The following is a 288,358-nucleotide window of genomic DNA, read 5'->3' as shown; positions in this document are numbered from 1 at the left end:
AGAGGCAACAGTACCCAGCTGGTTTAGGTCATTGAGAGAAAAGCTGCATGCAGACAGCTTACATGCTGGAATAAATGAGCAAGGTGAGCAAATACCATTTTCTGGAGAAGCTGGGACTTATTTCACACTGCTGCTGTCTTCAGAGAAGATAATTTCTTTAAGTGAGCGGGAGATAAGGGAGGAGCTGCGGCTAAAGGGTTTAAAAGAAAGGGGGATGGGTTCACATGTAGTACTTTCTTAACTTCATAGATAAGAAATGCCTGATTGAGGAACTGTTTCACCAGGGACCCTGAACAGTGATATGTGAAGAAACTGGCAGAGCTGAAATTCTTCAACTCTGAGGGCTTCACGATAAACACAACAATAGCAGTTAATATTTATAAAGCACTTATTATGTTCCAAATTCTGTGCAATGAGCATTAAATGAGACAATATGCATTTAAAAAAAAAGAAAAACAACTTAGCACAGTGCCCAGCACTGAGTCCTGCTTCAATAAATGTCAGTAGTCGTCTTCATGTCTATTATTATTAACATTACCACCCTCAGTTCACTTACTCCTCACAACAACACAGGAGGTATATACTTTTATCATCCCCATATCACAGATAGGAACTAATTTTAGGCAGGTGAGATAACAAACTCAGGTGCACACAATTAGAAAATGGAGGGAGCAGAGCACAGGGCAGACAAGCCCTGAAGGGCAGAAGTGCTAGTGTAGTAATAATGTAATAGTACTACAGCTACTATAGGTGATCCTGTGTTGAGCACTTCACAATCATCATCTTTACACCTCACACCAACCCTGCAAGGCATTATTACATCTTTTAAATATGAGGAGACTGAAGCTCTGAAAGGTCATACCCAAACTCTCACAGCCGGTAGGTAGCAGGCCAGATTTAAACTCAGATCTACCTGACCCCAAAGGCTATACAATTCCATGACACTAGGTTTTCTTTGGTCATAAAATGTGCTGTAATGCACGCCCAAGGAAACCACTGTGGACACTGTACTGGGCCCCCCATACACTGGGCATCTACCGTGTGGATTGTATTTTGCAGGTATTATTGTGAAGAAGGCACACAGAAAGCCAGATAACTTGGCTTCTATGCATGACTCCAAGTTCAAAATCTAATGCTTCCTGTCAAGGGCATTCGTGTACTCAAGTAACTTGGTAATAAAAGGAAAAGAGGAGGGCTTCCCTGGTGGTGCAGTGGTTAAGAATCCACCTGCCAATGCAGGGGACATGGATTCGAGCCCTGGTCCGGGAGGATCCCACATGCCATGGAGCAGCCAGGCCCGCGTGCTGCAACTACTGAGCCTGTGCGCCTAGAGCCCGTGCTCCACAACAAGAGTAGGCACCGCAATGAGAAGCCCGGGCACCTCAACGAAGAGTGGCCCCCGCTCGCCGCAACTAGAGAAAAAACCGCACACAGCAAAGGAGACCCAACGCAGCCAAAAATAAATTAATTTTTTAAAAAAATTCTTATTAGTCTCAGGTTTAAAAAAAAAAAGAGGAAACCACGGGTCTTTCCTGGAAAAATGGTTTGGGGGAAGGCTAACTTTTCAAAGAGATTATTTTGGGGAACCAAGTTTGATACAATTTAACTCAATGTGGAACTCAAGATAAGTGAGCTTCCCTGACAATAAACAAATCAGAGTATCTCTTCTCCGGAGCACAACTCTGTTCCACCACCACTACTCTGAGGCATTACACCACTCAGATGGGAAAAAAAAAACAAAACCAGTACTATCCAGAAAAGACCTAGAAAATATCAAAAGGAGCAGAAGCTACAGTATCTGCCTTGATTTATTTTGGTGTCATAGATGTTGCTGCACAGTGCAAACGGTATGATGATATTTGCTGATTACAAGGCCAAGTAATATACTTCAGTGTGGATTGATGTATCATCAGCACTGTAAGAAACTACAGGTCTTACCTTGTAAAAAAAAAAAAAAAATTTAATTTCAGCCCAATTTGTCAGTTCTTCCTAGGGTTTCAGTTTTCCCCTCCTCAGGAAAAAATCTTTAAAACCATTTCATAGATAAAAATAGGTTTGGAGTTTCACACGGGTAACCTTGTAATTTTGTGCTTCTTGGTTATTACCATGTGCTCCTTTAGAACACTTGGGTCAGTTGTCTAATTTGAAAAGCTCTGCTGACACCCTAAAGTCCTTGTTCTAACTGTCGCTTAACATACACATAAGAAACTTCTTAGAAGATAAGCAAACGTTCATAATTGTTCCCCTGGTTTGAACCCAAAAAAGAAATGTAAATATATATTCTCATTAAATGAGCTGTGACTTTAATTACCGAAAAATGTTATTAATTCTGATAAGGGTTATTCCAAAGGTAATAAAGATAAAAGCTTTCAAAATTAATTAAGCACATATTCATTAAACCCAAGGTAGCTTCAGTTTCTTTACTGAGCAAATACAATTAACACTTAATCTGAATCTCGATAAGTTACATAATCATGTGATTCAAAATAAAGGGAGGATACAACCTTGGCCTTCTCCGTTTTACATGGGAAAACATTAATGACGCTGACATCGGAGACAATTAGACAGTGTCAGCCAATTGTTTTTAGCCAGCTTTCTCTCACATCTGTGGTGTCTACAAGCAAGAAGGCTCATTGTTTCCACAGGCCTCCTTCGGGCCTTGGTTTTTTGTGTAAACCGTCAATCTTTTGGCGAATATCAAAGCCGTGAGGAAATTAGAACAGACCAGCTCTGCTGCCCCACACTAAAGCTTAGCAGGGTGCATCCACTATGCTACTAATTAGGCAGTGACCAACAAAATAACCTGTCAATGTCCGCTAGCCATTTCCCACACACCTGCATTTCATACCCTAATAAGCATACAGCAAGAGAGAAAAAGGGATAGCTGCTGAAGTGTGAAAAATGAACAAAATATAACAATGTTTCTATCCCCACCTATACTTCTGGCAATTACCATTTAACGTTAGGGGGACTCAACATGTCTGAAGACTCACAATACAGTATCTGAAACTAAAACCCAGGGGGGAAGCCACACATTGAGACTGTATTAAGGGTTGCTTCAAAAATATCACACTAAGAAGAATCTAGAGTTATGTATAAAACCCAGGAAACTGAAAATGACCATAATTTAGATTAGGGACCAAGAGGCTGACTTTTTAAAAAACATTTTCTATTCAAGCCATTGAAAAAGAAATGCATACTATTTTCTTCAACGTTTCCTTCCATAAAACGAAAATATATCACAGGGCAGGAAACAGGTTGTCACGTTTTTCCTTATACATTCCACCCTGATTCAGTAAATGTGTGATCACCATCATTCTTTTGACCTACCACATATTAATTTCTTTTTCAGGTCTCTATTTTTTCCCATGGATTCCCACTGTAGGTTCTGAAAGCAGCATTTTATTTTCTAGCATTTTCAATCACAGAGAAAACTACGTGCCTTGGGAATTGAGGAAGCTAGAAAGTGCAATGTTAAATGGTTTGAAAACACTCCTCCTTTGCCCTTGATCTTTAAAATATATTTGAAAACTCTCATCATCCAGGTGTAGAAACTGGTTCCATTATATCTTTAACAACATTATTCTTAACAGATTCCAACCAGATCTCTATTTAAGATGGTTCCCAATTAGTTGGGTCATAAACTTTATTGATTCCAATATTTCTGAACTCAAAAATACATACTATCTCAAAAAAAAGTTTTTTGGGTAAAAATTAAAAAGTGTAACAATTTGGTTATTGTGATTAAAATAAAAACAATACTAACTGGATGCCTCTCAAAGTGAAGGATTAAGAAACAAACAAACTTTGCACAATGGCTCTCTCCACTTTATTTTACCCTAAACAAAGATTTTGTAGTACAGGTATCCATACGATAGATTTCTTATGAAAAGGCTACTGGCTTTTAAGACCATATAGCCATTGGAGCAGCTCCTTTTTGTGCCTAGGGATCCAGCTGAACTTTTTTAAAAACAGAGAACAAGAGAAATGTAAGGACAAAATTGTTATGTGAAGAAACATCACTTCATCTCAATATGTGCCAAGAAATAGGCTATATTGTGAGAGAATCCTTGATAGAATCACATACAATACAGACCAACATTCAAACGGTATTTGTTAGATACTTCTGAACACTACTTTTCTTTTCATTAGACTTTATCCAAAAACAGCATTTTCGATTATAAATAAAAACTTTCTCCACCTCTTCCTACTTGAACTCAAGTACAGAAGGCCCCTATTTAAAATGCAGCTCTGGAGCCGCCACCAGGCTGCCTGTTCAGCTGCCAGTGGCTTTTGTGTACAAAGATGTTAATTGGTCCTAATCCCCTCCTAGAAGCTGTTTTGGTAGCCTGACCTGGCACCCTGAAGAAGGACACCTTGGTGTGAAAAACTAAAGGGTCCATTGAGGAGGGAGTGAAAGGCAGCCAAGCATTCCAACACATTTTAATTTCAGGAATTAAAAAACAGGAACATCATCATGGCGATCCTAGAGAAATCTTAAAAAGCTTTAATAACAGTGAAGTAAGTCCTGCAAACACCCAATCTACACACACACACACACACACACACACACACACACACACACACACACAGAAGGAAGACCCAGAGCAGGGGCAAAAGGAAATTCAGATTCTCAAATTAAAAACTTGTTCAGCTTGTAAACTCGTTCTCTGAAATTCAAAGACTGAACCTGACTATTTGAGACACTTATTTTTTCTGTCTTATTTTACCAAACTGACATGCTTATGACAGTCAGATTCCCACTCTGTTCAGCCCACCCAAAGATTCTGCTAGAATATATGGTCGTATTTGGTTGAAGTACAGTATCTATCTCAATGACTAAATTTGTATTATAACTCAGTTTCTAGAAGAAAACGTGAAGAGCAGAGCAGTAATTCTTACGGTAAACTTTTAATTCACTCTAGTACATGTCAAATAAACAATCTTTTCTTAACACACTATAAAATACTATCTATATTATGTACCAGGTTAAAGAGTATACATTTGATACCCTGGGTGGCAAATTATGCTAATGGATGCATGATCTACACCTGTGGGGTTTTGAATTTTTTGACAGTTCACAGATCAACTTCATGGGTCAAAGGAGTCTGCCTTTCACCTGATAAAAGCAGAAAGATATGAAGGCTATGGATTACTAAAATGGCACCAAATGCCAAATATTCAAACATGACCTAGTTTATATTTTAATATCCCACACTGATTCCTGAAGGTTGCTGTTTATTTTTTTCCCATTAGCACATCAGATACAGGTAAGGGCAAGAGAGTCAGAGGGCTGCCTCTAGTGAGAACATCTGCAAGGTGCATCATTTAAAATGGAGTAGAATGTCCTCAAAACTACTGAAGAGTCACAGAAAGGGAATGGAAAGGTTTTCTGGCAGTGAATGGTCATTCTAAAAGCAGAAGGCATTCAGGTGTGCTTTTAAGTCTGAAATTTGAGATGATCTAGCCTGTGGAATAAGAGATTCCAATCATCAAGATGGATTTTGTATAATATAATCAGATATTAAAGACAAAAACAGCAGCCCTATTGTGGTCGTAAACATCTTTCCCACAAACCACTACACTCATCCCACTACATCTTTTTTTTTTTTTTTTGCGGTATGTGGGCCTCTCACTGTCGCGGCCCCTCCCGCCATGGAGCACAGGCTCCGGACACATAGGCCCAGCGGCCACGGTCCACAGCCCATGGGCCCAGCCGCCCCGCGGCATGCGGGACCCTCCTAGACCGGGGCATGAAACCGTGTCCCCTGCATCGGCAGGCAAACTCCCAACCACTGCACCACCAGGGAAGCCCCCACTACATCTTTTTTAAACGTTCACCAACAGTAATGACCACTGACCATGCCAAAATCCACTCTGAATATAAGCATCAAACATGATCATGATGTGGACCTTACAAGACACTCTCCCAAGCGATTCCTTTGTCACTTAGCAAATAAAAAAGAAAGAATGCAGGACTTGAAAAGTTATTCACTTTCAAACTCAGTATCTATGCTCCCTGAATCCCCTCCAAACACTTCTTCCTACTGGTGGAGATAGTCAATTAACGCTCCTTCACACAAGCCAACTTCTTAGGGACAGACCAGCCCTGAACGAGACATGAGTGGCTGCCTCCTTTATATCCCTATTTTTGAAAGTCCTAAAATCTATAAAGACCTTAACAGTACCTCATACAGAAAAATCTAAATAGTATAAATAAAAAGTACAATGTCTCTTCCAAAATAAAATCTCCTTTAAAAATTATTTAATGGAGGGCTACCATCTACCAATATCACTTCATTTGTTTTTGGTCTCAGGATATTTAGGCCAGAACTTAAATAACTTATCCAAATTCAGGGTTGTTAAAAAGTGGGGTTAAAATTTGAGTCATGTCTGATTCCAAAAATCACTTTCTTTTCACCCCACCACGACACTATATGCCTCTCCAAATTATTTTAAAATCTTACTAGGTAATCATAGAGAAGTGAAATATAAGGATGCTAGTCTTTTCAAATGTCTAGCACTAGCATAATCATATGGTAGGTGCTGAATAAATATCTGTGGAATTAAACGTTATTGGCCATTTCCTTTCTCTTATCTTTGAAGCCCAGGTTAGAATTTTAATTCTTTCTTATACTAAGCTGGGGGGCTCTAGATAAGTAAGTTCACCTCTATGAGCCTGTCAAATGGATAAATAACTGCCTACCAGATTGTCATAAACAGTAAATACATGTAAAGCATCTGGCACACATTAAATCAGGGTCTGGGAAACAATGACTGGCAGTTTATGACCACCTGTTTTGTCACTAAAGTTTTATTGGAACACTGCCACACTCATTCATTAAGGTACTATTGCTTTCAGGCTATAACAGCAGAGTTGAGTTCAATAGAGACTGTATGGTCCACAGAGCCTAAAATATTTACTATCTGGCCCTTTACAGAAAATGTTTGCCAAAACCCAAAGTAGGTAACCAATTAATGGATGTTTCCTTTCCTTTATTGAGTGAGATCACTTCAAGTTGAGTGAACTACATTTTTTTTTTAAGTTTTTAAGAGCCAAGTACCATGCTATTAACACGCATCCCTATATATCCAGGCTGCATGAAATAAGATCTGTATGTAATACATATCAGTGGAAAGAGACACAAGAAGAGCTGGGCACAGCTCTGAAGCACAGGCTGGAGGATTGGATTATGCTTATCTCCAGGGCATGGGACTCAATGGCTGCCATTCATTTAGCTAGGGCATTTCTTCCAGGTTATGGAAGAGCTTCTTGAAGAAATGACATCTGAGCTGAAATCTAGAGGTTGAGTTAGCTAGACAGGGAATTTCCCTGGCGATCCAGTGGTTAGGACTCTGAGCTTCCACTGCAGGGGGCACACGTTCGATCCCTGGTCAGGGAACTAATCCTGCATGCCGTGCGGCACGGCCAGAAAAATAAAAAAATAAAATGAAATAAATAAATAAAAAGAAAAAGAGCTAGGCAAAAATGGAGGGAATAAGTATTTGAGTAAGCAGAAACAGCTTATCAAAGATTTTGAGGTGGGACAGATCTTATGAAGCAGCTAGTATGGCTGAAGCATAGTGAACAACATAGAAAAAGGTAAAAATGATGTGGGGAGTGGGGTAGGTAGTCAGGATGGAGTCCCATAATGGAGGACCTTGTAGGTCTCAGTAAAAACTTTGGATTTTAGACTAAGACCTAAGTGAGTTAAGAAACCATTGAAGGATTTTTTTTTGGCTGTACACGGGCCTCTCACTGTTGTGGCCCCTCCTGTTGCGGAGCCCAGGCTCCGGACGCTCAGGCTCAGTGGTCATGGCTCACGGGCCTAGCCGCTCTGCGGCATGTGGTATCTTCCCGGACCGGGGCACGAACCCGTGTCCCCTGCATCAGCAGGCGGACTCTCAACCACTGCGCCACCAGGGAAGCCCCCATTGAAGGATTTTAAATGACATAATCTAATTTATATTTTAAGATCACTTTGGTATTTGCATAATGATTAAATGAATAAATGGGAAAGAGTTGAAATAGGAAACCTCCATGACTGAGGACAGGCTAAAATCCAGGTCTCCTAATTTTCAGTTAATTTTATTTTCACTATATTGGGCTATTTTGGAGAAAGCAGCTCACATAACATTGTATCTGGGTCTTTTCCAAGCTTTGATTAGTTAATCTGGAAGGAGCTTCAGGGATAGCAGTTACATGGACCAGTAGTCTGGGTGTGAAGACTTAAAGGACAAGGTGATAAACAAAAGCTCTTCTGTCATAAGCCTCAGGAAATCAGCTAAATTGGAGAAATATGGTTCAGCTGCCCAAGGAATAAGAGAACGGCTATAGAATGAATAGCCAGAACGCTGGCCTAAGAAAACCAACATATGATTGCACCTAGGATGAAAAAAGGCAGGCCAATAAAATGTCTCAATTTTTAATTCTGAGAAACAACTGAAGAAATTTCAAGTGGCCGAGAGAGCTAACTTATTTTCTGTGGTCCCAAGAGTATCGATAGAGCAGGGCCAATGGGTAAAAGAAAACTAATGGAAGGCACGTTTTTATCTTGCCACGAGGCAGAACTTTCTAACACAAAGCTGCCCAAAGAGAGAACCGCCTGTTCCTGACCGGCTGATTCGAGTCACTTCCTTACCGGTATACTATACTAAGTACTAGAGTAAGTTCCCCACCATTAAATGCTTTTAAACCATTTGGCTGAATTAGAGGACTACAAAAGTGCCTTCCAACAGGAGAATGGATGGTTGCCACAAAACCTGAAAGTGTCTATGCATTAAAGTATACCTTTCTTCTCCTCCCAATTATTGAAAAAACAACTATTTTTAAATGGTAGAAGTAAAGCCAACAGGAAAGTTGAACCTTTTGCCCCTTTTCACAGTGAAAACATTTTCTGAAAAATGACCCATCTACATAGCAAGACTAGGACGCTGACTTTCCCACCTCCAGCTAAGGCACAGACACTGCTGTGTCCTAAGGAATAGGATGACCTGCTGTCTGCTCTCATCAGAGCACCTAGTGTGACAGAGGAACACCCAAGGGGCTTACATTTCAAATAGGACAGTAATACAGCTGTCCTTTCAGATTCCTGTGAATCAAATCTCAGATACCAAGGTATTTCAAATACTTTATTGAGTCTCAGGCAGAGATCAAGATTAATTCTTTATTAGGCTCTACAAAGACTTAGGCATTGCTTCTCAAATCTTACACGCTAAAATTAATTCAGTCCAAATGTTCAGGGACTCATTTTCCTCTCACTTCAAATACCTGAGGAAATGGGCTGCCAGTGAAAAGCCCTGCATTGTTAGAAAATCCAAACCACGACATGCTTCCTGGGATCTGAAAATTAGCAGGAGCTCACCCTCCAGCTTCCTGTCCTAGTGTTTTCTTGCTTTTTTTCCCTCTCAAACAAGTGGATCTAGTTACATTTGTTTCAGCTCTCAGATATTTCGGCAATTTTCCTTTCTGAACAGAAGAATTCAGTTCCTTTCTTAACAGTCCAAGCAGGAAAGGCAGGTGAAAAAGTTAACTGAAAAACACTAACAGTGCCGGTACCATAATTACCCAAGGAATATAAAGCTCTATTCTCTCAGTGATGAAAAAGGGGAATTACACATGTAACTTCCATTAACATTAATGGGACTTACCTACATAAATCCCTTAAGCGTCAGTGGGAAGAATGGACTCAGCATAACTATTGGCCCGGCACCTTTACTCTTTCAGTCATTTCTATTACATGATTAAAAGGCAAAGAGACGGGTGCTCTGCAAACCAGAACCAGATGAAGCTTCACTCCACAGAATTTATTGTCACCTTCTTCTTCAGGTCCATTTCTCTAGAATGGTTATAAAAACTGAGGCCTTTATTTCATTTTCTTGCCTTTTTCATATTTGACCTGATGGAAACAGAACTTAATATGCCACACAGTTTTTCACATGAGTTTTCCCTTAGTGGTTATGGGTTTTAGAGCTACTGTTTCTGCCCTAGAATGCAATTATCAGCAAACCATGCTGAAGAATAATTCTTAGCTAGATATACCGCTGAGCAACAGCTTAATGGGGGAAGACACTCTTGTACCCAAATCATTAAGACACAAAGCAGAAGATGAGGAGTATTACTGCGGAAGCACAAGTTTAAAATGCTGAGAAAGGAAACAAATCTTAACGGGGATAAAAGGGAAATGTTATGAAAGAGGTGGTTTTGAACTGGGCCTTGAAAGCCAAGTAAAATTATCTCCAACACAACCTCAGGACCAGACACAAATACAGGAAACACTTAAAGAGCAAACAAGGAGGCACAAAATAATAGTAAAGATGGTGGGTCTGGTGCCAGATAAGCCTGGGTTTGACTTCTGGTTCTGACTAGCTGTGTAACCACACCAAGCCTCAGTTTCCTCATCTACAAAATGTGAATAATAACACCTACCTCATAAGGTTATTGAGAAAAGTAAATAAGGCAATTGTGGAGTTTACTAAAGTCTCAGCCCTACATCTGGTAATATTAATTCACCATTCATTTGTTACTATTACCATTACAATTATTCGTCTTGAATAGCCTCCAAATTATTTAGCATTAATAGCTTCCATAGTAAAAGTCTGATATGTCTGATTATTCCTAGGAATTACATGAGTTGGATTAGATTCCAACTAGGCTGATCTCCCCTCCCTTCAACATGCACTCTTCGAGCACCACCACCACTTTGATCACCACACATCACATCACACTTTACCTGAAATGCACAACGCTCCTCACAACAAATCCTCCCTCACATCCCAGATCCACATCCCCCTCCCAGAAATCTGTCCTGGACCACTTGAACCAAAGGGATCTCCAAAACCATAAAACTAATCTGGTGAAAATCCTATTAGGTAAGTAGATTAGGAATTCTTATTCTTATTCATAGGTGAAGTAACCAAGGTCCAGAAAGGTCAAATGATTTGCCCATAGTCACGTGGCTAGTATTTGGCAGAGCCAGGACTAGAATCTCTGTCTTTTGATTCCTAGTCCCATAACCTCAGGACCTTAGTCGAACTTAATCCAATGATGAACCCACCATGATTATAGTATATTTTTAAAACAACGTGAGAACAATCACACATGGGATTGTTTTTCAGGTTTTTTTGGCTTGGGCTTATGACCATAAAATGATCATGGTTTTAAAACACCAGATCAACTAAATTAAATAACAAAACAGTTCTAATGATGTCCTACATTGAGACCAGCACCACTGAGGGACAGCAGAAACAGAGCCATCCCTAGGACTCTACACCTTGTGCAATCCTCCCAGGCACAAACCTTTAAGATCAACAAGTAGGGAGACAGCTGGGGGTAGAAACAGAAGAATCAGCTGCTATAGGATACAATTTAGGCTCCCTAGCGTGACATTCAAAACCAAAGAAAAGTTCCCAGCTACCTTTCAAACCTCACTTCTACTACTCCCTTACTTACAACTTGCAGGGGTGGGGGGGCATCAGTCAAGAGGTTAAAGAATTATATATTACCATGGATACAAATCTATTAAATTAGTGGATGTTAGAAAAGTGACACTAATAGGGTGAGGGAAGTATAGAGGTGAGAAAAGCTTGACTTTGTATAGACATGGGTTCATATTCTGGCTCTACAAATTTTTCACTGTAGTATATTAATACCTTGGGCAAATTATTTAATATGAGCCTCATTTTTCTCACCTGTGTGTGTATGCCATCTCCCTCAGAGATTCTCAAAGTGGTCCCTGGACCAGAAGCATCAGCACCACCTAGGAACTTGAAAGAAATATAAAATCTCAGACCACACTGAAAAACCTATAGAATGAGAACTCTATACTCTGGTGCTGGGCCCAGCAATATGTGTTATTACAAGCTCTCCTGTACATTGTAATCATCTGGACAGCCTTTTACAAATACTGATGTCTTGCTCCCATTCCCAGAGATTCTGATATAATTAGTCTGAGGCATGGGTCTCCTATTTCTAAAGACCACCCCCAACCACTGCTCCAGATGACTCTAAGGTGTAGTCAAGGTTGAGAACCCTTTCCTTAGAGGGTTGTTGTAAGGGTTAACTGATTTAAAATATCTTCAGCAATTAGCACAATGCCTTGCACACCGTAAACACACAATCCATGCAAGCGTCCCTCAATAGAAAATATCTATTTCATAGTGTTTTTGTTAAAATTTCAGATCAGAAGGAAATAAACCAAAACATTAACAGTAATATTCCCTGAGTGATGGGAGTATGGGCGATTTTTTAAATTTTTATACTTTTCCAAAATTTCCAAAAGCATTAACATGTATTACATTTGTAATCACAAAATTAATGAAGCTAAATTTTAATAGAGAAAAGAATATTTCTTCTGAGGCTCTTACCTTATAAACATGCTCCTATAATTATCCTGTTTCTGTCAATTAATCAACGGGGAAATTACATTATTTTCACTTTACAGATGGAAAAACTGAATCAGAAGTAGAGTCTCCCTGAGTTTATACAGGATTCTGATGATAGTTAAGGTCAAAATAACTAATATTAATGATCACAACTAATTTCTCTTTTCTGGAACACCTCTCACATCCCTTGGAGAACAGTATTGTCTCAGTATGACATAAGATGGGGAACTGGAGGCATCAGTGCTGTTCAATTCCATTTGACCCCTAAGAACTACCTTGAGTCTCCACCACCACTTCCAATGGTCCATGTAAACCATCCCCACTTCAAAAACAATCCTAGCAACTGCTCTCACACATTGCTGCCACAATCGAAGAGGTGATCACTACTAAGCAACTTGGATTTGTAAGGACCACTGCAAAAACATGGGGTCATGGAAAAATCAGGCAGGAAGTCTGATTTTTCTTTTGTAGTCCCAGCTCTAAGATATGAATAGTAAAGTAGCAACAGCTATTATTTATGCACTGTTTACTATGTCTTAGGCACTAGGTTCAGCATTTTACAAACATTTACAAAATGTGTCTAGATTAGAGCAGTGGTTCTCAAACTTTAGAGCATCAAAATCACCTGGAGGGCTTGCTAAAACACAGATTACTAAACCTCAGCCCCAGGAGTTCTGATTCAGCAGGTTTGGGATGAGACCTAAGAATATGCATTTCTAACAAGTTCCCCGGTAATGCTGAAGCTACAACTCAACCACACTTTGAGGACCACTGGATTAGATCATCTGGGTACTTTCCAGCTCTGATACTCTGTCTGAACGCAAACCCCAATTCACATCCTAAGGCCCAACACTGAGACCTAGAATTGAACCCTTATCTATGAAATGGAAACACACTCACGGACAGAGAACAGACTTGTGGTTGCCAAGGGGGAGGGGGTTGGGGGAGAGATGGAGCGGGAGGTTGGGATTAGCAGATGTAAGCTATTATATACAGAATGGATAAACAACATGGTCCTACTGTATAGCACAGGGAGCTATATATTAATATCTTATGATAAACCTTAACGGAAAAGAATATTTTTAAAAGAATGTATATATATATGTATAACTGAATCACTTTGCTATATAGCAGAAATATTGTAAATCAACTATACTTCAATAAAAATAAATAAATAGATGAAAGAAAGAAAGAAAGAGAGAAAGACAGACCTGAACCCTGAAAATTCTCAATGTACTTGTCACAATCCCCCATGACCTCCATCTGGTCCAAATAAAAGGTTTCTCTTTAAATGTGAATCCAGCAAAGTCAATGCAAGGGCACCTGAGGTATCTGTGGTGACCCTCTGCAGTGGGGAAGGCACAAACCAAGTCCCAGCTCCCCAAGCACATAGCAATTTTCTTAATAATAAATTCCTGATCATCAGAAGCAGGGCCACCAGTCAATCAGAGACACATTCAACAAAGCACCCTAGCCCTTCATTAATCTCTGTCTTTTCACACTACAAAAAGGCTGATATTGTACATTAGAGCCTTTTCCTCCCACCACAAACAGAGGGCCTGGCCTGCTATGATAAGAAAGCACAATACTAAAATGTATCAGGACCTTACAGTGCTTTAAAATTTACAAAGCATTACCAAACCCATACTTTCATTAAGGTTTCATAACAATATTCTGAAGTAGGTATTATTATTGTTTTATAGCTGAGGCAACGAAGGCTCAGATAGGCTTGATGATCTGGCTAAAGCCCCACAGTTAATGAGAAACAGAACTGGAACTAGAACCCAGTTCTCCTGCCTCTGAGCCTAGGCATATTTCCACTGCCTCTTGATCCAAATTAGGGAAAAGTTCATATTAAAATTTATCCTCCTGACTCCCTTCTTCCTTAGCATATTAGCAAGAATGAATCATTATGGGTAACTACACGAAGAACTCTAATTGCAGGTCTCTGAAAATGGAGAAGTTTAATTACATAGTTACGTATGTGATTTATCAACCAGTTTTGATCATTGACAATTCTCTTTGAAGAATTCTTTTCCTCTAAAAATTAAAATAATATATTTTAAAATCTGCCCTGGAATGCTTTGTTTTCATTCAAATAAAGAGATGACTATTTCTTATAAGTGTCATGATTTCTAGGCAATTGGTCTAATGTCAGACAGGCATTAATTCCTGGTAGATTTATCATGATTAGGTCTGAAACTACAGAGGCTTTATTTAGAACACTAGTCATTTTCTGGACAAAGCGAACTAACAGAAACTTGTCTGAAGTAGAAGGGGGCATTCTTTAAGAAACTCTAAACCTTCCATTCCTAACTCTCTTGGGCAGGAATCTCCTCCAAATACCACCCATCTTGAATGATGCTGGCACAAATTTGGTTTTGCCCTAGGGAGGGAAAAGCTGATGGGCCATCATGTCAAAGGACAGAAAATGTCAAAGTTCTCCAGTACTACTGAGGCAGGCCAAGAATGAGGAATGAGCCTGATGTTCACAAAAGCAAGGTCAGGGCTTTGAATCAGGACTGGGTCTCAGGGACTCCGACCAACACCTGAAGCAGTCTGCAACAATACTGCCAATCTGCCTCTGAATTCCCCAAGAGGGTTAGGCTCCTGCTAATCCTTTCCCCCAGGTCCCAAGAGGGCCAGTCTTGACCATCATTGAGACTTTCTTCTGTTTTCTACTTTACCAGTAACCACAGGCATCACTGCTCAGAGAAGTTAATTAAAAATAGCACAGCTTATACATGGTAGAATCAAGATTCAAGCACAAGTAGAATCTCATTTATTTAGTCCACAAATACTCAAATTTTCTAAGTGCCAGACACTGAGCTAGGTGATGGGTAGAATAACATGAGCTTTAAAAGTGTCATCAGGAAATGGAAAAGGGACTGTGGTTGCGGGCTCAGGAGAAAGCAGGGCTGCCAGCAGAAGACAGAACATGGAGGATATACGAAGACCACTCATATTTCCTTATGTTAAAACTGCTCCTGCATGCAGACAAACTCTGCTGGTACGGAAAGCAGCTTGTCCTGCCTTTTCCCCCTTCTACTACATCCTCCTCAAAGACTACTTGATTTGCCACAGCCCAGGCAGGATTTCCTCTACCTGGGGAGAAAACTATACACTAGGCAAGAAGTAGGCTCTTGGAGAGGTGGGTTGCTCTTCTACACTCCAGAGCTCGCTTTAGAGCAGTCACTTACTAATAGTACACTATAAAGTGGCAATTTACCAAACAGTACTAATTTAGAGCCTGGTCCTTGAAGAGTTAACACACCTCCCTCCAGAGGTGCCTAACTAACTTCTTGCCAAGACAGTCTAAAAGGAGATCTGTCCAATGCACTACAATTCTTCCAAGCTGTGCAAGGCTTCTGCTGCCTTCATATAAGGTATCAAAAATGGAGATGCAGTGGCCTGGGGGACAAGAGGACTGGGTTCTAGTGCTGGCTCTGCCAATTGAGTCACTCTGTAACGAATCCTTTCCCCTTTCTGTGTGTTTGCCCAACTTTGAAATGAAGGCAGTGGGATTTTAATTTCTAAATATCCTTCCAACTTTGACATCTAAGACAATTGTTCTTCTCTTTTGGGATCACGGATTCCTTTCAGAAATCTGCTAAATGATCATCTCCCCACAAAACTATGCCTACAATTCCATGGAGAATTCATGGAATTTCTGAAGTTCAAACTAATATTCTTAGTCTAGTATGGACTTTGAAGTCAGCTAGGTCTGGGATTGAACCCTGGTGATATCCACCCCCCATCCCTCATCCTTTCCCTCCCCCTCTTTCCATGTATAAGTCTCTTACCTTTGGGCCTCATCCAGAAAAATGTCACCAGTGACACCTACCTTGAAATATTGCTATAAGACTGAGAAATAATTACAGACAAGTGTCTGTCCATACTTTGTCCTTTCAGGCTCAAATGTGACATTTGGCCAAGATTGTGAGATCTCCCTAAGAGAGTGTGATTGAGAAATCAAAATGTTGCCCTTTTTTAAGGTGCTTAAAAAAAAAAAAAAAGGTAATGGCACCTGTCATGGGTGCTCAGAGAATGTTAGCTTTCTTTCTTTCCCACAATAACCAGCAGTCATCTGTGCACTTCAGGTGTTCCACAAATGTTGTTGCTTGACTGTGAATACTATCTTAAAATTCCCTTCTCTGTCAAGTTGTTCTGGCGATGGGAGATCTTTCCTCACACTCAACTGGACTATTTCAAGTCTCCAAACATCTCTTTGTGTCCAGTCTCTCCTTCTATATCTCATCCTACTTAGCACTGTCACATTAATCTTCCAAAAATGAACACTTATTGTGACATGCCTCACAGCTCACAAACTTTTAATAATCTACCATGTTTTTAAGCATTTCACTAATTTCCTCAAGTGAAATAATAATGGCAGCTCACTTTATTGAGCTCTTACTATATGGCAACCACCGACTAAGTGAATACATTATTTCATTTAATCCTCTGAACATGCCTACAGGCAATTTAGTATATAGAAGGTTAAGAGTATAATCTCTAAAGTTTGCTTGAGCTCTGATTCCACCACTTACTGGCTATATAATCTTGGACAAGTCATTTAACCTCTGTGTCCTTCACTTTCTCATGTAGAATGGAGATAATTATAGAAAATGGCTTATAGAATACCGCAACAAATTTAAGGCAGGAGCAGACAGAAGAATCCAATTGTCATCTATAAAGCCAGACATGCCCATGATTTGCAAACACATTTTTAAAATGCCATTACTAAATTCTGTTTGTTTGGGATAATGTAGTTACTTTTTATAAAACCATGATTTATTTTAACATGTAATAGATTTATCATTTTCAAATGAGCTAATAAATATATTTTTGAAATGTCTGCCTTTTCATTTCTAATAAGGTAACTATCAATAGATATAATCCACGTAACTAAATCTCTTTGGAGTACTCAATATTTTTTAAGAGTGTGAAAGCTTCCTGAAGAAAAAGATATAAGAATCACTAGTGTGAAGTATAAGAAAATGACGGAGGGTAACATTTTGATTTCTCAATCACACTCTCTTAGGAAGATCTCACAATCTTGGCCAAATGTCACATTTGAGCCTGAAAGGACAAAGTTAAAACTGCTGTGTTGAATGTCATTGGAGATTACTGTGGGTGGTGGCAGGGAATCATCAATGGACTTCCTGAAGATCCACAGGAAGTGACTCTCCCTTACAAGCACTCTTTACCAGTGACTCTCTGGTAAACTTCTCAGGGTATGGGAAAAAAAAAGGAAAGAAAAAGAAAGAAAAAAGAAATGGCTTTATAGAGATATGAAGATCAAAGAAGATGATAGATAGTTAGATAATTTATATATAAAATTTAGAACAGTATCTGCCGCATGGCAAGTGCTAAACAGATATGAACTATAAGAGCTATTTTTATTTTGCTCATTTTACAAATGAGGAAACTAAGGCCCATGTAAGTTATAAAGCAACATTGCCCAAAGCCAGTTACCCCTCCAAAACTGTGTATTGGCAAGCCAGTGTCCTCTCCGATGGTTTGAATTATTTGCCCTTCCTTCAAAGTCTTCCAGAATCTAACTCCAACTTACACTGTTGGGTACTTATACAATTCTTTCTTCCCACCTAAATTTATTCTCCAACTTCTGAATGCTGGGGCATTTACTTCTCAAAGGCAGAGACTGGAATTGTCTAGATCATCAATGTATTTCCAGTACCTATCACTACCTAGGTCAGAGCATATAGAAACAGCTCTGCTCAACAAATTTTAAATATTTGTTAAATAAACTTAAATTACATCTCCATTTAACCCTCACCATTCATTGGTTTACAATGCCAATTATCTTTTTTATATCTTTCAGCAGTCAATAAATATTTATAGAGGTACTATCATATACCAGGTACCACATTAGACAATTTTTCTTTATATTTCCCATTTTATCTAACATAATACCTACATGCTACCTACTGGGAGCTCAATAGTTGTGTAAAGATTATAAAATGGAACCATTCTCCTCCTCAGACCACATGAGAAGGCAATTGCAACAAAACATCACCTAAGAAGTACTCTAGCCAAATATGTCTAATTTCCAGTTCACAGGAAAGATGAGGGATTGAGCAACAAGTTAAATGACACCATGAGGAAACCAAAACATGGCGACTGTCCCTTGGCCTTAATACTTTAGGAAGGGCATTTCAGATGGCTTCATGTTTGCATGTTTCAGCGCTGGAGCATAGGAATAGACTCTGGCATCCACCGTCAGATGTTCATCAGCTACCACAACATCAAGTCTCTTCAGTAGGTCATTCTTTGGTAAGGAAATTACATCCACAAATTCTCTATCTCATGGCTTTGGCTCAGGCCTTAACATTTTCAGAATCATCTTCATTGATAGTTACTGTCATGATGTGTGTGGTACAATTTGAAAAATCCACAATGCATTTCATTCTATAAGGCAGCTGGCCTAGACTTCCCAAAAGTCAGTATCATGGGGGGAAAAAAGAAATCAGACAACTGTTCTAGATTAAAAGAAACAAAAGTGATATAATAACCAAATACCATGCAATAACCCAGATTTGATCCTGGATTTAAAAATATATATAAGACATTGTTGAGACAAATTGGGGAAATTTTAATACATAATGGATTCAGGTAATATTACAAAAATATTATTAATTATCTTAGATGTGCTAATGGTATTATAGTTGTGTAGAAGAATGTCCTTAGGAGATACATTCTGAAGTGTATAGGGAACAAGTGTCATGATGTTTGCAACATATTCTCAAATGGTTCGGAGGAGGGCAAAAGGATAGTGAAGTATATAGAGAAAGTCAGAACAATAAAACATGCAAGAAAATGTTTTTTAAAAGGGAGATTTTCATGAGATGACTTATGAAATCAAAGGGACTCAAATATACTGTCTTAATGAACTAACTTTGAGATTCCAGTCAGTCAATCAGTCAACAAAGGTTGAAGTGTATACCACGTATCTGACCTAGGAATAGCAATCCAAACAGTTAAAACAAACTCAAAAGAACAATGAGAACTCTCAATCTTTCGGATATTTTTAAATTTAAGAACAATAATAATTAAAGCACTTTATTACATTTTTAAAAAGCAGACAGTTCAGCCAATGCTTCTACCCACTGAGGGAAGTGTTAGGAAAGGTAACTGTTCATCAAGGTTACAGGATACAAGATAAATATGTATACAAGAGGTACAAACTTCTACGTATAAAATAAATAAGCTACAAGGATATAATGTACAGCACAGAGAATATAATCACTATTTTATAATAACTTTAAATGGAGTATATAATCTATAAAATTTTGAATCATTATGTTGTACACCTGCAACTAATATAATACTGTAAATCAACTAACCTCAATTTAAAATAATAATAATAATAGAGAGAAAAAGAGATTAATATACAAAAGAAACAATTGGACTCCCAGTCCAATCCCATCCACTACCCTGAGTAGACAGGAGACCACCCCTCTGCTACCTCAGGTTTTCTTTTTTCCCGATATACTGAATCAGAAGAACTATGAATTGGAAGACACAAGGCACAACTAAAGGCAAAAAGGAATAAGTGAAAGTCTGCATCCTGGTCAGTAAGATTTCCACTCCTCTTCCCACACTTAACTGCCAAAAATCTTGACAGCTATCTATGCCTATACCCTCTAGTTAGGATATTGGAAAATTCTTCTCTGAAAAATCTGACATAAAAGGACGGACCTGGGCTTCCCTGGTGACGCAGTGGTTGAGAATCTGCCTGCCAATGCAGGGGACACGGGTTCGAGCCCTGGTCTGGAAAGATCCCACATGCCGCGGAGCAACTAGGCCCGTGAGCCACAACTACTGAGCCTGCGTGTCTGGAGCCTGTGCTCCGCAACAAGAGAAGCCGCGATAGTGAGAGGCCCGCGCACCGCAATGAAGAGTGGCCCCCACTCGCAGCAACTGGAGAAAGCCTTCGCACAGAAACGAAGACCCAACACAGCCATAAATAAATAAATATTTTTTTAAAAAAAAAAGAAAGGACCTAAAGATACTGATATTCAGTGGTCCTTAACAAAATATCCCCTCCAGATAACCATGTGGTAAATCTCAATATCAACAAGCCCCATCCATGCACAGAAAGCTTCCAATCAGGTTTTTAGTGTCCTAATACTAAGTATGAGCAATCTAACAGAATAAAAGAGATAGAAGAAACTTCAAACAAATTATCATTAATATTCTCAGAGATAAAAGAGAGTGTATTCTTGAAACAATAACAGGATATTACATTTTTTTAAAATTTAGAGCAACACTGTCCAAAAGAACTCTCTGTGATGAAATATTCCACATTTGCACTGTCCAATATGGTATGTACCAGCTACATGTGGCCATAGATCACTCAAAATGTAGCTAATACAACTAAGGAACTCAATTTTAATTATACTTAATTTTAATTTAAGTAGCCACATGTGACTAGTGGATGCCATACTGTATAGTTCAGATTTAGAAAATCGAACACAGTTCTTGGATATTAAAAATGCAATAGCCAAGGGCTTCCCTGGTGGCGCAGTGGTTGAGAGTCAGCCTGCCAATGCAAGGGACATGGGTTCGTGCCCTGGTCCGGGAGGATCCCACATGCCGCAAAGCGGCTGGGCCTGTGAGCCATGGCCGCTGAGCCTGCGTGTCCGGAGCCTGTGCTCCGCAACGGGAGAGGCCACAGCAGTGAGAGGCCCGCATACCGCAAAAAAAAAAAAAAAAAAAAAAAAAATGCAATAGCCAAAATGAAAATCTTAGCAGAATGAAATCTTCTAATCTTATATTAGAAGATAAAGTTGCCCAGGCACTGTCCCAAGCACTTTATAACACATTAACTCATCCAAAACACCAAGTGACAGAAAATAGGAAAGATAAGAAAATTACAAGATCAGTCCAGGAGATCCAATATCCAAATAATAGGAATTCCAGGAAAATGGCCAGAGGGAAAGGAGAGAAAGAAATTATCAAAGAAATAATTCAAGATAATTTCCCAATGAAGGATATGAAAGGCCCACTGAGTACCAGCACAATGGCTATAAAAAGACCTACTTCAAGCAAACTTTTTTGAAAGTTCAAAATACCAGGATAAAGAAGAGATCATAAAAACTTCCAGAGAGAAATAACAATCACATTTTAAAAAAAAAATTACAAGTCAGAAGAGCATTAGATTTAACAGCAACACTGGAGCTTAGAAGGCAATAAAGCAATGTCTTCAAAATTCTGAGAAAAGGCAGTTCCAACCTAGAATTCTACACTCAAGTAAATAATCATGTAAGTGTAAAGGTAGAATAGGGCCACTTTCAGACATGTAAACTCTCAACAACAAAAAATTACGTCCATGTGCCATGTCTCAAGGAGCCACTGAAGGAAGTGCTCTACCAAAACAAGGGCGTAAATCATCAAAGAAGCAGCAGGAAAAGAGAATGATTCCCAGGACAATAGCAAAGAAAAATGCTAGGAAAACAGCTGTGTCACCAGTTTAGAGAGCCAGCAGTCCCCATTAGAGCTGGACAGAAACACCAAGACAGATGTCTCCAAAAATAAGGAAGGAACTGGGAGAATATTTGATGCATATGAGCTAACTGGAAGATTTACTCTCATGGCAGACTTTAAAATGAATTCGTGACTAGTACACAGAGAACCAATTAAACAAAAAATGTTTAAAAAACAATTACCTCCACAGAAAACAAAAGTTGTACCCCAAAAAATGGATTCATAATATATAAACAGCTCAACTATGAATAGGGTTTATATTGCCATAATAATGTAAATACTAAATGTTGGTCTAGCCCCCGCAAAAAATTAAACTAAACTGTGAGTATTGGAGGAGAGGAACTATGGACATATAAAGGAGATGAAGGGGAGGAATTAAGAAGTAAAAGAAAACATTCAAAAGAATTTAAGGTGGTTACAGCTTGAGAATGAGGGCAGGGGACTGCTCTTTTACAAAAAGCCTTGACATTTTAACTTTTTATCACTTTGAAAATAAATATAAATCTGTTTAGTTTTAAAAGAGATCCTAAATGATCTATAAGATTAATAATCAATCCAGAAAAGAGAAGAAACAAACTATGTTTTTCAGTACCTTCAGGGAATTTATGTTGTATGCAGTTTCAACACCAATTCCTTGAGAAGTTAGCACACAGAAGAGTCTCAGACGTATCATATCCAGTAGTAGACATTAAATTACCCAGACTAACTTTCAAAAACTGTGAGTGGGAATATAAATTCGTTTAATCTTTGGGCAGTACCATTAAACTTATTAAAATACATATTGTTTGACCCAATAATTCCACTTTCAGAAATACCAGTATAGGTGCAGAGACACAAGAATGTTCTCAGAAATATATTTGTAAAGGCAAAAAAAATAAAAAAGAGGAGGAATACAAATTTCCATCAATAAGTGAATGGCTAAGCAAACTATGATACATCCACACTATAAAATTTAGAGAAGTTAATAAAATAGGCCTATAAGCAGTGACATAACAGGATCTCAAAGATATACTGTGTTACATGAAAAGAAAGTCACAAAACAATATGTATAATATGAACCTATTTATGTCAAGGGAAAACAAGAACTTTAACAAAATGTATGACTGAGAGTGTGTGTATGTGTGCATGTGTGTTTGTAAAAATACATTTAAAAAATGCTCTGGAGGGCTTCCCTGGTGGCGCAGTGGTTGAGAGTCCGCCTGCCGATGCAGGGGACACGGGTTCGTGTCCCGGTCCGGGAGGATCCCACATGCCGCGGAGCAGCTGGGCCCGTGAGCCATGGCCGCTGAGCCTGCGCGTTCGGAGCCTGTGCTCCGCAACGGGAGAGGCCACAACAGTGAGAGGCCTGCATACCGCAAAAAAAAAAAAAAAAAAAAAAAATGCTCTGGAGACACCAAACTGTTGAAAGTGTGTCCTCTGTTCTACCAATTTGCAAAGAGGATTCTCCTACTCTATGTCACGTACTCCACATCCAACATCTCAGTGAATCTTCACAAAAATTACAGTTATATAATTTTGCCCAGGTGAAGATCTAGTCAGAAGTTGATGCTTAGGACCTAAAGACAAGGTTTTGTTCAAAATGGAAAGAGGCTAATTAATATTTGTTGAGTTCATAGTTGGGCACTATGTTAAACACTTTACATCTAGGTTGAAAAAGTAATATATTTCTATTTTACAGATGAGTATTCTGATTGAAAGGGGTTGAGTAATTTGTCTAAGTTCACATGACTAAATGAAAGACGGAGACGGAATTCAAAGCCCAAGTTTTCTTACTATGGCCAGATTGTGGGGGTCTATGTGACGACTGGGATACCTGCTGCAGGACCTTGCCCTGAGTTACTTGGAATCAGCTCCCCACTCTGCCATGACCTTCCTGGCTAAGAAAACCTACTGAGCTAAAACTGGACCCAACTCCTTAATCAGAACCTAGAGAAGCAGCCTGACCACTGAGTCACTTATATTTGTCTCAGAATTACAAAAACATCTCCTATGGCTATAGTAGACATCACTAAGGATTGGCACACTTTTCCAACTGAGTTTTAATGAGGCCTTAGAATTCTCTGCAACTTAGTATGGCAGGCAGCCACCATCAATCAATCAGAGTTAGAACCAGAACTGAAACTTATTTGCCACCTTCCCTCTTTTTTTTTCTCGGCTTGTATTTTCCTTTTTTTTTGGGGGGGGGGTGGTGGTCATTTTGCAGTCAACCATACCTGTCATTTTATTTTTTATTATTTATTGGCCATGCTGCACAGCATGTGGGAATCTTAGTTCCCCAACCAGGGATCGAACCCGTGCCCCCTGCATTGGAAGCACAGAGTCTTAACTACTGGACCGCCAGGGAAGTCCCCCTTGCCACCCTCCCTCGTCTCTGAACAGACATGTTCATAGGAAGATCAGGAAAAGAATCTTAAAATGAAATAATGCTTTTGTTTAGAAAGGAGTGCTGGTATCGGTGCATTAACTTACCCCTAGCCTCCATCACTGATGAGATCAAGAACAAGCCTACCTACTTTCCATTATCACCACCTGTAGCCTAATTTCAGATCTCAATACCTAACTTCAAGAGTCACTAACATTTCTCCTCTGTCTGCACCCGCATGATACAGGAACTCAACTTTCCTCCCATTGCTGCCCTACCAAAAAATCTCCCGTTTGCCTACAGAATGAAGATATTTAGCTTGGTATTCAAGATCTTTCTTAATCAGGCTACTTTTCTAGCCTCATCTTTCACCTCTACTCAAGGCGCACTCCCGCCCCACCTCCTTTCACTCCATTTCATTTTATTCCCTCTCCCCTCCCATTCCTCCCCGGACTGCCTTTGCTCACCCCTCTGGGCTTGCTCTCCATAGCATCAAGTGACATCTGGGATGGAAACATTAAACTTGCATTTAGCTCTTCCCTGGAACGGACTAAGTCTGGCCCTAAGTAAAATGGGCTAGATGAACTTCCCTACAGACCACCTATCTAACCGACGGCAGTCTTACTAACAAACGGGAAAAAAGGAAAACAAAGCAAAACCCAGACACTCACTGTTAGGCACCTTTAGCAAACTCCTCACTCCTGCTTCTCTCCTTCCAAGAGGGAGTGGGCCCACGACTCGGGCCCAGCCTGTGTTGCTGCTCAGAACCCAGAGCACTGGTCTGGAGGATGGAAAGAAAGATGGCGTCCGGCTTACCTCCCTCTCCTTTCTCACGAGCTGAGCAGCTGGGTGGAGACGGGGGCTCCAGGGGTGGCGGCCGCACCTCCTCATGCCAGTTCCTGCTGCTCCACAGCCCTGGTCACTGCTGACCTCTTCAGAGCCCGACTTCCGAGGAGGGCGTTTCCATTATTTCTGCCCATGCCGCGCAACAGGGCGCCACAGGCAGGCTCAGCTGAGGTCAAGGCCTCTGGAGCCAAAGCGTCAAACCAGGTCCAACTCTCCACTTTCCTGGCAGCTGGCACCGCATGCGAGTGCGTCCTAGGCCCGTCGACTGGCAAGAGCAGCAAGGGGTGAGGAGTGAGATGTGAGGTCTTGACAGATAAACAAGAAGCCCAGAGGCCCGGTAACTCCTTCACGCCCTCCCGCCGCGGAGAAGAGGCGCCTACTGCTTCCGGCAGACTCGCGCGGAGCGCGCATGCTCCGTGATTTTCCCGCCCTCTGGCCTTCCTGCCTTCCGGTCCAAAGCCTCCTCCGGAACTCGGAACTCGTAGCTGCCGCCACATCCTTGAGGAGAACTCTGCCCCAGCCCCTTCTTGGGTTTAAGCTTCTCATCTCATTCCCTTCCAGACGCAAGGAAAATAGTTTCAAATTTGATTACTTTCCGTCACTTCCATTTGATTACTAAGATCTGTTGATTTTACCTAAGAAAATACCTTGAACCCATCCTCTCTTCTCCATTTCTTCTGCTAGTGCGCCAACTGACACCACCACCAGCACCACCGTCATCCTCTTGTCACTTTTGCAGTGAACTCACCGACTGACCTGTGCCTCAGAATCCGTGTGCTCCTCTTCCCATACCACTTCCCCTGGGGTCTCCCCCAACTGCCAAAAGATCTTTCAAAATAGACCTGCGGGCTTACCTGGTGGCGCAGTGCTTGAGAGTCTGCCTGCCGATGCAGGGGACACGGGTTCGTGCCCCGGTCCGGGAGGATCCCACATGCCGTGGAGCGGCTGGGCCCGTGAGCCATGACCGCTGAGCCTGCGCGTCTGGAGCCCACATGCCTCGGAGCGGCTGGGCCCGTGAGCCATGGCTGCTGAGCCTGCACGTCCGGAGCCTGTGCTCCGCAGCGGGAGAGGCCACAGCAGTGAGAGGTCCGCGTACGGCAAAACAAACAAACAAACAAACAAAACAAACAGACCTGCAACTCACGGATATAGAGGACAAACTAGTGGTTGTGGGGGGGGTACAAACTACTGGGTGTAAGATAGGCTCAAGGATGTGTTGTACAACACAGGGAATATAGTCAATATTTCGTAATAACTGTAAATGGAAAATAAAATTGTATTAAAATCTTTTTAATTAAAAAAAAAGAAAGGAACAAAATACAGACCTGCAATGATAGAGAAAAGCCATGGGGAAACAGGATAAATAGAACTTCAGGGAGTTGGGAAGATGGGATGCCCTTCAAAACTATCCAAAGTTGGAGTGCAGAGGATCAGGCTTATCCCCAGGTCTCTCCGTCATTGGAAGCCACCCTGGGAATTTAGGGATGACCTTGGACAAGGTAGTTCTCTTCAGCTGAGGCAACTCCCAAAAAAGACTGACAACTGAGGGCTGTCTGACAACTGACAGCTGAAGGCCGTCCGCCAAGTCATTTAAATAATAATTTATCATTTTTAGTGAAAGTGCTGTTCTTACTGATGGCCTTACTAAAGGCAGGGAGAGTAAACTCCATTATGACTGGCTCAACCACAATTCCAAGTCCTTCCTTGAGTAAGGACTTAAGGCTAACCCCCTCACTCTACAGATGGGGAAATTAAGGCCCTGAGAGAGTTTCAGACCATCAGCTACCACATTGACACAGTCTTATAATAAATAGCTAATATTTGAATGTTGATACTAGGTTGTACCAGATGCTTTAATGCCTTATCTAATTAACTACTCATGAAAATTCTATGAGGTAGCTACCATTATTATCTTCATTTGACACATGTAGAAACAGGCTTAAAGCAGGCAGCTGGGTAATTGTCCAAGATTACACAGCTATTAAGTGGTGGGTCTAGGATTTGAACCCATGTCACTGTGACTGGAGAGTCTGTAACTAGTAACCTCTAAGATTAATTACTTTTTCTTAGTGGAGCAAACCATCATCCTGGGCCTTGTGAGATACTGAGGAACGTGTGTGTGTGAGCTGCTGTTATTTCTAGGAATGGATACAACACTACCACATAAAGCACAACATATGTCTTCTGTCTTCAGGGTAAGAAGATAAGCAAATATGCTTCTAGACAGAAAATAAGTTTCATATCAACTAAATAAACCAGAGAATATGAAAGTAATTTTCAGCTTCCATGTCCATTCCACGCCAGTTCCTCTGGACCTGGTGGCCTTGCTCCTTCCACAGCTCTGATGTCTCTCCAACAGACACCTTCAGTTGCCACCAAGAAAAGAGTGCACCTGAGTGTCTTTCAGTGAATATGGAGGACTCTCTTCTTGCCCCCCCAAACTCCCAGGTCTAAAGGGGAGCATCTGGTCCAGCAAGATTGTCCCAGTTAGGGTGATAAAAGACCTTCCCTTAGACCTGAGAAACCACCAAAATCTATCCATCTTCCTCTCCTGCTTCATCGAAGTGAAACCTATTAAAGTAAAAACACTCTGATATGTAAGGATTTCCCAATGTAGAAATGGTGTTAAATTACAATAGTATTATGTGATCCAAGAAACTTGTGTCAGAAAATGTGGATTAATTTGTTTAACAAACATGCATTGTATTCCTACCAAACGCCAGGTCCCAGGCCAGATGCTGGAAGTTGCAGTGTCTTGGGAGTTTGCCATTCAGTACAGTAGCTCTCAAATGTTAGTGTGGATAAGAATCACTTGGGAAACTTGTTAATAATGCACACTCCTGAACCCCACCCCCAGAGTTTCTGATTCATCAGGTGGGGCTGAGGTTTAGGAATCTGCATTTCGACTAGTTCCCAAGTGAATCTGTAGCAGGTGGTTTTCATTTGTATCTTGAGAAACCCTGACTTAGTAGACAGCTCTGATCAGGTGTTTGATTTAAGTCACTTAAACTCAGGACTGCAGGAGATCCGGAAGATACCTGATTTCTAATGCTTTCAAGAAGCCTTAAAAGGACTTCCTGGAGTGGTTTTCTGTGAAAAAAAACATCACACCAATATGACACCACTTCTTTTCAAACAGGAGAAAAAGCCATTGTGTCATGACGTGGCCCAAGAGGAGAAGTTGAAAGAGTTTCACTGGAACAATTCAAGAAGTGTGTGTGTGCGCACGCGCGCGTGCATGCGTGTGTGTGTGTGTGTGTGTGTAAAAATTCATTGACAGTATACTTAAGCTTTGTGTACTTTACCATATACATATTTACTATATGAATGTTATTCCTCAATTAAAAAAAGTTTTTTAGAAAGTGTAAGGTAAAGAGGGTAAGGAGGTTTAAAGATGTCTGTTCTAGAGGGAAGTAGGGGGAAGGAGTTGGGTACTGGCAGGAAAGAAAACAGGAAGAAGGGAGAAATTCAGACCTCTTGATGAAGGTACCAAGTAAATCCTCAGCAGCTGGTGTAGCAGAAAGAGGCCTGGAAATAGGAGTTGGCAGATGTGGAAGCAAATAGGCTAAAGAGTTCGATTAACCGTGAGCCAGACACTTTGAACACGAAAGGAAGGAAAGAAGGAAGGGAGGGAAAGGGAAGAAAGAAGGGAGTGAGAGAAGGAGAGACAGGAGAGGGAGGGAGAGAAGGAGGAAGAAAAAGAAAGAGGAGGGCCCTGACCCTAGGGGGAGCTTATAGTCTTGTGCTCTGATTACTGGCCCTCGGCAAGTTATTTGAGGGCTCCAAGCCTGTATGTGGCTCTTCGAAATGAGGCTGGACCTCTGAAAGTAAGGAGTAATAGAGATGGTGTATGCAAAAGGCTGTAAACTACAAAGGGCCGCTAAATGCTGCTTCTTACGAACAGATTCTGGCTCAGAGTTAGACCAACTGCAAGCATGGATATGAGCACACGTCCAGTTCCGGAGTGACTTCCCTCACCTTTGCCACACCTGACCGCCAGACTCACAGGAGTTTGGTGAGAGGTTTTTTCTTTTTCTCCTCTGCTCTGAGCTAACTTGGATATTGCTTTGTGCAGGCCTGAGCATGAGATTCCCTTCAGTACCCCTACCTCCAGCTGTTCTCCATGACCCCAGAAGTCCCTTCCACCTTCTCCCAGACGGGGCCAGTTGTTCTCATAGAGGTCACCTGCCTCCTCCCTGGCCTGTGAGTCACTAGTTGGAAGCCAGAGACCTCACTAGAAGCCTCCAGGGACCAAAGCAACTTGCTGAAGGCCCTTGGGGAAGGAGAGGAAACAGGATGGGCACTAAAATGAAATAAATTGTCTAGAAGTGTTTTTTAATTAAAATTGTAATTCTTGTTCTATGCAGAAGAGTCGAAGAAGAACTCCACTCCAAGTGGCAGGTGAAAAGCTCAGCAGCTCTCCCAAAGCCAGGGAGGGGAGGGGAGGTGAGAGCAGAGAGGAGATGGGTTAACTTGTTCTTTCTCCTTTTAGGGATAAGAAAGCAAAAAGGAGAAAGGCGGGGGTGGGGTGGGGGGCTGCTGAGGGACCTGCTTGCTGACTCCCCAGGCTGAAGCTCCTGGGGGAGGGGGCTGAGCTTCCTGGGGACCCTGAAGCTGCGATTCTGTGCTTTCCTTTGTTCTATAAAATGATGCCACCTTCTCACTCCCTTCTCTCCCCTTGCTGGCCTCAGCCACCAGCCATGAATCTGCAGCAAGAGCCACCCACGCATCGGCCTTGGGGCCACCCGGGCAGACAGAGGAATCCAAAAGCGGGGAGAAAGAGAGAGACACTGGAAGTCTCCAGGTGGAGAAAAAGGAAGAAGGGAGACAGCCGGACTGTGGAGAAGCGATGGAAAAGGGGAGGAACAAGGGGGTGGAGACTGGAACCCCACCAGAGGAGAGGGGTCCTCAGAGGGAACGCAAAGGGTAGACAGAACGGGTAGAGGAGGGAAAGTGGCGGCGGGGGGGGGGGGTGTGTAGCGACTTTGAGAAACAAAAGTGAACTGTCTGGGCTTTGCGGCTGCTCTGATCTCTCAGAGCTCTGAGCCGACGGCAAGGGTCCTAAACTCGGTAGGGCCCATCGCACACTCAGCTCAGGAACTCCGCTGCCCACACCGTGCCGCCGCCTTATTTCGGATGCCTCAAGCTCGCGGTTTAGGCCCAGTGCACGCGTAGGGGGCCGAGGGGCCTGGCCTGTGCGGGTGTCCCCAAGAGAACTGTGAGCCCCCATGCCCCCCAGGGGTTCAGGCGCCACGAAGAGAGGACTGGAGCTGCCGCTCAGCTTTAGAAGAGCGCGCCCTGGAGTACCGTCCCCAGCCCTCCTAGCTTCCCCAGATTTCTGTTTGTAAAATCTACATCCGTCACCACTGTGTATGTTGTATGTACTGGGGTGGGGTGGGGGGAGAGGTCTCTGCAGGAGTTAATAACTATTTTATTCTCTTGCTCCTTCAAAGTTTCTCTTTGACGGCGAAGAGACTTATTATAAGTCAGAAGAAAGGAAAAGCTTCCCTGTTCTGGGCCCTGTGATTGCACAAATCCAAAATACTGCCGGCGTGGAGATCGCGGCTGGAAAACTCTAGAAGCTGGGGTTGTTATTAGGCAGGAGCTCTAGGGTTTCCGGAGACAAATTCCTAAATAAACCAAGAAACACCAAGTGGGAGATCTAGGAGGGAGGGCCTGATGGTCCGACACCGCTGGGACAGAGAGCCAGAGAGTGAAAGGAAGCAGAACAAACATCGTCGGCAGGCTCCTCTGTCTCCCGGACCGAAACCCTCCCCAAACCTCATCCCAAGCGCTCTCGGTACCAGTGGCAGGGCCTGGCACTGCCGGGGCTGCCACCCTCTGCCTCAGGTCCCCACTCGGAGACTCATCACTTGCTGGCTCTTCTTTCTTCTTCTTTTTTGTTTTTTTAATCCTTCAAATACAAGACAAAAATACACCTCATTTATCATCATAGATATATATATTTCACTCTCACCACATAAATACAAAACATCCAAATATCCAAAACATTCAGAACAAAGTTAGTAGCCAGGATTCAGTGACACCTACCCGCGTTTGAATCGTTCATTATTTTCTTCACTATTTGCCTAAGGAAAAAAAAGAGAGAGAGAGAGACAGAAAGAAAAGAAAAGAAAAAAGGGAAAAAAGCTTCCGACGTAAATAATTTACAATAAAATTACTATTTTTAAAATGCTCTGCGCTCGCTTCGGATGGAGGAATACATTCTAGACACTGCGGCACCTCGCCGTCTGGGTCTGTGGTTTTGGTTAAAATGCGGGTGGCCGTGGCTGTGCGGTTAGGGCGTGAGGCCGCGACAGCGTCGCGGTCCGGGTTTCTGACTTGGGACCGCCGAAACCCTGGGGGTGTTTTAGGGGAGGCGGTGGAGAGGGATGTCTTTCATATCCACGCAGGGAACTGATCGGGATATGGAGACTACCGACAGAGGAGGCCGGGCCGCCCTGATGTCCCCGGCTGCGTCCCTGCCTCCCGTCCGCAAAGAACTCTGAAATCGGGACGTTTCCTGCGTGCTGGGAGGGTTTTGTGAATCCGGGGAGAGGGCGAGAGGAGGCAATGGGCACTGATCTGTTTCCAAACCTAGCAACTCTGCCCGGAGCCACGGGTCCGGGAACAAGGGAGACGGTGGGGAGAAGAGCCAGCGTCCGGGAGCTGCCGCCAGCTGCACAGCTCTCTCTCCTGGAGGAGCGTGAAGCTGTCGGCCACCTCCCGGCGCAGCCTCGGAAAAGATTCTGAATTTTCTTTCACTTAGCAGCATAGGCTTTTCTTTTGCTTTTCCCTTTTAAATTCCTGTTTTAAGTCATTACACCCAGAACTTTAATTTTGTATTGCCCTGGGACGCATTTTGTATCCTGCATTTTCTTACGCCTTCTAAACTCCATCGTTATGAGTATTTAAAAACTGGTTCCACTCCATTTGGTTTTGTGTGGTAGTTCTTACTCTCCTCTTATTGCTGATGAGATCAAATTTATTACTGCCGCTGCCCATCACGATGTTTGGTTTATTGTCTCCTGGGGTCGGGGGTGGTTGTGATTGGAGTTTCTTTAAAGGGGAGAAAATTCGGCAGGATTTGTCCAGCCAGGAAGCTGCGTGTGCACCGGCTCTCTCGAGAAGTCCGCAAAGTGGGGCCCAGGGGCTTCTCTGGCGAGAGGAAGGAACGTCCTCCTTTTTGGTCTAATGAAATCTGTCAGCCTTTTCAGCTGGGGTCTGCTCGCAGCTTCCTTTTTCAGATATCCATAAGAATAATCAACGGCAGCAGTGGCTCGATCTAGAGCAGATGTCCTGTGCTCCGGACTTAGAACCAGACTTTACCCTCCAGGGCCAGGCACTGGTTGGGGCATCAGGTTGGCTAACTCGGGCTTTCCCCCCAATTCTTTGGATTCTCCTGGATTCAGAAGGAAGTTGGGGGCGAAGGGTGGGTGTGGGAGGACACAGGAACGGTAGGGGGAAAAAATAGCCCAAATGGGGTAATATTGGAAGCAGAGCCTGGTGGGGAAGGAGAGCTGTCAGAGGCCTCTTGGGAGCCGGGAGCCCAGCGCAGGGGCCCCGGGTGCCTAATGCGCGTGAATCCATAAATATCACCACGATAGATACTATAAATATAAATACAGGAAAACACTTAAGATCAGTCCAGCGCTTTTTTCTCGGCCCCTTCTTTATTGTTGGTCCGGGAGTAAGGCTCGAAGGCCGAGGAGCTCAGGTATCGGGCGGAGAGTTCTTGCAAATTCCCGGCCAGCGAACCGGCCATTGTCAACGGGGCGGAGGAAAGGCGGCTGGCGACGGATCCGAGCAGCGAGGGCACGGGCAGGCTGAAGAGGCCGTGGCCGGCAGCCGGTGCGCCCGCGTGCAGTCCCCCTGGCCCGGTGGGCCCGGGGCCCGGAGCGCCTCCCACGGCCGGCGGGTGCGGGGACGCGGCGCCTGCGGGACCCGGGGCGGCGGCGGCTGCCGAGCCCGCGGCAGAGCCCGCGCCCAGGGCCGGCAGGTTGGGCCCGCGTAGCGCCGAGCCGAGTGCGCCTGTGGCGCATGGCGGCAGCAGCGCAGGCAGGCCGGGCGGCGACAGCAGGCGGCCCTGCTCCAGCAGCCGCAGCACGCTGCACGTGGCCGCCGTCTCCGACACCACCGAGCGCAGCTCCGAGTCCTTGCCTTGGTCCTTCTTCTGCTTCGTGCGCCGGTTCTGGAACCAGACCTTCACCTGCGCGCCGGGCGCAGGGAGGGTGGGAGAGAGGGGCAGAGGGAGACGGGCGTCAAGGGGAGCGGGCTCCCGGAGCGCGAGGGCTCCAGGGGGCCCTCCCCCAACTCCAGCCAAAGCCCCAGTCCCAGTCCCAGCCCGAAGAAGTCGGGCCGGGAGCTGCGGGGCGGGTGGGCGGGGCGGGGAGTCAGGGCCGCCAAGAGGGGTACACAGCTCCCATACGCTGCGCTTCCGGGTCATGGAAGCAGGCCTAGGCCAGCCTGGGTTACAAATAACAAAGAAATAAAAATGTCCACGACCCTAACTGGAAGGAAGACCAGAAGTTATTTCACTGGGCTGCCGCACTACCCGCAGCGGAACTATGGATCAGTGCTGCATAAAAGCCCGCATTTCCAGGAGAAGGTGTAAGGCCTAAAGGATGCAGTTCGGGAAGTGGGAAGTGAGGGTGAATGGGGAGGAGAGTGGCCCAACTGGCTCGAATTTAGCCCCAGAGCACTCCTCCTGTTGAAGGCTACGAGAAGCTACTTCCTGCTTGTTAGGGTCAGATTGACTATGAACTAGCAGCAAGCAGGCTATAGACTGAATAACTGGTGCAGGATGAACTTTATAGGCCAAGCTTCCTCACCACCAGGTGGATCGAAAGGGCTGAGTGATACCCTTCATTTGTAACTCAGCTGCTCTCCATCATGAACTTTGGAGTCATGGGAGGAAGTCAGTAGGCTGGAGTGGACTAAATTCTCTCCGTCAACCTCCCCTCTTACTTCCTGTTCTCCCTTTGCCCCTCTTCAGGCCTAGCTGGTGGCCCAGAATGGAGTTTGGTAGCTCTAGGGAAAGGTTATTCTGTCTAGATTTTGTAAACTAAGAGGGATGGTGGCTGAGAGAATAGGGAAAAAGCTACCATGCCAACTCAAATTCGAACATCCAGTATGTTCTGTCCTTGATTCTCAGCTTTCTGCCCAGATCCCATACCCAAAATGCTCCCCACCCACTTCAGGGCTGGGCACAGGTCAAGGGACTGGTCCTCAGAAAGAAATACGCCTTCCGTAGGCCAAGCTGGTACCATGCCCTGGGGAGGCCCTAAATGAACCCCACAACACAAAGCTCTCAGGTCGTAAAGTGCTCCTGGGCCCAGAGTTCACACAGTCAGCCCCAGTAGCATCATATGGATTTCATGTAAAGGAGAAGACCTCAAGCACAATTGTCAGTGCTGGCTCCCAAGGCCCCAGATCTGCTTCCCATCCCATACCTCACACATCACTGGCACTTAAGACAGGGTCTCCTAGGTGCCCACAGTGGGTGCTCAGGGCTGGGAATGGGGCTGAGTCCAGCTCAAGACCAGGGAAAGCCTTAAGCATTGGGGCAGCCTGGTCTGCAAAGGCAGATCTCTGGAATATGCAACTTTTTGATCCCTAGTTGTCACCCATGCTCTGGAACAGGGGGTTTTGGCCCTAGCCCCATTCTTGCTGAACGGGCCTGGGTGCTGTGTAAGGCTAGGGTCTCCAGAGGGGGTGTGCCTGGAAATCTGGCCAAAATGTTGTGGCCAAAACAGGGGCAAACATTGGTTCCTCCAAGAGCAGAGACAAGCAGGGAATTCTCAAGACTGGGGTCCAAAAAGAAATCCAAAAGGATAGGATTTGGGGCCTCCTGGGCTAGAGGCCAGGAAGATTTGGGGTGGAGGGGGAAAGGGATGGCTTAGGAAAGGGAGAAAGCCTTCGCCCTTTCTTCCCCATCCTCCTTATCTTCTCCGCCTCACCTGGGAAGCTCTATCCAGAGTCAAGCTAGGTGGTGAGGAAGAGCTGGCTGGGGGTGAAGGGCAAGGAGGCTGATGCTGAGCTGTGTGCAGCCCGGCCGCTGAGTACCTGGGTCTCTGAGAGGTTGAGCTGCCGAGCGAGCTCGGTTCTCTCCCGGCCCACCACGTACTGGCAGCGCTGGAACTCCATCTCCAGCCGGTAGAGCTGCTCCGCCGTGAAGGAAGTGCGCGTCCTCTTGGGCCGATCCAGGTCCAGGCCCTTGGGCAGGATGATCTCTCGGATGGACCCCTTGGCATCTGGGGAAGGGGAGATAATCAGGCACAAGAACCCTCCTGCCTTCCTCCACCTCCCCTGGCCCGAGCTGGCTTCTGGGACACAGTCACCAGCAGCCAGCAGTCCGGAGGTGGGAAGTCGGGCTGCTGGGCCTGCAGCCACAGCCGGGGAGCAAGGACGCTGTATGTGCTTGGGGGGTGGGGGTGGGGGTGGGGGTGGTGGGGGGACTAACTCCACACAGCTGATGGGAAGGGGAATCGGACTTGGCCTTTGTAGAGCCCTCCGAACAAGGGAGAAAAAAAATCAATTCCAAATCGGCTGACGTTCCTTTTGGTCTGGGGGCCTCGGCTGCGTGGACTGGGTCCCCTGTAGCTTGAGGGTCCCCGCACTGACCAGCTCAGATCCTGCCGGCCCCAGCTCTGGAGCATGTTGACCAGACCGCACTCCGGCGGTTCCCACCCCCATCCCGGGGTCTCCTTCCCTCCCGAACCAGGGCGGCGGAAGGAGGAGGGACCGAGTCGGAGCCGGCAAGGCCTGGCGATCAGTTGGCGGGGGCGGCGCCGGGCCGGGGCCGGGCCTCACCACCGCCACCGCCGGAGCCGACCGCACGCCGCGCAGCAGAGCGGGGTCGAGGCCAGCACTAAAGCGACATCCGCGGCCTGGCAACCCAGCTTGGCTGCTTCTCCCAGCGGCGGCGGCCAGGCCCGAGCGCGGCGCCGGGCCCCTTGGCCCAGCGCGCCAACTGGCCTGGCCGTAGCCGGCGGTCCGCGACTGTTCTCCAGCGCCCGCGGCCCCCTCGGACGCGCTCAACTCGCCAAGGTGCGGGAGCCCGCGAGCGGGTTCCCCGCAGGTCCTCCAGTCCGCAGGATGCTAACAGGTCCTCCAGAGTTTCCGGCTTCTTTCCCGGGTCGGAGGCCGCAGCCTGGATCCTGGGCCCTCCCGCACAGTCCCTCGGCTACCCCAGCAGCCAAACCGGCGGGGCCTCTCGAGGCTTGAAGGGATCGAAGCTCCTGGAGAGCGCGCGTCCCAGGTGGGAATCCCCAGCGGCTGGCCGCACCCGGGACGGGGAGGGCCAGCAACTTTCTCCTAAGTCCCAGGAGGCAGACCCACCCGGGCTGCCGGGGTCGGTAGCGGCACGCAGCTCGAGCCCCTGAGTCGCCCCTAAAGAACGCCCCCCGCAGCCGTGCCCCATTCCTACCTCGGACCAGGATCCGGCGGCAGTAATCCGGATCCGCGGTTGAATTGGATTTACTTTTGTTACAATCTTCCGCGGCGCCCGACGCAGAGAAGGCGCCCTGCGGTTCCTTGAGGAAGGCGGCAGGGAGGTTCCCCTCCGCGCCCTTGCTTTCCCGGCTCTCCTTGTGCGCATTCTTCGAGACCCGGGCAGCCTCTGCGTCCGAGTGGCACCGAACGTCCATTTTGTCTCGTTTCCCGAACATAGGAGAGGCAAGAGCAACAAAACAAAAAAAAAAAAAAAGAAAGAAAGAAAAAAAAAGGGGGGGTGGGGGGAGGAGAAAAAAAAAAGCAGACGGGAGACAAAACCGCTACAATGCAGCCCCTACGCTCGGTCCGGAGAGAGGCAAGCGGCAAGAATGAATGCCCCCGCGGGGCGGCTGCGGCGGCCGCGGGCAGGTCAGCGGCGACCGCCGAGTGGCGCGCTCGCGGAGAGGCGGCGGGTCTGGTCGTGGATCCCGGTGGAGCAGCGGCGAAGCCGCCTCGTCAGCGCCCGCGTCCTCTGAGCACGTCCACTGTCCCCAGCCTGGCGATCAGGTAGCGAGCAGCGCAACTCCGAATTGCTGCGGCTCCCGCCTATTACTGAGACTGCGAGTAGCAGTTGTCCGACACCCGGGGGGACGCACACTCGCTGTTGCAATTGATTACGGGTAATTTCGCAGCCTCCACGTTTCGGCTACCTCATGAATACACTAAATTGTTTGGATAATATATCAGACCGTAATGGATGGTTTCTGTCCTTGTCCCCAATCAAGTAGGGGTTTAGCCAGTGAATAAACGGAAATGATTGGTCTTGCTTTCAGGAAACACACAATCAAAGACCCACACTTCCAGAAAAACTTTTGACAAGATTCATCCTGAATTGTTAGTACCGTTAGCAGGCATTATTAACTTTCCCTTTGCCTTTGACCCTCCTGCTCACACACTGGCTAGAGGGGTTTTCTCCACACTCGACAGATAGAGCTGAATGAGGATGGAGGGGGGAAGAAAAACAAAAAACAAAAACCCTTACACACCCTGCGGCAGAAGAAAGCAGTCGCCTCTAGGAGGGGAAAAAAAGGGGGGGGTGGAGAAAAAGTTTTCCCCAAAAGTACTTCCCCCACCCTCTAAAAAGCCAAGCTTTCGTCCCAAACAACTCCTTAACACACCTCGAAGCTGACAGCCATCTTAAACTGCCACCTCTCTTCATTTAGTTCCAGTTGGATTTTTTCATGCCTGCACCTCCAGCAGCCCTGAGGCAGCCCATTCAAAGGGCAGCTTTGTACTCAGAGAGTCCAGCAGGAGAGAGAGGGGGAGAGGGAGAGAGAGCCGAGAAAATCTGAACTGTGAGATCTGCTTAAAAAAAAAAAAAGTTTTCCCCTAGCTATTTCATTGTCTCTGCTACAATATCTTTGAGAAAAGCAACAGCCAGTAATCCAATAAGAGCATTGATTAGGCCACAATGATTCAATTCAAGCGCATGGCCTTGTGCAAGGAGCATGCTCCAGCCCTTCTCGTCACCTTGCCGGGGCAGAAGCCCTCTCCACGCCGCTCTCCCCATTCATTCCTTTATGGGAAATGCGGAGCAAAAGGAGTGAAAGATGGCAATTATCTAATTGGACTATTAACAAACAGTCCTCTGAGTGCGGCGGTCTGGCGTGGCTCCTGGGCGGGGGAAGGGCCGTGTTCCCTGCCCTCATTCACAAAGAGTGCAGGGGCCGGGGAGGAAAGGGGGCTTTTTAAAGGGCGTGGGGAGTGGGGCGGGGGTGGGGGAAGAGGAGAGGTGGGAGGTTTGGCTGAGAATTTTTCCACACAATTCCAAGAATGGGGGCGGAGGCGGGCGGGGAAGGGGAAGGGGAAGGGGAGGGGGCTGGAGTGGGGGTCGCGGCGAGCCGGTGGGAGAGGGGGAGGGGAGGGAGGGAGGGGAGGGAAAGGGGTAAGAGTGTGTGCGGTGGGATCGGAGGGGCTCTGCCCGCCGCTTCCTCCCGCCGCCGCCGCCGTCCCCCTGCCGGACTCCAGCAAGCATCGGGGGCGGAGATGATGAGGGGCCCTCAGCCGGCTCCTTTGCTCTCTCCCCCTCCCCCTTCCTCCCCCCAGCCCCTCTGGCCCCCAGGGAGAACCCACGCTCGGTCCGGTTCCGGGGGGCGTCTCTGTCCACGGAGGCAGACCTTGGGCTTTTACTTTATTTCATTGGTTGGGGGTTGTGTGTACGTGTGTGTGTGTGTGTGTGTGTGTGTGTGTGTGTGTGTGTGTGAGTGAGCACGCGATTGTCCCGAGCTACTCTCCGCAGGGCGGCGGGCTTCCCGGGTCCCCAGCGGACCGGTGGTCCGTCAGTCCTCCTCCACACGGGCGGCGGCCCTCCAAATCCCACGCCAACTGGGCCTCGGGGTGGAAAGTGCCTTTGAGTCCCGGCTCTCCCGGGGCCGTCCGGTAGGGACAGGTGGGAGTGGAGGGGGGGAGGGGTCCTTGCTGCCGTCCTGTCCTGAAGATGTGGCGTGGGCTTGGGACAAAATCCAGCCAACTCTCCAGTGACTTGCCGCAAAGCTCAAACGCCCAGGTTGGCGCTCCGAGGCCCCGAGGGCTTCACTCCCTCGCTGGCCGAGCCAACGCGGGGCGCCGCCGCGGGGTCTCCCGCTACCGCGTTGACAGTGCTGGTCCCTGGGATTCGGGTCCTCCTGTTGAGGATTTGCGCGGTGGATGGGGCCCTTGTTTACCTGCAGCGCTCAACCAGAGTCAGTTACTGGGGCCTCCGCGGGCGGGGAGATGTGAGGCCCCAAATTTCTGATCACCGACCCTTCCCCGCCACCTGGAGGGTGGGGCCTCGAACTCTCCAGCTGGCTCTGGCCAGGGGTCCCACCCCAACCGCTCCGGGTCCCCAGGAGGATTGGGGGCCTCTTTATTCCCTCCGGAGACCTCCCGGCCGCGGAGAGTCCAAGATCGCAGGGATCCTCCCCGGCCGCACCCAGCTTCACGGCCCGCAAAATCCATGCTTATACCTGCGGTGCCGGGTCAAAGGCCCAGAGGGAAGTCTTTAAAAATAAAAACGCCCAACCCACCGCCTCATATTTTAGGTCTAGGAGGGTGAGCCAGCCAAGCAACGAACTGCTGCCTGTAGTAAGGACGCCCTGGTGGCTGTCCCGGGGTGGTGGCCCGGGAGATCCATGGCCACGTTTCCCCCGCACCAGAGGATACGCCCAACTGTGGCCAAATCCCAGATACCGATTTGAAGTTGGGCCTCGGACACTCTTGCCCTCCCCCGTCTTGTAGGGGATAATAGTGGCATATTTTGTTATATAAGTGGCAACTATTTACTGAGCAGTCAGTTACCAGGTGCATAAACTCATTTCTTTAACCTCTCGGCCAGGGAGGCACTAATATGCCTGTTTAAAGTTTTCAGAATCTGCCAGTGTTGGTGATGTGTGTCAAAGAGATACAGAGCAAGGACCTTAATGTTAATGCCAGGAATCCTGAGTATTAGGCATCAACTTACATGAATTTTATCCAGACAGCAACAAATACAAATGCAAACATGAAATTCTTGTTTCTGATAATGCTGTTTATTTCTAGCCATGAGCCTTTCTTAGTAGTCTATCACCCTCCTACATCAAGCTGCCCTGGACTGAATAAAATGCAGTTTTATTGGCTCCAAACCTACTGAATGAACGTCTACGAGCAAGGTCCTGGAATGTGCGTTTCTGGCTGCCTCCCCAGGGGAATTTTCCACAAGTTAAAGTTGGAGAACGACACCTTTTAAAGTTAGCTTAAATTAGGAGAGCTTAAGTTGCTAAGCTTCCTGAGGACAGGGAGTTCCCCCCTCCACCCCTTACTGGAAATGCAAATACTTATTGGGGAAGGGAAGACAATGGGGCATTATGGAGAAACAACCAGTTTAATTAAGCAGCCAGTAACCAAGAGTCAGGAAGTGTCAGGACCTGGGGCAGGACCCAGGGTGGCCACTAAATCATATAGGCCTTCTCTCCACATCTTCAAGGACAAATCCTTAACTAAAGGAACTCATTGGTCCTGGCCATGGCTCTAGGCTGGCAGCACAAATGGTGCTGTTGAACGATGCCCTTCTATGTTCCAAGCCCTTGAAGTAAACAAATTCAGTAAAGAAACAGACAACCCATAAGCTGGTTTTGCTTTATGTTATGCATAGTACTTTTTTGTGACTGGATTAAAATTCTATGGGCATCCATCCAGAAAAACCATGACAGGTTTCTGAGAGGACAGAGTGGAGATGGAAGCCCTGGGATGGAAATTTCAGAAAAGCAGCTGCTGCTCTCAGAAAAAACTAAAGCTGTGTGTCCATTGGCAATGAAAGGAGAGAATCCAGTCATTTATTTGGATAATCTGAGACAAACCTGTCTACACAACACATGAGGACACAGGGCTGCTCCAGGTAAAAGTGTTTTATGCTCTTGACTAAATGTGCCTCCCTCCCTGGTACCCTCCCCGATCCCACATCGATGTCTGCAGGTGCATACAGACCCAGAATAGAACTGTAGAGATGGAAGAATTTTTAGAGATCATCTATTCCATAACCTTCATCTAACTTGACAGATGAGGAAAATGAGCCTGGAAAGACCAAGTCACTTGTTAAGGATTAGACAACTAGTTAGTGGGGGCATGTGTGCTACAATCCTGGTCTCCTGACTTAAAACTGCATTCCCACCACCACCCAGTTTTCCCAGAACCTGAACAAAATGAATGTTCTCTCTGGAACTGATGAAACAATGCCATATAAATTAACTAAATCATAATCTGAGCCTTGGGGGTGTTTTTCATATTTCATGCCTCCACCTTGTCACTGCAGCAGAAGGTAGGATCACAGGTACTACACATTGCTTCCTTTTTCAGTCTTCATTTTTTATTTCAGAAAGATGTAGGAGGGGAAAACAAGCTGGCGGAAAAATCTGAGATCCGCTTAGATTATGAGTGGCTTGGGAACAGCATAACTTAATGTCCAAGACATCATTTTAAAAGAACTGCACCAGAGGAGATAATACAACCAGAAATTAAGTTTCTGTAACAATGAATCAGAGTACCTGATAATAATGACTAATTAAAAACAAGAACATCTAGTATTTATACAGAGACTTTCATCCCAATCAAAGTTGCATGTGGTGATGAATTCAATGTCATCTAATTGTCATTATCCCCATTTCACAGAAAGTAGTCAGGGCACTGGAGAAGCAATTGACTTAAGAACTGGTGCTGAATATCCAAAGTGAAAAATACAGCCTTACATCCAGATATTTAGTTCCCATTTTAGCTAAAGATAGAGTATTAGCCAAAAGGCAGAGAGCTAAATTCTGAATTATTCTGACCACATTGCCAGCAAATAATCCCACTGGACTCCATTTCTCAATTTTGTATTTTGTAACAAGAAACTAGGTTCTTTCAACTACTTTATATATTTTGTAGGTAGAAGCAACATACAATTTTTGAGTTGGAAGGGGCCTTAGAGTGGTATAATAAACAAACAGGGCTCTGGGGTCAGCCAGGCTGTCTGATTCCTATGTTCCTATCTCAGCTGCACTACTTACTAGGTGTGTGGCTTTAGGCTGGTTACTTTGCTACTCTGTGACTCAGTAGCCTATCTGCACAATAAGGGTAGCCCTACTACTTACCAGGTTGTTTGTAACATAAGCAAAGTGCTTAGAATATTGCTTGTCCCATAGCCAACACTGTGAATAAATATTTACTATTACTATTTTTACTCGCACATTCCCCATAGGCCTAGCACTTGTTAGATAGAACCAGAGATAGCAAAAAGAACCAAGAGCCAGACAGAGTAACTGAAAGGTCCAGATAGTAAATGGCAAAGATAATTGGCTTCATACTGATTCAATACTATAAAACAGTAATGAAAACTAGTATTTAGTAAGGACTTACTGACTGCTATAATCTCATTTAATTCTCATAACAACCCTTTGAGAAAAGGACAATTGCGTATACCCATTGTGTTGGATTAAAAATGGTCATAAATTCTTTGCCATTCCTCCCATCAAGAGATAGAGTCTATTTCCACTTCAGTAAATGTGGCCCGTGACATGCTTTGATCAATCAAATGAGGTGAAAGTGACACTGTGCCAGTTCTGGGGCTAGGTCATAAACAGCCCGAACAGATTATGTTCTGGCTCTCTTGGAACCCAGCTGTTGTGCAATAAAGAAGCCTATCTAGACTACTAGAGGAAGAGAGGCCATATGGAAAATTGAGTTACCCCAGCTGATAGCACCACCTTCCAGTCACATGTGTGAGGCCATCTTGGATGCTGCAGCCCAGGTGAACTTCCAGCTGAATGTAGCCTTATAAGGGATCCCAACAGTTTCATGTGAGGCAGGGATGAACCATCCATGCAGAGCCCTGTCCAAGTAGCAGAATCTTGAAAAAATATATGGTTGCTGTTGTTTTAAACTACTATGCTTTGGGTGGGTTTGTTATGCAGCAATAGGTAACTGAAACACCCATATTTTGGATGAGAAACTGAGGCTCAGAGAGGTTAAGCAACTAGTCCTTGGCGTCACAGCTAGGAATCCACAGCCTGGATTCAAACCCAGGACCATCCTAAACCCAAATTCATGATCTTGACCAATGAACTATATCATGCCTCCTAAGGAATAACCAAATTCTAAAGGATAATTCATAAGTTTATTTTTGTAATTTCTCTATTTCAGACATTACACAATGTAGGCTGGACTAATAAAAAACATAGCATGTCATTCTTTCTTTCTTTCTTTTTTTTTTTAGCATGTCATTCTTAATACCAAACAGAATAAAATTGTTACAGCTAGAAATGGAACCAACGTGGTCTTTGCCAAGTTCATCATCACTTCTTGTAAATTGAATGGGGCTACCTCACTGGGATGTACCTCAGGGTACAAAGCCCTAAATTACTTTCTCTTTTTATTAAAAAATAAAGATGCAAATGAACATGTTCTGCTCTCACCTTCAGGAAATCAGAGGCCCATTTGCACTTAGGGTGGTAAATGGAAAATGACAACAGGTGCTTGTTGGCTGTGACATTCTCCAGGTGAAGCATTCTGGGAAAAGGAAAAGAAAGGCTGATTTTATTACATTTTCTGGATCACAGAGAACTTTGAGGTTTTCCAGGAAACTTGGCTTATAACTTTGTATCTTTCTAACAGGAGTACATTTGTATTTCAAAGCGTCTTTAAACCCATCATTTTCTAAAATTTCTTACTGCCTGAAAAACTGCTGGAGCCATTTATTCAACAAGCAGGTACTGACACCTACTCCATGCAAATCTCTGAGAACTCCCTGTATCAGAACTGTAAAGTGTTTTTATTTCAGTGTGCAAGAATGCTTGCCCAGAAATCACTTATTTTATAAACCTCATCCCATCTAGAAGAGAGCCACAACCGGAAAAGGATGAAGACAAGGCCATCAAGTAGTTAAAATGTGTGTATCAAAGAGTGTAAATTACAGCCTGGGTTCTTGGCTTATAGGAGACCTTCTCAGTCCCTCATTCAAAGCCTACTTACTCTTATTTTAGGACTAATTCTAACAAACCTAACTCTCCCATTTCCTAGCCTACAGAAGATTAGAGACATCAAATGGGAGGGGAAAGTACTGCTTGGAGAGAGAGAGAGAAAACAGACCAAGTAACTTGAAATATCGCAATCTGGGGTGACTTTGCTTGGACACAAGTAACTACAACCTCAAGTGCTCTTGAGGGCATGAAAGCAGTAGAATGCAATGTGACAGTGGATAGTCAGGGAAATGACCCTCAAAAGATTAAATTGCGTTTTTGTTTAAGAGGGCAGGGAAGCACATAAAAGCTTTGAGAAACATTTTAATATAAAATAAACTCAGAAAAACTACATGTGTGTCACACTGAATTCCTTTATAATAAGGGAGAAATCACTGTAAGTTTGAGATGCAAAATTATATCACTGTGAAAGCAATGCAAGCAATATGGACTTTCCTTCATTCTCTACTTAATGATGGCAGAAGTGAGATCATTAACACAGGAATAAGAACTGAGCATGAGCATAGTTTTATTCCCAGACGTTTTGTGTTAGATCCCTGCAACACAGCCAAAAGGATCAAGGAAAGTGGAAAGATGAATTGACTCATCCAAGGTCACTCAGCAAAACCATTAGCCCAGACAAGAAAAGAGGACCAAAAAGGAGGGAGTGCCTGGTACAAGGTGGGGCACTCAGTATTTGGGAAAAGAGGAAAAGAAAATGAGAGGACTGTTAGTGTTTTTGAGAGGCATTTGTTCTAAGAGTTTGCCAAGACTCTCAGCTACAGCAAAAGTGGAGAACTGTGGTCACAGGGTCACAGATGGCTGTAACTGGCCTGGCAGCCCAATGTGACCCCAGAAGGAGACAGGAACCCTTTCCATGTGATGAATTCTGTAATGGTCAGAACTCACACACACCCAATGAGCTGGAAGGGATGACATTTATAACCAGGAGATGTTACAATAAAGTGCGTTGAGTAACTCCTAATACTACTCACTACTTAGTACTTCTACAGCACGTTCCCTCTCCCAAAGTGCTTTACAAACATTAACTAATTAAACCAGCATGAATTCTGGATGGGAAAATTGAGCCTGTGTAATCTGTTTGAGTTCTCTGAAAAAGCTAATAAAATTAAGGTGTAGTGTTCGTGAAGAGGAGTACACAGAGCTACAGCTTTTGTAAGGGACTAAATATGGAGGTGTGACGGTGCCATTTGACATTCTCAAAGGCTGTTTATGGCAACGTTATGCCACTGCCACAACGACACCAACAGAACCAAGTCGAAACACCGGGGATGCTCTCTTTCCGCAAGCAGCCTGGGTATCTGTGGCTGGCTGGGGTCCCCTCTCCCTAAAGTTCTTCCTGCAAGGGGCTTGTCTGAGGGTACATACATGGAAGGAGGAGGAAGCCTGCCTCCTGGGTCAGCCAAGCTCTGTCCACCATCTCTGCAGAAAGGGCCTCATAAAGAGGTGTGGGGAGCAGACACCCTCCCAACGGCCTACACCAGCCAGTGGCCAAATATCTGGTGCAGAGCAGGATATTCAGCTCCCCGCCCCCCCACCCCACCCCGGTCAAATATTTGGTCGCTGCTGCCCAATACACAAATGCTTTAAAATATTCACAGTTTTGAGATTCTACAGCGCCTTCTCCTACTACATTCTTAATCTGGACAAGTTATTTTGCCTGTTTTTACATGTTGCCATGTTTTTTATAAAAGGGAGACATTGTTACTCTTGGTGAAGAAATTTGGAGGCAATCAGATGAAAATGCACGTCAGAGCATTCTGGTTTGCCATATCAGAATCCCTGGGATTCCGCATCGCACTCATCCTGATTCTGACCTCAACCATAAAGAACAGACCACAGAGCTGGCCATTCATCCAACCTGCCTTTCATTCTTCAATGGCTTGAAACCCCAGTGGCTCAGAGGAATACTACTTCTCAGGAGAATTTCATCTGGGGTTGAAGCAAAGACAATTATTTTATAGCAGGAAATGGAAGCTCAAGGAAAAGTGGAAGGAAATAGGACCAGGGGTTGGGAGGCTGCACTATTGCTCCAGCTGGTTCACTAAAAATCTGAGTGATCCCAGGCAAGACCCCACTCCATCTAACCTTTGCTTTCTTTTTTTACTGAAGCAGGAGCAAGACAGGATCAGTGGTCCAAGGAGAGCTGGTGATCCCAACTCCAACATTCTTAGATTCTGTAGTTATACACGTAAGCCTAGGGGGGTTGGGTCCCTAGGCAGAGACTTCTTGATTCATGGCAGAGTCATCGGACCATCCAAATTATAGGACTGCTGCTGGGTATTTAGACAAGGCCCCAGTAGAAATGCATATAAGTCACAAGACAGTTACACTGAGCATTTACCAATATTCTCATGTGGATTACTTTAAAGCAGAGGCTGAAGACGTGAGCCAAATCCAGTCTGTGGTTCTGTGTTTTGTTTTGTTCACATTTTTAAAGTTAATCTCCAATATTTCAAAAATAAGCGATGTCATCTAAAAACTTGAACTCCAGTTTCTCTTGGAAAATTAGATAACCTGGTTGCACTGGGCTAATTTTTCCATGTCAACAATCAGCTGGAGATGAGGAGAGACTACCTTTCCTGGAAGGACACACACTCCCTGGTTCCTTACCAGGTGGGCCCCTTCCATCACATTCCCTGCTTGGGCCTGGAGGCATCTGAGTCTAAGAAGATGCTGTAAAGAACAGGTGCTGTAGATGTGTCTGTCCAGCTGGGCTGCACGAGAAGCTAGCAGTGCAGGCTGCCATTGCTCCGAGGAGCTGACAAAGTGGGAGAGCCTTACGGTCAGTCGGGTTCTCCCTGCTTGCTGGTCCTGAAAAACGTCTCACAAAACTGCCCTTTGGGGTTTGTGCCATCATTGGAGTACTTAGAACCCCGAGTCACACCAGTGAAGCCAGCCCTACATCGAGGGAATGACCCCGAGGCTGACTGGGCCCCTTCCTTCTTTCTCCCCAATCCAGAGATCCAGCCACAGTGAGGCCAGGGAAGGTGAGAGAACAAATGACAGGCAGCTGGTGAAAACAATGAAAACAACCACATCCTCCCAGAGTGTGACAGATCTGCAAGAGCTTTCACATTGATCCTCCCCACTATCTGTGCCATTTTACAGATGAGGAAACTGAGGCTCAAGTTTCCCAGAGTGACAAGGCTAGAGGAAGCAGAAACAGAGTTAGGAGACCAGCCTATGTTTTTCACTCCAAGGCCTGCGTTCCCTCTCCTGCACCCAGAGAGTCTGTGGCAGAGACTGCAGGCTGCCATTTACCCTTCCAGATGCAGAGCAGCGAGAGAACATGGGCATGTGTCCGTGGATGCAAAGGCTGGCCCTTCACCTCTAGGAGAAGAGCAAAGAAGAAAGATAAAGGCAATGTGTGACCCAAAGGTTCAGACCCCAACTCTGTCTTGGTTTTGAGGGTTAAAAACAATAAAACCAAACCAAAAAGGATCAACTTACTTGACAGTAAATTGAACATTCCAGTTAAATTCTCTTTACAGAGCAAATCTTTGCATGCCAGAAAGGGAGGGAGTAGCAGACTTGGGACTGTGTAGCACAATGGCTAATGTCCTGCTGCACCAGGACATGTACTCTGGTGGCTGTTTGGAGGAGAACAGGAGAAGCAGAGTGTGCTGAGTAAGGGAGAGCATGGTGCCAAGAAGGGAGAGAAGTGACAGCTGGTGAAGGGCAGGCCAGCAGGGCCTGTTGACAGACCCGAGAAGGTCAGTAATCGGAACGGAATCACCAGTGACACAAAACACGCTCGGAATGTCTGCCGGCTTCTCCCTTGCTTTGAAACACTGGTGTTTATGTGCAGATAGAAATGGAACTCTCTTCTCTACAGACCCTCTGCCCAAGCCAGCCTACCCTGTTTGCTGCCCCTGGGCACATCACATATTGCCGACTCCCATCCTGTCTCTCCAGAATTTCTTCTCTTCCTCCTCTGCCCTTTTGCATCTACCTATTTGTCTGGGGCCTCTCTAGGTGACATTTCTTTCCCCAGGTAACATTTTCTTCCCAAATGTCCTACTTGGGAGCCCTAAAATTTTGCATGATTGCTGTCATTCACTGAATTGACTGAACTATTACTAATTCAAATAGCTACCATTAATATAGTATCCTAAGGGCCTTAAATATATTAACTCAACCTTCATCACAACTCCGTGAGGCAGAAACTATTATCAGCTCCATTTTACAGGTGAGGAAACTAAGGCACACAGAGGTTAGATGACTTGTCCAAGGCCAGCCGACTAGTTAGTAATTGTGTATATTTTAGTCTACTAGGGCTGCCATAACAAAATACCACAGACTAGGTAGCTTAAACAACGGAAATGTATTTTCTCACAGTTCTGTAGACTGGAAGTCTGAGATCAAGGTGCTATCAAGTTTGGTTCTGGTGAGACCTCTTTTCCAGACTAGTAGACAGCCACTTTCTCACTATGTCCTCATATGGCCTGTCCTCTCTGCTCTCATGGAGAGAGAGAGACCTGGCATCTCTTCCTCTCCTTATAAGGACACCAATCCTTTTGGATTAGGGCCCTACCCTTATCACTTCATTTAACCTTAATTTCCTCCCGAAAGGCCCTGTCTCCAAACACAGTCACATTAGGCATTAGGGCTACCACATATGAATTTGGGAGAGACAGAATCCAGTCCCTAACAGTGTGATATAATTTTTTTCCATTCATTCATTTACTGAGCATCTACTAATTGCCAGACACAGCAGTGAAAAAGGCAAACAAGAGCCTGGCTTGTTAAACTATAAGCTGCCTGTAGTCTAGTGGGAGAAGTGGCAACACACAAGGGACATATGAACTCATTAACCAAATAGATAATTTCAGACAGTGCTATGAAGAACTAATAATACTGTGAAGAAAGAATGTTGCTATGAAAAAATAATAGTAAGGTGTGTTATTGGACTATCTTGGCCAAGCATGCTTAAGTATTTATTAAGCATTTATTATGTATAAAATCTATTCATTCATTCAACCAATATTTACTGAGTATCTATTCTGTCGGATAAAGTACTGATGCTGGAAATGCAATGGTGAACAAGACAGACCAAGTCCTTGTCCTCAAGAAATTTAGAGGCCAGTGGGTTATAGAGGGGAGACTCTGAGACATCATGGTCCCAGCCCAGGATACTTCCAATCTCCCATTAAAACATCAAATGAGGGCTTCCCTGGTGGCACAGTGGTTGAGAGTCCGCCTGCCGATGCAGGGGACACGGGTTCTTGCCCCGGTCCGGGAAGATCCCACATGCTGTGGAACGGCTGGGCCCGTGAGCCATGGCCGCTGAGCCTGTGTGTCCGGAGCCTGTGCTCCGCAACGGGAGAGGCCACAACAGTGAGAGGCCCACATACTGAAAAAAAAAAAAAAAAAAGATGGACAAAACATCAAATGAGTCAAGACATCCCTGAGGGCTGAACTTTGTGGCCCACACTGCAAGCGGGGAAGGAGTTCAGGAGAAAGGAAGGGCTGGCTACAGTGCAAGTCAGAGTGTGGAGCGTGGCTTCTTTGAAGATGTGGGACTCAACGGGCATAAAAGGATGGAAAGGATGGGCGTGTGAGAGAAGGGGGACCTTCCACCTAAAGGGGTATGAGGAAAGGCACATAGTAGAATGGAAACAGCAGCGACGGCACTGGCTTATTCTGAATAAAGTTTCATTCAACACCTATTCAGCAGAGCACATGTTCTGTCCCTACAGGGACCCCAGACTCCTACGTTCCAGGAATTTCCATCTGGCAAGGATAAGGACGGCCCATGATGATCCATCGCAGCCCAGAGTGGGATGTTCCATTAAAGAATTGGAGAAAACACTGAGGGACATGAGAGGAGTGTATATGCCTTTTGTGTACAACAGTAGCTGTAGAAACTTGTGTGTACACCTCCATATCTATACACATATATAGGAAGAGCAATTTATGCTCTCAGAGTGCCTTCACATTCATCCACATAAGTACCTTGTGAAGTATGCACAACAGGAGTGATGGTTACTTCTATCTCCCGTGTGCATAAATGCAGTGCTTTCTCAATGAGGACCCAGTCAGGAAACCTGGAACCACAGCTATGCCCTGCACTGCACTGTCCTGCTCCAGCATCAGTCCAGAGCTGCTGGGGAAATGTGCCAGCACATGGGCAATGGCAATGGGGAGAAGTGGGGGGACTCGGGACATAGAAGGTTGAACTGGCAGGACCTGTTGTTGGCTTGACTATGGGGGTAAGGGAAAGAGAGGAATGAAGGATAACAATAAGATTTACAGAGGACAAAGGAAATACAGATCAAGGGAGAGGGGAAATAAGATATAATGCTACTTTAGTTACTGAGAGGCTGTTTGATTCTAAGCAAGTATTTCTTTCTCTAGTTCTCAGGTTTCTCATCTGTAAAATGAAACTATTTAGACCCAATAACTAAAGTCCTTTATGTATGTATATACATATGAATATATGTATGGTATATAAATATTTCATATATACCAACATTTATAAAAATGAGGCAATGAACATTCACGTGACCACCCCTCAATGTAACACAGAGCACACCCTTTGCAAAAAAAAAAAAAAAAGACCCTTTGCACACCCTTTCCCATTGTACCCCCTAACCTCACCCCCACTCTAGATGGAACCGTATTGCCGTGCTACTGAATTTGGCATTTGTCTTTAAGCCTTTTAAGGTTTAATAATAATTCTGTTATTTTCCTGCATCTTACAACTTAACAATGCTCACTCTTTTTTTGTACAGTTGATTTGTGGTTGACAGAAAGCTTCCCCTATAGACCATCTCATCTGTTTTTCACTGAAATCCTATGAGAGGGGCTGACCATAGAGGATTAACTCCAGTTTTTCAGGTGAGCAAAGTGAGGTCCAGAGAGGGGTATGCCATAGCGCTTATCTTGACTGCATTTTCATCCCATTTCATGCTTGCTTTCTACTGCTAGTTACCTTTTCATGCACATGTGTCCCCATAACTAGACTATAAGTTCTTGAGAGCAGGGATCTCTTCACCGAAGCTGTGACCAGTGTGGTAAGGTTATGGGACTCAGGCTTCAGTCAGAGAAAGAGTGATGAGGGGAAAGCAGCTCACGTGATGGGGAGGCTTCACAGATAACACAGGATAAGAGATGCAGAATTGGATCTAAAGAGAGGAACAGGACAAATGAAGGCCAACCGAGTAATCAAGAAAGTGCTTAATAGATCAGAACCCATGACAGAGTGTTCCAGGCACAATTTTGCTCTTATAAACCAAACTTCTGATGTTTAAAAAGCAAAATAAGGAAGTTTTCAGAATAGTTGTAGGAAACCATGGGGGTTACCCAGTTTGCTTGTTGGCATAGTCCTGGACTTCCTGCAAATGTAACACATGTCTAGTAAAATGCAATGGGATCATATTACAAACCAACCAATATAGTCAGGAAAAGCATGACCCTCTAAGTATAACATTTCAGAATTAGTAAATTTAGGACTAGGGAATACCAGGGAAAGGGTAATAAAGATAACCATAACCTTACAAAAATTATCTCCCACAAAACTAGAGGGTACTTCTTTTGTTCATAGGCTTCTTAGAGTCTCAATCCATCAGTAGGGAAATGAGAACTTCTTATATGCCACCAGTCAGCTCAGACAGCAGAAGCTTCCTTGAAAAACAGGTCTCCCAGATTTCAGGCAGCCCTTATGAAGGCTGGACAAATTTTGTCAGATGTCTGGTATTTTTAAGGAATGTATGTTGGTTTCAATGATCTCAACCTCTTGGTCAGTCGTAACTTGATATACTCCACTTGAATACTCCAATTTATTCCTATCTTGATACCTATTGGTAAAACTAAGATTTTTTTTAGAAGCTCCTGGATTTCTCAACTCTTTCGTAAAAAAAGAAGCATGACTGTGAAGACTACTGTGATTTGCCTAATGTGTCCATACATGTATAACCCAAACAGACCAATTAATGAAGCTTCACTTGGGTGTGACAAGTCTCCTGGGATCTACGAGTAAAACATGTGACCACAATATCCATGGAGTAGATGTTCTTTCTAGTGACAGGGACAGGACTAGGAAGAACTCTAGGGCTGGGTCTTGGATACTCAGTGCTGTTCATCGTATACACAGATAATACTGATGATCACTAATGTTGCGTGTTGATGCTTTGCATGCCCCTTGTCATTTAAGCTTTATAACAAATAATAGAGCACTACTATTCTTACTTTCCCTATTCTTAAAGATAAGGCAACAGAAGCTCAGACTGGTTAATAACTTGCTCAGAGTCACCGAGAAAGCAAATGGGGGAGTCAGGATTCCAGCACAGGTCTGTCGGCCTCTGGAGCCCCACCTCTTAAGCATTTTGCCATCCCATCTTCCTCAGTGGCTCTCTTGCAGTCCAGCAAGACCTAGGCTCTGAACTGTTTCTCTACTAGCCATGCAAAGGTAGGTTTGCACAGATCCAGCCTGGGGCTGCTGGAGAGGGCACTATTCATTACCATCTCAGAGCAAAGTAAATCAGCATACGACCTTGGTCTCATTAGTATGAGGCTTAATCTCCTCAGGTTGCCAGTCTTGGCCAATTAACACTTTTATTATAAGCAGCTGTTACCTTTGTGCTTCCCAGGTTACTAAACATGGGTAATAAATTGATAGCAACTACTGGAGCCATGCTGACAATTAGCTTGCCTCAGGTCCAAGGGCAAAACAGTCTTAAGTGTCCTACTGACTCTTTAGCTTCAGGTTAAACAAGTCTTTCCGCCACTAGAACTGCCTTAAGCTATATTACGTTTTCCAGGTGAAAACACTTAGGGCCAGTAGGCCTGTGTAGGTGTATGTAAGGAGAGAGATGCTTATGGCAGATCAGAGGGTTTCTTTCTATTCCCCGGGCTTGTTTCACTCTTATGGAAGATCTCAAGTATGACAAAATAGCTCCAAAGAGTTAATGTTTATCAACCTTTGTCATGAATGTTAGAAGTCTTGACATGTCATGATATTATATATATATATGTGCGTATATATACATATATGTGTATGTGTGTATGTATATTTTAGCTTACATGTTTAAAAAGAAGTAAGCAGAAAGGAAACACTGTGGTCCAGTAGAAAGTATCGGAGGTCCTGTGGTTTCTAACCTTTTGGGGTTTGATATTCAACAACACAATATTAGAAAATCTTTTAGGGGTTTGCTATTCAATAATACAAAACCAAAAAAAATGAGACAACGATAAATAAATCCTATCTAGCTGATTTAAATTATAGAGCTCATGCAGTTGGAGCAAACCCTCTTCCTTTAGCCACGGTATGATTCTTCTTGATTGAGAATCGAGTTTCTGAGCCCTTTCTCAGAGACTGAAATTACAAAACACAAGATAGCAGATTTAAAAAAAATTGTCCCCAGGTATCCCTGCTGAATATCAAGAGACTGGGTCAGAAACTCAGTCGGAAACTCTGCTTCAGGAAGAGCAGAACAAATCCCCCTCTCCTAGGAAGCCAAACAGAGCATTGTTTTAGTTCCGTAGGAGATGATGACAATGGGATAGGACATTGTCCCGAGTAATGGTCTCCTGCTGGTGGGGAACCGCAGAGGCAAAACCGAGGTGCTCAGCAAAAACAAACAAGGGGCTGAACTGCTACCTTCTTTTTAAAGCGAAAACTGTTGATCCTGGAACTAAGCCCCTCCCAGCAGCTTCCATTCGGTTAGAAAAGTCTTGCTTTTGGAAGCATTCTCAGCTGGAGTGTCACTGAGTGGGGAGGCAGGGTACGGAGGCTAACGAACTGGTTCTACTGTTTCTGAATTGCTGGCTTCAGAGACAGGCTTTGGGGACCATTTTGAATTTCACCAGCTGCTGGACAAAAGAGGCTTTCCATAAAAACACAATCCCTGCATCCTGCGTGGGTCCCAGATGAGCTCTCCCTGCCCCCGCACCCCACCCTCACCCCTCACATTTTAGGACTGCGGATCACGCTGATGTACTTTGTATTAGCAAAGTCCTGCATGTGAGAAAACCTTTATTTTTTTAAGTATTAATCAGAGATGCCTGAAGACAAAAACCAATAAGCCATTTCTTTGACACAGAAAGTCAGTACCTTCCCTTTTTTCCTTGTAAAATAATATTAAATGTAGAGTCTCTAATGTGCATCTCAAAACATAATTTAAACCAGATAAAAATGGAAATGATTGAAAATTTGAAATTTTGGGAAATAACAACTATCCTTTCATATTTGAAACAAAACATAAATGAAAATTCAGGGCCAAAGTCGTCCATCAGCCAGCTGAAGCTTTTGTAGCAAACCAGCTCAAACTCTACCACACAGATGGAAAATAGTTCGTCCGAATGCAAGCTGGCACTATTCTTTCAATCCGCAAACTTCTACAATCTCCATTAAAGCTGCATGGCATTCAAAAGTTGAGGTCCAATTCATCTTTGCTGTTAATGAGACATTTTACAAGCGTATTTTTTTTCTTGGGAAAAATTTTTGAATTGGGTAAAACAAATGGGAAGTGGATATTTAAAAAACAAAACAAAACAAAACAATAAAAACCCCCCCACAAAACTCCTGCCTGGTCTGGTGATTGACTTGCTTAGAATTCTCTGGGCAAGCATTTCATTTCCTGATAACTGCCATTTTCCCTCCCATCCCAAATTCCCTCTCATTGGGGCAAACACAGGTCATGGAAATACGAATTTGTTCTGCTGGAATTTCCTTCAAGTGTTTCAACAAGAGAATTATTTCATATCAGCTGTCTGGGTGTCCTTCCAACTTTTTCTTTTCTTCTAAGAACAGGTTTTTCTACAAAGAAGGATGCCAGAGAGATTGTCAGTTATAGGAATGAGGCATTTGGGGTTAGACACGCAACTTTTTGATGTTTTGTACGGCCACTATTTGAGTTTTATAACGTCACTAGCAGAAAAGCATCCTGACGTGAATACCCAAGGGAGAGTGGCAATTTACATTTGTCTTACAGTAATTAATCCGATATTTCTAATTTAAAGATGTTCTTTAAAAAAAACTCAGTGAGAGGATGTTTTTGTCCTCAGTTACTTGTATATGATCATCTCATTTTTCTCCCTCACCTTCCTGGGTTGACTTCCTTGGTTAAATGATATTCCAGTGGGTGAGGAAAGGCATCAGTTAATTTTGAAGGTGTTTTGAAACCTCAAGTGAGAGAAGAATAAATGGGGAGAATGATAAGCAAGGAGAGCTAGTTTGAAGTACAGGAATAAAGTTAAGAGGGAAAAAGTAAAAATTATGTAGGGACAGAAAAACTGTTTAATTTGAAGATCTAGTTGTTAAAGAATAAAATTAGAGTATAAGAATTTGATTAGGCAGACTCAGTTCAAATTATTACTAACAATGTGGGGAGAAACCAAAGGAAACTGTTTTCCGGTAAATCCCAGGTACTCAGAACTGGCTAAACGAAACAAGCTCTGGAAAAGGAATGAAAATTAGTAATAGATAGACATAGACGCTGTAGACAAGTCCGATCTCACTGCCTCCTCTTCCTCAATATCTGAGTGCATCCTGCAAGACAAGGGGCTATTTTAATTTTGTCTTCATCCTCCATGACTCTGGCTAGTTTTTGCATCTGCCTCATCTTGTCAGCATGTCCAGAATAGTTGCTGGGTTTTAAGCTGATCCCACGTCCAAATCGTGTCCATCCTGATAGGCGTGAGATGCAAAATCCTGCATTCATTTCTTCTGGGCTTGCCATAAAGCAGAGTTCTTCAGGGATGCAAATTTTCCCTCCTGAGAACCCTGCTTCAAGAAGAGGAAGGTCCAGGCACTCAGGAAAACGCTCAATTCAAAGAATCTGGCAGGAAATTGATGGTTGTGAAAGTTGTGCTCCAACTTCTGCTTTTTAAGGGTCCCAGAACCATGTTTAATATGAAATTTCTCTAAGAAAATGTTCACGGGAATTATTTTAAAGTTTTAGGAAAGTCTATTTGATAAAGGTGGAACGTTTTCAACTTCAGAGACTATTTTTTTTAAGGAAACAAATTTCAATCACTTTTAATATACACTTTAAAAACAGTTTATGATAACCGTAGCCCTCCGATGACTAAGGCTACACTGCAGTTTCCAAGTTGAAACATCCATCCTTGTATTCAGGGAAAGTCCTCTCAGCAATTTTGAAAAATACTAAAAATAGGGAAGCAATTGCAAGATCACCTTCACCTGTGCAATATCCTTTTACATGACTGTTTCCAAATTACATAGCTAGGGTCACGAATTTTCACAAACACAGTTTCATTTGTGATAGTTATGTGGCTGAAATTCCAGGCTGCTATTTCATTCTACTGAAAGGTATAGGGCTATCTTTGCCCTCTCTTCCTCCTGTTGCTTAAACCAGCCAAGAAAGCGTCAAGAAATTAAGAGGAATGGAAAACAGGAGGTAGAGATCATATTCAGAGGCCTGAAATCCACCACGTGAGAACAATTATGTTGATGATCGTTGGGGTTTTACCTCCCTGCTCCAAGTCCTTCGTGTGTGCAATGGGCTAACGTCCCTGGGCTGGGGAGGAAGCCGATCCAGATCCTCCCGGTGTCAATTTGCCTTCTAGAAGCAACAGGATCTGGGCAGTGCTTACATTTGTAGTTTTTTGGCTTTATGAGGGTTATTTGGGACTCTCTCTGCGACAAGCTGCAGAAGAGTGGGGGGCGGGGGACAAGGTGGGGAGGAAAGGAGTTGGCGAAGAAGAGGAGAGTAACAGAGATAAGCAGGGGGGTGGAAACCCCGGGAGGGAAGGGAAATGCCGAAGGCGCAGAACGCAGCCAGAGGAGGGACGCGGAAGAGGTAGGGCGGGAACCGGACTGCGTCCCGAGCGGGAGGGCCCGGGCTGGGCTCCGTTCGAGCGCGCCGCTAAGCCCGGGGCCGAGCCCTCGGCAGCAGAGCTGCGTCCCTTGGCTCGGCCTCCGCCCACGGCCCCACCCCCACGACACCCCACCCCAACCCAGGTGGCCGCCTCGGGGAGGTAGGAGCCGCGGGGATGCTGAGTTCTGCCTGCCTTCGGCCAGGGATCTGCACCAGCCGAGACTGAGCCATGGCGGGGGCAGCCCACGGCAGGGTGGCTCGCCAGGCTGGGTGGGATGGGCCCGTTTTACTGGAGGTGGTGTTTGCAGGAGGGGAGGGGACAGGGGCCACTCGGGGCATCCCTGAGCACCGCGGGCCGGGCTGGGGGCCGGGAGTGAAGATGCGAGTCGAGCTCCAGGTTCTGTTTCTTGCTGGCGGCCGCCGGGCGCCAACTGCAGCCGCGCGAGCCCGCTGCCCCCTCGGTCTCGGCAGTCCTTCCCCGGCGCTGGGGAGGCACCCGCCCCCAACCCAGGTCCTGAGTTGCGACGATCTCGGGGGGGCCCGGGAGCCGAGCGGAGAGGGAGGCGGTCTGCGCGCCTCGACTTACCCCGCGCGCCGACGGCACGGAGCGCAGGGGCCCCTCCCAGGGCGGGGGTTCCCGCCTGCCCCGCGACCTCACCTCGGCGTCGGGCCCGGCCTTGGGCCGCAAGGGCAGCTGCGGGCGTGGGCTGCGCAGCGGCCGCATCCCCAGCCAGCCCAGAGGCGCCTTCTCGCCCTTTCCTCCCCGGGTTGGGGACCTAAACTCCCGGAACCCCGTGCGGGTCGGAGAAGACAAAACCGTCCATGCTGTCCGCCCACGGCGCCAGAGGAGCTTCTCGGGGGCGCTCCAGATTCGGGGGGTGTCGCCTCCCTCAGTGACTTGCGGGAGTGGATGCCAGGCTGGGCCTCTTGACAGTTTCATCGCTACTTCTAATTTCTCCTTCGCTTTGCACTGGGGGAGCTGCCCCCTCCTCTTGGAGAAAGAGGCCGCGCCTGCACCCAAAGGGAATGCTCGGGTGACCCGGGGAATGGGGCTGTCTGCCCTTGGTGCGCGACCTGGGGCCAGGAGTTAGAGGTTTCTGTTGCATCAGAGAAATACAACGGCGTCAAGGAGAATAAACGTATAGTAGGACTGGGCCTAAACTTAATTTTAAAAAAGTCTTAAATAGTCCAGTTTGCCTTTTTGCTTCTACTGAAAACATTACTATTTCTCAGCGGTGGAGAGGGGATAAAGGTGATGGATGGGTCACCCTATGCTGGCGTCTAGTTTGCCTTCATTTCCTTCGTTTCTCCCGCGGTCGTCCCAGCAGTGTCCACATAAAATATTTTCTTCTGTAGAACCCTTGCAATAAAATCGGATTTTTCTATTTGGATGATTCTACGTCAAAGACAGTAGGCAGCGGCGCCCGGCTTTGCCAGTGATTAACGGGAAGGACATTTCCTACAATAAGGTAGAATCAATGCAGTGTCCACAAGCCATTGATTTCCACCCCTGTGTCGTCAGCTTGCTGTTCACTTTCTCCTAAGATTATGGCAATAATAACAACCAGGACACAAACAGCTCTTGAGAAGTCGCTTGTAACTACTTCTTGGAGGTGAGACACACGGCACACCACCCTGTGGACCTATGTTTTATTTTTGCCAGAGGAGCGGCAGAATTGCCTGGAGTTTTAAAAAAAATGATCTATTTACAGACTTGCTAATGCCTCTGCAGAAATCCTGTTTATCAGCCCAATAGTTGTGACAGGGTTAGAAAACCATTTTAAACTGTTAATCGGCCACAAAAAGGGTCCCAGATTGACGCCTTTCACCTACCTTTGAAAGGCTATAAAAGCGATGCTGTACATTGGGATGAAATTAGACAGCGACAAAATCATTACCTTGACTTCCCACAGTAAAGACAGCCTTAAAGAGGGGCTATTGATGGTTTCAAATTACATAACGGTGGTTTAAAAGTTCTTCCTCTGGGCTCACAGAAAGCAGTTTTAAAGTGTGAATTCTTCAAAGAACAAACAGCCACTGTCATTCAAACGCTGACATGCAGCTGCCTTTTAATTTTATTTATTGCAAAACGGCTATTGAGGGAAAAAAGAGAAACACAAAAACAAAAATCCCAGCAAGAGCAGGCCGAGCCCAAAGAGAATCATGTTCGGGTTATATTTCACCAAGCTCCCTGGGCGCACACTTGGCCCGGAAGCTCGGAGGGCGCGACCTTTTCCTCCGCGATGGGACATGGAGTGGAATTCGTAGCCTCACGTGTGGGAAGAGCTCCGCGAGTGTCACTGGGTACGGTCTGCCCACTGCTTTTGCAGAGTTTAAATCTGGACACAGCCTCCTCTAGGCTAGAAGGGAAGGCTTTTCCCACACAGCATCGATTCCGGGGCTGGGGTGGGCCTGGGGATGGGTCCTAGCGCTAAAGGTCAGCCCTCCCACCCCCGCCCCTCTGGATTGGCTCCAACCTGGCCGAGGGTGGGCCTCCACCTTACATCTGACCTTTCCTCGGACCGATTTCTAGGTAAATCCGGAAGGCGATCGAAAGATAGCGGCCCTTTCCTTTGCCAAAGGGGCATCTGCATTTTTGCGGGCTGTCCCCTCAAACCCCATCCTCCTTGTAACTCCGCCCTTGCGCGCAAGGCCTGCAAAAACCCTATGGGACACCCCGCCGCCCCAGCTCACGCTTCTTAAGGAGAAGTCAGTGGTCGAAAACCAACCAGGTGGCAGCTGTCTTTACCGAGCAAAGACATTCAAAGACGGCCGCACCGAGCGCGGCGTGCGGTGGGAGAGGAGCGCACCCCCTTTAGCGTCTTGGGGCGAGAGGGCTGTTGGGCTCTGGAGCGCTCAAGGAGCAACTTTGCAGCGTACTTGAGAGACCAGAGGGGAGTCGGAGAACCGGCGGCAAGCTGCGGTTCGGCCACATTCGCTGCGCAGCACTGCCCCCTGGTATCCTGCGCCGAAACTGCCCCGCTAGACGGCTGCGGATCTCCCTCCTCCGCAGCCCGGACCAACATTTTCTCCTTTCTTGGCCACAAGCCCTGCCAGAGAAGCTGGCCCGGAGGCCTCAAGAAAGCCCTCGTGCCGAGCTCCAAAGCCTTCCTCCCCGCCCCAGGCACTCACCTCCCCAAAGAGGACTGAGGGCGAGGGCTGCCAGACCAGGCCCCAGTGCGGCCCGCGCCCCTTCTTGACTCAGGCAGCCAAGTCCCGGCTGATGTCTACTCAGGAGGTCGCTGAGTAGATGTGTGCCGCTGGAGATGTGGGATCTGCTAGGAGGCCTCGACTACAGGCCTGGGAGAGCGGGGAAGGCTTGTGTACACAGAAACTCATTTGGGGCTGGGAATGTTCATTCTTTAATGAACACCAGCTCCCTGGGCATCTTTTTTTGGCATCTGGGCTTTGCACAGAAGAAAGAAAGCGGGAGGCAGAGTTGGGTTCTTCCTTGCACCCCGAAGTGGGAGAGATGGGCAAGGTATCAGGTGACCCACTCCAAACACCAGGGTGAGACTTGGGAGGGCCCAGAGTCCTGCCCAGTTTGTCCCTTCCTACCAGCCCTGGCTGGCCCTGACTTCCTGCAGGCGCCGGGAGGAAGACTGCCCTCTTTTCCAACCCATGCTAGGCATCTGGTGCCCGGCGTAGGTATCGGGCCCAAGACACCCACCACCAACTGGAGGATTGGTCCCAGGCTTGGGGGCTAGGCTTAATGGACAGGTAGGTGTTTAGATCGCTGGACATAGGGAAGGAGCTCAGGCTCTGGAACCAGATCTGGTGGGGGGTACCAGCTTGGTTGGTCACTGACTGTGTGACCTTGAGACCTTCGGCTTCTCTGTACATCATTTTCCTTGTTAGTTTTTCAGGATGTTGTGAGAATTAATTGAGATAATTTCCTTAAAGTGCCGGCATGTGCTCAAAGTCACCGTTGGTGATGGCAGGTGTTCCCTGCAGGAAAGTGCCCCAGAAAGCATCCCATACGGGGGCCGCCTGCACCACCACACTGGTGCTAACTCCAGTATTCAGGAGGGGATGGTACAGAGCAGTGACAGCCCTGAAGGCTGTGCACTGGCGTCTGGATGCTTCCCTGGCCTCTAACACCAGGGCCCAGACTTTGCTCACTTCTCTCAGCTCTGGGAAGCTAGTCATCCTCGCTTATGAGGGCATCTAGCGATGAAAACACTGGCCTAACACCTGTCGCACACCCAGCCTTAACCTGCACCAGATACAGGGCTAAGAGCTGTGCATTCACTATCGCATCTCATCTTCACAATGCCGGGACAGAAGTAGTTAAGTTTTTAAAACTCCCTTTTACAGAGCAGGAAACAGGGCTCAGAGAGATTGGGTAACTTGCTGAAGATCACACAGTAAATGTGGCACAGCAGGGATTTGGACCCAGCGTTTTTTTCAGAGGCCAAGCCCCCTCAGGTGTGACATTAGAAAGCACAAGCTTTCGCTCTTTGGTTTCCACTCACTCTACGTTCTTTAAACTGCAATTTCCTCTTCCCTCCGTTGGCACCTGCGGACGCTGAGGCACGATCCCGGGAATCTCAGGCCTTGGCGCGCATTTTCGCTCAGTTAATTGGTTCCCCGGGCGTCCTGAGACCCTTTGGTCGAGTCCTTTTCGGACTCTAGTCCCCTAGGCGATTTCAGATCAGACTGACCCACCCAAGCACCGCGACAAAGGTCCGGGGAAGAAATCCCTCCCCTCCCTGGAGACTCAGCTCAGCTCAGCGGTCCAGAGGAACCATTTAAGAACGTAGGTGAGGCTACTCCTGTTGAGTCTCGGGGAGGCTGGGAGGAGCACGGAGCCGGGAAATTTCGGGACTCCTCCGGGTGCCAAGCCGTGGGGGAGCTCCCTCTCTCCCCAACCCGGTATGAAGCTCTCTAGGACGGGGACGGGGACGGGGCGGGTGCTCTATTGAGTGTAACAGTAGGTTCGCGGCAGTCAGCTACCGAGACCCCATTGAGAATGGACTTGGACTTGGGGTTCCCGGGCCAGCTGCTCCCTAGAGCTGTCCCTGAGCGCCGCCCCCCGCCCCCCAGTCAGCATATCTCTAGTGAGCGCCTACTGGGTGCCAGGCCCTGCACCCCAGGGCCCTCACTCTCTGTCCTGACCCCTGCCCTCCAGTGAGGGCGAGTTGAGGGCGCCCCCAGCGCTGGTCCGAGTGAGCTTTCCGGGGGGGGGGGCCCGCGCTTTCCAGGCTTAGCTGTCGCACCCCGCCCACGCTTCACCCAACTGCGGCCGCCCCGCCTAGCCCTGCCGTCGGGCCACGCTGGGCCAGGCGGCCCCTGGCGGCAGGAAGCCGCGCACTCGTCGCCCTTGCGGCTCCGGGCTGAGCCTGCCCGCCGCCCCCTCCCCCGCCCACCCGGGAGCCCTCGCTTGCCTCGCCCACCCTCCCACTTCCCACGGAGGTGGCCAGCCTTGTCCCCAGAGACCGTCCGAGAGTCACTCAAGGCTGTCCTTGACTGGCCCGGGCGCGCTGCTGCCCCAAGCCCCCCACGTTCTCCAGTCGCAGGCCCGGTTCTCCCTGGTTAGAAACCAGCGACGCCAGGTAACGCCGCCCCCCACTGTCCAGCTGCAATTGGACGCCAGGCCGCTCGGAGGCAAGCGCTGTGGTTGAGAAAAGACAAAACCCACCCGCCCAAGTTCAGGGGGTGAAGGAAAACTGTATTCAACCTGGGTTTTTGGAAAGTGTCCCCACTCAACCACCGCCAACACACCCTTGTGTCCACCTCCCTTTGCCCGTATCTTGTGAACCGGAAGGGCAAATACGCCGCAGTCTTCTCGGCGGTCACACGTGTGTCCCCGATGCCATCTGCCCACGTCTCTGTGCGAAGCAGCTTCTCTCCCTCGAAAATCCCCCCGGGGAAGACGCGATGGAGAGACAGGGCTCATCCGAACCAGAATTTGGAAGAAAACGCCCTGAGAGCCGTTCAGAAACCCAGCAAGCTTCATTTTAACCGAAACTCCTGGTTAAAGCTTCTTGGGTTTCATGTGGGTTTCAGGTCTGGGGTCAGAACGACCTGGATTTGAATTTTGACTTTGTCACTTAATAGCTGAATGACTTGGGCAAATTACCTTCTCTCTAAGCACCAGGTTTCCCTCCTATTACAATAGTGTTACCTCACTGGTTGCCATAAAGATGAAAAAATCATGTGTGTAAAGAGCTTAGGATAGGCCAGGGAACTGCATCTCGATTATTTCTTCTAAAGCTGGAGTTCGATGAGATTTTAGCTAATGAAGTTTTGAAAACTGGATTTGATTTGGGTGCAAGGATGAGACTGGAGGCAGAGATATTATGGTGAGGTCAGTTTTTAATCCTGGGAGGGCTGAACTCACAAAGGAGCATTAGGTGGGGTGGAAGCCTGCATCAGTGAGAATAAGTAACGTTGGGAGTTAGGACCCCAGGATTCTCCAAGGACCCTCCCAAGCCTAAGAGTTTTCTTGTACCTGCCTTGGGGCAGGGTTGGTCTTTCTGCTCTGTACGCTTGAAGCCAACAGGGGGCCAGGCACTCAGGGCCGGTGCTGCCTGCTGAATGAGCGGTTGACTTGATTCATCCCAAATGGGGCCTCACACAGGTTATCTTTCCCTTTGCTTCATTAACTCCTACCTTCTCTGAATGGGTCAAATTCCCCTGTCCTATGCTCTCGGAGGACCATACACCTTCTCTTCATGAGGACTTATCACTGTTAAAACTTCACATTTATTCGTGTGATCATCAGATTGTCTTTTTTTGCTGTAAGCTTCGTGGCTGTTTTCTTGTCCCTGTATCCTCAACAGTTAATACAATGGATAACGGTTGAATGGCAACGAAATGGCTTTTTTTGTAGCTAGATTCAGAAAGTAGTTTAACCCTACCCCTCACCCTAATTAGCAGTCATAGTAGGTAATTCACAGTATACTCTTTCAATATGTTGTAAAGAAATTAGCCTCCAAATGCACTACCAGGCAAGCTATTCTAGAGGTGACAGAATAGAAAGGCACGCAGACCAAGTTAAATGCTTGAATCTCACAGATTATTGGATAAATTTAAAACCCACACAGGAAGAAGGAAGAGGAAAGAGATGGGGTATGTTAGCACCAATACAGTAAGGTGTAAGCAAGTGGAAGGACCACTCTCAGAATCATGGGTTATGTAATATGCAATGTTCATGTCCCCTTCTCCCTCCCCTCCCCTGCTCTCCATATTAACCTTCCCCCTTAATGATGTGGTTACAAGGACTAGAGTTGGGGGTGAGTAATGCGATAACAGATACAAGGTGCCCGAGGCAATGACACACACTTTCGCCATTAGAGAGCCATGGTCAAGTTCACCTGGCCACAGCAGGAGCTCTACTATTAGCTTGCTGAACGTCTAAGGGTTTAGCTGTGCTTCACAGGCAGAACACAGTTGGGACCATAATGGTGTCACCAGTGGGCGGCTGGTATAGAGGATAACATAGCTGCCAGTCCTGAGGTGGCATGATCGTACCTTATAACTTGGTGTTTTTGTCTGTATCTATACTTAGCACTCTGGTTTGTTAGGCAGTCTTCCACTTACTGGAAAGATACAATCAAATAACCCACACAGTCATATGAAATGTGATAAACACCAGGAAGCTGGGGGTGGGGGTGGGGGAAATCTGCTGTCCCAAGAACATGAGATGAGCAGTCAGGGAGAGCTTCCCAGAGGAGGTGGCATTTGAGCTGAGATCTGAAAGGAGAGTTCCATAGTTCTGAGGTTTCAGAAATTCCTAATAAATAAACATCAAGGTCTATTGCTTTCCGCCATCCAGTTCTCAGTCATATTTAGCCTGTTTTCTATCTGACTTTCCAAAGGAACACTAACCTGTTCTAGTCCCCCAAATGTGCAAATGTTATGTTTTACACAACAATAAGAACGAAACACACCTATTGGCAAAAGACACTGCAGAACAGTGTTTAGGCTTATAAATGGTTCTAACTGGGATCAACAGCCTATAATTAGACTCTAACAATCCAAGAGAGGAGTAATGTGCACCCTGCAGGACACATTGGCGTCTTTTTCTTTAGTTCTGCAGGTTTGGTGGGTAGATTAGCCCCCGACTTGCCTCCTACAATAACTGTCCCACCGAGGTAAACATGTCACAAACAAGAACAATGAGATCACCAATAATATAACACTAATACTATAAACAAAAGAAACGCCACCTTTGGCTCTGGTGCAATGAAAAACACAATGTGGACCAACTAACAGGGCTATTTTAAAAACAAATTACTCACGGCCAAGCTTCTTAGCTCTCCAAACACAATTTTCTGGGAACCTTGGTACGAGGAGAAGTTTTTCCTGAAAGGGACCCGCCTCTGCTGCTCTTTGGACGGTGCTCTGCTTACAGATCTGAGGCCTTGGACAAAGAAGAAAATGCCCCCCACAGACCCACCTCGATGCTTATTCTCATGTATTCCTCTTTATTTCCTCCCAAATCGAGACATTTCTAGGGTCACAGGTTACCGTAAATGGAGAGTCTGAAAGCACATCCCCATCAATGACATTTTCCAGAAACCTCAGGCTTTTCCCAGGTGCCTAAGCCCTCTGATCTCAGACCACAGTTCCTTGATAAGGACTTTTTTCTGTACTTTGTTAAAGAATGTATAGATGGGTAACAGAATATTAGTTATAGTGGATGTTTTAAGAAATTACTTGGTCTATCCCCTTCAATTTGTAAATGAGGAAACAGACTCCAGGTGCAGATGAGATGAAAGGCCTTGCTGTGAAGAAAGTGCAACATATGCTTATACAAATAAATGAGACAGACTTGGGTATCAAGCAAGATGCCTGGCTGGTTTCGTCTGGATATTGCAATTTGCCCCCATTCCAAGAATCAACTCATCGGACCAAGGGTTGAGTAGACAGAGTCCTCAATTAGCTTCCTTGTGACTTGACAAGAGGGACAGAGACAAGGACCAAGCCCACTGTCTAGAAATGGAATGAATGTGTTTATAATGGGATGACTGGTTTTTGTAGTAGAAGGAATGTTACATTGGATAGGACCTTTGAGCCAACTCAAAACTGACCCAAGAAGCGAAAGGCCTTTATTGGATCATATAACAAAAAAGTCCAGGGAAATACTCATTTCAGGCATAGCTATATCCGGAGACCAATGGTATCATCAGCTAGTCACTCTCTGTTGCTTGGGTTCCTCATGGTGACAAGATTGCTGCCAGATATTCCAAGCCTGCATGCTCTCAGGTTTCTCAAGTGCTGCGAAAGAGAGTACCTGTCTCTTAACCATCACAGCAGGAGTCTCGATGCTTCTGACTGGGCCATGTGCTCCAAATCACTGTGGCCAAGAGAAAGCAAGGCTCCAAATGTTCAAGTCTAAGTTGCATGTCCATTCCTGACACAGGTGAAACATCATACTAAATATGAGGGAGAGTGGTCCCTCTTAGGAAAACTGAGGTATTGGGAGAAAGCAGATAGGGTGATGGACAGCAAAACCAAAGACATCCACCATAGATGCAAAATTGGATACAGGATATGACTTAGAGCATCAGCCTTCTAGTGGCAGCACCAGGTCACGTGGGTTCTGGAATCCAGATGGTTATCCAGAGATTCCCCCAAGCTCAGGCACAGCTACTTCATCAAAGTGAAGTGCCTCAGACTAGCATTGTCTCCTCCCTGAGGTAGGCTTGTAAAATCAATAGTTTGACTTCAGGACTGTCAGTTCTGCAGATTTGTAATATGGTTCCTGATTCACCAGACTTTTGGATGCTGGCAAGCCTCAGTTTCCTCATCTGTCTAATGGGGATAATACAATGAAAGTGAAAGCTTTTTGCAAACCATAAAATACCATTCAGAGGGCATGAGGGTGGCTGGGGAAGTCAGGGTCCCCGGCCACAAAGTCAATGGCATGGATGTTCTAGGCCATTTCAGATGAGGTGCAACTGCTGTGTGGGTGAAACAGTTAAGGGATCTACCCATCTCTGAACCAAGACCCTGTGCACACCGTCTCAAAGACAGTCTGAGTTTTTAACCATGCACTAGAAGAAAGGGAATGCAAATGCACCCCTCGTTCACAGAGCTCCAGAAGGCGAGGGCGTGAGTCATGAATGTCACCTGAGACCTGGGGGAAGGAGATAAGACCCAGGACAGCAGCTGCCCCCGGTGATCCTGTCACCTGACTTGGCAAGCACTCAGAAGGTGCCACTCAGGGAACATGTGCTGGTGCAGGCCAGGGGGCGGCTGAGGGGTGAACCCAGAGTGTTGGTTGCAGTCACCTATCAGCCTTGCAAGAGAAGCCTGGGGGACATCTGTCTTCGGAAGCCTTTCCAGATGCCTCCAGGAGCAGCTGCCGTTTCTGAGCGGTCATGCACTCCTCTGATGTCCCCTGAGTGCAGGAACAATGCATGCGACCGTATTGACAGATCCACTTCCCTGTTGACCTACTGGCCTCCTTCAAGTCAGGAGCCCACCACAGCAATCTGTGCTGAGCCCCCAAACCTGAAAGTCGGGGCCAATTCTCTCTGCCCCCTCCCCCACCCTGCTAGGTTGCCCCCTAGGTTCTGCATGAAAACCAAAGGCCCCTGGGCCCAAGGCAGCATCCCTCTTCACAGTTCTGTCTCCAAACACATTAAAAAAAGGGAAATTTCTGCAGAAGCAAAATAATCTTGAGAAGAAGGAGAAAGCAGTTGTGATGTCCTCACACGGTAATAAGGATGAAAACCTCGTGAACTCCGATGATTCTAATCAACAAGTGATCTAAGGTGGGATTTGTCATGCTCTCGGATGCAGCTGCTGTATCTCCTCCCTGGGCATCTCGTCACTCCATCCTGGCAGCAGAGCACCACACTGCTGCATCCCCACCCCAACTGAGATGAGAATCTGCAGTAAAAAGGAGGCATGGGGAACCTAGCAGCTGGAAGCAATTTCCACTTTAATTTCAATGCCTATATAACAGTCTGTCACATCAGTATTGTCATATGTTCATGGGTAGCTTGGAAAAGAGGGGCCTGAGGAGTGGGGCTGGCACTGCTGTGGATGTTGGAGGTAGAATCTGGGCTTGGTTCTGGTTGGGAGGGCAGTTCCGGAGGCTGTGAATCCAGGTGGGGAGAATGCTGGCATCCCATCCTCTGAAGAGAGCACCATGGGCAGATTATAAAGGCAGGACTTCCGCTGTGGGGATCATTTGAGTCTGAAATATTCATGGGAAACTCATGGAGGAGGGCAGCCATTCTGTAAATCTACGGATCCAGCATCATTCTGCCATGCGTACTTGTCACAAAGTAGGAATGAAGTAAAACCGTTAGGGGGTTTTAACTGGTCTTTGGACTGGCTGAAGGCAGAAAGCAGCCTTTCCCCCTCTTCTTTCATAAATGACAAGGAAGCAAAATTCAGGCTTGTTCTTTGAGCTCCCTCTGGTGGCAATTACCAAAAATAATCCAGCTCTGTGGGGTTTGCGGGGAGTTCGTGACGCAGTGGTGGCCTGCGTTTTCAGTAAGAAGCTATAGGAGAAAAGATCCTCTACCCTTTTAGTAGTGGGGCAAAGGGTCCACTGTCTCCCTCTGCAAGGTGGCCGCCCTTCGGATTCTGAGGAATTGGAATTCCTTCCGATGTCCAGCCCGGCTGATGTGCATGTATCCTGGGGTGAATGGTTCCTGCAGAGGACTTGGAAATCTGCTCTGTGCTGCTTTGGCGCTTGTATTACCCTTTCCTAGATTGGTCTCAGTTTCTCAACCAGATTGACAGCTTCTCCAGCGCTGAGATGGCATCTTAATCACCTTTGAAGGATGCCTCCTTCCCTCCAGCATCCAGCAGGGGGCTTTGCTGATTGGAGTGTTTCCTGGAGGAACGCTAGAGCCGGGGCAGGTCACAAGGTGACCTGCCTGCGTGCCTCTGAGGCTGATGCTGGGTGATCGACCACATCAGCTGCTTGCCTGCCCCGTGCCGACTGCGTTCTCATAGGTCTTGACAGGTGGTGGAGGCCTTGACAGCTTGTCAGCCCTGCGTGGACGCTCGTCCCTAGTCACTGGTCTTGGACCGCCAGCTCTGACTCTGAGTGCCGGGCTTTTCTGCTAATGCTTTTGCCTTGGGAGATGGGAGCCAGGAGCAGCAAGGTGGGAGTTCGAAGGCAGCCGTGAGGTTGGAAGAGAGACTTGCCCTGCCACAATCACAGCGAGAAGTGCTTACGTCAATACGCAGACATGACTTGCTCTGAAAGCTCAGGGGAAGGTCGAGGAAAGCTCGAGAGAGCAGAAGGCTGTGGTACCAAGAGCATCAGACATGAAAACATTAGACCTGGGTTCCAGGCCTCGCTCTGTGGCTCTGGGCTGCTCACTGAACCCAATTTCTATATTTATATAAACTTGATGGACATGTTTTCCAAAGATCCTTTTCCAGATCCAATATTCTTTTCAAAATACATACTATATATTTTTAAATAGCTGATGATGTGTTCAGTAGGCTGGGGTTATTTGCTACCACTTTCAATGATGAAAACTGGAATCTGCAACTCAAGAATTCTAATTTGTCTTCTTAACTGGTGAGGCATTGCCTGGACACCACTGCCCCCTTGTGGCAGCGAATCTAATTTTGTAGTAGTGTGGTGAGTTCAACAATTTATAAAGCCTTATAAACTTGGGTTTATAAAGGGGCTGGAGAATGTCCCCAAAGCTTTATTCATCCCTGGAAGGAATGCATGCTTGTAACTAGATCAGATTCCCCCCTAATGCCTTGGCCTTACTTCAAGATAGTGATTTAGAGGCAATCTTTAAGTGGATTTACAGCCAGATTACCTAAATCCACTCATAAATTGACTCACAGATTAAAATTTGCAAGCTTCTGAGACCTGGTACGCTCCTGCTTCAGAGTGGAGTAATTAAAAAGAGACGTGACACCGGTGGCACTTGTAGGTATTACACATCCCATTTGTATGAAGACAATTTTTTCTTTTCATTGAGGTAAGATTTATATAACATAAAATCAACCATTTTTAAAAATTGAAGTATAGTTGATTTACAATATTGTGTTAGTTTCTTGTGTACGGCAAAGTGATCCATATATATATATATATTCTTTTTCATATTCTCTTCATTATGGTTTATAAAATCAACCATTTTAAAGTAAACAATTCAGTGGCATTTAGTACATTCACAATGTTATGTAACCATTTAGTTCCAACACTTCTATCAACTCAAAAGAAAACTCCCTACCCAGGCGGTTAGTCCCCATTCCCCCTGGAACCTGGAAACCACCGATTTGCTTTCTGTCTCTATGGATTTACCTTATTCTAGTAAATGACATGGAATCATACAATATTTGTCCTTGTGTATCTGGCTTCTTTCACCTAGTGTACGGTTTTTGAGGTTCATACACGTTGTAGCATGTAACAGTACTTCATGCCTTTTTATGGCTGAATAATATTCTCTTGTATGTCTACCACTCATTCATAGATGGCCATTTGGGTTGTTTCCACCCTTTGACTATTGTGAATAGTGCTGCTATGAACATTCATGTACAGGTGTGTGTTTGAGTCCCTGTTTTCAATTCTTTGGGGTATGTATCTAGGAGTGGAACTTCTGGGTCATACGGTAATTCTGTGTTTAACTTTTTGATGACCCAAGTCCTCAGGAAGAAGACATGTTCTAGCATCTAACAATTCCTACCAACTCCTTGTTTATTCTCCCAGGTCTCTTACAGGTTTGCCAGCTGGCTGGTCTGCCTTTGCTTGGATGGGGGCGGGGAGTTCTGGCTGGCTCCACATGTCCCACACAAACAGCTCCCAGAGATGTTAAGGTGCATAGCAGAATCCCAATCCATGCAAACGCATTAAAAAGCCATTTCTGGGGACTTCCCTGGTGGTCCACTAGTAAAGAATCTGCCTTTCAATGCAGGGGATGCAGGTTCGATCCCTGGTCGGGGAACAAAGATCCCACATGCTGCAGAGCAACTAAGTCCACGTGCCACAGCTATTGAACTCGTGTGCCTCAGCGAGACAGCCCGCGTGCCACAAACTACAGAGCCCATGTGCCCTGGAGACCGCATGCCACAACTAGAGAGAGAAAACCTGCACGCCATAACTAGAGAGAAGCCCGCGCACTGTAACTAGAGAAAAACCCGAGCAGACGGTGCACCATAAGGAAAAGATCTCGCATACCTCAACAAACATCCCGTGTGCCGCAACTAAGACCCGATGCAGCCAAAAAGGAAGCCATTTCTGGCATCACATCTGCTACTATTTTCATTGGCCAAAGTCACATGGACAAGCCCAACTTTAATGGAAAAGGGATATAATAGTTGCCGGCTCTGTTGGGGGGCACTGCAAAGTCACAGGGCAGAGGGTGTGGCTGTATCATGGTATTAGAGGCAAAGAGTAAGGAACAGTAACAATTATACTCACCATCCCCAGTAAGCCTTGTTATCTCTTTGTAACGGGCTGACTGGGGTTATTTTAAAAACTTACTTTTTCTATGTCATATTTACATTGTATCAAGGGCATTCATGATCTTGATGCAAATGTGTTTGCACTGTGGGATGTTTGCAGTTAGAGAACCCTCACACCACAGGGCCAGGACAGCCGAGCATCCTGACTGCTGGAAACGCCTCTGGGGAAGCTGGGCTTGCACTGTGTGGAAACCTCCAGCCTCCTTTAACCCAGACCTCTTAAGGAATGTGAATCAATAAGTGGCATAAATTATTCACCTCAAGGAACGTTTTCAGAAATGAACAGCAGGCTGGAGAAATCACCAGCAGGGTATTCATTCTTTTCAGTGTTTGGACCTCTGCTCACCTTCTGAATGGCTGGGCATTTCTAAACTATTAAAAATTCAGATCTCAGAGTAGAACGAATATAAGTTGTGCTTAAATTTCAAGGCAACTCCGAGTTTCCTTTTCCGCCTCTTCTGCAGGGTCAGGGGAATGAGCATGTAGGCACAGTCTTGTTTGTGGGAGATGCCTCCGGCCCCCTCTGTGATGTGATCTCAGGGCTGTGGAAAGGGCCTATCCTCTGTTCAAAATGGTCTTTTCTACCTGTCTTCCAAGATATCAGAAATTCATTTCACCTCTAAAAACCATTCTGAGGGCTTTGCCTCTTTGGAAGACTCCATTCAGAATGCAAAACTTCCGGAGGGGAGGGGAGGGGAGGAAAGTTAACATTTATCACACACCTATTATGTGGATGCATCCTCACCCACAAGATAGATATGCTTTGCAGGTTTGCTTTATTAGTTTTTCCTTTTAAATAATTAATATATTACAGAAATATGCAATATTGGAAAATAAAATTTAAAAAAAAAGGAAGAGTCTCTGCATTCCAGCCCTCAGAGATAATCTCTGGTAACGGTGTGGTGCATAACCCTCCAGGATGTTCTCTATGCTGATACTCACGAGTATTTGCATCTCACTTAACCTGTCAGTAGCACTTGACTGGATTGATGACTCTAGGCTGTCCTGGCTTCAGAGATGGAATTCCCCATGATTTCCCACTTACTACTCCGGCTGCCTGACCGCAGTGGCTTCTGTAGGTTTCTCCTCTCCTTGCCCCCTATGTTGGAGTTTCTCAGGGCTCAGCCATGGGCCATCTTTTCTACTCATTCTATACGTGTTGGGAAATCTTGTTCACTCCTTTACCATCTCCGTGTACCATCATATACTATCTGCCTAATTATGGATCTCCAGCCTTCTCTCTTCTGAGCTCTGACCTAAATACCCAAGTGCCTTCTGACATTTTTCACTAATATGCCTTATAGGAACTCCAAACTTACTTTTGAGTGAGAAGTTGATCTCTCTCTTTCAAAATCTGCTACTCTTCCATCTCAGCATTTGGGACTTCCGTCTCCTGAATTATGATGATATTTTTCTCTTCCCCTCCCTCAATCCATCATTAAATCCTGTCAATTCTGCCTGCGAATATATCCACATATTATGACATCCACATTTTACCAAATCTAAGATGTGTTGCTGCTGACACTTAATCTTACCAGGAGGTGTCAATGGAATGTTTTCACCACACAACAACCTCACAATTGTTTCATGGTTGATAGCAATTGAAAGATGCTATTGATTGAAGAGTACTTTTCAATTTCAGAGAAGTATAAATGTGAAAAAAATGTGGATCTTAGAGTCGGTGAAATAGAGAATATTAAATCTATCTCTGTCAGCACTATTCTAGCCTAAGCCATCTTCCATCTGGACTTCCTGTCTCTTCTCTCAGACCTCACATCTACCCTCCTCAAGACTTCTGTTCTCCCATTTATTCATTGGTAAATCCTGCTTACCTCTAAAATATATCTGGATTCCAATAACTTCACACTATCTTCCCTGCTATGACCCTAGTGCAGGCCCCACCATCTCTTGCCTGGATAACTGGTCTACTTTCCTCCTCCTCCAAGCCAGAGGGATCTTTCTAAAGAGTGAAGCAACCACATCACCCTTCATCTCGACACTCTCCAGAGGTTTCCATTTGTACCTGGGATCCACTGCATGGCCATCAAGGGCCTACTGAGGGTCCCGCGTCTGCTGCTCCATTCTCATTGGTCTCTATTTGGCACCTTGCTCCCTGTGCGTCAGCCACCTGGGTTCTACTCATTTCCATCTGAGGGTTTTTGCACTTGCCATTCTGTCTGATTCAAAAGCTCTTATCCTGGATCTTTGCACAGTTCGGGGTCAGCTCAAATGTCACTTCTGAGGAGAGGCCTTTCCCAGACCAGCCTCAGTAAAGCTGCCCCCCACCCCCACTTCCATCCGCCCTGCCCGCCCACCGAGTCACATTCTACCACATTTAATACCTGACAGTATCTGATTCATGTATTTATTTCTTTTTCTCCCCTCACTAGAATGTAAGCCCCTTGAGGGCAGACACTCTGTCTTGTTCCCTGCTACCACCTCAGCACCTTAGTGCTTAACCCAGTACAGGCACTCAATAAATATTGATGAAATGTTTAGTTGATGTAATTTCCTAATCCCTACTTCTTCTTTTGTTCTTCACCTCTCCTCCTAAACTCAATTGCTAGACAGACTGACCTTTTAAAAACAAAAATTCCGACCCTGTTACTGCCCATTGCAACCCTTAAATAATGCTGTAGCAGCGTCCCACTATATCGGATCTGTTGTATTTTCATTCAGTTCAAAATGCTTTCTAATTTCCCTTGTGACTTCTTCTTTGACTTATAGGTTATTCAAAAGTATGTTATTTAGTTTCCAAATATTAAGGGGACTCCCAGTTATCTTTTTGTTACTGATTTTTAATTTAATTCCGTGGCGACCAAAGAACGTACTTTGTATGACTTAGATCCTTTTACATTTATTGAGACTGGTTTTATGACCCCAAATATGATCAATCTCCATAAACATTCCATGTGCACTTGGGAAGAATATACATTCTGTGGTTGTGAGGAGGACTTTTCTGCAAATGTCAATGAATCGATTTGGTTGATAGTGTTGTTCAAGTCTACTATGTCCTTGCTGATTTTTTGCCTACTTTTATGAACTATTTAAAGAGGGGTATTGAAATTTCCAGCTACAGTTGTGGATTTGTTTATTTCTCCTTGAATTTTATCAGTTTTTATTTGATGTATTTTGTAACAGTCTTTATTTTAAAGTCTATTTCGTCTGATGTGAGTATTGCTATTCCCCCTCTCTTTTGATTTCCATTTGCGTGGAATACCTTTTTCCAACCCCTCACTTTCAGTTTGTATGTGTCTCTAGATCTGAAGTGGGTCTCTTGTAGACAACATATATACAGGTCTTGTGTTTGTATCCATTCAGTCTACGTCTTTGGGTAGGCTGAAATCTACCAGATTTAATTTAAATGTAAATCTGTTTACATTTAAAGTAATTACTGATGTGTATGTTCTTATTGCCATTTTGTTAATTGTTTTGGATTTGTTTTTGTAGGTCTTTTTTCTTCTTTTCCTCTTTTGTTCCCTTCTCTTGTGATTTGATGACTATCTTTAGTGTTGTGTTTGAGCTCCTTTTTCTTTTTTGTGTGTATATCTATTATAGATTTTTCATTTGTGGTTACCATGAGGTTTTGATATAGCAGTCTATATGTATATATGATTGTTTTAATTTGCTGATCTCTTAATTTCAAATGCATTTCAAATATCCTGTGTTTGTACTTTCCTCCTCTCACAATTACTGGTTTTTGATATCATATTTGTGTGTGGGTAATCTCCTACCTTTACCATCTGTTTGCCTTTACCAGTGAGCTTTCCCATTTCATAATTTTCTTGTTTCTAGTTGTGGCCTTTACTTTCCCGCCTAGAGAAGTTCCTTTTATTGTAAAGCTAGTTCAGTGGTGCTGAATTCTTTTAGCTTTTGCTTGTCTGTAAAGCTTTTGATTTCTCCGTCAAATCTGAATGAGAGCCTTGCTGGGTAGAGTATTCTTGGTTGTATGTTTTTCCCTTTCATCACTTTAAGTATGTCATGCCACTCCCTTCTGGCCTGCGGAGTTTCTGCTGAAAAATCAGCTGATAGTCTTATGGTTATTCCCTTGTATGTTATTTATTGCTTTTCCCTTGTTGCTTTTAATATTTTCTCTTTGTCTTCAATTTTTGTCAATTTGGTTACTATGTGACTTGGCACGTTCCTCCTTGAGTTAATCCTGTATGGGATTCTGTCTTCCTGGACTTGAGTGACTGTTTCCTTTCCCATGTTAGGAAAGTTTTCAGCTACTATCTCTTCAAATTTCTCAGGCCCTTTCTCTTCCTCTTCTCTTTCTGGGACCCCTATAATGCGAATGTTAGTGCATTTGATGTGTCCCAGAAGTCTCTTTACCCATCATTTCTTTTCACTCTTTTTTCTTTATTCTGTTTTGAAGCAGTGATTTCCACCACTCTGTCTTCCAGCTCACTGATTCGTTCTTCTGCCTCTTTTATTCTGCAACTGATTCCTTCTAATGTATTTTTCATTTCAGTTTTTGCATTCTTCAATTCTGGTTGGTTGTTCTTTATATTTTCTAACCCTTTGCTAAAAACTTCTTGTAACTTCTTGCTCTGTGCATCCATTCTTTTCCCAAGTTCTTGTATCATCTTTATGATCATTACTCTGAACTCTTTCTCAGGTTTTTCATGTATTTTGAAGCTCTGTTATTAAGAGAAAACCATTTAAGATTGTATGTCTTCGTGATTAATTGAATTTATGATTATGAAATGACCTTCATTATCTCTGGTAATATCCTTTGCTCTGAGATCTATTTTATCTGATATTAATATAGCCATTACAGCCTTTTCTTTTGATAAGTGTTAACATGGTATACCTTTTTCCATTCTTCTAACCTATTTGTGTCTTTATGTTTAAAGTGTTTTTCTTGTAGACAGAATCTAGTTGGGTCTTTCTTTTTGTTTTTTTTAATTTATTTATTTTTGGTATTTTTTGGCCATGCAGCACAGCTTGCAGGATCTTAGTTCCCTGACCCAGGATCAAACCCAGACCCACAGCAGTGAAAGCTCAGAGTCCTAACCACTGGACCAACAGGGAATTCCTGGGTCTTGCTTTTTAATTCGGTCTGACAATCTGTGCCATTTTATTGGGATATTTAAACCATATATATTTAATATGATTATTGTTATGGTTAGTTTTAAGTCTATCATCTTGCTATTTATTTTTTATTTGTCTGTTCTTTTCTCTGTGGATCACTATCTTTTGTTGCCTGATGTTCAGGTGTTTTTTTTTTTTTTTTTTTTTTACATTATTTCATGTCTTTTTTCCCCTGGTAAGTTTTATCCCTGTTATTCCATCTTGACTGGACCTATTGACTGTCTTTGAGTTCATTAGTTCTTTCTTTTGTTGTGTCCGAGTCCTCAATTAAACCCATCCAGTAAGTTTTTTTAAAAAGTAGACTATTTGGGGTGCAGTTTTAGGTTCACAGCAAAATTGAGCAAAGTACAGAGAGTTCTCATATACCTCTGGCCCTAATACATGCAGAACAACACTTGCTATCATGATCTGACACCAGAGTGGTACCTTTGTTACAACTGATGAACCTACATTGACATATCATTATCATGCAAAATCTATAGTTTATATTTGGGTTCACTCTTGGTGTTGTACATTCTTTGGGTTTTGATAAATGTATAATGACATGTATTCACAAATACAGTATCATGCAGAATAATTCCATTGCCCTAAAAATCATCTATGCTGTCTATTCATCCCTCCCTACCTCCTACCGCCTAGCAAGCACTGATCATTTCACTCTTGCAATAGTTTTTAGTTTTGCCTTTTCCAGAATATCACATAGTTGGTATCATTCACTATGCAGCCTTTTTCAATTGGCTTCTTTTACATAGTAATATGCATTTAAAGCACCTCCATGTCTTTTCATGGCTTGATAGCTCATTTTCTTTTTAGTGCCGAATAGTAATCCATTGTCTGGTTGTATTGCAGTTAATTTATCCATTCAACTATTGAAACACACCTTGATTGCTTCCAACTTTTGGCAATTATGAATAAAGCTGCTGTAAACATCCACATGAATCTTTTGTGTAGGTGCAAGTTTTCATCTCCTTTGGAGAAGCACCAAGGAGTGTGACTGATGGATCATATGGTAAGAGTGTGTTTAATTTTATTAAAAACCACCAAACTGTCTTCCAAAGTGGCTGCGCTATTTTGCATTCCCACCAGCAGTGAATGAGAGTTTCTGTTGCTCTACATCCTCACCAGCATTTGGTGTTGGCAATATTCCAGATTTTGGCCATTCTAACAGGTGTGTAGTGGTATGTCATTGTTGTTTTAATTTGCAATTCCCTAATGACATATGATGCGGAGCAGCTTTTCATATGTTTATTTGTACCTGTATGTATCCTTTGAAGCGTCTGTTCAGATCTTTTGCCCATTTTTAAATCAGGTTGTTCTTTTTCTTTTAAAAAATTATAAATATTTTATTTTCCAGCTTTATTGAGATACAATTGACATATAACATTGTGTAAGTTTAAGGTGTACAACATGTTGATTTGATGCTCTTATATATTGCAAAATGAGGTTGTTCTTTTTCTTATTATTGAGTTTTAAGAGTTCTTTATATATTTTGGATAAATCCTTTAACAGACCTCTCTTTTGCAAATATCTTCTCCCAGTCTATGGCTTGTCTTCTCATTTTCAGTAAGTTTTAAGTTTCATATTTTAAATTTTAAATTCTAGACTATCTTTTTGATTGTCTTTTATAGACTTACAGATTCTCTGTTAACATTGTTCATTCATCCGTTTGTCAACCTTTTCTTCTATCTTCTTTAACATGTTAGTCATAGTTAAAGTACTTGTTTGCTTACTTTAACATATGGATCATATGTGGGTCCACCTTTGTCTTTTTTCCCCACTTGATTATGTTCACAATTTCCTCTCAATATGTCTATCAGTTTTTTACTGGGTGCTGAACAGGCAGGATGGAAAGGGTGGGAACCTCCATACCCCAACATTCTAGAATAATAAAAATCACCAAAAAAACCCAAACAAAAAGCAAACCCCCAAACAAGAATATCACCCCTTGAATTTATACAGTGCTTTAGAGTTCCCAAAGCTCTTTGAAAGCTTTTTTTGGGGGGGGGGTGCTGCGTTGGGTCTTTGTTGCTGTGCACAGGCTTTCTCTAGTTATGGTGAGTGGGGGCTATTCTTCGTTGTGGTGCGTGGGCTTCTCATTGTGGTGGCTTCTCTCATTGTGGAGCACGGGCTCTAGGTGTGTGGGCTTCAGTAGTTGCGACTCGCGGGCTCTAGAGCACGGGCTCAGTAGTTGTGGTTCATGGGCTTAGTTGCTCCATGGCATGTGGGATCTTCCGGGACCAGGGATCGAACCTGTGTCCCAGGCATTGGCAGGTGGATTCTTAACCACTGGACTACCAGGGAAGTCCTCAAAGCTTTTAATCTTTTGGCTTTCCTCATTCTTCCCTCACCAACCAGGATAATTAATTGCAGGCTATAATAAGAAGTCATCCGCAAAAGGGAATTTTATGAAAGCCCTTATCAAAGACTCAGAGATGTGCGTCTCCTTCCGCCAGTGTGGCGACTTAGCAGCAGTCTCAGGACGTTGTTGCTCTGTTAGTGTGGTTGTGGTCAGTTGTGTCCTCATAATCAATTCCCCCTTCTTCCTGGGCAGTTGCCACCTGCTAGATGCTACATTTACATTTTCCAGATGACCTTGTGTCTGGGTATGACAAAATTCTCATCAACTGAATGTGAGCAGAAGTGATGTGTGCAATTTCCATCTCACTGGCTTAAAAGGAAAGTGATTTTATTTTACCTGCATCTTATGCACCTGTGTTCTCTGCAAAAAAGCCACTTGTTTAGAAGGGGAAAAATCCTTGCTATTATTTCCATCTACCCTTAGCCCCACCTCCAGAACTAGAAAATTTGACCTCAGTCCAATCTATTACCATGGATATGCTCTCATCTGTCCATTATTCATCTCCTCCTTTGATATATTTTTAAAATTAATTAATTTACTTATTTTTATTTTTGGCTGCGTTAGGTCTTTGTTGCTGCGCACAGGCTTTTCTCTAGTTGTGGCAAGCGGGGGCTACTCTTCGTTGTGGTGCGCGGGCTTCTCATTGCGGTGGCTTCTCTTGTTGCGGAGCACGGGCTCTAGGTGTGTGGCCTTCAGTAGTTGTGGCACGCAGGCTCAGTAGTTGTGGCTTGCAGTCTCTAGAGTGCAGGCTCAGTAGTTGTGGCGCATGGGCTTAGTTGCTCCGCAGCATGTGGGATCTTCCCGGACCAGGGCTCGAACCTGTGTCCCCTGCAATGGCAGGCAGATTCTCAACCACTGCGCCATCAGGGAAGTCCCCTTTGATGTATTTTGAATTCTTCTCTTTCATGAGGGCTGCAGGGGCCACTCGAGCTCACAGCATCCCTCTTTCTTCTGACTCCATAAGCCACATAGTATTTGCATCTCACTTTGTAATTCATCCCTCACTATATTTAAGTGCATAAACCCATGTATCTGCATCCTCTCCTTTGATGGACATTGGGGTTTTAATTGCCCTTACATAATCTAGTCTGTAGCTGACCCTCAGGAATGGCTTCTTGTCTGGTCCATCTGATGCCTCATTAAGAGAGAGATTTAGGCTTCAGGAAGAGGCCTGTAGCTACCCTGTCTCACTTCCTTCCTAGGAAAAGGGTCTGGACAACCTATGGGACTGCAGGAAAATTTCTCCTTTCTAAAGACAAAAGAAACTCGGATTACCTCAAAGGTGTTTCATGTAGTGGAGAGTGGTGGCTGGACTTCATGGCCCTGAGTTTATCCACAAGAGTCCCCTTCTCTTGAGGGTTCTTACCCATTCCTGCTGCCACCATCACATTGGCCGAAATGTGGTGAAAAGACTCTTGTACACACACACTGAGTGACATGCAGTTAGATAATCTGGCCAATGAGCTGGAGCTCACTTACTGTCAGTTTGTGGCCCATCACAGTGTCCTTCTCTTCCCAGCAATCAGTCTACCTCCAGAAGGTGCATTACGTCATGATGCCCATCATCAAGAGTGATGAGTACACAGGTTCTGTTATTCTCTAGACTCTTCTAGATGTTGAAATATGTCTTCTAACAAGACTTAAAAAGAGGAGTACAAATACACTTTCTGACCTCTACCATCCAATACTTTCAGCCATTAGCACTGCCCCTAAACACATTAAATAGCACTCAGAATGCATTACATAACAAATAACACATGACTTATGCATTGTTATCTTAAAATGTTGATTCTTGACTTGGGTAAAGAATAATGGGCACACGCTAAGGTGTTGTTCAAAAGTAATGGCCAGGAGAGACATACAGGAGACGTACTGTGTTCATGGAGTGGAGGGCTCAACATAGTAAGAGGTCAAGTCTCCCCACATTGACCTATGGGTTTAATGCAATTCCTATCAAAATCCCATAAGGTTTTATGTAGACATAGATAAGATTATTTAAAAACATATAGAAAGGCCTTTTGTTTAGAAGTATAGTTGATTTACAATGTTGTGTTAGTTTCAGCAAAGTGATTCAGGTATATATATATGCTCTTTTTCAGATTCTTTTCCCTTATAGATTATTACAAGATATTGAGTAGGGCTTCCCTGGTGGCACAGTGGTTGAGAATCCGCTTGCTGATGCAGGGGACACAGGTTCGTGGCCCGGTCTGGGAAGATCCCACATGCCACGGAGCTGCTGGGCCCGTGAGCCATGGCCGCTGAGCCTGTGCATCCGGAGCCTGTGCTCTGCAATGGGAGAGGCCACAACAGTGAGAGGCCCGCATACCGCAAAAAAAAAAAAAAAAAGATATTGAGTATAGTTCCCTGTGCTATACAGTAGGTCCTTAAAGTAGCTAAAACAATCTTGAAAAAGAAGAATAAAGTAGGAGGAATCACTATACCCGATATTAAGGCTTTCACACAATGGAGCAGGGAGGAATATGGGTGGCAATCAGGTGACCCAATGGACAAACACAAGCAAGTCCAACCTGGAAAGGCTGTGGTTACCAAGGACTCAGACCCTTCAGGAATGCGAATTTGGGTCACGCCATTGGGAAATCCATTGAAAGCAGTAAAAGAGGCGGCAGAGGGCAAGGAGAATTTAGAATGAAGAGTGAAGTCAGGAGACAACGAAAATCAGTTGCCGTCCTGAGCTCAACTGCAGTGGAGGCTGTGCGTTGTCCTACTAACCTCCCTTTCTAAGTTTGCCTTCAGGGGATCAATGCAACTTCCTAATAACCACCCAAACTTATCCTTATATTTATCATTCCTCTCCTATGGTTTTTTTTTTTTTTTTTTTTTTTTTTGGTATGCGGGCCTCTCACTGTTGTGGCCTCTCCCGTTGCGGAGCACAGGCTCCGGACGCGCAGGCTCAGCGGCCATGGCTCACGGGCCCAGAAGCTCCGCGGCATGTGGGATCCTCCCAGACCGGGGCACGAACCCGCGTCCCCTGCATCGGCAGGCGGACTCTCAACCACTGCGCCGCCAGGGAAGCCCTCTCCTATGTTTTAAATGCCTGAACTGTTGCACCTGCACACCATCCCACCTCACCATTGCCAAAAGTGTAACAACTGGATGGCCACCTTGAGCCAAGAGCTGCCTGCGCGCCATCTCCTTACCAGTGGGTACTGAGCCACCCAGCGCTGAAACCCCATTTAAGATCCTGCTCTCTCAGGTCACTCCCGTTGCCCACTATTGCAGGTTGGATCCTCTGCGAAGCAGACACAGATAGAGTAAGGCAACCAAAAGCTCTATTTATTAGGAAGTAAAGGCGAAGGGAGGAAACAGGATGGGACAAGGGGAGCCTTCATATCACGATGCAGACCTGACAAAATCTCTGGCAGACCAACAGAGAGTGAAGATTTCGGCTTGGAGGAGTCCGGCACGCGGCAGAAATGGTTAAGCTCTTGTACCTCACCTTGCTCAGCCATTGGACAAGGGCTTCCCGGAGAACAGGGCCTGAAAGCTGAAGCAAACCCCGAAAGAACGGATAGCTGGAGGCTGTCAGGACCCATGCTCCTTGAAGTGCATGGAGAAACCTTTCATGAAGGGGAATCTAAACACCCACACATCTCCACATCCACCATGTGGGGCACTTTTTTTTTCCTAGTGGCAGAGGCAAGGCACAGGGGAGCAGGTCCCATTGTATGTTTACTTTTCAGGTCCCTGCTTAAGTCATGTCTGCTAACACCTGATTGGCTGGAGCAAGTCACGTGGCTTAGTCCAATGCTAAGGAGGAAGTATTCTCTGCCCACCCTGAGGCCAAGGCAAGTCTGGGTATGCTAGAGGGGAATGAAGAATTGGGACCAATAATTAGATCCACACAGAATAAAGGCCATTTGTAAACTGTGGAGCTCTGGCCGCACTAATTACTATTATTTCTACCTGTCCAAGAGTCAGGGTACCACAGGCCAAAGCAGCAACCACCACGCATTCCTCCCAAAGCCCCTGAAGGTCAGCTCTCAGGCTGGCCAGGCTGCTGGGAGCGCACCTGCCTGGTGGATCAATAGTAATTTGAGACACTAGGGGGCGCACTATCTGAGAAACTCTCAGGAACTGAACGCGCAAGGAGTGCCGCCTGCTTCCCAAGTCCTTGGGGGAAGCGCTGGAGCCGGACCATTCTCGGGGCACACCCCCCTCCTCCCTGGCGGGACCTCTGGGCTCCTCCCTCTTCCAGCAGCTCCTGTCCTGCCCACTCCTGGGAGGATGGAGGCTGCGGGGCCGCCTCAAGATAGGAGGTGCTGCTGGGAGGCCCTGAGGAAAATCTTCCCTCGCCTCTGCTTCCACTGCTCCCTGGTGACATACGCGCTGGTGGGTGCCGCGCTCTTCTCAGCCATTGAGGGCAGCCAGGACCTGGGGGCAGATGACCCGGAGTTTGAGGAGTTCCTGGAGAAGCTCTATGACATCTTGAAATGCAACAGAACAGGTAGGTGGCGTACCTGGGCAGGGCGGGCCTTTTCTCTCTGGGTAGAGGCAGGCCCCAGAGAGGAGAGAACTGCCTTGTAGGAAGCTGAGTCTGGGAGCCCTCTGCTTGCATCCTGCCCACTCCTGGGCAACCTTAGGCAAGTGACTTCTCTCTGGGCCTCAGTTTTCCCCTCTGTAAAATGGGGGTGGGAATAATGGACGGCCTCTCAGGGTTGATGTAAAGAATGTAGGAAAAGTGCTGAGCACCCAGTGGGCTCTCCCTTCCCTTTGCCTCAGTTCCCAGCCCCACCCAGACCGGCAGGCTCTGAGGAGGATGGATTGCTGGAGATTTGATGAGGTGGGGTGGGGTGGATGGGTGACCAGATCTGGAGCTGCGGGTTCCTAGGCTGGTCCTCAGAACTGCCTGCCCCACCCCATGATTCAGTTTACAAGGACTGGAATTCAAGGAACAATCCAAATTGGGCTTGGACTGCCAAGATAGTAGCCTGCCCCCTGCTCTCCTACTTCTTGTTTCAAGTGGCCTTTTTTTGTGGTCGGACTCAGGGGAGGACGAAGGTGTTGTGAGAAGAACTTGGGTCCTGGTTTCAGTCCCAGTTGCTCTCCCAGCTTGCTGTGTGATCTGGGGCAGATTGCCCTCTCTGGGTCTCAGTCTGCCAGGGAGAAGAAGGCCCACAATCTCAGGCCTGCCAATCACAGGGACCCTGTGGGAAGCAGATGAGACAATGGACATGAAGCCTCTTGGAAGGCACAAGGCACTTTATATATGTCCTTATTGCTTTTCATTCGTATTTGTCACTTATTTCCATACTGTCTCCTAAAGGTTGGAAAGATGCATTCAACAAAGCAAGATAAAATAATAGAGAGTAAATAAAAGATAAAGGAAAAACAGACTAAAGTTCAAGGGAAGAACAGGGTCCTGTGGTATGACAGGTCCTCAGCCAGGCTGGCAATGACCCCTCCAACCTGTGGGAGGTCCTTCCAGCGGGGGCGGGCCAGAGGCTGATCACAGGTGGCAGAGTCTCCTCTCCGTGGAGGGTCCTACTCCTTCTCTCTGCATCTGTGCCAGACAGACACAAGCCGCCTCAGATGACCCAGGAGATGCCATCAGACACTCTGAGCCATCACTGGGTCCAGACTGTCAACAAGTTCAGGGCTTTCCAAACCTGGCCACGTGTCAGAATCATCCAGGGAGCTGGTCTAAAATACACATTCCCAGGCTCTTCCCCAAACCCACTTAATCAGGATCTCCAGGACTGGGCTGGGAATCTTATTTTTAAAAAGTTTCCTGGGTGATTCTGATGCACAGAATGGTATAGGAAAACGGAGCTGGTCCATCCGCATTTTGTACTGATTTTCACTGGAGATGAAAATGTTCAGTAAGTGCTGGTTAGTGCAGACCCTGTGCCAAGTGTTTTTCATGCACTGTCTCACTTGATCCTCACACCCACCCTATGAGGGGGATATGAATTGTCCCCCTTTTACAGATCAGGAAACTGAGACACTGGGAGTTAAACAACTTGCCCAAGGTCGCCCACTAGAAAATGGAGCCAGGGATTCAACCCCAGACATTTAGATTCCAAAGCCATGTCATGCTGCCTCCCCGATGGGGAAACTGAGGCTCAGAAAGAGGCCTCTCGTCCACGGCTACAGGAACTAGTCAGGGTCAGAACTGGGTCTAGATTGCAGGTGTCTGGACTCCCAGGTTGGTGCCCATTCAAACGCGTGGTGACTTCCTGCTGTGCCAGGCTCTGTGACATCTTCTTACAACTGTCCCAGCTGGCAGGTGACTTCTGGGATCCCTAAAACCCACTGGCTGCCAGGCCAAAGGTACCATTTGGACACCTCCCCGAGAAACTAGGGCCCCCAGGCCTGCTTCTGCCAAGTCTTCCCAGGTAGCCTCAGCCAGCTGAGCCCAGTATGATCACCACACTCCATCAGGCTTAATGGCTTCCAGGAGTGCATACGGTTTGCAATCACGCAACAGCCTGCATTTCATAAAAGGCTTTTTCTTTCAGTTCTCAAGACCCGGGGAAAGAGGCAGAGCAGAAGTTAGTAGGCCCCTTTGCAAGGCTTCGAAAGTTCAGAAAGGCCACAGGGCAATTCCATGGCTGAGCTCAGGCCGGACCCCTGTGGGCCTCTCTCTGGGGTGCTCAGCACACAGGGTTATGTGGCCTCCTAATCTCTGCAGGTGCTGGAGCAGTACCTAAACTGCAGAGACATTGAACAAAGGGTTCTGAGATCCTCCATTTAGTGTTGATGAGGGCCGCAAGGCAGGGGGCGTGGTCCCTGGGGAAGACGCCCCTTCCCCTGGGCAGGACCTGTTTTAAAGGGTGTAACCTCTCTCACGCCAGTTGTCTCTTTCTGGAGTTGAGGAAGGTAGGAAGCGGGGTCTCGGGAAGCTGCTGCAGAAGGTGAAGCCCCAGTGGTTTAGCGGGTCTGCAGACCGGTCCTTCCTGAGCTCACTCTTTTTCTGCTGCACAGTGGGTAAGTCCAGGGACGAGGGCAGACCTGTGAGAGAAAGCTGGGGGTGGGGGCAGGGGAGAGGGGGACGCGGACCCTTGGTGGGGATGAAGGGTTCGATTCATTTAGTGCAAGAAACAGCTGTGGAGTGCCTACCCTGTGCTCAGGGAGACGGCAGTGAGCAGGGCTGCCACTGGCGCATTTGTGCAAATGAGAAGAGGATCCCCTTCCTTCAGGTGGGCATGGCCCCATTCCCCGGGCAAAGGCCCCAGTGAGCGAGGTGTGGGCTGCGTTTTGGCTTCTTCTTGTCTCCCAGTGAGTGCTCTTGTACAAAACACAACCTGCAGGGTACCTGCCTGCCTGGGTTCCTGGACTCGGGGGCAACCAAACGTGGTCAGTGCGATGCGCTCAGGGTATGGCGGGAGCACAGCTCCCCCAGCCTTGGGGCTGGGGAGTGGGTTTCAGAGTCACCAGCATATTGATGGCGGCTGGCTCCAGGGGAATGGAGGAGGGCACGGCGTGGAGAGGGAGGACGGTGTGCCAGAGCAGGCCCGGAAGCGCCAACGATGAGGCAGAGGAGGAAGGGGACCTGCAGCGCTAAGGAGAGCGCCCAGTTGCCTGCAGGGGCCGTGCTAAGCTGCCTCCTTTAAAGCCCACAGTGAATCAGGTCGGGGCCCCAAGCCCAGAGAGGTGACGTCAGGGGCCAAGGTCGCGCAGTGAATGGAGCTGGTGCCCACGAGAGCTGTTGAGACTCCAAGTCCAGTGGTCTTTCCCCAGAGTAGGCTGCCAGCTTTGCAGGTCTGCGGGGTGCTGTGGAGACTCTGCTTACCCCTGCTCAGGGAGCCCCAGGGAGAGCCTCGCCCTGCCTGGAAGCAGGGGCCGCTCAGATTCCTGTGTCCCTATGGAGTGGATGACAGTGTCCAGAAGGGAAGGACTTGGAGAGAGGAAGGAGCTGGCCTCGCCCTGTTCCCTGCACTTGCTTTGTACGTGTCTCCAGCCTCCAAGCAAGGGAAAGACTCCTGTGTGACACATTGTCCCAGCGAAGTCCTTTCCGGAGCCCCAGGCAGAGGGGAGGGTGTGGAGGCAGAGCTGCTTCCCTACAGTGAACACTTGCACGTTTTAAGATGGGCTCTGTGGACCCTCAAAGCCACAGATCCTCCTCTCGGTGGCTACACAGAGGGTGGGCTCCTGTGTGACACCGCACATTGGAACTGGGCTGTGGAGATGGCCTTTGCTTCTTCCCTCCCTCCCTTCCTTCTCTCCTTCCTTCCTTCCTTCACAAATACCGAACGCCTATGATTGCAACAGCAGCGGCTGCGCTGGCTAACGCATGTGTATTTATTTATTTACTTGTTTACATCTTTATTGGAGTATAATCGCTTTACAATGGTGTGTTAGTTTCTGCTTTATAACAAAGTGAATCAGTTATACATATGTTCCCATATCTCCTCCCTCTTGCGTCTCCCTCCCACCCTCCCTATCCCACCCCTCTAGATGGTCACAAAGCACCGAGCTGATCTCCCTGTGCTCTGCGGCTGCTTCCCACGTGTATTTAAGACTCATCAGGCTCCCTTTTAAGTTCTTCGTGGTGATTAGCCCATTCACACCTCGCAACAACCCTGAGGTAGCTGTTGTTATTATTCCCACTCTCGGAGGCAAGGCAGGTCCACCATTTTTGCAAGGGGACACAGCTCATGTCTGTCTGGGTCCAGGCTGTCTGGGTCTTAACCTGAAACCCCACTGCCTCTCTCTGTAAGTGACTTTTTCTGTGCCTGGCATGGGGCTGAAATAGCTGGATGCCTCTGAGTCTAATGGAGGCGGGAACAATGAACAGCTAAGCGCACAGACGTGCTCAAGAGGAGAAGCTTGGGCTGTGGAAGTGGGTGAGACAGGGTGGGGGAGGGTGGTCCTGACTTTTGGGGATGGGGGAGAGGCTTGTCTGAGGAAGTGACATTTGAGTGGAAGGATCTGTGGAGATGAACCAGGCAAAGAAGGCTGAGAGGGCTTCCCTGGTGGCGCAGTGGTTGAGAGTCTGCCTGCCGATGCGGGGGACGCAGGTTCATGCCCCTGTCCGGGAGGATCCCACATGCCGCGGAGCAGCTGCGCCCGTGAGCCATGGCTGCTGAGCCTGCACATCAGGAGCCTGTGCTCCGCAATGGGAGAGGCCGCAACAGTGAGAGGCCCGCGTACCGGGAAAAAAAAAAAAAAAAAGGCTGAGAGAGCTTTCCAGCAAGGCAGCAGGCAAAGCTCCGGGGCTTAGAGGCCCCTCTGAGGTAGAGACCACTGAGGCTGGCGGGCTGTGAGAAGCGGGGCTGGTCTTGCACTCAGGCGCCGTGTCCCTGGGCCAGCATCGGAGGACCTTCTAGTAACTAAGGGCCCCAGCTTCCCTCTGCGGTGCAGCAGCAGGGTGGGCCAGGTGCAGGGGCCAAGCCAGGCCTGGCAGGAGCCACCCCTGCCGGTGATGAGGGGGTCACAGGAGTGGAGGTAGTGGAGCTGCCCTCGGCCACAGGTCAGGGGCTCCTGGGTCAGCGTCCCCACCAGGAGTGTGACTCATTGCGCAGCCCCTGCCCCTCTTGGGCAGTGAAAAGTACTGGGGCCCCATCTTCATTCAAGAGAGCATCAGTTCAGGAGAATACCGATCCCCGGGGGGCCTGAGCTCACAAAGGCCATGGCTGGGCACTCTTCCCGGGGTCCCCTCACACTCGGGGTAGAGGTGGAGCACAGTGGCCAGCTGCGGACTCTGGGGGCCAGCCACCTTGGGTCAGAGCTGTGTGACCTCCAGTGAGCAATTTAGCCCATCTGAGCCTTTTTCCCTAATCTATAACTCCTCCCAGACCTGCCTCTGAGGGTCAGCGTGAGGGTCAGCTGCGACTGACAGAAAACCCAACACGGTTGGCTTAAACTGCAAGGAAAATGTGTCACCTCCCAAGTAGGAAGTCCAGTGGGGGACAGCCCTCAGGCTGCTTGATGTGCAGCTCAGCTGTGACATCGAGTATCAGGTTCTCTCCATCCTGCTCAGCGGGTCACACGATGGTCACCAAGGTCCACTTCCCATCCGGGCATAATTGCATCTCATAGAGAAAAGGCTGGCTGTCATAATCGGCAAGAAACTTCTGGGAAGCCTCCCACCCCCCAAGCCAGTCCCTGGCAAGGGGATTGGATTACCAGGATGACTTAGACGGATCGGATCTATCTCTAAATCAGGTGAGAGAGAAGCAGCGTTCCAGGGAAAGATGGGGGAATGGCTGCTGGGTGAACAACCTGTGCCTACTGCAACACACTTTCTTAAATGGGCACATATGCTTGTGTCCAAGGGCGCCCCCATGTGGTTTCTTTCAGAACCGGTCTCATTCACCTGAATGTTGATATCCAAGCAGGGACAGGTCAGGAGCAGAAAGAGTAACAGTAACTTAATAGCTGCACCACCGAGCGCTTACCAGCACCAGGCGTTGTGCCAATGTGCTTTATATGCATGATTTTTTTTTTTTTTTTCGGTATGCGGGCTTCTCACTGCTGTGGCCTCTCCCGTTGCGGAGCACAGGCTCCGGACGCTCAGGCTCAGCGGCCATGGCTCACGGGCCCAGCCGCTCCGCAGCATGTGGGATCTTCCCGGACTGGGGCACGAACCCGTGTCCCCTGCATCGGCAGGCGGACTCTCAACCATTGCGCCACCAGGGAAGCCCCTATATGCATGATTTTGTTTAATTCTCATGACAGCCCCACGAGGTAAGTGCTGTGACTGTCCCGTTCAGCAGTGACCTTGGGCTCTGGGAGGGAAGTCGTTTTGAGCAGGGTAGAAGCAGGGCACAACTGGCCTTTTCAGGGACCCCAGACCTCCAGGGAATGCTTTGAGGAACAACATTTACAGGGGATCAGCAAGCGCAAGGAAGAGACTGGAAGCAAGCGGGCTTGAGAGTATGGGGTTTTGTTAGGTTTTTTCTCAAGAACAAAAGGGGACTGATCTAAGGCAGCGTTTTTTAGCCTTGGCACTATTGGCATCTTGGACTAGAGGATTCTTTGTGGCGGGGACTGTCCCATGCATTCATTGTAGGATGTTTGGAAGTATCCCTGGCCTCTACCCACCAGAGGCACCCACCTTTTCCCCTGCTGTCTTCGCCAGTTGCAACAGCCAAAAATGTCTCCAGACATTGCCAAATGGCCCTTGGGGGGCAAAATTGCCCCCTGTTGAGAACCACTGATGTAATGCAATGGTTATTAAAGCGTGGTCCCTGGACCAGTGGTGTGAGCATCGCTAGGGAGAACTTGTTAGAGATACAAATTAATTTCCAGGCCCCATCCTAGATCTACTGAGTCAGAAACTAATGGATGTGGGACCAGTGATCTGTGTTTTAGCCAGTTCTCCAGGTGATGCACGTAGATGTTTGAGAAGCACTCTCCTGGGGCAAGTGTTCTCAGGCCAGGCTGCATATCAGAATTACCTGTATATCTTTTACACGCACCCATGCCTGGACCCCACACCAATCACGTCAGACTTACTAGGGACAGACCCAGGCATCAGTATTTTTCAGAGCCCTCCAGGTGATTCTAATGGTAGTCCAGGCTATGAACCACTGACCTAACGGAAATGCGTTAGCTTGGTTCATATCCCAAGAAAACGATGCTGCCACTCATGGTACAAGTCCACTAAGACATCAAGCCATCCAGTAATTACAACTGGAAGAGGACTGGGGAAGGTTCTTTGCTGCGCGTCATCAATAACGGTCCTGCTGGTAATACTGCTTCCTGTCCTGCATCTCTGGGTCACCTGAAATGCACCTGACCTTTTTGCTGAAAAAGGGACCCCTGAAAGGTATGAGGTTGGTCAATCCCCAGTCATTCCCAATTGGATCAGCCCCCTTGGATTAGGAAGTGTATGGGCTGTTAAATCCTCACAGGCTAAGTGGCGTGGACTGATGGAATTGGAATATCGGCATGCATTATAAGAAATAATATGATTTTCCATAATGCGTTTTAGCATTCAGTAATTGGGTAGGCAATACATTTCCTTCATAGGGGCCTGTGCTCTCTGAGACTTACTTCCTTGATGCGTTCTCTGCAAATGTGGCATGTCCTCTGGACTGTAAACATATTCCACCCAGAGGCAGCCACAATGACTTTGTTTGTAATCCACTAAACCCACCTTTGCCAAGGAGAGCATGCATGTGGAGGGAGGTCTTCAGGTGAGGGGTGCCCACAGGCTGTGGGCTGTGCGACTCCGGACGTGTCACCTGACTCCCCTGTTCCTTGTCTATTAAATGCAGTAACGACGGTGGTTGCCAGCATTAGGGGTTCTGCTATGTGGGAAATTCTGACTCTTAAAGGCAATTTTCTCCATAAATCCTGTAAGAAATGTGATATTCTTTCCTTTAAATAAAATAGATCTCACCCTGGGACTCCATCCTGGAGGCTGGGGGGCTTCCACTGGGGAGCCTCTCCTGACTTTCCTAGGGGTGCACGAGAGCTGGGGGCTTCCAGGCAACATCTGGAAAACAGGGTGGCTGCCTGCCCCCGGGCCCTGCTGCTGACACCCCTAAGGACTGCAAGGCCTGTGACAATCTCAGGAGCAGGGATATTTGCTGACACCGGGGCCTAGGCTCCTGAGACTCCACGGCCAGGCCTCTCTGAGCTCCTGCCCCACCACGAGGGGCTCCAGGCCCCCTCCTGTCTTCCCCGCTCCGGAGAATCTCTCCTCACTCTCCACAATCACCCTGGCTAGAGCGAGCTACTCCCTGGTGTGCCCGAGGCTGCCGTGGTTTTAGCATTTAAGGGTTTACCAGAACATGAGACTTTCAGTCCTGGGCACATTGGGCCGCTGGTCATCCTCTCCAGGGCCCCCCTCTGTCCCCAACCCCCTCCCTCTTCCTGAGATCCCTTCCCACCCCAATCTCCTCAGTGCTTCTGGGCTTTCCCCGAAGCCTGGACCAAGATGCTGTCCTGAGGTCATTTCTGCAACCTCCTCTCCCTGAGGGGAGGGCTGAGCTGCTGGAGACCTGCAGGGAACGGGGAAGGGAAAGAGAGGCAACAGAAACCCTGGGCACCCCCTCAGAAAGTCCGGCCCTGCGGAACAGCCTCGTGTTTCTGATGGGGGGTTTAGCCAGTGCAGGCTCACTCCTGAGCTCTTGGGTCCTGCTGGACAGGTGGGGAGCTGAGTTCAAGGCTTTGCTTCCTGCTCGACTAGGAGCCCCCAGAGGGCGTGACCTCTGCCTGTTCCTCATTGTATCCCAATCCCACCCACGAAAGCCTGGCATAGAGTAGGTGCTCAATAAATGCCCATCCAGGATGGATGCCTGTGTTCTAATCTGTTGGTCTGCTCTTACACATCTTGTTACTGATCTCCACTTGTACTTGCATACTCACGAGGGTGGTTATTTGATTCATATCTGCTTTGCTCACCACTGCGTCCCAGTGCATGCAGTAAGCACTCACGTGCACAAACAATATGAACGCACAGAGAGTTCACCACCCCTGCCGTCAAATGGTACCTCATGGGCGCAGTCAGGGTGGCGTGGAGTGCCCTGGAAGGGGTGCACAGTGATGGGACCTGGTGAGGGCCACAGCCCTCTTCCAGAACCGTGATGAAGATGGGCAGCCTTGCCCCGTGCGTATGCCTGGAGGGCGGAGGCTGAGGCCAGAGTTTGCACAGGAAGCTGCAGCCCTGGAGGAGGTTGGGGCTTAGCCAGCCCGGGAATTGCCTTCCAATTAATTTACATAATTGGGCTGGGGTTTTCTGTATTAGTCATCCTTTATGACACCAAAAATTAAACATAGGCATTAAATACAGAGCTTCTCCCTCTTTGTTGAAGGCAGTGAGCTTGCCCACCCCAGAAGATCCAGCGACTTGTGCTGTGGGGTTCCACATTCCTCTGATCCTGCCCTCTCTAGACACGGGGGGGGCGGGGCTGGGGTGATGGGAGCAGGGGGCTCCTGAAGAGCACGGAGGCTTCAACCTCTAATATTTCCTGTTTCTATGAATTTGACTGTTCTAGGTAAACTCATGTATGTGGAATCATAGAATACTTGTCCTTCTGTGTTTGGCTTATTTCACTTAGGATAATGTCTTCAGGGTTCATCCGTGCTGTGGCATGTGTCAGAATTTCATTTGTTTTTGTTTTTTTGCGGTATGCGGGCCTCTCACTGTTGTGGTCTCTCCCGTTGCAGAGCACAGGCTCCGGACACGCAGGCTCAGCGGCCATGGCTCACGGGCCCAGCCGCTCCACGGCACGTGGGATCTTCCCGGACCGGGGCACAGACCCGTGTTCCCTGCATCGGCAGGCGGACTCTCAACCACTGTGCCACCAGGGAAGCCCCAAGATGAATATTTTTAAACATGTTGTGTAAAATGTCATATGCCAGGGAGAGGAAGTGGCAGAAGGTCTCTTTAAAGTTTTTTGAGCAGGGGAGGGGGGAGAGCAGCCGACAATCCCGGGCTCTGTCCTCCTTTTCAGGTTATGGCAACGCCTGCCCTGTCACCAGGCTTGGCAAGCACCTGTGCGTGCTCTGTGCTCTCTTTGGCGTCCCCCTGATGTTCCTGGTCCTCTCAGACACGGGTGACATCCTGGCAACCATCTTATCCATGTCCTACCACCAATTCCAAAAACTCCTTTCCTCCCCTCTCCCCTTCCCAAGTGGCGCTCCGGACCCTCCTGCGAAAGAAGACCTGACATCAATCCCGTAGACGAAGCCATCCCGAGGATTGCCATCAACGACCCAGAGCTCCTGGGCCCCAAACCTGCCCCCTCAATCCCAAGCAGCAACATGGAGCTGTTCGAGAGACTTCTAGCACGAGAGAAAGGGAACACACGGCAGGTGCCCCCTCAGGCCATGGAGGGGAGCTCTTCGTGTCCTGAGCTGGTGTTCGGGAGACTCTCGTACTCCATCATCAACAACCTGGATGAGGCGGGGCGGCAGGAGGAGAGGCTGGGCATCCCCCCTCCCCATCATCACCCTCGTGGTCGTCGCCTACGTTTCCTGTGCAGCTGCCATCCTCCCCATCTGGAGAAGCAGCTGAACTTCGAAAATGCCTTCTGTTTCTGCTTTGTCACGCTGACCACCGTTGGGTTTGGGGACATTGCTTTCGAACAGCCTCACTTCTTGTTCTTCTCCATTTATATCATCGTTGGGATGGAGATTGTGTGCATGGCTTTCAAGTTGGTGCAAAACAGGCTGATTCACATCTACAGAAATGTCGTGCTGTTCTTTGCAAATGGAAAGTGTTACAATCCTGTTAAAAAGTGAAGGCTCTATCGACTCTCGTGTGATGATGCCAGCCCAGCTGGCTGTCTTGCCTTTTGGGGCAGTGTAGTTAGAGCTGGTGGCACGGCAGCCTGTCACCTGAGGCCTCAGAGTCACACCCTGCATGACAGCTGAATGCAGTCTCGAGGCCCTGCAGAGATGTGGCCAATGCCCTTCCTCTCAGGACATTAGACAAAAACTGTCACCATCCTCCAAAGTTCAATTAATTGCCCTGTCTTCATTTTTCAAAAGCCCCACCTAATGTAGATGAAACCACCTTACAGATGTCACTGGATTTCTTGCAACATGAGAAAAAATTTACCTTTTGTTTTTGCAATTTGTACTTTCAGCTGAATTAAAATCTTCCTGAGCTGCTCCCCATTTACCCTTGAGGAAACAGAGCTAGACTGAGCCACCTCTTTTCTTGGATGAGCGCACGCATGGGATCAGCCCCATCCCAGCCCTTGTAACATACACTGCTGGCACTGAGAGGAATCGTCACCTGTGTTCACAGGGGCCTGGGATAGTTCCTGACTGCCAGATTCGGTGTAGACCAGTGTTCTCACCAAGCAGCACATGATCGCACCTCCTGACTGAGTTGGCATGTGAAAGTATTGATGCTTATGTGAGTGGATGGGTACGTGTAAGGGTTGGCACTCATTGGTGGCTGTACTCGTGACCTGTTCATGAATGAGTTGGCTTGTGAATGGGGCATCTGCGTGGCAGATGCTGTAAGTACCCCACCCATGTGGCCTGTTACTCCAGTTCCCTTTGCCTGGGGACTTTCTCCGGCCACTAAAGCATAGGCATGCGCAGGGCAGGCTAGAAGTGCCAAGGAATGAACGCTCCTGGGAGCAGCCCTGAACCAGTGACCGATGGGCGTGGGTGGATGTATGGCCCCAGCTTCTTGTGCCACGTTCAACACCGTCTCCCTCAGGGGAATCGAGCCTCACTCGCCCAACAGTCCACCCTGTATGGCTTCCTTCATTTCTCTGTCTCCTATCTCCCCTCCTCTTGAGATCACCCCCAGATGACCCACTTGCACACAAAGCTTTGTCTCAGAGTCACTGCTGGGGACCCCAGCCTGGGAGAGGATGTACCAAATTGGTGTATGAACTGGTTGGCCCACGCACGTAGTACTACAAGAGTCGCACTGTTTCCCTAGTCAGTTATTAGAAATGTCTTATTTGAGAGAATCAAAGTTTCTTGAATGCTTCTTTGAGAGAATCTTGGAAAAATCAGCTTGTGTCCTGTGATTGGCCAAATCAGTCAGCTCCTGGGTAAACGGTGAATTTCGCTCCAGGGTATAGAACAAAAATCGCAAAAACCAATGAAAAGTGCCGGAGGTTCCAGTTTGAAAAGAAAGGAAGTCAGCAGTCAGAGGGGGCTGCAGGCCTTCCTTTCTGGATCTTTCCTCCTCTTCCCCAAACCTATTAGGTTTTTTTGCCCCTTCAGCTCTTTAAGACCTACCTCAGGAAATGGAATTGACACGATGTGAACAAGAACCACTGAAAGACATGGGGTTTCAGGCAGCAGCCACCGGGACTAGGGTTTCTGTGGAGTTTCTTGACAACCCTGAAGTCACAGTCGCCCAGTTTCTGTGCAGCAAAGCCCCTCAAACCCAAAGGTAATCAAGACTGGCCACTCAAGTGAGAGCGCAGGATCAGATTCAAAGTTCAGTTTGGTCAACGTTCATTGAGTGCTTGCTGTTTTCCAGGCTCAAAGAGGATTGCAAAAATAGGTATATCCTCAGAAACATGGAGGTAATAGCAGGTGGTGTTCAATCTCTCAGCCCCTCCCTTCCTAAGGCAGTAGAGAGTCCTGTTCAAATGCAAACTTGGAGTTTGTCAGGGACACGTATTGTGTAAATTGAAGGTCACTGTCATTTGCTACTGGTTATTCTTCTGTGGTTCTGAGGAAATGGCCCAGCATGTCTTCCTGCTCTTCATTTCTTGCATCTCTGCCCTGCACACCCCACATTCCATCTACCTCGGGCTTTTTATTCCCATGCCCCTGGGCAGGAATGTAAACTCATTCCTCCAAGCCTTTGCTTGGTGGTTCTCAGCTTTGCCTGTACACTGACACCTGGGGGCTTCAAAGAATTCATGTGTCTCCCCATCTCTCTCCCCCTAAGATTCAGAAGTCATTGGTCAGGGGTGCCACCTGAGCCATTTTAAAGGTCCCCGAATGGGCTTCCCTGGTGGCGCAGTGGTTGAGAGTCTGCCTGCCGATGCAGGGCACACGGGTTCGTGCCCCGGTCCGGGAAGATCCCACATGCCGCGGAGCGGCTGGGCCCGTGAGCCATGGCCGCTGAGCCTGCGCGTCCGGAGCCTGTGCTCCGCAACGGGAGAGGCCACAACAGTGAGAGGCCTGCGTACCGCAAAAAAAAGAAAAAAATGTCCCCGATCGACCCCAGTGTGTGGTCAGAGTTGAGAGCTTTGCTCTAGCTGCTCTCTCAGCCTGAATGCCCTTCTCCCTTGTAGGACTGATGAAGCCTTGAGTTCATGACTCAGCACACATGTCCCCTCTTCTGGGTAGTGTCCCCTGACTCCTGGTCTCCCCTATGCACCCACCGCATCCACTGTCACCCCTTCCTCTGTTATAGGATTTTAACTAAAGCCTCTGCAAACTCAGAGCTGCCCGAATGAAATGACTGTCTTTTTCACCATCATTGTTCTCTCTTTTAATCCTCCCATCCGTACTCCGCAGTGCCTGCCACATACGGGAGAGCTCTGGGCAAGACTTAGGGGCACAAATGCCAAGGAGGGCAGCCACCACTTAACTGCACACCGGCCACATCCGGACCCCAAGCTGGGTCCTTTCCCAAGTGGCCACCAGGTGGGCGTTGCCAGACCGTGCGGGCCCCGCGCTCCGAGGCCAGCAGGTGGCGCATCCGTAGCCCGGGCCCTCGGAGGAAGGGGCCCCTGGGCGCCGGGAAGGAGAGCGTTGGGTCCCTGTCCTCGCTGCGGACACCCGGGGAAGCAACGCCTCGGACCACGTCCTCAGAGCATCCCTCTCAAGGGGGCACGCCGGACGGCTGTCCCGCATCTCTCAAATCACATGTCCCGCCAAGCTCCTATGAGTGCCTGAAATGTTACCACTTGAGTCTCAGCCACTTGACAGGTGGCGTCCTGTCTGCAATTCTGCCATTAGCTCCCTTTCACCCTGGATGCTTCTCAGATCCACCAGCCTCGTTAGAGAGAGCAGGGCCTTCTGGACCTCATGGAGCTTGCAAGAAAGACACCTGGAAGTTTCTACAATGTGCAGGTGCCCTGTCCCGCCTGAAATCTGCTGGGTGGGAGGCCCTGGGAGTGATGCCCGAGAATGGCTGCTGTTGGGGGCTGTGGTTCACTTTCTGTCTCTCAGCTGTGGAGGGGGATTCTCACTGAGAAGCACCGTCCTAAGTGGGAGGGTGGAGAGGCCCAGGGCCAGGCATGCTCTGACCGGAAGGGGCTTGGGGAGGCCTAGTGCTTCCTGGGAGGACTGCTGGGGACAGAGGGACTAGAAGACAGAAGACCTGGCCGGAGTGCCAGTCCTGGCTGTGACCCTGCTTCTGGGTCTCTCCAGAGAGGAGAGGATTGGCCTGGGCAGCCCCCGTGGTCCTGCTGACCCGCACGCCGGCCCCCCTCGCCCCCCACGCCCACCCCACAGCCAGGGTTTGAGTAGCTGCTGCTTTAATGGGTGGGAAGTAGGATTGATTGCCTAGGAGACTGGCTCGTAGGCTGCTGGATGCATTGCTCTGACCTTGGCCTCAGCTTGGGAGGGTGCCTAGCAGATGGGAAGAAGCTTTAATGAGCAACTAATATGTGCCAGGCTCTCTGCCCATGTTACACATTTAAACCTTTGAGCTATATTTGAGGGGTTCACGGTGAAATGGCCCTGGCATCGTGTTGGTGTGTAGTAGGTACTCGGTATACGTCCGTGGTGTGAATAAATCCCTATGACTAATCTACAGAGAAGGTAAATATTGGTGCTCGGATCAGAGCCTTTGCCCCTGAACACTTGTGCCAGACCACTGGGGTGGGCTCTGCTCAGAACTGCCAGAACCTTCCCTAACAGTGTCCCCTCCGCAGTTGGGGTTGGTCTGGGAGAGGCAGCAGTGAGTGGCGGCGTGAAGGGAGATCTTAATTCCCTGCCCAGGAATTGAACCTGGGTCGCCTGGATGAAAACCAGTAATCTTAGCCACCACACTCCCTGGCTCTTGCCCCAGTGAAAAATGCCTCTCACAGAGGCAGAACTGTAAGAACAGGTACAATGTTTATTATTAGAGACACAGCAAAACAAGTGGGAGAGCACACAGAGAAACAGTTTGTTTAGTTAAGACAGAAGCAGGGCAGAGATGCACACCCAGAGAGCAAGGGTGTGGGCGTCCCCCCAATGAGGAGGAGCGACGTGAAGAGGCGGGTAAGTCACTTATATAGGGCGGTTCTTCCGGGTCTGTGTTTACCTCTGGCCAATTACCTGGTTTCTTTTTCCACACCTGCCCTGCCCTAAGACCCTCCCCAACACGCGTGCGCAACGTTTTTCCAAGATGGATTACAGCCCAGAGGCCTATGGGACGGCCTTAGCATCACCTATTATGGGGTGGCGCCCCCTCCTTTTTGACCCCCAAGGAGTCTTTCTGCACATGTGCAATGTCTCCCTTGCCCCAAGGATGGGAAATGTATGACCTCTTGAATTTTTTTTTTTTTTTTTTTGCGGTACGCGGGCCTCTCACTGTTCTGGCCTCTCCCGTTGCGGAGCACAGGCTCCGGACGCTCAGGCCCAGCGGCCATGGCTCACGGGCCCAGCTGCTCCGCGGCATGTGGGATCTTCCCGGACCAGGGCACGAACCCGTGTGCCCTGCATCGGCAGGCGGACTCTCAACCACTGCGCCACCAGGGAAGCCCTGACCTCTTGATCTTTTAACAGGGTTTAGTCCCGCTCTGTCCCTCCCATAAAAATGTCCAGTGTCTGGTTATTTACCCTATTTCTGTTACTGGTTTTTATATCGAGGTGCAGATCTCAAAATATAGACACGAGTCCGGTCATAAATATGTAGTCCGTTTGTCTCTTGCTTCGGGAAATGTAAACAGGGGGCTGGTAATGAATGTCCGGCCTGGAGCCCATCTTCTTCTCACCCCAGGAGGTGTGAACAGGAGGCCAGTTGTAAATATCTAGCCTGGAGCCCATCTATCTCCTGCCTCAGGGTGGACCAGGCCAAGCCCCAGAAGGTGGTGCTTGAAACAAAGGATCAGAGACTTCCACTGACTCTGATCAAGGTCAGTGTGTCAAAGGCAGAGGTGATTCACCTGGAAACTGACGAAGCTTATGCTCAGGGTCCTTGCTTGCCTCCACCCTGACAGTGTGGTACATTTTTGTATTTGTTGGCATTTTGTTATTTTTTCTCATTCTAAATAAGTATTCATATTCATACCTAGTTTTGAATGGGCAATTTTGTATTTTTTTTCTTAAAGAGGGCCCCTTAAATTGAATAAACATCCGCAAACCTGCCCCTGGCTGACAGGTACTCAGCAGGAGGAAATGCTGTCCATCTCCTTCAGCCAGCCTCCTGCTGATCCAGTGTCCTCCCCAGACAGAGGTCCAGCCACTCTGCCATCGGCCACAGGCACTGATGTGCATCTATCTGGATCCCCTTTGGCCACATCAGCCTGTGCACACACAGGCACGCAGTAAATAACCTTAAGTGGAGCCACAGACTAACAAGAGCTGTGCCCTGGTTTCTGCCAGGTGGTAAGACTGCCCACTGTCCAGAGATGCCCCCAAAGAAGGTGACTGTTAGAGTCAAGAGGAAGGTACTCAGATACCAGAAACTTCCCTGGGGGCACCCTCAATGTGCTGACCTGGAAGAGACAGTGCAGGCTAGTGGTTAAGGCCTTTGCCTATGGAGACAGGCAGCCTGGCCAGTGGGCATAACAGTAGTACCTACCTCAAGGGTTGTTGTGAGGATCGAACAAGATAATCCATGTGGAGTGCTGTAGCCCAGTGCCCAGCTTTACAAGCGCCTAAAAAAATCCTAGCTGTCTCCATTACTATGATTAGGAGGCAAAAAATGCCATGTTTCCGCTTTCTCCAGCACCCGTCCCCCACTCCCACTGTGACCGGGGAAAAGGATGCATTTGGTCAGCTTGCAGGACACTCAGCGAGCCCCTGCTGATTCTAGGGTGGTCCCAATCCTGTGGGCCCAGGCAGCATGGGCAGTCCCCAGCCAGGTGGGGCATCTTCAGTGGCTAAGACCCCAGCACGCATGGGGTAGAGGCCCTCTTCCTCGGCTCCCCACTCGGTACCCTGAGGTCTCCAGGCATGACTGCATCCTTCTTCCCCAGCCTGCGCTTGTCTCTTTCTCTTGGTTCCCACAACACCACATTGCCTGATGCTCTCTCTCTGATGGCTCACGTTTTGTTGCTGGGCCCTCCTCATTGGGCTCCAGGGCTTACACCTTGGACCCTTCGTTTCTTCCCTGTCTCCACTCCCTCCCTTGGGTCTCATCCACTCTGATGGATATAAACACCATCTCCAGTCCTGGCCCCAGAACTGCAGACTCACGACTGCTTCCCCAGCACCTCTCCCTGGACAAGTCCAGGACAGAGCTCTAACCTCTCCTGGGGCCCTGCCCCACCCCATGCATCTGGGGAGTGGCAGCCCCAGCCTGCTAGCAGCTCAAGCCACACGCCTGTGAGGCTGTCTTGACTTTGCCTTCTTCTCTCTCCTGCTCTAACTTGAGAGGCATGTGTGCAGCTTTCAAGGAGCTCCCCAGTCTTGAGTGTGTACCTCCCAGCGATTCTGATGACGCTGATTTCAGGCGGGGCCAGGTGACTTCGGCTGCTTCTTCATTCATTTACGCATCGCAAGCTTTTGTTCAATAACCGTGTGCCGGACACTGAGGTATAGCTCTTAAGGAGAGCACTTCTGATGCCCAGGCACTTGGCAGGTGGTCACGTGTGTTGAGGTGGAGCTGGTGACCCAGAGCCCCCTCCCTCAACAGAGAAGCAGTAAGAGAGCTGGGTGACAGAGGGGCCAGGCTGAATGGGTACTTGGACTCCCCACCCACTGTAGTCCCTCTGTCTCCTCCCCCATCCCCAGCTTCCTGGAGTTGGGCTGTCAGGGTTGGGCTTCTCGGTTGTTGCCATGGTGACTGATGTGCATCTGTCTGTTCAGCAGAGAACTTTGAAGTTGACTTGGATGTGGGATAACAAAGGGCACCTCCATCTTGGATGCAAATTACGGCTTCTTTTCATCCTCCTGGGCTCTTTACTGCTCTGCTTTTGTTCTTGCCATTTAGATCAGAGAATAAAACCCTTTCAAATGCTGTAAATTCAAGACATGGGCAATTAAGGGGCCTCTCTGAGGTTCAAGCCTCCCTTTAGTGTCGTTGGAAAGCAATTTCATGTGTAGGAAAACAGATGACCCTGCAGAGACAGTCAGCATTGCTTGTATGTCACTATCCAATGAATATTTACTAAGCATCTACTATGTGCTAGGACTTGGGGTGGGGTTGGGATGCTGGGGATTCAGTGTGGTACAAGACCAACCAGGTCTCTGCTTTCTTAGAGCTTATGGTAAGGACCACATCTCCGTGCCTCAGTTTCCCCAGAGTACAAGGGGACTGAAGTAGCCCAGGGGTCTTCATACAGAGTTTTCTGAAGCCCAGGCAAAGGTTCCAGCCACTTACCCCTGTTTTGGCCTGAGTAGCTTTGCTTTGCTCCGTTTTATATATTCTCCTTCCCTATAACATTTTGTTTGAAGAAAGACGTCCATAACTTAAAACAGAGAGAGAGAGAGAGAGAGGAGAGAGAGAGTGGGTTAGGAATGAAAACCACCGGCTGAGGTTTCACTAAGGCTCTCTCCAGGTGGAATGTTCTGTGATGTAGATGCTAAGGAGACTGCAGTTTCTCCAGGCTGTTTGGCCACACAGAGACCACAGAAGGAGGTGCATTTAGGATGTAAACCTGCCTGGGATGACAACATCCTGCCTTCATTTTGAACAAAGTAAGGATCCTGGTGGAAAGAGAGCGAATCCCATTCTGTTTCCTTCTGAGTAGACCCAGGGCTTCGCTCTTAAGGCATCTGCCTTCTCAGACTCTGGATCCCACCTCGAGGCCCCGCTCTGGCCCTCCCCCCTTCCCCTGCCCGCTGCTGGCCTCCGCACACTTACCCCGTGACTGAGGCCTGTGTCGTCCTCTCTGTCCAGCTGGACTGTGCGTTCTTAGGGCAGGATGTTTGTTGAAGAAATGTTAGTAGATGAGGTGCTGGGGCCCTGTTGGTGCTACTTATTCTTTGGGCCCTGACCCCACCCTGCACCTTTCCTGGGGTTGCTCCCGAAATGCAGGAGGGCCCAGTGGGCAGAGCGCGCCCTCTGCCACCTTCCTTCCCTCCCTTTGCATCACCCACCCTTCCTCCTTCCCGACAGGTGACTGAGGGACACCAGGCCCCATTACAAAGGTGACCTGAGTCTTTCCCCAAAGCCAGTCACATGGCCCAGCCAATCCCACTCAGAGCCATCATGCTGCCTGGGCCCACTGGAGGGTCTCGCCGGTATTGTCACCCTTAGGCTGAGTCATCTTGTATTTGGTTACCCTTCTCTCTGAAGGCCAAAGTGATGCAAAGAACAAGGAGAGGTTTTGGATGGGAGAACAGCTTCTGTTTAAACACCCTGAACTTGGTAAAGTTGCCCCACTGTGTGGGACTGTTGACATTTTGCTCTCTTGCCTGATCACTGCGGGGTCCATTGGGAGATCAGAGGCACTCAGGTGCTCTGCACGGCCCTGGCGCATGGTGGGCTTGCAGTACGGACAGGAGGATGGACTGTCTGCTGCTGGGCATGTAGGCTTAGCGGCCTCTCGGCTTTACCAGCTTTGGGGAATCCCTTCCTTCTGGGGATGTGTGCAGTTCAGTGTCATCAGCAATCCCGCTAACCAGCCCCTCCCTCATCTTTGGGGAGATGTGAGCTGTGGAGAACAGAGAGAAAGGGCCGTGTCAAGACCTGAAGCAGGCTGGTCGGTCGGCACACAATTTACAACCCATTTCACCTTCTCATTTTCCAGTTGCATAAAGACCTTAAAAAAAAACCTTAAAAATTAGCAATATGTATTCATGCAACTATTTTAGAAAGCATTTGACATTTGCTGGGAAGGGTGAAGCTGTGGGTATCCCATGATCCAGCAGTTCTCCTCCCAGGCACAGACCCTGGGGAAACTCGGGCCACACATCTCCAGTGTGTTATTAGCAACACTGCTAATAACAAATGCGGGACACCACAATGTCCATCCACAGAAGGAACAAAGAAATTGCGATATGGTCCTGAAATGGAATACTATACAGCAGTGATTAGGAATGAACGTTAGGTATACATCATGTGGATGAACTCACCAGTGATATTGGTGAGACTGAAAAGGAACCAGATAGAGAAAGAACACCTACAGGATGTTTCCACTTATAAAAAGATAAAAAAACAGGCAAACCTCAATTATATTTTTAGGAAAATGCCATAGGTGGTAGAATTGTAAAAAGGGCAAGGAACAGAAAATCTAACAAGTCAAGAACTCTAGGGGAAAGGAGGTTATTGTGATGGAGGAGAGAACCCCAGAAGCTCTGGGGCTTCTGGCTGGGTTTTTAAAAAAAATTATTTATTTTATTTATTTATTTTTGGCTGCATTGGGTCTTCATGGCTGCACGCAGGCTTTCTCTAGTTGCGGCGAGTGGGGGCTACTCTTTGTTGCGGTGCGTGGGATTCTTACTGCGGTGGCTTCTCTTGTTCTGGAGCATGGGCTCTAGGCGCACGGGCTTCAGTAGTCGTGGCACATGGACTCAGTAGTTGTGGCGCATGGGCTCTAGAGCGCAGGCTCAGTAGTTGTGGTGCACGGGCTTAGTTGTTCCGCGGCATGTGGGATCCTCCTGGAGCAGGGCTCGAACCCGTCTCCCCTGCATTGGCAGGCGGATTCTTAACCACTGCGCCACCAGGGAAGCCCCCAGCCGTGTTTTATATCTTGACCCGGGTGGGGTCACATGAGGCTCAGTGGACATTTTTTACTCTGTAAACATATGTTTTGTGCCCTCTTCTGTATATATGATATATCCCATAATAAAGATATGAGAAAGAAGCATTAGAAGCTTCTGGTAAATAACACTTCAAAAAAATTGGAAGGACATAAAGTTACCCATGGAGAGTAAAAATCTTCACCTTCCTACTCTCCCCCCGCCCCCATTTTCAGTCCCTGGAACTAAATACAGTCAGTACTGTATGGACTGTACAGTATCTGTCTGCATTTTGCATGAGTACATGTATTTATAGCCTTTTTGATAAGTTCACTTGTTTTCCTAAATGAATCATCGCAGACACGCTATCCTGTGATATTTGATTTCACAAATCAAAGAATGAAAAATGTCTTGGATACTTTTCTGTGGTAAACCTTGCACTACCTCGTTTTCTTAAGTGGCCACTGGGTATTTCACTGTAAGGGTGACCACCACTTACTTTCACAGTCCCCCGTGTGCAGCCAATCAAGAGCTTCCAGATTTTTCCTACTGCAATTCTAAAGTCACCTAAGTGACTTGACATGCAAATGTCTTAACTAATTTTCAAAAGATTTCTCATCCTAAATATTTTCTCTCATTCAGGGGGTTTGGCAAATGCCTGGGGTTGCAGAAGATATTCATGCTGCCATTTTAAAGGGATTTGTTTTCTACTCTCCTCAGAGGAATTAGGGTGGCAAAATCTGGAACCTCAAAAATAAGACCCAGAAAGTCACCCAGGTAACAGCACCTCTGGCCACCTGTGCAAAAACGGTGGACCAGAACCTTCCCAAAGGCTCCTAGAAAAGGGACAGCTCTCCCGTGTGTGTGTGCTTATGTGTATGTATGTGTGTGAGTGTGTGTACGTATGTATACATGTGTATGTGTGTGTGAGTGTGTACGTGTGTGTGTGTGTCCCTGTGGCACCCAAACACTGGTTTTGCAGGGAGACAACATCTTCTACAACAAGACAATGGTCAATGTAAATCCAATTGGACATAATGACTGGATTTCTCTCCCCGCTCAGAGATGGTGACAGTGATTTCTCAGATGCCTTTTAGTTACAGACAAGTTTCTGAACAAAATAATTAGGTTTGGGGCTTTGCAGTCGGCCCTATTGGACTATTGATTATCCACTAAAATCTCCTGCCCTGCGGACGTCTGGGTATGCGGTCAGCATAGCAAGTGGGCAAAGACAGCCCTGAGTGGGCGGGGGGAGCCTCCCAAGTCCCTTCTAGCATCCTCTGCTGCTGAGGGCTGCCTGTGGGCACCCACCTGTCGGCCCCTCCAGTGTTGCACACCAGCTGTCCCCAAACCATGAAGGCCCAGGGAGCAGGGCTCTAGTCCTCACTGCCCGGACCTCACACGTGGTGTGGCTTTGGGCATGCCTCTGTCCCTCTCTGAGTCTGCTTTCTCGCGTGGAAAGGTAGCCATTAGACTCAATGACGTCTGAGGCCCCTTCCAGCACTGATGTTCTATCCCCACACCATCCAGCAGAAATATAACGTGAGCCACACACTCCAGCCATGCAGGTAATTTAATTCCTAGCAGCCATGTTTTAAAAAAGTAAAAAGCAACGGGTGAAATTAGTTTTAATAATATATTTTATTTAACGTAATGTACCTAAGATATTGTTTCAGCATGTAACAATACAAAACATTAGTGAAACTCTTTACATTTTTTTCATACTAAGTCTTTGGAACTCCGTGTGTATTTTTTTTTCATATTCTTTTATTGGAGTATAATTGCTTTACAATGTTGTGTTAGTTTCTGCTGTACAATGAAGTGCACCAGCTCTAGGTATACATATATCCCCTCCCATCCCATCCATCTAGGTCATCACAGAGCACCAAGCTGAGCTCCCTGTGCTATACAGCGGATTTTATACTTACAGCACGTCTCGCTTCGGCCTGTGGCATTTCAGGAGCTCTGTGACCATGGGTGGTGAGTGGCTCCTGGACTGGACAGGGCAGGTCTACCCGGCCCATCCACTCTGCCTGTGCAGATGCGCACACTGAGGCAGAAGGCTCCTCACTGTGCCTCTGATGCCGGTCCCAGGGGTCTACTCTGTACGGTGCACAGCGCAAGCCATCCTTGGGGGAGACAGAGAGGAAGGAATTGCTTCCCTTGCCATCAAGGGGCGAATGACCCAGGTGGAAAAAAGAAAAAGAATGAGCGCAGGGCTTCCCTGGTGGCGCAGTGGTTGAGAGTCCGCCTGCCGATGCAGGGGACACGGGTTCGTGCCCCGGTCCGGGAGGATCCCACATGCCGCGAAGCGGCTGGGGCCGTGAGCCATGGCCGCTGAGCCTGCGCGTCCGGAGCCTGTGCTCCGCAACGGGAGAGGCCGCAACGGCGAGAGGCCCGCGTACCGCAAAAAAAAAAAAAAAAGAATGAGCCCAGGTGGACCTACTGCGGAAGAGCGCTGGCTGGTAAATGCTTTGGGGGACAGGCTATCAGGGCTTTGTGTATTCTTGGAGGTAGTGGCCCAGGGCGGGCTGTGGGTCATCCCAGGTTTGACTTTGTGACAGAGCACCTGAGTTGGGCTCTCGGGCGAGGAATAAGATTTGCAGTCAGAGGGATACGAGGAGAATGTGAATGATGTCTGTTGCTGGGGCACCGAGGAGGCCAGTGTGATTAGAGCAGAGGGTGGGAGCTGGGGGTGCAGTGGGTGGATTGCGGACCACCCTGAAACGTAGGCAGGAGGGTTTAGACAGGAGCATTAGCGAGCCGCCTCAGGCTCTCGAGCTGGGGAGGGGCTCGTTGGAAGCAGTGGTTCATTGAGATCCGCTGAGTCACCGATAGATTGGAGGCAGTACCTGGTGCCAGGGAGCGGGTGAGAGGCTGCTTGTGCGGGAGGTGGTGACTGGGGTTGGGGGGGTCTTAAAAGGAAAGAGGAGCCGTTCTACAGAGTTAGAGGACGCCTGTCCCATGGCCGTGAGCCTTCAGCTTTGATGGTGAAAACGTGACCATGTGATGACATCTGGGCGTTTGGCTTCTGGCTGGGCTCCCCTTCCCAAGGGCATTCTATGTGGATGGATCTGCCTAAGCAAAGACTCAGAGTCAGGAAGGAACAGAGGCTGGGGGGCTGGGGCTGGGCGCGGGATGGCTGCAGGTAACTGCTGGGGAGGGAGGGGGCATGAAATGACTCAATTATTTGAGGCTTGTTAAACAAGCAGAGATGTCAATTCCTTATGGGATCATAAATTGAGTGGGTCTTTTGGTGAGTTGGTGGGATAGTGGGAAAAAGGTTTTTCAAACCCAACCAGGTAGGAGGAGGCAGGGGCTTGGGTAGGTAGGAGAAAGGGGGTGAACAGTGCAGGTGAAGGACGTCACTTTTGCAAAGGCACATGAGCTGGGCTGGGCATAGCACTTTGCTGTCTCTATACAGCCTGTGAGAATAGAGGTCAATTCCTCGAGTTACCCCCAGAGGGCGCTCACTGCTTAAATGATCAGGGAAACCTGACTCAACAGCTGCATTTATTGATACTTTGTGCCAGGCAGTGTGAGGCTCTGCGGGGATGACGTGGGGAGCAAGACGCCAGAGGTCCTGCCCTGGCCTCAGCTTGCGTGGCGGAGGGATATAGAAGTCAGACATTAATTACAGTCTCATCAGTAAAATTGTGATTATAATGAAAAGTACCAGGAATGAAAGGTTTAGGGACCTATCAATATAGTACAGGGGAAAAACGCATAGGGGTCAGGGATGACTTCCCTGAGAAGAAATACCTCTCCATCCATTTACTTTCAACCTACCTGTGTCTTGACCTGAGACATACAGGCTAAGGAGGAGCTAACTAGTTAAAAGGGGTAAGAGGGAAGGACATTCTAGGCGGCATAAATGGCCTGAGCAAAGGCCCTGGGGTGAGAAGGAGTACGGGATGTATGAACAGATGGGAGACTAGGAATGAGAAAGATAATCAGACAAAGAGGGAGAGGAAGAGCTTCGCAGGCAGAAGGAATGGAGAGTGCAAAGGCCCTGAGGCAGGGAACCCTACTGAAAGGAGCCCTCTGTGGCTGGAGGGGGAAGGCAGGGGCCAAGTGGCCTAAGATGTGTGGAGGCTGCATGACCCAGGCTGGGAAGGGCCTCCGGGCCAGGGCTCCTCAGGCTGCAATGCTGGGACCCTCGTGACACACAAAGATATCTGAAGCCATGTGAGAGCCCAGATAATTATAAGGGAATCCAATTTCAGATCAGAGTCAAGAGCAATGTGGCAAATGAAGATGGAGGAGTGGTCGAGGCTGGACCAGGCACTTCCCGTTGGGCCACATTGAAGACATTTGACATTATCCCAAGTGCAAGGCCGCTGAAGGTTTAGACAGGGAATAAGTAGCGTGACCACCCTGGTGTTTTGAAACTCCCTTGAGCTGGTGAGGAGGGTGGACTATGGGAGGGCTGGGTGGCCATCGGAGTAGCCACTGGGGATGACTGAAAAGTCCAGGTGAGAGTGGGGAATCAAGGCATAAAGCTGATGAAACACTACCCTTCACAGCTGGCTGGCTCCTCTGTAGCCTCTAATTACAGCAAATGTCCTCAGACAGGTTAGTGATTCTATCAAAGTGGCCAAACCTGGAGACCCACATTTTACAGATAATGCTGCATGAAGCCAGTTAATTCAGTGATTGAATTATTAAGTTAGAGCATCTATGACTTAATTTCATTGGCCATCAGCAAGGCCTCCTTCAAGTAAATTGACATTTGCTTTGCCATTCTGTCTTAAAACCAGAACAGTAGATTTGGTTCAATTTCCTACAGAAAATGTGCTTTTGCAGTATGCAGAAGAACTCAGAAAAGAGTAAAAATAAAATGCATTTAAAACAAACTGTGTCCTCACTCTTTGTATGTGTGTTCAACAACAGTAGAGCTGGCTTCAAAGAGAAAAAAAAAAAACCTCTCTGAATGAGATAGCTCCTGGCAGAGACCTTCCATGAACACTTTAAAAGAATGTGAAGTCTGCTATTTGCTCAGGCTAAATGAATATCAATTAAACCAAGGTGGTTAATGGCATGATTCTGATCATCTGCGTTGCTGATTTTTTGGTCTAGGTGTTAGATTCCCCAATTTGGATTGTGAAATTGTCTTTTTCTCTCTTTAATTCTGTCTGGTTTTGTTTCATACATTTTGAAGCTCTACTGTTGGGTGTATATACATTATGATTCTCAGGTCTTCTATTGAATTAATCACTTTTATCATTATGATATCTCCTTCTTGTCACCAGTTAAAGTTTTGTTTTGAAATCTATTTTATCTGATTAATGTAGTCACTTCAGCCCTCTTATGCTTACAGTTTGCATGGTGTATTTTTTTCATCTATTTACTTTCAACCTACCTGTGTCTTTACATTTAAAGAGTCTCCTATAGACAGCATAAAGGTGGGACTATATTTTAAAAAATCCATTCTGACAATTTCTGTCCTTTAATCGTGTGTCCCTGAACACAATGTAATTGTTAATATAGTCGGATTTCAATCTATCATTTTATTTTTTGTTTTCTGCTTGATTTCTCTGGGTTTTTTTTTTTTTTGGCTCATCTGTTCCTCCTTTCCTGCCTTTTACAAGTATTTGAATACTTTACAGAATTCCATTTAATTTTAATTTTCCTGTTAGCTATTTATTCTTCTTTGTATTACTTATACAGTGGTTGCCCTAGAGATTACAATACACAACTTTGACATTTTACAGTCCATTTACGGTTAATAATATACCACGTGTCACATAAAATACAGGAATCTGGCTGCTTTATAGCCCCACAACCAACCTTGTCCTTTAAGTTATAGTTGTTATAAATAATATACCTACCCGTGCCATAAATCTCTCAATTGTTATAATTTTAAACAGTTAAAAGCTTATAAAGAAAATAAGAGGGAAAAGGCAAAAAACAAAACAAAATAAAACAGAAAACCACCTGTGTCTTTTGCATTTAGCCAGAGAGCTTACTTTTTCTGATGTTTTCCGTTCTTTCCTGGACCTTGGTTTCCATCTGCTCTCATTTCCTGTCAGTCTGGCTTGAGACACAGCACAGCCCTGCCTGCCCCAGGAGATAAAACCCACGTACAGCGCTCAGAACAGCCAACTCTGTATTGAAAGGCTTTGACTTCTCTAGGCATCCACAGGCCACAGCCCCCTTTGGGGGGAACCACGTGCACAGGGAGTTGAGTTGATCATCTGTCTCAGCTCTGCGTGTACTATCATCATTGGTCCTTGCAAGGTCCATTTCTTGGTTTATTTCCACTTTCCCACTTCATCCCAGATGCTCACTCCTCGGCCCCTTCTCTACAAAGGCACCCACTCTGAGGGGCTTCATACGGCCCCTTGAATAGGAATGAAACCTCCAAAATAAGTGGTGCTCTTCTAGCTTTTACTGAACTAACAAGCAATCTTGTTAAAGAACTTGCTCTCCTCCTCCTTCCTTCATACTCAAGACTTAGTAAAACCTGTGCACAGTCACCCGGGGAAATCCCATCTACATGGCATTCCACCATGAGCATCCTCCACATTTCAATTATTTATTCCCAACTGAGGTTGCCTCTAACTTCCCACTGCCACCAAAAACACTGCGATGCCTACCCTAGTTCTTCCCCTTTAGGGATTTCCCCAAGTCGTAGACTGGATCAGGGGGTACATGCTGACTTAATTCCACCAAGCACTCCTGATTGCTCTCCAGAAAGGCTGCACCAGTCCCCACTCCACCCCCAAGGAAAGCGTCCCCATTTCCTTACATCTTCACCAACATACGGCTTTTACCCAGCTTCCTAGTTGTTGCCAGTCCAACGGGTGTAGCGCTGCATCTCCCTCTCATTTTAACTGGCATTTCTCTGATCACTAGTGGGTCTGAGTGTCTCTTCATGAGCTTGGGAGCCATTGGGGCTTCCTCTGTCTACGAACAGCCTGCTCTACCCTGTGCCTGGCTCTCCACTGGGTACTCCACCTCCTTTCTCTACCCATGTGTTAACCAGCGTATCAGGTTTTGCTGCCCACGAACCATTGTGTCTCATCAGGATTCTATTGTCCATTTCTGCTCTGATCCTTTGTTTGCATTTCACAGCATAATGTCCAGGTCATAAGTTTGTTTTCATTATTTCCAAGTTCTCTGGTTGGGGGAGCACCCGAGGATTTTCCCCACAGACCAGCTACACCTCCCACCTATCAGCACTTTCACTTTCACTTTCCCGAGGCCAGGGAACACTTAAAGTGTGAGCCTCTGCTATGTGCCAGGCACTATGCAAGGATCATCTCCCTTGATCCCCAAAACAACTCTGTCAGGGGCCCCTCTTATCATGCTTGAGTGACAGATGAGAAACGGAGGCACGTAAAAGTTAAGTAACATGCCCCAGTTCACAGAATTGTAAAACTGACCCAATCAGGTTGCCATTCATAGCTTAAACTCATGTTAGTTTATCTCAAATAATGCCTATTTCAAATAACTGCTATGTTCCAGAAAGCTCCATGCCTTACCTTTCCTAAATATTGAAATTTAGTGAAAAAAAGTCAACCCTGGTGGTACCTTTGTACCTTCCCAGTCCCTAGTGTTTGAAAAAGGTGGTTGAGCTCACCAGTCTGAGTGCCCAGGAAGAGCAAATAAATGTTGTATTCACTAGGGGACTTCCTCAAAGCCTGGTCCCAGAGGAGTGGCCTCTGGTGGGGGGAGGTGTAACCGTTGCCTTCCAGCAACGGTGCTTCTCTCTCTGGTCCCCATGGCTCCGCCTCAGAAGGGAACCCGACTTACCCAGAGCACATCCTTTTTGCAGGTATTTAATGAGCATCAGCTGTGTTCTGGAACCTCAGTGATGACCAAGAAGAGTATCCCCAGTCCTGATAACCTAGGGAGACAGAGATAACCGATCACACTTATGTGAGTATTGTTCCTCATGGACAGACATATTCCGGAGGAAGTAACAGTTCCATGCAGATTTATAGGAGAAGGGGGCCTGTCTGATACTTGGGGGATGTCCATGAAAGTGTGGCTCCTCCTAAGAAGTGGTACTAGGGCTGGTAATGAAGAATGAGAAGGTGATAACTAGAAGAAGAAGAGGAAGAAATTCCTAGGCAGAGAATGTGCAAAGGTCCTGAGGAACCAGTGTGGCTGGAGGGGAAAGGCAGGGGCTGAGTTGAATAAGAGGCTACAGAGTCCCAAAGTCCCAGATCAGGCAGGGCCTCCCAGGTTGGCTCCTTCAGGACACTGGGTATGTATGAAGACTTCCCAAGCCATAGGAGACCCTCAATTTCCATATGTCCTGTATTTAAAAATTGATCTGGCTAAGATGGACCCCGGTAGAGACACGAGGATTCTCTTTTATCACCTCCCCCTTCAACAATCTCCTGTCTCTCAGTTGACGAGGAAAGGCTTACCTCCCACCCAACCTGACTCTTACCATTTTACTGGGTTACATTGTTCTGAGGCATAAAAACAATATACTTTCTCTTCTTCTAAGGCTCCAAAAATCCTCTCTCCACCCATCTCATCAGGTAATGCACTTCTAATATAGTGTTCCTTTTTGTGTTTAATATTTATCAAAATTCATATTATATGTCTGAGGCGTTATCATTTATATACTACTAATAATTGTTATAATAACACAATTTTAGAGAGAACCTTAGAACTTAGAACCTTATGGCCATAAGAAAATTTTAAAAAGCTAATGCATATTCATATATTTATTGCAGTTCATATAATAGATAAGGTGGTGAATACTGGATTTAAATAATAAAAACATTACAGTTGGATAAAATTCTGTTGAAAGCAGAAAGAAAATATACTTTGAAGGCATAAAGGAAACAATGTAAATTTTTGAGTGTTAAAGAGAAACTTGTTAGTATTTTAAAATATAATATGGTAGTTTTATAATTCATTGGGTACATTTAAAAGAGTTATAATGGTTTTATATATAAAGGTGAATTTACATAATATACCCCTAAACTATTAAAATTTATGATGAAAGAATATTTTAGATGTCAACTGAGAAATGTGTGAGGCATACCTATCTTTTTAAAAGCTCTTTGGGGGTGTCAACAAGAAGTTTGAAGACACTGTTATAGGCCATGGTGCTCTAGGGGTGGTGGCAGAGATCAGGCGGAGGGAATACAGGGGCTGGCATTTTCCCTAGGGCCATATTCCTCCAGCTGCCTGGGCTGGAGTTGGTGTGGCTTCCTGTGTTCACTGTTGTGGTGTTGCTACCAGAATGTGTAAGCACCCCAAGGATGGGGATTTTGTCTCTTTGGGCCGTTAATGTCTCTCCAGTATCAACCACGGTGCCTAGCATGCACTAAAAGCTCAACAGATATTTGTTGGATGGATGAATGGTGGACACTGACTCTCACTTGGTGCCAGGGACTGTGTTAAGGGATGACTGTGGATCCCCACTTAATCCTCACAACAACTCTGCAGTATGTCCAGTTGGCATCCCCACTGCAGAGATGGGGAAACTAAGGCACAGAGAGGATACATGATGTGCCCGAGGTCACCAATCAAGGACGGAGTGGACTGGGACCCAGGCATCCTGACAAGAGCCCTTAACCGTGATGCCTGCCTGCCCAGGGGGCACAGGGGCAGGACCTGTGTCTTTGTTCTGAAACTCCAGGCACTTTGGGGCACCCCATGAACGTGATATCCTTCACAGCCAGCTGAAACAGCTCCCTGCCATCTGTTCTCTCCTCCTAAGTGGTTTTCCTTCTCTCCTCCCTGTTTAATATTTAAGTTGCACATATCCTGGGACATCCCAGAGTCCGCATGTTCCTGACCTACTTACGTATCCAACCATTTTTCTCACATCGGGGGCAGCACAGGGGGGTTTTGGGAAGGAAGTAAGGAGGTGCAGAGAGTGGGGAGCCCTACACATCACCCTGCTGCTCTAAGCAGTCTCCAGCTGACAAGGAAACATTAAGAAAACAAGGCCAGACTCTACGGCTGAGGCTGCAGCAGACAACGTTTATTTCAAGTGGCTTTCCGCGAAAACAGCTCCTGCTTCTCCCGCCCCCAGAAGGGTCTTCAAAGCTCCAGCTCTGTTTGGGGCATGTCTGTTTGTTTCTCTTCTGTTTATAAAATGGAGGGACTTGGAAATCAAAGGCGGGCTGCTACTCCTTGGTAGTGAGGATGACAGCTCCAGGTCAGCCACACACAGGCACTTTGCCTGTTTCAACCATCTTTTTAACCAGAATCCCTGGGGAAAACGCCGAGGGGAGAGGACTACAGCACACAGGGCCTGGGGCAGCTGCCCCATAAGCCCTTTTACTAAGGCGCCAGGCACTCACCTATTCTCTAGTGTCCCCTGCTCAGGGTGACATGGTCCTATTTTATGAGAATTGGATTCAGGGCCTGGGGCCCTCAGAACCCCACTCTCACTGTGGGGTGACACTGAGAGATGTCCCCTTTCCCCGTTTCCACATCACCATCTGGAGGGTACCCGAGGACCCGATGGTCAAAGACTCCAAGTGGCACCCTGCATCATGATACCGAGGTGGGAGAGGGGAGGGGTGGTGGGGTGCAGAGTGGCTTCTCCAGGAAAGAGATCGGTCCCCGGCTCCCAACACCCTAAGACCTCTTTCCCTGGCACACTCGCTAGCCTTCATGTTCTCACGGCCAATTTCAGGAACAGGGAGGCTCAAAGAGAGCTTTAGCGCCTAATTGGGCCAGGTGAAACCACTAATCCCTGATTCCTTATCTTGGCCCCTGACCCTTCACCCTGGGATCCTTGACCTCTCGGCCTGGGGCTTTTGACGTCCTCCCTCTGCGACCCATCCACTTCACCCGGACCCGGGTTCCCAGGGCTCACGGCCAAGTGCAGGAACAGGGGCTCGGGTCTGCTCAGGACGGGGCGACCTTAGGATCCGGGCTCAGAACCTGGTCGGGCACCTGGCGGGGAAAGGAAGGCAGTGGCTACTCCGACGCAGTGACGGCGCGGGAGGGCGGAGGCCGGGGCGCCCCAGCCCCCCGCCCCCGCCGGCCCTGACGTCAGAGCCAGAGCCGGTAAACTGAGCGGCGGCCGCCGGGCGCTGGGGCGGAGACTGAGACCCGGAGCCGCCCGGACGGACGGAGCCCACGGCGTTCGGTGCAGGCAGCCGCAGACCACCTGAGGTAACGCCGACCCCGCTCCCTGCCCGCGGGGCTCGGCGCTGGGGACGGGTCGCCCCCCGGGGCGCGGGGGAGAGCGGAGCCCGGCCGAGGGCAGGGGAAGCCCCCCGAGGCGCCGCGCGCGGGGCTCCAGGGCGTCCCGGGAAACCCGGGGCGCAGGACGCACGGTGCGCAGGCGTCCCGCGGCACTTTCCGAGCACGCAGGGGGTTAAGTGGGACCCGCGGGGGCGGCGGAGAGCCGGGCGGCGCCCAGGATCCGGCCCAGACGGCGCTCGCGGGCGTTATTAACAAGGAGCGCAGGTGCCGGTGAGAACGCGCTCGCCGAAGGTAAGCCGAGGGTGGGACGCCCGGGACCATCCGGCGCCGCCCGGTGCGCGCCGCTCCCCGAGCGCCCCTTTGGCGGCCGGGCCGGGCGAAGTCTGGGGCCTGGGGTTGGGGGAGCCCCCAGCCCGGCAGAGCCCCTGACCGACCGTGCGCCGCGCCCGCAGCCGAGCCCCGGAGCCATGGCCTTGAGCGAGCTGGCACTGCTCCGCTGGCTGCAGGAGAGCCGTCACTCGCGGAAGCTTATCCTGTTCATCGTGTTCCTCGCGCTGCTGCTGGACAACATGCTGCTCACCGTCGTGGGTACGTACGGACCGGGCGCCTCCCCCCACTCCCCGGGTACCCCTTCCTAGGGCGTCCCGCTTACCCGAGCGCGGTTCGGGAAAATTCGAGAAGACGTTTTGCAAAAATACATTCCCCAAGACTGCCTCGTCTAGGCTAGTAGCCGTGTTTGTGGCTTCGTTTTCCTGGCGGTCCGGTCAAAAAATGTGACAGCAGATAAAACCCAGAACTTGTGTTTCCTCCTGATAATTTCCTGCTTCCCTTTGTCACTTTCAACGCGATTTAAAAAAAAAAAAATCTATTAAGGAGGAGCAAGTCCCAGGATTCAAAATAATGTTATAATAATTATTATGCTACCCGGAAAGGTGGGTCAATAATGTGGTCTATCACATCAAGGAACAGGTCAAAATCCTTCCCTCCATAAAAGAAAGGGACATTTAAAGGTAGTGGTTCCACAGATGACTTGACATGGAGACATTACAGGACCCACATCAAGAGCAATTTTAACGGCATTGGTTTTCATCTTTTTCCTGTAATGGATTTTTGAAAAACTAAGTAATTGACATCCAGTTCTCTTAATTAGCACCATTAACAGCAACAGATTTGACATGCTTTTCCTTAAAAATATCCCAATTTGTAATGAATAAAAAATGATTTTTTAAAGGGTTGTTTCCCTTCTCTCCATTTAAGGTTCTCTCTCGATGGTTTTCAGAACATCACACAGCCAGGGTTTCACTTCCAGGAATATCAGAGCTGGGGCGGGGGGCGCTCATCTGAGTTCAGTAACAGGGCCCGAATCCTCCTTTGTCTTGAATGCTCTGTGATGCACATGCCCGAAGCTTCCAGTATATCAGTTTTTCTTTTCCTCTACGAAAGTCTCAGATCTTCCAGGTTGTATGAAACATTGAAGCTTCCCACTCAAGTAATGGAAAGATGAAGTGGGCCTGCTGCAGAATTTCTGAATTATTACTTCCTGCAGGTTTATTCTTTTCTAAGACACCTAATGAAATTTAGATTTCTGTTTCCTTGATTCATTCACTTAAAGGTCTTTCTAGCCTCTTTCTGAGAAGTACTGGTTGACCCCAGGTCAGCACTGATTAGACTTCAGACCGAATCTTGCTTTCCTAAAATATTCCTGTGAAGGAGCCCTGTAATGGGAAAGCCCTTGAGAACGGGGATCTCTGGGGTGGGTCAGGTCTGCACAGTAGCTGCCCTGAGAGCTCTCCCAGCCTCTGGGGCTTTGTTCGCAGAGCTGAGCAACGTGAAATTGTTCAGTGTCGGCGCGGAGGTCCCATTCCCGAGGCAGACATGCCACTTCTCTGGGCCTCGTTTAGCGTTTGACAAGACCACGGTTTTGCTGGCTTTGGTCCCGGGCAGGGTTTCAGTGTAATCACCACTCTCCTGCTCTTGTTCTCAGTCCCCATCATCCCAAGTTACTTGTACAGCATCGAGCATGAGAAAGATGCTATAGAAATCCAGACTGCCAAGCCAGTGCTCAAAGCCTCCACCTTCGGCAGCTTCCAGAACATCTTCTCCTATTATGACAACTCCACCGTGGTCGCCGGCAATAGCACCGGCAGCCTTCAGGGGGCGCTGCTGCATGAGGCCACCACGCAGCGCACAGTGACTAACAGGTCCACTGCCCCTTCCGACTGTCCCAGTGAAGACAAAGACCTCCTGAATGAGAACGTGCAGGTCGGCCTGTTGTTTGCCTCGAAAGCCACCGTCCAGCTCCTCACCAACCCGTTCATAGGACTGTTGACCAACAGGTGGGTTATATCATTTTGGTCAAAAAGTTTGATGTTTATATTGTTCCAGATCACTTCCACCTGGGATTTTGCTTCTCATTCATTGATCAGAATCTGGAAAACCAAAGCTGGGGAAAAAGCCAGTCTCCTTCGCCTTACGTTTCTGTCCTTAGTCAATGACGATTTCCCATTTGGTCTTCCTTTTCACTGCCACCATGACCATCCTTGTGGGATTGTACGTACCATGTGGCTTTCTCTTCTCTTGCACCTGTGGTCATGCACTTCCTGATAGACAGCTGAGGTGGTTTCCTTCAGGGCTGGCGTCTCAGTGCTCGTGGGGATGGCCAGGTGGGGAACGTGGCACAGGACCTGTAGTCCTGCTGCGTATATGAAACATCTGACACTGAGGTCCTAGGCTGTGTAGCAGTTCTTCCCCTGCCACTTACTAAGCTGCATCCACGTGCACAAAGGGAAGAGGTGTTTTTTCTGGATGATTCAAGCTGCCCAAACTAGCTTTATATTAATCTCAATGTTCTGGAGTCTTTTGGGACCCACATTATTTTGAATAACTGTTCACATTTCCATTGCTGGTGGCCATCCAGCAAGTATTTGCTCTTCTACAGCTGAGGTGGGCCAGCTCTGCCTGATGAATGGGGACTCCAAGTACAGGACAGGGGGCTTGCAGAGGAGGGGAGGAGGTGTCAGCTGCAAAGAGTGGGAGCTGGTAGAGTGTGAATGGTGGTGGTGGGCCGCTATGTAACACTGTGACCCCAAAGGCAGCAATGTGAAAAATGGGGCGGTGCCCAGAGTCCTACCTGTGAACCAGGCCTAGTAGCAAGAACCAAGACAAGGACTAGAGAAAAAAGGAGAATAAAAGAGGGGGCGGGGTGAACTGAGGAGGCCGGGGCTGGGGGGGGGACCCGGCAGGGCTGAGCTATAAGAGGCCTCATGTGCTAGGTGAGAGAGGAGTGGGGCTTGTTTGGGGGGCACAGAGAGCTGAGCGCAATTTTAAGCAGGTCAGCCCAGCACCCCCTGCAGGCTGGGAGCAGGGAGGTCTGTACATTTACCAGGCTTTGGCCTTGGGAAAGGTGGAGCAGGGCTGGCCGGGCCTTCTATTAAAATATTATTAAGCATTTCAAGATGGCAACAACAGAAGCGTTAAACCAGGCAGGGGACCCTTCTCAGAGCGGGGCCCACTCTGCGGGGTGGGAGGCCTGGGGTGTTGGCAGGGGCTCAGAGAGGGGATCCGCCCTCCTCTGCACGAGCTGTCCTCTGGCACGCAGGTTGCCGGTAACGTACTCATGGGGAGTCCGATGGAAGCACGTTTTCAACTTCTGTGATTCGATTTTCCGCGCTGAGTAGGGCCATTGAATCCATTTTAACCGTCCCAGGCCACATCCAGCCTGCAGTTTGCTGTGTAGTGTTATCAGGCTGCTGCACAAATGCTGAGCAAGTTACCGCAGGACGCTGGGCTGACTGGGAGCCCACCAAGAGGCACCGTCATCACGGTGACGTTCGGCAGTTCCTCTGCTCTTCAGGAGGAAAACCAGCCAGACCTTCATAGTTACAGGGTTTTCTTTCTTTTCTCAAGCCTAAGAGCGCTTCTTAAAATGCATGTGGTATAATTACAGGAAACAGCTCAGGGTTTTGTATTCTGAGAAAGCAAACAGCTCAAATACTATATTGGGAAAATTGAGGACATCATTGTAATAACGCCTTGCCAATCACTTGGACGTGAATGTCACTAGCTGCACAGCGTAATACTTAGAAACTCGGCTGCACTGATGTGAGTGTTCCAATCTTCCAAACGTAAATGGCAAATGAAAAGCTTACAAAAAAACCCCATTCTTGTTTTTAATGCTTCGCTTATGCTACCAGGCAAGCAGCTTGTTTAAAACCAGTGTAGACCTTTCCCCTAGTAAATACTCCAAATGCTTTGACATTGCAGCCACCTAAGGCTCACGTTTGGGGCTCCCAAAAAATTATCTGCCAAGAGAAAACTAATTTCCTTTAGTGACCTGTGAGGTTTAGTCTATTGGTATGGTGCGTAATCCACTTCGGAACTTATTGAGGGCAAAATTTTAATCCCTAGCTGATTTCTCCCAGCTCTCCAGCAAATTTCAAAATAATCTTCATCTTCTAGCACTGCCTTGTAATGTGGAAATGCAAACAAGTTTTAATAATGATGTAGGACAACAAACTCTGTTGTCCCTCCAAAGTGATCATGATAAGTAATTTTTTTCTAATATTTTCCAAGCCCAGTAGATACGAATTTGGGGACTTTCAGCATTTCTGGGCACTCCACGGCTGTGCTCAGAGAAGTGATAAATACATTTCCCTCTACAGACTCTTCCTTTGTAAGCCATTGCAAATAGCCTTCTGATGTAATTTGTGCCAATCACATCCGCAATTACCAACAAGACGTGTGACTCACATTTTCAGTGTTGTAAAGAAGTGAGTTTACAATAGCATTTTACACTTGGTTAATATGTTTCTGGTTAAGGAGTAGTTAAAACATGAAGCATCAGATCTTGAGAAGACTTTAGCAAAAGCTTTTGGGTCCGTCTTAGTATTAATTTTTTTTTTTAAAGAAGATGTTGGGGGTAGGAGTTTATTAATTAATTTATTTTTGCTGTGTTGCGTCTTCGTTTCTGTGCGAGGGCTTTCTCTAGTTGCGGCAAGCGGGGGCCACTCTTCATCGCGGTGCGCGGGCCTCTCACTAGCGTGGCCTCTCTTGTTGCGGAGCACAGGCTCCAGACGTGCAGGCTCAGTAGCTGTGGCTCACGGGCCCAGTTGCTCCGCGGCATGTGGGATCCTCCCAGACCAGGGCTCGAATCCGTGTCCCCTGCATTGGCAGGTGGACTCTCAACCGCTGCGCCACCAGGGAAGCCCCTGTCTTAGTATATTATAGGCAAAAGGGTTTGCTACTCAGGAGGAGAAAGCATTTGTCCAGACTCTCTGGCCAATGGCTTCCTTCCTTCCTGTTCTTTCCATCTGCTTACTGTTACACAGTTTGTACCTTTGGCTACGAAATATAAACAATGCAGGTCAAAATCTGCTTTTTTTGCATCTACTCGGGCTCTCCCTTGTGTGCCAGGCTGAATGAGGGAAGGTTCAAACAGTAAGTTGTTGGGTGCTATTTTTATCCAATGGGAGGGAGTTTAGGAAAAATCGGCCTGATTTTTGGGACATGGATCCTCCCTCACCTCCCTGGCCCTAGAAAAATATCTTTTTCCAGCCCATGATGTGAGCTGGTCCAACTTCCTACTGTCTCTGCAGTGCTTCTGATAGTGGGGAAAAGAAAGGCCTCCTGCATCCCCAGAGATGTGAGGGGAGCTCCATAGAGACAGGCTGGTTGGAGCCGCTCCTTTCTAAAGCTTCTTGCCGTAAGTGGGACTCACTCTGAAATGAGACACCCAACATCACACAGGTCATAATCTGAACCCCCGTGTTACAACCTGGGGCCCCATAATTTATGGTCACGATGCTGCTGAGTGAGTGGCTTTGTGGTGACGCAGGCTGCCTGTCTGTTTTAAATATTGGATAAGATCTCATGCCAAACCCTGAAAATAAAAAATGACAATTCTTGGGAAGCATTTAAATGCTCATTTGGCTGTTAATATGATACAAGTAATTCCCGTTTCATTGACTCTTTGGGAACTATATTTTTACTGAATAAGATGTGACCAGGTAGGGAGCAAAGGACCTTTAGATTTTGTCGAGTGTGGTGATCACACGTCCAGTAACGCACTTTCCAAAGCCTGTGGGTGCCTTGCTTGGTCTGATTGCCATCTTTGAGGCTTGTGTGACTTATTTTATAATTCCAGTTTAAGTATTCATTTCATGATTGCAGCTGTGAGTAAAAGGGGGTAGAAGGACTTATACTAGCAACACCTGTTGTCTTTTGGCCCGGCAAGTGGAGTTTAGACATACACATAAAAGGAATGTTCCAGGCTGGTAAACAATGTGAAAACCACCTTTACGTTTCTCTCTTCTGTAAGTCAGGTTAAGAACGAGGCATCGTGGCGTTCACTTGCTTAACGTAAGGCTTACATGTAGTTGAATCTTTAGACCCAGGATATTCCAAACGAACCCGGCAGCTTGGGGAAGGGTTAACAGGGGTGGGGATGGTTCCCTCCCCGGCTGGTCATTGTGTTAGTGGCCTGCTTTTTATCAAGCCAGCGTCAGTGACTTAATTTATTTCCATAGTTACCTAGTATATTTGAAAGCCAGTTATTTTTCCTCACAAATCTTAGCTAACGTCTGAAAGACAGGGAGAAAGCCGCAGGGCATGAAATCTCTACAAAATCTACTGTGGGTTTTTTTTTTTCCCCTTTAGCTTTAGGCAACTGGTCTGAAGTGGGCTTTGTAGGAATAAGCAGTGACCTTTTCAAAAAGCTCCTCCATGGACAGGGAAACCAGCTATGCTGGAAAGGGATTTCCCATCCTCGATGTCATTAGGGTGGTGGAGACGGTGTGACAGCGTCTTTGCTTCAAAATCAGAAGAAGCTGGCCGTGGAATTGGGTACTTCTCATGGGAGCAAAGCCCTCACGTGACCTGTGCGTCGGTGAACACCCTGGAGAATAAGAAATCCAAGGCTCGCGTAATTCCCCACACACATCTGATAGCTGAAAAAGACAGACCCAGGGGCTAAACCTAAGAATTTTGTTTTATTTATGCAATGGTTGACCACAAGCTTCCTAGTATATCCTAACAAATGTAAAATACCTTTCCGTTTACTGCTGCTCATCTTTTGGGAGTATGTTGAGGTAATCGAAATGGGAGATGTCACCTCTTGTCTCATCTGGTGACAGTTTGTACCCTTCCCTGTCCCCTGTTCTGTGTCCTTGCTTTTGTCACTTACCACAGCAGAGGGAACCCAGGTCTTAGCAAGCCTGGGAAGAGAGCTTACATTAATCTCTGTGGTAAAGACAAACTAGTTAGGAGCATTAGAGAATAAGTACTGATTGCCAGTGACAATTTAGAGACATAGTGGGGTTTCTCTGCTGACTGGGTAGGGATATGTAATGAATATAATTTTTATTGCTTTGCACTTTTTTCTAGGATTCAAATATATGATTTTCATTTTTATTCAACTGGATTAACTGCTCCCTGATGCTCTGTGAAGATGACTGTGGGCCAGGATGACTCACGAGGGGGTGATAAAGGGATATTTCGTTAAAGGTTTGCCACATCAGACGTGGCTCTGCTTAGTAGCACTTTACTTGAGATGGCGTTGAGTTGGGACAAGAGGCCGAATCAGACATTTATGACTAATGTCAGTTGGGGTTCTGTCCATTTAGGAGACATTGTGGGGAAGGAGAAAGGACAGTGGCGATCTGCCCATCACTCAGTGACCCTGGGGCCTTGAGCAAGTCTCCTGAGGTTGGTGTTCAGGGGGCCAGGAGAGGCTGAGGGTGGAGAGCCAGGAGCTGGCCCTCGGGCCACACTGGCCGTGGGGCTGAGCTCCAGGGAAGGGCGCTGCCCAGCACTTTCCACTGGGCAGCCCTGCCAGCGGCTTGGCTGGTGGTGAAGGCATAGGGCACATGTGTCTGGTAACAAGCAGGAAGCAGCGGGAGCCTGGTGGCATCAGAAGCGATTGGCTTGCTTCACCTCTGAACCTCGGCTTTCTCACCCACGTTGGGGGTTTGGACTGGCCCGCCTTTGAATTTCCTTCTAGCTTTGCCGGTTGGTTATTCCATTCATGCTTTATTAAAATCCCAAAGGAATTAAAAGACAAAACAGTAGCTACAGCATTTTTAAAGAAAACACAGCACCTGGCCTTGGTAAAAAGAATCTTCCGTAAGCACACAGCCCTGTGGGTTCGGAGCCACCTGGTTTCAAAAGATACTGTGGGCCCTGGGTTCCACTCAAGCTGTGTGAACCTCTGCTCCTGTGACTGGTGTCCCCACCAAAGTGTATGCTAGCAGGCCCTGCCACACCTGAGACACACGAGGTACGCCCATTGCCCTGAATTTGGGGCAGCTCCCCAAGCCTCAATGTGGCCATCTGAAAATAGGGATAAAGCCAGCTACCTTGCGGAATTGTGGTGAGAATCACAGGTCTCTGGGAGTGCTGGAGCCTCCTGGTAAGAAGGAGCCCTCCTCAGCTGTGTCCTGCCAGGTGACCTTGGCCAGTGGCTGGGCTGTAGACTGGACATAACATTGCTGGTATTCCGATAGCTTTGACGTATGTATGGTTTTCCAAGTAGGATGTTGAAAGGGATGAGAAGCCTGTGTTTATTCCAGGGCGGTCGTATGTCCATTCTTCCCCCAGACATGCAGTAGTTGCTGAGAAAATAAACTGCCTGTGAGTTCTCTGAGTTTCCTGGAAGTTTCCTTCACAGTATCCAGCAGTGCCATGTTGGACCTGGTGTTGTGAACGGCTTTCTTTTCCTACATGAATAAGGGCACAGAGCAGTGAGCTCGGTGTTAGTTGAGACGGGAGAAGCTGTCATTTGATGGCATCTGAACTGCAGTTCAGGACTCTGGTATCTTTCCTAGTTCACAGGATTGGCTTCAAGCCCTGCTTTGTGAATTACAAGCTCATTTCAGGTCACAGTAGAGGAATCTTTGCCTGGGTTTGTGGGAGGGCGACTGCCTGAGAATGCTATGATTTTGTGATGCTGTTTAGTTTCCGGATGCACATGAAGCAGTTAAAAAACTTTGTAAGTGTGCCCAGGACTTTTAGAGGGTTCTACTTAAAGCCATGTATGCCTTTTGGCATATACCTGAGGAGGTAGTAAAATTTGCATGGAAACGTCCTGGACTGGATTGAATGGCCCTGAGTGAAATTAGCCCTAGGACATTAGACAGTCATTTTTTTGTACCTCAATTTCCTCATCTGTAAAATGGGGAGGTGGTCGTCTGCCCTTATCAGATCATTGAGCTCGTGTGTAAGTGGAGAGAATGGAGTGTAACCTTAAGGTGAAGGTATTGTGTTATGATTTTTTTGTTCAAGCCTGGAATAGAAGAGCCCTCCCAGGCTGTTTGACTGGGACTCGGGGTTCCTGTTCCTCATTTGGTTTCTCTCCAGGATCTGGAGGGTCCAGGGCTGGAGGGAGATGAGGCCTGGAGATGCTCAGGGCTGTCCTGGGCTGACACAGGTCTCCTTTAGGGCAGTAGCTCAGCCAGTGCTGGCCCCTTCAGGCCAGGTCGTGGGAGGGAAAGAAGCTGCCTTCACTCTCATGCCCTGTCCATATGGCGGGGACCAACCTGCTTGCTTAATCTGCAGAAACAGAGAGGAAAAAAGGAAGAGAATGAGGGAGGAAACAAAATTTCTGAGGCACTTTTTCTGTTCTGGATGCCCTGGTAGCAGTTTAACATCCATATCTCATTTCATACCCACTCCAGCTCTGGGAGGTGGGTGGTGGTCTTTCTGCGGGGCCGAGGGGAGATTTGCCTGGGTTAAGTGGCAGGGCCAGGTGTCCCGGTAGGGGTGTAATGCCAGGAGGCCAAGGTCTCCCCACCTCCCCTGTCCGCCTGGTAGCAGAGCCCTGTACAGACAGTGGTCTTACAGAGCAAATAGGATGTTGAATTTTTGCACAGAAAACAAGGTCTGTCTTTCTCAGCTGGCTTCATTGGGGTCAACATGAAGACAGATCTGAAAATTTCCTTGCTTCCTAATGCCTCTTAGATGTAGTGCCGTTGCATCTGCTGCCCGTTGAATCGCTTGATGACCTTTTACTAGAGTTGTTTGATTGCAGCTGTCCCTTTGGGGAAGCTCTAGCAAAGACTGCAATTGAAGAAATTTTTACAAAATGATGGAAACAGGGGCTGTGTATTTGAACGTGTTCTGGGTTACTTGCCAATATTTTATTAACATTTATTCCAGAGAAATTTCAGAGTGGCAATCCGTAAATGTATTCACGTTCCAAGACAGTCAAACACAGAAAGGTCATATAGGAAGCACCAAGTATATGAATTTTTAGAAAAGTTGACCAAATACTTATCCACCTGATCCCAAAGGGTAAGCAGGAGAGACTCAATATCAAGGCTACACGAGTACGCAGCGGTCACCAGGTTCTCACTGTGGTTCTGTTCTGCAGGATCGGCTATCCCATTCCAATGTTCACGGGATTCTGCATCATGTTTATCTCAACAGTTAGTAAGTGTCTGACGTTTGCCTTCTGAGTGGGGGTCACCGGGTGGGCTCTGGCCACCACCAGCTGGGGGTTGAGAACACAGCCGGGGGTGGGGGTGGGAGGGTGTGTTGGCCACAACTGCAGAAAGAAGTTGATAGGAGAAGTCTTCAGGGAGCAAAAGCACAGTGTGGTTAACACGGAAATACCCCATCGGGTTAAGGGAGGTCCCTGTTTGAGCTGATCTGGTCGCGGCACCAGCGGGTCCACAGTGACTGTGGCCTGGCCCCTCTTTCCGCAGTGTTCGCCTTCTCCCGCAGTTACGCCTTCCTGCTGATCGCCAGGTCCCTGCAGGGCATCGGTTCCTCCTGCTCTTCTGTAGCTGGTAGGTGTGGAAACGCCTAAGTCAGTGCCCCGGGGCTTCTATCTGTCGGAGGCGCCACCGTCATTGTCCAGGCTGGCAGCCCTTTACAGAATGAGTTGGAATAGTTCAGGGAATCTAGGTGGTGGTGGTGGTGGTTGGTGGTTGGTTCTCAGAGAAGGTGCCACCTTGTTGGGTGCTGCTCGGCCTTATGTTCTGTTGGTCTGGCAGGTGTGGGGAGACCAGTCTGGGCTGGGGGTTGGGGAGGGCGAGTCATGATGGTTATTCTGTTGCTCCCAGAGCTTGGCTGTCGCTGTTTCTTCTCCTGTTTAGGGATGGGCATGCTGGCCAGCGTGTACACAGATGACGAGGAGAGAGGCAATGCCATGGGGATTGCCCTGGGAGGCCTGGCCATGGGGGTCTTAGGTGGGTGAGGGCCACTTTGGGGGCCACCTGGGGGGAGGGGCCTATCTGGCATTGGACAGTGAGCCCCCTTTCACACTAGTGTCCACTGTTTCTTCCCTCATTTCATGGAGCCTTTGAAAAATGGTGGGAAGAGTCCTGACCTGGGAGGACCTGGACTCCCCAGACCTCCCTCCTGGGCCCAGGTGTAAACCCAAGCTTTGAACGGGACGGTCTGCCAAGGCCCCTCCTCTTGAACATTCTCTGAGTTACCACCCACCTGAGGACCTTCCCACTTTCCGAGCCTGCCTCCTCCACCTGCCCTGGCTGAGCTCCCAGACCAGGTGCAAACACCTTCCCTGAGAGATCCAGGTCCTCTCCGTTTTCTGTTACTTTCCTGGCCTTCATCTGGAGCCCACAGTCCCTGTCTGTGCTGGTGTGTAATGACCATGAAGTCTTCACTGGCCCATTTTCCTGTGCACTTTCGTTGCCTGGGTCTTATTTCCTCTGACCTTTACTTTGGGAGTGATTCCATGTCTCAGGTGTGAAACCCCTTGGAGGAAGTTGCCAGGGCAACTTAACAGTCCTGAACAGAATGTAGGGTGGCCACCCCACACAGTGTTTGGAACAAAGTAGAGGGAGAAACGCAAGAAACGCAAGATGGTTCTAGACCAGGGGGCGGTCATCAGTCCCGGGCCCGGCCCTGGCCCTTCTCTCTCTTCCTTGCAGTGGGCCCCCCCTTTGGGAGTGTGCTGTACGAGTTTGTGGGGAAGACAGCTCCGTTCCTGGTGCTGGCTGCCCTGGTGCTCTTGGATGGAGGTGAGTGAGTCCACGTGGACCCCTTGGCCGTGATCTTGGGGGCCCTGAGCTTGGCACCCCTGTGGGCAGGTGCTGGGGGCCACACCTCTTCTTTTTTTCTCCTGTAGCTATTCAGCTCTTCGTGCTCCAGCCATCCCGGGTGCAGCCAGAGGTGAGCGGCGGGGCAAGGCGGGTGCTGTGGTGGCCGCGTGGCCTCTTCTAACCCCTGTTGTCCCTGACAGAGCCAGAAGGGGACGCCGCTAACCACCCTGCTGAAGGACCCGTACATCCTCATCGCCGCAGGTGGGGCTCCCCCAGCACCCCTGGTTCTTCCCAGCCAGGCGGTGGGGGTGGGCGGTGAGGACCAGCATTCATTTTGCTGCTAGAAACGTTGGGCTGTAGAAAAACATAAAAGGCACAAAGAGGTTACACGTCAGAAGAAATGGTTTTCTTCTGTCATTAACTTCTGACGCAGCCAGGCTCCTTTGTTGTTTTTCATCTGGGGCAGAGATGCCTGAGTCACAGAGGATTGTTTTGGGCCAAACTTGCTCACTGTGTTTGTGTCAGAGGCTGTCGTCGTTTGGCCTTGAACTTCTGGAATGGGTCCATGGCCTCCCTGCCGGTGCCTTAGGGGGGTGCTCTGATTCACCTTGGCATCTGTGAATAGAGACTGACAGCAGGGCCCCAGAGGGCCAAAGGGTGCCTCTCTTTCTGCAGAGGGCGTCCTGCGCAGCGGCGGACAGGTGGCTGGAAGACACCTTTGGGTTCTTGGCCGAGATGGGCTCAAAGGACGCCCTGGGGTTCTGTGGCTCTTGGGGAGGATAATGAGCTGCATCCATCCAAGCAGCTGACCTCCCAAGAGCACCCCAGTGACACAGGCCTGGAGCTGCCTCGTGAGGGACTAGCCTTACGCGGCCTGGGCCTGGACACAGTGGTCAGCAGTGACCCTCGGCATCAGGCCGGAGAGGGCATCCATGCAGTGTGGCCTCAGGCCCGGTCAGGGTTCCCTCCAGGTAGGGGTAGGTGTGTCTAAGCAGCAGTCACAGACACTAGGGCTGGGGGGAGCCTGGGTGAAGTGAGGCACGCCCCACCTGAGGGCATTCAGATTCAGCCGCTTTCAAAATCCCAGGCTGCTTTTGTTAAGGTGTATACTGTTGGGTTTGGTCCCGGCACCACATAAGAGGCCTTGGTCTAGACCTTGTCTGTCATGCCTGTTGACCAAAGGGTTATAAGCCTGGTGTGGCGACCTCCTCATGCAGGGGGACCTCACTGTGTCCCCAGCAAGACACAGGAAACATTCCAGAGCTGAGATTCCCCTGGAGCCCTGGCTGTCCGAACTGGGGGGTGAGGACATGTGTGGTGAGAGATGGGGGCCCAGAGATGCGAGTCCCTGCACCTCGGGGCACACGTGTGGGCAGGCTGTGTTGCCTGGGCCCTCACTGTCTCACCCCTACCCACCCTTGGAGGAAATATAGAAATCCAGCCGGCACTCAGGGTCAGGCTGTCGGCAGGTCCGGGCAGCCTGGATGGTGGGGTGTGGGGTGGAGCTGGGGGGCAGGCGGTGTCTCGTTTGTACCGCTGGGGTTTAGTTTACAGAGGCGACTGAGTGACGAGATGACACGGAGAGATTAATACCACCAAAGGATGATTTTATTACTTATGTTTCTGGAGAAAAGGGGGCATGCCACGTCGCTCAGGGCCACATGGGGAGGCACTAGGTTTGGTCAGGAGGCAGAAAGGGACGAGGGGAAGACCCAGGCCAGAACCTAGGCATTGGCATGAGAAAGTGGATTTTCCATGGGAAAGGTAGGGGAGGGTAAGCAGTTTAGGATTGGCTAGTTTAAATAATTCCAGTCTGGGTGCTCTCCCCAGTTGCCTGGGTGGATTTAGGGCAGGAGATACTGGTGAGGTGGGTGAGAGTTAGATAAAGCAGGGACTCAGAGTATGGGTTCCGGATCACAGGGGAGACGAACAACTCTGGTTGTTAGCTTGGCCCTGTAATTAACGTCAAATAGACAAATACAGAATTTAAGAAAACACGGAATAGATGGGTGAGGGGAGTCCAGCCATTTCAGCATCATTTTTATGTTCTGTCTTTAAATGCTACAAAGCATGAAAAAATCTTTCATCGTATGTAAACACCTTAATTATGATTGCGCAACGTTCTTTGAATCAGGAGTCTAGCAAATTAGAGGTTCCACGGCACACAGCACAGGAGGCTCTCAGAACAATGGGGACGGCAATTTGTGTTGTTCCAGGTGGTTCTACATTTACGAAGGGTTCTGGTTAACACAGTGATAACGGATATTTGCATGGATACCCTATAGGTACAGCTGATTTAAAAAAAATCCCTCAACAGCATGTTTGCACTAAATGCACTTGAATTTTGGGCAACTAAGGGCATCGTTAGAAATATCTGTGTTTGTTATACGGTGAAACATAGGTGTAGGAGCCTCAGGTTGCCTGAGTCTGTGTGTGGTCAGCCCGAGCTGCTGAGTAGCCTCAAGCAAGTTACTGCATTAGTAACTTGGATTTCTTCATTAATAATAATGAATGTAATAATGAATAATAACGATAATGAATAATAATGAAGTAATGAAATAATATTATAATCAATAATAACTTGGATTTCTCCATTTCTTCATTAATAAATTGGGAAGGTTAAACCTAGTGATCACTAAGCCTTCCTCCACTTCCACACTTTATGACTCTGGGATTCTAGTTGTTTTAAGTAATAATAATAATTTCCAAAGCAACACTCCCCACTATCCCTTTGACCTGTCATTTGTCTTTTTCTTACAAAAGTAGACGTTCTGGGTATCTGAGCTGATTGTTCTGGCTGTGGGCACATGGGATTTAACTGTGTTTGGAAATGGTAGGGGACACTTGAGACCCCAAACAGAAGGACACTAACCTTCTTCCTCCCTTTAAGGGTCCATCTGCTTTGCAAACATGGGGATTGCCATGCTGGAGCCAGCCCTGCCCATCTGGATGATGGAGACCATGTGTTCCCACAAGTGGCAGCTGGGTAAGACTGGGCCGCGAGTTTCTGGTTCTAGAATTTTTGTCCCCAGGTTGGGTCTCATTATTGTAGTCCTTCTGAGCTGCCGGTAGCAGGATGATAAAGTGATGGTTTCTGTTTGTCACTTAATGGGGTCAGTGCTTAGGTTAGCAATGAGCTTTGGGGTTGGTTTTGGCTCCAGTTTTTGTATCACCCCTGATAGAGGCATAATTAATATCAAGGCATCAGACCTGGGCAGAAATGAGAGGTGAAAAATACATTCAGCATTTCCTCACACTTCTGAACTGGACAAGTTATATTAAATATATGTGGACAGTAATAACATTTATGGGAAAGAGAACAACAAACGTAGTTTTATTTTTTTTTAATTGAAGTGTAGTTGATTTACAGTGTTACGTTAGTTTCTGGTGTACAGCAAAGTGATTCAGTTATACATACATATACGTATTCTTTTTCATATTCTTTTCCATTATGGTTTATTATAGGATATGGAATATAGTTCCCTGTGCTATACAGTAGGACCTTGTTGTTTATCTATTTTATATATAGTAGTTTGTATCTGCTAATCCCAAACTCCTAATTTATCCCTCCCCCCACCTTCCCTGTTTGGTAACCATAGGTTTATCTTCTATGTGTGTGAATCTGTTTCCTAAATAAGTTCATTTGTGTCATATTTTAGATTCTACATATAAGTGGTAACACATGCTATTTGTTTTTCTCTGTCTGACTTACTTCACTTAGTATGATGATCTCTAGGTCGGTCTGTGTTGCTGCAAATGGCATTATTGTATTCTTTTTAACGGCTGAGTAGTATTCCATTGTGTATATGTACCACATCTTCTTTATCCATTACAAACTGTTTTTAAGAGGATGAATTTTTGAAAGTATTTTTTATTTAGAAAGTAATTCATGCTTATTGTTAAAAAATCAAAGTACAGGGACTGAGGAAGTAAAAATTGTAAAAATCTCATATTCATCTTTCCCCCTGTCCCAGCCCAGTCCTCTGTGACATTCATTGTTAATAGTTCTGTGTGTCTATTCCTCCATTGTTCTGCATTGATCACCATCTTTGTGAAATGCCTGAAAAACCCAAATCTTGCCATTTACACACTGTGTGACCTCCTGTTTTTCTATGTTTCTGTGTCAAAATGGGTAGATTTACTTTTCACAATTAATTAAATTTTATTTTTTTATCAAAGTTACACATGTACACAATTTTTAAGTTAAATATGTTATAAAAATCATAATGAAAAAGCAGCAGTCTTTGCCCCATGCCTCCTCATCTCCAAATCTCTTCCTCAGATTTGATCACCTTCAACTCTTTTAGTTGTTTCTTCTGCTAATTTCCTTTATGTCTCTAAATAATGTGTACACTCCTATTTTTTGATTTTCCAATTTCTGACGTTGTCCACCAGCTTCCTAATACAGTAGATGAGGATTTAATGCCATTATTGCTTTACCTGAAAATATCAACCAACCAACTCACATGTTTTCTCACCTTCTGTTCTCCTGAAACAATTGTATTACAGGTTTGGTTAGATTGGCATTCAGTATTGACATTATTGTGACTATGTAAATATTATTCAAAGACGAGCTCTGTAGGGTTCTGTGATTATTTCTTTTCTTTTTTACAAACTTTCTGTTTTTCCTGGAGTTAGTAATTATGATGTCTTTCTATTTTCTTAGTTTTCTGTGTAGCATTTATGAATATATCCCTCAAACTCTTGCAGAGATGAAAGACCCTCTAAATATGGACAAGTACCTCCACAGACCTAACCTTTCTGTGTTTTTGCTTGTTTGTGGACATCTGTCCCACATCATTCTGACTTCCTGCTCTAGTCTAGAGTTGTTCCCTAGGCCATCCAGAGATTTTCCTCTTCTAATGTCTGGGCGTCTTCTTTGCCTCTCTTCTGTTTCCTGTATTCCTCTCTTTCGGTTTACTTTCTCATTATGCTGGAACCCGTCCTCCAGCAGCTTCCTGAGAGGGGGTGCACGGCAGGTAAAGTCCTCTGGGGTCCTGCTTATCAGCAGCATCTTTATGCTTCCCTCAACTTTATCCCGAGTTTGGTTGACTTAGTCTGTTTGGGTGTATAATTCTTGGCCTGGACATCCTTTTCCTTCAGAGTCTTGAGGCCAGGGTTGCTGTTGTCTTCGGGCACGCAGGGTTGCTGTTGAGGAGGCCAGTGTCCTCATTCCCCATCTTCTGTAGGAGCTCGAAGGATCTTCTCTTCCTCTCTAGGTTATGAGCATCCACGAGCTGATTTGCAGGGAGTCTTTTCCTCCACTGTGCTGGGCACTTGCTTGTTCAGCCTCTTCATTTGGGAAATCCCTTCTTTCAGTTCCGGGAAACCTTTTTGTATTATTTCTTTAATCCCTCCCCCTCTTCCATTTTCTTTCTTCTCTTTTCTGCTACTCAGGTGGGTTGGATGTTGGGACCTCTGTGTTTTACACTTAATTTCTTATTTGCCTTCCCTTATTTCCATTGATTTCTTCATCCTCCTCCTCTAAACTCTATTGAACTTTTACAGTTGGTGGCATCGTATCACACTTTTGAAGAGCCCTTTCCCATTTGCCCTAAGTGGTTTTGTGTATGTGTGGGGCGGTGGAGGGATGTTGAAATGACACCCTTTACCATTCAGTAGGAAGACTTCTCTTCACCTCCCATTTCAGCCTCTTGTGACATCCCTGATCTCCATGCTGCCTGGGGTTCCCTGAACCTTTTCAGTTCAGTTTCTCTAAAGAAACCTTCTCCTGCTAGGTGAACCACTGAGGGCTGGGGGGTCCAACCGCTCTCTTTCTGGTTGACAGCCTCCGCCCTCAGCCTTATGTTCACAGTACCTGGAGCCTTCAGTTCCTTAATTTTCTGGGTTCTGAGGCACAGAGGTCTTGCTGCTTCTGCCTGCTCCGTGAGCAGGTGGAAGGTTCCAGTGCTCTGGGCTGTGTCCCTCTCTGCTCTCCCTCCCCTTGCTCCTCCCTCTCGTTGCTTTTCCCCCTTTCATTTTGCCTTTCCTTGGGCAGACAGGGGGAGGGTCTATAGTTTTCTTTTATTCCTTTACTAAAATTTAAATGGAATTTAGAGTGGGAATAGAGAAAAGCTCGTAGATTCAGTCTGCCCTGTTTAACTGGAAAGCCATCATTCCTTCTGCTCTGATTGCCTTTTATTCCATGTTAAGGTTATACCATACCTTTGGTATATACCATATACCTTTTTCTACCAGTCCTTATTGCTGGACATCTAGGTCCATTCCAGTTTTGCCATCAGAAACCATACTGCAGTGAAATATGCTTTCCACGTATTCTGCGCATGTTTGGAAGTACATATGTCTGTAGGGCAAATTCCTAAACTTAAACTGGCATTTTGATATTTGGTAGCATTGCATTAACACGGGTATTATCAATCTTTTCCAATCGAGTGTGTGAGAAAGGGGGTCTCTTTTTTTTTACATCTTTATAGGGGTATAATTGCTTTACAATGGTGTGTTAGTTTCTGCTTTACAACAAAGTGAATCAGTTATACATATACATATGTTCCCCTGTCTCTTCCCTCTTGCGTCTCCCTCCCTCCCACCCTCCCTATCCCACCCCTCTAGGTGGTCACAAACCACCGAGCTGATCTCCCTGTGCCATGCGGCTGCTTCCCACTAGCTATCTGTTTTACGTTTGGTAGTGTATATATGTCCATGCCACTCTCTCTCTTTGTCACAGTTTACCCTTCCCCCTCCCCGTGTCCTCAAGTCCATGCTGTAGTAGGTCTGTGTCTTTATTCCCGTCCTAGCCCTAGGCTCTTCATGACATTTTTTTTCTTAGATTCCATATATGTGTTAGCATATGGTATTTTTTTTTCCTCCTTCTGACTGACTTCACTCTGTATGACAGACTCCAGGTCCATCCACCTCACTACAGATAACTCAATTTTGTTTCTTCTTATGGCTGAGTAATATTCCATTGCATATATGTGCCACATTTTCTTTACCCATTCATCTGTTATGGACACTTAGGTTGCTTCCGTGTCCTGGCTACTGTAAACAGAGCTGCATTGAACATTTTGGTACATGACTTGTGTGTGTGTGTGTGTGTGTGTGTGTGTGTGTGTGTGTGTGTGTGTGTGTGTGTGTGTGTGTGTGTGTGTGTGTGTGTGTGTGTGTGTGTGTGTGTGTGTGTGTGTGTGTGTGTGTGTGTGTGTGTGTGTGTGTGGGGTACGCGGGCCTCTCACTGTCGTGGCCTCTCCCGTTGCGGAGCACAGGCTCCGGACGCGCAGGCTCAGCGGCCATGGCTCACAGGCCCAGCCGCTCCGTGGCATGTGGGATCTTCCCGGACCGGGGCACGAACCCGTGTCCCCTGCATTGGCAGGCGGACTCTCAACCACTGTGCCACCAGGGAAGCCCACATGACTCTTTTTGAATTATGGTTTTCTCAGGGTATATGCCCAGTAGTGGGATTGCTGGGTCATATGGTAATTCTATTTGTAGGTTTTTTTTTTTTTTTTTTGTGGTACGCGGGCCTCTCACTGTCGTGGCCTCTCCCGTTGTGGAGCACAGGCTTCGGACGCGCAGGCTCAGCGGCCATGGCTCACAGGCCCAGCCGCTCCGTGGCATGTGGGATCCTACTGGACCGGGGCACGAACCTGCGTCCCCTGCATCGGCAGGCGGACTCTCAACCACTGCGCCACCAGGGAAGCCCCTATTTGTAGTTTTTTAAGGAACCTCCATACTGTTCTCCATAGTGGCTGTATCAATTTACATTCCCACCAACAGTGCAAGAGGGTTCCCTTTTCTCCACACCCTCTCCAGCATTTATTGTTTCTAGATTGTTTGATGATGGCCATTCTGACTGGTGTGAGATGATACTCATTGTAGTTTTGATTTGCATTTCTCTAATGATTAATGATGTTGAGCATTCTTTCATGTGTTTGTTGGCAATCTGTATGGGGTCTCATTTTGATTTAGTTTTACAAATTCTTTGTGAGTGAAATTGAGCACCTTTTCATATGTTTATTATCCATATCTATTCCGTTTACTGTGAACTTCTTATTAATATCCTTTACCCATTTTTTCTATTGAGTTTTGTCCTTTTTTAAAAATTGATTTTAAGTGTTCTTTGTATGTTATTAATCCTTTATCAGATGTTTTGCAAATATTGCCCTTTGTTGTGTGTCTTTTGACTTTATAGGTGGGATTTTATTTTATTTTAAATTTTTTACCACTCGGAACATTTAAAATGCTCTGAGTCAGATTTAGCAAGCTTCCCCTTTACGTCATTGTCATTTCAATTCAGGCTCAGGAAGGCCTTTCCTATGCCAAGATTATTTTTTCACTATGTTTTCCTCCGGTAAATTTGTGATTTATTTTTTACATTAAACTCTTGGATTTACATGGAATTCATTTTGCTGTAAGGTGTGTGATAGGGATCTGGTGTTACTGTTTTCTTTATGGCTGGCCAGCCCTACAGCCAGGAACCCTAGGAGTCCATCTGGTATTTCCCACGTCTGTCATGCTGGAAATGACTGTGTGTTCTTGGGTCTGTTTCTGGATTTCTCTCTTGTGTTCCGTTTGTCTGCTTGTATTCCTGTGTCAATACCCTCCTATTTAATTAGCTTGAGAATACTGCTTAGTACACGGAAGGCTAGTCCCCGCACACACACATTTAAGAATTTATCAACTGTCCTTCCTAGGGGTTTATTTTCTTTTCATAGTTCTTGCACCTTACACACTGACATCTTCAGATGGAGACTCTCAGTTCTGAATAAGCCCACTTGTTAGTGCTCCCAACCTTCCTCAGGTGAACTTGCATTCCCTTTGCGGAGGCATCCTGGCAGATGCTGCCTCCTGGTTTGGGCTGGTCCCTGATCTTCCGGCCTCACTCCAATTGGCCTGGCCTGAGCACTAGTCCCTTTGGGTTCTGCATTGAATTTCTGTGTTCGTTCATTTAAAAAAACCCCAAAATCCTTCATTAAAAAGCCCCAAATGGTTGGAGGTCGGGCCAGATGTGGAAGGACTGCTAAAGGGTGTGAGGTTTCTTTTGGGGGTGATGAAAGCGTTCTGGAGTTAAGTCATGGTGATGGTTGCACAGCCCTGTGAATATACTAAAACCCAGTGAACTGCGCACTTTAAAACGGTGAATTGCATGGTTTGGGGATTATGCCGCAAAACCAAACCAAACCAGGCCCCCAACAACGAATCATTCAGTGAAGCAGGAAAGATTCTGGGAGGTAAGCTAAGGCTAGTTCTTAGCAGGAATTTCGCTCTGAACTTCCTGGCCATGGAGAGAGCAGAGGAAACCCAAAGGCTCTCAAAGGTTCTAAGGAGAGCTCACCACTTTGCAGGAGGGGTGGACTTTTTCTGTCCTCGAGTTAGCGAATAGCAGCTTTGCAAAAGATGAGGAGACATTCTTCGTGTCTCGGCGCTGGTACCGGCGGATGACACCACGGGAGCTGTTTTTCTAGGGCTCTTTCCCTCTGTGCCTGTGCTGATCGGCGCCTTCAGGTCTCCTCAGGAGGCTCCCTGTGTCGGTGGCGCGTGGCTGTGAGCGGAGCTCCCATGTTGGCTTTGCACGTGCTCCTGGGCAGAGACGCTTTCCTGGTGTTCCTGTTTTCTCCACTTAACTGACTTATCACCCTAATTGAACACGTCCTGGCCACGTGCAGCGCTCTCCAGCTGCTTTGCCCTATTCTTCTCCAGACACAGCCCGAGGCTTTCTGTAGAAAGTCTTTCAAGTCAGTCAGGGACCCAGGCCATCCGGGTTAGACAGCAGGCCGCAGGCTGCCTAGATTTCATCAGGAGGTCCTCTTGTGGGGCTTATCACCCCGGCCAGATGTTCCCCCGACCCTGTACCTTTCCACCAGTGAGATGGCTCCTTCCTCGTCTCAGAGCTAGACTTGGGTTTCCTCAAGAGAATCAGATTTCTGTTCCCATTTGCAGTGTCATCTCCAGTGAGGGGAAGCTCTCCTCTTAGGTGGGCCTTGCCACCTCGCGGCCCCCTCTCCTGAGCGCCTCAGGCCCCTCCGAGCCTGGGTGAGAAGGCCCCTGGGTGGGCCTGTCCCCAAGGCGAGGACCCAGCTCTAGGAGGTGGCACAGGGCTTCCCCGGAGGCCCGGGCAGCTCAGCCCCTCCCTGTGTGAGCTCTCTCCAGCCCAGTGTGGAAACGGAAGCCGTTCTACCTTTTGCTTCTCTGATTGTTTCTGGAGAAAGACTGTAAGATTTGAAGTAAAGCAAAACAGTCTTATGAGCTGCGTAGGGGACGCATGATTGTTCCTGTTGAACGCGGTGTTTTGGGCCGTCATTTTGGGGGAGGTAAAGACGCGGCCATCCCTACTCCAGAGGGCTCCCTTGCAAGCCCGTCCCTCAGACTCCCTGTGCTGCCACTGGGGCATGGCCCGGGGTTTGGGTTGGTGGAGAGAGAATCATCATGGCGTCTCTTTACCTCAAGTCCTGGGTCAGATGACCTCTCCCTGACACCCTGTGACACCCTGAGGCTTAGGGAATCAAAAAGTTCATGTTCATGGTGAGGGCTGTGACCCCAAAAGGGAAGCATAGGCTCTGAGGGGCAGGCCCCAGACAAGGGTGCAAACAGACTTTTTCTTCTGGTTCTTTAACGAGGTGTGGTGGTGCAGTGTGGGATGGAGGGAAGGACACTGGCCTGCTGGTGGGGGACCACACTGCTCCCAGCCAGCTGTGACCCCAGGCATGCCCCGTGCCAGCCTAGCTGGGTGGCAAAGACAAGATGATGGCCAACCTCCTGTGGTTCTGGGATGTGACGACTTCAACCTCCCGAGCCTCCCTCTGGAGAGTCCAGATGGGACCACTGCCCCATTCTGGTTCCTAACTGAGCCCTTGGGGACGACAGGGATGGGTCACCTGGAGCTCGGAAGAAGCCCAAGGCTTCATCCTCGCGGTCACTTTGGGGCTGCGTGTCCAGGATCAGCTCTCTGTGGACTTTGTGATGGTCCAGGCCTCTCCCTCGTGTGCAGGTCAAGCCTGTGGTCAAAGCCAGGCTTTCCATAAAGGCACCAGGGGCAGGTGGGTGGTCCCTCTTGGTTAAACGTTCTTGTATGAGCAGAGGCGAGTGAGCAGGCACCGGCACCCCAGGGGAAGAGAAGGGGTCGCGCGTGGCCCAGCCCCAGTCAACACTTCTCATGCGGCTGGGGAAAGGCCTAGAGGGAAGTCTTGTTGTGTTTGCCGGTGATACAAATTTGGGAAGGATAAAGATGTCCAATTAGTCGCAGATTCAAAAAAATCTCCACAGGCACAAATGAAGGCCTGAAAGGAACCTGGGGGGATCCTCTGGTGAGAGTGTGAAGCCCTGCTGAAGGCTGGAAAGCACCCCAGGAAGGCGAGGTCGGGGCCCTGGAGGAAGCGCAGGTCTCTGCGCGGCAAGCCCGGTGAGCGCATGCGCCGCTGGGGCTCCACAGACTCCCGCTGCGCGGCTGCCGCAGAGGGGCGCGGCCGAGGGGCCAGACCTCGGAAGAGGCTTGTAGGATTCCTTCAGCCCTTCTTTTTTTCCTCAGATGCTAGTGGTCCTGTGCTGTGTGCCCATCGTGGGCTGGGGCAGTTCTGGGAACCAGGTTTCAAGGTCGAAAATAACGTAAACTTGTACAGAGGGGGCCGCAGTAGGCGCCCTGCTGCTGGGGAACAACCCAGGGCCTGAGGCCGTGTTTCCTCGAGAAAGCTGAGTGGCAAGAGGGATGCTTCTCACTCTTCCCACGTGCCGGCGGGGGGCTAGGGGAGGGGGTTGAGCCAGCTTCTCCTGGCTCTGGGATGTGAACCAGGGCCGGCAGGTGGAGGTGGTGGGAGGCTTAGGGCTTGGTGTTAGGATGCTGCCCTGTAGTAGGAGGCGCCCCTGAAGCGCCGTCTGGAAGAGTACTGGGCTCCCGGCCCCAGGTTTCCCAGCAGAGCTAGACGGCCCCCTCCTGGGGCCCCGTTCCTCCCCGAGGCACACTGAGGTTTCTTTGAGGTCCGAGAGGCAGGTTCTGTAGATTGTGTGAGGTGGTGGAGGTCCTGGCGAGGCAGACGATGCTGAGGCTGTGTCAGAACAGGAAAAGGGAACTTGGAACCTGAGGTCCAAAGCGTGCCTGGCCCCGTCCGCAGCTTGAAAGTCAAGAAAGGAGGACTCTGGGCCCCCGACCACACCCTGCCTGTTGCCCCGTGGAGTAAGCCCATGCTGGACCAAAGGGCGTGCCTTCATGGGACGGCCTTGAGTACTTCCAGCTCTGTGAAGTGAACGTCCTCACGCAGGGTCTTTCCTCTAAATGGTCAGCGTGTTCTGGGCGCCTCCTGCGTGCCACCGTGGAGTTGGGCTGCCGGGAGACAGATGAAGGGGTCCCTTCCCGCGGGAGCTTACCGCAGTTTGGGGAAGGTCAGCAGGCTGGGGTGAATGGTGAGTGGGGGCTGTGTGGAGTGACAGGGCACAGGGTCAGGCTTGCGCACGTTGCCACGTGACCTTCAAAGCCTGCCCGTGAGGTGTGTGCAGTAGGAGCTGTCACCGTCTCTTGGGCTCTGAGGGGTTCAAGTGACCCACTTAATTAAGCCTTGGGTGGTAAATTTCCAGCTGAAATGAACACCTTGTTTCATGCCTCCTAATCCCATGCTTTGGGCTTGAGAATGGGGAAGTGGGTGTTTGCTGTCTGAGAGTACAGCTGACCCTTGAACAACTCGGGGGTTAGAGGCGCAGACCCTCTGCACGGATGAAAATCCGCTGTAATTTATAGTCGGCCCTCCGTGTCTGTGTTTCCTCTGTAGCTGCTGTTCCCCATCTGTGGATTCAACCAACCATGGAGCGTGTAATACTGTAGTATTTACTATTGAAAAAAAATCTGCGTACAAATGAACCTGTGCAGTTCAAACTCATGTTGTTCAAGGGTCAACTGTATCTGCTGTCCCTGGAAAATAACATACGCTGGCTTCCGAGTCACATGCGTGAGCTCAGCACCCCACTCGCTTCAGAAAGATGTAGCTTGTCTGGGGCTTGCCCTGAGCCGGCCTGCATCCCTGAGCCATGCTGGCCACAAAAGATGACCACGTAGACATTTACTTATTTATTTTTCTGGCATGGAAAGATGTTCATGAAGGTTATTGAGAAAAGCAGGATGTAGGACCATAGGTATCATCCCAGATTTTTTTGAAAAACAAAAAACCTAAATCCTGTGTACACACACTTATTTACGTATGTAAAACTTACAAGGGAAAACTGTGGCGATTATATGAGTGAAGGGGTGTGGGACAATTTTCATGTTTTTTTGCCCTCATCTTAATGTTCCTCGATTTTGTCAATGCCCATGTCTTTCTCCTGTCGTACAAATCATGAAGGGGGTGTGGGGAACAGAAGCAGATGCCACCACTGCCCAGGCCGGGAGCTGTCGGTGTCACCTCCGGGTAAAGTGCGCCAGCAGGCAGAGGTGGAGGCGAGATGAAGCTGATGATAGAGGGAAGAATCTCATTTCTGGAGCGTCTCGGGCAGCTTTGGGCGGCCGGATAAGCCGCGAGGGGCCCAGATGGGCTCTGGCAGCCGCCGGATATTAGCTGCTTGGGTGCAGGCCCCAGGGCTTCATTTCATCAGCTCTAATCTCTAATCACCAGCGCGGTGTCTCACAATGATTAGTTTTTCTCACATGTGACTGATATCAGTACCGATAAGGTGTCCTTTTCATACATTTGCAGGCGTTGCTTTCTTACCAGCTAGTATTTCTTATCTCATTGGAACCAATATTTTTGGGATCCTTGCGCACAAGATGGGGAGGTAAGATGAAATGAGACAACACTCACTCTGTTATAATAATGTAGTTCTTTAAAAAAAAATTCCAAGTGTTTCTGCCTTCACGATTACAACTTATTTTTCTGATTTCCATTGAAAACTTGGATGGGGGCGGAAATCACGTATTGATGGTGCTTTTTTGTTTTTTGACAGGTGGCTTTGTGCTCTTCTAGGAATGATAATTGTTGGATTCAGCATTTTATGTGTGAGTGAAAGATGACATTTGGCAAGTGGAAATAATCTGTGAATGAAACTTTTGCTTTGGGCAAGAATCACCAAGAAATATTTTATAGCAGTTTGAAGTTTGTTGACTGAGTTTTATTACATCTTCCATTTTCTTCTCATCATTTTTTGTTGTTGTTGTTTGTGATACGGGGGCCTCTCACTGTTGTGGCCTCTCCCATTGCGGAGCACAGGCTCCAGATGCGCAGGCTCAGTGGCCATGGCTCACGGGCCTAGCCGCTCTGCGACATGTGGGATCTTCCCGGACCGGGGCACGAACCCGTGTCCCCTGCATCGGCAGGCGGACTCTCAACCACTGCGCCACCAGGGAAGCCCTCTCATCATTTTTTATCATCTTAAAAATTTTGGACAAGACTCTCCAAAGGGTTTATTTTTACTTCATGTTGGTTGGAAATTATTTAGAATGTTTTATTACATAGTTTTTATTTCACTTTGTAGCCCGCTCCCCAACATCTTAAACATCGCTGTGTCTTAAACACTTTAGGGCAGCTAGCCAGAAACAATAGCAGGATGTTTTTCTAGAATAAAACATCTTCTCCTAAAGGCCAGTATCTATCCCAAATGAGACCTTATGGTTCTTTTCAAAAATGGTGTATGGACGAGGCTGAACTTTCACATATGGCAGTGAACGAGCTTTTCGTGGTGGTCACAAAACCCATTTCAACTCCAACTGTTAACGATTTGGAGCGTCTACTTCTGCCCAAACCTCATCCTGCTTCTCCTCCTACTTGCTCCAGGAGGGAACACGCATAACAGGCCAAAGAAATCATATCTTTAAGACTTTCCAAGATGATTTAGAGTTGGATAGCATGTTATTTTATTTATTTATTTTTTAATAAATTTATTTATTTTATTTATTTTTGGCTGTGTTGGGTCTTCGTTGCTGCGTGTGGGCTTTTCTCTAGTTGTGGAGAGTGGCGGCTACTCTTTGTTGCAGTGCTCAGGCATCTCATTGCAGTGGCTTCTCTTGTGATGGAGCACGGACTCTAGGCGCGTGGGCTTCAGTAGTTGTGGCATGCGGGCTCAGTAGTTGTGGCTTGCGGGCTCTAGAGCGCAGGCTCAGTACCTGTGGCGCACGGGCTTAGTTGTTTTGCAGCATGTGAGATGTTCCCGGACTAGGACTCAAACCCCTGTCTCCTGCATTGGCAGGCGGATTCTTAACCACTGTGCCACCAGGGAAGCCCCAGCATGTTATTTTAGCGTAACATTTATTTTCTCTTACAGATTCCTCTTGCAAAAAACATTTATGGACTCATAGCTCCCAACTTTGGAGTTGGTTTTGCAATTGGTAAGTCACACGAGTCTTTTACCTAAATTTAAAACTTTGTTTTCCCATTACTAAGACAGAGTTCCTCTTACTTGGGCAGACTATAGCTACTCAATCTAAAATATCTAGAAGTTTGACAGGAGGCTGTGGGCAGCTTAGCTCATGTACGGCTTGTAGATCGTCCATAGAAAGGTACTGGCTTCCGTGTACTAGTCATTTATTTCCTGAAAACCGGGCATATAAAAGCCTGCTATTTACAGAAGCAAAGCGACACTCCACTGCTGAGCTTGGGCAAACAGGAGAGCTGCTTCCTCAGAATCCATTTGTTTGGGCTCATATCTGTGCACAGACCTTCTCATATGAGGCTGGGGGACAAAGAGACTTCACATGTATTTTTTGTATAAGGTTTGGTACAGAAAAGGTAGACTGATGTATTGATGACCAGCTGTACTGCAGGAATTTTCACAGGCAAAGGGGTTGAGTCTTTGCAGTAATGTGAGGAACAGTAAGTAATACATTAGGGAAAAACCTTGTTAATATTTTGGATAAATAGCATATGCTTTTTGTTTCTCATTTATAATATACACATTGATCATGATAAAAGTAAAGGTAAATCTGTCACAGGGTAAAGGCAGGAGTTGACTCTTTGGTACAGTAGAAAGGGTGGAGCCTTTGTGGACCCCTTAGACCAGGTTCGGTTCTCCTAGCTTGTATGTATGCGTATACATAACCTCTCCCAGTGCCTTTATAGCCTCAATCACAGTCGTAATTTATTTTCCAACTCTTTGTTCCTTTTGTTCTCCCCTGTGTCCCAGCAACTTGCACATGTTAGGTGATCAGCAAATACTAGTTGAATGTAAGAAATGTCCCTTACCCTCCTGCCCCTGGTGGGTGTTCGGGCAAGGGGTCTGTCATTTGAACGCCCGGCTGGGCATGTTCACAGCCCTCACCTCATTCAGCCAGTCGTCATCATCTCCATTTTATCGATGGGGAGACTGATGTTCAGAGAGAGAAGGCATGACAGTGCTCACCCAGCCAGGGATTTGGGGCCAGAACTCTGAATATATGTGTGTTTCCTTTATGCTTCCTGTCCCCGACTATTCAAGAGACCAGAGATTCTAATACAGGTCTTGGAGGTGGCGGTGGTGGTTTTGGTTTTTTTAGGCAACTAAATGAGCAAAGCTCTTTCGATTTTAATTTCCTGGGTAGGGCAGGATGATTCCTCAGACTCCTTCCTGTTCTGGTTCCTTGTGATTCTCCTAATACTTTCCAACTTGAACTCTCATAATCTAAGTGTGAGGCCACAGTGTGGATGGGGAGGGAGCTGAGTGAGGCATGTAGGTTTGCCCACTCTTTGAGGGCAAAGGACGAGTGGACCAGAAAATAGTGAATCAGGAAAACACCCACAGGAAGCAGGCTTGGGGTCCACACAGCCAGTAACCAGCATCCCTCTGGATCTGAAGAACGGCAGGTGAGTCACCAGAGGACTGGGCGCTGTCCACCAGACAGCGGAGGGCAAGGGTGAGGCAAGGTGGAGAACAGCAGATGGTGATCTGGGTTCCAGTCTCAGCCTCAAGCGCCTTCAGTCTGTCTTCAGCCAAAGGTACGTTGCAGGGAGTTTGCCTCAAGACTTGCAGGTAGCAGTGAGAGATCTTGGCAGGGTCGTGAGTTTAGGACACAGTCCCTGACATTCAGCTCATTATTGGTTTCCATCAGTTTTCTATAGACTGTGTTCCCTGACTGTCCACAGGCATGGTGGATTCGTCAATGATGCCCATCATGGGCTACCTGGTTGACCTGCGGCACGTGTCCGTCTATGGGAGCGTGTATGCCATTGCCGATGTAGCATTTTGTATGGGATATGCTATAGGTAAGGACATTGGCTTTCAAAACAACCTTTTTTCTCAGTGCATGATTGATAATGCCTACTGAAAATTATTTAAACCTTTGCATCTTTCTGCCTACAAGACATTTAGAGAGAGCTTTATCTAATTCTCTGTTTCCTGAAAGGTCCTTCCGCTGGTGGGGCTATCGCAAAGTCAATTGGATTTCCATGGCTCATGACAATTATTGGAATAATTGATATTCTTTTTGCTCCTCTCTGCTTTTTTCTCCGAAGTCCACCTGCCAAGGAAGAAAAAATGGTAAGCAAATTTTAGGATGCAATGAAGTATTTCTGGATAATTTTAGCATGGTCTCCTGGATAGTGTCGTATGGCTTAGTTCTAAAATATATTTCTGCTCCTTTTGAACAGAACTCCCCAAATGTAAATGGTAAGAGTTCCTTTTTAGTTTATACCACATAGGGCAGCTACTTGTTTTACTGTATCGAGCATTATGTTTATATATTTTGAAGAATGAAACTATTTTTGTACATAGATTAGCAGTCAATATAGCTCTTTTCATCAACCAAATATAAACAGGGATTGTTCAATTTAATTTTCTAAGGTTCTTCAAAGTCTTGAAGATAACTTTTTTGCCTCTTGTGCTTCTAAGATCAGCCATTTTTGGTACTGTTTGCTTTCCTCCTAACCCTTACAGCTTTCAGTAATAGTGTCTTAGTCCTTACTGCATAAGATTCAGGAGATGGTTTTCATGTAGGTAACAGACGCTTATGGAAAAATATTGTTTATGCACCTTTGGGCGCATGTTAGCACGTATGTATAACGTTTAAGTTCGTAATTTCATGACCAGAATCGTAGCTATAGGCAAGATGTAGTATTGAGTGTTAAGTGTTCCTTTTCTGAATAAATTCAAACTTATTGATTCTAAATTTGAATCTTGAAATGCATGGGTCATTTGACCCTTTCTGATAAGCGTTCAGACCTGGTTTGGTGCTGCTGCTGCTTTTTTTAAAACATCAAATGGTGATAGACGCTCGTCTAGTTGAAAGATGAGGGCCTTAGGTTAAAGGTGAATGAGAGAAACAAGGCTGGGGGAGATGGTATTTGGCATTTAGGAATGGGTGTGAGGTTCCCTTGCTGCTGTTCTCTAGGGAGTACGTCAGAAGTTCTCTCTGATGTTTGACCTGAAATGGGCTTTAAGGCTTTGGCATTTCTTGACTGCCCTTTTACGTGATTATCCCTAAAGAGTGGATTTAAAGAGAGACACTGAAGACCCTGAAGTTAGGTTGTGTGCAGTCTTTGTTTTGGGCACTTTCTGTATTTATTAATATGTGCAGTATATTTAAAAAATATGTCCAGCACTGAGCACTGGTCTTGTGCCCTTTACTCGATAGGATTTAAGTAGGTGATTTTGAATTACTCTCGAGCCATTTGACTCTTCCTCTTTGCCTGTGCTTGCCAGCTCCGAACAGCCACAGCCGTAGCACTATGTCGTATCGCTCTCGGGGCACTTCCTGTTTTCCAGCCTGGTTGTCTAAGTTTCCTGTCTACCTTTGTTTGTCCGACCCCAACTCAGTACCTTGGCCTCAATCAGGGTCAGAAAATTCTCTGTGCAACCACAGAAAACAACGCTTGTCCTGTTGCCACTGTATCAATCTGATTAAGGCCGAATGAAGATTACTCCTAACCCTATTTGACGAAAAAAAAATCACCTACAAATGCTCCTGTCATCCAAGAGACTGTTTAAGACTCGGGAGACAGTGCAGGGCCAGCACGGGCAGCCCTGGAGCCGAGCTGTCTGTCCCATGGGAAGACATAGCCTCAACCTCACACAGTGGTTGTGGGGATTAAATGAAAGAATACCAGTGGAGTGCGACCCCGGAGTCTGCACACAGTAAATGCTCAATAAATTGTCACGCGTTCCCATCTCACTCCACTCTCCTTTCTTGCTCTCACCTAACCCTGACTTACTCTGTCAACCCAGCAGTACCCCAGTTTCCTCCCTCTCTTCCTCTCTGAGATGAGAGCCTCCTTTTGCTCTCAGAGCCCAGGGCTGCCCAGTGGACTTCCCTCGCCGAGCAGCAGACGTTAGTGGCCGTTGTGTTATCTGTTCGTCGGCAGCAGTGTGAGGGCTTATCTGAGGTCTTGGAGGAAGTGGATGAGGTCAGGGGACCAGGGAGGGTGAGCTTGCCCTGCCAGCCCCCACTCTGGGGTCCCCATGTGATGGGCGGAAGTCAGGCCTCAGTGCTTCTTCCCACATTTAAACTAAGGCTTTAGTTCATTTAAAAAGAAGCGTGCTGAAGGAAGTGGAAGACACGATTCTGAAAGGCAAAGCAACAAGAATGACAGGCTTCCAGAAGCCACTTCCACTGTAAAATGTCAAAATCCTTAATAAGTGCCCGGCAAGACGAATCATTACAAACTTGAGAGAATGCGCCATCTGCCTGCCCATAATTGATGCCCATAATTGAATGCATCGTGTCAGACGCCATTTGACTGTCATAATGGCAGCATGCGAAGGTGGCAGCTACTCACTATGCAGGCAGAGCAGGAAAGAACCAGGTGGAAACCAATAGCGCCGGATGATGAGGGGAGTGAGGGCAGGAAGCAGTGTGTGCCGTGGTGGAAGGACGATCGATTACTGCCCACTTGAGAAAATCCAATACACACAAGTGCTGGCATTCAGGATCAGCAGTTACCAAATGCAGGGGACCTGAGAGCCAGAAGAAGGTATACAAACCTTGGCCAATCATTCTTTCATTAGTAAGCATTCTGATTAAGTGGTGTTTGGACTTAAGCTAGAAATGGAAAATTCTAGTGCTATTTTATGGATCCTATAAGTTATCCAGTCATGAGCCAGTTTGTGAGCACTTGAGTTTTTCTTCCATTTGGTTTATTGGATTTCTGCTTTTTTTTCTTTTTTTAAATAATGAGTGTTATCAATGCAGAGAAAAAAGCCTGTTACTCCAGTTCCTCTGCAAGTATAAGAAACACCAACTCTGTCATTTAGGAAACTGTGTTCCAGTTATAAGACAATTGCTTACAGCCTCTAACTGTCAGAATTCCCAGTGAGGAGGAAAGCTGTGTTCTGGAATGGAGTTTTATCTTTTCAGGTTGAATTATTTTTAAAGATAGGGCACATTTCTTAGGTCTTACTCTTGAAGTTTCTAATTGTTGCCCAGACAGGAAAGTAGGTGGTTTGAGGACTGCAGCTTTCTTTTACTGGGTGACCCTGATGCAAAACCGTCACTTTTTTTTTAAAAGATGTGGTAAATAAATCTTTTTTTTTTTTTTTTTTTTTTTTGCGGTATGCAGGCCTCTCACTGTTGTGGCCTCTCCCGTTGCGGAGCACAGGCTCCGGAGGCGCAGGCTCAGCGGCCATGGCTCACGGGCCCAGCCGCTCCACGGCATGTGGGATCTCCCCAGACCGGGGCACGAACCCGTGTCCCCTGCATCGGCAGGCGGACTCTCAACCACTGCGCCACCAGGGAAGCCCCCAATAAATCTTTTTTTTTTTTTTCGCAGTACGTGGGCCTCTCACTGCTGCGGCCTCTCCCGTTGCGGAGCACAGGCTCCGGAGGCGCAGGCTTAGTGGCCATGGCTCACAGGTCCAGCCGCTCCGCGGCATGTGGGCTCTTCCCGGACCAGGGCACGAACCCGTGTCCCCTGCATCGGCAGGCGGACTCTCAACCACTGCACCACCAGGGAAGCCCTAATGCTTTTACTTTTTCACTGTCCCAACTTTGTATTTGTGTTATTTTTACACTTCACTTGGTCCAGCATGTTTTTACCAGTTTGGAAATTCTGACTCTCCTGTGTCTGATATGAAACCAGGCATTTGGTAGGACCAGGGCTCAACTCTCAGGAACCATGCATTGCCCTGAATTCAGATGAAAATGCCCTCCCCCTCCTTTTTTTTTTTTTTTTTTTTTTTTACTTTTTCTTCAGTCCAGAGTCAAACACACCTTTTTCCACACAGCAGTGCACGGAGCACCGCTCTGATTACCAGGCTGCTCCCCAGGCCACTCTGCACGCGTCCCCCATGCACTTGACTTACCCACTTGATCTTGTTCATGCCCCTCTTTTCGTGGCACTTTTGGGCTATTAGATGCCATCTGGCTTAATCATGTACAACTTAAAAAAACAACTATGGCACAATAAATCTTTCAAAAGAGGTTCAGAAGCCAGTAAGCTAGGTTTTAAAAGCAACAGATGATCTTTTAAGAAAGAAAACTTCTTAACCTGATATAGGTAGTATCAACAAATGCAGTTTGGTTAATTGATAAATTCTATTTAAGTCTATATGATGCCAGATAACTGGTCTGACTGAACTTCCCTTGCAATGCAGTTTTTTAATTGAGTCTGTATTACATACCCAGTGCTAGGTTCCAGAGGTCCTTACGTCTACATGTACATACCATTAGGTATAACGGTGGACAACCAAGGGACGGAAGGCAGTTGTGATAAGGTAGAATGATGGCCGTCCTTCCCAAGCCTGCTTCGCCGCCTGTGGGCCTGGGATCAAGGCCCCTGCCTGGCATCCGGGGCCCTGCAGTCTGGCCCCGGTTGGGCTTTGCCGTGAACATCTCCCTGTGCCTCATCATCAGATAGGGGGTGGGGGGGGTTGGTGGGGAGGCAGACTGTTTTACTTAATGTCTCGTTTGGTAAATAACCTCTGCCACGCTCATTCCCAACTCCCTCGCTGTGAAAATCCTTTCCATCATTCAAGCTTCAAGTCCACCCCCATCGCTTCCACATTGCTTTCCCTGAGCACTTAACCCACAGTGAGCACTCCGCCTGCAAACCCTATGGAACCTGTCACTGGTGTGCAGTGAGGTACCTAAGTTGCTGGTAGAGGACCTTAAGGGCACTGACACACACACCTGGTAGGTGCCCAGTAAGCTGCTGTCAGCCATGTGACCCTACTGTGCCCTAGAAAATGCCACGTAAGTCGGGCGGTGTTTCTCGCAGCGCGTTTCTCACCCTCATGTGAGGGTAGGGACGGGGGATTTCATTTTTAACCTGCCCCCTCAAGTGATTCTTAGGCACATTTCTTTGAGGATCACTAATCCAGAGAGGCAAGACATCGAGCTCTTTGGTGGCTAGACCTTTTGTGTTACGAGCACACACCCACGTGGGGAGAATGGTCCTGGTATACAGTGTCTGTTGCCTCAATTACTTATTTTTAGAAATTGAGCTCTTTATGAAGTCCATGTATCAATTCACTTGGCAAGAAGCACAATCAAAAAAATAGAGTTAAATTTGCAGCTGACAATTTGAGCTGGCAGCCTAACTCAGAGGGTCCTGGAAGGCCTTATTTATTTATTTATTTTTTGCGGTACGCGGGCCTCTCACCGTTGTGGCCTCTCCCGTTGCAGAGCACAGGCTCCGGACGCACAGGCACAGCGGCCATGGCTCACGGGCCCAGCCGCTCCGCGGCATGTGGGGTCCTCCCGGACTGGGGCATGAACCCGTGTCCCCTGCACCGGCAGGGGGACTCCCAACCACTGGGCCACCAGGGAAGCCCCGGAAGTCCTTATCTTAACATGCCACACAGCAGACCATTTTAGCATTTCTTGGGAAATGATAAATGGGTTAAGCACTTGAGTGGAGACATAGCAGCTTATCAGATCTGTGGGACAAGAACTGGGTGTAGCTAACAAGTGCCAAGATAGGTTGCAATAGGCCAACAGAAGATAAATTTTAATCCAGATAACTGTTGCCATTTAGATTTTCAAACTGCACAGAAAGGCACTGGAGGGAATAGTTTACGTGGAGGAAGACTCTGAAAGACGTTCTTGATGAGAGAATTCATTTCAGTTGCAGCTGATGTTGTGCTCTACACTCCTGCTGTCCTGTGGGGCATCGCCAGAGCTGACTTTGGCATAGGCTGCCTGGGCTCGTATCTGCCCCATTTAGCTGTACATCCCTTGGTCAAGTTCTTTAACCTTTGCGCCTACACGGAGGGTTATCAAGCTACCACATAGGGTTATTGTGAAGTTGAGGTATTGCATTGAAAATGCTTAGCACAGTCCTGGCATGATAAACCCCAGCTGTACACTCAGACTACGTGCTTGGTCTGTACACTTTCGTGAGGAATGATGACTACAGTGCGCATCAACTGAGGATGTTTATCAGTTGAGGATCAGTTGACCTTTAAGAAAGTTTTCAGTAACAATAAGGGAGTGCACAAGATTTTTATGTACATCAGAGGAATGTATTTTTTTCTTTTTTTTTTGCGGTATGCGGGCCTCTCACTGTTGTGGCCTCTCCCGTTGCGGAGCACAGGCTCCGGACGCGCAGGCTCAGCGGCCATGGCTCACGGGTCCAGCCGCTCCGCGGCATGTGGGCTCTTCCCGGACTGGGGTACGAACCCGTGTACCCTGTATCGGCAGGCGGACTCTCAACCACTGCGCCACCAGGGAAGCCCAGGAATGTATTTTTTAAAATACACTTGAGCAAAAGGAGGCCAGCCAGGATTTGGGGAGAGGTCCTTCTGAAATGCCATTTTTAAAAAGATAAGGGCCCTGTGACGCTTAGTCTAGGGAAATCTAAGGGCATGGCCGTGGTCTCAAAATATTGTAAGGGCAGGCTGTGAAGACGGCTGGAATCAGAACTTGATCCACAAATAGAAACATGGAGACAGGTTTTAGTCTAGCCTCAGGGATGTTTTTAACACGGGAGCTTGCCTCATTAAGGAGGGAGGACCTCCTTATTAAGTGTTACCACTGTGAAGTTGCATTGGGTGACCTCCAGGATCCCCCCACCCTAATTCAAAGATTCTAAGTATAACCTAAACCTAACCTGCATATCTCTTTCTTCATAGCTTACAGTTTCCTCCAAATCGACTTACAGCTCCTGGCAGGTATAATGGGAATACTGCAGACTGCTGCTGCTGCTTCCTATTGCCTGGAATTTTCAGTTTAGAACGCCAGGCCTTCTAGGGAAGGCACCTGGCAGTTGCACCAAATTACTGGTTGGTTGATAGTGGGTGGTACTATATGTAGTTTTCAAACTACTAATCCTTAGAAACAGGGTAAGACTATCTTCTCTTTATGAAACAGTAAGTTAATATCTGCACTTTGCTCTCTTTTAGGCTATCCTCATGGATCACAACTGCCCCATTAAAACAAAAATGTATACTCAGAATAATATCCAGTCGTATCCGATAGGTGAGGATGAAGAATCTGAAAGTGACTGAGACCCTCAGAAGTCATCCAAGTATCTAATTGTATAAAACAGTGTTTCCAGTGAAATGACTCATCCAGAACTGTCTTAGTGATACCACTCATCCCTGGTGAAAGAGTAAAACAACCAAAGGTTTTCTTTTCCATGGTTATGATCGATTGCCAACAGCCTTATAAAGAAAAAGCAGCTTTTCTAGGGGTTTGTATAAATAGTGTTGAAAACTTTATTTTATGTATTTGATTTTATTAAATATTATACAATATATTTTGACGAAATAGTGTAAATCTATAAATATTTGAATCCAAATCCAATATAATTTTTTAACTTACATTCACGAACACCTGGGCAAAAAAGTCTTATATATTTTCTGAATATTGGTAATGAGTGTTTAAAGCACGCATTATCTCCGAGACACTTCCAATAATGAGGAACTAGAAGGAAGTCTGAAAAAACAGAATCAAGTAAGATGGCATATATTATATAGTGACACTGAATGTTGAGATACTGAACTTGTAATTACAGTTGACCTTGAACAACACAGGGTTTGGGGGTGCCGACAACCCATGCAGTCGAAAACCTGCATACAACTTTACAGCCAGCCCTTCGTATCCATGGTTTCACATCTCTGGATTCAATCAACCACAGACCATGTAGTACTGCAGTCTGTATTTATTGAAAAAATTCTGCATATAAGTGGACCCGTGCAGTTCAAACCGTGTTGTTCAAGGGTCAACTGTACTGTCAATATATTCATGAGTTAAAAGCTAGTTTTCTCAGATGCAGAAGACAAGAACTTGAGCCAGTCATCTTTCGGATTTATCCATGAATCTCAGCAGGCATTAGTTTTCTATGTAATCACCTACCTGGAAACAGATGGTTGTAAATTATATGTTTACATGTCATGTGGTTGGCAACAAACATAAAAGCCAATAAGGGTAAAATAGTAAATGTTCTGAAAGTAGAGAAAAGCACCCAAAAGTATAGTTATAAACAACTAGAAGCTTTCCCTTTCAGATATATACTTGTCTTACCAGATGACAGAAAATTGAGGATAGATATACCTTACTTATACTGTCAGGGTTGTTTAAGCATGATGAGATATATCAACACCTAGCTCAGGTTTTAGAAAAGAAATTTAAAAGGCTAATAGCTGCTGTGATGTGAAAAAATCAGACTATAATTATCTTTGAGCTGGAAGTCATCCAAGTGTTTTCTAGGGATCTACTAATTTTGAGTTGTTTGAAACTATTATTTTTTTAGACTTCTGAACGTTGTTCACATCAATGTGAAAACAAATTTTACATGAAGATGAAGAAGGAATGAAATTGTCTTGAATCGTGTTAGGAAAACAGGTAAAAATAATGGGGTGGTCAGGGTACACCCCCTTTCACAGGCAGGAAAAAACCCAAACATCTAAAAATGTCTATGTAATACTGTATCACCTAGTGCTGTGTGATGTAGTTTTTCTAAGCATGATGACATTGATGTGCCTTTTCGATGTGATAGCAAGTACTGTGTTAGTGAACATTGTTAGTTTACATCGAGTTTTGTATGAGATATGAAGATAGTGTGGAATGTCTCAAATAACACTTGTTCATTCTGTAGTTCTGTAATCGTAAACAAAAACTACTTAATGTCAGTTCTTTGTTAAGCTAAAATTGTGCTCCTGTTAACTTGGAAGGACCCCTCAACCTTATAATTCTCTAAGAAAGTAGCTAATACTTCCCATTTTCTTTATGAAGCTTTTTTTGTGGGGCTTTGATCTGAAGTCTGGTTTTCAAGTGCATGTGTTGGAAGCAAACAAGCGTCCTACTCGTGTTTGCGTTGGGCGACTTACACAAGGACTCTGCTTTGCTGGAGGCGCTTCTGTGGCTAAAGTAAAAAGGCAGGACTGCTCTCTACTTCTGGAGGGGAGAGCCTTAAAAAAGAACGTGCTGCAAATCAATTCTCTGGCGGGGTTTGTGGTTCTCCTCACTCCCAATACCATGTAACTTATCCCTCTTTTATTTTTGCCTGCAAGGTTTCAGTCTCTTCAAGAATGACTGGCAGCCATGTCTGCTGGTGATCCCAAGAGATCATATAAAAGATACATATTTTTCAGAACTGTTTTGAGAGCAAAAGGTATCAGTTGTATCTGAAGGAGAAAAAAATTGTAAGGTCTTTTATATGACCAGTATTCTGGGATTGGCAAGACTATGGAAAGAAAAGCTTTTTTTTTTTTTTTTTTATGTGTGTATCAGAACAAAGAACACACAGCTCTCTGAACATTTATTTTTTGAGCAGAGGTGTTTTTTATGTTTGTACCTGGCAAAACAGATACAAAAAGCTTAATGAGGTAGTGATGAATATTCAATTCTTTCTTTTGACTGCTAAGTGTATCCACCTACGTCATGTTTTAGCTAGTTTACTTAATAAATCTTCTGAACACTACTGTGCCTGTTGTATTCCTTTGTTAACCAGATATTATCATTGGAATAAAATATGTAAGAAGGTACTGTTTTAACTGTGGGTATTCAATTAAAAACTATTCTTCTTTGCTTGCAGGCATCAGGTAAAATCTACTCCAGACTAGTTTGAACCATACTTTTTGGCTTTGCAAAATTTGTTTTAATTTGAAGTATGTAACTAGCCACATGGTGTCAGTGTGGAACCAACCAGTAAGTTATCCTTGCATCTCTAAAGTTATATTGTTTTCCTGATGGCTACGAACAGATAACTATATCTGATGAAAATAACTATGATATGCAGCCACTTGACACAGTAGGTCCACGGCCCCTGGAAGTTCCATAAAACTTAGGGTGCGCATGTGTGCACCTTTCAGGGGTGAGAATCCATGGTTTTAAACAGATCTTAAAATGGATTCATGGCTTAAAAAGGCTTAAGGGAACCTCCCCCAACCCTGTTTTTAAAGGAAAGCTGTTATGTCTCAATTTAGAAATAAACTCAATACATTTCAAAATTAAAGTGATTTTAAATTTATTCACTTTTAGGGGACTTGAGATTTTATTATCTTACTATTAGTAAGAGCCAAATACCTTCAAACTGCCTTTCAAAAAATTCAACAATACTTAAATTTAGAATTGACAGTACCTTCAAATTTTTAGCATGTGTTTTCTCCTCTTAAATTCATAAAATGGCCACATAGTATTTTAACTAGTTCTGATACTGAAGAATGTAAGGTCTGATATTAAGAAATGTAGCCTATGAATTGATTCTAAATGCTAAAATATTGCTCAGCTTGACTGTCTAACCTAATAATTCATCTAAATACCAATGTAGCAAATATACTTTAGTCCAATTACTATTAGATAGCAGAGGCAAATCCATAAGTCTGATTGTCACAGCATAAAAAAATAGTAAAACCAAAGTTTAATGCTTTTAGACAATTTTCAGAATAGCAATTTTGTTTAGCAAAAGCGGACTTTGTTAAACTTATCTTCATGGCCCAATTATACCAGGCAATAATTCCATAGAGATGCAGCAGTCACCTTTTTTAGATGACATCAAATGAAGATATTCTTGTTTTCTGTGGTAGTTTTTATTTAATATTATTTTTTAGCTATTGATAACATAGCATGGCAGAAAGATTACATCAGGAATGTGATATAATACAACTGTTTTCACTGAAGCCTTATACCTTACTATTCCTTAGGCTATTGGCGTGTCCCACCGCCCGCCCCCCTTGCACGAAACTACAACTGTGATGCCTCTACTGCCTCTCCCAGTAAATAGAAAAATATTGCACTACATTGAAGGTACATTTTACAAATATTAGCAGCATTACTGAGCTTTCCATAATTGTGGTTCTACAGAGTTAAATACTTTTAAAACATGAGTAGATTTTTATGAAACCAAAGTTTTGCATTATTTCTACAGCTCTTTCAAATGCATCAGTTTCAGCAGCATGCTTGGATGTCACTAAAACTTCATGGTATAATCCAAAACCACCAGCCACTTACTCTGCCTTCCAGGTTGTCAGTGGTAAGTGATTTTTTATGATAAGATGACAGTTGGTTATTACATTGGGAAGATTGTTTCAAGCTACTGTTACAGAACAACATTTTAGCTTTCAGTGATTTTGGTGTATAAAGACTTCTACAGCAGTGTTGAAATGCAAGCATGTTTAAACAAAAATGGGGGGTATACACAGATATATTTTTGTTATAAACTTGGCCAAGAAAGGTATTTAGTTTCCTAATATTTTACTTAATAATAAAATAGCAAGAATGAGAACTGTTGATTTTAAAAGTGGAATGGCTTTTCTACCCATAAAAATGTTTTTATCATCCATATAACCCTTTTATTTCAATAGCTTGTTACTGTTCAGAAAACTTTTGCAGTTATGCTGTTGTTTTCCTCACAACAATCCTGTGAGGTAGAATAAATTTTGTTTATTCCTACTTTACAGCTGGGGAGCCTGCAGCATGGAGCCCTTTCGTGGCTTGCCTATGGTTACACAGTTCACTAATGGCTAACAGAAGAGCTTGAACTTAAACTCTTGTATGGAGTCCTGGGTTATAGACCTGGGCCAGAATCCTTACTATTATACTATGCCTTTTCCTGCCAGCCATAAAAACTGCCACCATCTAGTTTTAAATTCATGTCAGTTTCACTATATAGCAATTATCATAGTAGTTACCTACAAAAGGGAAAAACATGTACATATCTATTTTATAGACATATAAAAGGCCAAAACATTTATGGTATACCAACAGAGGTCACGCTCACATGTTTTCCCTCAGTCGTGTGTTACTGGGATCCACACGATGGCCTGAGTATCAGACTAGACCTTCATTTTAAGAGAAATGGTTCCAATTCCTATGTATTGACGCTGTGTAATTTTCTTTTTTTAATAAGACAGTCTGAACTACAGAAGCATTCAGAATGCTCAGCCTGTAGGATGATACATAGGATAAGCCTGTAGGATGTCAGACAAAGCAATAAATCTATTCTGCATGATTCCTCTCCCTTACAGCATTCTCATGCATGACTATTTTTCTAAAACAAAACAGCCAAACCAGATATCAACAGGGGCATTTTAAGAACAGTCCTCTGAAACTTCAAATATCTACATGCTTTATTTCCTATGGGAGAACTGAAGATGAAAAATAATCATAAATGTTTAGTACTTCCATTTGAAAGGCAAGTGTCAACATTTTGAAAGATTATATTTCAAAATCCTGCTGGTTACTGTTTTTTGTTTGTTTGTTTTAGTAATCTGGTCATCCTCTCAAAATTCTTGACCAACTGCATTCTGTATTTATTCCCTGTTGCATTTTGTTTTTCAATGCAAGCTCTTCAAATTAATCACTGTATTCTCACTATACTTAAACTGCACATAAGCTTTAGAAAAAAATTTCACAAAAGCATAAAAAACAAGCAATATATGTAAAACTTTTTTTTTTTTTTACTAAATCAGCATAACTAAAGCTGCGGCTTTCATGTTACATTTGGCAAAATCAAAACAAAAAGCACTCCCCCAAACGCCAAAATAACAAAAATCTCAAGCAAGTAGATATGACAAACTTCATAACACAAAGTACGATTCAAAACCTGTTCCCTCAATGATTGCTGTTGTCAATTTGGGCATGCAGCAAATTTGTTGTTATAACTGTGATGCAAATGAAAATATTTCAAGAATCTGGACAGTATCCTATTTAACACTAATTCAAAAACTAGGAAGAGGAAGGAAAAAAAACCACAATGAGACATCACACCTACATAAACACAAAAAGTCAGCTTACATAATTACATAATTAGAAAAAGTTAAAAATAAATTAGTAAAAATAAATTCCCAGTATAAACCCAAAAAGCATAGCTATAAATGCAATCTGAAACAACCAATTTAGTGAGCTGATCATGTTTTTGCTGGAAAACCACCTTTTCCACTCTAGTTCTTACACAAGCAAATAACTGTGAAGAAGCAGGCCAAAGTGCATAATAAGAGGGTTTAAATGTGGTTGTATCTGTGGTACTTTAGATGCAACTTTTCCTCAATCACTAGAAAGTTTAAACAGACTGTTACACAGACTCAGATGGGCCAAATAAGTCATCTGATATGCTACTGAATGGCTGAGAGTCTATTAGTTGGGTTATTTCACTATCAAGGTCTTCTTCTGTATCATCTGTGTACTTGCTTATTTTTTTGGAGTGCTGGTCTAAGGACAGACTTTCTAAAGATTCAATATCTTCAATGCCTGCTCTGTAGTGGATCATAAGAAGTGTTAGAGCTTGCAGTCTTTCACCTGATTTAGCCAAAGCAGCAGAAAGAAGTGATTTTTTCCTCGTATCGGTTGTCTCTTTTTCTTCTCTAACAAGGGAATTATTATGTTCCAACTCCTGATCAATTTCATTCTGCAGTTTATCTAGCATGAACTCTAGTTTCTGGATCCTCTCCTCTGTAGGCAACCCCCTGTACAGATCACGACCAATTTCTTTAACTGCAATGAAAACGCTGTCATCCAGACCACCCTCCTTTCTCACTAATTTTATTCCTGTGTTGTTGCCCTGTTTAGAAGGGCTGTTTGGGCCACAGATCTCTGTGTCACTGCCTTCGTTGTCTGATGTGTTGGGTGTGTGTTTTGGTGAAGGTTCTACTAGATCAGTCCCTGGCTCAGAAAGGCGAGTTTTAGAGACTTGACGCAGATTTAACAAACGAGAGCTCGTATTGATAATATGTCTTGTCAAACCTGTCATTCTGTTGACTGACTTCCCAGCTTCAGCATCAACACGAGGGGGCAGGCCTAAGAGGGCTTCTTGTCCTTCCAGCCTGAGATTTTTCAGGGCCCGGTCTATCCGTTGATCAGTTGCTCCACAAAGAGGAGTCTCGGCTAGACACTTTTCCTGACATTTTTTATGGCAAACATAAGCACAGAACATACACTGGGAAGCAGCTTTAGTCCAAACTTTTTTCTTACAGTAATCACACCAAGTTGGGTTCTGGAACTGAGTATCCTGGAAACTATGTTTATTTTCTGTTAAACCCATCTGTCCAACAAAGTGCTCCTCTTTAGGAAGGGCAGAAACCTCTTCGACCAAATGGAGTTCTTTTTCTTTCTCTAAGTTAGTAACTACATGGTGGTCTGGCTCTCCTTCTTTCAGATATTTGAAGTGAACAGTAATATCACCGAAACAAAATTTGTCATTGAACCCCTTCTGCATACTCAGATTACGTAGCGCGGTTCTCGTGACCATGGCCTTAGGTGATGGGGCTTCCAGTCTGAATTTGGAAAGGTATTCCATGTTCGATGTAGCTAAGCATCCTAAAGCCACCTCTTCAAGTTTTAAGCTGACATGCCCCAAACAGATGAGACCCCCTAATTTGAAAGGATCCCTGCACCACAGTGCGATGTTTAAGTACCTGTGGCAGGCTTCTATGTCAAAGAGACAGCTGGCTCTGGTTCTTGTCCATTTTCCGAGCTTGTTACGATAAAGAATTTCTGATGACTCCCATGTTTGATGGTCATCTGAACTGTCCTTAGGAGTGCAGGAACTTTCTGAAGTCAAATCTTTTGCCACTTCTTGCTTTGCTGGAAACTGCTTAGCTGTAGCTGCTTCTTCGACGTGATCCAGATTTTTCGCTTGCTTTTCAGCAGGTTTATCTGCAGCAGGCGGTGGCAGCACCTTCTCTGGCTTTTCAACGAGAATATCTGGTTCTGCCTGATTTGGGGCATCAGCAGAAGGTAAAGGAACTTTGACTTGTGGTCGTGGTGGCACAGGTGGTTTGAAAGTGGATCCTTGGGTGGGTTTTGACACTTGTGCTGGTTCTGTTATCTCAGAAGATTTTAGGGCCAAGGGCTTATTTTCTTCTTTGGATGGAAGTTTTGGGGGTGGTGGGTAACTTCCTACAACTAATTTACGGTTTAAAACTGGTGATATAGTTCCAAGGGGTTTAACAGAAAGTGTTGTTGGAGTACGTTTGGGACTGTGACTTAATGACTGTGCCTCATCTTTGACCTCAGTTTGTGCTCTCACATCACTTGCTAAGTCTTCAAATTCAGAATCCAGGTCTCTGTTTTCAGCATCTACTGCCAACCCACTTGTTTCCTCTTCATAGTTTGGTTGGCATGGGCCTATCAGAAAGTTGTCTTCCAACTGTCCAAAGTTATCTTGCAGCACTGCACCCTGGTTACTCTGGCCAACAGGCCTTTCATAATATACCAGGACTCGGTCACCAGCCTGCTTGATAAGCTTCAACACTTGCAGTGTAGATGTGATTTTCACACCTGTTTTAAGATATTAAATGGGAAACGTAAATTACTGCAGTAAAAATTACCTAAATTCACTAAGTGTAATTGCCATTAATTCACGATTACTTAACTAATGGAAAAGTAATAGTGAAACCTCTAAAGTATCTTACGGGTTTATGGATACATCAGTGTACTGATTCTTAAACCCTGACTGCTCCGATGTCCTGGAAATGTTTACCTTTTCAAACCAGATGATGACATGAAAATCCTGAGGAGGGTGTCAAGCTGCTAACTCCTAATTGTTTACCATTCCTTCCTAGGTTTAGAAGACATTATTCCTCAGTTTGAACTGAAGTGAGCAGAGTGAGACCTATTGAAAAGGATTTTATTAACGGTTAAATCAGGCTTAAAATGATGGGAAACTGTGATTATATTAAGGGAAATTGTAAAATGCATCAGGGATTACAAGTTGTAAGGTGAATGATTCAAATTAAGAGACCAATGCTTGAAATAAACTTAGCAAAATATTGGGCTGGCCAAAAAGTTTGTTCTGTTAGTGAATACACTGTTCAATAAAAGTCTTGGTGAAAATGAAAAATGTCTTTTATTTTCACTTAAAACTGAACAAACTTTTTGGCCACCCCAATACTATTATGAATAGTGGACTCTTACAGATTCTTTTCATTAGCCCTACCCATCAAACTAGTCTTTTTCAGGACCAGAAAGAATAAGGAAGGCATAATAGGAAGGCTTTAAAGTTAAACAAGTTGTTTACTATCTGTATCTATATCAACAGTATCTTAAGTTTTCATTTTATTTTCTAACAGGTGCTACATCAATTAGTTCAAAATTCAAAAAGTATAGAAAGATGTACAGTGAAAAATCTCCCTTCCACCTCTATCTCCCAGATGTGTTGTCCCTTTCCTGAGGCAATCAAAGCTTCTGATGTGTTCTTCTAGGGATAGGTGTATCTTTTAAAGGCTCTATTTTTTCCCTACCCTCTCCAAAACAGTACTTACCTAAGCCAACCCTTTCTGTAGGAGTTACAGAAAGGTGAGAAGGGGTCTTTGCTTTCCAAAGGTCTTAAGGCCATCCTAAGTAAATCAAAGTAAATCAGCCTCATCTAATAACCTGACTTCAGAGTTCCTCAACCTCTATATTCTCCTACTTTGGCTGCCCAGGCAAGACCATGCTTTAGACCTGGTCATCACTTGGAAGTTTTCCACATCAAAGATCTTTTACTTGGAAATTAACCTCTGATCACAATCTCCTATTTCCACCTCTAACAATCCTGTCTGCTAACTGAATCTGTTTTGAGGTAGTTTCCATGTCCAGTCATTCCTCCTTTGCTCTCATGGTCCAGCTGGTCTCCTGACACCACTTGCTTTTCTCCCCAACCTCAGTTCAAGACTTCAGTGGTGTTCACATCAAGCTTTTTTATTCTTTTGCCCCAGCCCTTTCCTCTTCTACCATCTACCTGTCTTTCTGATCCCCAGCTTTGCTGGCCCCTTATCTCCCTTTCCTGCTCCTGAGCTTATCACCTGGATACAACTCCCGAGTTATACCATCTATCTGCAGCAAGGCTTTCAGTGCTGCTTTAGCATTCTTTTGATTGGTCTCTAAACAACTAAGTCTCCAAACACCAGCTTCAAACCTTTCTTATTCCCCTGAAACCCACCCTTCCTGCTCTCTTTTATTCTGTAGATGACATCACCTTATATACTGAAGATCAGTAAGAAGCCACCTCTCCTCCCTGCCAGTCATTTTCAGGATTAAGCCATCTTAGAGGAGGAAGTATCCCTTGTACTTTGGATCCTACTCCCTATCCCCTTCAGGACTCTGCTCTATCGATTATCCTTGCTAAAATCTTAATTCCCTTCCTTCTTCTCCTTTAAAACCTTGTTTTCCTTGGTTTTCACAACACTGTACTAATTTGGCTCTGATCATCTCTGCTTTCTTTTTTCCCCCACCTATATCTGTCCCTTGTATGCAAATGTTCCCATGTTTTTTTCTTTAGTTTCTCTGCCTTTTTGTTCTCTCCCTAGATTACACCCATTTCAGTAGTTTCAACTGTCAACTTTTTCTTTGGTTGGCGTCCCCTCTTCTTCACTCTAGTCGTACATTCCCAGCTACTTCTGGATATCACCACCTGGATGTTTCGTTGATACTACAAATTCAGTGAAGTTAAAACCTCTCTTTGACCTTCTCATCTTCCTGTTCTCACTACTATGTGAATCAATTTGCCACCCTCCCAGTTAACCCGATCTGAATCATGGAGATGGCTGACTCCCTAGATAGATTCAGTCTGCTGTCAATCCTGTTAGAGTTCCAGTCCATTTTCATTCCTCCTCCTTTCAGATCCTCCTGACCACTGGCTTCCACTATAGTAATAAACAGCTTTTTACTATGATCCCTCACTTAGATCTTCCCTATTTTAATCACCAAACATATATTGCTTCCCAGTTTTCCTAAAACATTGGCTCAAAAACCTTTAGCCTACAAACTCATACTGAAATTCAGAGCTTTCTAGTATGACTTCATGATTTATCCAGCCTTAATTTCTTCTGCTTCCCTTTAACCACACTATGAACCAGCAACTGTAGTTTGACATAAATAAAAATTAAGTCCATCTAATGATCTGAGGTAGGCAAAAAACTTCGGCTCAATCTAAACTCATTCTTTGTGACTTAACATCTGCCTCTTGGGACTGTTCAGCCAAATATGGATTATTTTTCTTTTGGAATATTTCAAATATACTCAAAAGCAGAGGAAATAGTAAAATGAACTCCATCACTGAGCTTAAATATAACAAACATTTTGCCAATCTTATTTCAATTATCACCAATCCTGTTACTAAATGTTTTTTTTTTTTTTTTGCGGTACGCGGGCCTCTGACTGTTGTGGCCTCTCCCGTTGCGCAGCACAGGCTCCGGACGCGCAGGCCCAGCGGCCATGGCTCACGGGCCCAGCCGCTCCGTGGCATGTGGGATCCTCCTGGACCGGGGCACGAACCCGTGTCCCCTGCATCGGCAGGCGGACTCTCAACCACTGCGCCACCAGGGAAGCCCACTAAATGTTTTTAAAATGTTGTATACCCATACAAATAAAGTATAGCTATAAAAAAAAGAATGTGTATCATACCCTCCCCATATCTCAATGAATATTATTATTTTTACAAATGTTAGACACAAAGAGATGACTTTTGCTTTTTCACCCTGCCTGTATTTATATTGCTTGGATTTATTTATTTATTTTTGATAACAGATATTTACTACTTGTATAATTGAAAACAAAAATCTTTCATAAAAGGATGTAAAAAAGAAAACAATTTTATGCTGTAGGTAAAACCAAACAGGGTATATGTATACATATAAAAAATTCATACTGAATTATGATCTTTAGCTGAGGGATAACTGTTATGTTTATGTTAAATAACTACGTCACAGATGAGGTTTATTTTATAGCCTTATTATCCTAAGTGTCCAGTATCATCATCTGGGAGCCTGTTAGAAATACAGAACCTGGAACACCACCCCAGGTCTACTGAATCAGAATCCACATTTTAACACCATGCCTGGGTGATTGGAATACACAAGAGAGTTTGAAAAGCACTGTTTATGACATAATCAGAGGGATTTCCATGTGAAATATTGACTTAGTGGGGCTTCCAGGTATGCAATTAAATAATTTTCATTATTTTATTGTCATGATGGATATGAATTAAAGGTAGAGTTTCTTCAACATGTAACCAAAGACAACTGCTCCTTAATTTAGGAACTAATTTACCTTGTTATTTATTGTTTTAGCTGTGAGAGAATATTCCATGTTGCCTTTAAAAGCTCAATTGTAACCAACCATGGGCTCAAGAAATCTCTTGACAAGCCTAGAATGGGTGGGCCACGTACTACAAAGGTCTGAAAAGGTTTGGACTTTTCCCCCACTGATGTCCACAGTGAGTCTTACTGCATATTTATAAACATGCAAGCAAATAATCTGCCTAACAATAGAGAGTTTTTGTTGTTATCAATCCAACTGATAGGAAGGCATGCAGGTGACACATTTTTCTGCCAGTGACAGTGATCTGGGCTGCACTCTGAATGACAATCTATTAACAAATGGCTGCCCAGTCAGGAACAATAAGGGGCAACCAATATGGGGCCACAGGCTAGTTCAGGTGTGCCCTTTTAGACAAGGACTCACTCTCCTGTTAATTATCTAGTCCTGAGTGATGGGGGCAGTAGTGCTAACATTGTCAGTTTTAGGCTCAGAGTAGTAATGGTGGTGGCCACACAGAAAGATAACTGTTGACCTGCCCTTTCTTTCACATTCAATAAAAAAAAAATAGAAGTAGGAGGAAAATGGTCTAAAGATGAAATATTTTCAAGATTTATAATTAGAACTAAAATGATGTGTTTCAAATTTTTTAAGTATTTATTTATAGTATAGTTATTACTTTCTTTCCATTGTAAAAGTAACGTGCTTATAGAAATAAAGAAGGAAGAGGGACTTCCCTGGTGGCGCAGTGGTTAAGAATCCACCTGCCATTGCAGGGGACATGCCCAGGTTCGAGCCCTGGCCTGGGAAGATCTCAGATGCCATGGAGCGACTAAGCCCATGTGCCACAACTACTGAACCTGTGCTTTAGAGCCCACGAGCCACAACTACTGAGCCCGCGTGCCTAGAGCCCATGCTCCACAACAAGAGAAGCCACTGCAATGAGAAGACCACGCACTGCAACGAAGAGTAGACCCTGCTTGCTGCAACTAGAGAAAGCCCGCACACAGCCATGGAGACCCAACACAGCCAAAAATAAAAAATAATAATAAAAAAAAGAAATAAAGAAGAGAGGAAAAACCCCCACATCTGTTCTCTGGTTTTCTTTGTAAATGTCAGGTATATTGCACATCAGCATAATTACCTCCAATAGCAATCAGTCGATCTCCCCGCTGAAGATCAGCAATTGCAGCAGGCGAGTTTGGGGCCACGGTCTCAATTATGACGTGCCCAGCATACCCGTCAGTTGACTGGACAAGACGAAGTGTAAGTCCGACACTTTGTAAATTCCCCTTTATTAATTCAACCTTTGATAAAGATAAAAAAATGAAAACAGATTCAATGGGTTCACAGTAGTGGAGTGAGAAAACACAACACATCGAGAGCACTACAGTTGACGCTGACTTTTATACCATGGTGGTTATTATTACAGACTAATAAAGGAGGGAGGAAATCTTTTATTGTGACAATATAAATTAAGATATGCTCAGACTGCACATTTGTGCCATCGAACCTTTTAAATGATAAGGTGAACATAAACAAATAGAAATCCTAAATCTGGTATAGCATGTGGCATGCACTCCCTAAACTCTGCCATCATTACCAAAGATGATTTGGTTTTTAAGGTTTTATTACAGAAAATTTTAAAAATATACAAAAGCACAAAGAATAATTAAAATGAACCCTGTGGTAGGTTATAAAATATAGTAACAAATTCTTCTTGACTTGAATGCATGTCCCTTTGCAATGAATACTTTACCAGACCTGCTATTAGAGGTAAACCTATTTCTCCATCCTTCTCTCAGCAACCAATATAACTAGAAAAAACAGACGAAGACACAGACGATCTGAACGTGATCAACCTTGACTTAAATGACATTTATAGAACACTATACCTAACAATGCCAGAATACACATTATTTTCAGGTACACATGGTAAGTCCACCAGGATGTGCTACGGTCATAAAACAAGCGTTGATACATTTAAAAAGACTGAAATCCGAGATACGTTCTTTGAATGGAATTAAATTAGCAATCAATTAACAGTAAGAAAACTAGAAAAACCCCAAACATTTGAAAAGTAAAACAACACACTTTAAGAAATTCATGGTCAAAGAAAAAATCAGAAGGGAAATTAAAAAATATTCTGGGGACTTCCCTGGTGGTGTGGTGGTTGAGAATCCACTTCCCAATGCAGGGGACACAGGTTTGAGCCCTGGTCCGGGAAGATTCCACATGCTGTGGAGCAACTAAGCCCATGTGCCACAACTACTGAGCTTGCGAGCCACAACTGCTGAGCCTGTGTGCTACAACTACTGAAGCCTGTGCGCCTAGAGCCTGTGCTCTGCAACAAGAGAAGCCACCACAATGAGAAGCCCCTGCACTGCAATGAAGAGTAGCCCCTGCTCGCCACAACTAGTGAAAGCCCGTGTGCAGCAACCAAGACCCAACACAGCCATAAAACAATAAATTTATATTAAAAAAATATTCTGAGCGGAATGATGAAAATACAATCTATCAAAACTTGTGGGATGCAACTAAAACAGTGTTTAGAGGAAATTTATAGCTTTAAATACTTGTATCAGGAAAAAAATTCTAAAATTAGTGATCTCAGTTCATTCCTTAAAAAACTAGAAACCCCAAAGTAGAAGGAAAGAAGAACAGAAATCAATGTAATAGAAACTAAAACAACAAAGAAATCATGAAAGCTGATTCAATGAAATAGTCAATAAAACTGATAAGCCTCTAGGATAAACTGATAAAGAAAAATGTGTACTACCAAAATCAAAATAAGAGGGGAATATCACTACAGAATCTAGAGACATTAAGAGAATAGGCAACATTATGCACAACTTTATGTCAATACATTTGACAACCTAGATGAAATGGAAAAATTTCCTTGAAAGATAACAAATGAGAAAAACTGACTAAAAAAATAGAAAATTTGAACACCCCTGTATCAATTAAAAACATCAAATTCATAAACCTTTGCACAAAAAAATTCCCTCCGGGTCTAGACTGCTTCATTATGAATTGTTGAAATAACAATCTTACTTGGAATCTTTTAGAAATAGAGAAGGAGGGTATGCTTCCTAAATCATGTGTTAAGGCCAATGTAACCCTAATTCCCAAACCCAGACAAGAAAGCAGAACTACAGACTAATATTTCTAATGTTCAAATATGGATGCAAAATTTCTTAACAAAATTTTAGGGAATTCAACCCAATAATATATGAAAAGGATAATAATCATAACCAAGTGGAGTTGATTCCAGGAATTCAAGGTTGATTCAAGCACCCAGGAGTCAATTAGTATAAGTCACCATATTAAGAAAAGAAAGGAGAAAACCATATAAATATTTTAATAGCCGCAAAAAAAAAATTAACATCCATTTATGATAAAAGCCCCCAACAAAATAGAACTACAAGGGAACATCCTAAATCTGATTATAGGCATCTACAGAAATCTATAAGTAACATAATACTCAAGGGTGAAAGACCTGTTCTCTACCCAAGATCAGGAACAAAGCAAGGATTTCTGTTCTTACCACTTCAATTCATTATTATACTGGGGGGGTATAGTTAGGGTCATGATGTAAGAAAAAGGGAAGACATAAAGAATGGAAAGGGAGAAGAAAAACGGTCTTTATTTGCATATAATATGACCCTATACATGGATAATCCCAAGACATCTACAAAACAACTTTTAGAACTAATAAGTGAAATTAGGTCACAGACTACAAGGTCAATATACAAAAGGCAAATATGTTTCTATATATTACCAACAAATAATTAGAAAATAAAGAAAGCAAATTAATTTGTAATAGCATAAAAATACTTAGGATTAAATTTTTAAAATTTATCTTTTATTGAGGTAACATTGGTTTATAACATTATATGTTTCACATGTACATTTCTGCTTCTGTATACACTACAGTGTGTACTCATCACCAAAACTTTAGTTTCCATCTATCACCATACAACTAATCCCCTTTCTCCATTTCACCACCACCTCTCCTCCCGGCCCCTTCCTCTCTGGTAACCACTACTTTGTTCTCTATTATCAACATGTTTGTTTTTTTTGGTTTGTTCATTTATTTTGTTTTTATTTGTTTATATTCTACAATATGAGTAAAATCATAAGGTCTTGTCTTTCTCTGACTTACTTCATTTAGCACAATGCCCTCCATCCATGTTGTCACAAATGGCAAGATTTCATCTTTTTTCTCTTTTTATGGATAAGTAGTATTCCATCGTGTGTGTGTGTGTGTGTGTGTGTGTGTGTGTGTGTGTGTGTATGTGTATATATATACATACCACATCTTCTTTTAGGATTAAATTTAATTGAAGATGTACAAAACCTGTATGCTGAAAACTTCTGCAAAGGGAAATTAAAGAAGACCTAAATAAATGAAGAATGACACCATGTTCATGGATTGGAAAACTCATTATTGTTAAGATGCCAATTCCTCCCAAATTTATCTACAGATTCAAAGTAATCCCAGTAAAAATCTTTGCAGGACTTTGGAAAGGTAAAAGACCTAGAACAATCAAAGCCATCCTTAAATAGAACAAGGCTGAAGGACTTATACTACCTAATTTCAAGCCTTACTATATAATGTTAGCGTAATTAAGACAGTGTGGTATTAGCCTAAGGACAGATATTAGTTGTAGAAATTAACATCATCATTTCTTAAGATATCAAATTTTGGACAACGTGTTGACTTCCTATTATAATAGATAAGGATGATAGTCCATTCTCCTGCCCCCAAATTACAGTAGAGTTACATCATTATTTTTAGTTCCTCTGCATAACCTCTTTATAACTTTAATTAATATACTTATACCCCTATATTTCTTATTTCATCAACTATCGACAATATCTCTCTTGATACTAGGACTTCTATCTTTCCCTTCACTTCTCCCCTTTATACCCCTTCTACCTTCTAAACTCTACCATGAAAGTTGATAACTATTATATTAATTTTTAAACTATTTTTAAGCTACCAAGGTTGACTGGAAGTCAGTCATGTTTATAATATTGTGACTATATAAATATGATTTACTGAGAACCTGGACATCTTTACATTTTCTGTCTTGTATAGCCTTTTGCTTTTCTTGGAGGTTTTTCTTTCAACAACATAGCTTTCACTTTAAATGTAGGATTTATGTAAGTACTGCTTCTGCAATTAGCTCTTAAATTCACCTATCCATTTGTTTACATATTAAATTATTTAGCACTCAGTCAAAGCGAAGTTTTTCTTTACCCCTCCACCCTACTCCTGCCTAAAAAGAAGCCAGTTAATAAATGTAGAAGGAATGAGCAGATTTGAAAAATCACCCAAAAGGAGACAAACATTTAGATTAAAAAAAAAGAGAGAGAGAGAGAGAGACAAAGAAAGACTAAAGAGCTGGAACAACCGAATGTAATGTCTGAATCTTGGTAAGATCCTGGTTCAGGGAAAAAAAATCTACAGAAACATTTATGGGACACTGGGAGCATTTTAATATAGACTGAAACTTTGGTGAAATTAAGGAATTATTAATTTTCTTATGTGTGATAATGGTTATTGTAGTTATGTAAAATGTTCTATTTTTAGAAGATTCATACTGAAATATTTAGAGGTAAAATATGACGTCTTCAACAATGTCTTTCTCAGATGCAGAGCTATGAAAAGTTTCAGCATCTATTATTATACTTATTAGTAAGACTCAGCACTACTAGTCAAAACAGGATACAAAAGGAAATTTAAAAGCCAATCTGCTGTGAATGAACTCAATATACAGCTGAGGAAACAAGGCAAACATATTATGAAACAAACATCAATTCAGGGCATTAGAATATTTAAACTATCTTATATCGTTCAAACCTTAATTTACTTTTACAGGATCAAGACTGAGAAGCTAATTTTATGATCATATGACTTTAAAAATTCTCCCATTAGAAAAGACAAAGACGGTGACTGATGTCGACATTCAGTAAGAGAACAGCAGCCAGTTCAAACCCACTAGGAGAAGAATGGGCTCAAGCATGGTCTTTACTTCCAAAGAACAGAAATCATACCAATGGTGGTAAATATCTACCTTTTCACAAAATTGTTTTCATCCTGCTAGAAGGTTTCCTCTATGTTGTAGACTAAAGACATATCAAATGAAAGGAAAAGGAAGGGGCTGAAAAAAGGAATAGCAGAAAGAAAAAATTGTATTTCTTATGGACAAACAAAAGCATAGTGAAGAAAAAGTGAACATGGAACAATATTATATTTTCCTTTGGATTGCTGATCATGAAATCTTTATAAAAAAAAGAAAAGCAGGATGAAAATGTCTGATAACAAATACAGGAATAGATTATGGATGGGAGACCTTCAGTCAATTCTAACCATCATGTAATAACTTTTCCTTTCTCATAAAAAGCCAATTAGATGTTTTTAAGCCCACCAAAATCTGGGTACTCCCCTATTCCAAAAGATAAGCTATGATTAAGGAAAAATTAACATCTACAGAACTCATTTTGTCTGCAAAGAGAGAGAGGCTGACAGTGATTTAGTTTCTAGTTCCAGTTTGTTGCTAAGGCCTTGCTGTACTCCTACTAAAAGCTATGCAGACCCTAGCCCACACAACCATGAACAGTGACCCTGACACCTGACTGTGGCATGAAATACCGGAATCCTCAAAATAAGCACACCTTTTTTACTTAAGTGAGTTTTAGTAGGTATCTGTTTCAAACGGGTTCTGGCTTACCAGGCACCGTGTTAGAGACCACCATATACAATATCTCATCAAACTCAAAGTGCTGTATTTATTAACTACAAAGCTACAAATACATTATAAATGTAGGATGGAATCTGCCTGAGCCTAGCCAGGGGCCTCTGCCGCCTGCCCTTGCAGGGACTTAGCGCCTGCAAGATGGGTAAGAGAAGGAGAGGAGCACCTGGGCCAGTGCTATACCAGCAGCTCCTCCTGACACCAGAGGCTGCCTCTTCTGCAGATAGGGGCCTGTCCAGGAGGTGATGGGGGCTTGGGGCTTCAGAAGTATGGTGCTATCCTCACCATTGTCCTACAGAGTAAAACCAAGTCCCCCTAAAACAGAGTTCCCTTACTGAGTTTACAGTTATTCTATCTAAAATTTTATTTCCTTTCTTTGTCACCTCTTACCCCAATCCTGTGCTAACTGAACATTAATCAACTAGAGTCAGATGGCTAAGATTACTATTGTTAACATCATTAATGTACCAAAATTGCTGCTGTAGATATCATCATTAACATACAAACTCAGGTTGTTTCTCCAGCACAAGACGAGCTAACAGACCCCTGAACCATGGACCACCTGGCCTGAGAATCATAAAATAGAGACATCCTGACTCCTTAAACTATGATAAAGAAATGTCACATAGGACTTCCCTGGTGGCACAGTGGTTAAGAATCCGCCTGCCAATGCAGGGGACACGGGTTTGAGCCATGGTCGGGGAAAATCCCACATGCCATGGAGCAGCTAAGCCCGTGTACCACAACCTGTGCTCTAGAGCCCGCGAGCCACAACTACTGAGCCTGTGTGCCACAACTACTGAAGCCTGCATGCCTAGAGCCCGTGCTCTGCAACAAGAGAAGCCACCGCAATGAGAAGCCCGCACACCGCAAGGAAGAGTAGCCCCCTGCTCACTGCAACTATAGAAAGCCCGTGCACAGCAATGAAGACCTAACAGAGCCAAAAATTAAAAAAAAAAAAAAAGAAATGTCACATACAGTATGGAATTAAGAGATACAAACTACTGTACACAAAATAGATAAGCAACAAAGATTTACTGTATAGCACAGGGAACTATATTCAATATCTTGCAATAACCTATAATGGAAAATAATCTGAAAAAATACATACATAAAACTGAATCACTGTGCTGTACACCTGAAACTAACACAATATTGTAAATCAACTATATTTCAATTACAAAAAAAGAAAAAAAAAGAAATGTCACATAGAGTAACCTAGTGGTTACCAGTGGGGAGAGGGAAGAGGGAAGGGGCAAGATAGGGGTAGGCAGTTAAAAGCAACAAACTACCATGTACAAAATAAATAAGCTACAAAGATATATTGTACAGCACAAGGAATATAGCCAATATTTTAGAATAACTATAAATGGAATATAACCTATAAAATTATGAATTACTATGTTGTTCACCTGAAACTTATATAATACTCTATATCAACTATCCCTCAATTAAAAAAAATCACATATTAATAAAAAAGAAATGGCACAAGTTGATGATTAATCCCAGCCTCTTTGTTCTTCCCCTTTAAAAAAGTCCCTCAATCAAGTCCAAATTGGAGTGGATCTGAGACTTGTTTCCCACTCTCTTGCTTGGCACCCTGCCCTTACTTTGATTCAAACACATGCTGTTAGTGTTGGGCTTTCACCTCCTTCTGCACCTTTACATTATGGACCAGGAATGGTTTTCCCATTATGGAATGGGAACGGTTATCTGCATCTAAAAGCCTACTGTTAAAAAGTTCAGCTTTATACACGTGTTGTGTACGTATGTGTACAGGTTACTGTGTCACTCTCCCTTTCCTGTCCCCCTGCTCTACTAAAAAAGCTAGGAAACAGTCCTCATAGTCCACATGAGCCCTTGCTCCACAACAAGAGGACCCCCCAGGCTGGCAGCTCCAGGTCCTGGCGTGTTAGCGACAGAGAAGGTCTCTGAAGGGTGTAGGCCCAGGCACCTCCAAACTCATAAGCTGCGTCCCCAGGCTTGAGCTGCTGTCCCTACTCCCAGGAGCAGTGCGGTGGGCTTCGGAGAGTCTGGGAGGAGTGGAGAACTGTTGGAGGCCATCCTTGCTGGGCCAGGAGCACATCCCTGCTCCCTGCCCTTGTAGCACCCTCCATGTGCTAAATAAAATGGGCTTTATTATCTGCAACTCATATTTTAGTAGTTGATTATACTCTGAACTGTTATGAAGAAATTCTTTAATATTGTTGTCAACATAGATAAATAAGCAATAAACCAATCTATCATAGGAATAGAAAAAAAATGTAGGATGTAAAGTGCTTTCTCTGTGGCTTAGCCTGTGTCAATTGGCCTGAATTTAGTTGAAACCAAAAGATAAACTTCTACTGGAAGAGAAATACTATTTCTAGTATTTTTTTGCATGACATACCAAAAAAAAGTTTATCAATTGTCAAGAATTGCTGACATACTAAACAGCAATTACATGAGCTTAATCACTAGTCAACACATACAAGATTGCAGACAGCCTGCATTTAACTTCACCAATCATGTTAGACACAGGTTAAAAAATTCTAGCTGCATGTGTACCTATCTGGTGCAGAGCAATTTAGTAAAAACAACAAGATAGCCTTTAAGAGCTCTCACACTCTGAAATCCTTTTAGCCTTCCCTGGACCCAGCTGGGATGCCTTATTTTCACCTTGGGGGGGGGGGGGCAGGGTGGGGAACAACACTGATTTTTTAATCCCTTCCTAACATGGACATAATTTTTTTTTTTAACATCTTTATTGGGGTATAATTGCTTTACAATGGTGTGTTAGTTTCTGCTTTATAACAAAGTGAATCAGTTATACATATACATATGTTCCCATATGTCTTCCCTCTTGCGTCTCCCTCCCTCCCACCCTCCCTATCCCACCCCTCCAGGCTGTCACAAAGCACCGAGCCAATATCCCTGTGCCATGCGGCTGCTTCCCACTAGCTATCTACCTTACGTTTGTTAGTGTGTATATGTCCATGACTGTCTCTCGTCCTGTCACAGCTCACCCCTCCCCCTCCCCATATCCTCAAGTCCGTTCTCCAGTAGGTCTGCGTCTTTATTCCTGTCTTACCCCTAGGTTCTTCATGACATTTTTTTTGGTTAAATTCCATATATATGTGTTAGCATACGGTATTTGTCTTTTTCTTTCTGACTTACTTCACTCTGTATAACAGACTCTAGGTCTATCCACCTCATTACAAATAGCTCAATTTCGTTTCTTTTTATGGCTGAGTAATATTCCATTGTATATATGTGCCACATCTTCTTTATCCATTCATCCGATGATGGGCACTTAGGTTGTTTCCATCTCCGGGCTATTGTAAATAGAGCTGCAATGAACATTTTGGTACATGACTCTTTTTGAATTTTGGTTTTCTCAGGGTATATGCCCAGTAGTGGGATTGTTGGGTCATATGGTAGTTCTATTTGTAGTTTTTTAAGGAACCTCCATACTGTTCTCCATAGTGGCTGAACCAATTCACATTCCCACCAGCAGTGCAAGAGTGTTCCCTTTTCTCCACACCTTCTCCAGCATTTATTGTTTCTAGATTTTTTGATGATGGCCATTCTGACTGGTGTGAGATGATATCTCATTGTAGTTTTGATTTGCATTTCTCTAATGATTAATGATGTTGAGCATTCTTTCATGTGTTTGTTGGCAGTCTGTATATCTTCTTTGGAGAAATGTCTATTTAGGTCTTCTGCCCATTTTTGGATTGGGTTGTTTGTTTTTTTGTTATTGAGCTGCATGAGCTGCTTGTAAATTTTGAAGATTAATCCTTTGTCAGTTGCTTCATTTGCAACTATTTTCTCCCATTTTGAGGGTTATCTTTTGGTCTTGTTTATGGTTTCCTTTGCTGTGCAAAAGCTTTGAAGTTTCATTAGGTCCCATTTGTTTATTTTTGTTTTTATTTCCATTACTCTAGTAGGTGGGTCAGAAAGGATCTTGCTGTGATTTATGTCATAGAGTGTTCTGCCTATGTTTTCCTCTAAGAGTTCGATAGTTTCTGGCCTTACGTTTAGGTCTTTAATCCATTTTGAGCTTATTTTTGTGTATGGTGTTAGGGAGTGATCTAATCTCATACTTTTACATGTACCTGTCCAGTTTTCCCAGCACCACTTATTGAAGAGGCTGTCCTTTCTCCACTGTACATTCCTGCCACCTTTATCAAAGATAAGGTGTCCATATGTGCGTGGGTTTATCTCTGGGCTTTCTATCCTGTTCCATTGATCTATCTTTCTGTTTTTGTGCCAGTACCATACTGTCTTGATTACTGTAGCTTTGTAGTATAGTCTGAAGTCAGGGAGCCTGATTCCTCCAGCTTCTTTTTTCATTCTCAAGATTGCTTTGGCTATTCGGCATCTTTTGTGTTTCCATACAAATTGTGAAATTTTTTGTTCTAGTTCTGTGAAAAATGCCAGTGGTAGTTTGATAGGGATTGCATTGAATCTATAGATTGCTTTGGGTAGTAGAGTCATTTTCACAATGTTGATTCTTCCAATCCAAGAACATGGTATATCTCTCCATCTATTTGTATCATCTTTAATTTCTTTCAGCAGTGTCTTATAATTTTCTGCATACAGGCCTTTTGTCTCCTTAGGTAGGTTTATTCCTAGATATTTTATTCTTTTTGTTGCAATGGTAAATGGCAGTGTTTTCTTGATTTCACTTTCAGATTTTTCATCATTAGTATATAGGAATGCCAGAGATTTCTGTGCATTAATTTTGTATCCTGCTACTTTACCAAATTCATTGATTAGCTCTAGTAGTTTTCTGGTAGCATCTTTAGGATTCTCTATGTATAGTATCATGTCATCTGCAAACAGTGACAGCTTTACTTCTTCTTTTCCGATTTGGATTCCTTTTATTTCCTTTTCTTCTCTGATTGCTGTGGCTAAAACTTCCAAAGCTATGTTGAATAAGAATGGTGAGAGTGGGCAACCTTGTCTTGTTCCTGATCTTAGTGGAAATGCTTTCAGTTTTTCACCACTGAGGATGATGTTTGCTGTGGGCTTGTCATATATGGCCTTTATTATGTTGAGGAAAGTTCCCTCTATGCCTACTTTCTGCAGGGTTTTTATCATAAATGGGTGTTGAATTTTGTCAAAAGCTTTCTCTGCATCTATTGAGATGATCATATGGTTTTTCTCCTTCAATTTGTTAATATGGTTTATCACATTGATAGATTTGCGTATACTGAAGAATCCTTGCATTCCTGGAATAAACCCCACTTGATCATGGTGTATGATCCTTTTAATGTGCTGTTGGATTCTGTTTGCTAGTATTTCGTTGAGGATTTTTGCATCTTTGTTCATCAGTGATATTGGCCTGTAGTTTTCGTTCTTTGTGACATCCTTGTCTGGTTTTGGTATCAAGGTGATGGTGGCCTCATAGAAGGAATTTGGGAGTGTTCCTCCCTCTGCTATATTTTGGAAGAGTTTGAGAAGGATAGGTGTTAGCTCTTCTCTAAATGTTTGATAGAATTCACCTGTGAAGCCATCTGGTCCTGGGCTTTTGTTTGTTGGAAGATTTTTAATCACAGTTTCAATTTCAGTGCTTGTGATTGGTCTGTTCATATTTTCTATTTCTTCCTGATTCAGTCTTGGCAGGTTGTGCATTTCTAAGAATTTGTCCATTTCTTCCAGGTTGTCCATTTTATTGGCATAGAGTTGCTTGTAGTAATCTCTCATGATCTTTTTTATTTCTGCAGTGTCAGTTGTTACTTCTCCTTTTTCATTTCTAATTCTATTGATTTGAGTCTTCTCCCTTTTTTTCTTGATGAGTCTGGCTAGTGGTTTATCTATTTTGTTTATCTTCTCGAAGAACCAGCTTTTAGTTTTATTGATCTTTGCTATTGTTTCCTTCATTTCTTTTTCATTTATTTCTGATCTGAATTTTATGATTTCTTTCCTTCTGCTAGCTCTGGGGTTTTTTTGTTCTTCTTTCTCTAATTGCTTGAGGTGCAAGGTTAGGTTGTTTATTCGAGATGTTTCCTGCTTCTTAAGGTGGGCTTATATTGCTATAGACTTCCCCCTTAGAACTGCTTTTGCTTCATCCCATAGGTATTGGGTCATTGTGTCTCCACTGTTATTTGTTTCTAGGTATTTTTTAATTTCCTCTTTGATTTCTTCAGTGATCACTTCATTATTAAGTAGTGTATTGTTTAGCCTCCATGTGTTTTTATTTTTTACAGCTCTTTTCCTGTAATTGATATCTAGTCTCATGGCGTTGTGGTCAGAAAAGATATTTGATACAATTTCAATTTTCTTAAATTTACCAAGGCTTGATTTGTGACCCAAGATATGATCTATTCTGGAGAATGTTCCATGAGCACTTGAGAAAAATGTGTATTCTGTTGTTTTTGGATGGAGTGTCCTATAAATATCAATTAAGTCCATCTTGTTTAATGTATCATTTAAAGCTTGTGTTTCCTTATTTATTTTCATTTTGGATGATCTGTCCATGGGTGAAAATGGGGTGTTAAAGTCCCCTACTATGATGTGTTACTGTCGATTTCCCCTTTTATGGCTGTTAGTATTTGCCTTATGTATTGAGGTGCTCCTATGTTGGGTGCATAAATATTTACAATTGTTATATCTTCTTGTTGGATCGATCCCTTGATCATTATGTAGTGTCCTTCTTTGTCTCTTTTAATAGTCCTTATTTTAAACTCTATTTTGTCTGATATGAGAATTGCTACTCCAGCTTTCTTTTGGTTTCCATTTGCATGGAATATCTTTTTCCATCCCCTTACTTTCAGTCTGTATGTGTCTCTAGGTCTGAAGTGGGTCTCTTGTAGACAGCACATATAAGGGTCTTGTTTTTGTATCCACTCAGCCAATCTGTGTCTTTTGGTGGGAGCATTTAGTCCATTTACATTTAAGGTAATTATCGATATGTATGTTCCTATTCCCATTTTCTAAATTGTTTTGGGTTCATTATTATAGGTCTTTTCCTTCTCTTGTGTTTCTTGTCTAGAGAAGATCCTTTAGCATTTGTTGTAAAGCTGGTTTGGTGGTGCTGAACTCTCTCAGCTTTTGCTTGTCTGTAAAGGTTTTAATTTCTCCATCAAATCTGAATGAGATCCTTGCTGGGTAGAGTAGTCTTGGTTGCAGGTTTTTCTCCTTCATTACTTTCAGTATGTCCTGCCACTCCCTTCTGGCTTGTAGGGTTTCTGCTGAGAGATCAGCTGTTAACCTTATGGGGATTCCCTTGTGTGTTATTTGTTGTTTTTCCCTTGCTGCTTTTAATATGCTTTCTTTGTATTTAATTTTTGACAGTTTGATTAATATGTGTCTTGGCGTATTTCTCCTTGTATTTATCCTGTATGGGACTCTCTGTGCTTCCTGGACTTGATTAACTATTTCCTTTCCCATATTAGGGAAGTTTTCAACTATAATCTCTTCAAATATTTTCTTAGTCCCTTTCTTTTTCTCTTCCTTTTCTGGAACCCCTATAATTCGAATGTTGGTGCGTTTAATGTTGTCCCAGAGGTCTCTGAGACTGTCCTCAGTTCTTTTCATTCTTTTTTCTTTATTCTGCTCTGCAGTAGTAATTTCCACTATTTTATCTTCCAGGTCACTTATCCGTTCTTCTGCCTCAGTTATTCTGCTATTGATCCCATCTAGAGTACTTTTAATTTCATTTATTGTGTTGTTCATCGTTGCTTGTTTCATCTTTAGTTCTTCTAGGTCCTTGTTAACTGTTTCTTGCATTTTGTCCATTCTATTTCCAAGATTTTGGATCATCTTAACTATCATTATTCTGAATTCTTTTTCAGGTAGACTGCCTATTTCCTCTTCATTTGTTAGGTCTGGTGCATTTTTATCTTGCTCCTTTATCTGCTGTGTGTTTTTCTGTCTTCTCATTTTGCTTATGTTACTGTGTTTGGGGTCTCCTGTTTGCAGGCTGCAGGTTCGTAGTTCCCGCTGTTTTTGACGTCTGTCTCCAGTGGCTAAGGTTGGTTCAGTGGGTTGTGTAGGCTTCCTGGTGGAGGGGACTAGTGCCTGTGTTGTGGTGGATGAGGCTGGATCTTGTCTCTCTAGTGGGCAGGTTCACGTCTGGTGGTTTGTTTTGGGGTGTCTGTGGCCTTATTATGATTTTAGGCAGCCTCTCTGCTAATGGATGGGGCTGTGTTCCTGTTTTGCTAGTTGTTTGGCATAGGATGTCCAGCACCGTAGCTTGCTGGTCGTTGAGTGAAGCTGGGTGCTGGTGTTAAGATGGAGGTCTCTGGGAGATTTTCGCCATTTGATATTATGTGGAGCTGGGAGGTCTCTTGTTGACCAGTGTCCTGAAGTTGGCTCTCCTACCTCAGAGGAAGAGCCCTGACTCCTGGCTGAAGCACCAAGAGCCTTTCATCCACACGGCTCAGAATAAAAGGGAGAAAAAGTGGAGAGAATTAGTAGAAGTATGAGGAAAGAAAGAAGGAAAGGAGGGAAGGAAGGAAGGAAGGAAGGAAGAAAGAAAGAAAGAAGCAAAGAATGAAAGAAGGCAAGAAGGAAAGGAAGGAGGGAGGGAGGAAGGAAGGAAGGAGGGAAAGGAGGAAAAAAGACAGAAAGAAGATACAGTACAAATAAAATAAAGTATAATAAAGTTATTGAATTAAAAAATACTTATTTAGAAAAAAAAAGGGACAGATAGAACCTTAGGACAAACGTTGGAAGCAAAGCTATACAGACAAAATCTTACACAGAAGCATACACATACACCCTCACAAAAAGAGGCAAAGGGGGAAAAATCATAAATCTTGCTCTCAGAGACCACCTCCTCAATTTGGGATGATTCGTAGTCTAAAGGAGGGAAGGAAGGAAGGAAGGAAAGAAAGAAAGAAAGAAAGAAAGAACGAAGGTAAAGTATAATAAAGTTATTAAAATTAAAATTATTAAGAAAATTTTTTAAAAAACATGGACGGATAGAACCCTAGGACAAATGGTGGAAGCAAGACTATACAGACAAGATCTCACACAGAAGCATATACATTCACAAAAAGAGGAAAAGGGGAAAAAAATCATAGATCTTGCTCTCGAAGTCCACCTCCTCAATTTGGGATGATTCGTTGTCTATTCATGTATTCCACAGATGCAGGGTACATCAAGTTGATTGTGGAGCTTTAATCCGCTGTTTCTGAGGCTGCTGGGAGAGATTTCCCTTTCTCTTCTTTGTTCTCACAGCTCACATGGGCTCAGCTTTGGATTTGGCCCTGCCTCTGTGTGGAGGTCGCTGGAGGGCGTCTGTTTTTTGCTCAGACAGGACGGGGTTAAAGGAGCCGCTGATTTGGGGGCTCTGGCGCACTCAGGCCGGGGGGGAGGGAGGGGCACGGAGTGCGGGGCGAGCCTGCGGTGGCAGAGGCCGGCGTGACGTTGCACCAGCCTGAGGCCCGCCATGCGTTCTCCCGGGGAAGTTGTCCCTGGATCCCGGGAACCTGGCAGTGGCGGGCTGCACAGGCTCCGCGGAAGAGGGGTGTGGAGAGTGACCTGTGCTCGCACACAGGCCCCTTGGTGGTGGCAGCAGCAGCCTTAGTGTCTCCCGCCCGTCTCTGGGGTCCGCAGTTTTAGCCGCGGCTCGCGCCCGTCTCTGGGGTTCGCGCTTTTAGCCGCGGCTCGCGCCCGTCTCTGGAGTTCCTTTAAGCAGCGCTCTTAAACCCCTCTCCTCGCGCACCAGGAAACAAAGAGGGAAGAAAAAGTCTCTTGCCTCTTCGGCAGGTGCAGACTTTTCCCTGGACTCCCTCCCGGCTAGCCATGGTGCACTAACCCCTTCAGGCTATGTTCAAGCCGCCAACCCCAGTTCTCTCCCTGCGCTCCGTTCGAAACCGAAACCCGAGCCTCAGCTCGCAGCCCTGCCCGCCCCGGCGGGTGAGCAGACAAGCCTCTCGGGCTGGTGAGTGCCGGTCGGCACCGATCCTCTGTGCGGGAATCTCGCCGCTTTGCCCTCCGCACCCGTTGCTGTGCACTCCTCCGCGGCACCGAAGCTCCCCCCTCCGCCTCCCGCAGTCTCCGCCCGCGAAGGGGCTTCCTAGTGTGTGGAAACTTTTCCTCCTTCACAGCTCCCTCCCACTGGTGCAGGTGCCGTCCCTATTCTTTTGTCTCTGTTTTTTCTTTTTTTCTTTTGCCCTACCCAGGTACGTGGGGAGTTTCTTGCCTTTTGGGAGGTCTGAGGTCTTCTGCCAGCCTTCAGTAGGTGTTCTGTAGGAGTTGTTCCACGTGTAGATGTATTTCTGGTGTATCTGTGGGGAGGAAGGTGATCTCCGCGTCTTACTCTTCCGCCATCTTCAAGGTCCCCCCCTGGACATAATTTTATACAATGGATAAGAAAAGGATATATTTTAATAACACATCAATATAACTCTTTTACAAACTGTTCTCTCTTACTTGAGATTGTAACATTGAGCAAAAACCCAAAAATGCAAGAGAGAGTAAAAGGTCACTAAGTGAAAAACCCTGAATAACTGTGACCACTTTTGAGTATTCCTTCATCAAAAAAGCTTCTGGGCTTCCCTGGTGGCGGAGTGGTTGAGCGTCTGCCTGCCGATGCAGGGGACGCGGGTTCGTGCCCCAGTCTGGGACGATCCCACATGCCGCGGAGCGGCTGGGCCCGTGAGCCATGGCCGCTGAGCCTGCACGTCCAGAGCCTGTGCTCCACAACAGGGGAGAGGCCACAACAGTGAGAGGCCCGCATACAGCAAAAAAAAAAAAAAAAAAAAAAAAAAAAAAAGCTGCTGAAAAAGACATCATGAGGACTATTTCCCAGCTTTTTTAGTAGAGTAGGGGGACAGGAAAGGGAAAAGTGACACAATAACCTGTACATGTATGTACACAACACCTATATAAAACTGAACTTTTTAACAGTAGGCTTTTAGATGCAGATAACCATTCCCATTCAATAATGGGATAACCATTCCTGGTCCATAATGTAAACCAATACCTATTCTACCAGAATTCTCATTATATTAAAATAAAAAAAGATGCCCATGATATTCAGGCATATTGGTGTATTCTCTACCTCCTTTCCCCAAAATGAAATGATGGTAATATTTCAGAAAACCAATACTGACCTAAAAAACCACATATTTAACATAACCTATTACAAAACTACTGAGGAAGAAAAGTAATGGAAAAAAAATGCATTAAGTGATTCACTCACTCATTCAAGTGCTTAGGCACTGTGAACAACTTAGATGAGCTTCCCTGGCCTCATAGTAGTAGAAAAGGTAGGTATGAACAAATAATTACTTGTGTGATTTGATAGGACTCACCTAACTAACATTTAGAGAGCAGGGAAGGCATTCCTAAAAAACAAATTTAATTTGACACTTGAAGGATTAGTAGTAGTTTGCTAGGCCAGGTCAGAAGTGGAGGCAATATATCTGAGAGCAGCAGGTTTGAAGGGAGGAGATGAGGGCTAGCATAACATATTTGAGGAAGTGAAAAAAGTTCAGTATTACAGCTCTTTGACAAGTTTCAGTCTATGTGAAGAGGGAGGGAATCTTGGTTCATTCAACTGAAAGATATCTTAAAAGAAAGCAGCATAACGTCAATTCCATTACCGATTTCATGCCCTAGACAGTCAAAGTTAATAAATGGTAAATGGTATAAAAAGCATTTGGATGTGCTAATTAATGCTATGATGTGGCTGAAAACTTGAAAGCAAATAATATTTAATCCACATGGATCCATCCAAGCCCTTTTAAAAATAATCCCAGTTTCATGAATATTAGCAGAAGACCAGGGTTTTTTCCCTAAAAAAAGAAAAACAAATTTAAAGTCAAATGTTTAAAAGTGAAGCAAGTTTCAAATTGCTTCAAAGTTTGATTGCTTGCTAAAAAACATACCATTTACAAGAAACTTCCATAAAGATACATGTATTTGTAAACCATTAAGTGCTTCTCCTTTCAAAGGATACTTCAACATTACCCATATTCCCCAAACTCAAGTACTCTCAAGGCCATAAAGTACAAAACTAGGGGGTCAGGAAATAGACCTCTCCCATGGATACATTTTATTTACCTAATCAAAATATGAATGTTGAGAAAGAGGCACTTCAGAATTTGGTAAATGAAGGCTGAGGCCCTGAAAATAAATCATAAAGTTCTCCCTGCTTTTCTCAGGGAAATCTGCTGTTGAGATGAGCGCACTTGTCACTTGGAGAGACTGCTTAGACTGACCCCTCACAGGTAATAATGAAAGACAGAATGCCCTAGTTCTGAAATCCTACACACAATGGCCAAAATGGTTAGAAGTACAGAAACAGGTCTGACTTGGGCAGCACACATGCAAGCTCTAAATTCCTGGGCTAGATCAGCCCAGCCTTGCTGCCTGCCTGGCCCCAGGACCAGCCAAGATTCAAGGGGAAAGGTCTCTGGACTAATACTTTCCCACCTATCTGGGAGAACTGAAACCTAAATCTCCTTTCTCCCTTCCTTCATTCTCCTGTGCAGTGGATAAGGCCCAGAGCCAGCCACCAAAGACCCAGGACAACAAGGTTAAACGAGGAAGGGAAAGTACACTTAACACAGCTCTTTTCAGATGGTTAGGGACAGTGATGGCCTGGAACAAAGAAGAGCCTTTTCTAGGAGCGTTTTTTTTTTTTCTTTTTGAGAAGAAAAAGATGCCAGACGGCTAGTGCCAAATAGCATCTGATTCCAAAAGGGGGGTGCCTTGAAGAAGGAGCCATCTACATAGTTTAATCCCTGTCGTTAAACATTTCTTGGAAGGGCATTTCCTATTCATTGTAGTAGTCAATTACTACTGCACTGATCTGCAGTGGTTATGTTGCCTATATTTTTAAAAAATTGAAAACATGTACTCTGTCAGCTATAACAGGGGCTTTTGTAGACTGGCTAAGGAACGTATATAGAACAGTTTATATGGGAAACTCCTGTTTCTGTCAAGTCAAACCTCTACCCTCTCCTCCTCCTCCAGGTCTCTTATCAGTACCAGGCCCAGTCTCTAGCTTTACCTACTTTCTCATAGGTTATAGAGATTTGACCTGCTTTTCCTTCCTTTTTAAAAGCTGACACCACCTAGCATCCTGGCTTCCTACCTCTATTACCCCAGAAAACTGTACTATTCCTCTGGCTGGGGAAACATCTTAAACATGGGTAGAATTAGAGTAACAAGTATAGAGAGCCTAAGAGCAATTAGCTTATAAACTCAAGCTTTCAAAAATTCATGCCTGAAAGTAGAACTGTTTGTTTATGCCAACCAAATACCCTGGATATTCTGAGATTATTCAAATTTTTAAAATGGTCTTCGGTGGGACAGGGAGGGTGGGAGGGAGATGCAAGAGGGAGGGGATATGGGGATATATGTATACGTATAGCTGATTCACTTTGTTATACAGCAGAAACTAACAAACCACTGTAAAGCAATTACACTTCAATGAAGATGTTAAAAAAAAAGTCATTCTATTATTGCAGCATCCAAATATTTCTGTCAGAAAGCCACTTGGGTTTACAAAATTTGGTTTCTGTGTGCATGAAATACAATACAGCTCCTTTGGTCAAAGTAACCAAAACTCTACATGCTAAGGACTTCCAGAAGGTGACTAAAAATCATCATTTTTGATGGGCCACTGTACAGATCACCTTTACTTGGCTTGCTTTGAGACGTAGCAACTGAATTCTGAATATCAGGGACCCAGGCAATTATGACTAGAGTATTAAAGATTTATCCCCAAACTCTGGTTTATATTTGAGAGGTCAAGATTTCTAAAACTAGAACAACTTTTATATTAAATAAGTTACTGAGCCGTTTGCAAGGGGAACTTCGATGTACAACAAACTCAGCACAGAGTGTGTTAGAGGTGTAACTTTCTGGTCATTTGCTTGAATACCAGATTTCAAACCAATTTGTTTACGGTTACAGGGCACAGATTACTGCTAGGCTAGGGACCAATAGCTTACTGTCCATCTCAATTAGAAGCAGCAATGAGGCTGTTGAAGATCTAGAGCCAGATTTCATATTTTACCATCCATCACCTTTAAAAATTACAACCATAATTGATGATTCCACTAACTTCATTAGTACCATGCTAAACACTCACAAGGGAAAGTGCATGTTCTTATTCATACTCATTGTCTCCCCTTCCCCTCCTCTCTTCTTCTCCCCAACACAAACACACTTGAGTGTAAAGTAACGCAAGTAACATTTGGCTTGGTTATGAAGTAACTGAGTTAGAACTAGAGTACTATTACTCAATTTCTGCTTTTAAAGCATATGTCAATAAATTATAATTCTGAGAATAAAACAATGTCTAGGTTCTAGAATGAAAAAGGAAACACGTAAGAAAGAGAAAATACTGAGTCTCTGAAGGGTCATTCTGTATCAATTTAATTTACTTTTACACTCAGGCAGTTTTAATAGCACAGAAGATTCAAACTGAAATTTTTTTTTTTCCCAAACTGAAATATTTCATGGGACTCTCAACTACTGGGTACCTATTTTGCTTCCAAGGATTCAACTGAATTCTCAATTGTCTTCCATTCATATTTATCACTCTAACAGAAAAAAGGAGATACTATGCTTATTAGCTGTCTTCTTTGAAACTGTCTCTTATCAGCAGAGGATTCACAATTGGGATGCATGTAATCATACCACCTTTTTCACATAAAGTATAACTCTTGAAACAGACATATGGCAAATGTCTTGTTTTTATCTCTTGGCATACAAATTACTATCAACTCCCATAAAACCTTTCAAAGACCCGTCATTAAAGTTTAACCACTTCATAAAGGTTTAAATCATAACAGATCTTAAACTCATAAGCCAAATAAAAAAGTGCCACTGCAGAATTTTCATGCCCCGTCCCAAATGATGACAAAAATTATTTTTAAAGGGGGGGGGGTTCTTAAAGGGGCATATTTGCATAGTACAGGGAATAAATCCTAAATTCTCTCACATGGATTTTACATGTAAACATTTTCTTTGTCAGTAGAATGCCTAAATTTTCAGTAATCACTTCTTAATGAATAGTTTAAAAACAAAACAAACAACAACAAAAATACTGAAATCAACTCCTCCTCAGTACTAGGACAGATTCAAAATTCTTTCTTGAAGTGTCTGGGATGGTCTGTATTCAGTTAGCTCTAATGTTTACTAGTTTTGTGGTCTCAGGCAAGTGAGTTAGCCTCTGTGAGTCTTATTTGTAAAAAGAGGATACTAATGTCTACCACACTGGGTTGTTGTCAAGATCAAATGAACTCCAGGAATAAATATCTAGCACAATCCAGGCACTTTTATTATCTCTCTTCAGGTGGATTAGGAAGACCTCTTTCTGGGGTGAAAATACAAGTGAGGCCCCTCAATCTCTAAAACGGAATGCCAGCTTGACCATCTGATAACCTTGTCTCTAAAGCAACTGAATGGTAAATTAGGACTGCATCCTTTCATTGCCTCATCTGAGAGCCAACAAAGATGTAGAAATATGCTGAGAAAATAAAGTTCATTATACAAATACAATTGACCTAAGAGATCCAAAGAATAAAACTGATCCTTTGCCCAGGTTCAAAGGCTGTTAGGAAAGTAATCATGTCCAAATGATTACCTTGCAATACAAAGGGTTTCTTCTCTCTCCCTTTTTAAATGTGATTGAAGTCTCCATTAATATTTTGATCTGAAACTATAATAATTTAAAATTTATACAACTATTCCAGTGAAATTAAAAACTCTGAAAAGTATGTAAAGTCTGAGTTGTTATGGGAAGAATGGAGTGGAACACTCTTGCCCTTTTTAATTCCTTTGTCAAATAGAAACAGCTCTGATTCTGAATCACCAAGTCAACCCTCAGCTTCCTATATTACCAATGTCCTTCTACAGGGTGATTTACACCTCACTAAGGAAGTATGAGAGCTTTAGGGCCAGACTGTTTTTTATTACTTTTTATCTTGAAATAATTCCAAACTTACAGAAAAGTTGCAAAATTAGTACTAAGGGTTTCCATTTATCCTAAATCGAGATTTACCAATTATTAACATTTTTTTCTCTCTCTGCACATTTTTTCCTGAACCATTTGAAAATAAGTTGCAAACATGATGCCCCCTCACCATTAAATATTTAAGTGTGTATTTCCTAACAAGGTCATTTTCTTATATAACCATAGTACAATTATCAAGGTCAGAAAATTAACATTGATACAAATACTATTATCTAATTTATAGACTTGATTCTAGCTGGGATGCAATTTTGAAATACATATTACTAGCCTTTTATTTTTGCATAATCTTTGATCAAGGAATCATAATCGGGGTCAGCAAACTATAGCTGTTTTAAGAAAGTTTTATTGGAAAACAGCCACACTCATTTGTTTATGTATTTGTCTCTGGCTGCTTTAGAGTTAAAACAGCAGAGTTGAGTAGTTGCAACAGTTACTATCTGGCCCACAAAGCCTAGAGTATTTCCTATCTGGCCCTTTATAGAAAAAGTGTGCCAAACCATGACTTAAATGTGCATGAATATATACACACTGCCATTATAGATTTCTCTACAACACCAAAAAAATAGGAAAAAGTCTAAATGTTTATCAATAAATGACTGGTTAAATAAATTATGGTACCCAGTGGAATATCATGCAGATATAAAAACAATAATACATGTACATGGAGATAAAAATATGCCCTCAGTATATTGCTAAGTTGGAAAAAAAGTAGGTTATAAAATACACAATCTCATTTTATTCTTATTTAAAGAACCATACTTAGGGGCGGGACAGGAATAAAGACAGATGTAGAGAATGGACCTGAGGACACAGGGGCGGGAGGCAGGGAGGGGAAGCTGGGACGAAGTCAGAGTAGTAGCATTGACATATATACACTACCAAATGTAAAACAGATAGCTAGTGGGAAGCAGCTGCATAGCACAGGGAGATCAGCTCTGTGCTTTGTGACCACCTAGAGGGGTGGGATAGGGAGGGTGGGAGGGAGGCACAAGAGGGAGGGGATATGGGGATATATGTATACATATAGCTGATTCACTTTGTTAGCAGAAACTAACACAACATTGTAAAGCAATTATACTCCAAAAAAGATGTAAAAGAAAAAAAAAAGAGAACCATAAACATACCTCATGAATAGTGTGTGTATACTTGAAAGTTCTTCTGAAAAGTTATTAGTGGTTTCTCTGGATAGTAGGATTATGGCTGACTTTTGCAGTTTTCTTTATAGCCTTCTGAATTTATTTTTAATATGGGCAAAAAAAGAAAGCTCATACCAATTTCCAAACATATATCACTTTTATCTTATAGAAATTACTGATTTTACTGTTAAAATATGCAAGTATCCTCCAATTTCACAAATGAATGTATCACCACAAAAACTAAAACTCTGCTTCATGATAGCTACTTCCTTATGCTCAATGGTTTCTTACTTAGACTTCTGACAACATTCTCAGTGTTGATCAATTTATGAAAGATAACTCACACATCATTTAGAAAACAAGCCATCTGTCTATACTCTAAGATAATCACTTGATAACCTTTAAAGAAATATAATGTTTGACCCAGAAGTAGTCTTTTTTTACAGTGATTAATAAAAACACTATCTCTTCCAGTATAGAGCATACTATTTATATATAAACAGCTTTCAAATATAACCACATATTTGCCTAGTACAATCCAGTATCAATGTAATCAACATGCTTACAAATGGGAAACGCAGCTGTCCCTAAACCCACTTTAAATGCTATTTATGGTCAATATTTATGTGGAGAAATACACAACACCTTATGGAAATACTCATTTAACAGGGCACATGTATTAAGCATTGTTGTTGCTGCCCTTTCCAGTTGGCTGTTTGAAGATGATAACACAAATTTCAACCTGGTTTTACTTTTGGCCTATGCATCTTAAAGTACCGTCAATAAGTAAATGATAAACTTCACATTTATACTAAAATGCAAAAGTGAGTGCTACTACTTCCTATATGTTCTAAAATTATATTATTATGGACATCTAGACTTTTTATACTGTGCTATGACATTAACGCTCTTTATTCCTAAGAAGTTCTTACTTGTCTTAAACCTTCCTGAAATTTAGAAGTTTGTCAATGCCCTCAGCTGAGATGGGCAACAGCTAGTTGATCTCTATCCTTCTTATAATAGCCTTTAATAAACTTGCTGAAGTTCTTAAAAGTCACCATTTGAAACTCTTGTCTTAAAACAACACTATCCTTTGAGGAAGCTATTTCCTTGTCCTCCTCCCCTTGTTATAGGAAGGTTTTAAAAGGGAGAGGGGGATTTATAAGGATATATAAAATATCAGATAGCACTAAAAACACTGGAGCAAAAGAGGCGGCATTTGGGTCAAGTTCAGTAATAATAGTTACTGTTACAGTTACCATGATACTGGGCTAAGTGTTTAACCATTACTACTATCTCTTTTTTAGAGATTATGAAATAACTTGTTCACAGGCATAGAACTTGAGTGGAAGAGCTGGACCTGAAGCCACCATTCATGGAGATGGTATAGTAATGAAGAATACCGGCTCTGGGTGTGCAGACTGCTTTTACCACCTGCTTAGCTGGATGATCTGGGTAGGTTACTTTCTCTCTGTGTCTCAGTTTCCTCGTACATAAAATGGAGATGATAATAGTGCCTATTCTCATGGAGTTGTTATAAGCATTAAATGGTTAATGCATATATCTTAAAATCCTGAGAGGCACACAGAAATCACTCACATCTTGTTATTGCTCCTAAATATCACTGGACTGAAAGCACGTGGGCAAGGAATTGTATACACTGCAGGATCTCTGACAAAACCTCTCTAACACTTTTCTAAATTGTTTAATTCCTAGTTCTGTATCCTGCATCTGAGTGTATGACTCAGAAAATGAGCTATGTGGCTAAATGGATTTCTACGGTAAGGTGCTACTGTGCCTTGAATAGGAATGTTTTAGTTCATGACAAAGTATGAACTTAGTGAATCAGTTTTACTTGGATTGCAGTGAACTGGAGGGTTCTAAGAAACAGAATGTTTAAGTTTCATTAAAACCAATGTTTAAATTTCATTAATATTATTTCCTTAACTTGTTCTCAAAAGCTCTTTCAAAAACAATATTTAGATTCTTATTATTCTTTTGTGAAACCATTCTGCTTCTCTTTATCCTACTTGAAAAAAGAAATCTAAAAACAGAGCATATACCCGAAATAAAGTGTTCAACTTACCAGATACTAAAACTTTCATCAACAGCACTGAAAATATTAAAAACAAACATGAAAATGAATAATCAAAGCAGCACATAAAAAAAAAAAATCCATCTCTGGACTTTTTTTTTTTTTTTTTTTTTTGTGGTACGCGGGCCTCTCACTGTTGTGGCCTCTCCCGTTGTGGAGCACAGGCTCCGGACACGCAGGCTCAGCAGCCATGGCTCACAGGCCCAGCCGCTCCACGGCATGTGGGATCTTCCTGGACCAGGGCACGAACTCGTGTTCCCTGCATCGGCAGGAGGACTCTCAACCACTGCGCCACCAGGGAAGCCCTCGACTGACTTTTGACCATCACTGTACCTCAACTTCAACACATCCAGAATGAGATCTCCTTCGTCTTCTTCCTTCTCCCTCCTCATGGCTCTCGTCTTTCTGGCTTCCTCTCTCATTCTCCAAAACCCCCTCCATTTCCAGTGGTATCCAAGCCACAATGATTCTATTTTCATTTTCACCACCATTCTGTTTCAGACCTTCATTACCCTTCACCTCTTCTATTTCAAGTCTTCCCCTTGTCAAATCACCCTTGACTTTACCCATTTGCTGCCAGATCTAGTAAACATCTTACTACCTACTATATGCCAGATATGTGCTGGACATTTTAATATACAGAGTCTCATTTATCCCTTATACAACCATGTGAAGCACTATCATTCCCATTTTATAGAGGAATAAAATACTTGTGGATGAGATAGTTTGGGGACTGTCAATAAATGAAATATCCTTCTGTCAATAAGTGAAATAGCTAAGTCTCAAAGTGAGAGCCAAGTCTGCCTAAAGCAAGATTGTGATGAGATTACTTTCATTTTAAAAGCCTCCATAACTGCTAACTGTCTGGGAGTAACAGCCAAACTTCTTAGGCTGGTATTTAAAGCACTTCTTTAATTGGACAACATGGTCCAATCCTTTTACTCTTGTTTTGCATGATCTTCCAGCATTACCATACTCTTCAGCCAACCTGGATGACTCAATGTACCCTAAACATACTCAAACATTCATACTCTTTATTTGGGTTTACCCCATGTTTTCCACCTTGAAATGCCCTCCTTACTACCATTTTAAAATCCTATATATACCGTGAGGCTTGGCTCAAATGTCACCTCAAAATATTTTTTCCTGGTTTTTCCAAAAGAATGCTATCTCCCCTTCAATGGAACCTCATAGTACTTTATTATGAAACTCTCTTAGAGTATTCATATGCTATAGTAATATTGATGCTCATCACACTGTTGATCTTATTTCCTCCTCCTTGAAGGAAGGGACCACATTCTCATTGCCTTGCACCTCATACTCAGTTTCTTCTTTCTCATACCCAGTGCCTTACACTGACTTGATTTGGAGACACTTCTATATTTTAACCTAAGTTTCTACTCTTTTCACAGAATTTCACAATTATATTAAACACACTTAGAAAATATGAGACAGAAAACTGCATCCCTCATTTCTAACCAAGATGAACTTTAAGAGTGGAAATGCTGAATAGGATTTACTACTAAAGCTCAAAGGCATTTAGTTTATTTAAGAAGCCAAATTATAGAACATTACATATGGCTAAAATTTCATTGGGTCCCTACTGTATTCGCAAATATTATCAAATGGAACTAAACCAGGGTTTTCATAAAAACTGACATTTTAAAAAAAGCTTTATTTGCTTTAATCTTTCTCTTCCTTTTGACAAGATTAAGACTGTAAATGGCAAATGGTTAAATAGGAGCACCAAATAATACTATCCGCAAGGCATCTGGCCTTAAACAAACACACCAAAATGCCAACTCTGAAGCATCTAGCCTAATGTATTTATAAATTTGTCTGTCTCTGATGTTCCTACTTGAAACCACATTTCTTTAGGGAGTTCTTTGAGACTCTTTGTATGTACACTCAATAATTCATGGACAAATATCATTCAGCAAAAACTTCTAAAACTCTCCAAAACTAAAAGGGAAGTAAGGCAAGTAAAATTTTAGATCCCACAGTCATTTTATTTAGGCTATGCTGAACTACACGCATTGGGTAAGAAGTTCTTTTGATATTTTAAATAATGCCATTATACCATTATGTACCATATTTGTAAACTCCTTACTCTAAAAACCAGGCTTTTTATACAGAAGGAATACTGAGCAGTAAATCTAATTTTGTGGACCTCCTCAACCTAAACATTTTTATTTGCTTAAACCATACAACAGAGACAGCCTTGAAGGAAGAAAACAGACAGAAATGTGACTACGTCACGCTGAAAGTTTGGAAGAAAAAAGGTTAAGGGTAAATGGAGGCTCATAGCTAAACAGACAGCTTCAGTGTTCCCAAAAACATTTACTGAGTACCCACTAAATGCCAAGTGCTGAAAGCAAAAACAATCATGGTATCTGCTGTAAAGGAAGATACTGGCAGAGATAACCCCAATCAAATTATCATACAAATATAAATGAAAACTCCCAACTGTGATAAATATTACCAAAGAGTTTCATGCTCATTAGGAAAAGTTTCCCAGAGAAATGATGATTGGTTGGTGAGTCAGTTAGGGACTGATAAGAAGGCAGACACACATCAATATCTGAAACAGAAGGACTTTAAATGGAGGAAATGGCTACTCAGTGATGGAAGAACTGAGAACCAAACAGGAGACAGTGAAGCAACTCTGTCTCAGATAGTCACTACCACCCTTCGGCTGGAAGGACAGAGGGAAGTAGTAGTATTAGGTGAGGCCAGGGGCTGGAGCATCAAGCAGAAGCTGGAAGCATGGTGAGCCTGTCCTGTGAGAAGTATGGAGCCATGAAGGCCACTTATCCTCCCCTCCCTCCTCCCAGGACATTCATTGAACAACTGCAACATGCCAGGAATTCTACTAGGTGCAGGACACATAGCATAAATAGAATATAGCATATTTGTGCTCCTGCAAAGTCTATCAGCAAGTACGTAGTATGCAGTATTACCAAAGACCTTTTAAGTGCCCTTCTTTTAGCATTTAGCATGTAATTATCATTAGCGCTATGAGATTTATCTTCATAGACCCAGAGACTTAGTTCCTTGCTCCGTAAATCTGTTGATCATTCTATTGTTTACTTTTTATATTTATATGCTTCTGTTAATCATTCACCCACCTTTGTCTTTTCAGCTGAAGAACATTAATTTTTTCCCATCCATTTATCTTTATATGGCTATCTCATTTCCATATAAAGTTCAGTTCTTTCTCCCCACCTTATCTAGCAATTATAAATTTCTTGTATTATAGAAACCAGAAATGTACAAATAATTTATTCTCTCTGAGAACTTCATAGTTTTAAAATAAGCATATTCATTTTGTGACACCCACTCTAATGAAAAGTTGTCTTGTTTTGGAGGTACAATGATATACTATTTCTTTAGGGACCCTAGATCTCACATATTTTAGGCAGTTTGGAATTCTTTCTTACATATTTGTCCTGAGAGAGCTTTCTCAATTTTGTACCTTTTAACTTGGCATGTTTTATCGACAGAAGTTTAATGACATGTGCAAATCTGAATATTACATTGTACGTTGCTCCTTCTACATCTGTGCTGTCTGATACAGTCACCACTAGCCACATGTGGCTGAGCACTTGAAGTGTGGCTAGGATGAATTGTGATGTGCTATAAGTGTAAAATACGCTCTAGATTTCAAAGACTATAAAAAAAATCTCCTTAATTTTTATGTTGATTACATGTGAAAATAACAATATTTTAGGTGTATGGGTCAAATAAAAGATTACTAAAATTGTTTACTTGTGAATTTCTACTTTAAAAAATGTGGCTGGAAGAAAACTTAAAATTACCTAAGTGGCATTTTATTTCTATTGGACAGTGCTGTTTTAGATCGTTTGTGAAAACTGATCAAAGTCCCGGACTCAATCATTCAGGATATCACACCTGGTCATTTTTACCCCGTTTCCCCTATCCTTAATGCAGATCTATCTGTGACAAAATATTCTCCTAGTAATTAGATGATTTGGGAACCTCTGGTATGGATCTTCATCAAAAGCTTTCTGAAAGTTAAGAATGCATTTACTGTTTCCATTTCTTCTATATGCTTGTTTAGCATCTTCATATTAGACAGGAAAGATTTCCCTATACATTGTATTTTCTCCAAAATGACTACTTTCCCTCTACCAAATGTTTCCTGTATTCAGTGGCCCTAACCTCTACTCTGGAAGTAAAGGGAGACTCACTGAACTCTATGATAAGGCATATTATCAGGCTCAATCTTTGGCATTTAAACATGGCTGATCTTATTATGAAGGCCTTTCCACTCAAATTCCATCTCCCCATAGTTTCAGAGCCTTCCTTGCCTCTGCTCTAAAATGATTCCACTAACACCATTCCCAAATTGTCTCCTAATTATCAGAATACCACACACAGTCTAGTTTTGTTCGAGGTAGTGGGATTTAAGGGAGCAAGTACAGATCCTATGGGCAAAAGACTCTGGCTCTTTGTATATGGTAAAAGTATCAATATTTCATAGACTCTTAAGTATTACATATGTGACATATTTGGTTCAAATGTCTCTTTCCCTACACTGACAGTTCTTAGAAAGTAGGCATCATCTCTTCAAATGTCTAATTGTAAGGTTATGTTTAAAAGAAAATGGAAGGGAACCTGATATAAATTATTTATTTCTCAGAATCAGATCCTTTCAAAAAATGCGGTTTTGGGACTTCCCTGGTGGCGCAGTGGTTAAGAATCCACCTGCTAATGCAGGGGACACGGGTTTGAGCCCTGGTCTGGGAAGATCTCACATGCTGTGGAGCAACTGGGCCTGTGAGCCACAACTACTGAGCCCACGTGCCACAACTACTGAAGCCCACGCACCTAGAGCCCGTGCTTTGCAACAAAGAGAAGCCACCTCAATGAGTAGCCCCCGCACTCTACAACTAGAGAAAGCCTGCATGCAGCAACAAAGACCCAACGCAGCCAAAAATAAATAAATAAATTTATATATATTAAACAAATGAGGCTTTGATAGGGAAGCAGCAGTACAGAGAAGGAAAAGTACCACTCAAATCAAACAAAAAGATAAAGTCTAGACTCTAGATAATGCTTCTGACTTCATAATTTTGGGTGCAGTAGACCCTATCTAAAGCCCTTCTTATAGCAGTGCCCAATTTCAAGTTGCCAGCTGACACCATACAACCCTCTGAAAGGAATACGTTCATTCTGATTAAGAGCTCCAAATTATTATTTATGGACTCTCCCCAAGTTGTTTGCTGAATGTTTTTCAGGAATTTATTACTTCTTATTTTTCAGACAGATCTGAAATATGACATTTCCTAATATCTTTAACCATAGTTCCCTCTGGTACCTGCATACTGGGCTACATAAGACATGAAGTGCTTCTACTTCTTTTTACAATGAACACATGACTGTTCCAGGATCTCTCTTTTGTCCACCTAATATATTCAGGGAAGATTCTTTTTTAATTCATCTCCACTTCAAAGGAAGAAATCGATATTCCTCCTTCCTCTTTGACAGTGACATATTTATGCCAATGGACTGACTTAACAAGTTAGATTTTTAGCTTTCTATCTCTAATTAGAGAAGGAAAGACTTGACCCTTACAAAGGACAATTGCTATCAAGTAAGTGTCTGAGTGCATACTGTGGTAGGGTGGAAGGAGAGGGAATAGGGTTAGTATCAAAAAATGTACATTAGGGCTTCCCTGGTGGCGCAGTGGTTGAGAGTCCGCCTGCCGATGCAGGGAGGGTGGGTTCGTGTCCCAGTCCGGGAAGATCCCACATGCTGTGGAGCGGCTAGGCCCGTGAGCCACGGCCGCTGAGCCTGCGTGTCCGGAGCCTGTGCTCCGCAACAGGACAGGCCACAACAGTGAGAGGCCCGCCTACCGCAAAAAAAAAAAAAAAGAGTACATTAAAAAGCTTGTTTTTAAAATTAAAACTCTTTTCATAACTCCTTTTATTCAGAATGGAGAACAAGGGGAAGAACTAGACTGAACAGCCGGGTGCCAAAAGGCCCCCAGTCCTTTTTCCTCTACTCCAGAACTCCCGGATTCGGAGGTTCCATAGTTCATATTCATGGTGCCTTCTTCTCTTCTCTCCAAATGGCCTCAAGAATTCCAGGTTGCATCAAGAATAAAACAATGTTTGAAGACTCCAGTGACAGTGGGGATAAATGATGCAAGAGAAGACATGGATGGTACAGGCAGGATAGTTGAGAGAGAGTAAAAGAAAAGAACATTTACTGATAACCTATTTTATGTCTGGGGCTAAGGGTAAAGCAAGTGGGTGGTCAAAGATGAGGGAACTCCAACTCTGGGAGGGTAAGACTCAGGATCTCTCGCTCTTAAAAACTATGTGTGTCTATGTGACATTTATGAGATCTGTTTGCTTTACCATGCATATAATAATGATTATATATACTCAATATGTTTAATATATGTCAGATTAATTTTATTGTGAATGTTATTTGATAAGTACTATAAATTGTAGAGTTATACAGTTGTTTTCATAGTTTCCTACTGAAATATCATGGCCTGAAACTTTTTTAAAATCTGAAAACTCCTTGAATTTTTTCCTTAGTGAAAGGGAAGCAAATTATCATCGCCAAACCTGCATAATGCAACAGACTGAAATAAATCATAAAGTGCCCTGTCTCTTTTGGTGTAGGTAAACATATTTTTAGTATTGGCCCTCTCATCTCTTGCAAGATGATCTTATAATTTTTGTTTAAGCCTAATTTCTAATTTATTTGCTATCAAATCTTATGGGATTATCATGAGGAATCTTCCTTATTTATTATTTTTAAGGAACAAACACTACCACAAAGTACCTCATTTACCCTATGAGCTCTTTCATTGTGCACATGAGCTAATAAGCAGGGCACTGACCTAAGTGTCTGATTTTGATCCAAACTTTCCTCAGATATCTAATAAATAGGAAGTAGGTTCTATGCAGGGTATTTATTAAATTCTTCTTTTCAACTATTCCCTGATATCCCAATTCAAGAAAAATTCCATTAAAAATAAAAAGTCATCAAATAAATTTGAATTTTTCTTGTGGCAAGACTGTGGACTGGCCTCCTAAAAGGCATTCGTAACTCTTTTTCCCTTGCCTTCTACCTCTACTAAGGCTGAAAAACTAAAATGATTCCCCATACTTCCTTACTGCTGGGGGAGGCCACGTGATTTAGTTCTAGCCAATGAGATATAAGTGGAACTTCTAGGAAAGCATTTAAAAAAACCAAAACCTGGCTGACATGTCTCTTTGGCATGCCTTACGCCTCACCCTTTTTCTTGAAAGATGAACCTAGCGGTACATTAGCCATCTTGCAACCGTGGAGACAAAAACCCTGTGCTATGGATGATGGAGGAGAAAGCCAATAAAAGCTATGCTCCTTGACTATAATACTGCTGAGCTGCCATACTAACCCAGGGCTTATCACACAAGACAGATAATTCCTTTTCCTGCTTAAGCCACTATTCATTAGATTTTGCTAGGACTCGCTGCTATTGCATTACAACTGTTCCATCTCCACACCTGCCCAACACATCTCCACCCCCACCCCATATTTGTGAAAATACTACAAATAAAACTTTCCATCTATTATTGATCTTCCCTAATTTAACAGCATGATAAGGTACATTATGCTTTAAAAAATGTCTGAAAAACTCAAAGGCATATTTAAAATACGTAATTAATTTTTCTTTCATTCTGCATATTCATTGAAATTGGTGGCTAACTTCACTTAATAAATTTCAAAATTAAAAAAATGGATTTAAACCTTAATTATTATTATTTAAATTTTATTTATTTTATTTAATTTATTTTATTTTTGGCTGCATTGGGTCTTCGTTGCTGCACGCTGGCTTTCTCTAGTTGCGGTGAGCAGGGGCTACTCTTCGTGGCAGTGCGCGGGCTTCTCATTGCGGCGGCTTCTCTTGTTGCGGAGCACAGGCTCTAGGCGTGCGGGCTTCAGTAGTTGCAGCACATGGGCTCAGCAGTTGTGGCTCACAGGCTCTAGAGTGCAGGCTCAGTAGTTGTGGCACACGGGCTTCCCAGAGCAGGGCTCAAACCTGTGTCCCCTGCATTGGCAGGCGGATTCTTAACCACTGCCCCATTAGGGCTTCAGGGAAGCCCTAAATCTGAATTATTTATTTATACAAAGATAGATTCTAAACTCAAATACTTTTTAGCATACTTATTTTTTTAATGATGTACTTTTTTCCTAGCCAAATTTGCAATGTATCTCAAATTATCAAATCCTATTCTGTAATGCTTTGTGTAATCTTGAGAAACACTCTAATTCTCCTCCCTAGAGTTATTAAATTCAGACATATGTAATTCAGTGCCTGGAGACACTTCAGTGCTGCTGACATTTTTGACACCAGATGTAATTAGTAACCTAGAATTCCTTCTCCAAAACTACCTATGACATATGCTGAGATCTAAAATTATGACTCCAGATTAAAGTCTTACTAACCTTTGCTACAAAATATTAAAGCTGTCTAATCTCATATTTTTGCAAGTATAATAAAGGAAACTGAAAATGCCAATAGCAATGGCAAGTTATGACCATTTCATACGTAGACAAAACAATACTGCTTTTTCATGTATTTATTTATTTCAGAACAAATTATAAAGCTGGTTATTTTCTCTGAGGAGTTGATCCAAACTGCTTGAGATGTAACTTAAAGGTGGCATGAACAACCATGAGAGAAAGGGGAGATATTCCGAAAAAAAACTATTTTGACCCTGTCATTCCCATGCCCCAAATCCTATTCTCCCAGCTACTGTCATACATTCAAACTCTGGGGGTCAGCCCATCCTCCCTTTCCAGCTTTACTTCTCACTACCTTCCCATACTCATTAAAATTACTCTATTTATTCCAAAAGAATTTCACACTGCTCAATTTTTTATATAAGAATGTTCACAATTATTACATGGAGAAATTGGAAACAATTTAAAAGTCAAAGCGGCATCCAAAAAAATACCACATAACCATTAAAAGTCATAATTTTTGAGAGCATGGCAATATGCTTATGTATCTATTTAAGAGAACTGTAACTATTTTTTTTTCTTTTTTTGTAACTATTTTTTAAAATGCTATGAAGAATAACAGACTATCCCAGAAATACCAAAAAGCACATTAATACTACTATAAAACAGCTAGGTAGTAAGTACAGTTCAAAAGTACCTATTCACCAGTATAATGAAGACATAATAGAGAGAGAGTTTTCCTAAATACTGGCTACAAATAATAATCATTAGGATTTGCTATACTGCCACTAAGAGTTAAATGTGATAGAAGCAGCTTAACATCTAACTTATTAAATAGAGCTTTAAAGAACACAACTATAATTTATTCCTGCAAAAAACTACTGACGTGCTAAATAGATCTTACCTTAAAACAGACTAAAAGCAACTCTGGAGAGGTCTGGGGGGTCCCAAAATCACTCTTGGAATTTTATTATTACCAAACCCTAAGATGGTGTGAAAAAAAACCTCGAACGAACTTTTTGGCCAGCCCAATATTTCAGTATATGTTTAATAAATTAAATAAATTTTCTTTAAAAAAAAGGCTGAGGATCCCTTTAGGACACTGATTTTTTTTTTCTTCCCTATTTCAGCCATAAAATTCTGGGATTCTATTTTCATTGTGAAACTTCATGGGCTTAATAAAGAAATTCTGCAGACAACATCTTGATAAATGCTCTAAAATCTTTAATAGACAACTAGATTTATGCAAATTCCAAGAAGCACAACATAACTGCTATTAAAATTGCTATGCAGAATATTAAGAAAACACCAACTCAACTTTGGTTGAGTTGTTTGGTTGTTGGTTATTAGCTCAACAAATTAGCTAATAACTAGTGACAATTTTTACTCATTTAGGAATCCAAAGAACCCAAACAAGTCCAATTAAAACACGTTGAGAGGGCCTTTCCTGGTGGTGCAGTGGTTAAGAATCCGCCTGCCAGCGCAGGAGGCATGGGTTCAAGCCCTGGTCTGGGAAGATCCCACATGCAGTGGAGCAACTAAGCCTGTGGGCCACAACTACTGAGCCTGCGCTCTAGAGCCCATGCGCCTAGAGCCCATGCTCCACAACAAGAGAAGCCACCGCAATGAGAAGCCCGTGGCGCAGCAATGAAGAGTAGCCCCCACTCGCTGCAACTAGAGAAAAGCCTGCATGCAGCAACGAAGACCCAACACTGCCAAAAATAAATAAATAAAATTTTAACAAAATGTTGAGAGTAAAGCACTGTTTTTGTGTATTTTTAATTATAGCACTTAAAATATTTTAAAAGCCTTTACATTTTTTTCAAAGTCTTGCAATTTAGGTGACAGTTTCTTTTGAGAGAGATCAAAAAAGAAACTGGAACTCTAAGTCCTTCACACACCAAAAGTATGTCCCAAATCCATTCTCTTCTTTCCATTTCTTTGGCTACCACCTAGTTAAAGTAGCCAACAACATCCCCCTAAATACCTCCTAACTGATCTGATCTCTCAGGTTTACCCCATCCTCCTATAATCCTTTCTCTCTACAGGCAGACAATTATCAAACCTCTTCCCTATGACAGCACTACAAAAACAGGGTCTCTTGTCTTGAACTGTTTCCCCAGCATCTAACACAGTGCCTGGTACAAAGTAAGTGCTCATGAAATATCTGATGAATGAATGAATGCTCTGAATTTACATGCTTTCTAAGGTGTTCAGAATCATTTCCTTCTGATTCCACAATTATGAAACAAGTTATAAAAGTTTTTTTTAAAGTTATAAAAGGAAAGTTATAAAGTTATAAAATTTAAAGTTATAAAGGAAAAGTTTTTAAAAAGTTACAAAAGGAAAAGTTATAAAAGGAAAATTAGTTAGACAAGGTTTCTTATGCAAGCAATTAATACTATAGTTTTACATGATTCATTTTATTATGGATATATTGCAACAAGACAAATAAGAGCTATTCATAATTATTTGCATATGACCAAAAATAACTCTAGGATACAGAAATATTAATAAAATAACACTTATAGAATATAAACTTTATACAGATGTAAAGCTATGCAAATCTATTTACCGTCTTAATAGAACTCCTTTGTTTTTCTTCCCAAAGGCCACTGCTCAGCTCAAGTGTGCAATGAATATTTGCCTCTCTGTCATAGGATCCAAAAATAAGTAACCTGCAGTATAAAATAAAACAAGGGGACTATTATACCAATTATATGTATTAAACTTTTTCTTTCTGATCGTTATACTAAAAAGTAATAAATTACTCTGTTAACAGAGGAAAAAATTTAATTAAACACTTTATATACCCTCTACTGGAAAAGTAAAGCTAAAAATTAGGTGAAATTCTAGGACAAGCTGTTATTCAGCAGCTAAATCAAAGAAATAGAAAGTAGTATCTATTCATGAGGTAAACAAATTGACCAGATATCTATACACAGTAGCAAAAGCTATAGATTTTCAAAGCAGCTATAGATTTGAATTTAAAAAATAAGTTGCAGAGTGATACATATATACAGTATGATACCATATCTGTAAAAATTAAACACAAAATAGTACAATATAGTTGCTATGAACACACACACATACACGTACATCTCTACCTACTAATGGGACCTTGGGCAAATTATTTAACTTCTCTAAACCCATCTCTTCCTCTGGAAAATTCAGGCCAAAAATAAAACTTACCTCTTAGAGTTGTTGTGAGAATAAAAGACAATGCATATAAGGCATTTAGCATAGTGTCTAGCAAACAGTCAGTGCTCAATAAATGTTTATTATTTCTATTATCTTGAAAATAACTGTCAAGGAATAATTGTATCACTTAATTTTACTGTTTAATATTCAGATCTAAAAAGGAAATCTTGGGTCAAATCTTGAGATGACATAAAGCAGTTTTTCTTATTGAAGGAAAAAACTGTTACCCACATGCTCAACTTCTATATTATCTCTCTTCTAAGTCAGAATGTAAGTCTGCCAATGTTTTTAGGAGTAAGTTTTAGACTATCTTTAGCATTAATCAACATTTTGACTGCTACTCTATTACTTTATCTCTACACGAAGATCATAGGGATAGGAGTGAGATAATGAAAGAAAAGTGGTTAAAAGACCTTAGAGTAATAAGAGAAAATTGTGTCCTAAGGTTGGAGAACTCAAGCAAATCATGTCCATACCTCACAAACTGGTTTCATAACGTGAAAAGTCAGAATAAACTCATGGCAAAGAAAAGTTCATAAAATTAAATAATTTTTAATCTGAAAGGCAATTTAAACTTACTGCTCAACAATTTACTGCCAAGAGCATTAAGAAGATTCATAATTATAAAATTCTAAGTTTAGGAAAATGAGAATTTTCATTCATCAAAGCTCTGCTGCCACCATGTGTCCAAAAGAGCAAACTACCTAAAGGCCTTTACGGTCATGCAGAGAAGGCTATGCACCAGCTAGTACCCTCAAATTCTCAACAGATATTACAGGATTCAGGAATAAGAAAGCATAATACTTGGAATCTCCCCCTGAAATCATAAGTCATTGTATATTTTTCATAACACCTTTTTTTACATTTTAAAAACGCACAACAAAAATTAACCTAAAATAAGTCACAGACCTAAATGTCTAATAAGAAAACATAGAAGCCAATCTTTGTGACCTTGGATTAGGCAATGATTTAAGATAGGACACCAAAAGCACAAGTAACAAAAGAAAAAATAGGTGAATGGGACTTCACTGAAATTAAAATTTTTGTGCTTCAAAGGATACCACCAAGTAAGCAAAAAGACAATCCACAGAATGGAGAAAATATGTGCATATCATGTATCTCGTAAGGACCTAGCATAACCTAATTTAAAAATGGACAAAGAAAATGAATAGACATTTCTCCAGAGAAGATATGCAAAAAGCCAATAAGCACATGAAAATATGCTCAACACCGTTAGCCATCAGGAAATGCAAATCAAAACCACAATGAGCTACCACTTCAAACCCACTAGATAGCTAATTAAAAAAGAGACAATAACAAGTATGGGTGAGGATGTGGAGAACCTAGAATCTTCACACATTGCTGGAGGGGTTGTAAAATGATGCAGCCACTTTGAATATTATTTTGGCAGTTCCATAAAAAGTTAACATAGAGTTAACATATGACCTAGAAATTCCACTCCTAGGTAAATAACCAAGAAAAATGAAAGCATACATTCATACAAAATTTGACATGAATGTTCATAACAGCATCATTCATAATAGTCAAAAAGTGAATACAACCCTTATGTCCATCAGCTCATGAACAGGTAAATAAGACGTGGCATACACATACAATGGAATATTATTTGGCAACAAAAGGAAATGAAGTAATGATACCTGCTACAATATGGATGAACCCTGAAAACAAGCTAAGTGAAAAAAGCCAGTCACAAAAGACCACATACTGTATGAAATGTCTGGAAATGGGCAACTTTATAGAGGCAGAAAGTAGACTATTGGTTATATAAGGGCTGGGGGAGGAGGACTAGGGGGATTAGGAATTGACTGTTAATGAGTATGGAGTTTTTTTGAGAGGGACAAAAATGTTCTAAAATTAGATTGTGATGATGGCTGTAGAACCCTTTGAACATACTACAACACACTGAATCATATACTTTAAATGGATAGATTGTATGGTATGTGAATTATATCTCAATAAAGCTGTTTAAAGAGAAAAAGAATAATAAGCGTTCATTAGGGTTATATCAAAAGTCTCAGAGATTTGTTACAAAAAGATATAATAATAAATGCTTGTTTTATTGTTACTATGAATCAATACACTGCAATAAGATTATGTATTTCAATAAAATATAAAATGGATTTTTATCTGATGCTGACATTTGATAACAGAAAATATTAAAAGAAGGGTCCCTTAAAATAAATTCCAAATAAAAATCATTTAAAATATTGAAATACCACCAATATTTAACATTTAATAGTTATCATCCTTAACAATGAAATTTTAAAGTACATAAAACATTATCTACCCTATCAGATAGCCTTGATCTCTGTTTTGTGACAAATATTCCAGATACAGAAAACTTTCATTTTAAAAGCAACTGATCAACTATTAAAAGTACTTCCAAAAACACTTTTAGGTTGGGTTGTTAGGCTCTATGTTGCTTCAGATGTTTATTTCTTTTCTTAAGGATGAAAATATTTTGTCTGATTACCCTGAATTTAATTTTGCCATCAAAATAGATACTGCATTTATTAATTCTGATTTTAGATCAACTTCTGATTCTATGTCAGAGCACTCCACAATACTCACTTCTACTCTTTACATTTCTTCTGTTAAGGTAGTTACAAAGATCTGTAGCCAATGGTGAATATTCTGGAAAAACTGAGCAAACATTACTAGTACTCTAGAAAAGCTAACAACACTACACTAAAGCATGTGTCATAAATGCCAATTTAGTAAGGATCTATTTTGCTTAGAAAACTTATTTCTTTTAAAAAAGTATTATTTCTTAGGATCTGTATAAAGTATACTGTGTGTATAAACGTCTTAATACTTATTTTGTTTGCAAGAATGACCCACCATTAGCAACAGACAGGGAAAAAGAGATACCTGAGACTGACTGCTTAGATTGACTGTTTCTCTCCTACAAGCACCAGATCTGGTTCCCAGGACAAAATTCCTATGTTAGCGTTTTCTGAACCTGCTTTTGACTTGCAATCAGTGGATTCCTTCAACTACTAATGACTCTATGTTGATTAAGATTTAATCCTTTTAGAAGAAGAATAATAGTATCCCCCATTTTCCTGATTTCTTGACTGATATCTTGACTGATTTGGAAAAACATATAATTTTCTAGAGAAATGCCAGAAAGGAGTTTCCACTGTACTACTAGTACCAGCCAACTGGGTGAATTAAGAAGGCATTTGCTTTAGTTTACACAGAACATTTAAAACAAAAGTACCCACTTTCATTGTACATCTACAATTCAGTCTTGAGTTAAACAAAGGTTTACTATTCAAATTATATAATCACCAGAAACAAGTAGCAACAGTCACTGGTTAATACATATTTTGAGTAAAATGAACACTCAACATATATTGAATTAGCAAGAAATGAGTACAAATACATTTCTACTATTACTACTTCCTAAGGGAGTAGGAGTCTGTACTGCAAACAAAAAAGGCAAAGAAAATTGCCTTTAGACATCTGTCTCTGGAAAGAGCTATTAGCTCTATAAAAGTTCTTTCCAATTTCAAAATGTTTATTTTTTTTAAAGGCAAAGGTATATTGAAACCTCATGATGTTGAGCATAAGCACAAACATCACCTATCAAGAAACAAAGAGAGAATTTATATGACTCAAGACCAAACCACTGAGAAAAGGAAAGGAATTCCCTGTGCACTCTTCTATAAGACAGTCATTTTTATAATCAAAAGTGAAAACCAAAAATCTTTTTTTTTTTTTGGATGATTAAACTTAATTTGAAAGGAGAATCTCACACCTGAAGGGAGTCAAATATCAACTCAAGGGTTGTGAAAAGAATTAAACTTGGCTGACCTCCTATATATGCTTACCTCTGGTCTATACTCCTCCCCCTTGGAAATTATCCCCACCCAGGACTTAACTCTCCCTGTCTATGACGAAGACCTCCAAACCTAATCTCCAGTCCCTGTCTTTCTCCTTCTCCATGTCTAAACCATCAAGTTTGCAGAACACTTCTACAAGGAAATCTAACCATGCCCTACTACTTAAGACATATAAAGTCAAACTCATCTCCCTCTGAAACAAGCACCTCTATTTCCCCCACTAGTCCTGAAAGGGAGAAGCTTTGTCTTGATCTTTATATCTCTAATATTAGAAAATAATCAGTACTTGATGACCAAATCAAAGTCAATGAGACCATAATTCTCCTAGACTCAAATCCTTAACATTCCTTTGCCTCTTCCACCTATACACATCCACATATTCAGTCACTCACTAAACCCTATCCTACTTATACCAGTTATCCCTTCCTGTTTCTACTAATACACGTCTTTCAAGAACTTACTTCCTCACCTTTAACCTAAATACCTCTTGTCTCTGGGCCTTCAATTTCTCTTTCTATGCAATCCATATATAAACAGCAATTTCTGAAAACAGTGCATCTTAATATCACCTTCAGACATCTTCAATAAATTCATTAGAAGAACTAATTGACAGTCATGGAATAATGGTGCAAAGAGAGGGAAAATTCAGATAAAACACTATTTTGAATTCTTATTTTTCTGACCACGGTTCATTTTACAGTTCACTTTTGTTGAAAGTGTCACATATAAGTAATAGCATGCCAACACTGCACTTAAACATTTTGGAGTTTGGCATTTTAAAACCCAGTGTTGGCTTTATGTCATCTGGGTTCATACTTAATTTCTTAAATTCTTTTACAATTCAGACATCAGAAGAATTAAAACAGCTGTTTTACTGTATGAAATAGCAGGAGAGGTATACAGGCATACCCTCGTTTTATTGTGCCTCGCTTTGTTGCTCTTTGCTTTACTGATAGTTCGTAGATATTGCATTTTTTTTTACAAATTGAGGGTTTGTGACAACCCTGTATCGACCAAGTCTATCAGCACCATTTTTCCAAAAGCATTTGCTACTTCGTGTCTGTGTCACATTTTGTTAATTCTTGGAGTATTTCAAACTTTTTGATTATTATTATATTTGTTATGGTGATCTATGATCAGTGATCTTTGATGCTACTATTATAATTATTTTGGGGCACCACCAATCATTCCCATGTAAGACGGCAAACTCAACTGATTTTTGAAATGACAACAAAGGATTTAGACTATTACATAAACTTAGTTGATAAAGCAATGGCAGGATTTGAGAGGACTGACTCCAATTTTGAAAAAAGTTCTGCTGTGGGTAAAATGCTATCAAGCAGCACTGCAAGCTACAGAGAAATCATCTGTGAAAGGAAAAGTCAATCAATGCAGCAAACTTCTCTGTTGTCTTACTGTAAGAAATTACCACAGCCACCCCAACCTTCAGCAACCACCACCCTGATCAGTCACAGCAGCCATCAACATCGAGGCAAGATTATCCACAAGCAAAAAGATTTTATGACTCGCTGAAGGCTCAGATGATGGTTAGCATTTTTTAGCAATAAAGTAGTTTGCAATTAAGGTATGTACAGTTTTTTAGACATAATACTATCACACACTTAACAGACTACGGTATAGTGTAAATATAACTTTTATATGTACTGGGAAACCAAAAAATTCATGTCATTCGCTTTACTGTCATATTCACTTCATTGTGGTGTTCTGGAGCTATGCCTGTACAATTACAAAAGAAACAATACTATTTTCCAACACAGTAATCTTAGGAAAGAGGAGGTGGGGCAAGAATACCTATATAAACCCAGGACAAATGAACTCTAAATTTGGAATCTTCTGAAAAGTCTTCTTCTAGTCAAAAGCAGGCCTTTATGATTATAGATCTATATAGCCTTAAAAACCACTAGGAGTAATATTCAGCAACAGCTCCAAGTAATTCGTTCTGAGTGGAAATTTTCCCTTACACAAATTTAAATGTCTCATGTTTGAGCTAATTTCCTTTTATCTCTCCTCCATGAAGGTAACACTTCAGCCTTTATCTTTTTTTTTTTTTTTTTTGGCAGTATGCAGGTCTTTCACTGTTCTGACCTCTCCCGTTGCGGAGCACAGGCTCCGGACGCACAGGCTCAGCGGCTATGGCTCACGGGCCCAGCCGCTCCGTGGCATGTGGGATCTTCCCAGACCGGGGCACGAACCCATGTCCCCTGCATCGGCAGGCGGACTCTCAACCACTGCGCCACCAGGGAAGCCCCAGCCTTTATCTTAATGATGCTTCATTACTAATGCACATTTCTACATCCCAAGATCTTGAAAAGGTAATTTTTAAAAAAATATAATGACTTGCCTTCAAATAGGTAAAAAAAAATTCCAAAATTTATATACTTCTAACATAATATGAAAAATTTAAGAACCAAAATTTTTTTCTTCAACAAGTTTTAAAAAAAGGCTATGAAGATAGAATGAGTGAAGGATTTTGAAGTCAAACAAACCTAGATTCAAATTCCAGCTATGGGGTCTTGGGCAAGTAATTTATGGATCTCAGTTCTTCATCTATAAAATGGATATAATACTAATCTCATAAAGATGTTCTGAGGGCTGAAATAATGAATGCAAAGTACCTACCATATATTATATATTGCAGGTAATAAGTAAACGCTATTAGTAACAACAGAGGTATTTGTAGAGTCATGCCCCCAAATATATTCAAATTTAGCTAGATATTTTCTCTTTTTAAAAAAGATAAACTGTCAAACATTAAAATTAATGCAGAGTATAAGGCACACACATTTACCAACTACTTGGGGTGGCAGGGAGTTAATATTTAGCCTTATTTACTTCAGATAAAATTTTTAAAAAAACAGTTACCACTTGAGTCAAAAATAAACAAGTGAATATAATCAAACTCAATACTAAAATAAATGGAAGACCACAAACAAATGCAAGCTAGAAATATTTCCTTGGTTTTAATTTCTAAAACTGCTCATCTTATAAACGAATTTCAAAATTCCATGTTAACAGCCTTCTCTATAGAAGAACTAAACATTTCACTATATAATATGGATATAATGCTACTTAAAGTATTAATTCTTTCTACCAAATTTTTACCTTGAAGCTGCCTCACCTAATAAAAGAAACAGCTGATTTTATTTCAAAATAGTTTAATCACATGATTAAATCCTTTCCTTTGTCTTATAAAATCAAAGTAAAAATACGTATTTCTGGTTCTAAAAAGGATGGCAGTGGTGGTAGCATGGTTTTGAGTCTCCCCAAATCCTCCCATTAAAGCACAAAGAACAACCAGGAAAACAAAGGCAATACCTGTCAACAACATCTACAAGAAAACCAAGTGAACAGTACTTTTGGTAATAGTGGTGAAGTGGTCACACAAACTCTCCAACAGACTGCAGTTATAAAAACTGGATAAAAAGAATTTTAAAAACACATTTAAAGATAATGTAAACCTTCCCAAAGCACACAGAAGGCAGAGGACAGTCTAATTTCATAAAATTGCGACAAGGAGTATAAACTGCTAGCATGGGGTTTTCATAGCTCAGGGCTATGGCTGCAGGAAAACGGTGGCGTAGTTCAAGCAGCAGAAAGTTGAAGCTTTATGGGTTTCAAGAATCAGGATAGAGTGCAAAGCCAGCAGAGCCGGCAGAGCAGCTAGAAATTATGGGGAGACAAAGAAATCACTGAGCGGGTAAGTCCCATCTCTGCTCAAATCCTTGGCTGATTGCTAAATAAAGAAGGAAAAATTAGGGCACCAGTCTAAAAAGGCAGCAGTGGGAAGACAAAGAAGAAGAGAAATATATGCTGTTGCTGGGAAGATGGGGAGGGTGGGCAGAGTACGGAGACAAAGTTTGCAACTTGAAAACAGGCAAGTTAACTGCCCACTAGAAAAGAAAATCAATCATCCTCAGAACATAAGAGAATACAGAGTTGCTACAACTCATTATCTACAATGTCCAGTTTTCGATCAAAGAAAAGAGGAAAGTATGACCGATGGTCAACAGGACAGGCGGTCAATAAAAACTGACTCCTAATGGGCCCAGATGGTAAGACTTCAATGCAGCATTTGTATATTTTTTTCAAAGAAAAATATATATATATACTCAAAGAGCTGAAAGAACATCTCGTTCAAAGAATTAAAGAAAACACAATAATGAGTGAAAAGATAGGTATTCTCAACAGAGAAATGATAACTGTACAAAATTGAACTTCTAAAGCTGAACAGCATAATAAATGAAATTAAAAATTGGAGATAGCAGACTAGAGATAGCAGAAGACTCAGTGAACTTGAAGACAGATTAGTATTACTCAATCCAAAGAACACAGAGAAAAAAAGAAGAGTTTAAAGAAACAAACTGAACCTCAAGGACCTATGGGGAAAATGAAACAGCCCAACATATATGTAATTTGGAATCCCATAAGGAGAGGTGTAAAAGAAAGAAGCAGAAAAAATATCTGAAAAAATAATGCCCCTAAACTTCCCAAATTTGACTGAAAACATTAATGTACATATCCAAGAAGTTCACTGAAATAGAAGCATTAAAAACAAACAAATAAAGAAAACTACCTCTAGACATAGTCAAAGGACTGAAAACCAAAGTGAAAACTTGGAAAGCAGCTACAGAAAAATGACAGACTGCACGTGGAGAGGAGCCGTAAGATTGACTGCTGACTTCTCATCAGAATATAGGATTGAAATAATTAAAGTGTTGAAGGAAAATAATTGTCAACTTAGACGTCTATATCAGGAAAACTATCCTTCACAACTGCATGAAAAATAATTTTCCAGATAAACAAAAACAGAGAATTTGTTGCCAGCAAACCTAAATAACAAGAAATGCTAAAGGAAGTTCTTGAGGCTGGAGGGACGGGATACCAGATGGTAACTTTGATCTGAAGGAAGGAATGAAGGGCAATAGAAATGTTAAATATACAGTAGATGCAAAAAAAATTTGTTTCTTTTAATTTCTTTAAAAGACATATGACTGTTTAAAGCTAAAAATAACACTATTGATGGGTTAATAACATATATGAATGTAATATACAGGTTTCCCCCTGCTATCCAAAAGTAGAGCATTCTTATGAAACTTTTTGTAAGCAAAAATGGTGTAAAATGCAGAAGCAATTATCTTAGGACACATCTTGCTAATAGATGCACAAAATAAATCAAGATAAAGCACAGATGTTCACAGACACAGTTCAAAGCTACGGCGGCTTGATGCTGGGATGCTGAATGTAGTTCCCAGAGAAGGAGCTTGGTGGTGTCAGCTTGCTGCAAAACAAAGGTTGAATGACATTTTCTCTTTTCAATTTCTGTAAAAGTAAAAATCCTCTTCAAATTTCTTTCAGTTAGCAAAAACAGGTACTAAAGTAGGTCTTTCATAAAGGTGAAGTGGTGCAAAGTGAACTTTCAAAAAGCAGGGGATACCCGTATATGACCAACACTGATGATGTGGGCATAAATGGAAATAAACTATTATGAGGTTCTTGTAATTTACCTTCAGTAACAATATTCTAAGTATATGGGATACATTAAAGATGCATACTCCAATTCCTAGAGCAACCATATACACAGTATAAAACTATAGTTAGCAAGCCAATAAAGGAATTAAAATGGAATACTAAAAAATATTTGATTCACAAGACAGGAAGGATGAAAAGAAACAGAGGAGAGGAAAAAAAAAACAGATGAGACAAAAAACAAATGGCAAAATGCCAGATCTAAAAACACAACCTCATCAATAACTACATTAAGTATAAGGGAACTAAACACTCCAATGAAAAGGCAGAGATTGTTATACACATAAAAGCAAGAGCCAACTGTTTATGACATATGATACAACTTAAATATAAAGACACAAATAGATTGAAAGTAAAAGGTTGTTAAAAAAAGATATATATCTACACACACACACACACACACACACACACACCATGAAAATAAGAAATCTGTAGATGCTATATCAATATCAGATGAAATAAATATTAAGGCAAGAAATATTATAAGACAAAGAGGGACCCTTCATAATGATAAGAGAGTCCCCATGTCAAGAAGAAATATGAAAAAGAAACGAAACTGAGTTATTTGTAGTGAGGGGATGGACCTAGAGTCTGTCATACAGAGTGAAGTAAGTCAGAAAGAGAAAAACAAATACTGTATGCTAACACATATATATGGAATCTAAAAAAAAAGGTTCTGAAGAACCTAGGGACAGGACAGGAATAAAGATGCAGATGTAGAGAATGGACCTGAGGACATGGGGAGGGGGAAAGGTAAGTTGGGACGAAGTGAGAGAGTGGCATGGACTTATATATATACTACCAAATGTAAAACAGATAGCTAGTGGGAAGCAACCGCATAGCACAGGGAGACGGAGCTTGGTGCTTTGTGATCACCTAGAGGGGTGGGAGGGAGACGCAAGAGGGAGGAGATATGGGGATATATGTATATGTATAGCTGATTCACTTTGTTATACAGCAGAAACTAACACACCATTGTAAAGCAATTATACTTCAGTAAAGATGTTAAAAAAAAAAGAAGAAATATGCACCTAATAATCAAATTACAAAAGAAGAGAAAAATTAATAGTCATGGTTGAAGATTTAACACGCTTTATTCACTAATTGACCAAACTAGATAAAAATAAAAAACAGTAAAGAAGATCCAAATGATATTACTGGCAGTCCTCACTTTGTGTTAATTGCATAACAGAATTGTGTCCCTGCTTTGCACTGTTCTGACATGCAAGGTTTTGGTTAACACAGTGCCAGGCTGAGTAAGGGTTGTCTGTATATATTTTTGTATAGTTTTGTGTCATAGAAGCACATTAATGCTCTACATATGAAAAAATAGGAATCAATAAGGATAGAAAGGCAGGGGTGGGGGGAGACTGAAACTGAGAGCAAACTGAAACGAACCCAACTGCATTTCAAATGAACAACATAATCACACTAAAGGGGAAAAATTATTCTAATTTATGAATACAGTACATGACCACATGCCCTCAATGGGTAGGGTAGGGGAGAACTGCAAATAAATCCTGAATTCCTTTTAGTAAGTATGTTCTCTGTTCACGTAGGGACAAAGCAATTTCAGAACTATCTGAGATGTAGTATAGGATTGAGCAAATGAGTCAAAGTGCTGATGTTATTGGGAGTCAGGGCTCAAGGGACATAAAAATACAAAAGGGGGAACAACCAAGGCGGGGAAGAACCAAGGCAAGGAACAACCCTATGAGGATGAAATAGAACTGGAAGTATCAGGTGAACTCATGATTTCTAAATTGTGTATCTGTGTGTGTGTGTGGTATGTATGTATATGTTTACAAATGTCTTCACATATATGTATTTCCTAATCCTGCTCACTGAAGGGTCCTATGAATATATGAAGTAGCAATGAACATACCCAACACCCAGATCTTGATTCCTAATACCATTCTCTACTAAAAGGAACCAGGGCTTTTTGGAAAAATAGCCGATTCTAGGACTGTGATGGGGAAGATATAAAATGAACCTGGAACAGCTTGTTATATGTACCAGAAAGTAGTGAAGACCTAAAAAAAAGAAAAAAAGAAAAAAAGGAGAAAGAAAAGGAGGAGGAGGAGGGGGGTGAGGAGGAGGAGGGGGGTGGGGAGGAGGAGGGGGAGAAGAAGAAGAAAAGCAAAGGAAAAAAATACAGGGTTATTTGAAGAGGCTCCTAGTCGTCATATATGAGATAATTTAGGCACCAAAATAATTAAGGATGGTAAAGAATTATAGTGATTGAAAAAAATAGGAATCCATGAGTCCATGCTGATGACAGATAATTATGGAATAAGGGAGAACTCTTGGTAATGAAAGAAGAATGTCAAGTGCTATGGTTTTCCTGTATTTGTGTTAACATTTAAAAATTTTAAAAATGATGTATTTTTGGAACCCAGTAAAACAGCACTCTAAAAGGTGCTGAGAAAACAGAGGCTTTAGAACAGTGTGTGAGTCAGTGAAGAACTGACCTTAATTAGAACTTCTATCTATAATTAGGACAGACTATCCTAAATATACTGCTCTGGAGTACAGAACTCTCACACAACAGAACTTTATAGGCTTTGCTTTCACTACTATAATCTTAAGTTTGTTTTTTAAAAAATGTAAGTGGTTGCTAAAACCGGAAAAGAAAAGAGAGAAGAGAAGAGAAGAGAAGGGAAAAGAGACCCATTACATTGTACAACAAAGATGTAGGGGACAAATCCCTCCTAGAATCTGAGGTCAGAATTTCTTTTCCCCTGAAAAACATGCACAGTTTATCAAGAAATAAAAACTAGGAACTCCAGCAAGTTTCCTTTGCTGCCAGAAAACTGATCTTCTCTTCTCTACATGGTTGTTTTTGATCTAATTTATTTTCTATTTAACTGCATATAGGTATATCATTTTTGCAAAATACCTAAAATTCTTTTAGAAGACGGACTATAAATTATAAATTTAAAAATAATAATCTTAATATGATTGTAATACTAATGTGAAATAATTTAGTCTAATAACAATACTACAAATACAGCAATTGAGTTCTTCTGTGGTTAAAATCTAGCCTTAGGCAATGTGAAAAAAAAGCAACTATTCAGAATGACTTTGCTTTTTGGTAAATAGAACCAATTTTTACAAACAAAACTGTGTTTCCATTCTCAACCTTTATTTTGGAAATTCAAAACTGTTATTTCATGTAATTAGAAAAGAACTTCCCTTTACAGTGTGAGACCCTTTCAAATTAATAAAATTCAAATTCCAGTTCTCATAACCAAATATGCAAAAAAGAACACTTTTGTTTAAGGATTTGTTTTCTTCTTGATAAACAAGATAATGATTATATTAAGGCATAATAATAGAAGCCATATCTACTGAAGCCTTACTATGTGGTAGGGAACTGTGGTTTATTTACCTACCTCTGATCACAATTACCAGCAAGGCAGCACCCTTGTCCATTTTTATAGATGTGTAATTTCCCTGAGAACACATGACAGTAAGAGCACATAGCTAGGATGTGAACACAGCACTTTCTAACTCAAAAGCCAGTATTATTTCCACTTCATGTTGCCTTCTAAAGCATAAAGCTTCCAGCTGTACAACTCCAGTATTTTCAGTAAACAGTTTTCTATGAATACTTCTAACTTGTTTCCTCATTGGCAAAATTCACTCTCAAAGCCTTACAACAGATAAGTTTGATAAATCTTCAAACAGACTTCTGTAAGTCTGAGATTACTTCAAAATAAAGTTAAAAAAGAAAAAATCCTCACACAGAAACATTTTATTATTTCAAAATAAAGTTTAAAAAATAAAAAGAAATAAGTCCTTGAACAGAGCCATCATTGTCTGTGGATGATGAATATGATGTTCTATTTCATGGATTTTGGGAAAAAATTATTAAAGTTACATTCTTTTTACTTGATTCAAGGTCAAGCTCTAAAAAGCTTAGAGTGGGCGGAGTCAAGATGGCGGTGTGGGAAGATGCCGCGTTAGAGTCTCCCCACAACTAGGGTGCCTGCTGGCCACTGGTGGGAGACCCTGACACCCAAGGAGATGGGAGGAACCCCTAAGTGAACTGGTAGGATGTGGGGGGACTGAGGAGTAGAAGAAGTGGAGGTCAGACAGGATCAGTCCCCCTGAGGCCAGGGAGATCAGGAGAGGCAGGTGGGAGGGGCCCTCTGGGAGGAGCAGGAGAGGAGGGTGTTTGCCCTGCCCACTCGAGCCCAGGAAACCTGCTGGGCTCCCAGGTGAGGTCCCCTGCCCTCTGAGACCAGGGGAGGGGGGCACGTCTGGGCCCCTTCTGTTCTGTTGAGCCTAAGCCCAACCCCCCACAGCCTCCAGGGCCTTTTCCAGCCCTGTGGGTCCTAAGTATAGGCCCTGCCCACTGCCCAAACCTCGCCCTTGCTTAGGCCTCCCCCCCACCCTTTTCTCCTTTCCCCTCCTCCTCTTTTTTACTATTGTGGTACTGTTGTACCTTCCTGTTGTTGGTTCATCTATATTTTTATTTTTATATTCTTTCTTTTTTTTTTTTTTTGCGGTACACAGGCCTCTCACTGTTGTGGCCTCTCCCACTGCGGAGCACAGGCTCCGGACACGCAGGCTCAGTGGCCATGGCTCACGGGCCTAGCCGCTCCGCGGCATGTGGGATCTTCCCGGACGAGGGCACGAACCCGTGTCCCCTGCATCGGCAGGCGGACTCTCAACCACTGCGCCACCAGGGAAGCCCCTTACTTTTATATTCTTTCTAACACATCTGTTAGTTTCCTAGTCTAATTTTATTTTTTACTTTATAATTGTTCTTTTTTTTTGGCCGCCCCTCGTGTCTTGTGGGATCTTGGTTCACGAGCCGGGGGTCGGGCTGAAGCTTCTGCAGTGGGAGCTCTGAGTCTGAACCACTGGACTAACAGAGGCCCTCAGACCCCAGGGAACATTCATCGGAGTGAGGTCTCACTGAGGTCACCATCTCAGCACCAAGACCCAGCTCTACCCAACAGCCTACAAACTCCAATGTTGGAAGCCTGAGGCCAAACAACTAGTAAGATAGGAACACAATCCCACTTATAAAAAAAAAAAAGAGAGCAAAAAAATATGTCACAGATGAAGGAGCAAGGTAAAAACCTACAAGACCAAATAAATGAAGAGGAAATAGGCAATCTACCTGAAAAAGAATTCAGAGTAATGATAGTAAAGATGATCCAGAATCTCGGAGACAGAATGGAGGTTCAGACTGAGAAAATACAAGAAATGTTTAACAAAGATCTAGAAGAACTAAAGAACAAACAGAGATGAACAACACAATAACTGAAATTAAAAATACACTATAAGGAATCTATAACAGAATAACTGAGGCAGAAGAACAAATAAGTGAGCTGGAAGATAAAATGGTGGAAATAACTGCTAGGGAGCAGAATAAAGAAAAAAGAATGAAAAGAACTGAAGACAATCTCAGAGACCTCTGGGACAACACTAAGTGCACCAACATTCGAATTACAGGGGTCCCAGGAGAAGAAGAGAAAAAGAAGGGTCTGAGACAATATCTGAAGAGATTATAGTCGAAAACTTCCCTAACATGGGGAAGGAAACAGTCACCGAAGTCCAGGAAGCACAGAGAGTCCCATACAGGATAAACCCTATGAGAAACACACCAAGACACATATTAATCAAACTAACAAAATTTAAATTCACAGAAGAAATGTGAAAAGCAGCAAGGGAAAAACAAAAAATAACATGCAGAGGAATCCCCATAAGGTTATCAGCTGATTTTTCAGCAGAAACTATGCAGGCCAGAAGGGAGTGGCAGGATATAATTAAGGTGATGAAAGAGAAAAACCTACAACCAAGATTACCCAGCAAGAATCTCATTCAGATTCGACGGAGAAATCAAAAGCTTTTCAGACAAGCAAAAGCTAAGAGAATTCAACACCACCAAACCAGCTTTATAACAAATGCTAAAGAAACATCTCTAGGTGGGAAACACAAGAGAAGAAAAAGACCCACAAAAACAAACCCAAAACAATTAAGAAAATGGCAGTAGGAACATACATATCGATAATAACCTTGAATGTAAATGGATTAAATGTCCCAACCAAAAGACAGACTGGCTGAATGGATACAAAAACAAGACCCATGTATATGCTGTCTACAAGAGACGCACTTCAGACTTAGGGACACATACGGACTGAAAGTGAAGGGATGGAAAAAGATATTCCATGCAAATGGAAATCAAAAGAAAGCTGGAGTAGCAATACTCAGATAAAACAGACTTTAAAATAAAGACTGTTATAAGAGATAAGGAGGGACACTACATAATGATGAAAGGATCAATCCAAGAAGAAGATATAACAATTATAAATGTTTATGCACCCAACACAGGAGCACCTTGATACATAACACAAACGCTAACAACCATGAAAGGAGAAATCGACAGCAATACAATAATATGGGGGCATTAACATCCCACTTAAACCAATGGACAGATCATCCAAACAGAAAATAAATAAGGAAACACAAGCTTTAAATGATACAATGGACCAGACAGATTTAATTGATATTTACAGAACATTCCACCCAAAAGTGGCAGAATACACTTTCTTCTCAAGTGCACATGGAACATTCTCCAGGATAGATCACATCTTGGGTCACAAATCAAGCCTCAGAAAATTTAAGAAAATTGAAATCGTATCAAGCATCTTTTCTGACCACAATGCTATAAGACTGGAAATCAATTACAGGAAAAAAACTGTAAAAAACACAAATACATGGAGGCTAAACACTGCACTACTAACCAAGAGATCACTGAAGAAATCAGAGAATTAAAAAAATACATAGAAACAAATGACAACGAAAACACAACAACCCAAAACCTATGGGACGTGGCAAAAGCAGTTCTAAGAGGGAAGTTTATAGCAATTCAATCTCACCTCAAGAAGCAAGAAAAATCTCAAATAAACAATCTAACCCTACACTTAAAACAACAGAGAAAGAAGAACAATGAAAACCCAAAGTCAGTAGAAGGAAAGAAATCAAAAAGATCAGATCAGAAATAAATGAAAAAGAAATGAAGGAAACGATAGCAAAGATTAACAAAACTAAAAGCTGGTTCTTTGAGAAGATAAACAAAATTGATAAACCCTTAGCCAGACCCATCAAGAAAAAAAGGGAGAGGACACAAATCATTAAAATTAGAAATGAAAAAGGAGAAATCACAACTGACACTGAAGAAATACAAAGGATTATAAGAGACTACTACAAACAACTATATGCCAATAAAATGGAAAACCACAAAGAAATGGACAAATTCTTGGAAACATACAATTTTCCAAGACTGAACCAGGAAGAATTAGGAAATATAAACAGACCTATCACAAGTAATAAAATCGAAACGGTGATTAAAAATCTTCCAACAAACAAAAGTCCAGGACCAGATGGCCTCACAGGCGAATTCTATCAAACATTTAGAGAAGAGCTAACATCGATCCTTCTCAAACTCTTCCAAAAAATTGCAGAGGGAGAAACACTCCCAAATTCATTCTACGAAGCCACCATCACTCTGATACCAAAACCAGAAAAGGACATCACAAAAAAAGAAAATTATAGACCAATATCACTGATGAACATAGATGCAAAAATCCTGAACAAAATACTAGCAAACAGAATCCAACAACACATTAAAAGGACCAGACACCATGATCAAATGGGATTTATCCCAGGGATGCAAGGATTCTTCAGTATATGCAAACCAATCAATGTGATACACCACATTAACAAATTAAGGAATAAAAACCATATGATCATCTTAACAGATGCAGAAGAAGCTTTTGACAAAATTCAACACCCATTTATGATAAAAACTCTCCAGAAAATGGGCATAGAGGGAAACTACACCAACATAATAAAGGCCATATATGACAAACCCACAGCAATCATCATACTCAATGGTGAAAAACTGAAAGCATGTCCACTAAGATCAGGAACAAGACAAGGATGTCCACTCTCGCCACTCTCATTCAACATAGTTTTGGAAGTCACGGCAATCAGAGAAGAAAAAGAAATAAAAGGAATCCAAATTGGAAAAGAAGAAGTAAAACTGTTACTGTTTGCAGATGACATGATACTATACATAGAAAATCGTAAAAATGCTACCAGAAAACTACTAGAACTAACCAATGGATTTGGTAAGGTTGCAGGATACAAAATTAATGCACAGAATCTCTGGCATTCCTATACACCAAGCAACAAAAAATCAGAAAGAGAGGTTAAGGAAACAATCCCATTTACCATCGCAACAAAAAGAATAAAATACCTAGGAATAAACCTGCCTAAGGAGGTGAAAGACTTATACTCAGAAAACTATAAAACATTGATGAAAGAAATCAAAGATGATATGAACAGATGGAGAAATATACCATGTTCTTGGATTGGAAGAATCAATATTGTGAAAATGACTATACTACCCAAAGCAATCTACAGATTCAGTGCAATCCCTTTCAAACTACCAATAGCATTCTTCACAGAATTAGAACAAAAAATTTTACAATTCATATGGAAACACAAAAGACCCCGAATAGCCAAAGCAATCTTGAGAATGAAAAACGGAGTTGGAGGAATCAGGTTCCCCGACTTCAAACTATACCACAAAGCTACAGTAATCAAGACAGTATGGTACTGGCACAAAAACAGAAATATAGATCAATGGTACAGGATAGAATGCCCAGAGATAAACCCGTGCACATATGGTCACCTAATTTATGACAAAGGAGGCAAGAGCATACCATGGAGAAAAGTGAGCCTCTTCCATATGTGGTGCTGGGAAAACTGAACAGCTACATGTGAAAGAATGAAATTAGAACACACCCTAACACCATACACAAAAATAAACTCCAAATGGATTAAAGACCTAAATGAAAGACTAGACACTATAAAATTCTTAGAGGAAAACACAGGAAAAACACTCTTTGACATAAAATAACAGCAAGATCTTTTTTGACCCACCTTTCAGAGTAATGGAAACAAAAATAAACAAATGGGACTTAATTAAACTTAAAAGCTTTTGCACAGCAAAGGAAACCATAAACAAGACAAAAAGACAACCCTCAGAATGGGAAAAAATATTTGCAAATGAAACAACACACAAAGGATTAATCTCCAAAGTATACAAACAGCTTATGGAGCTCAATATCAAAAGAACAAACAATCCAATTAAAAAATGGGCAGAAGACCTAAATAGACATTTCTCCAAAGAAGATATACAGATTGCCAACAAACACATCAAAGAATGCTCAACATCATTAATCATTAGAGAAATGCAAATCAGAACTACAATGAGATATCATCTCACACCGGTCAGAATGGCCATCATCAAAAAATCTAGAAACAATAAATTCTGGAGAGGGTGTGGTGAAAAGGGAACCCTCCTGCACTGTTGGTGGGGATGCAAATTGATACAACCACTATGGAAAACAGTATGAAGCTTCCTTAAAAAACCACAAATAGAACTACCAAATGACCCAGCAATCCCACTACTGGGCATATACCCTGAGAAAACCATAATTCAAAAAGAGTCATGTACCACAATGTTCACTGCAGCACTATTTACAATAGCCAGGAAATGGAAGCAACCTAAGTGTCCACTGACAGATGAATGGAATAAGAAGATGTGGCACATATATACAATGGAATATTAGCCATGAAAAGAAACAAAATTGAGTTATTTGTAGTGAGGTGGATGGATCCAGAGTCTGTCATACAGAGTGAAGTAAGTCAGAAAGAGAAAAACTAATACCGTATGCTAACGCATATACATGGAATCTAAAAAAAAAAGGTACTGATGAACCTAGTTGCAGGGCAGGAAGAAAGATGTAGACACAGAGAATGGACCTGAGGACACGGGGTGGGAGGGGGAAGCTGGGGCAAAGTGAGAGTAGCATCGACATATATACACTACCGAATGTAAAATGGTTAGCTAGTGGGAAGCAGCAGCGAAGCACAGGGAGATCAGTTCGGTGCTCTGCAATGACCTAGAGGATTGGGATAGGGAGGATGGGAGGGAGGCTCAAGAGGGAGAGGATATGGGGACATATGTACGCATATGGCTAATTCACTCTGGTGTACAAGAGAAACTAACACAGTATTGTGAAGCAATTATACTCCAATAAAGATCTATTAAAAAAATAAAAAGCTTAAAAAATAAACATTTATAAGAATATTAAGCTAAAACTATAACAATGACATTATAACAACCTATGACATTATAACAACCTGGACATGTTTAAATAGTGCTCGCTCAAGCAGGAGAAATGTGAATATGTATGCCTAAAGGCTAAGAACTCAAGAAACTTCAACTCGTGACAGTAAGCTAATTCAAAACAACGTTATATATATACAAGTGGTCTACGGAAATGTTCTAATCTTAATTGGTTTATGTGCTCTTAAAAATTTGATCATTCTAAAACTTTCCTCTATTTGTTTCAAATCTTCTTATATCACTAAGTGAAGTTGTCACGGTAAAAATATCTCAAGAGGTCTTAAGCCTTAAATTTCCAAAATTGAAATAAATGATAAGCATTTTTTTGTCCTTCCTCCAAAAAAGGGGGCACTGTTATTTGTTCTTCCATTTTCTCTAGAGTGTCCCTTTCTTTCTGTTTTAGAGATTACAATAAACCCCACAAGATGAATTTATATTCAGAAGCAGGAAAAATGAAAATACTTAGATTACAGTAGTATCTCCTCTTTAGTTTGAATCTTACAAACTTGTAATCTATATGAATTGAGAGTTCTTTTTTTTCTACTAACAAAAATGCTCAGAAGAAAAACAACAATGTAAGAAAGATTTTAATAAGAATATGAGAAGAATAAAAAAGCAGGAATGAGTTAAAAGTAGTAATTAGTAATTTATTCTCTCCTTCATTAACAATTTTAAGTGATCCTTAAACTGTGTGAATAACACATAGCACCACAACACTAAGTAACTTTACATGGTTGGGTTTATAAAGATAGTGACTAAAACACTATTGAGATAGTGTGCTTGCTTGTTCCCAAGATTAAGCTGTCACCTGGGAAAGGTGCTGGCCTACAAGGACTAACATAAGAACATGAACTACTGTCCATGCTTTCTCCTTCAACTCTCCAGAAATACTGGTCTTTATTTTTATATTTTTTGACAAGGTGATACAGTCACAAAAATCAAACAGTATAAAAAAGGTTATAGTGAAAAGTTTGGCTCTCACCTTCACCCCTGTCCATCATCATTAACTCAGTTCCTTCAACCTTTTCCCCATAAAAATTTTTATTGGTTTCTTGTATATTCTTTCAGAGATTCATTATACACTTCCTTATTAAAATAAAATAGGATACATATACTTCATAAATTGTAATGTTTTTCTTTGTATTATTTATCTCAATTCAATATGACCTAAATAATGCCTGACTACACTCTCTCAATGCCTTCATGCAGTCTTGGGTTCAAGGCTGACCCAAGGTTTTAAGTGAGCAGTATCTCAAATAAAGCAAGAGAATGGTGAGCAAAGGAGACAGCAATAGCAAGTGGTTAAAAAGCCGCAAACAGGGGGCTTCCTGGTGGCGCAGTGGTTGAGAGTCCGCCTGCCGATGCAGGGGACGCGGGTTCGTGCCCCGGTCCGGGAAGATCCCACATGCCGCGGAGCGGCTAGGCCCGTGAGCCATGGCCACTGAGCCTGCGGGTCCGGAGCCTGTGCCCCGCAACGGGAGAGGCCACAACAGTGAGAGGCCCGCGTACCGCCAAAAAAAAAAAAAAAAAAAAAGCCGCAAACAACAGACATATAATTAATCCATAATCTCATCAGCAACACCAAGACAAAAGAACTAGTTTTTTAAAGTTCCTAGCACAGTACCGATTACACATCATATACACTGCATTAAATATCTGTTCAATGAATCAATCAATGAATCTTCTTCAAGGCTATCTTTGCAAGTTTGGGGATAGGCGGGTGAATAGGTAGGTAGGAATTAACAACAGGAGAGTCAAGAAATTTTTTACAAAGCTGCCTTTCAAATGTTTAGAAGTTGCTATGATTATTTTGGAAAAGGTAATCCAATGGTATGATTTTGATGCCTGTGAATCTATAAGAAAATTCACTGAAAGAAAGTATCAGTCCAAAATTTCTTCAGACACAGGCCACTTGATAAACATCCTTCCAAATGATAATATAAGCCCAAATTATAATTAGATATTTATAATTATAATTAGATATTTATATAATTTATATAATTGTAAATTATAATTAGATTTTAGACAGGAGAGATTTAATACTTATGCTTACCATAGCATATTGGATTAGCTACTTCAAATTCAGACTTACGTAGAGCCGTATTTTTATTGTATATATCATTTTACTGTACATTGCAGTCCCTTTTACAAAATTTACAGCATATTCAGTCTTTCTTTGATAAAAGAATTCCCTTTAAACTAGACTTTCTGACATAATCGTACACAATATTGATTCACTCCAAGACTTAAAAAAATATTTAGCATATTACTAGTATACTCAAAATTAACCTATTAGCAAGGATACAGGTATATTTGGTATAAAATAAAACCTCTGGATTCAAGCACTTATTTTTTATTATGGGCTGAAAATAAAAATAGAGTGATTAAGCAACAAATAAGTGGTCACAGAAATGTAGCAATAAGGATAGTGTATTTGTAGTTGGAATGATCAGGAGACACAGTAAGGAGGCAGTTTTTAAGGTGAAGCAAGAAAGGCTAGTCTCAAGGAACAGAAGATGGGGTAGGGCCTTCAGCCAGGAGAATAGTGGAGAGTCAACACAGGAGCTTGGTACGTTAAAATATCTAAGGCAGGGAATGGCAAACTACAGTCCATGGGCCAAATCCAGTCCACTGCTTGTTTTTATAAGGCTTGTGGGCTACCAAAGGTTTTCACATTTTTAAATGGCTGAAAAAAACAAATCAAAAGAACTTTATGACACATAAAAATTATAAAATTCATATAATAAAGTTTTACGGGCACACAGCCATGCCATGCCCATTCATTTACCTGTTGTCTATCTATGACTGCTTTCACACTACAAGGCAGAGTTGAGTAGTTGCAACAGAAACCATGTGAATCACAAAGCCTAAAATATTTACTATCTGGCCCTTCAGAGAAAAAGTTTGCCAACCTCTTCTCTTAGGAAGGCCTATGTGGCTGAAGCACTGTGAGTGAGGGGCTGGGTGGAGAAAGAAACTAGAGAGGTAAAGAGGGGCATGCAAGCCATGAAAAAGATTTGGGTCTATATTCTAAGAGGAATGGGGAAGCCATTAGAGAATTTTAAGTGGAAAGTGACAATCAGATATGCATTTTGAAAAGCTCATTCTGGTTGTCACAATGGTAACCCGTGTCAGGAGATAAGTAAGGAGGCTAATGTATTAAGTAGTTCAAGCAAAGTATGAACACAGCTTAGACTATGGGGCTGGAAAAATAAAGAGGCTGGGCAAGATTACTTCTGAGATTCCCTTCCAGCTCTAAAATTTTAAGAATCACAGGAGTTTACAAGTCTGATTTTGCAACTTTCCAGGGTATTTCCAATTATCAAAAAGAGTTCTCAAAACTGTTATGCTATGAACAGCTTTCTAATAGGTAGTAAGAAATATGCCAACAGAGCATTATGTATCTAAAAAGTTTGGAAATTACTGCAGGATAAATGATCACCCCCACCATTAGAATGCTTTCTAAAATATAGTTTGTATTTTTTATAAGTTGGAAAGCACTACTTTTATGAAATTTACAGTTAAAGAATTTACAGATAATACAATATAAATTAACACAGCGGGGAATAAACACAAATACTGCTCAAGTACATTTTCAGTGTACTTTCTTTCCTATAATGTAGTAATGACAAAACAAAGAACATACCTGCTACATTCTAACAATGTAACTTTAAGGCGGCCTTCCGTAAGTGCCCATTGTTGTATATGGATATGCTCTTCATCATCTTCTTCGAATCCTTGCAAGGTTTGGAATGGGAAAAACGGCTTAAACCTGACAAAAGTAAAGATAAGTCTAAATTTCTGAATAATAAACACCACACTTTAAAGCGTAATAACAAAACCTACCTGTAGGAAAACAACACAAAACAAACATCTAATGCTGCATGTGCCCTATAAAACCAGAGCTTACCACACTCCCCCATAACTGGCAGCAAACAGTGCCTTCTTGGTGGGACCCAGACTTCCTGTTTTTTTGGCATGCCCTCATTGACAAGGCAGGACACCCAGAACAAAGGAAAAGAAAATCTAGAAGCCACCAGTGGGCCCTGAAACTTGGGTGGCACAGGAGAGAGGTTCTTTCTGGACCAGATGGGAAAAGTGTTCCTACTTTAAAAGATCAAAATTCAGAATGCAGTCTTCCATGGAAACAATAAAATTGGATAGCGATTAGTACTAGATAATGATAAATAATAATAATAAAAACAACAATTAACAGCAGCAAAGGTATTTATCAGAGATGTTTACTATCTGCCAGGCAGTGTGCTAAGAGCTTTACATGCTTTATATCTTATTCAATGCTCAAAATCCTGAGTGGGCAATATGATTAGCTTCCCACTCCAGATGAAAGGAGTGAGGGTTAGAAAGGTTAAAGAATTTGTTCAACATTACACAGTGAGTGGCATAACCAGAATTCAAGCTAGTTTGACTAGTTGACTACGTAACACTTCAGATACCTATGAATTATTCAGGTCTTTATGTGCTCATTGTTAATACTCTTGGGTTTTATGTAGAAGCTTGTGGTGAGTTATAAACTGTAAGCTTTAAAAACTTTAATTTGAAACATAATTCATACTCCTCCATTAAAGTAAAGGACAAAGAAAATGAGAAAATTGGGCTTGAGGGCCTATAGTTTTCAACTAACCCTACACGCTGTCACTAGACATGACATTTGTCTGCTCAAAAGCTTTAATGCCTTCTCACTAACCACACACAGTATAAACGATAGTCAAAAGTTCTTGGTTTCATATTCAAGGTCTACCACAATTAATCTTTCCAATGGTATTTTTCCTTATTAGAAACCTTCCAATCTAGGAAGTGTAGTCACCTCATGTACCCAGAAGATGCCATGCATATTCCTGCTTCCAAGCCTTTTGTACCAACTGTAGGTTTTCCCTATTCCTCAAAGCCTACCCAAACCCTAAATACTTTCTATAATCAGCTTTAGGTCCTACATCACAGCAGACCACACGCACTGCTTTCACTCTTCTTTACCTTGCAGTCATTTAAACTGCTGGGCACTTATGCCTTGAAATCTCAAATGTGACCTGGTTTCACAATTATCTTTACCCCTCACACACTATCGGGACTGAAGTATGTATTGATCTGATTTATAAAAATCCAACATAAAAAAATGAAACAAACATTTAGAAAATATGAATAGCCCACAACAATTTATACTGAAAGATAGTGATAGAGAGGGAGAAATACTATTTTACAGTTTCCCAATGAACAGGATTAAAGAAAAAATTCTTAGGGAAAGATAAGGAGGTATACAGACAATGCTCAGTGCTTTTCTCTTGCTTCTGAAAACAGATGGAAAACAGAAAGCCCCTTTAGCTTCCTAATTTCCATTGAAATCATTTGATTCAGACAGACTGGCACCAAATTTTTGAGAGAAAAAAAGAAACTACATTTATCATGTTAATACGATGTTGTAGCTGAGTGTTTTTAATAAACAACCCTTATGGCTCCTGAAGAACATATAACTGTCACTCTATTAAAAAAAAATCACAAAAAGCACTACATACACTAGCAACCTTGAATATAATAATCCAAGTTTGCTAAATCACAGCTGCTCTATGAATCAAATTTTCTTGTCAAGTATAAAGTTAAAATTTGATTAAAAAATTTCTCACAGGTGTGTGACTTCAATGTTGTAAGTAGTAAAGTCTAATTTGGGTTTATTAATGCTTCTAGGGGGGTTGCTAAAAGGATTTAGGCATAAAAATAAACTAGAATCAGAAAAAATGTATTCCATTTTAAAATAACACACTAAACAGTGGGATAGAGCTACTTGTTCAACACCCTCTCACCATACACAAAAGTAAACTCAAAATGGCTTAAAGACTTAAACATAAGACATGATACCATAAAACTCCTAGAAGAGAACATAGGCAAAACATTCTCCGACATAAATCGTACCAATGTTTTCATAGGTCAGTCTTCCAAGGCAATAGAAATAAAAGTGAAAATAAACAAATGGGACCTAACCAAACTTACAAGCTTTTGCACAGCAAAGGAAACCATAAACAAAACAAAAAAACAACCTATAGAATGGAAGAAAACATTTGCAAACGATGCGACCCACAAGGGCTTAATTTCCAAAATTTACAAACAGCTCATACAACTCAACAACAACAATGAAAACAGCCCAATCGAAAAATGGGCAAAAGTTCTAAAGAGACATTTCTCCAAAGAAGAAATACAGATGGCCAATAGGCATATGAAAAGATGCTCAACATCGCTAATTATTAGAGAAATGCAAATCAAAATTACAATTAGGTACCACCTCACACTGGTCAGAATGACCATCATTAAAAAGTCTACAAGTAACAAATGCTGGGGAGGTTATGGAGAAAAGGGAACCCTCCCACCCTGTTGATGGGAATGTAAGTTGGTGCACAGTCACTGTGGGAAACAGTATGGAGGTTCCTCAGAAAACTAAAAATAGAATTACCATATGATCCAGCAATCCCACTCTTGGGCATATATCCAGACAAAACTATAATTCAAAAAAATACATGCACCCTTATGTTCATAGTAGCACTATTCACAATAGCCAAGACATGGAAACAACCTAAATGTCCACTGACAGACGAATGGATGGATAAAGAAGATGTGCTAAATATATATAATGGAATACTACTCAGCCATAAAAAAGCCATAGAAAAGAACAAAATAATGCCATTTGCAGCAATGGCAACTAGAGGGATGCAACTAGAAATTATCATACTAACTGAAGTATGTCAGAAAGAGAAAGACAGATACCATATGATATAACTTATATGTGGAATCTAAAATATGACACAAATGAACCTATCTATGAAACAGAACCAGAACCATAACCATGGACATAGAGAACAGACTGGTGGTTGTCAAGGGGGAGAGGGTTGGGGGAGGTATGGAGTTGGAGGTTGGGGTTAGCAGATGTAAGTTTTTATATATAGAATGGATAAACAACAAGGTCTTACTGTATAGCACAGGGAACTATATTCAGTATCCTGTGATAAACCATAATGGAAAAGAATGTTTATGCGTATAACTGAGTCACTCTGCTGTACAGCAGTAATTAACACAACATTGTAAATCAACTATATGTCAATAAAACAAAACAAAAGTTATTTGTTCAGCAAGCTACTAAACAGAAACCACACATTCACCAAGAACACTTGGTTTTCAAAACTTTTAGTCCAAGTCTTTAAATAGCCCAAACTCATAAAGGAATCCAAACAATGAAGTAGGCTACTTCTATCCCTTCCTTTTATATTCCCATCATACCACAAAATCCTTCCTTCATTAGCCTATATCTCCTGTGAACCTATCAACTTAAAAATGTCACTGTTTTCGCACTCAAGTTCCCTTTCTTTTCCCCTCACTCAAACCTTCTTTTACAAGCTATCTGTACTTCCTCTTGTAGAAAACTTTAAAAACCAACCTGGGAAGATGGACTTTTATAATGACAGCATGAGACACTCCACTGACCTGTTCCCAGTGAAGCTGGTGAAATTATTAAAACAAATATTAAAGCCTCTGGAAATGGTCCTAAGGGCAAACAAGAAACTTCCATTCAAGAAAACCTACAGAAATATGGTAAGAAAGGTGAGAGTCTGTGGTGTTGGAGCCAAGATTGCTCAGCAGGGAAGAGATTCCACTCTGGACTGCTGAAGCGAAGAACACAGGCTGCCTCACTTCCCCAGCACCCTGTCAGAGGGCCTTCTTCCTGGTTAAGTGCAGGGCATCAATGTTTCTCATCTGGCCCTCGACCACCTATTATTAGGCTAAGTTCTGGGAGAGAATGGTCAAGAAGTTGGGAGCTCCTTTCTTTGACCGAGTTCCCACTTGAGAAACAGAGACTACCTTGGGCATAGCACACTAAGAATACTGAGGCCTTGATAGTCCTTGCCCTGGCTCATGAAACAGTGGTTCTACGCCAAGAGAGGCAAGCCAAGAGAACCTCAGGCTGCTACCACCCCTCATCCCACCTCCATCTAGGGTCCAACAGCTAGAGTGGGGGTGTCACTCACAGAGAAGCTTGCCATTGTCCCCAACCCTAGCTCCAGAGCCCTGGCTCAAAGATTTTGCTGAGGGAGAAGGAGAGGGAAAGGCAGGACATAAAACAGCTCCTAAACTGTTCCCACACTTTGATTGGATTTGTGTGTAGAACAATGTCCCAGGGCGTTGTTGAAAACAAAAGGCACAATGTCAGAGATTTAACACTCCACTAAAATAATCCAGGCAAATCACTAAAACACAAATAAATAAATAATAAATCCTGGGAGAGGGGGACCAGTATCCAGAGTTACTACAATATATTATCTAAAGTATTTGGTTTCCAACAAAAATTATGAGGCATATAAAGAAACAGGAAAGCATGATCCCTAAAGCAGAAAGAAAGCAGTCAACACAAACTGCCAGTTAAAGTGACCAGGTATTGGACTTAACAGAAAAAGACTTCAAAATAAGCCCTTACAAACATGTTCACAAAAAAATTTTTAAAGCATGATTAAAGGAGTAAAGGGCGGTATTATGACAATGTCACATCAAATATATAATATCAATAGATATAAGAATAATTTTTTAAAAAAGCAAGTGGAAATTCTGGAGTTGAAAAATACAATAGGGACTTCCCTGGGGCACAGTGGTTAAGAATCCACCTGCCAACGCAGGGGACACAGGTTCGATCCCTGATCCGGGAAGATCCCACATGCTAAGGAGCAACTAAGCCCGTGCACCACAACTACTGAGCCCGTGCACCACAACTACTGAAGCCTGCGCGCCTAGAGCCCGTGCTCTGCAACAAGAGAAGCCACCGCAATGAGAAGTCTGCGCACCACAACGAAAAGTAGCACCCGCTCACCGCAACTAGAGAAAGCCCGCGTGCAGCAACAAAGACCCAAAGTGGCCAAAAAATAAATAAAATTTTAAAAAAAGTACAATGCAATTTTGAAGTTCACAAAAAGGGTTCTGAATAGTAGATACGAACTGTCAAAAGAAAAAAAAAGTAGTGAATTCAAAGACAGGGCAACAGAGGTTATGTAAGCCAAAGAACAGAGGAAAAAAATGAAGAAAAATAAACTGAGCCTTAGAGAAATGATACCATTAAGTATACCAACATACACATAAAGGGAGTGCCAGCAGGAGGGGAGGGGAGAAGACAGAGAAGAGCAGAAAAAATATCCAAATAGAGGTAGGTAGCTAGTAAGCCCCCAAGCCACAAATTATGTGATTTCATTCATATGAAAATCCAGAATAGAGAAATCTATAGAGACAGAAAGTAATCAGTGGTTGCTTAGGGTTGGGGGTGGTAGATGGGCTAGGAGGTTGATGGGTGGAGGGTATGGGGTTTTGTTTTTGAGGTGATAAAAATGTTCTAAAATGACTGTGGTGATAGTTGTAATATATCTGTGAATGTACTAAAAACCACTGAATTGTAGGTTTAAATAGGTGAATCATATGGAGTATGAATTATATCTCAATAAAGCTACTTTAAAAAAAACTTAACCCAGTTACCCAGAGATAATTGCTCTTGTCATTGCTTTGGTATGTAAATGTTTAGTTAGAATTATCTGATTAAAGAAACAAAACCATAAATGACACAGCTCCATTAAAATAACTTAAAGCCCCTTTTAAGGCTTATGAAAAACAAAGATTTGCTGAATGGCTACCATACCAGGTACTGACTGTATAAAGCATTTATTTGCTCACTTAATCCCCCCAAACCAGGCATTAGCACACCGTACAAAACGAAACAGTCCTAGAGGTCTAACAAACGCTATACACTGGAGCCAAAATTGGAACCTAGTTTCCTAGCACTGCCACAACAGAATACCACAGACTGGGTGGCTTAAAAAACAGAAACTTATTTTCTCACAGTGGAAGTCTAAGATCAAGGTGCCAAGAGGGCTGGTTTCTGGTAAAACCTCTCTCCTTGCTTACAGACAACCACCTTCTTGCTGTATCCTCTCATGACTTTTTTCTCTGCACACATACTCCTGGTATCTCTTCCTTTTCTTTTAAGGGCACCAGCCCTACTGGATTAGAGCTCCATCCTTACGACCTCATTTAACTTAAGTTACCTCCTTAAAGGTCCTATAACCTCAAATACAGTTACATGGAGGGTTAGGGCTTCAACATTTTGGGGGATACAATTTGCCCATAAAAGAACTCATAACTCTGCCCATAACTCTGGAGCCGGTTCCTGAGGCTGATTTGATTACCGACCTGTTTTCTGCTGGAATACATGCTCTAAAGCTGGTCTGAAGTTATCTGACAAGGATGGTCATGGTTTCACGTATATTACTGTGCTTGATCCTCACTCACAATAACATGGTGAGGCACATTGCAAATCATTTCCCCATTTCACACAACAGGTTCAGAGAGAGCAAAGAGCCTTGCTGCAGACTGCATACTTTACTAAAAAGTTACATGAAGATATATGCCAGCAAAATGAGGGCCTAAAGCAAGAAAGAAGAAAGTGATCCAGAAAATACTGGATCCAAGTCAAGAAGGCAATGATGTCCTAAACCCAGATGACAGAGGTCTGGCAAACCAAGAGAGAAGTCCAATTTGGGGAAGGTGATGAAAACTCCAAGAAGGAGATCTCCAGGAAATAGGGAATGAATTGAAGAGGCAGAAGACATGAGAAGAGGTTCATTTTTCAATTAAATCTTGAAGATTTGGTTAAGGCAACTTGGTAAGAGAATAAAAAAGAATTCAAACTTGACTCTAGGACCATAGTGCTTTAATGGCACAAAGATTCTGAAACTGGAATATAGAAAAGGAAGCATAAACTTGCATATTAGGCAGCTCTGCAATAAAAAAAAATTGTATAGACCTAACAATAACATAAATATTTCAATAAAGGAAGATTTAAGTCTGAACAGAACATAAATGTTATTACATATAAATAAGGATGTAGTTCAATGAATGAATTGAAAATAGTGACATAACTAGATTGGGAAAAGACAGAAGGGAAGGTGAGAGAGGATATCACTTAGCTAAATCTTCATCTATCTTAGCAGGAAGTCAATCAATAGAAAATATCTAAAGTCGCTGAATCAAGACAGCTGTATGACTTTGTTGAGCAAAATATAGGTAACATCATAATTAATTACTATAGCTAACATTTACTGAGTACTTACCACATAATGAAAGTCATTATATTTATTAATTCTCACAATTCTATGGGATAGGTACTATAATTAATCTCTATTTTGTAGATGAGGAAATTGAGACACAGGTTAAATAACTTGCTCAAGGTTACACAGTTAGTAAGTAGTGAAGCCAAGGAAAGAATCTAAGCAGTCTGGCTTCAAAACCTGTGTTATTAATCACTGCCTCTTAAAAGTTGTTAAAAATAGAAATAGTACTTATGGCTGCTTCTGAAGAGTGTGACCTAGGGGAGGAAAGTAGAGGCTTTAGCGAAGTAATTGTTGATTTTAATTCTAAGTCCTTCTGTTATATTTGATTTTTAAATTATGTACATTAACTCAAATGAAAAGACAGATAATATCAAATGTTGAAAAGGATGTGAAACTGCTAGTGTGCCATAACTACTTTGAAAACTGTGTGGCAATTATCTGCTACACAGGGATAGATGCTTAACCTATGACCCAGCAACCCTAGATATCCAATAGAAATATGCATAAATGTACACCAAAAAACACGTATAAGAATATTCATAACAGCAATATCCAACTGTCCATCAACAATAGAAGGGATAAATTGAGGTACATGTGGAAGACGCCACAGCAAATAAACAAACTACATCAATACACAATAACATGGATTAATCTCACAAACATACTGTTGAGTCAAAGAAGCTAGAAAAACGATGAGTGTAAACACTATGGCTCAATTTATGTACAGTTAAGAAACAGGCACCTCCCTGCCCCGCACCCAGAGCAATGGTGGTAGAAGTCAGGATAGTAGTTACTCTTAGGCAGAGCAGGGAAGGTAGTGTAGCATATGAGGGACTTTCTGGATGCTGGTAATAATTCTATTCCTTGTTCTGAATGCTGTTTTGTTCATTTTGTAAAAATTCATTGAACTATATTTTTACAGTTAGTGTACTTTTTAAGCAGTGAGTTACACTTCAGTAAAAGTTTAAAAGAAAAAACATGTTTAATTTAAAAATATGTGTTACTCTGATAACATTTTTAAAATACATATTTAAAATTTTACACCTACAAGAGACGCCAAGCCTTCTTCTCATATGTGGATCTGAGATACTCTTTTTTAACATCTAAAATATGTTTTTGCTCCAAGATGTTTCTTCAAGACTGTTCTATAAGCACCCTGAATGCCAGCTGGTGACATCTCCATCACATGGCAGCAGTAAAACCGTTTGCAAACACTGATCTTTAGAGAAAAAGGGTTTACTACAAACCCAATATAAAAATATTCTGCAGTCTAAATCTACTCTTAACTTCAGCATGGGTTCTTGTGTCCTTGCCAAAATAATAAATCTGCTAGAGTTTTCAACTCAATAAAAGGGAAAACTTTCTAACAATTAGAGCCAGTCAAAAAGGACACAACTGTCTCAATGCACTGCATGCCTTCTATCTCTAAAAATATTCAGGTAGAGGTTGGATGAGGCTTCGTCAAGGAGGGAAGGTGTTGTATAAAGAACACAAAATTTAGAATCATACAAACATAGATTATGGTCCCAACTCCTAGAGATTTGTTTCAGAATAATCAAGGGAGGGGAGCGTGGGAAGATACAGATGATCAAAAGTGGCCACAAGTTAATGATTGTCTGGCTACATATAATGGGGTTCACTGAATTCTTAACTCTTAAGTTTGAAATTTCCCATAATGGAGAATTAGAAGTTTGCTGTGTATACTAAAACAACTTGGGTTCTCTCTTCCTGTTTCCTTTCTCTTCTATATTTTCCTTAGCAACATCATTTGCTCTCACTGCTTCTATAAATTCCATATATTTATGCTTAAAAGTAAATGGAACACCTTTTCTTCCAACTTGCTCCTCCTCTGTTTCACTGGCACCACTGATTTCATAGACTCTAAGAAACCTGAAGTTACCTTTTACTTCCCCCTTTCTCCAGCCAACCAGTTCCACCTCCATTTCCCCAACTTCGTATTGCTTCATATTGCTTCATATATCTTCTACTTTTCTTCTGTGTTTCCCACTGGCTTGGTTCAGGTTTTCAATGATTACTTAGAATTTTATGACTTCTAAAATTGTGTTTCCTCTTCTTAAAAAAGACTATTTTCCTTTATTTTTTTATTTTTTATTTCTTAATGAACATTTAAGATTCATATATAGAAGCTAAAGCAATAAGTCAATCATGAAATAACATACAGGGAAATAAAATGGAAAATAACTCATTTACAATTTCTCGCCACTGAAGCACTACACACTGGCTGCAGTGAGGTGTGGTCAATGTTTCAGACAGTGGATGCTCAGGTTAAATGCCAAGACTGTCATCACACTACTTTTTAAGATCTTTTCTTTCTTGATCATTGTTCAGTTAGTGGGGGGAGTCGGAGGGAGAGAAGTAAGTTTCATTCCCACCTCCCCCACAAAAAATATTTTTTAAGCAGTTAAATTTTTCCTTGGGGAAACACTGTATCTGTTAATCTAATGTACCATATATTTCTGTTATTAAATGTCTGCATAAATATTTGTTTATTCTATTTCTTAGCATAAGATCATGCAGTACTTTTAATTTCAGAACAGTAAGAATTATCAAAGGTAATTAGTTTTGTACATAAATGCCCAGTTTGTTTTTCAATGAAAAATGTGCTCTTTGTGATATTTGTTTCTTGTGAGAGTTGGTCAAGTAATAATCATGGAGTATTTCCTAAAATATTTATTTGCTGGGAAAATTTGTATGAAATGACATTCAAAGTATAAAAAACATTGTTAGGTAATACTTGGAACAGTTAAAAATATACTTGTTTGTAAACTATCAATGTAAGATACTGAGCATCTGAGTGTCAGAGCCATTGTCTCCTGTTTTTCCAGAAAGTGGCTTGATTTGTCAATGTGACATCTTTGAAACATCTGACATTATATATAGAAACATCAAGGCAATATTATTTGTACATATTATTAAACATGCAAAAATTTCCTGAAAGATAGTGCCCAAATAAGGGAGGTCTCCCAAGCTCAACCTCTCCTTGGTGCCCGTCGCTGAACGTACGGCTGTCTTGGAGTTTGGGAGCATGGCAGCTCATTTTGGAGCGGTAGCCCCTTTAATCACTGGCTTCCTATTCAAATATGTTGCCCAGTAAACTAGGCTGAAAGTGCCAAACAGGACTGGGAATATAATTCGGGACATTTTGTCGTTCTTGCTGATGCTGTTGTAAGTCTTTTTGTTTTCAGAAGTCTTGTCTTCAGGTTTTACTGAGGCTGAAGAGGCATTTGAGGTCCCTGCAGGGGTCTGCTCCTTTGCGATGTTTGGGGGGTGGGTCATCTTTCCAGTAGTATAAGCATTTGTTGATTTATTTAGTGTAAGTTCACACTCCTTTTTCTTGATCTTGGCTGCTTCCAAGGCTTTTTGGCCGTCCCAGGCTGGGCCTGTCTTTGTGAAATAGTTGACGGTGGCAAACTCGATCAGCGCAGAGAACACAAAAGTGTAGCACACGGCTATGAACCAGTCCATGGCCTTCGCATAAGCCACTTCGGGCAGAGAGTTCCGGGCACTGATGCTGAGGGTTGTCATGGTCAGCACCGTGGTCAACCCAAACACTGTCCCGGCTGGGACTGATTCTCGGTTCAGCCAAAAGGACAATTGCGACAAGATCACAGTCATTACGCAGGGGAGATAGGTCAGAATGACAAAGTACCCGGTCTTCCTCTTCAGATGGAAATGAGCCGTCATGATTGTGTATTCACCTGTGCTGGTGCTGATGCTCTCTGTGCCCACTGTCCGCCTCATCAGGTGGTATTGGTTCAGCCTGGAGCCATCTTCTGCCACCACCACCGACTTGGTTGTGCCGTTGGTCCAGACATAGACAACTTCGGAATTAGGATATGCACAGCTGCCAAATCTCAGAGGGCAGGCATGGGCCTCCATCGGGAAGTCAAGCTGCATTGGGCGCTCTGCCGAGATGGTCAAGCGCACGGTGCACAGCAGAGTGCCATCCTCCAGCCGCAGCAGCTTGTTGGGCGTGGTCATGTTGTGGGCGATGGACTTCTTCCCATTGTGGAGCAAGGTGTCTAGAGTCCAGATTTTGCTGGCAAGGAGGTTGTTGAGGGGCAGGCGCTGCATGGGACCTTTAAACTGAAGGCTTTCGTCTTTCCAGCTTTGTCAGAAAAACATGTCTATGGTGCATTCCATTTCCGTGTCAGACACTGGGCCGAAGTTGGTGACGTAGATGTCCGTTCTCACCTGAGTACTACGCTCTCTGAGCCCAGGCCTCAGTCTGCTGTCGTAGCCATCCAGGAGCCCATCCAAGATCCTGGTGAATACTGTGATGTTGTCATTGGTTTCATCTTTTACAGAACTGGTTGGCATTTGTGAAAAGCCAAAGTGACTGGCTAAGTTCATGGAAATACAAAACAGAAGGAGGCTTTTGATCATGATAAAGCTAGAGAACATTCCATTGTCCATTCCCAATAAGAATAATAGCTGAAGCAGATGAATTTGGAAGAATAACTGTTCCTTTCTCCACCTTGATCTTGAAGCTTTCTGAAATATTTGCCACGCGTTCAAAGTCAGCAAGCTACTCCTTGTTCTGCAAGGTGCCTGCGCGCCGGCCCAGGAAGGCAAGCCGTTGGCAAAGGTGCATCCTCCTCCTCCTCCGCCTGCTCTCAACCAGCTGGCAGGAGCGGAAGGCCAGTGCGGCGTCACCGCCCCATGCCGCCAGCGCGAACTGCCGCCAGCGCGAACTTCCCCAGTCCTCTCGGGCCGAAAGCCTCCGGTGCCCCCCGCGCTCCCTCTGCTCCGCAACCGAGGCCGCGCTCTGCCCTGCTGCAGATCCCCCCCCCCCCGCAAAAAGACTATTTTCTTAACCAAAAACAAAAGTCTGTGCCTTTTATTTTCTTTAATAAAACGCTACCTCACAGGATTATTACAAAGATTTAGGAGTTCATACATGTGAAGCACCTCGTAGAATTCCCAGCATGTAACAGGTACACGAATCCTGGTTTTCTTCCTTCTCTGTGCTTGAGTCTCATCAAACTGGCTCCTTACTGAATCCCTAAAGATATCATACAGTGTCCTGATTCTGTTCCTTTGCTATTTCTCCTACCTACACTGAACTTCCATCCCATCTTCCTATGTCTAAAGCTACACTATTCCTTAACAATCAGCTCAAATGTCACCTCATCCCTTCAACAAATATGTTTACTGTATTCAAGAATAGAGAGACCAATCAAAGTCAGGCACTCAGAGACTACAGTCTTATTTCATGGTCAGGAATACAAGCGTCACTACATCCCGCCTAAGGAAGAGAGTAGAACAAGTAGATATAAATTAGGTAATTGGGAGTCCCGTGTGGTTTTTGCCTTTCAGTCTGACAGTCTTGACTCTCTCACATTAGGAACTAGCAAACGTAAGTGTGCTCCCAAATCTCCTAAACCAAATATATAAACTAGATAAATCAGTAGTGATCGTTTCAAAATGTGTCTTCATTTACGTTCTTCAGAGGCACCTCAGTGGTCCTTTAAATAATGAGTTCTCCTGCTGCATTTAAATATCATCACAAACCTCTATTAGCCATAACTTGTATGGTGCACATTATTATGCAAAGTATGGCACACTAATACAAAACTACACGTAACTAGAAAGAAAACAAAGTACAAATAGTTTGAAACATTCTTAATTTTCTATATTCGTAAACCATGAACCTAAATTTCAAATCTATTTTACGTAGACATTTAAACTGATATTACATTAAAAAGACAATTCATACACCAAGCTCCTCCACACTTAGCAAGGTTAACACAGCCGCATTATTTCTCCTGAGAGACATGTCTGCCTGCTAATCACTCTGATCCCATAACTAGCCCCACACGGTAAGCTCCTCTTCACTATTCAAGTTCTCCTTCAGAGTCACCTCCTCTCTAACCAGCACCCCTACCCCCACCCCCACCATCTGGTCATTGCTTCCCCATCTGTGTTCTAAAAGCACTTTATACACACTTCTGTTATGCCACTAATCACCCCATTTACATGTCTGTCTCTCTGTAGTTCTCCCACACCTCCCACTCCTCCCAACTAAATAGGGAGTTGCCTGAGGAGGGGAAACAGGCAGGTAGTACAGAACTGTGGTAAGATCAGACTCTGTAGCCAGACAGCTTGGCTTGGTATCCCATTCTGCTGCTTAGTAGCAATATGACCCGGAGCAAACTCTTGCCTTTAAGCCTCAGTTTCCTCATATGCAGAAGGAGGATAATAATTACACCAACCTCACAGTGCTGTTATAAGAATTACATGAAATAATTTAAAGCACTTAGCATCCCTCACTTCTCAGCTTCTTTGTGACATGGTAGTTTAAAGCAGTGTTAAGGACACAGGATTTAGTTAGGGCTTGGTTTTGAATTTTAGGTCCAACACGTATTAGCTTTGAGACCCTGGGCAAGCTATTTCAACTCTGAGTGCCTCAGTCTCTTCATCTGTAAAAGTAGGATAATAATTAGCACCTATGTTAGGGTTACTGTAAGGATTAGACAAGGAAGTTCACATAAAGCATCTGGCACAGGGAAGTGCTCTAGAAATATTTCCTATCAAGCTTCTATTTATTTATTTGAAGGCTGGTCTCCTAGAGACATGTCAGACAGCAAACTTCTTCCCTTCCACAAGGAACCATATCAGGACTCAGCATTCGCCACATATGATGTTCAAGGTTATAGCTGTTTGTCTTCCTTGGACTTCAGATTTCCCATGGCCATGATTTCAGTCACTATACTAGTTGTCCTTTGTGAGGATATAAACTTGCAAGTGCAAGGAAACAAGTTAATAATAGCCAGTGCGCTTTCCTACCTTAGGTATCACCTTTATACCTCCGTGTCATTAAGCTTTTTAACTAAGGCTTATATTAAACTGAATATATTAAGAAACTGACTTAAGGAAACCCATGCAGAATTGTTCTATTTATGGAATTCCTTGGTGTGCACTAGGCTGACAAAGTTCATACTTGGGAAAATGATTTTAATTTCTGTACTCCTAGGGAGAAAAAAGTACTCCTAAGTGGTAATGAAACTAAAACGAACAAGGATAACAAATACTGTTACAAAGAAACTTTTCCCACCTGCTCATCCATACGCCGTCTACCTAATATGAAAGGTTCACTTTTATCTAAACTCCTAATTCTGCACAGACTGATCAAGATCTAAAATGCTTCAAAATTTTCTGAAGCGGTTTTATATATACGTCGAACAAGAGTGATAATAGAGGCTGCAAGTCCCTCATAACAGAACTCAATAGCTGGTGACTCAAAGATGAGTCAATGTTAACTGATCTCCTATGCAGGAGAGAGATAAAGTATCAAATGAGATGAGTGGCTCAGGGAACCAAAGTAATTCTCTTGACCATGTCTAATAAATTGCCTATCTTTTTATGTTCATCATAACCTACAATGTGAAGGTCTCTTACCATAGCCTATGATCAATTAAATTGAAACTCTCAGCTTTCACAAAGCTAAAAAAAAGGGCAGAGCAATGAGAACTGTCCTCAAATCCCAACTCCTTCTATTCCTCTCTACCAGCTTTCCAATACATGCCTCTGAATAAGGGAATATAAAAATTACCACTTTACATGACTCTAGCACATTTACAAATTACATAATAATTTCATAGACATCCTTGATTCTCATAACTCATAACAATGTACAGCATTATAAGTCTTATTTTACATATGAAAAAACTAAGGATGAGGAAGTTCAAGTAATAGCTTTCTGTGATCACATAGTAAATGGTACAGTCAAAACTGCAACACATCCACCCAGCCTGTGCTCCTTACAACACCAAGATGTACAAGCAATACTATAAAGCAACAAAAAATAATGTATGTATTTAATATTCATTAAAGCTGACTCAGAAAGTGAGGCAATAGGGGTATCTCTTTTACATATGGCCAAAAATAAATAAACTTCAGGTTAGACCAGCAGTTCTCAAATATTCTGTTCACAGGGCCCCTATACATTTTAAAAAATTATTAAGGACTCCAAAAATCTGTTGTTTATATGGGTTATATGAATTCATATTTGCCACATTAGAAACTAGAAATAATACTTTTAAACATAAGACTACAAAAGCTCACATTCCATTAGCCTTCAGGGTGATGATGTCATCGCATATCAGGAAACTCCTGGAAAACTCCATTGTACACTTACGAGAGAATGACAGTGAAAAAGGTGAAAACATGTTTGTATTATAATGAGAATAGTTCTGACTTGGTAGACTGCCCTGTAAGGCTCTCAAAGTCCAAAGGGGTCCTCAAACCATACTTTGAAAACCATTAGTAACAACTCTTAGTCATGGCAAATCTTCTTAAATTCCAAGTTGTAACTCGTTATTTTACTTTAAGTACACTGTTTCTCACACTAGATTAAAAAAAATCTTGAAGGAAGGAAGGACTGTTTTATTTATTCCCTCATTGCACTAATTCTCTTTGCAGTGTACTGTGCCCTGGACAAAGATGGTATCAAACAATTACTGAGTAAACTGAATCTCTTCTGAAATCTAGTGGATGGGGGGAAAGAAAACATCTTATGCCAAAATTATCACTTCCCTACTATGCAAAGATAAGAAAGATGAAGTATGTAACACAGAGGTCTGTCTTAAGTCAGTTAGCTGTATTGAACAGACAGAAACTCCATTCCAGATATGAAGTAAGAAACAGCAAAAGATCTGAACAAGAGAAATGAGGCAAAAGTTAATACTTTAGGGTTATAAATGTCCAGCTTTCCCCTCAATTTTCTCTATCCAAATAAAAGTAGCAAAGCATTTTCTGAACTATAAATGATTTTTAATATTATCCATATCTATGCTACACTTAGTTCATAACCCAATCACCTAACTAAAGTCAAACTTATTAAATGAAAATATATTAAAGATGATTTGTACCTGCACATTTAGGAGAAATTCCTACATTAGACCTATGCAGAAATAACAGAGAAGTGAATAATAATGCCACCTCATTCTTTTCTCTAAGAACTTTAAAAACTTTAGATTTTTGTTTCATTCAGTATCAAAAATTACAAGTTACATGACTTACCCAACTATACACTAAATAAAGAAATCCGCAGTAAGCAGATGTTCCTCATCATATAATCCTACTATTTCAGGGCAAGAGGCTGAGTTACTTTCAAGAAAAACCTTAAGACCACAGAGGCTCCAACAATTATTACCACAGATTCTGGTCTAAAATGCTTGTTGACTGGCATGAATCTCAGAATGAATCCAAATCCTAACTCTATAGTACTAAAAAATTCAAATAGTTTGAATAATTTACTCAAATATTTTAAGTAAGCAATTTACCCCTAAAATGGCTTATAATTTAGATAAATTGTATTCATGGGCTTTACTACAGACTAAGATGGTCATGAATTTTCTCCTTACACTTCACTAATTTCAAAATAGCTGAACTAAATTCAATCTGTGCTATCTACCACTCCAGCAACAGTAAACAAAAGCAATCATATTTTGCTACAAACATTTACTTAAATTTTTCCCATGTCAAGAGTCTGCAATTCTAGTTCTGATTAAAATCCAAAGTTAAATACTGAGAACTAATAACCTTTCCAAATATTAAAATAGATGACACATAATCTTCGTAAACTTTCCAAAAATAATATTGTACTTAATAATGGTGAGAACAAAACAAAATTTTCAGTGTATTATAAAAATAATTATCACAATGAAATTAGCTATGGAAGAATGGCTCTTAACTTCAGCCTCAGCAAGTTTCACAGAACTAAAAGCTTTGAATTATTTACTTGCTTGACCAAATAACTAAGGTAGCGAGACTGTGTAGTCAGCAACCACATTCATCCTTAGTAATAAGTATGAGTATAATCTAATATGCATGAAAAGCTATTGTGTGAAAAGAACAATGAGTGCGCACACCACACCAGATGCACTATTTGGTAGATACTGATGTCTGCATGAAACAGCTGTACTAAGAAAACAACACAGTCATTTTTCAAAACAGAGATTCTTGTAGCCAGCTACTAAACAGAAATAATATCTCCCCCATTATTGTTACTTAAGATTTTACAGCAAAGAAAACAATAGTCACTTATAATTGCAGATTATATAGGAGGATATGGAGTTGATCCTGGCAGAAACACCATTTCTAAACATACTTAGGTTACAAATACCTATTCAACTGGCACATACCTCACCAACGAAACAAGTACACATAACAGGTACTTAATACAAAAGAATAAACTCAACTAAAACATCTTTACTATGCTTGCTAATCAGCATTTTTGTTGTAAGTACATATCAGGAAGAATTATGCTGGGGAGTGGGAAATTGTGTAGCTTTTTTTTTTTTATCAAAGTTATGCAAATCAAAGCATGGACATTCCAGTAATCCACCTACCATATCATCAGCCCCATTCTCCCTACAATACATGAAGAATTTATGGGCATAAAGATCCAATGGGCTGATTAGAGAAGAAATACATGTTCTAAAGCATTCTGCTGGTTTGAGGAAAACTGGTAATTATGCACCAAACCAGTGAAAATAAGTTTTATTGTTATTCTATATCAGTCCAAGGGAAGGATGATAACCTGCGGTTTATCAATATTGGAACTTTCCTAAGAATGTGAAATTAAAAACCAAGGCTTCTGGAGTGCCAGAGAAGGCTGCAAACACATTTGTGTTTTGTCTTTGTGTGTGGGAATGAGAGGAGGAGAGATGGTGTCAGTAAGGTGCCTGACAGACCTTGAAGTCAGCACTGTGAACTGTTGGAAACCTCAATCAGCATCATTCGAGTGCGTGTGCGTGCCTGTGTGTGTGTGCCTGTGTATGTGTAGGGGAGAAGGCATTCCTCTTCAATACTGATTTTACAATCAGAACTGGGTTATATATCATCAGTCTGTGTTTATAACAACAACCTTCAACCATTAAAAAAAAAGGTTAATATGTTCTATACATTCTATTTAAAGAAATTCAGTGAACGGGTATTCTTTAGACAGACTAACTTCAAAATCCCAGGACTTCAGTTACAAGGCTGAGTTCATTCTGTGAAAATTTATTAACTGTATACTTACGATTTGGGCAGTTTCTGTATATACACACAGAAATACACACACACACACACACACAGAGTCAGTAAAAAGTTTGTGCAAAAAAAAAAAATTCTGCGTTTAACAGGCTAGCGTACTTTTTTATATAGGATAGTCAAAAAGTGATATGGAAGCAAGGAACTGAAAAAGTGAAAGGGTAAGCTCTTTGGCTATCTGTGGGAAAAACATTCTTGGAGAAGGTCTAGCAAAGGCCTTGTGATGGGTGCAGCTTGGAGTGTGAGAACACCCAGAAGGCCAGAAAAGAGTAAGTGAGAGGAAGAGTTATAGAATATAAGAGTTACAGAAAATAAGGTATGGCCAAAAGTGGAGTAAATCAGTAAATGACTTAGACCTATGCATAGTGCCTGGAGAAATGTCTATGTTACACCTACAAACCAATTTTCAGGGTCACATTTATATTATACTCTCCACTTTATTATTAAGGAGAAAAGGATGGGGAGATGGAGAGGGAGGGGGAGATGGGGAGGGGAAGATGGAGAGGGAGGGACAGAGGGAGAGACAGGCACCTCCTCAGCATATAAGAGGCTTGTATTTGTGTGTTTGAGCATAAAGCTGGGTGTACAACTCAAACTTAATGCTTCAGTATATCAGAGGAATGAAATTAAAACGGAGAGGAGTACATTTATTCAGCAGGTATCATATGTGACATTTATTATATCCAATTAGATAGATATTATTTCCGTTTCCATTTTACAAATCTGGAAACTGAGACCAAGAGAAGATAAGGCCTTTTGTCCAAGGCCTTTTTGCACGGTAGAGTGCTGAATGCAAGTATACGTTAATTCAAAACTCTATCTACTGGAATAGACAATTTAAGTACTTCCCTATAGCTTCAACCAAAAGAATGAAATAATTCCATGGTATTGCCAGTCTCTATGTAGCACCTACAGTTCTACTCATTTGAAGGTAAATATTTAACACTTACACCTCATTTTTCCCTAGTACAAATATAGTAAGTATGTGGTTTTATGGGAGTCCTAGCAATTTGGCAAGAGAGATTTCGAAACTACTCTGTAAAACTTCTGCTAATGACCCAGTAGTTGCTTTATGACTTTCCAATGAAGTGTGAAGTGCTCTCATGCCATGCCCAAAGTGTTGGTAGGTCCTATGACTCTATAAAGGAACAAAGGGATTTAACGGCACTTGTTTCCTGGTGACACTGTTCTGAGGAAACGGAGAATGTGAAGGGAAGAAATGCTGGGTCAGTATTTAACTTCTAAAGTAGATATTTAGTGGTAGAAACTAACTAACTTGTTCGTATTGAACAACTGATTCAGAAAGTCTCAGCCTGCTATAGGGAATCTTACTAAGAGAAAAAAAAGAGACAGGTTATACTTTCTTGGATAGTGAGAGGTTTTTTAGAAATGCCTGAGCTGGGGCTTCCCTGGTGGCGTAGTGATTAAGAATCCGCCTGCCAATGCAGGGTACACAGGTTCGAACCCTGGTTGGGGAAGATCCCACATGCTGCGGCGCAACTAAGCCCGTGCGCCACAACTACTGAGCCTGCGCTCTAGAGCCTTGCTGCACAACAAGAGAAGCCAACTCAATGAAAAGCCTGTGCACTGCAACGAAGAGTAGCTCCCGCTCGCCGCAACTAGAGAAAGCCTGTGCGCATCAAGCAGGACTCAACACAGCCAAAAATAAATAAATAAATTAATTAAAAAAAAAAAAAAGAATAGAAATGCTGGAGCCATTGAAGGCATACAAGAAGGACAGCAAAAGTATTAAGTGCTTAATATTTGTTTTAGCAGGTTAGTTTTAGTTATATTTATGGAAAGTTGTATCCCTCTGTGTTTACTATGCAACCGGGAGTTAATGACCCCAGACAGGTTTCCAGAGGACTAAAAATTCCATGAAATTAAACTGTTTATGCATTTTTCTGCAGAGTATCCACAGTTTTCATTAGCTTTCCAAAAAGGACCCTCAAAAAAAGGTTTAAAAGTACCTTTCAACATATATGCGTACACGTTCCTTTTTTGTATGCACTTAACCATAGTTTTTTTGTTTTTTAGGGTTTTCTGTTTAAGGGTTTAGAGCAGGAATTAGCAAACCATTTTTTATAAAGGGCCAGATAGGATATATTTTAGAATCCGTGGGTGCATATGGTCTGTTGCACATTCTTCTTCTTCTCTCTCTCTTTTTTTTGAACAACTTTAAATGTAAAGTTAAAAAATGTAAAAGCCATTCTTAATTTGTGGGCCTAACACCAGCTTGTTTGCAAACTCCCGGTTTATTCAGAGTAACCATTGATATATCTCTGCAGAAGTAACACAGCATGTCTTTGGGAGTCCAGGACTTTTTAAAATTTTTATTATTATTATTTTTTTATTATTATTTTTACATCTTTATTGGAGCATAATTGCTTTACAATGGTGTGTTAGTTCCTGCTTTATAACAAAGTGAATCAGTTATACATATGTTCCCATATCTCTTCCCTCTTGCGTCTCCCTCCCTCCCACCCTCCTTATCCCACCCCTCTAGGTGGTCACAAAGCACGAAGCCGATCTCCCTGTGCTATGTGGCTGCTTCCCACTAGTTATCTGTTTTACGTTTGGTAGTGTATATATGTCCATGCCACTCTCTCGCTTTGTCACAGCTTACCCTTCCCCCTCCCCATATCCTCAAGTCTATTCTCCAGTAGGTCTGTGTCTTTATTCCTGTCTTACCCCTAGGTTCTTCATGACATTTTTTCTTAAATTCCATATATATGTGTTAGCATACGGTATTTGTCTTTCTCTTTCTGACTTACTTCACTCTGTATGACAGACTCTAGGTCTATCCACCTCATTACAAATAGCTCAATTTCGTTTCCTTTTATGGCTGAGTAATATGCCATTGTATATATGTGCCACATCTTCTTTATCCATTCATCCGATGATGGACACTTAGGTTGTTTCCATCTCCTGGCTATTGTCAGGATTTTTTTTTTTTTAAAGGACTTTGAGAAAGTCACTAAGCCCCTCAGTCTCAAGTTTCCACATCTTTGTAAAAATGAGATACCGACCTCTCCTACACAGTTCCTTTAACTATTAAGAGAGATAGCAAGTGTATGGAACTGCACACACATTTCCTGGCATATAGTTAGCAAACTGATTTTATTACCTGTGCCTCTATCTCATATGATAAATTAGTAATATTTATAAGTCAATATTAAGTTTTTGGTCAGGCATGCTCCTCCAATGCAATCTACTTTATAATGATCTGCTTTGGCTACTACTTCTAGTAACAAAGTAGGGCTTTCCCAGAAGCCAACAGACCTGTACACCACAGATTAGAATCCAACAGTTTCCTCATAATTACTCTTCTCCTTTCAATACGTAAATCAAATTTCTAGAGCAAAGATTTAATTTTCAATATATTATTTTCTATCTGAAGTGTTTTAAATGCCTAAATCATAATAATTCAAAACAGCTTAAGAAAACCCAACTTGCAAGAAGTTATTAAAACCAACACTAAACTGGAGCATACTTAGGTGTACCAAAGAAACTAAGGCCACAAAATATTATACAACACAAAGTAATCAAGTATTTGCCTAGCAGAGACACTGATCTCTCCTCTGTTTCTCACAAAACTGAAGGTCTTAAATGTATCCAAATGTCATTATAATGAGCTTTAATTTAATTGTTCATTGCTTTCCCCTGGAAGACTAACCAGCTTGAAAGCATGAACTCTGTTTTAACCATTTTTTTATCACCATACTCTCACACAACAGGAGGTATGGTAGTCTTCAGGAAATAGTTACTGAAAATAAGTGTCTATTTTTAAAATGACAACTATCTAAGATAATGATCTTACAATTCCATTTATATAGAGATACTCATCTGAGCAGGAGTACAAGAAAAAGCATAATAGATAAAAAATTAGCAAATACATTACATCATTACTCCAGAACAGCTAGCGTGATACCCCAATGTCCTTGTCTCCACTCTCCCAAAGTATCAAAGGTGAGTTATATTTCCTACTAACATTAGTAAGTAACTAACATTAGTAAGTAAACATTAGTAAGTAAAACTAACATTAGTAAGTAAAACTAACATTAGTAAGTAAAACTATGATTCCTACTTACTAAAGTAAACAGTAAGTAACTAACATTAGTAAGTAAACATTAGTAAGTAAAACTAACATTAGTAAGTAAAACTATGATTCCTACAATCACTAAGGAATTTTAGCAGCTATTTTAAAGTATTTTCCAGCCTAAGCAAAGATACCTTTTACAAGTTGTCTATATATAGAAAAAAAAGTATGAAAGCGTAAGTGAATAAACACAGCACATACACGTAACTTTACAAATGATTTTGTCAGCTTTCAGAGAATTTACTTTGAAAGTTTTTAAGAAGACATCAATTACTATCCTTACCTCAAATAATCAGTAAAATTTAAAATGTTATAATTAACATTAAGAATAAATGTTTTTCTTCCTCATCTCAGAAGACCAAGGAAGAAATAACACAATTACAAGCCACATTATAGAGTATGAGGCTTTCCAGACCAAGCCTAATTTAGTTCTCTGAAATTAATGGTATATTTAGAGAAGATGTAGATAAAGATGCTAAAAGACCCTATCTAACTAAATACAGTCCTGTCCTCGCCTCCTCAATCTCCAGTCACTAAGAATATGTGAAAGTTTTCTACAAATACATATTGGAATATTTTCAAGAGTAAAAGAACAAAACAGTTATGACAAAACAGTCATGTTCAGAAGACATTCCGTGAACCTGAAAAGTGAAGTTTCCCCCAAATATTTGTTCCATACTCATTCATTAAATTCAAATGGTGTCAATAAGTAGATGCCCCCTCATTTGTAAGTCAGAGAAGTAAACACTTATATATAGTTAATTAATGACCCAAACCTTGCACTAAAGCAAAAGTCCACCAAACTCAAGGTAAAAGCAGCCACTGTCTACTTACTATCACTGTACTGCAGAGAAACGAAAAATGTTTCAAGGGATTTTTAAAAGATTTCTAACAGAATGATTTTCTTTAACATTCAACATTATAATGATAATGTCTTTTATAAAATAAAGTTGCTCAGTGAAAGTCTCTTCGAAGACATAATGTTTAAAGAGGGACAGAAATTATCACCCTCTACTATCCAGCTGTTAACTAACTCTTCCCATTTTCGATGAAGAGCAACAGTAACGCTCCTCATTTAGTAAGCATCTCAAGTTTATATTGCCAGGCCAGGCAAGTACCATCAGTAAATGTAGCAAGTGGGTGGGAACTACAAGCTACACGTGAGGTTCCGGCAGCTACTACTAGACTCCATCTCTCCATCTTATTATTGCTAGGACAAATGCAAGCCTAGTGCTACCAGATCTTCCAAATTTTCCTAAGAAAAGCCAGAAATCCAAATCATGCAAAATTTTCCATTTTTAAATGTTGGCAATTAAGAAATAAGAAAACCACAGTGCAGGCCAAATTCAAAGTACCTACAAACTGAATCTGGCCTTTCAGTATGCAACAACTGCTAACTACACAGCAATAATAACCCAAGGAACAGAAGCATCAGTAAGAATCTCAAATGTCAGACTCCCAAACCCTAAACTCCTCAGGACTATTACTCAGATTTCATGTTGAAGATGGATTCTCCGTGTAATCAAGAACACTGGTGGTAATCCTTCTCTCTTGAAGACTAATTTTTGACTAATAATAATTTTTTAAAAACTATGGCTTTTACTATTTTAAAGCATACATTTTAAGAAAAAATCAAAACAATGAACACCGAGGTGGTGAAATCAGAATATTAGTAAAAATTAATAAAATTAGAATTATAATATGTAGAAAATGTGTACTTATTTAAAAATACTATAATGCTTTACAAACTGTGTTAGTTGGGTAAATGTCTGTCAGCTGGGTCCCCAGAAAGCAACCAATCATTTGAGCTCCCTTCTCATCTCTTTATGAGACATCAAGAATGGGTAGTCCTGATGGGCCACTTTTACTTTAGCAACATGAAAATAAAAAACAAATGAAGAGGGGGAAGAAGTGAGAACGATGTTAATTGGCAAGGTATTTCTGTTTTATAATAATTTCAAGTGCCAAAAGATCCTAAGACTCAATACAATTTTCGTTACTGCTTTAGCTCTAAGTAGATTAGATAGCTAAAAAGGATAAACTAGCAAGACCTTCTATTTAGAAATAAAATCTGCTGGATTAAAAAAGAAATGCTAAGTGGGGCAGCACCCAAAGGTTTAACCTTATGATTTAACCTTAAAAGGATCGTTTCTCAAAATTTCCAAAAAAAATTTTTTTAAGAAAAAAAAAAAGCTTTATAGTCATACTCAGAGTTCTCAGTTAATCTGGAAGGCTACCCCCACATATTTTGATGACATACTTAAAAAAAAAAATCCTTAAGAACAACACAGCAGAGTTTAAGGAAAAAGGGCAGCTTGACTTTATCAGAACTTGACAGCTGTGTGATTTTAAGCAAGTTATTTAACTACTCTGGGCACTATCCCCTGATCTATAAGAAAGGATAAACCATAGCTACTTTAATTCTCATGATGAGAATTGTGATACATCTTAAATGTATTTTAATTCATTCTCTTAGCTGAAACTTGAATCTGTACCACAACATCAGTACTTTAAAATATTCCTGGCAGAACAGCTACACACAGATGAGAGAACTCAACACTTCTTGAAGCAGCCCTTTTCATCCTCACACTTCTATCATTTTCTTTTACTAAACTAAAATCAGCTTCCTAGTTACTTCAACCCCATCAATCACATTCTAGTTTAAATCTTATTAAGTACAGCTAATTCAATTCTCACTAAACTCCAACCTCCATAAGGACTGAGACTGTTCAGTATTGAAACCCCAGCACCTAAAACAATGATAAGCACATAGCAGGTGTACAATAAATATTTACAGATTGAGTGATATGTTCTGTACAGTATTTACTGATTGACCATTGAAATGCCTTCGAATATAAAGAGCACAGGTGTGTATACTTCTGGAGGTGATCATTTAATGCTTAAGGTTTAAAAGTTGAAATATCATACATAACCAAACACACACATGCTATGTTTTTAAAAATTCCTTTGGATACAGTAAATAAAAGCAATTTTGCTACATTTTAAACGATGATGCTATTCAATGATACAGATGATAAAGTTCCTTCAAAGCAATAAACCTATTAATGGCTCCATAACTTCTAATCATAATTTCCTTCAGATTTAACTGAATTCCAAGTCTACATTAAAAAAAAAACCTCAAAATGACATGTACCCTCACTACCACTGGCTATCCTACAAATAACCCCCAAATAATAACTTAGTCAAGTTTTATCACCTGAAAGTTACCCAGAAAACATCAGAATTGAAATTGTGATAGAATTATCAAAATCTGTAACAACTTTCTCTCATGACTTTCTTAGCCACACACTGCTATAAACACCTTACTGCTTAAACACTAGAACTCATTTATAATTTAGTCACTTATATTTCAGAGCTGCAAGAATAGGTTTCATAAAGTTATGTTCTACTTCACAGAACAGGAAATCAAACAGTGGATGACCACCTCTGCAAATCTATGGAAATATTTCCATTATAAATTTCTCCTGCCACCTGATGGTTTTAAGCTGTCACTCTGTGATATTAGCGTAAACAAAACACAATTACTAAGGTAAATCTGCCACATCACACAAGTCAATACTCCACCCCAAACCCAAACATCAAATATTCCTGAATTATTTGGGTCACTGATGCTTGAAACTGTGGTAGAAAATCAGTGATCTAGAAACATGTAACTTCCACTAAAGGAAACTAGGTAAGGCAAATACCAGATTTACATAATTTTATAGGAAAGAACAAAATCTAAAAGCGTCAAACATTTTAATGAACACAAAATTAAAGGAGCACAGAAAGTAAAATTAAAAATTCATGTTTTGTAAGAAATAGCCATACATGACCCTTTCAACACCGACAAGCCTTCCCAGACCAAAGTGGATGAAGCCTCTAGCCCTACAAAACTTTCTTTCCCCTTCCACTTCCATATTAAAAAAAAACAACCCAAACCCTTGTACATTAATCAAAATAGTATACTACAGAAACCGCCAGATATAGGGAGACTTTAAAACAGTTAAAATCACTACCAATCTTTAAAATACTATCTGCAGGGCCATTTCGGGTACTGTGGGAGGAACTCAGAGCCAGGAAGAGCTGAAACGTGAGGGGCAGTCTGCATCTGTGCTATAGAACCCACCCCCAAAGGGCAGATGACGTTAACACAGAATGTACAGAGAATTACAACACGCACAGGCTCCCAACTCGTTACCAATCTGCAGTGGAAGAGTATTCCTTTCCAACAGACACTCCCTCTACCCTGAAAGTTGCCGAAGCAGCACAGCAAAACGGGCCTGCAGTTGCAAAACACAACAGCCCTGGGCTACCAGCACACTCTTCACGCCTGTACTTTGTGTCCAGGAACAATTTCTCAACCTGGCCAAGGTGATGCAGCAAAGCTGCCCTCAATGCAGCAGCCACGGATAGAAGTTTCTCAACAGTCCCAGAGCCATCCCGGGGAAGAGGGTGGACTTCCCTTCCATCTTCAATATGCTGCTTCGACCCATGCTGACAGCACCCTGGATGCCCAAGAACACACGAAGAGGTTTCTAGCTCCCATTAAGGCCCTTCGGAAGCAAAGAACGTAGGCACTACCTGCCTGTATCTAGGGCCCTGTCCAGGGCTGGGAAGAGCCCTGGAAAGCAGGGACTGGGATTCAGTCGTGGCCCTTCCCACCCACGCAGGCGGCAGCGTGCCTCCAGGCCCGGGGTCCCAGCAGCCAGGCCCCCGTGGCCGGGCGACCCTTCCCCCCACGCCCCTCTCACCTGATCTTGTAACTCGGGAGGGTGTGCTTGCGCTTGATGACTTTCTTGAGCTGGTTGACGATGATGGAGGTCAGCTGCGGCATGGGCCGCCCTTCGAACTGGGAGCGCACCTCGAAGTCGATCAGCGGGTCCTCCACGAAGGAGAAGAACCAGTGGGTGAAGGGCACGCGGGTGAGGACGAAGCGCAGCCTCCCCACCACCCGGGACAGCTTGACGAACAGGTAGGCGGACTTGCCGAAGACCAAGTCCACGTCGATGGCCAGGTGGAAGCCCCCGCTGTACTCCACCTCCGCCTCGAAGGCCAGCTCCTCGGGGGAGGTGGCGGGCAGCGCCTCCCCCTCAGGAACGTCGGGCTCCCCGGTGGCCGAGGGCACCACGGGCCGGAGGAGCCGGATGGTCTTGATGAAGGGCACGGCCTCGCCCAGGAACACGTCCCGCAGGCTCAGCCCCTCCAGCAGGCGCCCGGCCGTCTTGGTCTGCAGCAGCTCCTCGAACTCCACCTTGATCTTCTTGGTGACCCAGCGGCGGGCCAGCGCGGTGTCCCGCAGCTCCCGGAACAGGAACAGGATGGTGGCGTTTAGGAAGTAGCAGGTCTCCCGCGTCGGCGGGGCGGGGGTCTCGGGGGCCGGAGTCGGGCCGCCCTCGGGTGGCCCGCCGGAGGGCTCCTCAGCCCCGCCGCCGCCATAAAGGTACTCTCTCAGGGCCAGGTCCGGCACCGGCTTGATGTAGCGGAAGCCGTCGGCCGCGCGGGCGGCCTCGTCCGGCGGCGGCTCGGGCTGTTTGCGGTAAAGCAGCAGGAACTGGGTGAGCAGCGTGAGTAAGGAGCCCAGCACGGCGGACGCCAGGATCATAAGCAGCAGCCCCATCCCGCCACCGCCTCCGCCCGGAGCGCCCGCGCCCTGGCCCCCGCGCCCACAGCGCGGCTTTCTTCACGGCGCCCTCCCCCCTACCTCCATCTTGATGACATCGGGCGGCGGGGTCTGGGCGAGCGGCTCCCTGGGCCTCGTCCAGGGGCTCCGGACGGCGCACTGCAGCGCCCCAGCCTGCGGCGGCCCGCGCCTCCTCAGAAGCTCCCGGAGGCTGCTGCTGTGGTGGCGGCAGCGGGGGCGGGAGGGAGCGGAACGGCGCCTTCCTCTGGCCGCCGCTCATTGGACGAACGGCGAGTGACGTCAGGAGCGTACTCGCTCCCGGCGGCGTCGCCTGGCAGCCGGCGCCCGGGCACGCGTACGCGGGTCCTTCTTCACCTCTCGGGCGCCCTTCCAACCCCGCCCCCACGCCAACATCCTAGTCCCCCGCGATACACGTGGCTGTCACTTCTGAAGCCGCTGCGCGGATCTGGGAGGATAACTGGGGCCACCGGTTGGAGGATAAGGAGGCCGGGCGGAGATGTCGTGGCGGCGCGTTCTTGACTCCGGTCATCCCGTTATCTTCTAATGCGCCCATCCCCCCTCATTGGCCGCGGTCCCTGTTTCCCCTGCTGCAGTGTGATTCTTCCACCCCTGTCCCTGAGAATGGGCTGGCGGCTTTCCCTGCCGGGCAGCGCCGCAAAAGATCTGAGTTGGCCGTTCGGAGACTTCCCAAGCCGAGGACAAGATTGCACTGCCTCTGAGACCGCGGTCGCCGACCATCAATCTGACCAGCAGACGCTCTGCGTTCGCGGAGGGTGGGCCCTGGGAAGGAGGGACAGAGAAAAAAGGAGTCAGATGCGGACTAACTTTACTACCTAGGCGGATATTTGAGATTTAAACGAGAAGGACATTAAAAAAAAAGAGCCGGTTTGAGAATGATGAGTGGGATGAACTTGCCAGATGATTGGAAGATAAATAGTCACTGTCAAGCTATCGCAGTGCGTTAAGCCCCTGAGTGTATTACCACATTTAGTTCATTTAAGAGACAGTTATAGTTAGCCACCACCCATTTTACAGACGCAAACACTGGCGCAGAGAGGCAAAGGAAGTTGCCTAGGGTCACACAATGGTGCCTGATTTTGTCTAAAACTAAATCCTAAGTCCTTGGTCACTACTCAGTACTAGGATACCAAGATTGCTAGAGTTGGAAGGGGGCTTATTGGTTCCATGGTGCACAGGAAGGGGGAGTTAGAAAGTGGGGGGGGGGGTGAGGAAAGACTTAAAGGAATTTTGCACAAGGTAGCACCTTGACCAAAGCCATAGAGTTAATGAAGCCAGGTTGCCCAGGAACAATGTTATCCTCCTGCCATCTGGTTACCTCACAAATGCTTATGTGCTCCAACCACATGGACAACACAAAGATCCACGCCTAGTCCCACAAGGGTCAGATATTCCATACCTAAAAATCAGGTTGGTTCTGGCTGGCCTTAAGGGGCCAGGGCAGGGCTCCTCTTTAGCTCTGGAAGATCCCCAAGCCAGTGACAGTCCTGAGTCTGGGTGATTCTAGAACAAAAAACAGAATTCTGACCCAACTGGAGCAGGTATAGAACTTTGGAACCAAGCCGTTCTCATCTTACTTACTCATCCCCAGGTGTGAGACCAGAATGGCTCCTTTGCTGTAAAAATGTTAGCCTGCTGAGAGAGCCAGGCTCAAAACCACATTCCACATCCTATCGAAGTCCAGAGCCCTGCCGGGATATCTGGGAGCTCCAGGCAGCTTCTTTTCTTGTGATCATCTCTGGGCTGCTATCTCAGTTCTACACTGTTTCAACCCAAATGGGAAATGTAGACCCTTAATATCCACCAAAAACCTTATTTATAATACTCCTGCACCATTGTAATAAATGTCACAGAAGCTGGAGGTGGGGTGGAAGATTATCTGAGTAATTTTCACAGCACTGAGATACAATATCCTCAAATTGTGTATTAATCCATTCTGCATCTTAAAATATTCTTCAACTACCTCCTTCCCCCACAAGGAAAGTTGGTGATTTTCCTGGGAGTGAGTTCTCAGTCTCACACTCCATCTTGCAGGCTTCTCCTTTTTCTGCCCTCCTCCTACCTCATTAGTAACAGAACTCCCATTTGACATCCCATTGACATGAATGTCAATGTATTGAGAGAAAAGACACTTATTCCCCAATCTCTCTTACATCTAGATGTGTCAGTGTTACTGGTTTCTGATACGTAAGAAGTTTTGTAGGACCTTCTGGAAGTCTTTTAAAGGGGACTGACTCAGCTGGAAGCTACACCGTTTTGCTTTCCTCTCTTTGTTCCTCCTTCCAGCTGTCTGGAATGCAGTCATGATTTCTGGGGCTCCAGCAGCTACTTTGGATCTTGAAGTAACTTTGACAATGGAAGCCTTATGCTGAAGATGGCAAAGTAGACAGATATGCCTGGATCCCTGATGACTTCTTGGAGCTACCACAGCAGCCCTGGATTTTCTGTTGTATTTGGTCAAACCTAATCTTAATTGTTTCATCCAATAACCATCCATCCCAAGTTGCCCCCTCCTCTATGTTCCCTACCATTCACCCACTTGTCCAAACTGCTTGCCCTCCTTACTCCCCCTCATCATTTTAATTCTATCTCCTTAGTATATCTCACGTGTGTCCTCACTTCTCTAGCCCTATCACCAGGCCCTTATTTCAGGCCCTCTTCTTTTCTCTTGCAATGACTTTAGTTCTTCGTTATCTCCTACCTAGTCACTCTGTCTGTCTTGCCTCCTGTGATCATTCTCCACACTGTTGCTACAATGATCTTTCTCCATACAAAACTGATCTTGTCACCTTGTAGCTAAAAGTTCTTCAGTGGCTCCCCACAGCCATATTCATAATAATGGCTATCATGCATCAGAGCATAGTAAATGGGAAGCATTGTGCTAAGCACTTTAGAAGCATCTACACTCCCACAATTGTCCTTTACGGTAAGTACTATCATCTCCAGTTTATGGATGAGGAAACAGACACTTAATGCAGATAAATAACCTGCCAAAAGTCACTAAGTTAATAAGTGGAGGAGTGGAGATTTGAATAAACTCTGTCTAACCCCAAGGCCTCTCATTTTAGGTCAATATTCCTTTAGGATACAGTCCAAACTCATTAGCATCCTTTGTGAGCTTGCCTTTGCTTACAATTCAGCTTCTTCTCTCACTACTCCAGATGTAGATTTTGAAGATTTTTTTCCTATCTTTATATTTTTAGGTCCTTGTTGTTTATCTATTTTATATATAGTAGTGTGTATATGGTAATTCCAAACTCCTAATTTATCTCTCCCCCGCCCCTCCACTATCCCTTTAGGTAACCATGTTTGTTTTCTATGCCTGTGAGTCTATTTCTGTTTTGTAAATAAGTTCATTTGCATCATTTTTTTAGATTCCACATATAAGTGCTATCATATGATATTTGTCTTTGACTTACTTAACTTAGTATGATAATCTTTAGGTCTGTCTGTGTTGCAAATGTCATTATTTCATTATTTTTTATGGCTGAGTAATATTCCATTGTATCTGTATAACACATCTTCTTTATCCATTCATCAGTTGATGGATGAAGATATTATTGATGAATTTGCTTTCATTAAAGCCAGAAAGTAAAATTATAATAAATGCTGTTTGGGGTAAAAACAAAATATTTAAACTTAATGTGAACTTTAATATATCTACTTTTCAAATTTACTATATTTTTTCAACTACTTTAATGTTCTGGAATAAACTAGCCATTAAAATATATTAAAAGGTATATACAGGGATTCACATGTTGACTGAAGAAAGACACACAACCTAAAAGTTGCAAGTTATGTTTTATTTGGGAAACTTACTGAGGACTACAGCCTGGGAGACAGCCTCTCAGATAGCTCTGAGGAACTGCTCCAAAGAGGAAAGGGAAGAGCCCAGATGAATAGGAATTTTTGCTGAAGACGAAACAAAACATGTAGTCAAACATCAAAAGCTTCCTGCTAGTCATGGAAAACAGACATCTCGAGTTAATGATTTTAGTGCTTTTCTGTGTATGGGAAGATGCAAGAGTCTGGGTTCATTGAAGTTATTCCTTAGATATGAATCTTAATTGTCTAGGGCCAGTATCCTGTTTTTCTCCACCCTGAATTTTCCGCAGGGCACACTGCAGGGGTTAGCTGCAGTGCCTGATGACTTGATGGTGGGCAACATTCTTTGTTTATGGAAATGGCAGGCAACATTTTTTTGTCCACCCACATTTGTCCTTTTGCCTCAGGCTCTGGTATTTCTTGGCATGGCACTGTCAGATCCTGTCTTTATTTAAAATCTTGATGTTTTGTTTATCATAGATAACATATTATTTTTATTTTTTAGATGTTGCATTAAATGTTACTTATCTTGTTGATTGGTTTTTTTGGTGTCCCTTCAAATTTTCTGCCCAAGGTGAGAACCTCACTCACCTCACCCTAATCCTGGCCCTGCTCTTCAGCCAGATGGGACTGTTTGCAGACTCCTAAACACACAATTATCTATCTTACTTCCTTTATATTTGTCAGTCTTGCCTAGCACATGGTGGGTACTCCATAAATATTTGTGGATGTGAATGAATGCTTTTCCTTCTGACCTTAACCCTTTGGTTCTCCTGCCCATTGTCTGAATAACTCCTACTTGGGGTTTTTTAAGACTGAACAGAAGGGTCACCTCTACCAGGAATTTTCCCTGACTGTTCACACCCCTGTCCCTCCTGACCTCCTCTAAGTCTGGGTTAGGAGCGTTTCCATTGTCCTCAGTGCAGTTTGAGGTCACCTTGGAAACAGCATTTCTTATCATGTTCTGAGATTCCCTGTTACTTGCTCGGAATCACGAGTCCACTTGTCAGCTTCTCAAGAGCAAAGACCATGGCTTTTTTGTCTCTGTATCCTCAGCCCGCAAAACACATACTAGGAAGCATGCTCATAGGATGAATGGATAGCTGAATGGATGGAGAGATGGTAGAGTGAGATCTGCTTTAAGATATAACTGGTAGCAAATTGCAAGTGGAGTCTGTATGGAGGGAGAGTGAGATTTGTGAAGAAGTTTTGCCAGAATCCAGACAAAAGTTGATCAGGGATTAGACTAAGGCAGTAGGTTGGACTTACGAGACATTTTAGAGGAAAAATCAATGGAATTGGTTTGAAATTAAGTGCATGGAGAAGAACTCAAAGGCAACTGAGGTTTTATAATTGAGTGAGTAGGAAGATGGGGGTTCCCTAAACAAAGACAGGCAACACAGGAGAGCAAGCTGTAGGCCTATCACCTACACACGGTCATGGACCCAGAGAACAGGGAGCGCAACCATATCAGATCCTTACTAGATAGATGAGGCCTTAATCAGTACTTACATTCATCCTAAATTCTTCTCCAAACCATTCCACTTTTCTCTATCCTCTGAAATTGCTTTAGCCTGGGCCATTGTCATCTTTTGTCTAAATTCCTGCCACTGCCTTCTAATTGGTCTACCTACCTCCCACTTTCCTTTCCTTACTTTATTCACCATTCTCAGCCAAACCAAATTAAGCTATTCTCTGCTTAAAATCTTTCAACAGCTCTCCATAGGCTTCTGGATGAAGTGCTGATTCCTGAGCACGATCCCTCAGGCTTTCACGATCTAGCCCTTGCCTACATCTTCCACTCCATTTCACAATATGCCCCCACTTGTGGCTGTGCTCCAGGATTCCTAAAGTTCTTGGGATTCCTCCTTGTCCCTTGCTCTTTCTCTTATCTCTAGGGCTTTGCACATGCTACTTCTTCTACCTGAAACTCTTTCCTTCTTCCCTTTGTAGGCAACTGCTGCCCTTCAAGTTTAAACACTTATTTCTAGGAGACTGTCCCTGCTCCTAGCCTTAACTTGGCCCCCTGCTACATACTCATACAACAACCTGTTCTTTCCTGATGCTTGTGACAGAGATTGCTAGTTGCCTATTCATATTACATACAGATGTGATGACTGGTACTGTAATGGCCATCTTACAATCATGTGGTAACCTTGAGGATAGATGCCACACACTGAACGTAGTTAAACAGAAAGATAGAAGAACCTTGGGACACTAATGATATTGAAGCTGTATACAACCTTGCAATCCTCACCTCTGGACTTCTTCTACATTTGAGAAACATGTCCTTTAAGCTGTCACGCTAGTATTTCTCAGGTCTCTGTTGCCAGCTGCCAAATGCAATGCTGATAAAAGTTCATTACACCTTTTTGTTATCACTTGTACAATGTGTCTTATAAACCACAGTGTTTCCCAGTCCTCAACATAAATCTTGGAACATAGCGAGTGCTCAACTGATATTAAATCAATGAATATATTCACATGACATCCTCTCCACTTTTGGTGAGAAAGAGCTACCCTGTTCTCCTGAAACTGTGGGACCACTCATTTGAAGGAAGAGGCTAGGGAGGAGGGAGCAGAATGCCCCAGTAGACTGGGAGAAGAGGCACTGCTGTTGGCTGTGCTCCCCTGCAAAGCAGGGGAAGGTAACTGTGGGAGAGAATAACAGGCTGCAGTAGCAAGAGGCTTGGAGACTGTAAGTCCTTGAGATTTATTGGTGGATCCAAATCTACTGCTGGGAATTGGTATAACTGTTGGGGTCCCAGGCACACTCACCTCTTCTGTATTTATATTCACTCCTTAGGTGATCTAATCCAACTTCATGGCTTCAAATACTATCCATCTGCTGTGTTTCCAAATGTATTTAATCAGTCTGGACCCCTCTCTTGAACTCCTCTGGGAAACCCATATATCCTACAGCCTACTGGACACCTCCATTTGGGTGTAGAATGACTTACTGTGTGCAAAACTGAGCTGATATTCAACCCCACTGGTTCTTTGGGCAGGCTTCAGTTAATGGTGCCTCTGTTCTTCCAGTTACTAAGGCCAAAAGCCTTGTGTTGTCCTTGATACCTTTCTTTTGCTCATATCTATACCTGGTCTGTTGACAAATCCTGTTGGCTCTATCTTCAAAATATATTTGGAATTTTACCACATTCATCATCCTGGTTCAAGCACCAGGTTGGGCCTGGATTTTTGGAATGGACTCTTAACTGGCCTCTCTGCTTCTTCCCTTGCCACCCTGATGTCTATTCAAACACAGATGCCACAGTGATTACATTAAAGGACAAGTCTGATCGTGCCACTCATCTGCTCAAAACCACCAGTGGTTCCTGTGGGGGGCAGAATAGTGACCCCCCCAAAGATGTCCACAACCTAATCCCTAGGACCTGTGAGTATGCTGCGTTAGATGACAAAGGGGAATTAATGTTGAAGATAGAATTAAGTTTGCTACTCAGCTCACCTTATGAGAGGGATATTTTCCTGGATTATCCAGTTATGTCCAATGTGATCACAAGAGTCCTTAAAAGTGGAAGAGGGAGGCAGAACAGAAGAAAATCAGAGTGATGTGATGTGAGAATGACTCAGTCCCTTATTGCTGGCTTTGAAGCTGGAAGGGGGTTAGGAGCACGAAATGTGGGCAGCCTCCAGAAGCTGGAAAAGACAAAGAGCCTCCAGAAAGAAACACAGCCCCACCCACACTTTAATTTCAGTCCAGTGAGATGTGCTGCAAGTTGGGCTTTTGACCTCCAGAACTGTAAGAGAATAAACTTGTGTTGTTTTAAGCCATTAAGTTTATAGCAATTGGCTACAACAGCCACAAGAAGGAATACAGTTCCTTGTCGCATACAAGGTGAATGCTGAAGTGCAGCAGTGAAGTCCAAAGTTCCAAATGACCTGGTCCCTGTTCCCTATCATCTCCCACTTCCACCTTATTCACTCTTCAGGCACAGCGCCCTCTTGATCTAGCCATTAATCTACAGCTTTGTAGAGGAATGAATGATTTTGAAACTTCATTTTCCAGAAGAAAGAGAGGAGAGGGGACCTGCCCCTGGTGCCCCAGCAGGGACTTGAACTCAGGACTCCTGCCCAACTACCAGTGGGCTACTAATTCTATGGTACTTAGCTTTCACTTCAGCTTCCTCCCCAAGAAACTCTTGTGGTTACATCTCCCTGGCCACCTACTGGTGTTTAAGATCTCCTCCAATGCGGTTATCTTTCTTTTGACCCTATTCTTTGCAGAGAGTAGCTCATTTCTTGCTGTCTGAAATTCAAAGACAGAAACATTTTCCCTTGAAAAGGCAGGGAAAGATATTCCCAGGGCATCAGATTGTAGTGATTGAGACAGCCAACTTCCTTAGGAGGAAAAGTCAGGCCTGCCTTTCTTTCAACCAAGGAGGTTTGCTGTCTGGATTCCTGTTTATACCCTGTAGAGTGATTTACATAGAAACCAGGACACATTTCTAAGTGTTGTTGGCCTTGTCAATCTGAGTGCAAACAGCCCTCCTTATTTTGCTGACCTGGCACTGATAGTTCCAGAAGAGAAGGTCTGATTGGTTAGCTTCCTTCAGTGGAGCCCCCTACCCCACATTTGTGCTGAGTCACCTCAGTATTGATCAGCCTCCCTTGTGTCCAGCTGATATATGTGTTGCAGGCTGCTCTGGGACTGATCTCTGGTCCACTCAGCTCTGGCCACAAGAGCAGAGGTGGCTTCCTCTACAAAGCTTGTGGGTACCGGCCTGGCAGATATTACAGGCCTATTATGTCGTTTGGATTTTTTTTTTTTTTTTTTTTTGGTCTGCCTAGCATTGCTTTCATTTGGGAACTCCCCTTGGATCAGGGGTCTGCAAACTTTTTCTGTAAATGGCGAAGAGTAAATATTTTAGGTTTCGTGGGCCATCAGTTCTCTATTGTAGCTAGTCAATTCTGCCATTGCAGCCAAGCTGCAGCCACAGGCAATAGATAAACAAAGGAGTGTGGCTATGTTCCAAGAAGACTGTATTTACGAAAATAGGCAGGGGGCCATGATTTGCCTACTTCCTGGTCTGGAAGGCCTGGAACCTTGCCCTCTATTCACAATCCATCCTCCCTTGCCTCCTCTCAAAATCTTCATGCTCCAGTCCACAGGGTCCCTTCCTCACAGGGCTCCCAGCCTGGAAAATTCTCCTGAATCTTTGTATGGCTAACCCCTACTACCACCTCGATCATTGCTCAAATGTCATTTCCCCAGGGAAGTCTTCCCTGATTCCCCTAGTACACTTTCCTAGGGCACCTACCGTTCCTTCATGGCATTTTGTATCATCGTTGTAATTTTCAGTCTTTTCATGTTAATTTGCTGTCTGTCTCTCCTCTAGGCATAAGAGTGAGGCCCTGTCTGTTTTGTTCAGTAGCTGGCATAGTGCTTACTGCATAGTAGTAACTCAGTGTGTATTTCCTGGAAGAAAGAGAGAGCGAGACAGAGAAAGAGAGAGAAAAGGAAGGAAGAAGGAATCAGTCTTCTGAACTTGCCTGTTAAATGACTGAGCATCTAAGAGTAACAAAAATAAATGGGACATTCTACTTACCTGTGCATTGTTAAAGCCAGGAGAACAGGAAGAACTGGCAACACTGGCACTCCTCCCCACCTATTCAGACATCTGGTAGCCTTTGGTGCTTGGGGATGTTCCCTGGAGGTGACCTCACATCTCAGGTCTGACTGTAGAGTTGGTGGGGACTTGTCCTCGCAGCCCTTTCTTCCAACACCCTGACCCTCCCGCATCGCCTTCCTTCTGTCTAAGCTCCCAACAGGATGTGCATCAAGGTCATCTCCCCTAAGTGCCCTTTCCCAAAGTTACTCAGGCTTCCTGGGGTCAGATCCCAGATCCAGGACTTAGTGGTTATATGACCTTGAGCACGTCACTTAGACCCTCCAAGCCTCAGTCTCCTCTCTGTAAAGCAAGGATCATAAAATTACCTGTGACATAGGGCTATCGGGAGGCTTTAATAAGGTAATATGTAGAAAGTACTTAATATGACGTCTGACACATACTTAGTATCAATAAGTTATTACTAGCTAAATTTTAGAAAAAGAACAACCTGATGATCTGATTGAAGCTATCAGGCCCATCCTTAAAATACGTGGGGTCAGGGCTAGAGTACAAATGCTTGAAATGTTCGAAAATTATAAATCAAGCTGTTAAATAACATTTGTCTGTCTTCTCCCTCTTCATTGACAAATACGGCTTCACAATGGCAAAACTTTTTAAAAATTGGAAAACTCTAGTTTTTACATGACTGAAAGATGGCAAAATAGCAAAGGCAACTGAATTTAATTAGTATTGTGCATGTGCTATTGAGGGCCAAGAAATATTTGCATTGTGACAAAGACTCCTACTCACCCCACAAAGAATCCCTGGGATGAATGGGACCTTGAAAGGCAATTTTGAGCCAAAAAGATGTACAGCGCCTCCTGCCCTCACTGTCCCTTACCTCCCCCCACACATCAGAAGAACGGGGTTCTTCAGCTCCGCGTCCTCATTCTGACTCTGCACTCTCTATGCTTTTGCTAAGCAGAAGTAGAGCCACAACTGTTAAGTAACAAAAGACACAGCAACCAAATGCTTTACTTCTTTATTTCCTGATTGATATCAGAGTTTCAGGGAAGTACTTTGACAAGTAACTCAATAATAAACACATCAAAATAAAACAACTAATGAAAGAAGAATAAGATACTGATCTGCAGAAAATGCCAACACTATTTTTTTTAAGTCAGGAAAAAGTCACAAAGATGTATTGCTCATAAATGCCTATTAAAAGCCTTCTTTAAAACACAGGTACCTGGGCTTCCCTGGTGGCGCAGTGGTTGAGAGTCCGCCTGCCCATGCAGGGGACACGGGTTCGTGCCCCGATCCGGGAAGATCCCACATGGCACGGAGCGGCTGGGCCCGTGAGCCATGGCCGCTGAGCCTACGCGTCCGGAGTCTGTGCTCCACAACAGGAGAGGCCACAGCAGTGAGAGGCCCGCGTACCGCAAAAACCAACCAACCAAACAAACAAAAACACAGGTACCTGCAACGGGCTAGACCTTCAAATAAAAACTGAGGTAAGGATAGAATTCCTATTTGACAGAGAGGGAATGGAAGCACAGAGAGGCTAAGCAGAATGCAGAAGGTCACACGCTGCTAAGTGGCAAGGGAAGAATTCTAAGCCAGGTTCATTTGTGTCCAGATTCTGACCTGGTGACCACCATGGCACACCGGCTCTTTGCTCCCTACTGCCTCACATCCAGAGAAACCAAATCATCAACACTAGTGAAGAAAAATGCAGTCGGAATCCTGGCTGAGCATCTTTCTTCTCCTGAGTCTTCAGTTTCTTCAAAAAGACAAATAAGTCTTATTAACACCATGCAAACAGTTAATAAGCATGTGTTAAAGTGTTGCGTTATAAAATGTTGTAAAACAACACTTACTGACCTACCCTTTTTTATTGAGTAAAATCCCGACCGCTGAACTTTAAATTACCTCTTCCTTCTAGTTACAAAACGTTGACTTGCTTAATCTTCATTTTGAAGACCAAGCGGCTTTACAACGTTATTACAAGTTGAAAAAGTGCCAAGAGGACCTTGAATAGCAAGATGGGGAAACATGTTGCAGTGCTATGAAGATATTGACAGCATCTTTATGGTTCGTCGACATCTTTATGATTAGTGAGATTTTTAATAGCTTTGTTGAAATATTTTTCATATACCCTAAGATTCACCCACTTAAAGTGTATAGTTGGTTAGTTTTCATATATTCGGAGTTGTGACACCATCACCATGATCTAATTTTAGAACATTTTCAACACCCTAAAAAGAAACCCCATGCCCATTAGCAGTCACTCCCCATTTCCTCTCACCCCAACTCCAGGCAGCCACGAATCACCTTCTGTCTCTATCTATGTGCTTAGTCTGGATATTTCATGTAAAAGGAATTGTACAGTATGTGATTTTCGGGTCACTGGCTACTTGCACTTAGCATAATGTCTTTAAGATTCATCCATGCTATAGCATTTATAAGTATTTCATTGTTTTTTATGACCAAATAATATTCCATTGTATGAATATCCAAGTTGTTTATGCATTTAGCAGATGTTAGGCATTTAGGTTTTTCCGCTTTTTGTCTATGACGAATAATGCTGCTATGAACTTTTGTATACAAGTTTTTGTGTGGACATACATTTCCATTTCTCTTGGATAGATACCTATGAGTACGATTGCTGGGTCATATGGTGGCTCTATGTTTAACCTTTTGAGGAGCGGCTAGACTGTTTTTCAAAGCAGTTGCACGATTTAACATTCCCCAAAGCAGTGTATATGGGTTCCAATTTCTCCACTTGTTTGCCATCGCTTGTTTTCTTGGTTTTAGCCATCCTAATGGGTGTGAGGTAGGATCTCATTGTGGTTTTGATGTGCATTTCCCTCTTGTCTAATGATGATCTTCTCTGGAGAAGTGTCTATTCAAATCCTTTGCCCATTTTTTTTTTAGAAGATGTTGGGGGTAGGAGTTTATTTATTTATTTTTGCTGTGTTGGGTCTTTGTTTCTGTGCGAGGGCTTTCTCTAGTTGTGGCAAGCGGGGGCCACTCTTCATCACGGTGCGCGGGCCTCTCACTATCGCGGCCTCTCCTGTTGCGGAGCACAGGCTCCAGACGCGCAGGCTCAGTAGTTGTGGCTCACGGGCCTAGCTGCTCCACAGCATGTGGGATCCTCCCAGACCACGGCTTGAACCCGTGTCCCCTGCATTAGCAGCCAGATTCTCAACCACTGCGCCACCAGGGAAGCCCCCTTTGCCCACTTTTAAATTGGGCTACTTGTCTTTTATTATTAATTTTTATTATTAATTTGTAAGAGTTCTTTGTATTTCTGGATACAAGTCCCTTCTCAGGTATATGATTTGCAAATATTTTCTCCCATTCTGTGAGTTGTCTTTTCACTTTCTTGATAGCGTCCATTGAGGTATAAGCGTTTTTGACCTTGATCAAGTCAAATTTATGTCTTTTTTTCTTTGGCTGCTTGTGTTTTTTGCATTATACCTAAGAAACTATTGATTAACCCAAGGTCATGAAGATTTACAGCTATATTTTATTCTAGGAATTTTATAGTTTTAGCTCTTTCATGTAGGTTTATAATCCATCTTGAATAAATTTTTGTGTATGGTGTGAGGTAGGGGGTCCAACTTCATTCTTTTTCATGTAGATATCCAGTTGTCCCAGACCATCTGTTGAAAATACTGTTCTTTCCTCTGTTGAATGGTCTTGTACCCTTTTCAAAAATCAATTGACCATGAATGTGAGTGTTATGTCTCAGGAGTCAGGGAATCCTGGTTGTCTGCATATACTTAAGAGAGGTGGGCCAAAAAGCTGATGGGATCTTTGAGTATGTTGGTGGGCTTCTAGATTTTGAACTTTGCTATAGAATGATCTGAATCAGCCATTCTTAGGGTAATTGTTCATGCTATATCTTTAGATATTTCCTCTTGGGCAAGTCAGATTCCTTAGAGAATACTCTTTGATTCTCCTGGCTTGAAGATAAAGACCAGAATGTCAGGGTTCTGGGAACTGAATAAGGGCAGAAATCAGGAGGAACTCAGAGATCAGTATGCATCCATTACTGATTTCCCATTAGTTTACTACAGCACTCCTACCCTCAGCTGTGTTTTACTTGCTCCAAGGGTTACACCTCCAGTCTTCTGCCAGGGTGAGAGAGGGGCAGTCACCAGTGATGTAGAGTGGGAGAAGGGAATCTATTTCTCAAACAGCTTTAAACCAGTCCTCCTAATTTTAGTCTCCCAACCTCACCCTCATTTCTAAAGGTATGCAGTTGCCACTAATTCCTGAGTCTTTTGAATTTTCTCCATATTCCTTTATTTCATGTTAGCTCTCACATTCCCCATCGCCAGTTTAAGATTTGGCTTCCTTGTGTCTGTCAAGTCAATTAACACTGATCTATCTGCTTTCTAGAATTTTGATGTTGTCTCTTAGCCTTGTCCTTGTGGGTTTAAGTCTTACAAAAAATTCCTTTAATATAGTTTTAAGTGAGGTTTTAAGAGGAGGAAAATCAGATGCTCGGCTTAATCCACTCTCTTTAGCTGGGAATCTGATAACCATCTATTTAAAAAATACCAGTGAAAGGTGAGTGGTGGAGTGGAGGCCTTTCTTCTCCTCATACTCCGTTTTTCCCTTGGATTCCATTACTCTGCCCTCTCCCAACTTATGTCTGAAACCTCTGATTATGTATTTTGGTTTCCTTTTCTGCCTCTTCTTCCTCCCTCTGTCCCCTAAATTATAGGAAGCTCCACATTTGGGTCCTTTCTGACCTTTCCATCCTTTGCCTCTTTAATAGCCTTCATCTCAGAATAGCCTTTCCAGACCATGCCTTCTAAGCTGCTCTCCAAACCCACTACTCTGTCTCATTTCCCTGATTATTTCCTTCAGAGCACTCATCACTATCTGAAATTAAGTTTATTAGCTTGTGTATGCTGTCTCTTCCCATCAGAACATAAACTCCACGAGGGCAGGAACTGCATCTGTCTTGTTCAGTGCTGTATTGAGCAGTACTTTCCTGGTGCATAACAGGTACTCAGTAATGCTATCTGAAGCAGTGAGTGAAAGATCTGACCTCTCCCAGTGTGGAGAAAAGGGAACCCTCCTACACTGTTGGTGGGAATGTAAGTTGGTACAGCCACTGTGGAAAACAGTACGGAAGTTCCTCAGAAAACTAAAAATAGAATTACCATATGATCCAGCAATCCCATTCCTGGGCATATATCCAGACAAAACTATAATTCAAAAAGATACATGCACTGCTATATTTATAGCAGCACTATTCACAATAACCAAGACATGGAAACAACATAAATGTCCATCGACAGATGAGTGAGTGGATAAAGACGATGTGCTGCATATATACAATGGAATACAACTCAGCCATAAAAAGAAGGAAATAATGCCATTTGCAGTAACATGGATGCAACTGGAGATTATCATACTAAGTGAAGTAAGTCAGAAAGAGAAAGACAAATCCCATATGATATCACTTATATGTGGAATCTAAAATACAACACAAATGAACTTATCTATGAAACAGAAACAGAATCACGAACATAGAGAACAGACTGGTGGTTGCCAAGGGGGAGGGTGTTGGGGGAGGGATGGAGTTGGAGGTTGGGGTTAGCAGATGTAAGCTATCATATATGGAATGGATAAACAGCAAGGCCCTGCTGTATAGCACAGGGAACTATATTCAATATCCTATGATAAACCATAATGAGACAGAATTTTAAAAAAAGAATGTATATATGTGTATAACTGAATCAGTTTGCTGTACAGCAGAAATTAACACAACATTGTAAATCAACTATACGTCAATAAAAAAATATTGATTAAAAAAAAAAAAGATCTGACCTCTCCCTATATTTTTTCCCCTTTATCTTACATGTCTTCCTTCTCTGTTCCAATACTCATTATACCTAACCATCAACAGTCCCCTGAATACTAAGACTTTACACCTCAGGGCTTTTGCACAAGCAATTCTCTCATAATGGAGGGCCCTTGGCTTCCTGCCAGACTCCCCCTTTATTCTTGAAGACTCTCTATCCCTTCCCCAGGCATTCTGACACCCCTTCCTCTGGACCTCACTGTTGTCAGTACACACTTCTATCCTTGACTCTGTCACTCCACAGGGACCTTCGATTTGCTAACATGTCTGTCACTCCAACAAGACTGTGCTTCTTGAGGGCAGGGACTACATCCTACCTGTCTTTATAACTCCAGGCCCAGGAATTCAAAGAGTGTTGAATAAATGATTTGGATTCACTCGGTATATGTGAACTCCTGTGGGTACACAAGCGCCCTCAAATTGTGCAACAACTGACCCGAGAAGTCACATCTGTGCACATGTTTCTCATACACACTGAAGAGGGGCTTTGACAATTACTGGATTCATTGACAAGTATTGGTTTATTAAGAGCCTTATCGGGCTTTATACGCACATATTTAAGAGAAAACCATTTGAGGACCTGAATGCATTGATCAAATAAACGGATGGCTGTCAAAACTCCTCTTTTCCTGGAACTCTATAGAAACTGACCTAGACGCTCATTCAACCCCAGGAAATTCTGTTCTCATTTGCCCTAAAGCTACTTTCCTCAAACCACGCTTGGGCTCATTACCTCCTCTGATACCTTTGGATCAATAGGTGGAAGATGCTCGTGGGTTTCAGATGTTTTTACCCTCACTGTCTCACTTCCTGGCTCAGACCGAAATATCTTTGGACTGAAGACAATTCAAGAGCTGGCCAAAAACATTGATCCTGCCCAGTTTAGACCACATGCCTTTTTATGGTCCTTCCCATCAGAGTGAGTGTAATTAAGACTCTAGACTGATGAGTGTACAGTCTTTTCCATAAAATTGCTTAGCTGGGCAGACCTTTTCTCTTCCATGTTCTTTAGTTACCTCAAAGGTCTATGAGGTGGGGGTCAGGCGTGGGTCTCTTTCTTAAGGAAGAGGAACCAAAAGGTCTTTGACCAAGGACAATTTCCCACTGCAGCACTTAATACTCCATTCAAGTTGTCTAATGAACAAACCTGACACATATTTCCAGTGTAATACGAAGGTTAGGAATCTTCGACTTTGAAACTATTCTCTGCTTTGCAAAGGATCCTTCAAAGGACTTCATACTACTTTTAACCACAAAGCCGCTACAAATGGTCTTGCATTACTCCTTTCCCTTACTCTTTGTGTCAGAGTTCAGAGGTCATATGTAAAAGTTGAATGAATTGCATTTAATTTGTGAAATTAAGGATACCCTTTTGCTGCACTTTAGTCATACACTTTTATTAAAACATTCTTGGGCTTCCCTGGTGGTGCAGTGGTTGAGAGTCCGCCTGCCGATACAGGGGACGCGGGTTCGTGCCCCGGCCTGGGAAGATCCCCCATGCTGCGGAGCGGCTGGGCCCGTGAGCCATGGCCGCTGAGCCTGCGCGTCCGGAGCCTGTGCTCCACAACGGGAGAGGCCACAGCAGTGAGAGGCCCGCGTACCGCAAAAAAAAAAAAAAAAAAAAAAAAAAGAAATTCTTAACTCATTCTACTATCAAAACAGCAACATTTCAGAAGAGATTTTAGAGCTACAGTCTGTTAGAAGCAACAAAAATGAACAACAACAACAACAACAAAAAAAAAAAAAAAAAAATGAACAACAAAGGTCCACTTAGGAAAGCCCTAGTTGAAGAGGGGGGAGAAAGGGTCTGAGCTGTACTCCCTTCCCCTCTATTCTCCAATCAGTAGCTCACCTCTTCCCCCTCCCTTGGGGGCACAAAGAGGCCTGTAGCCTCACTCTGATGGAATTTCTTTCACGTGGAAATATAAAAAGACTCACCACTCTCAAAGGTTTTTTTTTTTTAGTCTGATAATTTAGGGAAACAGTGGACTGACCTCTGATAAGCAAAGTCAGTCTGATTTCCTTACTGCAGGCCTGGGAGCCTCTAATATGTGTGCTACGATTCTTAAGGGACAACATGGTGGGCAGTTTTCTCTAAAGGCATTTGACCAGGGAACACATTCTTCCCAGATCATGTCTTTTCAAGGTTAGTGTTCCATGGAACACACTTTGAGAAATTCTGCCTGACAAGAGTCTAACCCCTGGTTTTGCACATTAATTCATACTTTTTTTCATACCTAGGAACCCTCCTTTCAGAAAACAATCACTTCTCAAAAAGGAGGACTATTCCTACTGCTTAGAGCATCTCTGGTTTAACTCAGTGAAGAGTTGTCACGCTATTTGGCCAGAGCTAAGCCATGCCCTCTATTATAGCTTTATCAGTAAGAAAGGAGATATTTTCATTTCCAACTATTGGAATACTGTGTCTCTCAATTTGTTCAAAACTCAGGCCCATTTTACTGGTCATTACAACATCAACAAGATGCATTACACTGGCGTTCCTCCAGATGCATTTTGAAAACCACTGCTGTAGGTTGATGGGGGCCATCACAGAGTTGAAAGCAAAGAAACAACAAGATCAAATCAAGAGCTAATATAGGTAGGGAGATCTGACTGAGTCCAGGAAAAAGATGCTGGGGACCTGATCCAGGGCAAGGCTGGCTAGGGGAGAGAGGAAGTCATGGAGGTGGCAGGGAGGTGGGCAGGGCTTGATGGGGCACAGGGGAGCTGAGGATGACGTCCTGGTGGCTGACTTGGGTGACTGTGTGGGTGGAATAAAGGTGGAGGTGAGTTGTGGTCTTGATCTGCACTGTGTGTCCTCAACTTTTAAGGCTAGAGGAGGGGAAAGATACCATTGGTAAGAAGGAGGAAGAGGGAAACTATGAGAATAGGGTGAGGCTTTTGAAAGGAAGTCCTTTCCTGGGGTTGGGGTAGAAAACTGCTAAGACAAAACATGTACCAAGAGAGGCCCTTGTCTTTGGGGCTTGACCTTGGAGGCTGCTTCCCTTCAGTTCCCATCCAGGTCCACAACTTGGGAGGTGACATTAGCAGCTTCTCCAGCAAGAAGAGTATTCTAATTCAGGAGGTACTTTCTCACCTTCAGGTTACAACTGCCATTCTGGTATCTACCTGTGTCATGTTTCCTTAAGTTGTTAGGAGTAGCTCTGTAGGGGCTGGTACTCCTGGGAATTGATGAGCAGGAACATCTGGGACTTTGCCCTACTGACTTGAGCACTTGTGTCCATGGGAAGCCCTGGCTAGTGTGATCAGCCTTCCATGAATTTCTGTACCATCTCTCTTGTGGAGAAACTATGAAGATCAAAGGAGGTAACAATTGTGAAGAACCAAAGGCAGTACTTGGCGCATAGTAGGTGCTGCCCATATTAGGTTCTTCTCTTTTCTCTAATATCCACAGCCCTCAAATGTGCCAGATCTCCAAAAAGGTCATCCTGGTGGTGAAAAGCTCTGACCTGGTACTGGACCGACTTGAGTGTGACTCCTGAGCATAATAATACCACACTTAGAAAATCATTGTTTTGCCCCATAAAGAGCTAAGTACAATGCCTGGTACCTAACAAGTGTTCAATACACCACACTATATTATCATCAGTACAAATCCAAAAGAGTCTAGAAAAGATACTGAGTTCAGATGTGACAGACCAAGGCTTGACTCCATCCCAGAATATTCAAAAACAATTTGCCATAAAGCACTTTTCCCACAAAAAAATGCAAATTGCTTTTTATTTCATTTATGCATCTTTTAGAATCTATAAAGAGTTTGTGTTGTGGGCTGTACATCAACTGGTCCCTGACACTTTGCAAAGCTAATGAGGAATGTTTGATCAACTCACCCCAGGGCTCAGTGGGTTGCACGGTATAGTGAGTTGAATGGTGGCCCCCCAAAATTTATGTCCAAGTCCTAACCCACAGTGACAATAAATGTGACTTCATTTGGAAAAAGGGTCTTTGCAGGTGTAATTAAGTTAAGGATTTCGAGATGAGATGATCCCAAATTAACCAGGTGGGCTCTAAATCCAATGACAAATGTCTTTAGAAGAGACAAATGCGGAGAGATACAGGCAGGAGAGGAGAAGTCTATGTGAAGGTAGAGGCAGAGATTGGAGGCAGCCACAAGCCAAGGAATGCCAGGAGCCACCAGAAACTGGAAGAAACAAAGGATTCTCCCCCCAGAGGCTTCTGAAGGAGCATGGCCTGGCTAACACCTTAATTTCAGACTTCTAGCTTCTAGAACTGTGAGAGAATAATTTCTGCTGTTCTAAGCCACCCAGTTTGTGGTAATTAGCTACAGAAGCCACAGGAAACTAATACGTAAGGAACAGAAACACACTCAAACTAACTTTGGCAACAAGAAAGGTGGAGAGAGGGCACTTTCTAGGAAGACACGGTGGGTATCATGGATTCCGAGGATGGGAAGTTCAGGCTGGCCTCATAAGGGACAAGGACCAGGACCTAAGAGGTTGGGAATAGGGTGGCTCTCTTGCTCATGGACACTTGACCTCTCTTGTCATCCTCTCTCTATCTGCAGGCTGGCTTTCTCTGGTTCTTCACACACGCAGCCAAAACAGTCACCTTCAACGTGACCTGTCTGCACATCGCATTTTAAGCTAATAAACAGTTCTATCCACCAGCTTGACAGGTCAGGGAGAATCTGACCTTCTTTCCAAGTCTTCTTTCCTGCATTATAGACAATGTCCTTAGCTTTCCAACCTTCTGTGTCCTCAGACTCCTCTCTCTGGCGTAAGCACATCATGTCGCAGAGGGGGAGAAAGCAAAGAGCTGTCCATTAGATTCTTTTCTTGTTCTAAACATGAAGTTAATCTACTGGAACAAAACCATTATTGATTTGTATCTGTGATAGCCTTCTGAAACAACCAGTGTGTGCTCCTCTTGGAAAAATTGTCGGCCTGTTTGCACGCAGATCTTAATTTTTAAAAATTCCTATTTACTAATTTTGCGTTCTGGCTTCTAAGGGCTCCTTGAGGCCAAGTGGCACAGGAGATATTGGGAGGTAGCCCCAATATCTGACTTTGCCTTTGCCTATAATGCCTTTGATCTGAAAAGCCAAGTTTCAGACCAAACAGAAATCCAAGCCAGGCAGGCGGGGAGCAGAACAGGAGAAACGGGTTCTGGGGAGAAACTCATTCCTTGAAATTCATTGCGTAATCAAGGAGAATTTGCTGAGTGCATAGTACACGCAGAGCCCTGAGCTAGAGCTGGGATTACAGAGGGGAATAAGCCGGACGTTGTGCTTCCCACATGGAGCTTATGACCATGGGAGAAGCAGGCAAGGAGAAAAGAAAACAACCGAGAGGAATGCATAATTGCAAGCTGCAACAAAGGTCATGGAGCAGAGGGGTCTGGCACAGCGAGAATGAATAACTCTGGCAATCAGCCCAAGGGGTCAGGGAAGTCTTCTCTGAGGAAGGAGTATTCCCTGAGATCTGAAGTGTGAGTAGGTGTTTAACTAGATGAAGCTGAAAGGGGTGGGGCGATGGGGGATATTGTAGGTAAAGGGAACATTGTGTGCAGATATTCATTATGCCATCCAGGTAGAAAGCCATAAAATGTAAATTAGAGACATATGTACACACTCAGACCCACTGACTTGTGAAGCAATGAGACATCAGGCAGTTATGCTCTGCTTTTTTGCATACCTGCAGGTACAAGGGGCTGCATGAGGCTTTCCACCAGGCCTCTGACCCCAGGGAGCTCTCCCTGGAGCCTCTGGCATCCCTGGCCTGGTTGAGTGCCTTCAAGGCTGCCTCAGGGTCAGCATGCTCTAGAGCATATCAGGAAGCCCAGTCTAAAGGAGCCTAGGCAGACAGAAAACAGTAGATTATGTCAGAAAGAAAATTTATTCTGAAATGAGGAACTGTTTTGTTTTCTTTTGTCTCTAAAGGGAGAAGATGGGCTTCCTGGGGCATGCGGAGATGACCACCTGAGATTTTCCCATCTGAGGGGTGCCCGTCTGAGGTCTGCCAGTCCTCCTGGGAAGGCCACCTGGAGGAGTTAGTTTATCACCCCAGGAGAAGGAATCAATGTAGGGAAGAGCAAAGGATATTAGGAGGGGCACCTGGCTTCTCCCCAGGACATTAACCATCCCTGGCCATTCCTGATGGCCCACTCCTTCCTGTGTGTCCTAGGAGCCCGGGCTACGCCCCTCCCGTGGCCTGCTTTGCAGTGCTTTGCCGACCTGTCTCTCTCTCCCACTTGCCACTGGGCTCTTTGAGGCACTGTGTCTTCTTCAGTTTTTGTTCTGTGCCTAGCACCTGCCATTCAGATGATAAGCATTCAATAAATATTTATTAAAGGATGAATACACGAACCTTATTAATTTACACTCCGCTTTAGTCCCAAACATTCTGAGGCTGAATCATGCTGCTTAGAAATAGATGAGTGGAGATTAAATGAAGGGTATGGGTCACACTGCCTTGTACATAGTCCGTGCTCAATTGTGACTAATTGAATGAGTGGTTATTAACATGGAGATGTTACATATCTGGTACATATATGTAGCACAATTTATTTCTTAACGGCATTGATTCTGTAACAAAGCAGCACTTTGGGGTAGGATTCATACATTCCTAAGCTAGCTATTTCAGTGAAGCAGAATCTTCCAATTACCATTCTCTTTATACATAAGAGAATATACTTCTGCCCTTCCGTTAAAGATAGGACATAGGGGCTTTGTTTTGTTTTGTCTTATTCCTGACCCTTGAAGTTCAGGACAACTAGTTCCCCTAACTTGTATGTGTGTGTGTGTGTGTGTGTTCAGGGAACAAAGGCTGAAAGTCCTTCAGCAAAGGCGGCTGAGGTTCCTGTGTCTCCTCCTTGCATAATGAGTCCTGCCAGTTACGGCTGCACGAGGGTGGGAGCGGATGGCAGCTTGCCAGCATGGTCGGAGGCATTTGGATAAACAGACATCAATATTTATCAAAGCTGCTCCGACGTGCTTCCATGGCGGCTGCCAGAACAGGGAGCTCTCCCGTGCTTATATATAGTTTTCTCTGTATGAGATAAAAGTTTGGGGCCATTAAGGGAAAAAAAATGTTTGTACTCTGCTCCCCAGTTACCTAGGCTAATTTACCGCACTAGGAGGCCTTGTGATTCATTAATAATATACAAATACAAACCAAGGGAAGAAATTGCCTTGTTAACTGACTTCTGTGATGCTAATCTAGGACTCCTTGGCTTTAAACATTACTCAACAACTGCGCTTACACCAAACATTTTAGAGAAAGCAGAAAGCCACCCAATACAAATGTTTGAAATCATCGCCTCTGGGCTTTATAAACAGACACTCACCTCCACTCCTTCTCTTTAGGAGTCTGGAGGTAGAAGACACAAGGAAAAGACACAGAGATGGGGATAGACTCAAACATCCTAGAATACAGCACAGACATGCTACAAATGACGGCCAGGCTGTGCTGGGCAGTGCTGGGCTGTGCTGGGCTACGTAGAGTGTTGCCAGGTTCTCTACTCCAGACCAGATGGCTGCAACGCTTGATTAGAAACAGTATTATTAGGCTCAGCTGACTGGTCCAATAAGAAGCAAAGTTCATCAGTGTCTTAAGAAACCAAATCTCCCCCACTGACATCCCTAGGCTAGGCTTCTGTCTCTTGTCCTCTCTGATCATTGCCTGTGGAGAAGACACAGAGCTTTCGGCAGTTCCCTAATGATGAACTGGGAGGTAGCAAAGTTGAGTGACAAGGTTTCCTAGGCCAGCCTTGATAGTCAAATGGATCTGAATTTGAATCCTACCCATTTCCCCACCAACTACCCATCCCTACAAGTCTGGGAGTTGGAGTTTCAAGTTCATGAATGTGACCTTAGGCATTAGCAACTTCCTTATCCCCTTTGAGTCTGCTGGGGTCAGCTGGATGACAAATATGGTTCCTCCTTGTAGATGTCACTCACCCATGGTGTGGGGAGCCATGTGGATTTTACTGCAGATTTCACAAGATAGACAAAGGGGAGCCTTTAAGTTGCATGCCCCACAGTAAACAGCTTAATCCTTCTGCCAGATTTTTCTATTCTCCCCAAGGCCCTCCTTAATTGCTTAAACTCTGTGACTTTTTCCTCTCTGATCTTGCCCTTTGGAGTCTCCTAATTCTTCTCATTCTTTCCTTTTTTTTTTTTTTTTTGCGGTACGCGGGCCTCTCACTGCTGTGGCCTCTCCCGTTGTGGAGCACAGGCTCCGGACGCACAGGCTCAGCGGCCATGGCTCACAGGCCCAGCCGCTCCGCGGCATGTGGGATCTTCCCGGACCGGGGCACGAACCTGTGTCCCCTGCATCGGCAGGCGGACTCTCAACCACTGTGCCACCAGGGAAGCCCTCCTTTTTTGATTAATAGAATAAAAGTGAGAAAATCGATCTGGTGTGTGAAGCTTGAGATTCATCTTTCCGTTCTGTAAAATGCGGATGATATTAATTTCTACCTCATAAGGTAAGAGGGAGGACTAAATGAGAATTAAGTAACTGTGAACTCTAAGCAATGTTTTTCTAACATGACCCATGAAATCAGTTTAATGGGTTGCCACCAGCATTAAAAAAATGAAGTAAGATAAAATAGAATAGAAAATATCAGAGGGCATCACCTGTAGTAGGGGTCAGTCTTATTTTGTGAACCTTTTCTTCCAGCTTTATATATGTGTGTGCACGTGTATGTGATCACTGATGGACTGTAAATGGATTTTTTACTGTAGGTTACAATAAAAAAAAGTTTGAAATATTTGTCATTAAAATTTGCCTTCATCTTTGAGGCAATGATCTCTGAGAGTCAGGGAGACACCAAATCCTAATGTTGAAAAGATCAGAGGCCCTACATCCAGCCCCCAGCCAGAAGGCTATAACATCCCACCCAAGGCACGATCTAGCAGCCCAGGGACCTACTTCTGTTCACAGATATTTTTGTTAGGCTCACATTGCATTGATAAAAAATTTTGAAATCATTTGAAAATCAGGAGGTTGGACATGAAAATCTAGATTTTCAGTTTCTCTGGAAAATTCAGATTTGACCATACCAGGTATCTTTCCCACAGTCTCTGTCCTGCCTGCGTCCTCATTTGTCTCCTGCCTGGGCTCTGGAAGCACGTGAAGCCTCAACTCTTGGTGGATTCCGTGGGCCATTTGCTGCTCACTCCTTGACCTAGGGTCCTTCCCCAGCAAAGGCTCGATGTCTGTTTTAAAGAATCACAAAGCTGGATTGTACTCCAAGGTTCCTTTGGTCCAAACCCTCATTTGTGGGTGGAGGAAAGAGGCCCAGGGAGGAGGAGGTGGCTCACCCAAGGTCACACAGATCATCACTGATGCAATGGGAAAGTACCCAGATCTCCGCCCTCCTGGGTCAGTACTCCTGTCCTCATGAAAATGGAGACTTTCTTAAGAGATGTGCTTGATTCACTTCAAAGGTCATCAGCCCTCACTTTTCCCCTCTGTCTCCATCAAGGCAAATGTTTACCTTGCAAAGGTGAAATTAGATCCAGAGTGGTTCCTGCTTGTTTTACAAGGTGTTTTCATGACTCCACCTTTGCCTTCCCTGACTTTTCCTTGCGGCTTTGCTGTAGCTGCAGCCACATGAGTGCAGCTTCTGCAGGAGAAAGACACCCAGGCAAGGGATTCACCTGGGTGGGTGTTCAGAAAGGACATGTTTCTCCAACGTTGTCTGGCTGTTGGTTTCACCTTATTTAGTTGCAGGGCAGGGAAAATCAACTTTGGGTGCGTTTTTTGTCCAGCATGGTCGCAGGCAATGTCAGCATTAGCAGGCTGATATATAATTCCCTGATCACCCTACAAGAAGGTGCAGGGTGGCCCTAATAGGGCCATTCTTGGAGGTGGGAGCCTCCCTCTGCCAGGCACATGGCCAGGAGCTTGACAGATATTTTGGTTGTTTTTAATTTTTATTTATTTATTTGTTTGTTTATTTATTTTGCGGTACGCGGGCCTCTCACCGCCGTGGCGTCTCCCGTTGCGGAGCACAGGCTCCGGACGCGCGGGCTCAGCGGCCGTGGCTCACGGGCCCAGCCGATCCGCGGCATGTGGGATCTTCCCGGACCGGGGCACGAACCCGTGTCCCCTGCATCGGCAGGCGGACTCTCAACCACTGCGCCACCAGGGAAGCCCTGTTTTTAATTTTTAAAAATTTGTTTTGCATTATAAAAATAGTCAAACATATGCACAAGTAGAAAGCACAGTATAATGAACCTCCGTACACCTATCACTCAGATTCAACATTTATCAAGATCTCTCTATGTATACTTCCTAATCCCCCTTTTAAATTTTTCTTTGACATGTAATTTATATACAGTAAAATGCATAGATATTAAGTGTACAGGTATGAGTTTTCTTTTTATTTTGAACTTTTATTATTTTGAAATAATTTTGTACTTATAGAAAGTTACAAAAATAATACAAAGAATTCCCATATACTCTTTAACGTGATTCCCTAAATGTTAAAACTTTACCACATTTGTTTTATCATATTTTACGCACACATTATCATCATCATCAACATCATCATCATCTTTCTGAATCATCTGCAGGTTGATGAGTTTTTCCGAATATTTGCAGATGTGTTTGAAGGCTGCTGAGAGTTTCCCATTCACCAGGATCTAGACCTTGAAAAGGTACCAAGTTAAATAGTCCAAATGCAGAAAAAACACATTTCCTGCCTTTAATATTTTAGGTCATATTTGCAAATGAGTTCCAATAATATACAAACTCACCTTTTATTTTAGAAAAAAGAAAGAAAGAAAAGAAACTAACACCCACAGCAATCTGTTCTTCCAAGAGACAATTAGGTAGAAACAAATTTGAAAGGGTATTGCAACCCGTCCCCACTCACCCCGAATCCCAGCCGAGAACTCACTGGGAACAGCTGGTTGTAAGCCTGAATCAACTGCTAGTAATCACGATTTTATTCAATCTCATAAATCGCAGGGCTTGTGAAGCAACTGGATAATTCAGGCTTAAATGTATTCACATATCAAACCTTACACTTCTCCCAGGAGACATATTTGTTTGGTAAATACATCCTTATTGCTTGTTTCTAAAACAGCTGGATGCAGCTGTTTAAATGGAAATGGATTTTCAGCAAAAAGATATTTCTCAATTACTTAGAAATAAAATCCTTCCCCCTTTCCCACTATCATTGTCTCTGTTCTCCACACGATGGGCCTGTTGAACCTTACAAGGTTTTCAGGCTGTGTTTCCTTTCCATGGAAATCCAAAGAAGGACCTCATGGACCAGGGGATGGAGGGTGGGGAGTGTGGGACTGAAGGCGGATGGTTGAAGCTTCTCTGTCTCTCCCTCCCTCCTTCCCTCCCTTCCTCTTTTCCTCCCTCCTAATAAGCTGTCTGGCTCCATTTTAACCTGTTTTATGTACTAAACTTGTGTATAAGATTGCCTTTGGAGAACCACTGGCCTCATCGATCTTTTCTTTCTCTAGCATGTGAGATGCTAAGAAAGTCAACGTGAGGGGGTGTAATTCCCTAAACCTAGCTGTAGATTCTGGTCTGATGCCCATGAACTTGTTGTAGCTGTAGATTCTGGTCTGATGCCCATGAACTTGTTGCCATGGTGCTTCCCCCTCCCCAATGACTTCTTGGTATCCAGAGAGGGAAAGTGCGATTTTAAATGGGAACCAGCAATACACAGAGGCTTGAGAGGACTTTCAAAGTTCTTGACCTCCCCGTCTTCCTTTTTCTCTTTGTCCTTATTTTCTTTTAATTAATTAATTAATTTATTTTTGGCTGCTTTGGGTCTTCACTGCTGTGCGCAGGCTTTCTCTAGTTGCGGTGAGCGGGGACTACTCTTCTTTGCGGTGCACGGGCTTCTCATTGCGGTGGCTTTTCTTGTTGCGGAGCACGGGCTCTAGGTGCGCGGGCTTCAGTAGTTGTGGCTCGCGGGCTCAGCAGTTGTGGCTCGTGGGCTCTAGAGCGCAGGCTCAGTAGTTGTGGCGCACAGGCTTGGTTGCTCCGCGGCATGTGGGATGTTCCCAGACCAGGGCTCGAACCCGTGTCCCCTGCATTGGCAGGCGGATTCTTAACCACTGCGCCACCAGGGAAGTCCCTCTTTGTTCTTATTATCATTATAAAGATACATGCTCATGGAAAAATCAGTAAAACACAGAAAAGCAGGAAGAAGACCAAAAAAACCAAAAGCCTCATTGGCTTCTTGTGTCCGTTGGCTAGACATAAGAAGGTATCTATTCATCTTAAAGCATTTTTAATGCATTTTAACATAGCTTTGATCATGCAGTATGCACAACTTTGTACTCTGCTTTTGTTCACAGGCCTTTTTCCACACAGCTTTTACTGACTGTGTAATACCCCACTGCAGTATTGGACCAAGATTTCCATACAAGTGGGGCTTTGCAGGAGGGTTTTCTTTTCTATGAAAGTTGCTTAAAACGTTTCCTAACCTCGCACTGAGGCAGGAAGTCGCCCCCCCGCCCCCTTCAGCATGAATAAGAGGGCTGAAGTTTGCACAGGGCCCGTGCTGATGGGGCAGGCAGCCACAAAGGCCAGCTAAGAATGGACTTCTTATAAATTCTGACACAAAGACGATTCACGTGGAGCATGGTGAGTGCAAGGCTAAGGTCTGTGACCCAGGAAAGTGCTCTCGAGTTCTCCCCAGTTAGTGATGCTGGAGCACCGCTGCTTCTGGGCAATAAATCACTTCCTTGGAGCAGTGTCAGGAGGCTCACTGCCCACCGGTCTCATTAGTCATATGTATGTTTCAGGCTCTTGAAGCCTTCCCCAAACCTTTATTATTCCCTCCAAAGGACCCAGAAAAAGGTCCCCTCCTCTCCCTGCACCATCAGAAGGCAAGCTCTAATATACAGCACTATAGAATGTAATGCCCCAAAAGGGATGACTGAAATATTAGCTGACTGTCTCTGCACCAGGCATTGTGCCAAGGAATTATGCGTATGAGCTTTCATTTCATCCTGGTGAGGCAGGAATTGTCCTCCCCACTTTGCAGATGAGGAAAGTGACACTCAGAGCTTGAATTACACGCTTAAGACCCCCAGGTGGGAAGGGCAGAACGGGGACTAGGACGCATCTCCCTGCCTTAATGCATCCTGTCCTGCACCGCCGCCTCTTGGTCATGCATGACCTCTTTGCTGCGGCCAGCCAGGCCTCTCTTCCTCACCACGATGCTGCCTGCTCCTGGCTGGAGGAGCCAGCAACACATGCTCCCAGGCCTTCTCAGCACCAAAGGTAAGGGTGTACCCTTGGCCCCCTGAAAAGACCTCATGATCTCCCCAGAGCCTGACGGTGTTCAGAGAAATGAAGCAAGAAGAGCTCTCTGGAGACAGGGTTTTTATTTATTTTATTTTATTATTATTATTTTTTTGCAGTATGCGGGCCTCTCACTGTTGTGGCCTCTCCCGTTGTGGAGCACAGGCTCCGGACGCGCAGGCTCAGCGGCCATGGCTCACGGGCCCAGCCGCTCCGCGGCATGTGGGATCTTCCCCAACCGGGGCACGAACCCGCGTCCCCTGCATCGGCAGGTGGACTCTCAACCACTGCGCCACCAGGGAAGCCCAGGGCCTTTTAATTTTGTTTCATTTCACAAACACAATGAAAAAAAAATTCTAATAGGATTGCCGACTCAGCACGTCTAGGCAAGCAATTGTAGATAAATATAAAGCGTGCTGGCACACCTTGGGACTGATGACAAGTTAGGAACAATGACAGGCAGCCAGAAATTAATCAGGAGAGCTGCCTTTTACTAAAGGGAGGGGCAGGGAGAGAGCAGGCACGAGGGCACAGCCATTATACCAACTCCTGTTGGTTCTGTGCCTGTTTCTCGCAGGGCCCCTGGGGCCCCTAGGAGCAGAGGAGGCAGTCAGGTGGCTCTCTGGGCTGCCTGAGAGCTTGCAATTCTGACCAAACCAGCACGCTTCCTCATGGGGAGTCTCACTGCCTGTGAAGGCGGGGCTTCCTCCTGTCCAGGTGTGATAAACCTTCTGTGGTCCAGAGTCCTGCCCTCCAAGCCTCGCCGGCAAGGCACAGTGTCTCCTGGGCCAACACGGCCCTCCTTTCTAATATTGGCCTGGCACCAGCAGCTCTAACTTGGGGCTGATGGACCATGGCCAGCCTCCAAACTGCTGTCTGCCATCTGCTGGGTTGGGCTGGTCTTGGGTGGATCTCCTGCTCGTTGCCCTTCCCTGGTCTTCTTTCCCCTTCTCCAGGCAGCTGACTGTGGTAAGGGTGCTGGTAAGTGAACGGGCTGGTTCCCGCTGGGGGTGACAGAGAAACATAGGCCGTGCTCTGCTTTGGGCATGTATGGCTCACAAGCCCCCTCCTCTTTCTGGTCACAGTTAGCTCACCTGGAAGGAGATCTGTGCTTGCTCAATTCTTAGAAGATATAGTGTAAATGTGTCAGATGACACTCAGGGCTTTCATGAGCTTACCCTTGACCTCATACCCTATGCCCCGCTCAAGAGTTTTCCAGAATTCCCCATGCTCATATAAGCTCTCTTTGCTCTTTATGACTTTACGTAGCTACTTACGATTCCTCCCTGAAGTCCTAGCTCCAGCATCACCTCCTCCTTGTTTCTCAGAAGGCCTTACTCCTCCTGTGTGCAATCCCTGCATCTTGTCTGCCCTCTAAGTGGCAGGTAAATGTCACTCACTTACTGCTATACACTTCCACATCTCAGTGCTATATACCAAAGATGTACATCCAGTAGAGGTATCTCAGGCATGACTTTGGAAAATACAGACACATTTTAGGGCTGGAAGCACTGGATCCATTTCTAAACCCTGAAATCCTGCTACAGAGGCACCAGACTCCCAATTTTCTTTTGAGATTCGGAAGGTCTTCCTGAGCCTGAGAGACACCATGAGAAACATTTATTGCATTTATTTTCATTTTAAGATTCAGCAGTTGGGCCTTCCTGGTGACACAGTGGTTGAGAGTCCGCCTGCCGATGCAGGGGACGCGGGTTCGTGTCCCGGTCCGGGAGGATCCCACATGCCGCGGAGCGACTGGGCCCGTGAGCCATGGCTGCTGAGTCTGCACGTCCGGAGCCTGTGCTCCGCAACGGGAGAGGCAACAACAGTGAGAGGCCCGCATACCGCAAAAAAGGAAAAAAAAAAAAAGATTCAGCAGTAAATTCTAGGAGTGTTAATCCCTGTGGATGAGGGGCACTGCCTGCTTCCTTGGTTTTCAGTGTCTCTTTCCCACAGAGCAAAGGGCAGAGCACCATTGTGGTGCTGGAGCCTTTTACATGTTTGACTCCTAAATCCATGGAGATCTGTGTCTTCAGGAGGCCCTGCGTTCCCCTGGAGGGGGGGACGCCCACATCTCTTTAGGGAGAGGTGGGCAGGGCACATCTAAGTGTCCACGTGTAGGGCAGTGAGGGTTTGGGCTCACGGGGGGGGCAGTCTGGTGGACAGGGAGCTAGAAGACCTGGACTCTGCCCATTGCTGCCCTTGTAGGCCAGTAGTTTCTTCCTGCTGCTTACAGTTCAACAGAGTTTCATCCTCTTCAGGCAAGTTTATTCTCCAGCCCCTTTAGGGTCTCTGGGTACCTGGTTTTCTGGTTCTATGAGATAGAGCAGAGAGAGGCTCCCATTTGAGGAGAATGTTGGGACTATAGGCAAATTGCCACCCAGAAACCACAGATGGGTAGGGGTTGGCAGGGACTTGAGAGGTCAGTCAGCCCATTTCTGTCTTACCACTTAAGAACCCAGAAAGTTGGAGGGTTTTGTTTTGTTTTAATTCAAGAAGAACATGAATCTCTTAGCACTATGAAAGTAACTGACGAGGCAACATGGCAGCCAAAATTATCAGGCACCCAACTGTAGTAGATACCCATGAGGTGAAGGCCCAGATCACAACCATTGCCGTTTCCCTAAAGGAGGCTCACCGAAATAGGACCAAGTCTGGGCTCTGTGGTCCCGTGCCTGTGCCACACCCGTGCAATTGATTGGTTCGGTGCTGGGGCCCTGACTCAATCTGGACCAATCAGAGTTCTTCCCTGTGAATTTAAAAAATGGGAACCATTTGGAGGTGGGAGCATCGGGATGTGAGATGGAAGATGTGAGTGAGCATGTTCTCAGCCACATGGAGAAAACTGGGCTACAGGGAGAGAGAATTAACTCAATGGGCAGAGGAAAGGTGGTGTTGGAGTTCCTGGTCTCAGTTGTTTTTGTGGCCCAGCTGCAGCTCTCTCCTTCCCGTGGTTGGATGAGATGCCTCCTTTATGTCTGAGCTACTTTGGGTTGCATTTCTGTCACGTGCAGCCCGAAGTGTGCGGACTCACAGGAACAAAACTGTATCAAGCATTTCACATGCTCGGAGCTCTTTGTCCTTAAAATCCCCACCTGGATCTTAAGAAAGACCATGGCATCTGTAGGAGATGATGTCATGAGAGAGTTCAACAAATTGGAAGTGTCTGTATCGAAATTATATTAGGCTCCCAGAAAGAGCTTTCAGAACCAAACAAATAAACAAAGTGCAGCTTCCGGTGTTCCCCTAACTACCTCTGATGCCCAAGCCTCCTCACTGCTGCTCTGACCTGCTATCCTTCCCCTAACTTTTCCGTGTGTTGCTAGGGTAGAAGGAACACTGGACTGAGAGCCCTGATTCTGTTCCTTTCGATCATTTGATGGCAAACAAACCACTTACCTCTCTAAATGTTTCCTCACCTATAAAATGGAGATAATATTAATGCCTAACTCACAAGGTTATTGTAAGGCCGAAACGGGAGTGAAGTTCCAAATTCAAGTGCTGTGGCTGTGTCTTGTGAAACAAACAAACAAAAAAACAGGCCACATGGTCTGACAACTCTTCAATCATTTGATTCAGTGCAGCACCATTCAGTAAATATTCCTGAGTGGCCCGCACACTCCAGTTCTGTTTAGAGATCTGATGATCCTGTAATGAGCAGGACAGATGAGGGTTGTTCCTACGCAGCTGATGTCCTAATGCGGACAGCAGAAAATAAACAAGTCAACCAAGAAGTGAGCACATAGGAAAATTTTGAATAAAGAGAAGTGCTATGAAGAGAGCAGAATGGGGTGTAGAGTGAGTGGGTGAGCTCCTGAAGAGAGCAGGGCAGGCTATTTGAAACCGGGCCAGTCCTAGAAGATCTGGGGCATGTGGCTACCATGATAATAAACCTGTCTTGTTAGGTCATACACCCAGCATGCAGTGATGGGCCTATGGCCACTGGAGGATGTGGATAAATGGCCGAAGAACTCCATGCACATTGCCTACCCAGTTTTGGACTCTGCAACCCAAAGAACTGATATCAGACTCAACTTAAAGAAAAAAAAGTATATTAACTGAACAATGGCTTGAGTAAGGAAAAAAAGCCCACCCAAACTCACACGTCCTTCGCTTCCTTCCTCTGGCATTTCTTTGCTATGGAGGATGTCTTGAAACTTTTCTAGGTTAAGGCTGACTTGGCATCAGTCTTTTTCTTGGACAGTTGTGTCCCACTCAGTTTGTCCAGCTGCTGACATCCTTAGAGAAGACTTTCACAACTGGGCTTTTAAATCCTTCTTCCAAAATGATTCTAAATGTAGGGAGAAAGGCACTCATGCCTTAGACGTTGTACCAGGCACATTATATCATTTAATCCTTATAGGACTGAACTTGGAGAGGTTTTGCGACTCACCCTAGGTCACAATGCTGGTTATAAACCAGTCACGCCTGCCTCTAAGTCCTGGGTTGGTCGCCCAGCCACTTGGCTTCTTTACCAGTGACTCTCTGTCTGCAAACGGCAGGAAGAAGCACACAGCAGGCTTTAAACAAAGCCATTCTGTGGGAGCTCTTCTGCACTCATTGTCAGCTGATCTGCACAATGGCTCTGAGGTGTCGTGGACATTTTTATTCTGACTTATGAGCGTTCCTTATTCTCTTTCTCAGCTTTGCTCCCCGTTTTCAAGGAACTGCACCTTCCTCATTCCAACAGATTGGGTCTAGAGCCATGGCAATAGATCCTGCCCCACACTAACCAACCAACCAACCAAACAAACAAAAAAACAGCAGGGCTTATCGTGGAAGCTCATTCTTCTGGCTGCAGTGATTGGCCCAAGGATGTACATGTGACCCAAGCTGGGCTAATCAGAGTGGTTCTCAGGGATTTTTATACTTTGAGCTGGAGGAATGAACCTTTTTCTCTTACGCAATAATTGTGCAGACGTGAGCCCAGAGCCGAGGGTTAGCTGTGTTCCAGCCTCATGAATAAAGCACGTTTGGGGGATGAAGCCAGAGGCTGAAGAGAGACAGAGAACATCCTGAAGTGCTGGAAGCCCTTTTACTTTGATTCCTCCTGTCCTTCCTCTCTTTTGTCTAAACCAGTTTGGGTTAACTTTCTAGGCCATACATTCAGAGAGCTCTCACTGAGAGGCCAGCTTGAGCTGTTTCTGGGGTAGTGCCAAGGGGCAGTGGTAGAGGTCACATATAGGTTGTTTTCAGAGGCCATTTAAGGGAAACACCCCTGTGGGTGATATGCAAAAAAGTGTCTGTCTCTGTACGATGCAAATGACAGAAAACTCCAATATAAACTGGGTTAGGCAATAAAGTAGATTTAACAGCTAATGCGATTTAGAAGTCTAGAGGAAGCATGCTTTCAGGTAATGCTTGATCCAGGCTCTAATGATGTCCCTGAAGTCATTTCTTTGCCTCTCTACTCCACCATTCTCAGCTTTCACAGAACGACTCCCAGAAGCTTCAGGCTTCAAGATTCCCCTAAGGAGCAGCATGCATCCATTTCAGGCCTTCAGAAAAGGAGAGCGTATTTTACCATTCAGTTTTTAGAAGGGCTGGGATTTACTTTTCCTTAATGGCTCAGGCTGCATCCGAGGCCTATCCCTGAATCAGTCACTAGCTAGCCTGGGAAGGGGGATATGTTGCAGGGAGGGTGGAAGGCAATTCCGTCCAGATTTCATGGTGGAGGGTGGAAGAGGGAGACATCTCTAAAGGAAAATCGAACACCGTTGGGAGAGAAGCAGGGAAAGGATGTGACGGACAGAGCAGCACATTCCACCGTAACATTTAGCGCTCAGGCCACTGTGTATCCGGGCTTGGGATAGAATTGACTGAGATGCTGGGGCAGCCTAGCTTGCACAGAGACGAGCTGCAGTGAAGGTTTTACAAACAACTGCAGGGGGAACACACTTTGAAGTGATCTGCAGCAGCTGGTGTCCACTTTGCCAAGAGATGGCACGTGTCCTAGGTGGCTGTCTGGGGACCTAGCGGATGCTATGTGACCCAGCCTTCCTCCTGGTCCCTGGATCCCCATGTGGTAGAGCAGGATTCTTAACCTTAGCTCTCTGACACTCTCAACTCTACTGCTCATGGATGTCAAAGCCACGTCCTCTCTCCTGCTCTCCTTGCCTTCTGTGCTTCACCTCCCTGGACGGGGCACTAGTTAGCTGTGCATAGTCCTATCTGTTCTCAGCAGAGGGCAGGAATGGGGGGGCCACGCTTAGGAACCCCTCATGCTGACAGCTGAGGCTCCATCAATGTCTGCTGAGTCAAAATCTTTAGGGCTCAGATGAAATTTTTTGAGTCAAATTCTGGCCAAAGTCCCCTGACTGTGTGGTGATTGGGAAGATATAGCTTCAAAATATGGTTCAGGGCTTTTGCTTCTGGGAATCTGACCTTTCCAAATGTCTGAACAGCTGCTCCTTTTGCATTATGTATAATAGGGAATAATCAGAGGCCACCTCAACGTCCACTGGTAGGGCTCCTCTGATGGGACACTCGGCTGCTTTTCTTAAACACGTGACTTACAATCACATCTCTTCTCATGGAAAGACCACTAGGATATACATCCAAGTGACAAAACAAATTATAGGACAGTATGCAGTACAACCACCTGCCTCCGCAAATGCACAAAAGCCTCTGACAGGCTACCCTCCAAACTCTGAACAGTGATTCCCTTTGGAGAACGGGATTGGAGCAGGATCCATCTGGATTCGTTCATTCATTTGGATTCATTTTTTACTTCATTTCTGTATTGTTTGTTGTCTTTGACAGTGACCATGTTTTACTTTTGTAATTAAAAGAGATTTCAATTAAAAAATAACTCTAAAATAAAATAAAAACAAGCCATTGTGGGGGCACGGTGCTCACTGTTCGGTACACTCTTCTTCTGGTGTCCCTTCCATAGTGTGGAAGCCAGAAATGGAAAAACTACATTTCCCAGACCCGTTTACAGCTAGGATTCTGGGTGTAGCTTAGATTTAGCCAGTGAGACACCTTTAGGTGAGATCAGGAAGAGGATGTGAAATAGAGACTGCTCAGCTGTTGGTTATGCTGACAAACTCAGCCAGCTGAGGGGGAATCAGGCTCTTTTGAATCAGTGTTAGCAAAAGTATCCATGTCCCATCACTTGCTCTGTGGGTGCAGGGTGCGGCGCACATCTGCTGCTCTGGACTGGAGCTGCTGAGGGCTGGACACTTCCCAGGTCGGTAGGTGGCTTCCTAGTAGTACAAGAGTCAGCTGCTCCCTTGTGGCCTGATTCCACTGTGCGACTGGAAATTACACTTGTTTCTTTCAGCCCTTCTTATAATTCTATAAACTGTAATAAAGCCCTTCTGGGACTAGAATAGAGTTGTGGTTTTTTTTCCTTGACAGATACACTTGTATGGAAATCTGGAAGCAGCAGCATAAT

The 288,358-nt window shown here is 43.7% G+C and overlaps 4 protein-coding genes and 1 pseudogene across 5 annotated transcripts; 2 read left to right on the top strand and 3 right to left on the bottom strand.

The window, feature by feature from the left end:
* Positions 1-32,741: 32,741 nt before the first annotated feature.
* Positions 32,742-36,768, bottom strand: VAX1 (ventral anterior homeobox 1). The gene is made up of 3 exons (XM_060033543.1): positions 36,528-36,768; positions 35,165-35,352; positions 32,742-33,308 (listed from the first exon to the last, which is right to left on the bottom strand). The coding sequence occupies exons 1-3, from the start codon at positions 36,766-36,768 to the stop codon at positions 32,742-32,744; spliced, it is 996 nt and encodes a 331-aa protein (XP_059889526.1).
* A 46,176-nt stretch (positions 36,769-82,944) lies between these two features.
* On the top strand, positions 82,945-93,858 carry KCNK18 (potassium two pore domain channel subfamily K member 18). Its single transcript, XM_060033542.1, is given in 7 exon segments — positions 82,945-83,164; positions 85,531-85,647; positions 89,977-89,988; positions 93,069-93,218; positions 93,221-93,549; positions 93,551-93,620; positions 93,623-93,858. Coding segments are annotated over 7 exon segments (1,134 nt in total).
* A 21,398-nt stretch (positions 93,859-115,256) lies between these two features.
* SLC18A2 (solute carrier family 18 member A2) lies at positions 115,257-151,439 on the top strand. The gene is made up of 15 exons (XM_060034011.1): positions 115,257-115,554; positions 116,951-117,302; positions 125,330-125,388; positions 125,664-125,747; positions 126,057-126,149; positions 126,855-126,944; positions 127,052-127,095; positions 127,166-127,226; positions 129,856-129,951; positions 140,597-140,675; positions 140,844-140,895; positions 142,158-142,221; positions 143,951-144,070; positions 144,211-144,344; positions 151,140-151,439. The coding sequence occupies exons 1-15, from the start codon at positions 115,434-115,436 to the stop codon at positions 151,242-151,244; spliced, it is 1,554 nt and encodes a 517-aa protein (XP_059889994.1). The 5' UTR covers positions 115,257-115,433; the 3' UTR covers positions 151,245-151,439.
* A 1,983-nt stretch (positions 151,440-153,422) lies between these two features.
* On the bottom strand, positions 153,423-252,739 carry PDZD8 (PDZ domain containing 8). Of its 2 annotated transcripts, XM_060033999.1 has the most exons (6): positions 252,452-252,739; positions 251,502-252,277; positions 224,093-224,218; positions 200,186-200,288; positions 164,339-164,501; positions 153,423-159,456 (listed from the first exon to the last, which is right to left on the bottom strand). In XM_060033999.1, exons 1-6 carry the CDS (start codon positions 252,455-252,457, stop codon positions 157,253-157,255), a joined length of 3,378 nt encoding a protein of 1,125 aa, XP_059889982.1. In that variant the 5' UTR covers positions 252,458-252,739; the 3' UTR covers positions 153,423-157,252. The 2 variants fall into 2 exon arrangements, with proteins under 2 accessions (XP_059889982.1, XP_059889980.1); XM_060033997.1 differs by having other exon boundaries at positions 251,502-252,739.
* Positions 234,088-236,302, bottom strand: LOC132439275 (gamma-aminobutyric acid receptor subunit alpha-5 pseudogene; annotated as a pseudogene).
* Positions 252,740-288,358: the final 35,619 nt, after the last annotated feature.

This window comes from Delphinus delphis, chromosome 16 (genome assembly GCF_949987515.2).
Source record: "Delphinus delphis chromosome 16, mDelDel1.2, whole genome shotgun sequence".
Lineage (NCBI taxonomy): Eukaryota > Metazoa > Chordata > Mammalia > Artiodactyla > Delphinidae > Delphinus > Delphinus delphis.
Note: the sequence above shows the minus strand (reverse complement) of the source record. Positions and strands in the feature narration are given on the sequence as shown.

Bases quoted from the DNA above. Each gene is read 5' to 3' on its own strand.
- VAX1 (XM_060033543.1), bottom strand. From the start codon at position 36,768: ATGTTCGGGAAACGAGACAAAATGGACGTTCGGTGCCACTCGGACGCA. The intron at 35,353-36,527 runs GTAGGAATGGGG...CCCCTTCCCCAG, and splicing joins CCGCCGGATCCTGGTCCGAG to ATGCCAAGGGGTCCATCCGA. The intron at 33,309-35,164 runs GTACTCAGCGGC...CCCGGCGCGCAG, and splicing joins TCAACCTCTCAGAGACCCAG to GTGAAGGTCTGGTTCCAGAA.
- SLC18A2 (XM_060034011.1), top strand. From the start codon at position 115,434: ATGGCCTTGAGCGAGCTGGCACTGCTCCGCTGGCTGCAGGAGAGCCGT. The intron at 126,945-127,051 runs GTGAGTGAGTCC...TTTCTCCTGTAG, and splicing joins CCTGGTGCTCTTGGATGGAG to CTATTCAGCTCTTCGTGCTC. The intron at 140,676-140,843 runs GTAAGATGAAAT...GTTTTTTGACAG, and splicing joins CTTGCGCACAAGATGGGGAG to GTGGCTTTGTGCTCTTCTAG.
- PDZD8 (XM_060033997.1), bottom strand. From the start codon at position 252,367: ATGGGGCTGCTGCTTATGATCCTGGCGTCCGCCGTGCTGGGCTCCTTA. The intron at 224,219-251,501 runs GTGAGAGGGGCG...TACTTTTGTCAG, and splicing joins CTCCCGAGTTACAAGATCAG to GTTTAAGCCGTTTTTCCCAT. The intron at 164,502-200,185 runs GTAAATAGATTT...TCTTTATCAAAG, and splicing joins AAAGGAGTTCTATTAAGACG to GTTGAATTAATAAAGGGGAA.